We start from the raw sequence: 282793 nt of genomic DNA, 5'->3' as shown, positions 1-282793 counted from the left end.
TATTTAAGCTGCTTGTTTTGAGGAGAGATCTCATGGTGAGATACAAAATGATTTCTGTATGGGGCATGTTCTCATCCAGACAGCCTCCAGCTTGTAGACATTTCTATCCTGCCAATTTAACCGTGGTTTCACAAGCGCATCCTTGGATCTCTCTCCAGGAGAAACCTGATCTTTCTGATGCACAAAGGCACCTGAGAGAAGCAAAAGCACCTTGTGAAAGGAGGAGAGAGGCCAGGGGTGGGATGGCTCTGGTCTGTTGCTTCTGCTTTAGAAGGAGGGATTTGAAAAAAGCCCAGCCTGGGGGTGTTGGGTTCTGTGGCTTTTCCTGCCTTCCACCTTCCACCCCCTTTTGGTGAGGTCAAAGCTGCAGAAACTGGAGCAGAGGGTTTCTGAAGATGGCTAAAAGCACTGTGCTTGGAACTGTCAGCAGCAGGAAGCCTGGCCAGGGCGAGGGGTGGAAGAAATACACCCAGATCCGAGGCAGCAGCCTCTCTGAACGCAGGAGGTCAGCGCCTGCACTGCCCCAGTCTCCACCTCCCTCCAGAGGGCCAGGCTAGGTCTGTCCCAAAGCGACGTGTCAGGCTAGAGCGTCAGCTCTGGTCCTCCTGGGTCCGAGACGGGTGTCTAAACGGGGTGGTTTGGAAGAGCTTTTGCCTGCCTGAGCGCGTTTTCCTGGCGCTGCTCTGCACGGAGCCCCCGCTGGGAAGCAGGGCTTTCCCCAGAGGCAGCAGGCGCAGTTTAGGAAGGGAGGGAGGAGTGGAAAGGGAGGGGAGGTAGGGGCAGTAGCAGCAGGAGGGAGGGTCTTCTGCAATTTAAAGAAAAAAAAACAAAAACCTGAAGGGAGTGCTGTAGGAAGTAGTTGTCTTCTCACCCCCCCTCACAGTAAAGAATTTCTTCCCAATATCTAACCTAAATCTCCCCTCTTTCAGTTTGAAACCATTACCCCTCGTGCTATCCCTGCCCTCCCTGACCAAGAGTCCCTCCCCACCTCTCCTGCAGCCCCTTTCAGCATTGGAAGGCCGCTAGAAGGTCTCCCCGGAGCCTTCTCTTCTCCAGGCTGAACAGCCCCAGCTCTCCCAGCCTGTCCTCACTGGGGAGCTGCTCCAGCCCCTGAGCATCTTCGTGTCCCTCCTCTGGACCCGCTCGAGCTGCTCCATGTCTGTCTTGTGCCAGGGGCCCCAGAGCTGGAGGCAGCCCTGCAGGGGGGGTCTCACCAGAGCGGAGCAGAGGGGGAAGCAGCAAAGTCAACAACTGCTGCATAATAATTCTCTTCCTCCTTTCCCTGGGGCACATCTACGTGGTCCTGCAGCTCCAGCCGGTTACCGCAGCGATGCTGGTATCCTACGGGTTCTTCTTCAGTGATGAGGTATTCCTCCCACTGTTCAATGTTCTCCTCCAGCAATTACTATACTTCAGAGATTCTATTTCATCTCTAGAAACTGACCTGCTTTATAAAGCAAACCAGTTGCCTTCCTGTGCCCAGTGTGACTGGTGAATGCACATACACAACTGGAAATCCCTTCCGTTGACATTAACATAATTGGGTTCAGTTTAACTCTTCTTCTAGGCACGGAGCATCTCACCTGATTGGAAATTCAGGTCAGGTACTCAGAGGTAAGCTAATAGAAACTTGCAGCAAATGAGGATTTCTGTTACTCTCTGAACCTCAGCAACATGAATGACTTTCATGAGGACTATAATGGAGTATATTATGATCTAAATCTTCTGTGAATCTCTTCACATTAGCCAAGGTAGCATTAGTGCTAAACAGGATTACTTTTTCTCCTTTCAGAGATAAACAAGTAAAGCATAAACCACATCCCAACCAGACAACTCTAACACCGTTGTTAGCAATGATAAGCCAGTTTATTTCTCTGTTAATAAATCCTCCTTCATTACAGGAATAGAAACCAAAGACTAATTTTTTAAGACCCTGCACCGTAAGGATTTGGAGTGGCACCAGCCAGCCTGCGATTAGCTCCACACAGTGCAACTTCACTGCGGAACTGTCCTATTCCGTTGAGAATCTGCAATCATCATTTTAACATAAATATTTGAAAAGCAGAACAATGAACCAATAAGCTTTATGACAGAAAATACTTCATGGTAAGCACGCTTTCCTTTTACAAAAGAAAAAGATGTGTGTCCAAAACTGACTGTACAGAGAAATGAAACCCTTACCTCGTGTGCCAGGAGATACCTGAGGTGATACGTGTATTTCCATGTCCCACTCCGGTGCAGATCAGCCTCTCACAACTAGTTTTCAGGGAATGTCCATGTAAAATATTTACACTGCACACGTCAGAGAAAGGAATAGCCACGTGCTTTAAAATACACTGGACAAATTCCAGATTTCTTAGCTGGTCAGATGCAGGCTCATCACACCAGGCCCTGCCAGGCCAGTGTGTCTGCAAACTGGAAAACCTTCCACAGCACCATCGTCGCCTCCAAACGCACGTCGTCGCCTCCAAACGCACGTCGTCGCCTCCAAACGCACGCCGCCCTCTCATTGAGGCCATCGGCAGTTCTGCAAGCGAAGAGCTTTCTGGATCCCAGCGGCGAGGTCCTGGGGAGTGGGACTCTCTGCAGTGCAGCTCACGGGGAGTCCTGCGGCTTCCAGGGCTTCCGCCGTCGTCGGCCCGATGGCCGCAAACTGAAATGACATCGTTGAACTTGCTCAACTGCACGAACTGTTTCAGGCTGAAGATTTGCAGTGTTAAAACCCACCTACCAATTACGCTCCTTAGGAAAGGTTATTATTTATCTCACCGTCACAAACCCTTAGAGCTCTTAGTCCCACAAAACAGGAGAAGTGAGAGGAATGTTGATGGGCCTCAGCCTGTAATTGCTGATTCACAGAATCGCAGGATGGTTTGGGTTGGAAGGGACCTTGAAGACCATCCAGTTCCAACCCCCCTGCCATGGGCAGGGACACCTCCCACCAGACCAGGTTGCTCCCAGCCCCATCCAGCCTGGCCTTGAGCACTGCCAGGGAGGGGGCAGCCACAGCTGCTCTGAGAATTCAAGCAAGAACTGCTCACACCTTCACATTGCTAAGAGAAAATAAAGCCTATAGCCAGTGGAGACTGGGCAAGTTAGTTGGGGAAAAAAATTCTAGGTGAAAACAATTGCTTTTTGGGTTTTTTTAAGAAAAAGCTCAGCTATGTAATACCATTTGCATTTGATACCTATGTATTTGCTGTCTTTTCGGAGAAACAAACACAAGAGAAAATGAAGGTTTGTAATGGGTGTAACAGCTTTCCCATCTCTCATTTGCCCCCCGCCCCCCCAACTTACTCCCTATTGTATTTGCACCACTTTTAAAGAGAAGATACCTTGATATGGTTGACAAAATCCCCCGAAAGCTTCTGAATGTGCTGGAGGCAAAATTTGACACCAGACGGACTGAAGAACACGATGCTTGCTGGAATTCCCTGAGTAAAAGGAACCACAGGTTGGCAGAGATTACTGGCTCTTCCCGCAGCGCACCTTCACAGAAATCCCTTCAACAACTGTCTCTACATGGCCATGAGGTGGTTTTATGGATAAGAAACAGCAGTTAAGCCAACAGAAAGGGTTTCCCGTGGCGCAGACAGCCCCCTAAACCCCCATCCCGCCACAGAGCGCTGAAATTCAGGTGTGACTTTAACCAAATACTTCGTCAAACAAGTGCTTGCTGCGAAGAGCGTTCTGGAGCCGTACTCATATCCCTCTTCAGCAAGAAAACTCAGCAAGTTACTTCCCTAAACCCATTCCCACCTCTCTCAGTCCTCTGTCTCCCAGCTCATGTGGTTTACCCCAAGTTCTGCCCGTCCTGAGGCGCTCTGGCAAAAGACGAGGCGATGCCTTAGAACGGCAGCCCGCCGGGAGGGGCTTTCCCTCCCGCCCAGCAAGCCTGCCCTGAGAGAGCAGCAGCAACCTTCTGCAGCGCAGGGAAAACGCTGCAGAATTCCGTCTGCGGCGAAGGCGCCAAGCTGCTGAGCTGCAGAGCCGAAGCACATGCCTCCTGTATCGTGATTTTCTCTCAAAGACACGCTGGTTCCACCCAAAACGACATCTGCTGGTGACGCGGACGCCAGCCCGAGGTCGGGGAGGGCAGAGCGGCAGCTGAACCCAGCGCCGCTCGCTGCGGCGCCGCGTGCTCAACGCTTGTCGCTCCACGTCAGCTCTCCAGGCGCTACAGCTACTCGCCCAACACCAGGACAACTAAAAAGCCCAGCAGAAAACAGCTTTTAACAGCTTGACACTGAAGCGAACCCCTAAGCCAGGCGGTCCGTAAGAGGTCAGAAAGTTCCAAAACGCACCCGAGCCATTGACTCACTTCTGTCTGCTCTGAACTAACGCCCGGAGGGGGTGGGAGCTGCAAAACCCACCCAGGAACGCAGGATGCCACAGTGAATCAGCCGGCCTGCCCAGGCCACAGCCTTTTAGGACCTCTTGGAAAAGAACTTTAAAATCCACGTGCAATTTAAAAAGGAACAAACGCATGGATTTTAAAAAGAAGTGCGACGTGCTCACGCAGGCCAAGTTTCTGTAAGAAGGAAAGGCTGTATTTTGAACTAAATTAATCCTAGATATCATGTAGGCTCCTACAAATGCAAAATTCAGAAAGCCAATCTCGAAAAAACAAAAGCAATTATTAGTACCTTCCAATCTTTTACTAGGCACTGATCCTTGCTTAATGACATTTACTAGAAAAAAAGAGAAAAACTTTAATCATTCTAGCAAATACATCTCCATACACTTGTCAGCAGCACGTGACTTGGAATTCTAACACTTAAAATGAGATAATTAAGACAGTCGTCGATTGGAGAATTGGAGAAGGAACACTGAAACTCTGTGGGGCAGATTACTGCTGGATTCTGAGTTGTAATCTGCAGCAGATGCCCAGTGATATTCCAGTTACGCTAATAAAAATTCGTAACAAAGCTGTTCAATAAATATCCTCGCTAAACGGAATTTCTGACATGGTATTACTTGAAAAGCAGTCTTGTCCGGCTCAAAGGAATAAACTGCATTTGTAATTACAGATGCAGTTATTTCCCAGCAATTCTGAAACACACATGTAACTTGGAAGCCAAGGCAAAATGTGAAAGGTTTCATTTTCTTCTTCGGACGGAGGCACTGTGCCTTTTAGGCTCGTTTGTAATTGCCCTAACAAGTAACTGAGGGACTCACGCTCTGTCTGAGACTTTTGCTAAAGGATTTGCTTGGTAGTCAAGAGGGAAAGAGAACCAGAAGCCTGTGCAGGATATCCTTCTATCACCACAAGTATCGTTTATGGCTGAAAAAAAGGAGTATATTCTGCTGGGTATTATCATATACCTCAAAAATTCTCAAATTACACCAGCATCCAGTACCTGTTGTGAGAAGTAACTGCTCAAAGATTCCTGCAGGTCAGGGTGTTGGGTGGTTTGATAAACAGTGAGGCTTTCCAGAGGTATGCCTGGAATCAGGATACACATTCATAAACAGGGTCGCATTCATTTCTATTGTTTCAATAAAACACTCTCAACCTACTACTTGCACTTAAGTGTACTATTTTTAGGTTGAAAAGGTACAGAAGAAATTCTGTGAAGGATTTGTGGGTATTTCTAGAGCTGCAAGACACACTAAAGCGTCTGTAACCAGAGGGCCTCGAAGCACACTGGGAAACCATTCTGGTGGAGAAGTGACTCTCCACCTTACCGAGGAGAACGCCAGTGAAGAACAAGGCAAACAACCCTGCTCCCACCACGCCACAGCTCAGTCCCAGGGCCGGGGGCAGCAATCCAACCTCAGTTTTCACTCCCGTCCTCTAACTTCTAGCCAACGTTAACAGCAAATTCAATTTTTACTCGTTCAAATTGGATTCACGAGCCTCTGATACACGTTTTCTCGTCGCTGACTAATTAAAATGAGGCTCCAAGGGAAGTCCAACCTTTTTCTCGAAGCGCTGTAGGAAGGGCTTCTCTTTTCAGGGCTCCACAAGGAAACAGGAGAGCCGAGGAGGTAGGTTTCTCTCCTGTAAACACACAAACAAGAACTTTAACTAACTTGTGCTTTTAATAAAGAGCAAACATGATACATTTAATACTTTTTAAAGGTATGGAACGTTGCACACTGCAGCAAATGCTGCACGCTTCATCCCAGACACAGCCCTAAGATAACCGAAAACATCTGCAGTGCAACTGCATCCACAATTCAGAGGAGAGAGGCTACTTAGCATGTAAATTAAAAACCATTCCGTAACTATACTATGAATACATTGGCTAAAAAGATCTCACAACGGATAAACTGCGTTTCTATTCCCCTTGCCATCCTACAAAGCAAAACAAGTGCTGTGCAAGTTATCTCCTCCTCAGAAACACCACCTTCCTCAATTTTTAAATTTAAAATCTAAGCCCCACTCGATACATGACAGCTCGTTCTCTCTAAAAGAATATTCCAGCAGACAAAGAGGACGGAAATGCTGTGCTGGAAAGTTTCCATCTGTCTGGAACTCTTATTTTCTTACTTCCCTAAGGAAAAATGATTCCAGTGCCACTGCCAGGGTGGATATCCTCGCTTGTTCTTGTCCTCTAAAATGGAAGCGACCTCCAACTTGAATATTGTCACTTTGCCAACATGTGAAAGCCCCTTCTGAGATTTTGGAAGGACCTTTCTGATACCTGTTCATGACCTCTCGTAGCACAGGACACACCTGGGAGGCAGGTTCCATAGGTTTTGTCGCTTTTCTAAGACATGATCAGAGGGGAAGACAAATTCTGCTCAAAAAAATCCCACCAGGTAACAGCAGTCATGTCGCCAGCTCTGGGGGGACACCCTGACCCTTCGCCCACCGGAGACGGGAAAGGGCGAACGCTGACAATGTCCATCGCACTGGGAATGCAAACACCTGGCTCAGAGGAAGGAACCAGCTCTGCCTGTACCAGCTTCTCAATAACTTGCTGGGTTTAGGGCTTAAACTAATTGTTTTGGAAAGTTTTTCACCACCAGATTTTATCTAATAGAAGTGAATATTGCCACTTTGCAGAAGATCAAGAGCGTTTCAATCCAGGAAGAATTTGATTTTTAGACGGGAATTGAACCGCAGACTTTTTTTTTTTTTGCACAGAGTTTGCTTTTTCTATGAATAACAAATCCAGAGAAAATTTCAAGATGAAATTCTACGCAGCTGCACAGAACTTGGCATTCATCTTTCAAAATAAATGAGAGTTCCTCAACACGTCATTTTATTACTAATCCAGGTATGTTAGTACATGTGTTTAAGAGATGACTACTAGAAAAATAAATGTTTTTTTAAAAGTGCTGGAAGTAGATTCTTGGTTTATAACAGTAAGCAACAGAGATGCCTCAGGGAAAAAAAAAAGCATAGTACAAATCAAATGGAAAGACCCTAGCAGGAGCCAGCACAGATATATCTGACTGTCCTAAATGCACACTGAAGTTTTATGAGAAGCCACAGATAGGCTCGTAATAAATTACAGGAAGGAAGAATGAACTTGGGATAGAATGTAAAAGAGATTTTAAAATGGTAAGATAAAACCTAAACGTTTCAGCATTAATCCTCCTACAACCGATGGCAGTTAATGGAAATGTCGATGTGGTACCTGTAAAGAAACACTAATCCTTTTGCCGTTGTGTTTACAAAGCACAGAAAAATTCCTTAGGAGGGCTCAACAATAGCATTGCCTCTCATGGTATCCCCTACTTCTGTAACCCACACAAATGTTACGCTGTAATAAGACTAAAAAAACATTTTGCCCCCAAAAGACCGTAAAGCTAGCTAGCTAGTGAAGGAGTCAGCTCCTTCATTTTGCCACTCGCTGAAGCTGCAGTGGGCACCAAAGCACAAAGGGGCGGAACAAAAGAAGTATCATTGCTCCAGATTTGACTGTTATTTCAACAATAAATTCTAACGATATAAAAATCTAGAGCTATTCTTTTCATTCACTTACCATTTTCTGCATAAACAAAAATAAACACAGACAGGATAGGGAAGATGATGTCATTTAAGCTGTACTTCCGAGGTCGTTAGAAACCACCGGACAAACGGCGAGCACAGGAACGTGCCCAATCCCCCCCAGCACGGACCGTGGTCATAGGGGTCAGCAGCAGGCAGCCCCCCGCGACTGAAATCCCCTGCTCGGTTACGGGGACGGAAGGTACCCAAAGGCAGGCGTTTTTGCAAGGACAGGGGCAGTGTTGCAGCGTTGTGTTAATTTAAGCAGCCTGCTGGTACGAAACTGCCCTGTGTAAGAGGCTGTGAAGGCCCAGGGATCGCTCTCCCTGTGGGGGCTCTCAGGAGCTGCTGCTGGCTCTGGATTGAACTCTGCTCTCACCAGAAGGTGCTGTTCCCCGTCCGGCTCCCGGTGACTGCCAGCTCCTCACTCTGCAGGAGGATGCAGGCAGAGCGGGGAGACAGCCACAGGATCAGACACGGCCAGAAACAACAGGGTCTGTGAACCAAGCGGCTCCCACGGGAGGAGGAAGAGCCAAGGATGATCCTCAGGTGGACTGAGAACAGCCGAGAAGATGTTATGACGCAGTAACTGCCAGTCACAGGCTCACCACCGAGGAATTTCTCCACTCCTGGTACTACATGCATTGTTTTCTTTAGACCTGATCCTAGTTTTTCTCACATTCATACAACAGAAGGGGTTTTCTCATCTTCCTTCCCAAAAAACCCGCTCCATCTGCAAACTGGCAAACATGAATTCAATACCAGAAGTAGATTTCCCTCGCACTAAAAAATCAGCTAAAGCCTTTCTTTATTTTAAAGTACCTGTTGAAGAGCAGATACAGGTTATTCTTCACTTACAGCATTTTTGTGTTGAAAATTTCATTTTTACATTTCAGAATTTGTTATTTAATCTTGTGTGGGCAACAATCATTTTTATCATGAAATATTCCGTATAGTTCAAACATTTCATTTGCCAATGAATTACAGAGCACTCTGCCCATAAAGAACAGTACTTGCCAGCTCCAATCAATTTTTCTTTTACCGATAAATCTTTGCTACTCCGCAGCCTTCGCTAATCAACACTCTGCTTCACATCTAGCATCATGCCTCACAGCCAAACACAACGTATCAGGGTTCTTGACACCATTTCCACTGCTGAAGCATCCAGCACCTTATTCAGCAGGTTCAGAGCGTGGTCAGCAGCAGGGCTTTTAAACCAGCGGATACAATAATTTATCCAACATCCAGAATAACTGCTCTGATTGTCATTTGTTTCTCTGACTGGGGTTAGCCAAAGGCAGACTATTCACTTGGCTGGCTGAGTAACACGGCTTTTCGAAGCACTGGGCATTCTCTGTTCAAGTAGTGGGCACGGCATGAACCTCGAGATGAAGGTTTCTGTTTCCCTTTTAAAATTTGGGGCATAAAGTCCTTCAGTGAAGGACCTGCCTTTGTATCCGACTGAAAGCTCCCTCTAATTCCACTACCAGGCTCCCCTATGCAGCCCCCCGCCTTCTGCCACGAGCGGGGCTGTGCCCCAGGTCACCTCAAAGCGCAGAGAAGGACCTGCCAGCTCACAGCCCCGCTGCAGAGACGCTGAACCTCGGGTGTGATTTTTTGTCTGGTACAGAGATTATTCTAGCAATGAGTTTCAGAGCGCTCGGGGACTAATCCTGCTGACTTCTGGCGGTAACTGTGCCTCCCAGCGATGCTGGGACGGACACTCTGAAGGCAGCAGGCACCTCAGTCGTGGATCCCCTGCACGGCCACCACGTGGGTCAGAAGCTCTGAGGTCAAACTCATTGCACTGGCAGCTCCCGCTTACGACATTCTTCACGCCACTTCTAGAAGCCAGGCTGTACAGAAACACAGCCTCTTTTCTCACAGCTTGTACCGACCCATCCACTCCCAAAATAATCAGCCCTTATGCCTAAAAATGTTTATTTCTATTAGATATTTTAAGAAATTACAGGGAATAAAAATGAGGAATTAGACTACCTAGACTTTTAAAATGACCCAACAATCCAATAATACATTTAGAAGCAGCAAACAGAGCAGCATTACAGCTTTAACCACACCAAAATGGTTAAACAAAACATAAACCATCATTTTAACTAACCCTTTCTGCAGCTTCTTCAAAACCCACTCTCCTCTGGGGCTCCAAAACAGACTCCTCTGAAACCACACATTCATTCTGAAGGAAGGAGTTCCCCTTATCTACTCAGAGCTATGGCATGGTGAAAGATCCCCAGCACGGACTGGTTTGAAGCAAGGAAAGTCAGGTCACCCAAAGTTCACGGAGAACCAGCACACCTCTAGCCACAAACATTTAAATCTTATGATTAAGCAGCAATTTCCAGCTCTGATCTTTTAGTAAAAAAATACTTTGTCTACTGGCTCATACGGTGTTATTCATCAATTACAGAGTCTAAGATTTCATGTAAATTAATATTTTGTATAGGTATTTCAAAGTATTTTTTATCATCTTTTAGAGATACCACCCACACTCCCAGAAGCTGAATCCCCGGGTTCTAGATATAAGAGGTATATGCAGTATGTACTTCTCTGCTTCCCTGTGCACTCGGTTTTACTTATAGGACATTCTGAAGCAATGGGAGGTACGTTGGCTTAATTTAAGCAGAAGATTTTAGATACTTACTTGAGCAAATATATTCAGCTAATTTTTCAGCATTTCCAGACTTTTCCCCTTGTGGAATAAGACCAATTTCTTCCACTATAAGCAAAAGCAGCAAAGAAAAACATGGACATCAGTGAGAACAATTCAGATTTACTGTCACAGAAACATGGGTTGGAAAGGGAGACACAACTTGATCCACACACACACAAATACTTCCTTGAAAAGCAAAAAAAAAATCAGAGCATTTGAAGCAGTAACATGACTTGATTGATTCAAGATGCTTATTAGGTGTCACTGGTTGGTGATCCAGTGTTGTTACCAGCCTGCCTGAAAAAATAGGCTTTTTGTAGAGGCAGCCAGTACTTACCCAAATTATTTTTGGACTAGAAGCATAAAACCAGCAAGACTCTTAAAATTCTGAAGTGCTTTTCGTAATACTGCCTGTGTGGTTCAGTGGAAGCTAAAGCTGCAATGCAATTTCACTGCCAGAATGGCTTCCACAAACTAAAATCTACGTTGCATTTTTGCTATGCACATAAAATGTGCCTTGCATCGGGTTAAAACCAGCGTGAAGGCAAATAAAGCAGCTGACCACTGAAGTCAGCGGGATGGATACGGCTGCCTTCTGCTTAATGCCTCAGGAACACGGCGGGAATGCAGGTACAATCTCAGTCAACCCTGTTACAATCCCCTTCATCCAACTTCATTGCCAAAGTGAATGAAAAAACCCGTGTGCAAATTAAGAACAAAGGGTTTTTTTTTTTAATTTTTTGACCAAAGTTTTAAAGCAGTTACCCTCCCATGACAATGAAAGTACTGAAAACCCAGAAGTTACACCCTTGGCTGCGCTAAGCACGTACAGGTCTAATGTCTATGCAACTACCTGTTTTCAAAATTATCCATTTATCAAGCTTATCTATATTTTTTTCTAAACACCCTTGAATAGCAGCTCACATTCCAAAAACTGTACTAACAATTAACTATACTTATCTAAGATTTCGGGGTTTCAACCCCAGCTTACCTAGAGAAGCTGTCGCTTTTCCTACCACATACGCTGGTTTCGTATTCCACCTTTGTTTAAGAGATTTTAACCAGGCTGGAAAACATGAAATTAAATTTAAGCACGTGGCAACAAAATAGGAATGCTAAATGAGTATTTGGACTTCTGTTTAATCCACAAATACAGCAAAATAATAATAACTAATACGCCACTACACACATCTGCAAATCTGGATGCACAAAATGAATTTTTAATGTATCGTTTTCATTGTGTAAATAGCAGTCTACATGCTTTTAAAAGCCTAATTTGACTAAACCGTTCTTAGCTGCTTTTGCTAAGCAGCAGTTTTAATGCACACTTGCCCCATGCCGGGTCCCATGCAATTTGCAATGTTCATTTCTATTTTGGCATTAAGAATTTAAAAACCCCTCAAAACTCATAGGAAAAACCAGCACATAGTGCAAAGGGAGATTCAGACATACAAACTGGTGGTTTAAAACTGAAGGCTTAGGCAAAAAAAGAAAATAAATCTTCCATGACAACAAATGAAAAGGTAAAAAAAATCTATATCCATGCACTACAGTACTCTGTCACATAACTCTGTCTTATACAAGAAAACTATGGAAACTGGTTATATTTTGAACATACACCAAAAATAAGTTATCAGCTCAGAAATAAAATGTACCAGAGACCAAAATAAAGTTACTAGGAAATGGTTTTCCTCCTTCAGGCAGTATGTATGTTACAAATTACACTTCTTGGATCCAGCCACCTGATCCCTGAGCCTGAAATCCTAACAGGTCAACAACAGATAAGTTAAGTCTTTTACTATCTTGTCTTAAAACAGCAGAGCACAGGACATTGAGTTCCTTTCCAGTACTCTTGGGGGGGGGGGGGGGGTGGGGGGGTGGGGCGGGAGGGAGCGGGAATTAGAAACTACAACAGCAAAAACAAAAAATCAGAGGAAACTATTCTAAAGAAGGAAAAAGAAAATTATTTATTGCCTTTTAAAGGAATCTAAATAGGAACTAAAGACTCATTTTATTGATTAAAACATGTATTTCAGCATCTCCTAAAATTCCTAATCAAGACTTGGGATGAAGTCAGGATGACATTTGACCAAAAATCCTAAAATACAGCCCTCTGCTGTTGAAAATGCTAAAATAAGCTGACAGTGTACTTACTGCTTACTCACTGCACACTGGTTAGCATGACTACAGCCTGAATATGGAGCAGATGCAGCAATGCTGCGATTTAAGTGCACACAGAAACTCAAAGCCAGAAGTTACCACGTAGTGTAAGAATTTAGAAGCGTTTGGAAGGATTTGCTAGATCGCTGGTACGGTAATTCCTATTTAGCATGCTGCAGGATTCTTACTCACAAGTCACCTGTTGGCTTTTAAGATCGCCTTTTCTTCACTGCTTTTTAGTTAAGGCTTAATTCGCTTGATCAATTTTATATTCAAGACAGAGAAATCTGTTTTTCCGTAGGACTCCGTATGAGTCTACACGTAAGCAGCAGTGGCCAGTTTCTACAAAACGCTCCTGTCTTTCAGGGAGGAAAGAGGTCACGGAGCAAAACTAGGCCCTGCAGCAAAAACACTCCTCAGGCGCCGGTTTCTGCTTACGAGTCTTTCTAGCAAAGATAACCACAGCGGGAAAAGCTCACACTAACCAGCCATTTGCACCCAAAGCTCTTTCTTTTCCTCTCTAACAACAGCATAAATGCAGAGAACCCAACCCTCAATCCCTTAAAAGCTCAATTTGGCATGAGGCCTTCACGATGCCAGAACAATGAGATTCGGCTATTTTAAAAAACGCAAACTCCAAACACCGGCTGGTGGGTGAAATGAAATTACAAACATCACAAAATACAGAAACAGGAAGACCAAGGACTATAAATATGCACTTACCTTCATTTTTACTATTCTCTTTTAAACATAACTTGATGGCTTCTAATGCTCTTGGACTGGTAAAAACCAGGCCTCCATAACATTCTGGATGAGAGAGCTACTTAGAAACAGTAAATTCAAGATGTAAATTTTTTTTTAAAAAAGTCAATAAATTTAAAAATTAAATTATTTAATTTAATTTAATTTTAATTAAATTCAATTCTTTATAATCTTGCAAAGAACAAAATGCTTCAATAAATGTCTGAAACGGGCAAATAGTTCATTTCTATCAGTAGCCAGAGTATTTATAAGAGAAATGTGTAAGAAATCTCAAATTCAGAACAAAACTTGCACAGATTATATTAATTCTGAGACTCTGTAGGAACGGACAAGGATTCCTGTCACTGAAACAAGGCGGAAGGATGGTCACACGATGTACGTGTGACGTACAAACTTGTGCAAGAGAAATTAACTGTTATTCTAAGCGGTAGCATAGAGGGTACTACCCAGACAGCTGCTTGCCCCCTGCCCCCTCAAAGACCAGTCAAGATGACTAACGGGCTCTCAAAGACCAGTACAAAAAACAAAAAAGGAAGAATGTTCTTGGATTACTGGCAAATGCAGATCATGACACATTCAAACACCAAACAAAGTTCAGTGCTGTTAGGGACTGTCAATACAGGGAACCCCCCTCTTTTCATTTTAAAATGAAATATATATGTTGAAGAAAGAGTAGAGAGAGACATCAGTTATGCACTGTCGCTCCATGTAACCAGGAGATGCAGCACACAATTTCAGTACAATCTAAGGGCGAACCTCAGGTACCCTTTAGTTGTCACCCCAGTCTTCTACTTTTTTGTCGTGACAAAATGCCCCAATACCTGTGACAATCTATGGCCCATCAACCCAAATGTGAATGCTGTCTGACCAACTTAAGTCTTTAACAAGCATGGGCAACATACTCCATGTTGTACCCAATATCACACTGTGTGCAACTGTGTGGGTGGAAACACAGAAAGAGGCACCACAAAGGGCATTTATAAGATAAGACACGGCCTCTTGGCAACCATGGCTTAAATTCTGTTGAAAAATATGCAACTGAAATAATGTAAAACTTACCTTTTCAAATAAACTTTCAAGAGCGACGAATTCAAATGACAAAACTGGAATCAAAGTTGCTTCAAAGCCGTATAATCCTAATTCCTACCAAAAAAAAAAAGGTTTACAGCTCTTGAAAGAGATTTCAATCCGTAGCTTTTTTCTTGTTCAAACAATTGACTAAGCACAAATATGTCTTTTTACCAAAGTGAAATACAATGGCATCTTATTTGCTTTTCCTATTGAATCTCCTTTGGTTTTGTTAGTTATTTATTATGACAACATAACAATTAAACAGCTGTGGAACTGAGGCCTCCTGCATAGCTACTGAACAGTTACAGGACACACCAGCCCTCCGGTGTCTGAACTCCCACAGGGACACACACTCACCCAGCCCTGCAAACATTCTGATCCATCTCTGTAGTTCTTTGAAGTCAGTAGAACCGCTCTTAGGAGTTACGACCTACTCACATGACTGCAATAGCAGAAAAGACCGCAGCAACAGGAAACCTCTTCTTCACACTACATTCCCAGCAAGGCTACTAACATTTTTTTGTAATCTTAATTCTATCCATATGAACATAATATTAATTAACGAAAATGAAACTGGTTTAATATCAGTACTTTGCTGAGAGCTTTAACGGTGAATTCAGTATGATCTATGTATCATTTTTTCAGTAACAGCAAATTTTCTAGCATACTTTTTTCTTAGTGTAATTTCAGACATGCACTCCTAATTTTGATTATTTTTCTTAGAAAACAGCACCATTTCAGCCATGCACTCCTAATTTGATGAAGCACGTTTTTCACTTGAAACAGTTAAATTAATCTATCTTGCTGAACACGATACTATTATTTAACAGTGAAGCGACAAAACCGTTTACGTTTTTTAAAGTTTACTTACTTTAATATATGGATCTGGTCCTGAATCTTTGTCTTTGGGATCCTTCAGCAACAGAATCTTCATTGTTTACCAAATAACTGCAGGAGGACTCTGAAATACAATAATGGAATTTATCTAAATTAGATCTAGAGGACTTTCTACTGAATAGTGACTTTAATAGCTCAGCTTCACAGAAACTGGGTTGCTAACAGTTGCACTGCTCTCCACACAATGAGTAAGCAGTTAACGTACGTTCTCTGAGCATGAACATCCACCCTGATAAGACCGACAAATAACATGCTGTCTTTAGATAATACTGCTTAAGGGAGAAACTATCACGAAAGACATCAAGGAGAGCACATTCTAAAGGAGGATATTTTGTAAAAGAAGCACAACCCCTACCATGCAGTCATGTTCAGCCATGTAGTAAGCTCCTGTCTAGAAAAACTTACTCTATTCTATTCGTTTCCGTGCTAGTTCCCACCGTACGCTCATCATCATGAGTCTGCAAGCGTTTATGTATCAGGTAACGTAATTTAATGCATTTGGGGTCTCACCCTTTTCATGGGGAAAAACATGTGCAGGGCAGTGTTTCAATTTTTTTTAAAAAAATACAAATGTGTGCGCACACGCACATTTATACAACTGAATAGAATATATATAATATTCATATGCCTCCTTTGATATATCTACAGTAAACAAGGCAAGACTGAAAAAATATATTCTGCCATTAAAATGGAAGACAATAGTTCTCAATTCCTTAAAAGTTCACTTTGGGGCTAAATTCAAAACCTGTTACAACATGTAAGTGAAGATATCAAGCATCAAAGTAAACAAATGCAATAATAAAACCAAACAGAAATCCATCTCACATTCACCTGAATTATCTATGTGTTACTTTCCTCACAGATTACATACTAGCACATTCTCTTTAAAACGAATAATTACGACTATTCAAATGTACAGAATATCCTAAATGTTATTCATTTGCATGATATGCACTGAAATCCTCAAAACGTCATCAAAGACAAAAAAAGCTGTTCAGACAAAAATGAAAACAGAGAAAAGACAAAAGGCAGCTTTAGGCAGCAGTGGATGAACCAGGGTCTCGTACAAGCAAGCAGGGCTCAGTGCCACACACTCACCATAGCCAGAAGCACTGTGAAACAGCTGGTGAAAAGGGCACCCACAGCAAACCACCCCCAGGATCTCAACAGCCAACTGTGATACTACGTAAATCTCTTGGATTTTAAACTTCATTTTATAATCTAGGTTTTAAAATGTGGTGTCATAACTGAGGTGTTTAATTCTGAACATGTTACCGTTAAGACATGGAAATGCTCATTTCCACAAGACTTCCAGCACTCAGCACATAGAAGAAACAAGGACTTTGCCAAGGGCCATATTCTCAAAAAGTGTAATTCTTGCGGATTTCAAACGAGAGCAAACGCCAAAGTAGATCCCATCCAGGGCTTTCAAGAGTTGGACTCCCAAATACTTTTGAGCAGCCAGGTGCTAGTAGCTCAAAGGAGGTAGAGCGAGGTGACTTCGCTCAGTCACTTTACCGTTGTAACAGTCTTCACTTTAAAAATCCAACATTCTTGTAAAAACATACTTTGTGCATAGTCCCAGATGACTGGAGGCTGGCCCATGTGAGGCCCCTCTGCAAGAAGGGCTGGAAGGAGGACCTGTGGAACTACAGGCCCATCAGCCTGACCTCGGTACTGGGGAAGGTTATGGAGCGGCTGATCTTGAGGGCGCTCACACGGCGGGTGCAGGACAACCAGGGGGACAGGCCCAGCCAGTGGGTTCATGAAGGGCAGGTCCTGCTCGACCAACCTGATCTCCTTCTATGACCGGGTGACCCGCCCAGTCGATGAGGGGAAGGCTGTGGATGTCATCTGCCTGGACTTCAGCAAAGCCTGTGACACCGTCTCCCACACCATTCCCCTAGGAAAGCTGCCGGCTCACAGCCTGGGCAGCTGCACCCCAAGCTGGGTTAGAAACTGGCCGGGTGGCCGAGCACAGAGTGGTGGGGAATGGGGTTAAACCCAGCTGGTGGCCGGTCACCAGTGGTGTCCCCCAGGGCTCAGTGTTGGGATTGGCCTTGTTTGACATCTTTATCGATGATCTGGATAAGGGGATCGAGCGCTCCCTCAGTAAGTCTGCAGAGGACACTAAATTGGGTGGGAGTGTCGATCTGCTGGAGGGCAGGAAGGCTCTGCAGAGGGACCTGGACAGGCTGGATTGATGAGTTGAGGCCAGTGCTATGAGGTTCAACAAGGCCAAGGGTCGGGTCCTGCACTGGGGTCGCAACAACCCCATGCAGCGCTACAGGCTTGGGGATGAGGGGCTGGAAAGGTGCCTGATGGAAAAGGACCTGGGGGTGCTGGTCAACAGCCGGCTGGACATGAGCCAGCAGTGTGCCCAGGTGGCCAAGACGGCCAACAGCCTCCTGGCCTGTGTCAGCCATGGTGTGGCCAGCAGGAGCAGGGAGGGGATCGTGCCCCTGTACTGGGCACTGGTGAGGCCGCCCCTTGAACGCTGGGTGCAGTTTTGGGCCCCTCACGGCAAGAAGGACACTGAGGTGCTGGAGCGTGTCCAGAGAAGGGCAGCGAAGCTGGTGAAGGGTCTGGAGAACAGGTCTGTGAGGAGCGGCTGAGGGAACTAGGGGTGTTCAGCCTGGAGAAGAGGAGGTTGAGGGGAGACCTTACCGCTCCCTGCAACTGCGTGAAAGGAGGTTGGAGTGAGGTGGGGTTGGTCTGTTCTCCCAATAACAAGTGATAGGACAAGAGGAAATGGCCTCAAATGGCACCAGGGGAGGTTGAGATTGGACATTAGGAAGAATTTCTTCATGAAAGAGCGGTCAGACATTGGAACAGGCTGCCCAGGGCAGTGGTGGAGTCACCGTCCCTGGAGGTGTCCAAAAAACGTGTAGATGTGGCATTTCAGGACACAGTTTAGTGAGCACAGTGGTGTGGGGCTGACGGCTGGACTTGATGATCTTGGAGGTCTCTTCCAACCTAATGATTCTGTGATTCCCTCAGCAGATTGCTGTTCTGATACTGATGTTACTAACAATCTTTACTGCAACTCCACCTTCAGTGCTTATGCTCCGAGACACGTTTCTACTAGTACTCTTAAAGTCTAACAGCACCAAGAAAAATTATGCTCACTCTAACCTACCACACCTTCCTATTTCCAAAACATGTAGCGTTTAATAACATTATGACATCATCAAAATGTAAATGTAAGGAAGAAAATAAAAGTCCTTCCAAACTGTATAACACAAGATAATAATACTTTTTGGAAAGAGCAACTTCCAAAAGTATTGTAATAAAACCCCCAGACTACATGAGAGAGTTAATTCACGTACACTTGGGGAAAGCAGATTTCTAATTAATTACTTCAGGTAGTTAGAAATGAATTAACTTCCCATCCTATGCCTTATTACTGTGTCAAGTAATGAATAACAATAAGAAATGCGTAAACATCCATGCTTAACAAGGTGACTTATGATAATCAAATTAATTATTTTGTTTAGATCCTGCATACAAAATATATACTGAAACCAAAGAACAATTACAAAGTCATAAAATATCGTGAACTACTGCCAGATTCAATTACCTAGCTGTCTCCTCTACAAAGAAATCATACAAGCTGTATTTTGGACTCAGCCATCTGGCTCACTTGTAAAAACAGCGCTCCTAGAAGGCACTGGCTTCTTTTCAGTTCTGCCAGAAGGCAGCTCATTTATCGACTCCAAAAAGGGGCTGCAAGTGTCCAACAGAAGACAAATTTGACCTAGGGAATCTCTAAGTTTGTGCATTCACAAATAACATGTATTTTGATCTGCAACTACCCTCTGACTGCTTTCAGTTTTACTGCTGAAAAAATTAAGTCTCCTTTTCCGCAGCCGTAAACCCCTCGGACTGTTCTGTTCTTTCTGCCTACCTAGCTCAGACAGGTTCACACGGATCTGGTGACAGGTGTGACCAAATGAAAACTGGTGGAATACAGCCATTTCCAAATGCCAGGTCCTCACACCCAACACTTTCTTAGCCAGTGTGCCCTACCATCACCACCACCTCACCGTGAATCGGGGCAAAACGCCATCTCAACGGGCAGGCAGCAGGCAGACAAGATCCCAAAGAGGGACAAGCACACGTGAGCATATTTTCAAATCAAAAATATGCCAATATACATTCAAAGGGTGAAGAAGTTAAAACTTCATGATGGATTTTTTTGTGGGGAAAAAACATACAGAGAAGTTTTCGTGCGTGGCTGCAGTGATGCAGGGGTCCCACTGCACTGGGAGTGGTCAGAGAAATACAGTATTTGTGTTGGTTTACTTGTGTCCTCGAGAAGTTCCTAAGGAGTGCCCTACAAATGACTGAAACGCAGTTTGCCAAGCAGCTAGCTTTCTGCTAAATACACTTGGAGCCGAGAACCCTGACGAACATTCCTACTGAATCAAAGAGCATTAAGAGAAAGCACGTAAATAAGACACGCAGCATCTTCGGTAATTTCTGATGTATTCCAAGGGAAGTGCTTAAAATACCAAGATGTATTTTAGATATCTTATATATTTTATCTATAAATTATATCTTATATTTTATATATTTAATCAAGAGAGGTATGTACAAACTTCTAAACAACCGTTAAAAGTTTCTATTTAGAACAATGAGTGGACTTAGCAGAGTCTGGAAGTGCTCAAACTGCATCTGGAAAAGAGACTGTGTACAAATAACCTGAATAAATCCTACACCTCCAAGTCTTTGTTTACAGGATGGTACTGGCCACCCACTTTTGGCTCACTAAACAAGCACTTTGTTTGCCTGAGCCCCTGTAATGACCCTGCAAAGGCTGTTCTTCAAATATTAAAAAAATACCATTTGAAACCCATTAGGCTTGTGAACAGCTAGTAAGAATCCAGCAGATTTTTTTTGTCTTGAGCACAGAGACACAATGAAGAAAAACTTGTATAAGTCAGTCTTGAGGTTTGGGAACCATCCGATTAGCTCTGACAACAAACTACAAGAGCAACTGGGGTGTCTGAAGCATTACGTCATGACTGAAGGCCAAAACCAGTTTGGTGCTATTTCTCTGAGTCCACATTACTTAATTTTAAGTCCACCTTACTTCACTTAGCAGAAGGGTAATTTTAGGTCACACTGCATTTTCAGAATATTATCCTTACAGACATAATTGAAATGCTTCCCATTCACAGCCTCACACAGTAAAATTCAACATCCTTGTGCCTTAAATTAAAGTATAAAGCTGATTACAATGTGTATCTCTAGGTCCCTAATATTAGTACAGTAAAACTGAGCAACAGTCTCTCGTATTAAAAAAAAACCAAAACCTTTGCAGATTTTTTATATACAACACTGTACAGAAAGAACATGTCTGCGGGTGATTCAAATTTAATTTGAAAAGCTGTCCCCAAACTAATTGCGAACAATCTGTAATACAGAGGACAGCCTGTAAAAAGAAATAAACGGGTCCTTTTGTTTCTTGCTGCTAAGTAGCACTGAGAGCTGCAAAATATATTAAAACTCTTCTAATACTACCCCGATTATAAGCAACCGTATGGGTCACACAATAAGGTTTGATTCCCAAGTGCAGAGGGAATTGTCTGTTCCATCGTAAACACAAATGGAGATGAATTTTGAGACACTATTGAGATATGACTTCTAAAAACCCTCTAAAAATCTCTGTGCTAGGATTGTTGATGCTACACTTTTCTTACCAACGTTCTTTTACTATGATTAGATGGGTTTAATAACCAGAGGAAAAAAAAAGCCTACCTGTAAGGCTGCCATCAAGTATGGTTCAGAAATCTACCAAATTCACAGATAATGTAATACCTGTATCATCAAGTAACAACAACAAAAGATTTGAGAATAATTCCTACTGTTTGGGTGTCACAAAACTCAACAACAAAACTGGTTCTTTGACATGGCAAGCCAGAGGAGCAGCGAAGGACCCAGACCCTTCTGCTACAAAAACAATATTATCATTAGCGTCACTCTTGACTGATATAGTTTCAAAAATGAAATGGAGAATTGTATATAGATACATATTGCATCCCCCCAGAGGCAGTTTTACTGCAGCAGTAAAAGGGCTTTGCCAATATATCTTTCTACACACTGAATTCTTCCTGTGTGAATCAGTATTCGTATTTTGGCAATGACCTAAGTGCTCCCAGAGAAGACACAGCTCTCAAAAAATAATAATTAAAAAAAAAAAAAAAATTAACACAGACATGCTTGACACTTTAAAGAAACACCCAAATTCTATTCTGCTTGTATTTATACAAAGCCAAAATTACATCCCCAGCTTTCTTCTGGCTAGCAACAGCGAACGCCCAATCCTCTTCTTCAAATGACCTCATTAACATCCACCTTTCTTCATTAACTCGATATGAAAATTTAAATGGACTGTAATCCACATAAATGAGGCACAAACATTACTGGCCACTTCTATGCTTTTAGCGCTTAGGATTTTTCAACACATTTTCCTGATGGGTATTTTTTATAAAGACCACATTCACGTTGTGTTTGCTGTTTTCTACCTCGCTGCCTTTTCTGTTTGCTTGTCTGGAATTACCTAGAACTAGCCTGGGAATGAATTTTTTAAGTAAGCAGTGAGCACTTGATCCCTTTTTTAGTGAATTCCTTGATTCCTTTGGCTTTCAGTACCTCGACTAACCTCACAGACGCTCAGGATAGATTTTCAGGCCCCAGGACTTTTGGCTTTTTTCTTTACAACAGCGTCACTGGCAGGTTCGACAGAAACAGGCTGAGACAGAGGTGGTGAGGGCGGAAGAAACGTGAGGGCATTTGTCACGATTATTTTGCTTGCCTTGACACCCAGGACCCTTCAGCAGGGCAGGGACCTTCAACAATCAAGACGCACCTCCGCTTCCACCTCCACTTCCAAGTGCATTTTGAGTCCCGGCAAACTCCGGATGACTTTGCCAAAACACTCCATTTCTTTTAAAGCAAGTGACATCACCAGCGCGAAGAGACAATCCCGGGGTTTTTAGGAGCGAGGAGAGCGCGCCGGGACGCCACCTCCGCTCCCCAGACGCCCCAAGGGAGGTAGAGCCCGGCCGCGGCCGCCCTCCCCGGGCCTCTCACCCTCCCCGCTTCGCAGTTTAACACAGTCTCTCCCTGTGATTCACCGCAGACAGGCGCGACATCCCGCAGCTCCCGCTCGGAGAGCTTTGCCCCACTGCAAGCCCGCTCCCCGCGCTGCCCCGGCCCCCGCTGAGGACCCCGGCCCCCGCTGAGGACCCCGGCCCCGCGGGGAGCGGCAGGGCCGCGCTCGCCCCGGCGCTCACCTCCGCGCAGGGGCCGGCTGCCAGGTCTCCCCGAGCGGGCACCGGAGCTCCCTCGGCCGCGGCCTTCCGGCTGCGGAGCGCCTGCGCGCCGCGGCAGTATGGCCACGCCGGCCAAACGGCGGGCCCAGCCTCAGCCCCAGCTCCCCGCCGGGGAGAGCGGCTCGGAGTCGGAGTCGGGGTCGGAGCCGGAGTCGAGCGAGTCGGACTCGGAGGAGGAGAGGATCGATGAGGTGAGCGGGGGGAGTGGGGCCCCTCCCGGCCTTCACACGGCGCGCAGGGCCTGCGCCCGCCCGCTCTCCCTGCAGCGGCCCTCGGTGTCCCCCCTCCCTCTCACGGCCATCCCCTGCCCTCCTCCGGAGCCTTTCCCTCCTCTGTTGAGTCGCTGTAACTAAAAGAACCTGTAAAACGATATTAAGAAGCAGCCGGGCTCACGGAGCCGCGACTGGAAGCTGTTGGGGAGGGGGTGTCGAGCCCCTTGCGAGGCACCCGTGGGTCGGGGCCCGGCGTGGGGCCGTGGGTTCCTGTGTCAAAGTGTAGGTCACACGTTAGTGTATGTCGGTAATCGGTGACGTAAAGTCTGTTCGAGTTGTTGAGGGTCTTGGTTTTTTTTTTTTTTTTTTTTTTTTTTTTTTTTTTTTTTTTTTTTTAACGTTGGAATCGTTACTGTCTGTGCGTTACTGGGGGGGGGGGGACACACACGACTGGATGCAGCCTTTTGAAAATAGTGCTTTCAACACAGAAGATTTGCTCTTAAATTTCCTTTTTGTATAAGGAAGGGAGGGGCTGGGAAGAAGAAAAAACACCAGACCTCACAGAAGTTGAATTTTAGCTTCTTCTCTGAGCTCTCTCTCTCTTTATGTAGCTGCACTTGGACATATGTGAGGATGCGTTATTTAGTTGTGAAACACAACGCTGAGGGAGGAGGCTGCCTTTCTTGGGAAGGAAGAGATATGCACTGACTTTGAACTATTAGTAAAATCTTCGATTGATAGAGCAGTTCGTCGTGTGGTGATAGGAGGAGAGCTAATGGTTTCAAACTGAAAGAAGGTAGATTTAGACTAGATATTAGGAAGAAATTCTTCCCTGTGAGGGCGGTGAGGCACTGGCACAGGTTTCCCAGAGAAGCTGTGGCTGCCCCCTCCCTGGCAGTGCTCAAGGCCAGGCTGGATGGGGCTGGGAGCAACCTGGTCTGGTGGGAGGTGTCCCTGCCCAGGGCAGGGGGTTGGAACTAGATGGTCTTTGAGGTCCCTTCCAACCCAAACCAATCTGTGATTCTATGATTTTCACAAGGCCTCAAAGAGTCAAGGAATAGAAGTGCCTATGGGTTTTAACTTGGTACCTTTCAAATTAAATATTTTGCTAATTCATTTGTCTTTGCTAGGATTTCGCTTTGAGTTAATTATCTTCCTTTTTCTTAGATGAGGCCTTCGTTAGCATATGTTAGCAAATAAAAAACCCAAACCCTACATTTTTGAAAAACTATGTCGTGATAAAAAGTGAAGGTTTAATTGCATTAACAGTCATACTAACATTTACCAATTGCTAGAAATATGTGCCTCGTTAAATAGATGCTGACTCAGTTTGCACTCTGTGTTTATGAAGTTCTTGATTAGCACTGCTAGTACTTTGCATACTGTTAGGTGTTTGTAAACTGGTACAGAATGTTGCACTAGTGTCTAGGCACTATGAAATTAAAGCTAATGGCAATAATCCTCTTTTTTTGGTTATTTTTAAAGTGCTCATCATTCCTGCATTGTGTTGGTAGGACGGTGGTTTTTGTTGCAGTGTTTGTGGTTGAAGTTTCTTGAGTCTTCAGTGAGAGGGGTTTGGAGGATGCTTTCTGTGTGCCCTACACTGCTGTTCACTACAGTGCTTTATTTGCCATTGTTTCTGCACTGTATAGTTTTGCAGTATAACGCTTGTTTTAATTCAGTAGTCCACCTTTTGAGGATGAAATATCGCTATTGTATCTATTTCAGTTTGGAAGCCTTGATATAAAGATATATTGAGTTTCCTTCAATTCTATAAGACAACCAGGCGTGCATTGCTAATATTAAAGAAATATAACGAATGTTTATGGTTATACAGGCTCAGACATTTGTAAAGTTTCTCTGTAATTCTCAGCGTTTTTATTTTTACTATATTAGCCTTTCCCTTTGCCTCTTAACCACCTCAGGTAGAAAAACGAAAATCTCTTCCTTTATGCAGATACTCCATTGAAAGGGGCATGTGGTTGTTCTGTCAGTCTGAGAACAACAATACGATCGCCAGTTAGAGCCTGGTTGCTGAGAAAGAGCTTTGCTCGCTCCTCTGTTGTGCGTAGCAGAGTATTGTTGCATATAACAGCTTGCTTTGCAGGCGCTTGCTTTGTTTTGGATGCAGCGCAGAGGGCAGAGAATAAGCACACAGCAGCAAGACAGGACACACCAAAATATATGATGAGTCTTTACTTGCTGGGTTTTTTTTAATAGATGAAAGATGGAGGGTTTGTAAACTGTCATACCAGGCTGTTACTTTGGATAGTGAAAAAGCCATGAAGCAAGACCAGTGTTAGAACATCTAGTGCTCCCATGGTTTATATCAATTTTATGGCTGTGATTTTCACAGTATTCAGAACCACTGTAAATGGTGTTTTGTTCAGAATTTACTGGCTTAATCATTCAGTGAGATCCTTGAATTTTAAAGCAGTCAGGAAGTTCCTGGGTGCCGGGAGTGGATGCTGTATACACCAGAGATACAATCTGTTTTCTTATATAGGTAGCTTCTCAAGTAAATAATTGCTCTCGTTATCTCTATAGAGCTTCCTTGCTTTCTAGACTGTAGAAGAATATCTGAGCGTGTCTCCTGATTTCTGTCCCCCCCCGCCGAGTGGTTGTGTACCTATTTTCTACATTGTGAACAGGCCTTTAGCGCTGTTCTCCCAGCGGACAATAAAGACCGTGACCTCAGTAGGGTTTTGGAAAGAGTTATGAGTCTTAATTGGTGACAAAAGTAAGGCTTCGTTGTTTGGATCGTTCAGAAAGTGGAGTCCAAACTGACAGTGAAAAGGCAAAGTACATTCAGATGATCTTGAACATGGTTCACAGAAGACTGGGTAGGCAAGGCAAGCTGGGCGGGCAGTGCTGTTGATACAGGAGACCAGTGAAAAACTCCGGTAGGTTGTTCTGGAAGGAGAGGTGGGAGTTCACGTTCTGCTTTGCTGTGGTGACGTCTTGTTGTGTGTCTGCTGAACAGACTTCCAGAGTGGGGTTAATGACACCACTAGGATTTGAGGAACTAGCAGAAGTAGGGTTTGGATGTCGTTGGTTAATTGTCTGCAGCGATCTTCACTTTTAGCCAAGGCATTACACTCCAGTCCTGCAGTTCTGAGAGTTTAACTGCCTGGATCAAGCCTCTCTACAGTAAGAGTCTGTGTGGCTGCAGTAAACATGATTGTGTGAACCGGATGGCAGGAACAAAGCGTTAAAGGTTTGTTCACAACACAGTTTGTAAGTTAGTTTTAAAAAGTGACTTTTGCAGGTGCTCTCTGCAGCAGAAACGATGACTGTAACAATTGTTGAGGTTACTGGAAGATGGGGATAAGTTCCATTTCTGATGGTGACCATTACTTGTCTTTACATTTCTTATAGTTTAGCTTTGTTTTGATATAGCTTCTTGCCAAGTACCTTTGATATTCTCTGTTTTACTTGTTCATAGGAAGTGAATATTGAATTTGAAGCACATTCCATATCAGACAATGACTATAACGGGATAAAGAAATTACTGCAACAGGTACTGTGACTTCTTGTTAGCTTGCTTGATGTGTCCATTGATAAATAATATCTGAAGAGTTATGCACAGTCATCAGTTCATGTTCTCTGTGTTGATTCATAGTTTTACTGTACTTCAGCTTGTGAAGATTAAATACTTACAGCCACAGTGAACGTGTGTCTCCTAAACCATGGTTTCAAGAACTTAATGAACTGCAGGGCTGTTCTTCCACAGTGTGTGTAATCTTTCCATCTTCCTTGTGTTAGCTGCTGCCCAGAAAACTGTTCAATGTTGATCAGCTTCTTGGAGGGTTTTTTTTTTGGTAAATGACAGCCCTTAAAAACCAGACAACAATGTGTCTGTTCAACTTGGCGGCTTCCAGTCTTCTTTTGGCTGTCTGTGTTGTAAACCCGTGGTCAGCAAGTGTTCACCTCATACCAACCTCAGAAGGATACCAGGTGTGCAAAACGCCAGCTTGTGGAGGGTCAAGGAGCAAGCGCTTCAGGAAGCTGATGTTTGGTCTTCACAGTGTTACGTTGAAGGAGGTTAAACTCACTAAGTGCAAATTAAAAATGGAACAGTGTTGCATAACAACTTAGAGAAATTACTGCCTTTTTCTACTAAGTGGCCCATGATACCTGGCCTAAAACTTCTTAATCTTATTTCTTATTTTCCAGTTGTTTCTAAAAGCTCCTGTTAACACTGCTGAATTAACTGATATATTAATACAACAGAATCATATTGGAAGTATTATCAAGGTAAGACAGAATTTATGTTTGTAGTGAAGTCCAATGCTTTTTATGTTGAAATGACATAAAAAGGCTTTCAGAAGGGCATCCTGTATTGTCATTTGTACACTTCCTTGCTTTGAGGAAAATTCTTCCATGGGAGCTGAAATTTTTCGTGCCTACTTTCAACCAAACAAGGAATTTGATTTATTGTTTTGATTGGTTTCTTTTTACATATGGAAGGCTTTTTGCTTTTCTCTCTGAATTTTGGTGTAGTAGAGTAATAATGCTGAAAGTGCTGTGGAGGTGTTTGTTACCATCCCCATAAGAAGTAGGACCTTGTGGTTTCCCTAGATTCTCAGGATGAACACAGATACAGACCAAAAATATCCTGCCTGGCATTTCCTTTTGTGCAGAGTTCTTTGGGCGTAGGAAAGGATCCTGACGTGAGTCCTCAACAAGCTCTGCTGGGGCAGCAGAGCAGTGCAGAGGCTCCTGAGTTACTCCTGGCTCAGAAAGCTGTTCAGTACTACGACGTGCTCAAGATGTCACAGCCACACTGCTTTCAAACCCAAACAAGCTGCCCCCACGGCACCGTTGTGCTGTTGTACTGTGTTGCGTGGTATCACTGCTATACATTCCCTTTTTGTCCTGTGCCAACGGGTTTTCGGCCCAATTTAATACGATCCTTATATTACAACTGCATCACCCCCAGTTCTTTCCCCAAGTTTTCCGTGGCAGAGTTTTGCTGAGCTTCTTGTTTCACTCTCTGTCAAAGCTCTGTTGCTCTGTGGTTTTTAAGACTTGGCAGGTTTATTTCTCTGTGTTAGAAACTGAAGAAAATTGGTTTTGCTTAAGATATTGCCATCCCTTGTAATGAAATGCTGCTTATTGTATGTGAGCTATCAAATTTTAGTGCCTTTCAAAATATCCTGCTGTAGAAGACACATGACTTGGCTCACTCTATAGCTGACTCTGAGTACACAGAGACATTCGATCATGCAGCACTTTCATAACTGTAACCAGAATTTGTAGGTTGTGTGTTTGTACAGATTACCTAGATGGTTCTTATCTGCCCAGCATCTTCTGGAAGGAAAAACATTTCTTGCTGCAGAGAGTGGAAATAGAATGTCAGTGTGAGTTGTTGCCTTTTCTTTCATTAAACAGCAAGCAGAAGTCCAAGAAGACAGCAGCGACGATGATGAAGATGATGATGAAGTCTTTGGTTTTATAAGCTGCTTAAACTTAACGGAAAGGAAGGTTGGTGTTCCTCAGTAACGTCTAGACAGTAATAAATGAGACTGTGTCCTGCTTTTCTGCCTTGTGTTACAAGCCTGGACAACCAGATTAGGGCTTTGAATCCCACCGTGGAGGACAGTGCTCTTAACAGTTGCACATTGCTTACCTTTCTTCTGGATCTAGTCCTGCGTAACTTGCTGAAGGTCAGAAACAAAGCAGAGAGTGGAATAGGAGTTAAAACTAGGTCTAGTAAGTGGTTCCAGGGTAACTGAATATGACCCAGCAATGTGTGCTTGCAGCCCACAAAGCCAATGGCATCCTGGGCTGCATCCAGAGCAGCGTGGCCAGCAGGTCGAGGGAGGGGATTCTGCCCTTCTGCTCCGCCCTGGTGAGACTCCCCTGCAATGCTGCCTCCAGCTCTGGGGCCCCCAGCACAAGAAGGGCATGGACCTGCTTGAGGGGGTCCAGAGGAGACCACGAAGATGCTCAGGGGCTGGAGCAGCTCCCCTGTGAGGACAGGCTGGGAGAGTTGGAGGTGTTCAGCCTGGAGAAGAGAAGGCTCCGGGGAAACCTTCTAGCAGCCTTCCAGTGCTGAAAGGGGGCTGCAGGAGAGGTGGGGAGGGACTCTTGGTCAGGGAGGGTAGGGATAGCACGAGGGGTAATGGTTTCAAACTGAAAGAGGGGAGATTTAGGTTAGATATTGGGAAGAAACCCTTCCCTGTGAGGGTGGTGAGACACTGGCACAGGTTTCCCAGAGAAGCTGTGGCTGCCCCTCCCTGGCAGTGCTCAAGGCCAGGCTGGATGGGGCTGGGAGCAACCTGGTCTGGTGGGAGGTGTCCCTGCCCATGGCAGGGGGTTGGAACTGGATGGTCTTTAAGGTCCCTTCCAACCCAAACCATCCTGAGATTCTATGAACTGAACTGTTGGCCTCTTGTATTTCTTCACTTTCATCTTTCACAGCTTTTGAGTTTTGCTGCTGAGGGCACTGGGGTTGCAGCTCCCGGCTGTGTTCCTGTCAGTTAAGAACCTTTGTTTGCCCTCAGTGTCAGGGTTGGTAAATAATTTCAGAGAAATTGTTTCAGTGCTTTTTAGGGACTGCTTAAGGAAATTGCCAGTAGGCCTGTAGACTGTTCCCCTGAAGTTCACATTTAAGGTTTTCTTGTGTAAATAATTGTTCTATAATGTAAATAAAATGCACTTTTTGATTCTAGGGTACACAGTGTGCTGAACAAATCAAAGAGCTGATTCTAAGTCGGTGTGGGAAGAGCTGTGAACATCATGTAGTTGAACAACTGAATAAGCTCCTAGATGACAATACTAAGCCTGTGGGTCTTATACTAAGTGAAAGATTCATTAACGTACCACCACAGATTGCTCTGCCCATGCATCAGCAGCTTCAGTAAGTTTGTTTGTTTGATTTTTTTCACATGATGTTGAATAGTACTTTTTCTTCGTATTTTTTCAGAAATCTTTTATAATTAAGACAGATGATACTATAGATGTAGGTAAGACATGAACAGAAAAATAAGTATCTCCATCTCATATAAGTTAGTTAAAATTTTAATATTTTTTGTATCTTTAGGCTTTTCAGACTCTTTAATGAGGAAATCATTCAAAAATATGGGCTGTTCTACTGCAGAAAGAGCTGCGTGTGTATTGTAGTTTATCTTTGCATTGCAGATTATTTTCATATTGGTGTAGGAAAATTAAAAAAAAAAAACTTTTCATAGCACTTGGAGCAACTTGGGTGTTCCTGCTCATGTGTTAATGTCTGGCTCTGGAGTAGAAGATTTGGATTAAAGGACAGGTTTACCGGGTGGATGAGTTCTGGCCTATGAAAACCATACGCAGTGCTGTGACTGCTTTCACGTAAATGAGTGAAGCAGGTTGAGTGCTGGTCGATCTCTACCAGTTCATGGATTTATATCATAGGCTGGGTGACAGTAAATGAATCCACGGGGATACAGTGTTGTATTGGTTTAGTGCCATATTGAGAACAGGAAAATATGTTGGATAAGGAACTCCAGTAATCAAAGATTTTTTTTTTGTTGCCTTTTTTGGTTGTTTGATTGTTTCTTTGGTTTTTCCTTCTTTTCTGTCTTATGAGGTGAGATTAGAAGTCAGTTTAAGTTGACTGCTATCATGGCTCATTTAAAGAATAAAATGGACCTGTAAGGAGTTACCACTTCGATATGAAAGAAAACATGTCAGTGGGGTTGGTCAGGAATGTTTTTGGAGAAAGAAATGAGGTGCTTGAAGGCTTAGCTTTGAGGTTTACCACTAGTCCAGCGCTTGTGACAAGTCAAATTCAGATCTCAGCCTCTTTGTCTTGAAGATTTTGGAGTATTGCAGTGACACCATGTTTAATGCAAGGGTGGGCAAGAATATTTTCTGCCTCTTCAGTTACAGTTCCTCATGAAAGTGATAGTGTGATGAATTTTCAGGAGAGTTGCGCTTAGAATCATTTCACAGACTCTCTACCATGAACAAGATTCTGGGAAAAAAGGGTTGTACTGTGAGGTGTGGAAAGGCATCCATATTTTCAGTGTTTTAAAGTTCATATAGTATGTTTAAGTACTAGGAATGCATATGCAACATTTATTTTCTGAGACACTTGTAAAAGAATAGGCTGCAATATGAATATGCTTGCTATAGTAGCACGTTTTAAGGTTTACTTATACGCTTGTTGAGGGTTTAAATTGTGTGAGTAAACAAATTTTTAAATTTTATGTATAAACATTTGTCTTTAGGAAAGAGTTGACTGAGGCACAGAGAACAAACAAACCTTGTGGAAGGTGCCACTACTATCTTCTTATCAGCAAGACTTTTACAGAAGCCACAAAGAGCAACTCTAAGAAGATGGAAGGGAGAAATCAGCAAAAGGAGGAATTAATGTTTGCAAATGCAGAGGAAGAATTCTTTTATGAGGTAACATATGGGATTCTTTTAATTTAAAATATTTTTTTTTTTTTACGTATCAGCAAAAAAGGTGTTTCACCTTAAATTCAAGGGATCTTTTAAAAAGATATGGTCACATATCTTTTAAATGAAATCTGGCTTTTCTCAGAGTAGTGTTGAGAGATGAGCAAACAACTTATTTTTGTGTATTGAAGACAACACCTCTTGTATTTAGAGTGTCGTGGAGATATGTGCCATCCATAAGTCCAAATTATTAAATTAATCTTCTGTATTGGCATAAACTTACTAATATGTTATTTGTATCAGGTCACAATCAACCTGACTACGAGGTCGAGTGGCGTAGGCTGCCTGTGGCAGCGTTACTACCTGATGGGGTTTCCAGTGCTGTGAGGATAATGGAAAAATGCAAAGAGTACCTGAAAGAATCAGAGGCTTTAGCAGAAAGATCAGGTGATGCTTTATATTGAGGCCAGTGTCTTGGCCTCGAAGAATTAACAAACTTCATCTCTTCACTCATACAGCAATGCTGAAGAGATTGAATTGAATGTAATAATTGTCAGACTTGTTGAAATACTGTGCGTGGAATGTCCACGTTTTTAGGATGAACAAATGGTAACAAATCTGGATGTTGAATTTAGCAGCATGTCCTAGGCCTTCTGAGTTACAAAAGTTTGAGATTTCTTTTGTTTGAGGAACAGTGCGGTTGTCTTCAATCTGAATAATAAGAAACGTGAAAGACTTGTTAAATTGCTGTGTCAGCTGAACAGAGAAGACTGTGGGTGTGTGAATTGCAGGAAGTGCAGGTTAGCCTGAATGCCTGTCCGTGAGATTCGAGCTAACGTGATTTACATCACAAGTGTTCGAGACTGGCAGCTCAAACAACAGGTAGGAACTTGCAAGGGTGCTCTGACTTAATCACGTGTCACAGCTTTAAGCACTTACAGGAATAAAGATTCAAAAAACCGCAGAGGAATCTCTGTTGTTAGTGTCTCGATCAGCATCTGCAATGAATGTCAATACTTAAATACTCAGATCTCTTTTCCTTCCCCCTACATAGTTAGTCCTGTGTCAGAAAAAAACCAGCTGTTGAGGCTTTATTTTGAGTTGGTAATGCAGTTAAATGCCTTTTTCTGAGATCTCTTCCCAAGAAACTTAACAGGTGCAAAGCTCTGCCTTTGTGTCGTCCTTGGTATTAGGTGAGATGATTTATCCATTTCCTTTTGGCTACCTGTTACTTTCAAAAAATGCTCAGAATAAAAATCTTTTGAAGATCCAGGAAAGTAGCTATCACTTCCCTTTTCTGTCTCTATTCTACTCAGGACAAGTATATTAACAAAAAGTGCTAAAATAATGAGAGGAAAATAGTACTTCCTATTTCCTAAGGCAACCTGTCTACACAATTCTGCTGGTCCCAAGCCAAATCAGATGAGGGGAAGATGCAGGAAATTAAATTAAAAATGTATTTTGACATGCAAAGAATTTTTCATTGTTTTTTTTTTTTTGTTGTTGTTTTTTCAAAGCTTTAAAAATACTATTCTACAATATTATTGCTTTGTCAAGAGACCATTATTTTTCATTTCTGGCAGTGCCTACAGGATAAAGTACTTGCACATGCATCATGTGGTTAATGGCAAAGGTTCCTGTGTGTAATCATTCATGACGTTCTGTTAGAGGCTCTGTTACGGCTGTAATTTTATTTCTCAGGAAGAAGAAAAATGTAAGTGGGTGAATTCATTACTGGCTATAGGGGATACTGTTGTAGCCTCTGCAGTAACAAGTCTGAGATTTTCTTTTTGTGTTCCTGCCACAGCAGCTTTACGAACTGCACTAGAACTCGGTGTAAACACGTTATTGAAAAGCCGAAGGGGAGAAGCCTGTGATGCCCATGTGTCCGTGGGTGTTACGTTCTAGAAGGCCTATTTTGTGTTTATCTCTGTTTTGTTATTTTGAGTGGCATTTTACAGACTAATTGTGTGCTTTTACCTAGATTGCAATAATTTTCAACTCAAATGGGTAGACTCAAGCTGAACATGCTTTTCTTTTTAACAGTCTTTCTAGCGTTTTTAACAAATTCACCTTAAACATTATGGAGGATATTATATTAAGTGGGCCTCTGTACTTAATAATATATATGTGTTAAATGAGTTTTGGAGTGTGTATCCTCCCTGATCACACATAGTGTTAATTAGATTGCCATAAAATAGTATTAAATGCGGTGAGGCAGACACTTGGAGCCATATAAAACAAAGAGAAGCCTTTTTGCACTTGTCAGTTCCCTGTGCTTTATTCTGTTCCTTATCACATTATCTGGGGAGCAGAAGAAAAGCTCTGTTGTAACCAGACTTGGAATTGATTAAAGGTTTAGGGCCTCCGTTGCTCAAATTGTTTGTTCTCGCACAAAGCCACTCAGTTAATGTGATGGTTCTTCCGAAATTAAATTTACAACCTTGAGATTCTGTTAATAAATAGCAAACCTAAAAGGAGGCTGGATCTTAACTTTCCCTGCAAAGGGAAGAGGTTAGGTAAGTTTTTCTACTTAGGAAGTTCAGTTCATACTTCTTAATCTGACTTGTGTGAGAACTGGAAACATTTGTTAGGTAAGCCTTTCTTACCCATCAGGCATTTTGTCTAGGAAGGCTAATAAAAAGAGACTGTTCTGTCTGTGTACGGTGTGTATCACTGAAAAGAAATAATACACGTTATGGACACCTACCCATGTGAAGAAGCATCCTTTATAAATACGTCTTTCAGCGGCTCCAGCCATCTAGAGACTTTCCAGGAGCTTTCTGAAATTCTGCTCAGGAGTCATGTTAGTGCCCATCCCCTTAATACTTAATTCCTACTGGCAGTGCGAAAGAGGGGATTGCTGTACCGTGTATTCTTACAGATACGTTATTTTTTAGGACTCTGAGCAGTCTTTAGAGTAGGCCATGAGAAGAGCAGAGCCCATTCATTGCTGCAGGCCTTCCACGTGTTGCCCACACCAAGCCGTCATCTTTAGCGCAGGCTCTATTCTACCTGCGCTCTCTCACTGCTCCTTTTCTCTGGGTTTTGGCTCATCTGCTAATGATCAAAATACGCAGCTCTCATTCCAGGGTTGAAGGTCTATTAAGAGCCTGACATTCCTGTTATTGCTCAAGGATCCCTGCTAGTTGGCACAGTAGTGTCCAAGGGTCGGCATTTCTTACTGTGATAATATGGAATGAGGTGCTGTCTTAAAATCATCTAAAATGAGGCACAGTAAGCATATAAAGGGGGCATTGATTTTTTTTTTAATTATTATTATTTTATTTTATTTTCCTCCTAGGTCTTTTTTTCTGATACCAAACCATAATGATAGCAATAATTTTAGAATTTAATATGAGTTATGCAAATGCTGTGAAAAATAAATAGTTTAAAACGTTCAATAGCGGATTCTCCTGTAGGTTTTTTTGGTGGACCTTTTGAGAGGGAAGAAAATGGCTTCTGAATAAGCACGTGCATAATAGGCTCATTCATTTTCCTTTGTTTAGCTGATGTATTATCTCCATGGTAATTCAAAGTTTTAATCCTAATGCATTTATTTCTGCTCTTTAGAAAGCCCTTCTGAAGTTCAGCTACTCTGTGCAAGAGGAAAGTGACACCTGTTTGGGCGGCAGATGGTCCTTTGACGATGTGCCAATGAAACCTTGGCGGACTGTTATGATAGTTCCAGCTGATGGAATTAATGCAATTATGGATAAACTCAGAGACTATCTCTCACTCTGAGCTTTCCTATAAACACCGTTTTTTACAAAGCGGCCACCCAGAACTACGACTTCCCAATATTTTCAGAAGACTGCTGTTGGGTTAATGCTTTTGGACTGCTCAAATGCTTCGAAGCTCTGTATGCTTAGAAGACGAGTAGGTGGTACAACTAAAAATATCCATCAAAGTAATATTTTTAAATACTGTATCTTATTATCCTTTGGTATCATCATTAAGCGGTCAATAAAAACCCAGTGTTACAAGAAAACTTGGAAGATCTGCTCAATATGTTTTTAACCAAAACTGAATCACATATTTTCGTTACAAATTAATGCGTGCAACTCTTTTGGTTAAGAAAAGTGCTTTTTCTATGTTTCTTCTGTTAAATACATTTATGTCAAAAGTTCAAAACAATTACATGGGTTAAGGTGGGGATGTATATTGCATATACTGCTTTTATTTGTATTTGTCCAATATAGGATAGTTCAGTCTAAAAATCACTGAATAATACATCTTTGTTCAGTGGGAGTTTGGGGAAATTTTTCATCTTCTTTGTTGTCATTGTTAGTTTTCTGTTCCTCCTTCGTGGCAGAAACAGGCGACAAGTGATTGATCACTTCCTGCAGAATATCCTTACTTTCACTAGGAGGGAGATTGCTAAAATAATATTGAGGTACCAGCTCCACGAATCTGGTGAGGAAATAAGACAAAACATTATTATTTTTTTAATTGAATTTTGAAATATTTGAAGAGCTATTTCCAGGCTTGTGCAAAAAACATCAGCAACATGCTGATGCCTACAGCTACGAAGTTGGTATTTCAACTCAACCCCAAAACTCTCTGCAAGATGTAGTAGTAGTTTGTGCTTTCAGTAGACTTGCACTTAAAGTACTTGGTCTACACTTCAGGTGATTGTCATTCAGTTCTCATTGCTGCAGATGGCATTAAATAGGAATTTTTCTGCAATTTTTGTTTCAATAAAATTATGAAAAAGGCTTTCTTATAAACATTGGAAGTAGAAACGATAGGACAGTGAAATGTATATTGTCAGTGTAAAGAGTCTTTTGCAAAAGGAAGACTCTAGTCCTGAATTCATAAACAGTTGATACGGGATGATTTAGCTGGCCGGGTACATAAAACATGTCGAGAAAAAGATTTGCTGGAAAATAGCTTTTCAGGGAACAGAGAAGTCTCCAGCCAGATGAATCTATGAGTACACTGCTGTGTTAACTCTTCCTTGATTTTTTTTTTTTTCCCTGTATTATTTTACTTGTAAGAAACTTTTGCAACTTGTAAGATGTTTTTTCAATGAGTAAATTGATTGCAGTTACAGTGGCAACCACTGAGACTTACTCTGGTACCTGAACAGATCAGCATGCCTTAGGAAATAGGAAAGGCTGACTTAAATGGTGTTTTGTTTTGCATGAAAAGAGTAGTAGGGGCGTGAGATTACAGTTCTTCCCTTTTTTAATAGTTCTGAGCTGTAATGCAGCGAGTGTTCTGAATGAAAATGAAGACATCAAAGCAAAGTTACGCACAGTGACAGAACAATGCTGGCAACAAAGAAATAAAATTTATCCTACATCTGTTCACTAGTGAATATAAAAAGTGTGAAAAGCAACAATTGCTTCACCCTTGCAGGGATGCCAGCTCCTCTTGCTTGACTAGGTATGAAGGTTGTTCTTTTCTCATACCTATTTTACGTTTTTTTTTATTTATTTTTTTTTTTAACCCACATCCATACCTAGAGTGACTCAGTTATGCTTGGAATGTGTTGTCAACAGAACCAGAGCATAGGTGGTTTTATGACAGAGGTAAAGGGAAAGGAGAAGATGACCAGAGTGGACTTCTCCAGGCACTGCTCTCAATATACACACACATCCTTGCCCTTTTTGGGGGGCAGAGGTATGAGAGAAGAAACATTTTTATCATTGTTGACTTACAGATTGGGTGATATCTCGGAGACGACTCTGATGGAATTGCCTTCTGATACACTAAACTCGTGGAATAAAACCCACTCAGGAACCCGTCTGGTATTGTAATACGATGAGAAAGGATGAAGCTGGGCCACTTGTCTGTGCGTTAGCATTAGGTAGTTCCCCGAGCCGTCTACATCACGAGCAATCTAAAGCAAAACGCAACGAGTTATCCATTACTTAATTGAATCTACAAGATGCATAGATCAGTGCTTGCTTATTGTGTTAAAACCAGGAATTAAACTTGTATTCAGATAGTTTCAGCTGGAGAGCCTAAACCTTGTCCCAGATTTCAGCAGGAAAGCTAAGGACTGGGTACTGTGAAATGAGGTAGAGTTAAAGAAAATGTTGATCACTATATTTGAAAGGAAACTGCAACAAACGAGGGTAGGCTTATACAGTAAGTATCTGAACTTGGCTTTGAAGGGTCTGTGTAACAGATGTAGTCTTCCAAAATTGTAAGACTTCAAAACACAAGGTGTGGCAGGGCACTACTACGTGAAGTAGTGTAGTCTGGAGGGGTCATTCTTGTGTTTAGGCGGAGCATAGTGACATGGAGGAAAGTGGGTTTTCAAGTGGGAATAAATTAATCTTTCTTGTTTACATTTACAATTACAGTTAGAGTACCCCATCTGGTTGAGATGAAGAAAGCTGTATATCATGTATACTTAGACATATTCAGTAAGTCAGTTCTATGTTTCCAGGGTATTTTCAGAAAAAACATTTTCAAAAAGCGAATAATGTCTGGGAGAATATTAGAAGTTAAAGAGGTTTTTGAGGTAAGAGAGTCCTTTGAGTGAAAGGCATATTGCCAGTTCTCCTCTTGCAGTGAAGCATGTGGACTTCATGGTGTGCTGGCTGAACCCCAGAGAGAAGATTGGAATTGATAGAATTGTTTTTTACCGTTTTCTGATGATCGAGAGATTTCACTACCTAACAGAAGTCCTCTGAAAGCTTTCTCTATAACTTAGCAATACAGTAAGATGAAACCGCAATATTTTTCCTTACGTGCATAAAGTAACCGGATAAGAGAGATTTCTTAATGCTTAGTATATTTTCTTTTGATCCAAAGTCCGGTTCTGAGATGGGAAGTTCAATACGCTTCATAATCTCTACCAGTTCGGCTCTGATAATTTCTGCCATCCTCAGTGCAGAGCAGCTTAGAAAATAATCACGACACCATTTCTCATTACTGTAGTCTGTGGAGGAAAAAACAGTATTTTGGCTTAAAGCAAAGTCTTACTAGTAGGTGCTATCCACAGACATACTGCTCTATAAAATGCTCTTTCACTGGTGCAAGAGATTAAAAACGTTTTGGAGCAAGTAGCTGTGTCAGAGCTGCCCAAAATTCGGATAACGAGAGCCATACGGGCAGCTTAGGCTCATTGTAAAGTGAGTGGGCAACACTTGATACCCTTACTTAGTTTTATAGAATTTTAGCTCTGTCTTTCTGAATAAAAATACACAGAATCCCTTATTTGGTCTGTGAAACATAATAGCTTCAAACAGAATGAGTAGCAACTCTTATTTTCAGGCTTTCTGGGTTCAGGCCAGTATATGGAACTGAAATCACAACTGTAGTGCTGGTGGTGATGCTGCATGCTGGTAAAGGTTCTCTTGGACCTCTGTGCAGCATGGCTGAACGTGAAACAGTCCTACTGCCCTGTCTGAAGTTTTTACTGAGTATATGCACGTTTATCACTCCACTGTTTTAAGTACTGGACTCAGGCCAATCCAACCTGAGCAAGATGTTGGAGCGCAGGGCAATGCTGTGAAGAGCTTCTGTCTGCTGTGCAGTCCTCTGGCTCTTACTTGGTTTCCTGTAAATGTGAACTTTACTGCTTTCAATTTTTTTTTGTCTGAAATTTTCCTTTCAGTTGACAGCTATCAGAAAACACCAGGATTGTTAGGCTGCTGGGGGAATCAAGTCCCTTCTCAACTCTGTTTATGTCATTTCACATCTTAAACCTGGACTACGTGCTCTTACATAAGGAACCATCATTCTGGTTTTGTGCAGTCTCATTTCAAATGACAATTGTATTAGTGCTTACGTAGCCTTGTGGGATGAGGAACGCTGTCCTAGCTCATTTTCAATTAGTTAATGAACTAAAACCGATATTCGTTTGCAATGGCTACTATCTTAGGTTTCTCCTTGCAAATTAACAATCCTAGAAGGAGTCATTCGAAAAGGATTTGTGAACTAAACGATAACAATGACTGCTCAGATTTTTGTTTTCTTTTTTACAAGTTGGTTACAACATGCTGCGTTTTCTCTGGTGTGGGTGCACTTACATTGGCTTGCGGAGTTTGCGCTGGCTTCCTTGAAGGCGTTGAAGATGTTTATAAGAGTAAAGTGATCTCCTGCAGGGTGTGAGAATTTTCGCCAGCAAGTAAGAGCAATCTCTTCTGTTCCAGGGGGTGCGTGTAAGAAGCAATTTGGAGCTTAGAAAAAAATCAAGCCAGTGATTATTAAGACATGTAGGTGCAGGCACGAATAGTACTCCGCTGGTATTTTTGGGTTTTTTTTCCTTTCTCAGTTCCCTTTAATCTTCGGTGTTGGATTGCTGCTGAAGAACTGAATGTATTGCGTTCACTAGAGTTTTGTTTGTGTGGATGTTCTGTCAATCTCTTGGTTAGTTAATTTGTGCTGTCAACACAAAAGAAGGTGAGCAGCTTTCTCCTAGACTGGTGCCAAACATGCTTGGTAATGGCATGTTCCAATTTATCCAGAATCCAAGCACATGGTTTCTTTAATATAAAAACCCCCTAGATCTATGGATGTAATGCCTTAATTTGCTCCTATATGGTGAATTTTGCGCCTTCCAGTGCATTTTACCTGTGTTGCGGTACTGTGCTACGTAATTGTGTCTTTTGAGATAGTTGAGTTTTTTTAAAAACTAAAGTGTGCTTATGCCTAATGGTTTATGTACTAAAAAATTGTATTGCAACTTTAGGCCCACTATTAAAAATCAAGCCAGCTCGGGAATAAAACCGATTTGTTCTGTAAGGAGAACAACTGTTGCAGCTTGGTGTCCTGTGAGCTCATGTCCTTGCTGCCTGAGACTTCTCACCGATTTCTGGGCCCAGGGTAGTCCCCGTGGGCAGAGCACTATAATGCCATGCCAAAACACGCTCTACGGGCAAGGTTAAACTGTGGCTGTTGGGCAGCAGACAGCTCTCGAGCATTGGTTCTGCACTGGGGTTATGCCCTAAAATCAGTAGCGTGGTGTTACGTGGTCAGGAGGCTGCTGTGGAGGGAAGTGAGACAGCTAAATACTGCTAGAGCCACCATCACTGTGTAACACTGGGACCTAAAAGACTCTAAGTGTAGCCCTGCCCTGCAGTATCTGGTAGGATCCTGAGAAGTCATCGTCAGTATTTGCTATTTGAACTTCTGGAGTCGCTCTCCTTTCAGTTATCCTAAAATACTTGATCGTGTGCTGCTTGGATGTGTTAAGATCTCAATAGCAGCTTTCACAGAATGAGTATGTTTTAAATATCTGGGATTTATATGTTGGTTTGAAAGCTCTGTCACATCAAAGCAGAGAAGTTCTGTACTTAACAACCTTCTAATATAAATGTTCTTGCTCCAGACTTCGCGTGTCCAGGCTTTGGGGCCAGCTGGTTTGTCTCACAGTGCTGCGCAGGAGCAGAGTGATCCATGGTATGGTATGACAGGTAATGGTAGGGGTACTTAAGGTTATGTTAGTTTTCTAAAATATTTGAAGTGGAGAAACAAGATCGCAAAGTAATTCTTTGTAGGTCAACAGTTCAATATTGTTTATAATTAGAACTTCCACTAATTTGCTGCTCCAGTCTGTAACAAATGTACATGAACATGAGATAAGAAAGCTCATTTTGCAGGGATGTTCTGCGTATGCTTTCTGACAAAAGGCTGGAAGCTGATGGGGCAGCTGAAGCATGGAAATGGAGTGCTACTTATAAATTCATTGTGTTTCCCTGCGTGCTTAAAGTCAAGACTTAAACAGCCAAAGATACTCATTTACTTGAAATAAGTGGGGTGTGAGTAACAAAAGTTTGCCTTTGGTTTGCCCTTGTGAATAGACTTCAAAAGAGTCTACGTGGATTTGGCAGGTGGCACAAGCCGTGCAGTAAGACATTGTTGACGACTACCTGTTACCATGGCCGCAATGGTGAGCATTTCATCAACACACTCGAATTCACACGAAGCCAGTATTGACTTTGACAGTTGTGGATCCAGGGGAAATTCTGACATAATAATTCCAAATTCAGAAAGGTTTCCATCGTTATCCAGGGCTGCTAGATAATCGAGATCTTCCAAAGCCTGCATCAGGCTTTCAGGAGCTAATAAAAAGGAAAGATAATTCAAATTCTTGAGAATGGCTACATAAAAATGAATATCTGAATTCTCATTATAATATTTCAGTTGTATATTTCCTGTGTGAAAACAATAGAAGTCAGCTTCTATTACTTGACAATGAGTAAGAAGAAAAAGCAATAAATGAGATGAACGGAAGGCTGAGAACGTTCTGGAGGAAGAAAATAAGGGGTAACGATTACAGGGCTGCAAATAACTTTGTTGATCTATTTTTGTGTCAGAGCAGGTTTTGTCAGAAGCCCAGACACAGTGCTGAATATGTATTGCCCCCAGACTATGTCGAAAACTCCTTCCACTCTTGGCAGTCTTCAGGTGATTTTTTTTGTGTGCGTGTTTGTTGTTTTTAAAGAGAGGTGGTCACGTTTGAGGCGTCTGAGATACACAACAGCTCTAGGAAAGAGGATTATAACCAAGAGACGAACACTTACAGAAGTAGTAGCCGCCTTATCATTCTTGCAGGTGTTTGGAGTTCTCTTGGTTGCCTTTCTTTTTTTAATTATTTTTCTTTTCCCTGGTTTCTCATGATGTCAGAAGACAAATGGGAACATAGTAAAAGAAATTATCTCCCTAGCAATTGGCTGTACCTTCTCACTGAACAAAAGTAAATGTTCAGTTGTCCCTTATTGTATAGGTTGTAACTTCCTTACGACCTCCATAGGTAGAGAACAGTGAGGCAGCAAAAATGGTGAGTGAATATAGGAAAATAATTAGGTAGGCTGAGAGACTAATTTGGGAAAAAAGTAGGAAATGAGTGAATTTGGGTTACACAGTGAGTAGGGAGCATGAGTACGAGATGGATTGAACGGAGGCAAATGTGAAGGTTATAACGAGTTAGAGTTTAGTGTTTAAGATGGAGGTCTGAACAGTGAGAGCAGAGGAGAATGAAGACAAGTGATGGATTTTGTGCCTTAGATGTTAGACAAATGCAAGTGGAGGCCTGCCAGGAGTGTTCGGTAGGGAAGTTTACTTCTGCACACACTGAACACGGAGCTTTCAGGCTAAAGTGGTCCAAATATGCCTTTTCTGAAGACTGCTGGAGTATCAACGCTTAATTCAGTTCATTGTTCAATTAATTCCGTTTTGATCAATGGCATATTAAGCTTATTCTATAAGGAGGACTTCCACAAGTCACAGGTCTATCTTCCTCTTTCATGGGTGAGGGAGAACCCACAAGATTTGAAGATGCAGCAAATGGCTTATACACCCAGACACAAATATGCCTTTTCCATCGGTTCTCCTTACACCTCATCAGTTATTTCTTCTTAGCCCAAAAGATGGCATTTGCAGTAGCTCTTCTGAACCCCTCAGCTGGATGGGAGTAAATATCGAAGGAGTTTGACAAAGACTTTCTCATCAAGTATCTTACTGAATTTCTCTTCCCCGCCCCGCCCCCCCCCCACCTCTTTTTCTCTTGATTTTCTGCATCTGAGGCAGTGGAAGCCAGGATCAGCTCATGTATACCCCAGCCCTTTTGCTATTATTGACTGCTTTTTTTTTTTTTTTTTTGTGATAGATGGTGCCAGAAGGATGGGAAACATTTTTTTTCAGATTTTGAAAAAGTTGATCTAAGTGTTTTCTCAGCGACACTTTGTTCTGCTGAAAGAATGGTGTGATAAATTCAGACCCTCGCAGTTGCAGTTTTATATAAAACACATCTGAAAGGACAGGATTCAGCAAATCAGTACTTAAAATGAGTATTTGAACAGGCCTGTGGGAAATCTGCTGTTGTTGAAAGTAGGTCCCTTTGGCAAAACAAGCATAGAAGAGCCTCATGTGCAACCACGGTGGCTACAGCTCTGGGGCTAGAGAGAGTGAACCTAAAAGCTGAGTAGAAGTTGTCAAGCCTACGGTCTCCAAAAAGTAGCTGCTAGAGCATGAAGGACATTGGTGGAAATTTGGGAACTCTTGAAGTGTGAAGGCTCTCTTTCCTTCCACCTCTCTTCAAAGGTAGATTTCTATTCTAGGACTTATTGTAAAGATCAGTATCATATATGAGTGCCAGTTCATTTATATTTGTAACTGCTCTCTCTCCTTATTCCAGTTTAAGGAACTGTTTGATATTTTCTCTCTGTTTTATGGATAACAAGTTAAATTCTAGTCCCATTGAAGCTGGTGGCAAAAATTCCATGACAGCAGGACTTGGCCTCGTCCCCAGCCAAGCATACCCAGCACTGGGAAACTGATGACTGCACTGGCCATTCTTCAGGCTTCTGTGGGCTGCTCTCAGTTTGCAGACTAATGTAGAAAAAATATCTCCAGAAAAAAACCCCAAAACACACCACAGCTACCCACGCAGGCAGGGGGTGTATTTGTTCTTGTATCTTTGTTAGTAGATGACTAGAAATACTTTCTTGCTTGAATTCATTACAGACGGGAACCTGGCTTTGGCAGCTACTTCTGCCTCACGAAGATGAAAAGCAAAGCCAGGCTGTAGGGAGCTGCTGGGTCACCTTGAGCTGTAGCACCGCACTTCAGGCCCTCTGCCTTCCTGCAAGAAAACCTCGAGTTCGAGTTCTTGCTTCGTTGGCAGTGAACTCCAAGTTTATTGCCATTACTCTCTAATTAGCCAGTTATAATGAAGGAAAGAAAAAAGTAAAATGGGAAGCGAGCAAGCACCTGCTGTTTTTAACCCTTTTCTGTTACTAATGTATGAAGGGAAAAAACAGTTACCTTGGTTCCCTTTACGTGAGCTTTTACAGAACTTCTCCAGCATGTCAATCCGTTAGTGTTGTGACTTCAGTTAATTATAAAACACTTACTGTTAGTTTTCAGAGAAATTATCTCAGGAATCTCTAAGTTCCTGTTAAAGCTGTGTACCTGTTTCATTTCAGTATGAGAGTTTATATCTCTGCTTGTACAACATAAGGGGTTTCTGTCTAGAGAGAACATTTGTCATGAGACATAAGGTTTAATGAGATAAAAGATGAGCCCTTGCAAAAGCTGAAGCGTCTGAGAAGAAAATACTTAGGCAGTTTAAAGAAATGAAAAGTAACAGCTGATGAAGAATAAGAGTCAGTGACAGGAAATAGATATCAGTGATTGAAAATAGAGGGAGAGTAAAATGGTCATTCAGACATACAGTAATTACTAGGAAATCATGGAAAGCTAATTTCTAGAAATCAGCAAAGTAGTTCATGCTAGAACTTACAAAATATACGGTTATATGGCAGCCAATTTCAATCCCCTGATAGCATCAGTAGTTTGCATTTTTATGCACTAGAGGTAGTTGTCTTGAGATTTATAAGCACAAATTACTGCTCTATTTTGTTATGAGTGTTACCAAAAAAAAAAAAAAAAAAAAAAGACTCCTGGAGTTTTATTGTTCCAGAAAGGACAAGGTAGTAAAGGTAGATTAGAGCGGGTGAAGGAAGAGATAAAAAAGAAATGGGGCTTTCAGAGATGCCTCTGCATTTTGAGGCACAACCTCAACCAATAAAAAGCCATTGTAAGAACAGCAAATGCTCATTCGAGAGTTCTTTATGGTATGGTTGCTGTTTAAATAAAAACCACGATAAACCAAAAGTAGTGCAAATGTTGAGGTACAGAATTTAGATACAGAAAGCTCTTCTTTAAAGGACAGAAACCTGCATTGCTTTTAATGATTTCTAGCAAATGTCATTATTTTTAGGGCTGCTTGCCAATGCCAACTACTGCTGCCATCGAGGCAAACCTCAAGGCTTTGTGACTTGACTGCTGCTTTCACAGGAGCAAAGTTAAAAAGAAGATCTCAAGATGTGTCCGGTGCTTTCAACAAGAAACTGTCACATCCCTGGGAGTTTAAAAGGTATTACCTTATCTGATGTTTTCTTTCCCTTGCTCATGTTCTTTGGCTGCTTAAGACTGGGTTGCTCTGGACTTATTTTGCAAAATCTGGCTAGTTTTATATAAATCCAGATCCTATTCTTGATCATGGTTGGGATTAGTAAAGCAAATATGTAACAAAATGTTGTTGCTAGCACTGAAATTGTTTATCTGAGAGTTTCGAGCTGACAAAATCATGTTCTTCATTTCACAGTTTTTTGTAACTTTGACATGAACAGGTCTGTTTCCAAAGGTAACTGCGCCTTTAATCCTTTCAGTATTACATCCTACATGGCTGAAATTGAAGTGCTTAAAGTGTGATAAAATAAATACAGAAGTATTATTTGTGTTAAAGTAAACACAAAAGTATTATTCTTGTTGCACAGGGAAGCAAGTGATTTAGCGATTTGCTCAAAGTTCTGCAATAAGTGAATATTAGAGATAGGAATGAAATGTAAATTTCATTATTTTTAGTAGTCCATTAAACTGCTATATCGTCCTTATGTGGGGGATCTACACATCCTGTGTTCTGGTCTCCTACCCTGTGTAAATGTTAAGTGTGTAAAATACCTTTTTCTTGATAGATCTTTTCTTTCCCCAGAAATAACTGTTATAAAGTTAGATCTGACATGAATGTGGGGTGAAGGGGTGTTGTCTTTAAAGAGCTGATTCACTGCCTGGCAAACCAGAAGTTTTTCCAGCTTCTGTTAGGCTTAACAGCCTGAAGAACTGCCAAAATAATTACTGCAGGGAGAATAGTTCTGGGGAATGGTGTTTTCTGTTACTGTTTTTTAACATTGCTCCTTGGATAGCAAACTGAAGATACGGACGAATCTAGTGCCAAGTTTTCTTCAAATTATGCAAAGATTTTTCTTCTGCAAAGACAAGTTGCTGTGTGCAGGTTTCATCTTGATTCTCTTTTTTCCCCTATAACTTCTGAAGTAGGATTTTTTATGAGACTGTCATGCTCTGAAGCCACCAATTCTGTAACTATTATTTTGAAGTATATTCATAGTTGATCATTAAAAATTACTTTTCCAAACTCGTACTTTGCAGTCCTCCCTTTCCCCCTTGTGCTGCTGCTTCGCTCCTCCAGGCTGGCTGGTGCTTTTCTGCCGGCAGGGACAGCCAGGACAAAGGCTGACCTGCATTTTCCTGACATAAATACACCACGTAATACCCACACACCAGGGACAGCGCTGGCTGCTTAGTGCTGTCGGTTTTCTGTCTGCTCTGTGTCAGCCTCAAAGCACATAGGTGATTGTGCCGCATGTATATCCACAAAGGGTGTAATTTAAAGAATATTATATGATGGTATATAAAAAATATTTTTATGCACTTTGGTTTCTTTTGTTACTCTCTAGTAAATGACATGAGAGTAGTTGAGCTTTCTCAGTACTGAGCTACTCCTCATTTTTGGGATGTCCTTGGTGATACCAGCTCCCTGTTCTAAGCAATTGGCTACATTCGGAATGGTATGTGCTCGGGTGCTGCCCTGACTCCCATTCCTGGTGCCCCCTGTCCCCTGGATATGGGACTGCTGCTAAGGGTTGGGTTGTCCAGTCCGTACTTTGCTTCCTGTGTTCGCTTGCTGCCTGGACCTGGCCTCTTCCAGCTCCTTTTATGTTTTTCCACTGATTTGTGCGGTGCGGACTATGGCTGTGTCTATGCTATCAGGAAGCTTTTCATTAGGAGATATGTAATACTATTTAATCCAGAAATTAAAACATCAAAGAATCAACAAGTGAATTTAAGAGAATAAATCTGCCATGAAGTGACCTCTGTTGAGCAGACCTTACATGGCCCCTTGAGTTTCTGTCTTTGACAGTCTGTTTCCAGTGAAAAAATATGCAAACATATTTTGTTTCTGAAACAATTTGCAATTATATGCATTTATACAACTCTTCTTACTACGGAAATTCTAGAAACGTATTCTCAGTGGGGTTATGATAGCATAACTCTCAAATGTCATGGTATCCATGACCATCGACAAATATTGTCATAAGAAAATTGTTTGTGGTAATTCTGCATGAATCTGAAAATGGCTTTCACCTTGATTTCTTACGGAAATTTTACATGGCTTCATCTTTATGCTGATTGGCATTGTTTAAATAAGGATTTTCCAGTGATTTACAGAAATACATCATGTTGCTGCAATCTATGGGAAAGGAGTTCTTTTGTCCCATTCTCTAACGCAGTAAAGATCTAGCTGATTAACTGATAAAAATGTAAACATGTCCTTATTATAGTGGCACAGGAATTCAAATAATGCACTTCAGAACTGCAGTGCCAAATACATTTTCATATGGCTCATGAATTCTAAAAAGGGTAACAAGTCTGCTGCATTTGCTCAGCTTGATTATAACTTGAATTAAATGCAGCAGCTGTAAGCCTGACATGTTTGTTGCTTTCATAATGCAGTAATGAGTCAGAGTTAATCCAGGCTTTTATTTTTCCTCAAAGAGCATCAGAAAAAAAAAACTTATGCACATCATTGTTGAGCAGAAATAAAATGGTTTACTGATGTAATTTTTGTTTCTTATCTGCTATATGTTCTCTACTTCATGTACAGGGAACGGACCATGAAGTACTTCTCCTTGAATTCTTGCTGTGAATTTCAGTGTACTTTTGATTTGTTTGTTCACCGGTTCATGCCCCTGTGTTACTCTGTCGGCTAGGTGAAAACATTATTTTGTTTAGGAGAAATTCACCTTGGGTTAAAAAACCATAAGCCTCCGTCTGGTTCAATGGCAAATCGAACTTGGGCTGAACAGAAACGGCGTGGCACGTGGGAGATGCTGCAATGTTTTCACTCCCTATACTGAAAAGACAGTCGAATCCAAGGAGATGAGGAGACATGGAATATTCAAGCCCAGGACAAACTGTGCTGGGGAGAAACAGAAAGGCTGTTTGTGTTTTTGGGTATCTGTATGCTCTGAACAGTGCTTGATTTGGCCAGGTCAAATGAGAGCATATAGAAATACTGCCGTGTCTTTTTGCTTGCTTGTTCGTGGGGTTTTTTTGGGTCCACTTGGTCTTGTGCCCTGTTTGGTTGAGGGTGGCCAAACTGGCTTTGTCTACATTGGTGGTGGATGTGCATAAGAACTGTAATGGCCACGAGTTTTCTTAGAGTCAGAAAAGCCACGCGGCTTGTTTCGTGAGCTCTGTTGCTCATCTTTTTTGCGTAGGTCTGTACGCCGTCTCGCAGACCCCTCTTCCTCCTCTTCAGCCTGTGTTGTCACTTCACGTTGCAGAAGGCTTACGCAACTAAACTGGTTGCAGCAAAGATACTGAAGGCTTTTTGGGAAGCTGAAATCTCTTGCTCAAGTGAGGATGCTTTCCATCTCTGGTAGCTCTTCTGTTTGCCTCCTCTGCAACACAGTCCTGCAGGGCATAGCTGAGAAAGGTGGAACATCTATTTGACCTTAGGAGTAGCAATGAAAAAGCTTGAGGGCTACCCTTTAGCTGGGTACCAGAGGTATTTGGAGCTGGGCAGCAAGGACTCCATAGTGTGAGTTTAGGTTCAGTCTCTGCTTCTGCTGGAGGATGTCGGGCTTCTTCAGCCACTGGAGAGCTGTGTGCCATTGAGTGTGTGTGGCAGGTTGGGGCTATTCCAGGAGAAAATGAGAAAACTTGGGCTTTCACAGGCTGAGATCATTGACCCAAACGGATTATGAAGGGCCCAAAAGAAGGTTTTATGTGCTTGAAAGCTTGACATGTGTTTTGAGTTCTGTAAGTTAGAATTACAGAATGTGTTGGGTTGGAAGGGGCCTTAAAGATCATCTAGTCCCAACCCCCAAGTTGGTCTAATACAATACCTAACTCCCCTTACAAATTTGATTACTTCAGTATTCCTGTTTTTTGCAGACAAATGTATCTCACACCAGGTACTTCAGACTGTCTGGCTTCTGACAGTGTGAGCTTTATGGTCATCTCTGGAGAATTGTGGCAGGGATAGAACTTAACCGTTAGTAGGAAAGAGGTTCATGCTCAGAAGTGGGTAAAAGAAAGCAGAGGGAAGGCAGAGAAAGCCAGTATGTGATCTATCCTAGGATAAAGGAAGAGTTGTGCTAGACAATTAAAGCAATGTTTCAAATGTTTAATCGTGTGGGGCCTTAAGATGGGAAGGAGACCATGAAGTCATGCAGACTTTCTCATCTTGCAGTGGACCCCCTACAGTGTTTGTGGGATTCTTTTCTTCGTTCAAACAACTTGCCTAACATTCCTCACACTGTTTCCGTAATTCCTCAAACTTTTCAATACCTTGACCTCGCAGTTTTGATCTAGTTAGCAAAAATTTTTTCATATTTGATGCCCATCCAAGTAAAGCTGATGCATTCATCAGAAGCCTTTGCAAGTTTGTACACATCAGCAAGATGCTTTCTTCTGCTGCATTATCTCAAAAATACAGACAAAACTTAAAATTCCTACATCCGTGAAATCCTTAAATGCCTCTAGCATTTCATTTGCTCTGAATCCCAACTGTCTCCATTGTGCCTTTAAATCCAAAAATGCTGAATGCTTTTCCTAATGGAACTTCACTAATTCATTCTATGGTTCAGGAACAACTTTCTTTATATCCAGTAAAAGCACCAATACTTTATTTTTATTTTTTAGTAAAATACTTTCTAACTGAGTGGTTATGGTGTTCCATAACCGTTTTCCATGGAGGTTACCTAGATTCAACACACTCACAAGGCCAAAATACTCCGATTCTCATCAGTCCTGAATTAGTTACCACTCAGACTGGCAATGTTTTTTCACATTTCTTTTAGGCATGTTTCTGCTAAACAGGCAAACAAGGGAAAAGCAGAATAAATTCTACTTAAAAATTCCACTTACGATCCATCACAACATCCAACAGTGGGAACTAAACTCTTCATTACTGATTACTTCCAGTGCGCAACACGCAGAAGACAAGTGATCATTCTAACTTCATGTATGTGTGTGAGGAAAGGGAGGATAATAAAAGAATTATCCCTGTTTTCTCTGGAAAATTATCGTAAATGAAGCTGGTAATAGGTCACGTGATCCCAAAACCAGTGAAATTGGTGCTGTTTCTCTCTCTTTCATTGGCTTCAAATCAACAGCAGAATTTGCAGTGGTACTTGGGTTTTGTGCTAGGGCAGAACAGAGGAGACTGTCCTTCTGTAGAAAAAGCCCTAAACTATGAAGTCAGAAAAATAATTTAAAAAAAGCAACCGTTTTCTACACACCACAAAATTCAATGTATTCCCTGTCTAGTACTGAAAGATTATTCAGGTTTGTTTTATAAATAATATTGTCCTTAAGCAGCAGCTTATTGTACATTTGAGGTGGGAGATGCTGGAGGATAAGAAGAAAGCTGATTTCCTCCAAATATATCTCCCAGGTAACAACAGTAGTTTATTTGGGTTGTAAACTTTTGATTAAAAGAATATATTTTGTTAGCTATCTGTACGATGCCTGGTACAATGGGACACAAATTTTCTTTGTGGGTTCCAGGAAAATAATATGAAACCTAGATGAGAAGATATTTGGAGTATTGATTTTTTTTTTTTTTTAAATTTTTAATTCCAATTCCATTCAGATACTTTGTGGTCTTTTTTCAGAGCAGTTCATGCATAGTTTCATTTTTCTAGGTGCGACTATTGCATCATGAACTGTTCTCGTAGGTAAGTGGTAGAAGCAGTGGCAATATTATTACAAATAATTCAATAAAAACCAGCACTGTGTATAATAGGACAAAATTAATCTTTAAATAACTGCAAAAATAGTAATAAAAATGTGGAAAATGGGTGCATCATCATTACCTGGCCTGCTTATGAAGTCACAGTGTCTGAAGCCTGCTATATCCATCCTCTTCAGGAAGAGAACCATGCTAGTTAGGTTTGATTCCTGTATTTTGGCCGGTGGGTGTGGTTTCATTTCTTTGTACATAAATTCTTCAGGATACAAGCAGAAGAGCTTTCCTGGAAGAGATTGCAGGAAAATTACTTTTTCTTTTTTTGCATTGCTATGGTGATTCTATTAATAATTTGAGCTAATGGATTTAAATTTTGAGCTAATAATTCTACCTGATGAAGACATGCCCAGAATTTGTTTATGCATCTCTGCTTGACTTTTGCTGATAGGTTGCGTTATAACAGAGTCTGCTCTGATTCTAGGATTGTACACCTTTAAATGAAAGAGATATTAAGCATCAGATAAGTACGTGAAGACTACAAAAATATTAATGGTCTGTACTGAATTTTTTGTCTAGGTCATTTTACAGAGAGTGTAGTAAGAGTTTCATTTCTTTTTATACTGCGTATTTCACCAGCTTGGAAATGAGAGCAGTCAGCCCTTTGATAAATTGACAGACACGTTTTGCAATAACTCTGTGAGTATACTCTGAGATAAATATCTTTTTCTGAAGAAATGTACCTTGCTAAAGCAGAAAATGTTTATCTATGGTATCATCAAGGAAAGCATCAAAAAAAGATTATTTGTTTCTTCCAATGACAGAATCCCAACATTGTCTGATAACATTTTGTTCCATAACTCTGTATTTTTGTCTTAATACTGAAATCAATCAGTTCAGTACAGGGGACAAGGACTGTAACAAAGGTCTACAGTGCCCCATTTTATTTTGTTCTTAGTTGTACTTTATTTTGATTAAACCGAGGAGCTGATTCACTCACATTTTGACCACCAGATGATGTCCAGAAGCTTCTGCAGTATTTGACAAGGCATATAATATCTGGATAAAGCAACTTTCCAGTCATGCCATCTGAATGGACTTTGTCTGATTAAGCAAGGTTTTAATAAAAAAGATAAAATGCACACCAGTGCAGGGGATAAATTTCTTTTCCTCCGGGTAAATTTATGATGTATCTCAACTGCAAGACTTATGCAGGATTTTGTTCTCCACAAAACTTTGCCGGTTCCTCTATGTTCAGCTGACTTTCAGCCATATAGATTGTGAATTTGAACTGCTGAGGAGTGAATATTAGAGGACTAAACTTCAGCTGTTAGGACAAAAATAATTGAATTAAAGGTTAAAAATTGCATAAGCAGTAGAGGTGATTCGATGGCCCTGAGGACTGTATTGAAACTCATTTGTTCCTATTGCTTCATATTTCTGATTTGTGGAAGTCTGGAAGCACTGAATTTTACTTTGGGCTTCAGGTTACCGTGGAAGTGAGATTCGTTCCCATCATCCAAGACAACTGTAGCTTCAGAAATAAGTTGTTATGAGTGGCCTAATCGAAAGCTGCTTTTAGGCTTTTGTTCTTTTCACACAAGTATGACAATTTTTTTTTTCCTTGACTTGAGGCTGAGTTACTTTATAACCCCCATATGTGAACCTTTAAAAATGACCGTGTTAGACACAGGTTTTTGCAATGAAAATGAAAGGTAGTGGTAGTTCCCAGGCTTTTGCCTCAACTACTTTCAAGGCTAATCAGGATTAATGATCCCAGGTCCAAAATTTTAGGAACACTTAACTTTAATTTTGATGATTCCATTCTAGTTTATATAAAGAAACTCTGTTGTATTGTTTCTTTTGGCTGTTACTGGGGTATTTATTTTGACTTGCAAAACACGTAGGACAGTTCCAAAGCCTGTAGTAGTGCAGCTTTCCAATTTGTGTAGTTACTTGTTCCTACATAGTCGCTCATTCTTTAGGACATCAGTTTTGTACAATTATAAAAAAAAAAAAAAAAAGAGAAACGTGTTTACAGCTGCGCTAGTCCTTCCCAGCATGGGATGGAAAACAAGAACTGAGGACGTACTTAGAATGAGCTGTAAAAGGTCAAAGATTAATTTGATAAATTGTGGCATTTTGAGGTACTTGGGTGGAAGCACGTATCCGGAAGAGCACAAGCAGCCTTAAAAAAGTGTCATTCCCTGGTGAGCATCCCTTGGCGTTATATGATTTGTGGCACTACACTAAATTGTTAAACAAAAGGCAAGGTTGATCTACTAAATCAGGTAATCTGCCAATAGGTAGCCAAAAACTGATTGTATTTTGCTCTATCTATAAGATACTGAAGAGATAATTACAACTGATAGGCCAAAACTAAGGTGAGATATGGCTTGCAAATGAAATGTCATTGGTTTGGTGCCCAGATGAGTGGCAATTTCAGCTGGGAGTGCTAATCTGGCTTTAGGAATGTGAAAATTTTGTTTTCTGATAGAATTTAGGAAGTAAGTGTGTTTTCTTGCTTGGTTTTCACGTGAGATGTCCATGAAGGTTATTTAAATGTGGTTAATTGTTGTAATAAAAATATTACAGAATCTGACTTAGGAAAGAATAGAAAAATATTTGATCCTTTAGAAACAATTTGCATCAAACTGCTAGCTGCACATTTCCCTTTCCCCTACCCTGGAAAAAGCGTTATGCATAGTTCATTTTTGGCATCCTGGTTCTGGTTAACTTTACTAACCTTTCTTCTTTCAACACCGACATCAATGACAAAGGTTACATTTTTAATCCAAATCAAAGATTCTCCGAAGCTTGTGGTGAGTAGCACTTTTCTTCTGTATTTTTTGCAGCATTTCTGTTTGTCTTGGTTTGGTTTGGGAATTAGGTCTTGTTTTGTGGGGTATAAAGGAACTGGGATGAGTTCACCAAGGTCAGGATTTAAATTAGACTGTTCCTGTCTGATCATTTGGTAAGCTTTTTCGATTTCCTGTAATCAGGAGAAAGATTATTAGTTTGTTGGTTTTTTTTCTTCATGAGTATGACAAATATCAATCCTTCATTTTGAAGCAACTTTTTTATTCTAAAATGAATTTTAAGTGTATCAGACTGTACCAACGTTTAAATCTTACATGATTAGTAATTAAAGCAGGAAAAAAGGAACAGAACTATGTACGAGAGTTTACTGACTGTGTCTGCTAACTATAAACCAGGGAAAAGCTGGTCTGTTTTTTGAAATGTCTTTTTCTCTTCTGCACTTTTCAGAATAGTCTCCTCTGGCTTTAATCGTATCCAAACCAACCTCCAGGGGAAGACAGATGTGCAAAAATATAGAGTATAGGAATAGTAAGAAATGATGAAATGGTCACTAAACTTTATATGGGCCGTGCAGGATGCATCCACGTCAGTGATTTAGTGCTGAGGAGTTGTGTGCAAATTAGTCACGTGTGTAGGGCTGGTAATGCTGTAGCAGACACTCAGGTGCCCCGCTGGGGTGCCCGAGATGTGCTCTCTTCTGCTGGAACCAAAGTTGGGCACGTGGGTGCCCTGAGTGGCAGCGGCCTCTGGGAGACAGCAAGTCACTGCTCCAACCCTCTCCAGTCCCCACCATCCCCATCACTGGAAGGGCTAAAATGGCAGAGCCCCGGTTTGGGTCGCTTTGGAAGGTACTATTGTGGTTTTGGTCCAATTGCAATACATGAAAAAATCAAAGTGTGCAGAAACCTCTCTATTTGACCTTAATTATTGTGTTTAAGATAATATGAATATTGTAAAGGTTTTTATTTGGTATTTTTTAATGGAACATCACCTCTAAAACAGTTCACAAATTCAGAGGTTGAATATAAATTGTAAAAGGGTGATTTTTTTGTCGTTTTAGTCTTTTTTTTTGAGGTAGAAAATAATTTGTGTTGCGGACAATTGTTTTTAAAGGAATACAGAAATCATTCATAGACTTGTTCAGTTTGAAAGGGATTTTTTTTCTTCCAAAAGCCTTTTTGTTAGCAAACATTTTTCAAAATTGAAAAACCAGATTGAGTTTCTGTTTGAAACTGCCACTATTCATTGTAGTTATAGGTTAAAAGTATTCTATAAAAATTCTTATAATGATATGACAGTGGCATCTAATAGCAAGGCTGGCACCAAGACAACACCTAAATCTTAATGTTCTTAGTTTATTCATATTTTTGTTCAGTTTAAAAGACAGTTGAGTGCTAGGGAACAGCGAGCCATTAGCAATATGGAACTGTAAATCACAGTTAAGGAGGAATGCATATGGGATGTGAGCTGTGCAGTAACAGTTCATAATGAGCATTTTGTTTATCGTGAGAGAGAGAACTAAGTAATCTCTTCCTTAGCAAGAAAGAAATTATGATTTTTGTATTGTGTGGGACTTGCTAATCAAATATTTTTTAGCAGAAATGAAACTTTTCTTCCCAGTGCTTCAAAATGGAAAGACGATGTGTTTTCTCTCCACCATTACTTATTGTAAAGATGGGAACTGATACAGGGAATTCCTCAATTCATCATTTGAAAAATTTGTCTCTATAAACTTCACAACTGATTATTAGCATTATTGAAAGTGTTACATGTCCATCAGTTTTGACAGTGAAAAGCAATGCTACCTGGGTGGTTTATGGTAATTTATCCTTTCCTATGAAAAGTCATTACGTCCTGGAGCTACTAAGGTGAATTTGTTGTACTAAAGCAAATTTAATGATACAAAGTGGAAGGCTGGATATCACTATCAGGAAATAAATAATAATAATGATAAGAACTTATAAGAATTTCAAGTCTTAAAATGTTTATTTGATGGACAGATTGCTTTGACAGCTCTAAAGTACTGTGAATTTTTTTTGAGAAGGACCGGATCATGCAGTCCTGGCAGCAGTGAATTTAGGGAATCGCTGCTGTCTTCAGGGATTCAGAGATGCCACTATTTAGGATAGCCAAGCCCATACAGATTCCTACATTATCTGTAGCACCTCCGGAGTGACATTCGCCTCCTGCTGTTGTGTACACAAATGGTGGGGAAGTTTGCAGCCATAAAGGAGAATGCAAGTGGAAAAACCTTGTGGGCAGGCTTGAGGTAAAAACATCCATGTGGAGTAGGACGTTTATGCAAACTGGACGTGTGTCCAGTCCTGCAAACCGGGGATGACACAAAGTGGGAGTTCCCCGATGCCAGAGTAGGTTGCAAGTGTTGACTCCTTGCATCTGTGGCCCTTGTCCCCCTACGCCGCCTTTGCTCGTCTTTACGTCTCGCAGAAGGCTGATGGTCTTTCTTTAAGCCTACAGAAGATCTGATACTTCTTTGTATTAGTTGATGCTGTGTGTATGGGTAATACAGTATTACATATACCATAACTTCTTGGTAGGAAAAACCTGAAATTATAAAAACTGTTGGCAGTGTCTGGTGCCTTAGATACTGGCAACAAGGTATGTGTGGGTCATAAACACAGATGTAAATTGTCTCTTGATTAAAATCAGAAATATTGGAATCGGTTGGTAACTTACTTGTTCACATGCCAGAAAGATCACGATGTCACCCTTCTCTTTTGTGTGGTGTATCTCAAAGAGCAGCCTCAGCGCAGACAGAAAGGGGTCTTTCTGAATGCTGCAGGAGTACACAACCTCTGCGTGCTGTTTGTTTTCCACTCTTACGAAGGGGATGCTGCCATAATAGTTCTGCAGCGTGCTGGACATATGAGGCGCAGTGAGTATGACCAGCCTCAGTTCTGGTCTCGAGATCAAGACATCTTTAAGAAGGCCAAGTAACGCGTCTGTTGCCACAGTCCTTTCGTGCACGTCATCCAAGACGATAACGCCGTAACAGTTCAGAAGAGGCGTAGACATCATTTCCCTTTGCAGCATGTCATCTGTACAGTATCTGCAACAGAGAAACAGAACACTCCACAAAGTTTCTGGGAATATTCAGATCTGATTGTAAGAAATTTGTTCAGGGTCGTGGGGACAGCTTGGTTCTTTCTGTTTGAACAGGAAAGATGTGGTAAGAGCAGAGAGCCTTTTTTATAAACAGTATCACAGTCTCAACTGCATGCTTAAATCCTCTTTAAGTAGCTGGGAACTCAATGGAATTCGATGATGCTAAGTGGCACTGTGGTTGAAAGGATGCTCTAGGCAGAAGAAGAAATACTTCTGCCCTAAAATCGTGACTTCTATTGCCTTTTGTCTTCCAAGCTATCTCAGCATATTGCATGCCATAAACAATTCTTGAGCTAGGAACTAATACTTTTAGATGAGGAAAAGAAGGTGTATGCATGCCCTTGAGGCAGTACCAGAACCAGGGTGGGAGATTAATTCATGCCATAAAGCCCTCCTCACTTTTATCCCCATTATTCCTGCCACTGAAAGTTTTTTAAAAGGGTATTATTTTTTTTTGCTGTGTTGCTCAGCAGGACTTTGAATTTTTGACCCAGGTTTCGATGTGTGAGAGAATAGGATTCATCTCCCTTTTGCATCAGGAGCAGCTGCAGGGAGATGTGCTGCAGGATGAGGTTGACAGAGTTCTTCATGAAAGAGAAAGGACACACAAGAGGAACAATGGTTGGACTTGATTTTCAGAAGTGGTGAGTATCCTCTTCTCCGCTGGAAATCAGTGGCTGGGAAAAAGGCTTATGAGCCTCATTTTATAGTTGCTGCCTGCCCTATGAAGGAACCAGAGAAAATAACTCTCCTAACTCAGAGAGGATCAAGATCTGAATCCCTGTGTTGCTGCTGTCACCTGCCTGTATTTAACACCTTAAGTGCATTTCTTATCTCTTAAAAATCCCCCTAAATGCTTTTTTCTCCTGTTACTGAATGTACCAATATACCCTTTTCTAGCCATAATTTTTGATTGCTTTTAAATTCCAGCTTTACTTTGTGATAGATTATCCAATGTTCTCTTACGGTCATGAACACTTCTGTACTGGCAAAGTAGAATGATACAGAGGTTACTGAGGTGCTTAATGAAGTTCTGCACAGACGGTGGCTTTGCCCACTTAAATCTCTGCCGCAGTTTAGCACAGGATACCTCCTTCAAGCCTTTTACGGCTTATTGATAAGTTGCAAAATCTCCAGTATCTGCATTTTAAAACACTATACACAACCTTATAAAGCAGTATTCATACGCTATGCAAAAATCTCTTGCCACTACAGCAATGTTCCTCCACGGTTGTTAGATTATCTGTCCTGACCACGTTACTGGCGTGGTGCGATGAAGAGCTACGCACTGGAGGGCTGTCAGCTCCAAACTTTTGTGCTTGCAAAGAACTGTAAGCTACACACGAGTTTGAAGGCCTTAAAACCCAAGCACACAAACCTCAGGATCGTTTCTGTTGCGCAGCAGCTTTCAAACGGCACAAAATACCCCACTTCGTGCCCAACGTTGACATCCATTTCGTCGGCTACGCGCAGTGCCAGCCACACGGCTGTCTGCTTGTGTGCCTGGGTGCACACGACTACGCCGTGTCGGTAGCGGACAGAAAGGCAATACTCAGCACACCACTGAGGAATCTGTCAGTCAACAAGAAAACAGACATGTTTAGTGTTTAACCTATTTAGCAGAGACTGTAGTGCAAAAGAAGTAGACAGTGTGGAAGAACTGAATCAACCCAAGCGCCCGCTGCTTGCTCCTGACCTGACCACTGTTGGCTGAGCTGCACCTAACCCAGAAATTATCTGCTTTGAGAGATGTCAAGACTGGGAATCTCTTAAGCAGTCAGGAGTTGGAATGACATGAGCTGGAAGGTTTACCTGGGAATTTCTCAACTGGACTCAGATTAGTTTGAATATATTGCAGGAGGGACAGAATTGGCCTCCGGGGAGCCGGTGACACCGGCGGTGTCATTCTGAAGCATCTGCTGATTGATCCAGCAGTTTTACTGCAGTTGTTGTCACGGGCTTCTCAGCTGGCTCGGTGGTAAACCTGCCCGTGCTAGATCGTGTTCAGGTGCTTGGCATGAGAAACACGTCCCAGGAAGAAGAGGATTTCAAACTGACAAATGCCACAGTAAATAGGTGTAATTTCAGAATAATTAACTCTGTAAACAAAGATAACGGAAACTGATCTGATCCAGAAACGTATGCAGCAGCTCTCTGATGTGTATATTTACAGTAGAAAATCAACACTAGAAAATGTTCACGTGTTAATGTCATGAGAAAGTAAAATTACATTATAAGTATTATTTTAGTGAAAGTATTAGGTTTCAAATCCTTTACTTAACATATATAAGCGAGGTGCATCAGCCACCTATCATTTATTTCTGTATAGTTGTTTCTAAAAATGGTTGAAAAGCAGCCAGCAATGTGTTACGACCTATTAAACTTGTTTAAGGACAATTTAAAAAGCTGACATTCCTTAGCAAGCTGTTTATTATTACACAAAGTTTGTTCTGTATAAATTACAGTCACTAACAAGGGGTAAAGACTTTGCACTCCAAAAAATATTCCAGGCACCGGGTGGGTGTGTATCCTTTTTATAGGACCATAGGAATTTTCAATAAGTATGGATTCTCTGGTTCAATATGTCATCTCTAGCAGAGTCCAGCATCAAAGTCTCTGGCAGATATGAGATGCCCTGCAACACTAACTATCCAATGGCTTTACCTGCAGGAAAGTTTTCTGCTGATCCCAGTCATAAACTACAATATTTTGTACTATAACACTTGCTTGAAAATTCTCTGCCTACTGTGGTAACAGACTTAGGTTGTTATATGTTATTACAACAGAATTTGATCGTCCTGGTGGATATTTGTGTGCTTAGAGTCAAATGAGATCTTGGCTTCAGTGATGTCTTTTAACAGGAGTTCTCTAAAGTAATTGTGTATTCTTGGAAAAAGCATTTGCTCTTGACTGAAGTGAGGGAAAGACCATTACTTCTCCCTGAGAAACAGCTCTACTGATTGCAATCCTTCATTCCCTGACAACTTTTTTCACCTTCTCTTATGACCTGCCTGCAAATCCACTGTATTTCTTTCCTGATATAGCACTAATTAGAACCAAAACACACTTTCCAAGTAAGAGCATGCCTTGAAGGCAGTAAAGGCATTGCAGAGTTTACCACCCACTGGGTGTTTAGTGTGATGATGGACAAAAAGATGATAAAATAACAAGTCTAGTCATTATTGAGGAGGAGGCGGCAATAAAATTCTCCAAATGAACAAAATAGCAGCCAGCCAATTGTGGAAGGAATGATTTATTGATAAAATGCTAAAGCAACCTGAAAAAATTCCTCAAGTATTTCACACTTAGCCCTGGCCTCTCTCAAGACAGTGGAAAGACACCTGTAATTTCAGAAGGGAAGGATCTTTGCTGTTATGTTCTGTAATACATTAGGGAGTATATATTTGATGGGTTTTCAAGTGGAGATGTGATGTGATATACAAAGAAAGCAAAAATTTACAGTGCACTTACTGGTAGATACAATATTTTATACAGAATTTTTCTAAGGTTATGTGTATATTTGGTTTGAATTTTAAACTACAGTAGTTAGTGCATGTGGTCTTCAGCGTTTAGAAAGGGCTTGATATTTTTAAATTTAGTGTTTAGTACAAAAAAAGTTGTGGTTTGAGATTTTTGTTAGTTGTATATGACACTGAGCTAATCACAGTCTGAGAAGTGTTACTTTTCAGTGCTCAACTTACCCTGAAGCCCAAAAGACATCATCAACCAAGTAAAAATGGCTTGTAACAGAGAAACGTGAAGTAAGTGTCAATTGTTTGTGAATATTCGAAGAAAGTTATTTAAATGTATGCATATATATATCTCTATATATCTATATTTGGCTGCATCAATCTTTATTTGCTTTCTGTATTTCACTTTCCCTCTCTGGTCTTTATACCTCAGATTACAATAGGTGGTTCCATGTCTGTTTCTACGCTGAGAACTGCTGAACTCGGTGCAACTGTGTGCGTACACTGCAGCTGAACTCTTCAGAACTGGAGGTTATTATATTGCAATACCATACAGCACTCAGCAGAGCAACAGCCCACTACTAAGAGAAGCCAGATACTAGTATAATATAAATCTGGGTACTGATGTGACTAATACAAGTAAAGGGCAACAGCAGTGAAGGGTAAATTCTTTGCAAAAAAGATTTTTCTGTTTTAAAAATAGGTAATATTAGTAAAATAGTAATAGTAACTCTGAAAAGTCTACAACATTAATTGTTCTAAAAATAGTTTTAAAAAAACCTAGCAAAGTATGTTGTACTGACCTGGGAGCTCTTGCCAGTCTTAGCATCTCCAGACACAATCACAATTTGATTATGAAGTAAACTTTCCGTAAAAGTATATTTCTCTTTCCATATTGGAAGTTCTTCTCTTTCTTTCAGAAGTTTATAATAACGGGAAGAGTAAGGCAAGCCATCAAAGGGATTAAGCTCTAAATCTTCTCCACATACTAGTATTTCCTCTTCATCACCGTCGCTGCAGTCAAGTAATTCTGAAAAGCAGTGGATCTCTGGAGAAAAGGTTAAAACCTCCATTTTTCTTACATATATTATTCCCAGCAGAGCCACATTAGTAATGGAAGGAGTCCTTTGTGTACTGATTGATCATTCAGGCCCCCTAAACCTGAGGAAATCCATTTCTACTTACTTCAGGATTAGTATTTCCCAGCTCTTCAGTTTAAAATTTCAGTCTTGGGGTCCGGCTGCCTTCTTGGTCCTCTGTTTGTCACACTTCAAGTGGTTTAATAACTCGAATGAGCCTCGAGGAAAATATAGGTAAAAAAAAAGAATCATCCGAACTCTTCAAAATACCAGTGATTAAACCCAAAGATGTTAAACAGAAGCTGAGTAGCTTTTGCACTTTAGCAGCATGTTAAAGCCAGACTATAAGTACCAGCCCGTGTGGTTGCTCTTGTCTGCTCCTGCCTGGCCAGGATGGAGAATAATTGGGAAAGAGCACGCGGAGCCTGACCTTTATCACTCCCGCCTGCGCCCCGGCTGCCGTGAATAGGAGGCTACGGGGCGATTATTGTCCTTGCCGAGATGGTCATGTGGCCGGCTAATCCCGGCACAATGGGGTTCACCCCTGGGTGCAGCAACAAGAGCGCAGGGGCTGCGAGCGTGCAGTTAACGGGAGGTGACTGCGTGGGAGCGTCCGTCAGGAACAGCCGGAGGGTTTATTTTGTGTTGTTTGCAGTGTTTTAGAAAGTGCGAGTAGTGAAGAGTCTTTTGATATACTCTGTGTATTACCTCTGCTTGGAAATCTTGTGAGGCTTTGACAGCTTTGGCCACAATTAAAAATCTAGAATACACATAATACATTAAAAAAGGCAGAGAGCTGCTAATTCTAATCTTTCAAGGGGAGCTGCTAATTCTAATCTTTCAAGGGCACCAGGAGTGGCCTTGAAAGATGGGGGAAGAAAAAATTACTGACGTAAATATCTCCAACTCTTAGGCCTCCAAAGTAGCAAAATAGAGTTTCCTAATCTTGACTGATCTGTACTTTAATACAAATATTAAATAACATTTTGTATTTTAGTTCCAGAGGCAAGCGTCCTGTTGAACAATGATACTGATAATGTCTTGATGAACAGACTGTAAGCACAATGCTTGTGTGCTTTTTCTATATCAAGCTTTCTCTGCACTAAGGAATATAATAAAAGTTATTGCCTCTTCTTACACATTTTTCTTGTTTCATAGCTTTGGACTGCATTGGCTACAATGCTATTAATGCATTCTCTGAGGACAGCAGCACAGAAAACCAACAAAGAGGAGTAGGAGAAAATCTTTTGTTCAGCAGTCTGAATATCTCAGTCCAAATGAGGTAAGTCTAATTATGTGCTGTTCACAAAACAGGCTGATTATTGGCACTTAGAATGGCTGGCAGCAAAGACTGACAGGCTGCCCAGTTTGAGGCCCAAAACCAAGTGTGATCTTCTGGAGGAACATCTCTGAAAGGCAGAAGAACCAGGTGACTTACCTGCCTGTCAGTACTGTAAAATACCCTTTGGACTAACCACCAGTGAGGTGTACCTGATACCTGTGGAGATGACAGGAGCCCTGTTTTCATGCTCAGTGACACTGAATTAGGTCACATTCAGGTGAACTTGGAAACCAGTTTTCCTGTGACCTTGATGGGTCCCTCAATATCTAATGGTTTATCTGATTTTGTGTTATGTCCTTCCATTTTATTGTTGAAACTCGTTACTGCTGAGATCTCTGCCTCTCAGATGTGGTTGAAATCACTCAGTAAGGCATAAATGTCATGAGAGGACTGAAACTGCAGTCCTGCAGAGGTTTTGCTAGGGTTTTTTTTTAGGTGACATTCAGCTTAAAATGACATGAAGCAGACAGGGGAATTGCTATTATCCTGCATTTTACTTCTTTTTCACATGCTTAGCAGCAGCAGCAATATGTGCACTCTGCTTTCCTCAGTTGCGGTATAGGCTTGTCTTCAAAACGTTAGGGATTGGAAGCAGTATTTTCTTTATTTAGCAGATTTGAATGGTCATACCACAGCAATTTTTTTTTTTCTGTTTTTTCTTTTTGGTACCTGTAATGGGAGAGAGCAAAATTGAATGTCACCGAATCCAGAAGATTGTTTACTAATTGAAAACCAAATATTATGAAACTAATACTCCTTTCATGATAATGAGTGTTTTAACAGAACAAGTTGTTAACAGGTTTACGTTATTTATCTTTGCTAAAATGGGCCGTGTCAAAGCTTTGTCCTGATCTTCAGCCAGGTACCTGATGGAGTACTTTGAGCCTCTTCCTGGAGCACCAGCCCAACAGCTCTCTGCAGGCAGCTTCTCTGGCAATCGAGGAGCCTGATGAACAAAGCCAAACGCTGGGTTAGGAGCGTGATTAAGCATTGCCTTTGCTAATTAAGACATCCAAGCAGTAGCTCTTTGCTACTCCATATGCCTCATTGCTATAGCTCTGCCATTTTCTTCCAGAGTACTGGTTTCTGGTCTTGCTCCTTCTAGGCCTTGATTTTGACCTCATGATGTCTGGCTAGTCTGCCCTGGTCCCTGGCGATTCTGTCCTGGTCCCTGTCACTCCACCTTGTGTTCGGTTGAACGTCTCCTGTAGGACCGCTGCAGTTGTCCTTGGCTTTGGCTTTGCTGTTGAGCAGGAGCTCTTCTTCCCTTCGGAGTGTTGCACCCTTTTCTGGTAAGGCTTCTTGATCACCTCTACTGATGGCTGCCATTATAGCAGGCCCTGAAGGATTTATAAAATATACTTTGTAACATAATAGAGAAGGATTTAATTAATTCTACTAAATAACAGAAACGCTCGCTGCAGATGAGTGCTTTTAGTAAATTAGGGAATAAGCTGCTTCTAAAGCAAAGTTCAATGAGAACTTTGATATTGGTTAAAATTATATGTTGTCGTGCAAGTGCTTATGATAATGTGCTGTAGGAAAGCAGTAAATACCACATAACCTATTCGGTATCTTTATTAAAGCCTTGTTAATATATAGGTACTCTTTACAACTTTGCTATTAAATCTTTCAGAGGAGGAGGAGGATTTTCTGTGTGTGATTTATACGGAATTTGGATTTGTAATATCAGTGGTATTACAAGGTTCCATTTTTCTTCCCCCATTTTGGCAGCAATAGTTTGCGATAGCAATGGGAATTTAAGGGTGTCACTTCTTTTTTCCCCGTGAATGTTGTTTAAATAGATGATTTCAGATTAAATTTACTATAGAATGAAGCAAATGAAGCCTATGAAATATGAATGTGAAATACATCACACTTTAAAAAGCAAAATTACATTTTATTCTTGTTAGATGAGAACCAGCAGATGCTGTCAGGAACAGTTCCTCTTCCCATCCTATTTTCCAGCACAAAATCTTTTGATGCCAAATCCCTTCAGCACTCATGTGTATGGCCACTGGGACATGGAACTGCATCTTTGCAGCTGAAAGCGAAGGGGCTGTTCCTAACCTTGAATTACATTTGTCCTGAAGGCTTTGCTAATTTTCCCTTTTAACCTAAAAAAAAGTTGTGTGCTGGTAACATGGTGATATTCGTGTGCCTGGTGCAATGCTCAGTTTCTCCCCCGCGCTTCAGACCAGGAGCTGTCATCTGGTTGAACTCTTTGTTTTTCTTAAAGGGACCAAACAAGGGTTATGTGGAGCCAATGCAGTTCAGAAGGCAGGTGGCCTCCAAAAGTAGACGTCTTTCTGTGTTACCTACCCAGATAGCTCAGTTTATTCCCTGGGACTGGATGACCTTGCTGACCCACCTCTGGTTTCCCATGGCCTCAGCCTGGTGGCCTCAGCTGTGGGACTCCGGGGCCATGAACACGTCCAGGAGAAGGAGCAGCCCAGGCTGCCCCTGGGACCTGCAGCTCACCCTCCGCAATACCATGGTGCCACCGTTCCCAAGGGGCAGCCGGCCTGCCGAGGCAGGTCTTGCCAGCAGGAGGGTTGGGCAATAGCCGGATTTTGGCCCACCTTGAATCCTCATTGAAGAGCTTTTTTGTGATTAAAGTAGGACAGGGAACGGGGACAGGAGTCTCCTTGGGTATAACAAAAGCTGAGCCAGTAACCTGTACGCATAAACGTGCTGGAGCCCGTTGCAGGGGGAGGCCGTGCCAGCGCTAGTAGAACCCGGAGGTGAGAACATCACCATGATTAATGGAGTCCTGTTACTAAAAATGACACTTTAATAGTCTCTGCAGGATTTTTTTTTTTTTTTTTGGTTGCTTTTTATACTGCTATGAATATGAAAGCTTGGTGCCTGGCCAAGAGACAGCAAACAAATGTGGAAAAAACCCCCTCTCATTTGAAGACTCTGTTAGCTTCTCCCTCAGCCCACTGACAGCGACATTTAACCGTGGTTGTACTGAAACTATATTGCTGTTTGTTGAGCAAGCTGTAAAACTAAACCAGCAAATTTCCATCATATGAGAGAGACTGTAGCAGCACAGATGAGTCACACTGCCCTTGCGTTTTAATTTCCACTTAAGGTTGTGTTGGTTGGTGAAATATTTGTTTTGCATTACTGCTCTTAAAAGTCCTGACAGCCAGTGATAGATTGGTTTAAAACAAGGCAGCAAATTTAAAAAAAAAAATCTAGTTTTAACTTCGCCAGTTGCCCAGTATTGAATGAGAATGTTCTGGGTTTTGAGCTGAAATTGTGTGTGTGTAAGCATTATAATTTCTTGGTTTTGAGATTCTTCATTTTCACATTTATGTGAAGGTGAAGTAAAAGTATGTAAAACACTTCTTGGATTTTTTTTTTGTTGTTTGCTAATTGTGGATTGAAACTGGAATTTGCTTAAAATCACCATGTAATTTTTTTCATATATTCAATAAATAACAAAAATATAATATTTTAAAATTCTAATCAGATTTATTACGAAAAGGAGGTGTGGCCTAATAGCTAGTGACTTGAGAGGATGGTTTCGGATTAGTATGATCCTACAAGATTCAAATCAAGAAAATATTCTCATTTCACGTGCAGTCTTTAATATTCAGAAGCTTTTTTCCAGCAGGCTCTGGGTACAGTACAGTGATTTTGACCAGTTCAGTACCAGCAATAAATGTAAACTGCTTAAGTATTATTTCTGCCAGTTGGTTACAGTGAGTTCAGGACTTAATATAGTTTGTTATAAACTGACATAAAGTTTAAGTAAGTTTTATTTTTGATTTTTTTCAAAATTTTGATTTTTTTGATTGAAAATCAAAATTTCAAAAATAAAATTTAAATTTTTATTTTTGAAAGGAGAAAAAGTCAATTACCTGTACAATTCAGTATTTTATGAATTGTTCAATATCCCACCCTTCCCAAATCAGTAGCGTGAGCAACTTTAATGATTTTCATTAGTGATATCTCATACCCTTTTGTGGATAAGGATACTTACGATTAATTTATGTGCCATTTAAACCTAAAGCAGTGCTTCTGGAAAGACCGGGCGCTTTGTCCCTGTGCAATAACAGGCGTTAGGTTCCCCTGAGTGCTGCCGTTGTCACTAGAGCTGCTGGGATTTTGCTGAGTCTGATGAGCACGGTCATTTCTGTGATAGGTGGTGGGAAGAGGAGATGGTGGTGAAGAAGGAGGTTGGGAGGTTGCTGCCAGAACCCTGTGTCCCCACATCATTGCCAGGAAGGGACAGCGGGATGGACTGGCTTGGTGTGAGGCACAGGCTGAATGCCCTTAACTTTCATAATTTAGAAAAAAAAAAAAAAGACAGCTCAAACCAAATTTTTCTTGTGTATTGCCACATTTATCACTACCATTTGCTTAATAAAACCATTGTCTATCTCATTATCTGTAGTGTGGCTGTGTTAGGACATTATCCCCAAAACTGTCAGCCAGGCATCAGCTCTGTTTGTTTACTCTTCATTTGAATGATGATACGAAAAGCAAATTAGTAACTAAATGTATATTTTGCAAGTACTTTTTTAGAGAAGGGCTTTAAGTGTTATTTAAATACCAAGACATCTTAAGAAGACAGATGATAGGAGGCCTAAATGGAATTTTATTCTAATTTATTAGTGGTTTTTTTAATGTAATGGGATAGCTTAATCTGTTTTCTATTCTCTTTATGTTGTTTAGAAAAAGCAAGACCAGCGTTCTCTTTTCAATTCATTACTAAAATATTCATGCATACTGTAGACTTAACGCTTTCCAGAGCTGGAACAGCAGGAGGAGGAGAAAGAAATAGAGATAATTCACAGGGAAGAGAATAAAGGGTATTTTGAACTTGGATTTGAAATGAGATGAAGAGTCAGCTAGACAGTATTAGTACAGTTTGTTCCAGATGACAGGAACTACAGACAAGAAGTTTGGGTAGGGGCCAAAATGTCTGACGGAGTGGCAACAAAAACGAGTGCTGTAGCAGAGTGGGGAATAAAGAAACATCAGGCTGTTTGTCAGAGAGTGCTTTTGCTTTATAAACTAGTGAAAAATATTCTCTGGAAAGTCTCTTGGAACAAGCTGGGAACGACGTTGGTGAAAATACTAGTGATGTGGTTGTATTTTTCGTTGAATGAGAAGGCTGAAATATTTTCATGGCCTGGGGTATGAATTTCTGGATTTTGGGGAGGCAAAGTGGAGCATATGGAAAGGATGCTGAGCAATGACAGAGAAAGGTGCGCAAGCTAATGGAAAACGAACAAGGTGAAGCATTTACAGATAGTGGGAAATAGCGTTGGGGTTCGATTTACGGGCAGCTGACGAGGGATCAAGTGGAAGGCAAACCTCTAGTCACCCGGCAGTCAGCGGTTAGTTGATGAATAGGAGCCATGATTTAACCCAAGGAGTTGGAGAAGGAGTTATATGGGTTCTTCAGATTACCTAATCCACAATCAAAAGATGTTTCCGACTGTCGAAGAGGTTACTGCAGAGACGAGCAGACCTGCTGTGTCAGCAGAGTGTGGCCGAGCAGTTGTTTTGTGATTTCACGGCTTCAGTTTTCTTTACAACTTTTGGCAGCAGGCGTGAAACTTTTAGAGTGGTCGTTGCTGCTCTGGTGGATGATACACTGAGAAGTCTGTTTACTCTAGAATTAGGTTTTGGTATTCTGAGATTTCCGACCACCTCTTTAGGGTTTGATTGATGTGGCTATTTTTTGTATTTGCCCAATAAAATATATTACACACTCACACACACACATAGAGGTGTTTTTATGGCCTTTCTCTACACTGAGGTTTATTCCCTTCTCTGGGTATGGATTTCTAATGCTTTAGATCACGCAGAATGGAAAAAGCATGTGTAAAGTTAATCTAGTTTGTTTCTTAATATAAAAAGAAAAAGTATTTTGTGGCTATTTTGTTCTAAGTACAAATTTTATTGATTTGTTTCATGTTCCAAAAATTTTCATTGATTTTACTATTCCTTTATCCTTACTAACTTTTAAGGCACTTGTGACTTAATAACTTATTTAGTGAAGCACGAGATGTGAAAATATTGCACATTACAAATGTCTTCTGATAAACCAGTACTGTGCTCCTGCAAAACACAGTGCTGCAGTACTGCAGATAAAAACCGAGACAAAAGGGTGAGGCCTTTCCTTTTATGAAGGATTGACTTTGCATGCTGAGGCTGAACATTTTTTTCCCCAGTACTGTTTGAACTGAGCTGAAGTTGACGTGGTCACGCAGTTACTGTCACCGGGAACTGGCGAGGATCAATGTGCTCTGAAATAAAAGTTTGTTTTGTTTTGACATCAGGAGATGGTTTTCATGTGACACTGCCCTGGCTCAGCGCCTCTCAGCTGCATTTGCTCGCTGTCACTGTTGGGTTTCATTACAGAGCTGTTGTAACGCCGCGATCGTTGACTTGAGACCCAGAAAATCCCACCTCACTGCTTTGGCCACCATTTTGCATCGGTTTTGCCTGAGCTGTTACAATATTCCAACCTAATTGGAGTTTTGTTGCAGATGTAAATGGAGTCAGTCCTCATTCTTTGGCTTTTCCCCTGCAGCCATTATTCAAGCCAAAATATTAGGGAAGTCAATGTGAATTGGCATGGCTATACTCTGCCAAATCAAGTCCTTCTTGTTATTGTGTGTGCAGATAATATTTAGTAGGAATGTCGGCTTATTACAGATGCAGAACTAAATGTTTAGCCTTTGAATTTAATGGGAATTTTGCCATTGATATAAATCAAGCCAAATTTTCCTCCAGATAATGTTAATATATCTGAGAGATGTGTGTGGTTAAAAGAATTATGGAAACATAGCTTATTTTCTCAAGGTAGAGTAATTCTTTATGTGGGATCAAACGTCGTTACAGTTTTCAAATGCAAGCAAAAAAGTAAATATTAGATAATGAGCGATCTCTTGATTGTGAATTTCTGTTCACCTCTGTAAAAGAAAGCAAATAGAATTCTACATGTTGATTCAGAAAAATACCTGCTTTATTATTTTTGCTTCAATCTCAATAACTATGATGCTTCTTCTGAAAAAAAAATCACCTTTTATGTCACCTTAACTTTGAAAGTTTCCAGAAAGAAAACTTTGACTTTTTCCTTTGATAGTGCTAGAGCAAACTGCGGCACTAGAACCTTTTCACAATAAGTTAGAAAGGGCTTTATGGTCATGGCAACGAAATCTGGTATCTCTTATAATAATAAATACTTTGGTTAAAAAAATAAAATTTTAGAGCCTCTGAAATGGGAGACAAATGTAGTATCTTTGCCTTTTGTAGGTGTGTAAAGGTAGTATTTTGTTCCACACATCAGAATATAATTGGATGGACTAATTGGTATAGTTTATGTTTAAGAACTAGACATGTTTTCATGAGCTTTGAATGAACTGCTGAATATTCAAAGTCACCTAGTCGTTACTTCTACGCTCCTTATTTTCATTATCTTTCAGTCGTGGCCTTTGTTGAATAAATCATTAAGAACAATCATATACAAGTGGGGCAACATATCACAGTCTTGGCTCTAGCAAGTTATAAAGGAAGAGGGTTTTGTTTGTTTGTTTCTTTCTTTCTCCTGTAGGTAAAATCTATGTATTGCTCAGCACTGTGTGGTTGTGCTTTCTTGCTTAATGAAGAGCAATGCGTGTTTCATGAAATGACAGTAAGGCGGGACAAATGTGATTCCAGTTAAGTGGTGGTGGGGAAGAGCTTTTCATAAATAACAGTTAAAGCAGTAGCATCGTACTCGCTGAAATCTGCGTGCAGGTAGGCGTTGGCCGGTTGCTTTTGGGCAATTCAGTGACCAGATTATGTAATAATTTGAGGTAAAAACCCAAACCACACACTGATCCATCAATCCCTCTCCCCACCTCAATGTGTGATTTCTGATCTCCAGAGCAGGAGCAACAGCGTCGTTGCTTTGCCAAGGGGCCGAAATCTGAGTTGTGCTCCCAGAGGCTGCTGAAGAGAGAGTGCCCAAAATGGACTAAAATTGACTTCTTTCTGCTGCGCTGCTTATTATTCAGTGGGTTTAAAATATAGAAAATTCTGAGACTTTCATTATCCACGGAAAATATGATTTCCTTGATCAAAATGGCAAGATATTTTTGTCATTCTTTACGGATATAGTATTTTAAATAACATGCAGATTCTTGATTAGTGATCAAAATTGTCTTATGCATGGCGATAGTTACAGGACAGTATTTGCTCTTGCTAAAACGTGTCCAGCATACGGAGATTTAGCTAGTTCACCTGTTAACTATTGCCAATGAAGACAGTATTTTCTCTTCAGGTAGAGAAAATTAGATTTAAGTGAGAGCAAACATGAAATGACAATGGTAGAGGTATGCATATGGTAATAGAAATGCAATATGTGTGCGTATAATACATTCCTTTATGCACAAACATCTGTAGATGTTTTAGGTTAACTTTGAAGAAAAATAGTCTCACTGTTCTTGTAAAACTTTGCTATTCCAGACTGCAGAAAAACCATAGGTGGGAGTGAGTGGGGCAGTACGGACTTCTGATAAATCATTTGTTTATGCTGTTTCTCTGTGCTCCAAAAATAAACAGAGGTAAGATGAGATTTGAAAAATCATTCAGGAAATGCTTGAATTTTTAAGTTCCTTTGAGTAGGATCGATTTACTTAGACAGGTTGGCAGCAGAAATGTAACCACAAAACAGGGGTTGGATTGTGTGATCCCCAGCTCTTTCTGAAGGCTTCTTTGGCCAAAGACCTTAACTGGACGGAGAGCTCAGTTCCTCTAGGACGAGGTTGCTCCTTTTCTGGTTTTTAGGATTTCTGAAGGTGGTGGTAGGTCTCGAAGGTTTGTGTTTGCTGGTACGCTGTTCTCCATTGCGGGCTTCTGGAAACTAAGCAAATTGTAGCTGACAATGTGTAGAAGTATAACGGGACAGGAAGCTTAGAGGATTTTCCTTCAAATTAGATGCTGCTTCACGGCTGTGCAATGAGATACAGCTTTTCTTCAGGGAAATAGAACCTTTTTATCAAAAGAGCAGCCACCTGCCACGATGGCTCAGGTCCTGCTAACAAGAGTCAAGTTAGATGCTATAATAATTCAGACTGTATGTTGAAAGAGCCCTGAAAAAGGGATGTCTTACCCAGAGAGGATGTAACAACGTGCTTGAAGCATTCATACCACCTGGGTGGAGAGCGCTGAGTCAGTTAGTTATGCTCCACGCATGTTGCTGAACCTAGTTACTGTCCGTCCAACCCCACCGCGTTCGGTGGTCACCGTGTTGTAGGAAAGTGATACAAGGCCTACAACCACGGGGTGTAATTAACTGATAACATATTAAGCATATACTTGTAAGGCATTTTTGTCATAAGAGAAGTAGTTGAGTTGATGTTTATCTTACAGGGGCTTAAGTGGAATGAACGCAGCACAGTGTGAATCAGAGGGAGGATGAATAATGAGTGGGTTTTGTTAAATGCAGGCGGGCTGAGGCTACTCGTTGGCTTAAAAAGATCCAGTGTTTGTACTGTTTTGGTACAGTGTAGTGTAGCTCCGAGAACACTGCTGGCTTTTCTTAGTAATTTCGAACTGTAGGGTACATCTTGCAATGTTGTAAAACAGAACTGAAGAGCAATTTAAATTTTTTAAGGTTACTCCATTCACAGCCTCTGTAAATGGAAACTTCGTAAGGAAACCTAGCAGTATTTTTATGGAGTTCAGGTAATATTTATGATACTGACAGTGGTAGAGTTTCCTTTCTTTTTTTCCTTCATGAAAGGAAATTTCTGTAAAAATGACAGTTTTAAGAGTCAACTGCAAGGGTCGCTATCATTGGGCATCTCAGCTCTGCAGGGGTGTGGGGTGTTTTCAGAGTTTGGCTCTTTCACTCGCTGGCTTTTTGGGAAATACTTTCTCGACAGCCTGACTGTCAGACAATCTAATAATTTGCAAAATTAAAGCTTTTCCTCATCTTATCATTGAAAATACGTCTTCCACTCTTCTGCGATTTTTATAGGATCTTGTTTTCCCTGCAGATCTATAGCACCAAATTTTGTTGGCTCTTTTCACCCTTCATGCAGATATTTTTTTTCTCATTTATGTATTTTTCTCATAGTAATGCTTATCAAGGGTTATATTTTATTTTCAAAATAATCATTCTTATATCCGGATTTTTGTCATTTGAGGTATTTTAATTAGAAACAAAAGTGCTGGTTGGGTTTTAAAATTCCTTGCCTTAACTGGATGTGTCTTGCCTAATTTAAAATTCCTGCATATGGATTTCTGTGGTCCTCACTGTTTGTGTGTGCGTGTGTAAAGCCGTGCTTTGCAAGTATAGAGCACCATGTCTGTTGTCATCCAGGCTATAAGAGCAGGACAGCAACCATCTCTGCTTTTTTGCTGTCATCACAAAAATAGACATTTTTCCTTTTATACAGTCAGGAAACCCTGTATTTGAGGTTGAACAGTTATTGGCTAATTAAGCAGCTCTTTGTAGTCCCACGTAGATGTGCATGATGATTTACGTTATTTTTTAATGGTATATTTTATAATACCAGTATGTTCCTTTTGTGCAGATTATAAAGATACATATTTACATACACCTTTTAATTTTTATTTTTTTTTTTTAAAGAAAATAGAAAGGAACTTCTGAATTGCCATTCCAAATTTTTGGTCTTTTTTTCATTTTTTTGTTTCCTAGATTTGCTTACTTTGTGACTTGAGCTGCGTGTTGGTATACGGCAGCCCAAACCTTTCCTGCAAGCACGTGGCATCTCAGATTTGCTGAAAAGAGATTCGGGAAGAGGAGCTCTGTGTGCATAGAAAGATTTATAGTGGGAAGTAGAGACTGCGTTAAAACTGAATGCATAGACTCAGTTTGCTGGTATGGCAAGCAGGCCAGATTTCTAAAGTAATCCCATGTAGTAACTTTAGATATTATTTCTCCATCAAATAATGAATTTAAAAGTTGATTCTGTTACTTAGATATAGATGCAAAGTAGGTGCATAGTTTTTGTGGTTCCCCAAGCACCTACTAGAGGTACAAGTGGTAGATCAAACAGTAACATAATTCATTACTGATTGTCCCAAATTCATTTGGTCATATGTGAAAATTATTTTTACAAACTATATTACAAAAGTAACGTTGTGAGATTTTTATTCCTTTTTAGGAAAAAGAACCATCAATAAACCACATGCTCCAGTTATGGAAGCGATACACCGCTATACTCTGTTGCTTTGGGCCCCAGGAGAAGCAGCAGATAGAAGAGGATCGTAAGGACAATGGTTATAATGTTCAGTTGAAGAAGGAAGATCCAACGTTGCATACTTAGGGAGTCATATACACGTAGGTGCAAAGTTAATGCGGTGCTGCCTTCAGATTTGTAAAGTATTTTAAAGCTGAGAGTGAAATCTTGAGTATTTGCGGTAAACGTATCTTTTGCGAAAGTAAAAATGTAACAGAAATTTTGCATTATATTATTAACATAAATACCTTGAATAATACCATTTTTACTGTACATGTTATCAAGGAATATTCTTCTACTCTGCTGCATGTGGGTTCTTTTCCACAAGGGGACATTGCAAGTCCTGAATAGTACCTGGGAATCTGCCATGTCTTCCTTCTGCAGACCCACCGTGGTGTGATTTCTTACAGACAGTCCATGGCGGGATAACGTGCACAACTTCGATCGACTTGGGGCCCTTTTGTTTGGTTTTTTTTTTGCACCCTGCTTATGTGTTAGGAATTTCCCAAATAATCTCTTGATAATTCTGGAGTCACCTGTAACAAACCAATACTTTCCGTATGCTGAGATAACGCACTTGCTTTTTAGATCACAAATGAGTGCCGAGTCTTTCTGTTTCCCTTTCCTTTGAACTAAGTATGAAGCGGTGGTTGTAGTAAAATTCAGAGTTTGCTGGTTTGGCTATAAAGGCTGCAGACTTTGGTCCTTTTCCTACAGATGCGTGTGTTTTCTAGTGACACATACGGTAGTGTCCTTCAAAAATTTACATAGGAAAGTTTGTCACTAGGTGGCAGAATTAGACTGTATTAGCACTAACATTTTTAATGATTTGTCCAGTTCACTTCTTTCTGTTCCATAAATACATCTTCGACTATACCCAGCATTCAAAAATACCTAAATGTTAAAATAAATTCTAGTAAATGCAGCTCTTTTGAAGGAGTATTTTTTTTAAACAGCAGGTATATTATGCTGGACTTCAGAATCGTTGTAAATATTTGATTAATACTTCACTTTGGATTTGTGATAAATCCTGCTGCTCTTCTCAAATCTTCACTCCCACATTTTAGATGTATTTTAGTATTCAAATTTGTGGATGATCGGTAAATGAAAACATCTGGTGTTTTCTAAAGGTGCATAATAGTCAAGTATTGCTTTAACTACCTGTGCAGATGAGGTATTTGTATGTGCAAATGGCTCTTCTTGTATCTAAATGTAATTTTTCGTATGAGAACAGCTAATTCACAGGCACAGTTAAGGTTACTTACAAATGAGGTTTTCCCTGTGTGGGCCAATTTGAAATCTCTTTAGTCGGGGACATAAGCAAAACTGAAAAAGCTCTGCTCTAATTGGAAACCCAGTGATTATGGCATTTGTATTCTGGTCTTGATTTATGACTTAGCTTATGTTGAAAAAAAAATCATTGTATTCCAATATAGATTATATCTTCATGCCTAGCTTTGACAGATGCATCAGTATGGGAGCAGTGATGCAGAACTCGAGGACATTTTATTTTGAGGGATAATGTATGTGTTTTGAAAACATTGTAGAAACATCTCTGATCACTTGCTATGTGCTGAAATATTTGGAAAGTGTTTGGAATATTTGAAGAGACTTTCTTTTCTTTTAGAGGATATGCTACTCAGCATGTTGTAGGTGGCTGTGAGCCAAGAATGTCCTGCAGATATCGATTAAAGGTCACTAGCCCTAAAGGAGCTTTTGCTTATAGTCCAGTTATCTCTGTCTTCCCTACTAGAAAGTAGTACAGACTTTAAATTATAATGAAGTGACTAATTCGAGGACTCCTTAGACAGATGTTTTAAAAAAACAGGAAAGAATGCTTAAAAAAATGTGTTTTCTGAGCAGACATGAGGGAAATCATAGTTTTACTTTAATACTCAGATTAAAGAACATGGACTAAAGTTATTCTGTAGATTAAATTATAGTTATGATAGTCTCTAGAGTGCTCTCTAAAATAATTTTAAAAATGAAGAATAAAACGTAAGTTGATTTCCTTCTTCCTTTTTTTTTTTTTTTTTTTTAATTGTTTCTTAAAACCTTTTTTCCTTAGCCACATATTGCTGGTTGGAGGTAAGCGGGTGGAAAAGCAGCTGTGCTACATACTTTTCATGTAGCTTATCTCACGCCTTCTGGATTTAGGAAGGATACGATTGCGATACCAGAAATGTTTCTGTCAGTGAAAGTGTAGACTGTGTGCTGTCTCCTGTGCCTCACTTAGACAGCATTTCTTATTGAGAATATACATCGCATTTCTTTTCAGGTGTCCGAGACACTGCTCAGTGAATACCTTGCCTTGAACGTGTTGTACCTCTGAAGTTGTTAAAGGTTGCTGTTGGAGGTGCCCAGTGGATAACTTATGCAATAGGATTTTCTTTTCAAATTCTTGCTCATGACCGAAGTGGAATAACTGTGGAGAATCCACTACAGTAGCAGGAGAATTGTTCCAGAGATTAATTACCCCTGTTAAAAAGGTATGCCTTGTTCCTGGTGTATCCTCCTTTAGTCTCGGTTCTCCAGTCAACATGTCTTGCTCTGCCTTTGCCGATGACATTGAAGAGCTGAGACGTCATCATCAGCTTTTGCTCCCCCTTTAGCTACTTTCTGACTGTGTTCAAGCTTCTGTAGTTCGTAACTGCACAAAGCAGAAATCTCTTTAAGTGGTTTTGCAGTAGGTGGGTTGCATTGCAAGTGAGACCGTGCTGGTTCATGGCAGTCCTCAGCTGGACCTGACATCCAGAACATCTTAATACTAACATGTTGGTTTGCACTATCTAATATACATATATATGTGACATACATATGTGTGTTTGTGTGTATATCTGTGTATATGTAGTATAGTTTAAGCCTGAAGTGACTTGTTGCACCAACTGCTTTGTGTTACAGTTTATTTCTGATTAACATTCAAACTATTTTAACTCTGATTTTTAGAACAGCGTCTGCCTGTTATACACAATAAAACAGAATGTGTTTCTAATTTGTATTCGGCTGGAAAGTTGTTCAATAAATCAGAAAAGAAACTATGTTATTTGAAAGAAGTTTTCTTTCCCCATTTGGTAAAGTACAAGAAAATTCTGCTTAAATGAAGCATGCAATTTTAATCAATTGTACCCTAAGAAAAGAAGACAAACAGCTGCTGCTTGTTAATTGGTGAATGTCTTCACCAATGGACTCATCATTTATTCACTGCTTTCGGTGCAGCCTTACATTCTGTAAATAAAGGTGTTCTCGCCATGGGTATGACTGCCTGCGCATTTGCATCTGAGCAGCTCAGCTATTACATGAAGAATTTATTCCAAAAGCCAAATATGTGACCTTCACCCTCACAGATTCATTGTTTTCATCTAATAATCACATTTCCTGTGAAAGGTCAGCTCTCCTGTGTGAAACTGAGGGAAAAACGTATTTAATTTCTCTAGCTAAAAGATGTTATTTCTTGTTAAAAATTTTGCCGAACCGGGATGATTTCCCCCCTCCAAAAAAGGGTTCTTGAGTAGAACCACAGACTCGTTTGGGTTGGGAGGGTCCACAGAGGTCATCCAGCCCAGCCTTCTGCTCAGATCAGGTCTGCCTACAGCAGGTTGCTGAAGGCCTTGGTCAGTTGAGTTTTGAAGCTTTCCGAGGATGGAGATCCCACAGCTTCTCTGAGCTCCAGTTCCAGTGTTGTACAACCTCGTGGTAAAATAAATTGTTTCCTTACATCGAGTCAGAATTTCCCGTCAGCCAAGGTGAGTGTGCTACCACCCATCCTTCCGTTGTGCACCTTGGGGAAGACTCTCCACCTCTGCACCTTCTGGTCGGCAGCGGAGAGCACCCATTATCTCTTCTCCATAGGTCTTCATTTAGTTGTGTTTATTTTCCACAAGCTCTCTGTTAGTTTAATTTATTGCTCCTCTTTTGGGTTGGGATTTTGTCCTACTCCCTCTTTCTGAGTGCTCGTTTGCAGGTTGCAAACTTTTCCAGGGAAGTCTAACAGTGTAATAGAAAACTTCAAGTCAACAAAAGTTTGGGTGTTTTCTTCTTTCCTTCCTGTTCTTTCATACTTTTTCTCTTGTCTTGTTCCCTTCTGTATCTCCTTTTCCTCCTTGCAAGTAATTTTTGCAGCTAAACACTGTCAGTGTGCTCAGTTGTTTTGTTCTTATCTTTTGTTTTGCCCTTGCCTCTAGGTTTGTTCTTCATATTTTGGTTTTGCAACTTGTTTCTTTCAGCCTTCGTTGTCCTCGTTTCCCCTTTTCATACACGGAGTGGCTGTTAGGGGCCTCTCTTTATGATTCTGGGACTATTCCGCTCTTATGTATTTACCTGAAAAATATTTGCTTTGGGTTACCTAGCTAATGAACACAAAGAACCATAAAAATTCAAAATCCAAACAGAAGCTCTGGTTTTGTTTTAATAAAAAGAAATTAATTGGCAAGCAAAAGGATACAAACACTTCATTTGATCCTGTTTTCTTTCCTTTAGAAGGTATTTTTAAGACAGACACTGAAGCCGTTTTAAAGTCTCCAGAGAAGGCCATATCTGAAATATTTAGTCATATTAATGATACTGGATCTTATCACAACTTTGAATATTATATTACATGAAACATAACTAGCTGAAAACTGTGATATGGGTTCTGTTGCTGGAGTCAGTAAAGTGGAAACTAAAAGCTATCAGAACATTGTATTATGAAATGTGAAGATTAATCATCTACCGGCAGTAGCTTAACACTGTATGACTAAAATGAATGTGTCCAACTATTTTTTGGAAAAAATGCTTTGTGATTTACTTTCTGTAGGAGAACCAAAGAATGGAGAACAATTCCGTTGGCTGTTAGTGTAAATGATTACATTCTTCCAGGAGGGTAAGAAAACGTTCTGGTCTAAAGGAACAGATTTAGAAGTGTTAAATAGCATTATTATGTTATTTAACTGTTTTAATAATGGTGTTATACAATGTTCTGTAAATGTTATTTACATTATAATTGCCATTATAACGTTATAGTACCATAAATTACATGCTATTGTACTTTCAAAATTCAATTATCAGCGTATCTTTTATATCAGTCTTAGCTGTTATATTTGCAAGTTTTAACTAAAACTTACTGGGCAAGCCTTCACTTTGGGGGGAAAAGGGACAGAAGAATGGAAGTGGAAAAGACAGGTATAGCGTGAATCTATTTTCTGTACGATGCATAGAGACTATAGGGCAGATAAACATCACTGGATATATCTAGAATAGTAACAAGATCTGTATTAAAATACATGATGTATTTTTGATGTCATTGCTTTTTCCTGTCTGGAGACTGTGATTTATAATCTAGTTTAGAACACCGTTAAAAAATATCTTGTTCCTTTTTGTCTTGGATTGTCTGGTATTTTCCAGGTTTTGCTGTGGGTGTTGAAGGTGAAAACAATTAACTGCTCGTTCAGACCCCTGCCTGGAGGGTACCGCTCCCTTAGCCCACGCCTGGCGTTGCATTGTGCCGGTGCTCATCTGCTCGGTTTAAGCCACTTAGTTTGATATCCAGCAAATATGGTTGGAGCTGGTTGAACTTGCACTGCAGCAGATTAGAGTTCCCTTGCAGGTTCTCTGGAGGGGATGGTGATTTCCAGCCAGAGAATTGGTCTCAAGCAGCTGAGGGATAATAGCACACAGCCCCGTAGCTGTGTCTAGCGCAATTGTGTGTCTGTGCCTTCATGTCTGTGTTGTTCTGGAAACTGGGGGGCTTTGATAATCTGCTTTTGCCTGGGTTCTGAGCACTGAATGGTGTAGGTCAGAAGTGGTGTCTTTTAGATGGGATCTAAAGAGAGGAAACTTTTGCTGTATGTATTCTTTATGTATGACTGAAGGTCTGTAGGTACTTGGCTCTAAGCAATAGTGATTTTTTTTTCCATTCACTCATGTCTGCATTCTTAGATTTGCAAAGAAAGAAATCAAACAAAATTAATATATATATATATATATATATATTTTAAATACCCGTTCCAAGCTAAACTCTAGCAGACTTCCACATAACACAGGAGCACTGCCAGGTAACCAGCAGGCACCCTTTGCTGTGTCAGACCTCTCCACTTCATGTACATTTTGCGAGGGAGTTGCCTGAAGACAGCCTGTTTCTCAGTATTCAAAAGCAAAGCATCACTGTACATCACTGTACACCGTGCTGTGTGTCCTACTGATTATCTCCCCTTGTGTCCTGGAAGTAGTATTATGCTATATTCACTGAAAATCCTGTATGTAGTCAAATGCCAGTTTCTGTTTGTTGTAGGTCAGTTTTTAAGTCCCTTTTACAGAAGGATTAAAAAGCTGCAGTTAAGTAGCTCAGGCAGGTGAGTTCAGCGTGCTGGATGTGCAGAAGCTCTGTTTAAAAGCGTAATGCTGAAGAAAGAGGGAGGTAGCGCTGAATTAAATTGAGCTGCGTTAGGCATTGCTCTTCGTTTACAGAATTCGAGGAATTTTCTGTAGACTAGGTGGTACCATCCAAATAATGTCATTTGAGGCCTAGGGTTTTGTAGGTGGGTAATGATGTCTTTGATTTCTAGGCTGTTACCAAATGCCACCTCCACCCTGTGTGTTAAAGGGCATCAGGTAGGTAGTCCAATGGCTTCAGTGACAGAACCTCAGCATAAAGGCTTCTTTTGGGATTCGGCAGGTGTTTCTTAGTTAAGCTGTAAATCCATAAAAATCCTTGTGTGCTGATTGCTGCATTGTTTGACACCTATTCGACCCTGATGGTTGGCAATCACAGAACTGATTGTCGCGGGGAGGCTGATAAAATTGTTGTTAGTCTCCAGCAATCCTACGCTTAAAACCTGTGTTCTTTGTGATGATTTTTTTGTTAGCTATCTTGGCTTTTTCTTCCCTGGGCTTTGGTCATCCACAGAAGTTATTTCTCCTAACTGGGTACTCTTCAGCAATTAATTAGTGTGTGTGTTCTTGCAGCGTTGTCATGTCCAGTTATCTGGTGGGACAGCCACCCAACTTTTCTGTCGGTCTTTCCCTTGCAGCATCCGTGTGTCTGTCAACTACCTTCTGCCGATTTGCCCATTGTTTTGGTAGACAGTGCTGGTCTTACTGGGCAGCTTTATGCCCCACATGCAGCCGTGCTGTCCTGCATGGAGATTTGATAAATTGTGAGGGAGGGTATATGGTGTTGCTTGGTTTCTTTCGTAACCTGTCCATCATTCTTGGACTGCTTAAAGCGTTTCAAGGACTGGTGGGCCCACTCTTTCGTGTACATCTCCTTACACATATTGTCCCAAGGTTTTTAAGCTTTCTTCTGCACTCATTGAAGAAGTCGATGTCATGATGTACTGTCTTTACTTGAAAAAAAAGTGTTGCGTCACGTTTTCATCTCTGTCAAAGTACATATTTGCAACCAAGGAGCCAGGGTTCAAAAACTTTCTGAGCTTACAAAGCATTTAAGGTTTTCTAGCTAAAATCACTGTGCAACTCTACATTTGATGGATACGGTGTATTGTAAAACAGGGTGGTTACTTTTGCTTGCTCAGATAATGTTTTCAGATTAAATATCTGAATTGGAATTGCATTTACTCACTCAGCCTGCTTGTTTAAGCAGGTACATGGCACGCTTTCAACACTGTCCCGTGGGCCCTATGTGCAATTCTTTCCACGTTGACTGTTTAAGGATGATGGACTGTGATCACATTCTGCTTTTGGCTTAATTTGCTTTATTTACATTTTTACTATGTATTCAGTAAATGTATTGAAGTGGTGTAGAATTATTGTATCCGTGACAGGGGAAGCCAGAATAATACTGGTTTTTGAATCACATTATTTATTGCTATATCCAAAACAACATGCCTTTTAATGTGAATTTAACCATAGTGTAGCTGACACTTTGCATATTCATTTCCATGATGGTCGGTCTGCTTACTCTAGTGGGATGAGTACATCCTAGTACTTGGAAAAGCACTGTGATAAATATAAATGAATTAAATATAAAAATAAACAGAAAACTTCAGCTACTGGTAACTAGAAGTTGGTGTTGATGTGATTGACACAGAAATGTTATCTGGCCAAGCACTACACTGAAGACTCATTAGTTGAGGGAGTCCTACAGTTTTGTTAGTTGTAACCTCTGAGAGATAAATGCGGATAATTAAGCACCAGTTAGATTTGGGTCTGACTGTAAAATGCAGAACTGACAAAAGCTGACTGTCTCCGTGAAAAAAGAAGGTTTTCTACATCAGCATAGTGAGATTTTTGGAACAGCTATCCAGCTAGCAGGGGAAAAATTCTTATTACACTGAGGACTGTATGTGCTAAATTTTTGAAAGGCATAAAATAATACGGTTGCATGTAATAGCAGGAGACTGGACTTGGTGAACTAGAGGATCTCTAAGTCCTACACTCATAAATTTTGAGGAACATGTATATGTATGTGTATCTACTATGTATAAACATACAGTATTGCATGAGAGGTGCTGTGGAACTACACTGAAGGACAGGAAAAGAGTCGTAGTAGCAGAGGATGTCAGCTGAAAATCAGAGCAATCACCTGATATTTTAATCATTTCAGAAAATAAGTTAAAAAAATAAATCTCTGTTGAGATATTTCTTTAGCTGGAGTGCTACAATATTATAAGGTATTTTCACAGGTTTTTTATTTTATTCTATTTATTTATTATTAAATTATTGTATCTATTTTCATTTCCTATTATGGTTAAGGTTTTGAGAACCAGAATGACTTTGGAGTAAATGTGGATCATCCAAGAACCACTGGTGTGGCTAGTAGTTAACGATGTTGAGGGCATCTGAAGCGTGGTATTCAATAAAAAGAGAGAAAGGATGAGAGTGAAAACGAGGACAAACGCTCGTTAGTCTGATGTTTTAAACTTCGCCGTGCCTTCAGTCTGTCTAATCCTATAGATGCTTAAAGTCAACTGATGACTTGACAGCAGATGTGAACTCAGGCAAGAGAGATTTCTGGCGGCATATGAGAGAAAGCCCTTCACTGCGAGGACTGCCAAACAGGGGAACAGGTAGCCCAGAGAGGTTGTGCCCCATCTTGATCTCTAGAAGTTTTCAAGACCACACTAGATAAATCCCTGAGCAACTTTGTCTGACTTCAGAGCTGACCCCACTTTGAGCTGGAGTCGGACTAGAGACCTCCTGAGGTCCCTGCCAGTTTTTATGATCCTATGATTACGGCAGTTCTCTGAAGAAAAGGTGCAGAGTTTAAGATCTTATCATTTGTACTGGAGATAATGTTTAACTAGAGAGCTGACAGAGATGTTAAACAGCTGCTGAAAGCTGTTCCAGGCACACACACTTGACTGGATTGAAGCGTGTGAGGAACTATCAGAAAGACCTACCTGCTGGTTTGGTTTTAGTGGACAGAGCCTCTGACCTCCAGCAATAGGTGCAATAGAAATACAGTAACAAACCTCTGGAGAATAAAAGCATCTTGAATACCTTTGCCTTTTAAGCACAAAAAGGGAGTTTTAAGGATTTACCCAAGGAGAAATAAACCCATTTGCAGAGCCACACTTTGTCTCTTTTGGAATAGAGACGTAAGTCCAGGTCCTTTAGGTCTCGGTAGTTTGCAGCTGATATCTAGAAATAGAAAGGTCACACCCTTGCACTGGAGTGGGAAGAAGAATGACTTTTGGTGTAAAATTTAGATATTGTCATGACATCCACTTTCTGAACCAATGGATAGTTAAGGCAGTAGGAGAGTTGAGGTTCAAATGTGGATTTCTTGGCATTTGTTTCTGTGCTCTTGTCTGTCCTCTTACCCTCCTCTGAAGTGAGGTGACCCTTCAAGACATTTCAGAAAGCTCGTAGGAGTGCATTAAGCTTTTAAAACATATTTATGGTGTTATTTCTTGTTGTCACACGGTCGAAATTTTCAGTTCTCTCACATATTAGAGTTAGGCTGCCATTGGTACATTTTTACTCTTATTTATCAGAAATATACATGGTAGACAACACAATTTTTTTTTCAACAGTGATAATGATATCCTGGTTTTGCAGCAGGTTAATTTCCTTTTCTTCTGTATTTTTAATATTACAGCCTGATGTTAGCTACGTTTGCTGGTCACCTGAGATCACAAGGTGCTTCTTGGGAGAGCAGAGACCTGGCAGGCCGTACAGCTTTGCGCTGGGCTGCGGGCAGAGGCATGGTCATGCTATTGAATGGATGATTGCTGATCGCTGTAATGTGGATGTTTCATCTATACATTTTGCAGAGAAGGCAGCGTCGTCCCAAATGTGAAGAGGTTTTTTTTTTTGTACTCATGTTAGTCCTGCACTGATACATTTCTGAATCCTTTGGGCAAAGGAGTGCTGCTGCTTAATGGAAAGTTACTTACCTGAAAGGACGGTGACAATGGCATGTGTTCAGAAGAGTGAAGAACTGTGAAAATGACTCAAAAATGCAGGAGAGGATGAAACCCTACTAATATGATAGTAATAAATGGAATAACCTCTAAGTCTTTGGGACAGTGATGCTTCCATTGTAGTGGTTTTGTAATTAGATCTCTCTTTAGCTATATTTAGTTAATGGGAAAATAATACTGCTTTAACAGGGAGTAAGGAAATTTTCTCATTAGTGGTTGATACAGGATGTAACAGGGAACCTTCCTTGCCTATAATTGTACATTTTTAGTTTTAATAGGAGTATGATATTTTGTTTTATTTGCAGGGTTTCATGAAAGAGGAGATAGGCAAGATTGCCTGGTTTTGGTTTCACATCAGAGAGACACAAACGTGCGTTAGCAAACAAAATTGGACATATTTAGTAATGGCTCAGCAGATATTAGCAAATGGATGGCATAATTTAATCAACTGGTTGCAGTTGATAAGGTGTTGAAAAGCTCTGATCAAGACTGCTGGGAGGCTAAATGAAAAGCTGAAGATTCAGAGATAAGGATTGATGGATATAATGTTATTCTAATTGAGAATAGTGGAGAACCTAAAGCACTGAGAAATTAAATTGATGACCTGTAAAACAAGCTTAGATTATGAAAAAACACAAACCCAGACTGATAGAGGCTTCTGTAGGATTGCAGGCAGAGCGAGGGGCAAGAGAAGACTGGGTATGTGTTGGATAAGCATAAGTTTTGCCTAATGGTTTTCTTCGACAGTCCAGATAATAGGTGTTACGATAGTATAGGTGTCACTCAAAACTTCTGTACTGTGGGAGAGAATTTAGTCTTGTATTCCTTCTATAGAATTGAAGGTGAGGCTGGGTTTTTCCCCTCCATTTGTAAATCCCCTCTCTTCCCAGCCCTGTCTTGTTTGGGACCTGTGAGTTGTGATGAGATTCTCTGTCCATCGGCTCAACATCACTCTGCTCCCAAAATTAAGCATATGGTTACCGAGTCCTGGCATTTCTCTGGGGTGAGGGAGAAACGCTGCTGGACTGTCTTTGGAAGAGGGTAGGTGGATGTAAACTATGAAACGGAGATTTGGTGCATGTAGCAACGACCCAGCTCTGGAGAGCAGGATGGAGCAGAATACCCTCGTTATTTACCGGGTGTTACTGTCTCAGCAATCCGTAGGTTAGCAGAGTTTCTGTCTTAATAGCTTTAATACTGCTGGATATTTGTTACACTAGTGATTTTATGGCTAAGGTCCTTACAATTATATAATTTTTATTACTTAATGTATTTATAATGCTGTACAGTACAACATGCTTTTAGATGAGAAGGAAGGAAAAGTTATTTACTGGGAACTGCAGTTCTCTGAGAGGCATTGCCCCTGGACACGTTCTGCTCTGGCTGAACGCATCCTGAGAGGTGGAGTTTGGTAATCTTCCTGTTGAGTGACATTTCTCTGGACTTTTTGTCATGCTGTTTCCAGACTATAGAGGGCAGTAACGGTTTTGTTGGGTTTTTGTGTGGTTTTTTTTTTTTTTTCTTCAAAAGACAAGAGACTTCGAAGAGGAAGAGCAAGATGCAGGATAGCACCTCTCCAAGAACGGTATTGCACTGGGAAATAACCTTTCTTCTTTAAGCTTTTTCCCATTTTCTTGTACTGTGGTTGACCAGGGGCTGCTATTGGAGATGAATATCAGCTGGAAAACTACCGAATTCAGCACATTCTCCGTAATTTCCTTGAAGCCATAATGTTTTTATTGTTGCATTTCTGCATCCTCTGTCCTTAGAATAGGCATATTCTGTAAGAAAGGCATTGAAATTGCTTGGCATCTCATGAGCTCTGTTCGTCACTAACAACCAACTCATGTTCAGAGGCAGTTTCTCAGCACGAAGATACAGGATCTTGGGGCATTTCAATAGTCTAGAAAAGTCAAAGCTGCAGGAGAAGAGAAACCTGAAATGTGAGCATTGAAAGGTTAATTTGTCTGTTCCAATCAACCCGTTTAACTTTCTTTCCTGTTACTCATGATAGTGCTTCTGGAGTTTATTAGTGTACATCTGAGGCTGCAAAGATTCATGTCAGAAAGTAGGCACAAAGGCAGGGGAGGAAGGAGAAAAAAAAAAATAAAAAGATGAGATTCCTTAGAGGGACTTGTGTAAGATCTTTGTAATCACCTTTAGGTTTGGGTTTGGCTTGAATGGCTGAAAAAAAGAGGAAAAAAAAAAAAAAAGGTCTGGCAAGAGAATTGTGCCCCAGCAAAATTCGTGCTGCTGTACTCTGGAGTTGAAAGCTGATACTGGGAATAACTCAAGTAGTAAATCTGGAATTTGGCTTTATACTCTGGCCTGGCATAGTGAATGAGCTGTACCCACAGTGTACAGACCTGGGGTGCTCCTCGCTTACAGAAATACCAAGTGTGCTCGTCTGAGCCAGGCACGCTGCTGTCGTGGGAATGCCTCGAGTCTGCATGCCTTGGAAGGACAAAGATAATGCTCAAAAGGCAGGCCTGGCTGAAATGAGAAGGGAAAAGAAGCCCATTCATCTAGAGGATTTAGATAAAATTGGCTAGGGGAGCCAGAAGTCTGTCAAAAAGACAACAGAGCACAAAAAGGATACAACAAAAAGAGGGAATGAATGGCAGGAAAAGACCCCAAAATGATAAAAAGGAAATACGTGAAGAAAGGGCATGCTGGATGTGGAAGGGCCAAGATTGTACAGACTTTCTGGAAGAGAACCGAACAGCAAAATGCTGGTGTGAACGTGCTGGTTGCAGGGCTGCTGGGGCGCAGGTGTGTGCTGCGTGGGTAGGGCTGGGACAGAGGGATCTCGGCGCTCACCGGCGGGGCGCAGAACGTGCCCTCCCTCAGGCGAAGGGTATGGATACCCGTGCTTGGTGGGAATGAAAGCTTCGGAAGGTTAAAACCACACGACTTGTATTAAAACTATTGTCCCGCAGTTTGTTATGTCTTATTGAATGCTTGAGAATATTGGAATTTTATGTAATCTCTCTGCTCTAGTAAATTCAGAGGATTTTCTGTCTTCGGAATAGTTATTTTTCTTTAGTTTAGGTTTAATTTAAGGTAATAGATTGAAAACAATTGGAAACGAAGGAATAGTCCAAAATCTATCCAAAATACATTTTTTAGGGGAAAGAATTGTAAGCATTTAAGGTATTCATTGAATGAATGTATCTTTCACACATTCCTAATGAATTCCAAAATTATGCTAAATAGTTGATAAACAAGGAGGAATGTGATTAATTTTTGCAGCTGTTCCTGACTGATGTTTTTGTATAAACATATAAGACTCATGCAGACTACTTGGGCATTACCTAAAAATTCTTTCAGACCATCTGTTTGATGCAGTGTCCCAGTTATTAGACTTTATTCGCTGCCAAAATCAAATTAACGGTTTCTAATGACTCTGTTGCATCCTTGTGTGGGCTGTAAGTAGCAACAAGGGTATTAAAGTGCTTTGGTACTTTGTGCTTTGTTAAAACCTCAATCCATACTTTGATGCCAGTCACCAGCACCCCGGATTAGATTGGTATAGGATGTCGATTTTACCTTTCAAACAGGATTTAGGGTTGTTGTTTCAGTATGTGCTCCTTGGGTGCAGGAGAAAGTACCCAGACCTGCAGCTGCAGCAGCTCGCTGTTGAGGTTGTTTTCTCAGGTATTTTTTTAGGATCTTATTTCTAATGTTGGTGATTCTGTAAAATATTGATTATTATGGTTCTCCTTCAAGTGTGTAGTGATGATTTGGGCTGCGCAGCATGAAGGCACGTTGGCATGTGGCCGGTAACTCTTCTGAAGGGCTCTTCATCAAACTCACAGTAAATGTGGCTTTCTCTTTCTCTTTTATTTTTTATTGTGAAAAGGAATATGCTATGGGTTTTGCCTTTCAGTATTATAAAGGACTCCTTGAAGACTGGAAGTTTTCTCAGGCAGATATGAATAATTTCTATATATTGATTTTTCTGGCTCTGGGTTTACCTTTTCAAATGTATTGCCTTCTCCATTTCTTATGATTTTTGTTTGTTTGGAGCTTCGTCAATTTGTTAGAAGTCAAGAAGAAAAAACTAAGAGAAAACCTGCTATTTCCCTATCTTCTGGCTCAGAGGTGGGTGACTCAGATAACTTTGTTTTTTTCTCCATCAAGAAAGTGAAAATATGGATACTGGACCTCAGTTAAATGCTGTAACTTGCCTGTTTCACCTCTAGTATTCAGTTTTCTGCGTCCTTGGCACTCATTAACCTGTGGAGCTGAGCCTCCCCTTCAGCATGTTCTCCTGTATTTAAGTGTATTTATGGGATTGACAGTCACTGGTTTTTTATAACAAAATCAAAACCCTCTTGCATGCAGAGTTAGATGTAAAGCAAGAAATTCGAATAAACCAACATACTTTTTGGCATTCCCCTGAGGATATTGCAAACTTTCTTTAAGCTGCTGGAAATTAAATGCTGAATTTTTTTTTTTTTTTTTCTTCTTCTCTACTGCTTCCCTCTCTTCTTCAGGACCTTTTTTTTTACTTTCATGGCTGTCTCTTTAGTAAACAAAAAATTAACATTTCTTACCCAACCTTGTTAATACTCATCTTTAAATTTTCCAAGGAGATGCTTCTTTACTTCAAATCACGAGCACAATGCTTGTGCAGCAAATTTACCTTCAGCTCTAGAAGTGAAGAATGTGTTCAAGGGGTAGGGCATCTCATATTCTTTCAGAAAAGTGCATTAGGCTACAACTAACCTGATGTGCCTGTGTTAAAAAAATGTCCTTTAGCTTTTGGCTTTCAGAATTAAAAAGTAATTTACAACTTTAATAGTAAAACAATCTGATATAAATGACCTGAGGTCTTTTCAGACCTGTGAGACAGGGACACTGATGGGAAGGTAAAAATGAATTGCCACCGTTCGATTCCACTCAGAAAAAGATACCTTGCCCTTTAAAGATGCACACCCTTTATTTTTGCATTTGACTTAGACTGGTATTAAATTGTGCCTTATTTTACTTTAAATTATTCTGGTGTTGTATGTAGGGTATTTTTGTGCGTAGCCTACTCTGAAAGAGTCATTGAAAAAAACCTTAGGGGAAATTATATTTTTGTATCCACACATTTTTAGTAGGAGGCCGTGTTACCTGCACAGAAAGACAAAAGTGGTGATTAATTCCTATAGACTGGTCAGGAATGATTTTTTTGTATTTTATTAAATTGCATAAAATTTCCACAGTGGGAGGACTCACAGAAGGTAATAGGACGCTGTAAACTTCGAGAACGGGGTGTAGAAATTATATGTGAACTCATCTGAAGCACAGCTGGTATTTGGTGGTTGTCTGCACATCGTAGCCTTAAATAGGCATCGGAAACATCTATCGTTTTAAATGCATTGTGATTCTTTCCAGTTTGTAAAATGAAATGTTATAGTGCTGTCAGGTGTTTGCTTCGCTTTTAAATGGCCATGCACCCAAGGAACAGCTGGTACAAACTTCCAGGGGTGACTGTGTGTCAAAATACAGTTTGATCCAAGAAGTAACTTCCAGGTTTTGATACCTCCTAATCAATATTTGTTACCTTTCATGATAATGAAAAACGCGTTGTGGCTTTCTCTTTACTTCTTGTTTCTTATGTTTTTCCTAAAGATGCTTGTACTACCAGTCCTCAGTGCTTCGTTGTTTTAAGCCGTGATGTGGACGAGTTGCCAGAACAACAAATACATACGTAGAGAAATCCTGTTGAAAATTTCCTGTGGAAATTAAAATACAATTGAAAAAATAATTCCGTAAGATACTCGAACACTTTACAAGAAGAAAGCTTCTAAAATTGTTCCAGAAACATTCACTGGGGAATACACTGGTATCTCCCTGTGATATTACTTTACTATCTGCTTCTTATGTATAGATGGTTTTAGAAAAAGGACCATATTTCCAGGATATACTTTCATCTATTCCTTTTATTTAGGTCATTTTAAAAGCAGAAAATATTTCTAGCATTCCTTCTGCTTCGGGATGGTTTCTGCAAGGAAAACTGTTAACTTAGTAGTTTAAAACCAAAACAAAACCAACCAAAACCTTCCAAAGAAGCTACAGAAAATGATGGAGACCACTGTTGTGTTAATTCTTCTTTCTGTGATGCAGACTTCAAACTAGAGCAGTTTAGGAAGTTTTCAGAGAAAGCTGGGCATGGAGAGAGGGATGCAGTTTGGCCAGAGCAGGAAATGGCAGGAAACAAGTCAGGAGTGAGATTAGAAACTTGCTGGCTGGGAACTGGGAATGGTGGGCAAGGAGGCTCGGACTGGGTCACGGAGATCAGGAGGGAGCCAGAAATGTCAGTCTGGCTGCGACGGAGCCCAGATGCAGGATTCTGTGGTCCATTTGCTGGCAGCAAGTGTCTGTGACACTGATGATCAAATGCATGCTCTGTCTGCTACCCACTGCTGCTTCTGGAAGCCCAACTATTGCTGCTGCTTATTACAAAAATGGGTGGTCGGGTGGAGTCAGGCATGCCATAAGGTGTGATTTTGGGGGTTTAAAAAGTAGTCTTGGATGTCTTGATATCAAGTAACACCAAGCTTGCAAAGTGAAGCATTGAAAAATGCAAAATTGAAGTTGCTTTTTAAGAAAAAAATGCAGTCCTTGCCTCCAAATGAAGTATGATCTAATATAGAGCATAATCAGATATTTATTTTTTCCCCTCAGGGTCATTCACACATAAATAATATAAAATACAAGTAGCAGTATGTACACATTGCTTACATTTTCTACAGTGGAAAGGGCCTGCTGATAATAATTCCCCTACTCTTGCAAATTTGCAAAAACCTGTAAGTCAGAGAGTTGGAAGCTTTTTAAAATTGGCAAATTAGCCGAAACGCAGCTAATGCGAGACCGTTCAATGCCGTATCCCTAAAATCCTGAGAAGTGACCTGTCCCGTTCTGCCCATGGAGAAGCAGGTAAGCTACTTCTGCAGCACTGCATTTCTGCTTTGCACAGGCTGCTGTGTGAGACTTTCTGCTTCATGGTAGTCACTTTATATTCTGGGTCTCTACGAGAGGCTCTTTCTGTGGTTTCGGTTTGCAGGATACCCAACGCAGCTAATGGCTTTTGTTTTTTCTGAATGGGACGCTTTTCTGAGTTTAACCCAAGTCCTTTTATTTAGCAAATCTCTCCTTTTTTCAATTCTGTTTGACAGAAGGCAAATGTCCTGGGAATATCTACACATATAAACACAGTGACATGTCAATGACAGGTACGTACAAGAATAAGGCAATCTCTTGCTTAGTATTTTTATTTATTTATTTTTTTGGATACGTGTCCTTGAAGCGGTGAGAAATTACATGCAGAGAGATGCCCTTTTCTCTTAGCACGTTTTATGTTGAGGAAACTGGCATTTTCTTAACCATTTTGGTAATTACGTAGGCAAACCACCAAATACAATACAGAATATATTTATTGAGAGGTAGTACTTGAGAGTGAGCAGACAGCGAGCTGTTATTACCAGATTGTGTTTGCTTGAAGCAGCTTCAAGTGGAAGATTCTACTAGAAATGCACATGCCAGTTAAAACCTGCTGCATTGGTAAAAAGCTGTTCCTCCTCTTAGTTTGGTTGTTGACAATCATAGGGAAGACTTTGTAATGTTATATTTAGAAATATATAACACAGTTCTGATGCTGCACACCAAAAAGTTATGTATTCATAAGTATGTTAAAGGATATAAATCTAGATATGCAAAAATTACACACAGTAAAGCTTTAAAAATGTATTGTTCATTTGTACAAACACAAAATACCTGCATATTGCTTCCAAAAAAAAGGAGAAAAAAAAAAATAAGAGAGAGGGTAATGGAAAAGAGAGAAGTCTTTGTCGTCATGATGATGTTGGGTATTTGATTTCTGAATTAACTGCGTTCCAAGAGTTCAAAATTTTATCCCAATATGCTCTAGGTTTTTATTGCTTTTCTCTTAGAAGTATTATTTGGAAAGTGGAGCTGCCTGTAACGTATGGGGCATCTTTAACTTCTGGTAACGTGAGGTGTAGCTGCCTGGAAGGATGCTCTGTGCGCAGAGTGAGCTTTGACGTTACTGAATTTAGACAATTATGGTTTTGGAAAATGCTTGTAAGATAAAGAATGAATTTGTTTACTGTTACATGGTAATTTATAGTTAAATTAAAAAATACTGTTATTTAATTGGAAGTTAATAAAAGGGAATTAATATTGCACACTCAAATGATCAGAAGAAATCAGAATTGAAGCCAAGAAAACAACTATGTATCTGTTTCTTCTTGGAGTATTTGAAAAGGCTCTCAAAATATTCCATGAAACCAAAAAAAAATCATGCTACTCGGATAATTGATAGCTTTTTTTAAAAAAAAAAATCTAGGAATACTAAACCCAGGAGATTTGATGAGGAGAGCGAGGGTAAATGTGCAATTTTCTTTTTGTTTACTGCATATTTATTCATCTTCTGTGATGGTGTTTTGTACTTACTGTTCTCTTGATTAGCATAATAGCAGCATTGTCATGCAGTGCTTTAGGGAGAGCACACTGTGTTCTTGCCTCGCCTCTGGAAAGGGGACTTGTCTGCACCGGCGTCTCGTGTTGAGTAGGGAGGAGGCTGGAATACGTGTATGGAAAAGGACAGAAAGGAAGAGCAGGCACCAGCACCGTCTCTTCAGGTCTCTCCCACAAAGACAAATTGAACACTACAAAAACCTGAGGATTTACAGGATGATGTTATCTTAATTATTAAAGGTGATTTACCAGCTAAAGTTTGCTGAGCGTGGAGATGGATGAACGTATCATGGCAGGACCCAAAGCCTGTGCTGACTGCACTTCTTTGTAACCAGCCACCACAGGCCCATTCACTGAGGAGCAAATGTTAAACTGCACATCCCGGTGTATCCCATGGAGATTTGTTTGCTGACACTGTCCTTCAGAATGTAAAACCCTTCCTTTGGCTTTCACAATGGAATTTTACGTGACATCTGCACGTCTAATCGCAAAGACACTAAATTGGTATGAAAACATCACACAGCCAGCTACTACTCACATCCAGGGGAAAAATATTACACGGAAACAAAAGGAGTCTTGGATAGCTTCTTTGGTTCCCCCCACACCCCCTCTAAAAGCTACAGACCTTTTTCTGCCTGCGGTATTTTGCATCTGAATACTTGGACGTCAGCTAGTTGGAAGGATTCCAGCTTATAAGGCTGTTGTATACATTGCACCTACCTGTCTGTTTAGAAAAATCAGCTTGCACTATGCCAGGAACTACCTTGTGCTGGTTTCAAGTAACTAATTTAAATATTTCAACATTTTACAGGATGTTCGGGTTTGCTTGCCCTTGTTTCAGATACGGAACTATGGTTTTTTTCCAAAAGGCTAGAAATCTCTAGCTTTAAGCATGTCTAACATATGATAGCAACTCTGTTAGGTAATATGTACATGCAATCATGAACTCCTTGCTGTAAGACTACATTCCACGTCACTGGATCCATATGCTTCAGCTGCTGGTTTTAGAAAAGTGTTAATAGTTAAGAAATTTGACATACACTTTTCTGCTTAGTAATCTGCGTAGTTCACAGCTTGCTTAAATGTACTTTTTTTTTCCCAGATTGTGCACTCTTTCTCTCAGTGAATTGTTAAAGGCAGTGAAAGGCCTCACATTAACGATGCCCCATTGCCGCTGGGCTCCTGCTGCTCAGCTCCAGAAGCCACGGATGTGTCCTCTCACGCCTCATCCACAATGAGTGGCTGGACTTTGCCTTCCTCTGGCAACAGCAGATGTGATCCTGGGCAGCGGGTGCTGATGCTTGTGCTGTTCATCACCTCAGGAATATCCTAACAGCCAGGTAGGGGGCTCCTTGAGGGATACAAGCCAGTAAGACCATCCAGGCATTTCAATCTTAAAACTCCGCTGTGCTGGGACTGGGGACACCTCGCAGTGTCCTTGGCATCATTCTTCTGCTGTCTTCCTCCATATATGAAAAGGGGGTGTGTGTGTTGCTGCTGTAGGGGGGGAAGAGGTCCAAGAGGTTCTCAGCATCACCTGGGACACGTCCTAGGTTTGGGGTGCTCTGCTCCCAGAACAGATGGGCTGTGGTGTGTTCTGGACTGGGTGCTGGTGAGATGGCTGCTTGTGATTACAGGGGTAGGACTTGGGTGCCCTGTAGGGATGGTTCTATCTCTGTACTTTGCAGGACTGCATGGGTGGATGACGGTTATTTTAAAGCTAAGGTTCCTTTAAAGCTCTAAGTTTATACACGAGCTAAGCTGGTGCCATTAAATTCAGATGTTAGAACTTCTGATGCAGATAATACAAACTTTGTAGTCGTTTAATTTCACCTTCTTCTTTCAGTACTTACAGTTTCATTGTCTGATTTCCAGCAGTTATCAGAAACACTTTGATACAGCATGACACCTTGCACATTCTAAAAATGGGAGTATTCAAACAAGCAAACCGAGATCATGTGTCTGCTTCAAACTGAGATGCCCCCTCACACCGCCCCCTCCCCTCCATTTTAGATATAAAGCTACTGTTGACAGGGAGAAATTAGTGTTTTAAATAGAAAACATGTAAAAAGTATAAAAAGCACCATTTTTGGTTTCAACTGTGTTGCTGAGCCTAGGATAAACGAGCATCCTACTGTTGCAGTGATTCTCCATACAGAAAGCACTGTTGGTATTAGAGTTGTGTTAAGAATTTAAATGCTTTTGTGAAGCATTTACTTTGCTGTTCAGCAACAAACGAAACTATGGGGTTTTTTTGGCTTTAGTTTATCAATAAACATGAGTGCTATATCGCTACGATGGGGAATGACTGGGAAAATTAAATGCGATTGCACTTAAATGAGCTCCACGTTTCTATCAATGCTTTTATTTTTGCTTAAAGAAACAAAAACTACAAGCAATAAGGAAACTAACCTGTACAAGGTAATAGTTCCTTCCCCCTCTATTTCAACTGACATTTGAAATTTTTTTTTTATTACAGCATAGGTGAAATAACTGTATTCAGCAGTGCTACTGAGAAGGTACAGAAGAGATCAGCTGTAACGCTACCACAGAGTAAAGAGGTGATTTTTTTTTCCATGTCTTAGGATAACGAAAGCCTATGTATTAAAATATGCATTTTGATTTGAAAATTAAGAAACCCAGAACAATAATTCAGAAGTTAAATACAAAACAGTAGTAAATATGCAAAATACAGTTGATAAGCAGAGCGATGATGCAAAAGAAATAAGTACAATAGTTGACTCTAAAAATGTAATTCTTTGTAACGCTTGGCTTCCCCCCGCCCCCTGCGTGGAACGTGCTGTCCCTCTGACCAGGACAGCGACGCAACATCGTGGGATGGCGCCACCTTAGCGGTGTGGCTGAACGTAATGACCACAGCACCAAAAAGGTGATGGCACTGGGAGGCCCGATGCCTGCATTCACGTGTACCAACCATCTTGTGTTCAGGGAAAGTGAGGTTTAAAAAAATACAGTTTTGTGATATACAGTACTTCTTCAGAAAGAGAACGTGCCCAAAGTGACTACATCCTCTTTCAGCACAGATTTCTCGATGCTTTCAAACAGTGATGTGAAAACCGAAATTACAGTACAGCACTGAGCGAGCCTTTGGTTGAATACATACGTTACACATCTGTGTGCAGGTATCGGGCACTTCACCGTGTTCCACAAGAGATTTCTTTTTTTTTTTTTTTTTTTTACCCTGACATATTTATCCAAAATTTTGTTATGAACCATTGCGACTGAGTTGCTTGCACATTTGATTTATCCACGAGTATCAGCACTCCTTAAAGAACAGATCAAAACTAAAAACTCTACATAGGACCAATAGAGCAGAATTATTCAAGTTCAATGAAATATTACAAAAAAAGGCTTCCTTTTTAGGAAAACTCAGCTATGGTAAAAATATCTACTACAGTGCACTGCACTGTAATAAATATTCAACATAAATTAATAATTTACAAGTACCTGAGCAAGTATACAGAGCACCATAGCACAGCACAGCACCAGAGGCAGTAGCTCAGAATTCTTAAAAATAATGCTGTTTTCAAAATTAAAAATTCTAAGTATTGTCATAAAAACGAACTCCAGCTGGAGTTTAAAGATAGTGCAAACTTCTGTCTTCACTTTGTAAAAGAAAGGTGTCAGCTTTTCTAAGTCATTTCACGTCAACAGTGTTGCTGGACCTGGATTCCTGTGGTGGATGCTTCGGAGCTGGTCTGCTGGAAAGAAAGAAAACAGCAAATTGTTATTTAAAGGTTTGTTAGTTCTCACGGCCAGCATCACGCTCGAGGCGTGAAGATGAAAGGTAAAACCTCTTGGCGCTATCCAAGTTAACATCAGACACGTAGCGTGGGACTCTCATACTGGGAGGAGATCAGACACGTAACTGTACACACAAGCGCCGCCGAGAACTGTAAATGGTACCAGAAGATGCCTTTTTTCAGTTCATGTTTTTACTTGCTGCCTGGCCAGTGGGATAAGCTAGCTCAATATTTCAGGTGTTGTTCTTTAAACTCTTCATTTCTTTGGGTGCTCATCAACTTTGCACGTGTTCAAAAATGCTGCCTAATGTAGAATATCAGTTGGTTCCAAAAAGCTGTAGTAATCAGCTTGAAATATTGTTACTTTCAGAATATCTTACTAGAATGGACAGCCAGGAGCTTAATCTTGCGGACTTTTTGCCGGAAGCATTAGGAAACTAACTCGATTCTATTTTTAATTTTTCTGAGCAATTGAGTGCCTCATTAGTAAAATTCCTGTAGCTTAGAATACTACTTTTATCTTCCTGGGAGCTGACTTCTTATTCATAGGAAACTGAAGAATATCGGGTAAGAAAATATCATGGATGATGCCCATTAATATTGGGCATAGTTATGTCACTTCCACATTATTTTTTTCAACATCCTTTTTTTTTTTTTTTTTTTAAGTGTCAAATTTCTGTGCTTTCTGAATGTTCTGCGTATTATTTTCAGATTTTATAAACTGATGTTCCATTGTGAAATGTGTGAACCGGGAATTGTTTTTATTGGTGGTTGGTCTCAACAGCATTCAGTTCTCACCCTAATTTTGTAGGTGGTCTGAGTAGGAAAATTATTTCTGCGGGAACTTTGTTTCTCTTGAAATTGGTGCTTATTAACGCCTTTCTTGTGCAAGGAATTGTATTTATTGGGCAGTTTTTGTAACTATACAGTTGGATGCTTACAGTCAAACTTTCATGGATAGTCTAAATTCTCATACTTCTGTGGAAGTCAGCGCGATTGCGCTGATACGCTCCCAGTGAGAACCAGCCCGATACCGCGCGCTCGAAACTGGTTGTCGCGTGGCTCTCGGCAAGAGTTACAGGAGCACCGTTACTCGGAGCGTAATGGACCTGCTCGAAGCCATTTGAGACCCGTCATTGAACAAAAAATACCACAAATCAAGCTGTTTTGATCAGAACTGACCTTACGGGAGCAACGTGAGGCAGAGCTTTCGCGTGTCCAGGCACTGCCGTGCATGCGCTGTTATAGCGCGCTCTGGTCAGAGGGTCTGCTGGTAGAGGCTTCCGAGGAGGGTTGGGTTTGGGGTTTTCCTGTGATAAGACATAAGGTCATGTTAGTCTTTGGAACAACGTAACGTACTTAACGTAGCAACAACTGCGATAAATTGAAGGTTGTGCTGAGTAGTTGTGACCAGACGTATTTAAATAAGCAAGCCATAATGTTTTTTTAATAAACAGGCACTTAGATTTTAAAACAAAGGTTTGATCCTGTATTTTAATGATTTTGTTTCTTTTTGTTTGCATTCTAAAACGCAAATTCAGATGACCACAAAAACAATCTGCTCAAGTCCGGTTTGAATTGGTAGCATCTGTGGAATTTTTTCAGAGACGCTGCTGTGCTTTCATTCCGTGGAATTAAATGATTCATTAATAAGGAACAGAAGTTGTCTGCTGTCAGGCATGAGCTAATGTCTCCTCTGTGTGGTCCTCGGAACACTGCAAACATGGTAACATGTCTATTTGTGGTCTTCATTATGAAGAACTGGGGTAGATTAAGTGACTTGCTCAGGGCACACAAAAACTCTCTAATACATCCAAAAGCTCACTTCAGATCCTTCTAGTATTTGAACTGCATAGTCATGCTTTTTCTAAGTAATTTTACTCTTTATTATTAGTTCACTATAACTATCATTAGTAAAGTTGTCCAAAAAGAAAGAAGATTTTACAAGCATCATCTAGTTCAAAGATATCCCCTGAAAGATATAATCAAAACAAGCAGAGGCATGAATTGCTCATGAATACAGTACAACTTTTAATTACTTGGTTTGAGCATCCCTTTGTTTTCTTACTTTTCACGGCAAGTGTTTGCTCTTTCAGGAAGGCTGACTATCGGCAGGCATTTTGATAAGGAAGAAAATAGGGGCGCTTAAGTAAACCTCATATCTAGTCACTTCAAATTTACCACAAACTGCGTTTTAAAGCTGTATATAATGTCCCTCTTCTTTTTCACTCTCAGCATAACTTGTGCTAGCTCTTGAGTGAATCAGAAGTAGCAACATGAAAAAAAATCCTATTTTAACTTATTGTTATAGCCAGATCTCATATTCAGTATAAAAATTAATCTTGACTTTCATCCAGAACTTCCACTATAAACCAAGACAAACATATCTTGCTATAAGAAGTTTATCTGTGCGCTCTGTCTTTGGGGGTAAAAAATAACTGCAAATATTCTTGAAATAATCAGGCCTGGAAAACGATGAAATAAACAGCATGCTTGTGAACACCCTATGTAGCTTTATCTCATAGGGCTGTCCTGTCGAAAGACCCAGAGTTTAATTAAACACTAGCAAAGGAAGTTCTTCAAAACATGGTCATTTCCCGTGGTACAGAACTAGAACCTTAAAACTACTAAGAGAAGGAATCTTACCACCAGGATTTCTGAACCCAAGTTTACTTTGTGCACTAAATTTCTTACACAATGAAATCTTAATGCGTGTGTTTTGAGGTGAAATACACCAGTTTGGAACAAGTTAGGTCACAGTGGAAACGGATTTTTTTAAAAGAATTGAATTATCTCTACAGTAACATATAAATTCATGTTGCTTCTGTAATAACTTTGTTAAAAGTCATAATGTTTATTACCAGGGAAAGTACATGCAACATCACCTTTTTTTATAAAAAAAAAAGTTGTAACAAATGCAAACCCATCAGCGCTATAACGGCAGCAAACAACGAACACATCTTGGAACACCATAAAGCCTTTACTCCCTTGACGGCCTTCGCAGAAGTGGCCTTTTCCCTCAAGTGCTTTTACATGATTAATCCCATGAATTAGTCTGACCACAGGAGTATCCAGCTGTTTGCTTGATCAGTCCCTAATTGTTACTGCATGATTTGTATTTACTCTTCAGTTGGCAGGGTGCTTGGTACCACACTTGGGAAGAGGAACCGATCCAGGCTCAGCAGTCTAGAGAAACAAAGGTCTCAAGAGCTTAATGTCTGGTAAGGATGAATGAACAAAAAGTGAGGAGAACTGTCCTTGTCTGTGTTTATTAGCGGTGTCCTGTGTCTAACCACCACCTACAACACCCGCTAGTAGGGAAAGGTTGACTTGCTGAGAAGCTCAGAGCAGCGAAGTACTGATGGGACCCTATCAGTTGCTTTTTTTGCCCCTCTTTTTGCAGGGGAAGCTGGCTGAAGTGGCTAACCCATATGTTCTTCAGCTGTGGAGTAAGCATCTTCTCACGGCTGAGCATTTATCTTTGATGCCTAAGCCAAACTAATTCTTTAGACCCTCTTATTCCAGAAGAAACATCCACATGAGGAAGTATGCTGAAACAGCACCCATACTAAAAATATAACTCTGATTGATGGGTACACAAGTCCAACACCTGATTTTTTTTTAATTTTTTTTTTCCCCAGAGCTTGTAAAAATGTCATCCTTGAGTTAATATCATAGAATCATTAAGGTTAGAAAGGTCCTTTAAGATCGTCAATTCCAGCCGTCAGCCCCACACCACCATGGTCCCTAAACTGTGTCCCGAAGTGCCACATGTGCACCTTTTTTTAACACCTCAGGGATGGTGACTCCACCACTGCCCTGGGCTTCCTTTCCTTAAGAAGGAAGCAGCAAAGTGGCTTCACAGAAAGTCTAATCTGGCAAGCTGGTAAGAAAGAGTAAAAGAAAGAAAGGGCAAAAAAAAAAAGAAAAAATGAGAGAATTCAGATAAAAATGGAGATGGAGAATGTGTAATGGCTGAGATGAAGCAAAATGGAGGAGCACTTCATAGAAAGGAGACACCGGCACTGGAAAATGCCACCAGGAAAACATACATTCTTAGAGGCAGAGGAGAAAATACCTGAAGAAATAAATCCCCTCTCTCAAACTGATTACAGGATGGTCTTTTATATTCTTTATGTGCCACAGGAGAGTCCAAATTGATACAGCTTTGTATATTAACATCCGTGGAAACTTGCTCCAGCCTTTGGTGTCCTGGCAAGTACCACCATGGCTGTGCTTCCCTGCTTCAGCTCACTCTCCTTTCTCCCAGCCCATGTTTTCCCCCTACAGAGCTTCAGCTCTTCAATGCAAAGACTTAATGGATGGATTTCCAGCTATCTATCAATAAGTTAGCACTTAATGCCTTCAGTCGCTGTCTGTATTTGGGGAAGTATTATTTTAAATACCGTCACCATCTCTTTTTACAGCTCTGCTAGGAAGAAAAAAGTAATTCTCATATTGAGCAGCTACAAAGACATCAGATGCATGAACCTTTAATTTGTTTCACTGACATTTTTTTTCCACTGATTTTTAAATAAGCGACTGGAAGAAGGCTCTTGCCTGAAATGCACTGGGTGAGAAGGGGTATTTTCCTCCACCTATTTAGATGGAAACTTAAACTCTGTTAGCTCTCTGTGTCTAGAGCCATCTGAAGTGTCACAGGAGAGGTATTCACAGCAAGAACTGTGGCAGAGGGAGCAGGAGGTGAGCCCAGCTCAGCTTTACTAGGGGAAAAGTAAAAATACCAAGCTGTATTTCCTGCGATAAGGATGACCTGTAAAACATGAGATATAGTTTGGTAATGAGATGATGACAGTATCAGAGACAGCAACTGAATGCTAACAGCAACAAAACCAAGTGGGAAGAGATCAGATCAGGATGCACGGACTGAACCCACGGTTAGTATAAACCTGCACTGTGCTGTGCTGATTCGTATTGGCTGTGAATCCGGCCCGTAAATAAAGTAGGTTTGCCTTGTGAGAGCACCTGAAAGAAGGAGAAGCTGTTTATCAGTCAAAAGATTGTTAAATATAAAACTTGACAACAGTTCATTTGCTAAGTGTTTTTTTGTTTGCTTGTGGTTGGGATTTTTTGGGGTTTCCTTGGTTGTTTTTTTTTTTTTACTGTTTTATCTAAATCTGAAAGGAAATTTTATAGCAAAATAATAACTCATTCATTGCTATCTCAACAGCCACTAGAGGGGAAAAGAGTTGTCTCAAAGTCTACTTAGTGTGTTGTACCTTAGCTATCCACTGCTTGGAGCCCAGAGGCAGCAGGAAAGTAGCTCGTGCTTAAATCCACCTCTCAGAAGGGAGAAGCAGGAGGAGGCAGCTGTGAAGCCATAGAAACAGTGAATGGTTTCAGATACTCTTCTTCAGCACGATACTGCAGCACTGAGCATCTGGATGATATTATGAATGTAGCAATGATTTTTAAAGTGCTTCCTCCCGGTGACCTGATAGATGCAGTACCAAGAGAGTGCTGAAGTGAGACATTAAGTAGTATTTATATAAATTAGACTGAAACTATTCTCAAGTTAACTTACTTCTTCTGAGCTTTGGGGGAGTAAAATCGTTAACTTCAGAAGAAAAGATTTCCTTCCCATACAGCATTTTTTCTGTGTCCCTACGGTATAAAAAGTAGCAGTTTCTGACAACCTTGGGTTGTGGTTATGGAGATAATTTTGAAAGAAGCCACTCTTGCTTGTTCACTAGGTTGCCTTGAGTTGATCGCCTCTTTGTCCTACTTCTGTTTCACGCAGCAAGTGAAAAATTGAAAACAGCGACGTTTTGCTTGATGGAGTAACCGTCACAATTCATTTGGGCCACCAAAATGAAAAGCTTTTAATTTCAGATCTGCCAGTCTTTGGTAATGATAGTACTAGAGATCTGGTATTCTATCTTGCCTTCACACGGGATTTGGAGGGGAGGGTGCTCTGGAACATGAACTGGAGTGGTGCATTCGATGTGCAATGGCAGGCTGGGGCAGACACAGATGCACCACCAGAATGAGAAATAGTTACTTTTTCTCCATCTGCCCTCAGGTAGTGGGAGAGAGTGTGAGCTTATAAGGTGCTAGATAAGAAGAAAGAGAAGAAATGTCTTTTTTTTTTTTTTTAATAGTTCCCATTTCATTAAGAAACAGAAAAGCACTTGCACTTAAAATCTTAACTTTGACCACTGTGAAATGTGCAGAATGTTTTAAGGAATGCAAGAAAATAAACAATGAAACCACTGGAGCTAAAGACAAAAGCAACACAAAGCAACACTACTTCAGATATCCTAGAAAACTGATTTTAGAAAGAATCAGTATTTCCCATTCCTCTGAAAAGGAAAACAAGTGACTAGCAAGATGGAAAAGGGGAGAAGAAAAAGCTTAAGTACTGTGAAAGCAACTAATAAAGTGGCCATGCTTATAAAAGTGGGTCTAACCTGAGTCATTCCATGTTCAGACGTAGACAAAATGAAAACTAGATACACCTTTTCTGCTGTCACAGTCGGTAAGCACACTGCTGTGGCAGCTCAGCACCGTCTCACCCCTTTTTGTTCCTGTGTTATTTTTACAAGCACTTTTCAAAGCACGGCCCTTCAGCAACCCTTTTTCATAGCTGTATCCTCCTGTGAATCGTTGGGAAAGTGTCTCGGAGCAGCTCACAGGGTTGCTGCGGGAGGAAGGTGCTCTGTCCTCGGACATCCCAGCTGATTCAGACAGCCGCAGTCACTCAAGACAGCTGTTTGAGTAGAGATTTGCATCCAAATCAAGGCGATGACACTCATTTAAGATAGCTTGGTGACAACAACATTCACTTCATTTTAATCCTGTACTATATCCAGGATAGCACAATGTCTACAAAACGGAAAGAGCTGGGTGCCTGATTGCTTTGCTTAGACACAGACACGCTACACATGCAACCGAAAAACAGAAGCCGGGTACAAGAAAAGGGGCAATTTAATATGGACAACTGCAGACAACTTCATCTACCCTGACTATTGCCTTGAGATGCATCTTATTACTAAACAAAAAGGGCTACCAGCTCTATTTAAACATGGCACTGAAAGGTACATCTACGTGAAACAGCGTGCGTAATTACAAGTCTGCTCTTCAGATCTGTGCTCTGGGAAAAAAACAATACAGTTCATACATCTCCTGGCAGAACAGAAGCACATCAGGCTAATATACCTTTCGCTCTTGCACAAGACATCTGCAGCTTGACTTCCTAAAATGTATCATTATGTTTGGCACCTTGCTAACAAACCGTACCATCTCCCCTCCGGTGCGGCAGCTGACAAGACGAGCCCGTGTTTGCCTGTAACATGGAGCTTGTTTATACTGTTGTGTCTTTTGAGTGGTGAAGAGAGAGAGTTCAGGATCTTAAATTTTAGGATCCCAGCCTCAGCTGGCATAAACCGATATCTCCACGCTGCATTTCTAAACTTGTACAAAGTGTAAAGCAAATGCTGTGGAAAAAAGGCCAATAGGAGGGATGAGACAACACTTCATTCCTCTTCACCACATGCAGATGCTCACGCACTAAATGCGAAACAGAAGAGAAGCTTAAAGAAAAGCAATGGTTACCTGGGTGAACCGCAGCGAAGGGGTGGCTGGCAAGGGTCTTTCAGGCACAGCTTGGTGACATGGCAGCTGGGGAAGGGGTGGCAGGACTCGCTGCGGCGTTCTTAACTGTGGCAAATCGTGCGTCTTCACGGGGTCACTAATGTCAATGATCTGATAGGGCAGCGGTCTTCTTGAACCCTCTCTCTACAAAAACAACCCCAACCAGAAGTTATAAACTTCGAGAGCTGGCAGAAGCCTTGCTGCTTTAAAAATCTACGTTATTCACTCGCTTTTCTCTTCTACTCTGCCCTCCTCTACCTTCCACACCTCTGCAAGCAGAGAAGCAGCTAACAGCTCCCAGAGTTCTACTCCAGCGCTAGTCCTTCACCGTTCAGGCGTAGTGCTCTGGTGTAAGGCAGGCGGCTGGCTCTGTCCTGGAGACTAAACTATTACTTCTCTGCACTTCATACCTCCATCTGTCTAAAACTTGGAAGCCATAAATGTATTTTGCTGCCTACATCTTCTCTCATGTTACAAATTGTTAGCTCTACATGATATTAAGATGATGTAATAATTGTGTTTTAATAAATTACTTAAGTGAGATCCGAAATATATAATATGGGGTTTTTTTCCTTTCTTTTTTTTTTAACTGTTTAGGGACTCACTTTTTGTATGTTTGTGTTTTGTGGCTTCGTGATGAGATTTTTACTGAGAGACGCGGTATGAACATGATTAGGTTCAGATGAACTGGAAGGTCTTGCTGGACTCACAGACCTGCAATACAAATATATATTTATTGAACACAACGTTCTGCTTTAGAACATTTTTTTAAACGGTGGCCTCTTCCCAGAATGAGATTTTGCAAGGACTTTCTGACTTTCTGTAGTAAACAAGGAGAGTAAAAATTGTCTAGCGCTCATGCAAGAATAAAAATAAATATTGATTTTTTTGGAAACCAGTAGTCTGTTAAATTAGCTTCTGCAATCTGTGGAAACGCAGCTTTGTAACACCCAAGAGACTATTCTAATGAATCTAGCATTTAAACAGTAATGACCTCGAATATGAAAGTTTCAGCTCACTCGACTGAGTTTAGATAAAAGGCCATGCAATGTAATGAAACCACTGCAAGGAAATGAAAATAAAGGCAATACTTCCTTCAGTTCTTATTTTTTTATCACAAAAGAAAAGAGATATATGGTAAAATGAAAACCCGCATTATTTACTGACAATCAATAAAGTTAAACTAAACCAGGGAAAACGCTGCTGTTAATACTTGGTGGATATTTTTGTTAACGTTGGCTCTTTCTGACATATTCCCACTGTTCTGTGGGGAATGTCAAGATGACAGCTGCCATGTTTACAGGTGCTTCCTACTAATTTCTATTAATTAGGGAAAATTACCGTACCTTAGTTTCTCTATTGTTGTCTTTTTACTTGTAAACAACCATCTCATGAACGTCTTCCTTTTCAGATACATGATTGATCCAGCAAAGATGAGGCACAGAATGGTTATCAACACTCCTATGGTTAAACTCTTATTATCTGCAACAAAACACACTGAGTTACATTCTGTCGAGAGCCATCTTTATGAAATGTGTGGTGTATATGGAGCAGGACATTGCTGCCTGGCCCAGGTTCTAACTGCAGTGCAGGTGAAGTGAATAAACTATGAATGAATGACTAATAAACTCCTATTTCTTCTAGCCTGATGCTTGAATTTTGGCCTCTTAAAGTTGTTTCTTTAACATTGGGGAAAAATTGGTTAAAATACTAGAGGTCCTTTCCAACTGCACTGTTCTATTCCAGTCAGGTATCTGGGTCCAGTTGTGAACATGCCATACTCCCTCTGCACCTATGCTCAGGTCCTGCTTAGGTTGTCACCTGCAAATGGGGCCATCAGGCGCTTGGGCTGTCGGCCTCATCCAGACACCCAACAGGGTGATGGCTGTGGCAACGCTGACTGGCACCTTCTTCACAGGCTGCCTGCTGCCAGGCTGGGTGGGAGAGAAAAGGGACAGAAATGCCTAGATCATGGGTTGGTAAAGTGCAAACTTTGAAATATTCCGTCTCTCAAACACAAGCAGCAACCCTAGCTCCTTTAAAACCACATTTGGGGGGTTTCATTGCGCTTTAACACTGGGCAAACAGTCTGAAATCTGGGCTGCTGTGACCCAGCCCAGATGGCTGTCAAATCGAATCTGGAGGCAAGCAAGGAGCCGACGGAAAGCCTTCAGCAACGGTGTTGTGTGCTCTCAGAGGGATGCTCTGCTTAGCAAGGGGCTGCAGCCTTCTGTACTCGTTCCAGTTTTCAGAGTGCTTTAAGCTGCTTTAAGTACCTTGCTGGGACCCAAGTGAGGCACAACGGTGAGGTGAACCCTGACTAGATGACTTGCAGCTGAAAGGAAGCCTTATTTTTAGGAAGAGGTAAGAGGCAGCTTGGATCGTTACGGGTATGCGATACGATCATTGCCTGGAGGAGAGGATGTGATTCTTCAGGACCGCTGACCTAAAAAATGCACATCCCACAGTAGGAGAGACGTCTTTAATCTTTGCTCTGGCAACCTATCATCACTGTCTCAGTCTTCTGCTGATGGATTCTCAGCCAGCTGGCTCCCTTCTCCTGGCCTAAGCTCACTCGGGTGCTGGTGAACACAACACCGACGGAACAAGCCGCACGTGGGGCTTGATGGGGTGTGAAGCGCTGCGCCTGTTCGCTTACAGCGCTGCAGAGTAATACGTCCCTCACCATCTCTAAAAGATTAATAAAATTAATAAGCAATTTAAATTAATTAACTTCTCTACCTAACAATTACATATTTAAGGCTTCTTTGTAAGAAAAATACAGAGTGTCAAACACACAGGTTTATTCTGAGTCAGCTGGGTAAAATCAGTTACTAAATACTAATGAGACCATGTGCCTTGTTTGACTAAGATGAAAGTATTTCATTGAGCTAATCCTTCTGTAATTTGATTGAGATGTGCAAACTACTCAGATCACAACCCAAACCCCTCCATCAAGTGTTCATATTTAAATCCAAGTGTCAGCAATAGAAAATTAGGTCCTTTGGCAATTTCCATATTTGTTTATTTCCAGTATGATTGAATGCAGCACTGTGTTTGGAGAAAACACACTACCACACTATATTAAACTATTGTTAAAACAATTTTCTGTTAAATTGTTCCAAGACACAAACTGCAAGAATTATCAAGGATGTCCTGTATTTGTCTTCTCCAGTTACTGTTGACTATGCCGCACGTTTTTATAATATATTTTGTAGCTCCCTAGCTACTTAGCTTTCAGGTAAGCTGAAAAAAGACTATAATGCTTTAGAGCAAATCTTAAAAGAAAACATTTAACACACAAATAATCACACTTGTTCAGTGACTGAGCACTGTTTCTTTGCTATCTTACTGACTGGGAGATACTTAAAAAAAAAGATCTTTCAACAGTGAAATCATAACGTGAAGCTTTGTCATGGAAATGCCCATAATGTCATAAATCCAGTATTTCAGTTCAATATTCACTGTAGAGAATACAATCCACTTTGGTTTTGAAGAGTATCACTCATGTAGATAATTTTCCAGCAAGTTTTAGGGGTTTATATGTATATATATCTCTCTATATATCTAGATATATATATACACACATATATGAGTAGACTGCTTGTCCTGTCACGTACTCAGAGATAAATCAGAAACATCTCTGTGGAACTCACTAAAGTTAGATTACTCTGGAGAAAAATTTGCATGTGATGATTATCAAATCCTATAAAATTTACAATGTGTGGAAATAATTCTTTCTGAGGTTGGCCAAAGGTGAAATAAGGTACTATAGCCAATGTTCTGCAGGCTGAACAAGGGGAAATTGAAATAGAAATTATAGAAAAGTCACGTCTCCTACTACTATCATGTGTGAGGGCAACTTCTGGTAAATATGTGGAAGCTATCTATAAAACGTAGTTTCAATCTTATATGGTCAGAAATCTGCTCTTTTCCACGACACAAAAGATCCTCCTTAGAAGAACAATGTCAAATATATTTCTGATTTTTGATTATGCTATATTTTTGCATTTAAAATCATTGCAATATCCACTCTTCATTAGGAACAGAACTATAAGGAGCAGGGTGTGTGTATGATAAGGCATTTCTAGCTCAATGCATTCAGTGGACAACACTGGAGCTTGGCATATCTCAAGGTGAATCCAAGAGTACTACAACGTTCATCTACCATGGCAACAGGATTAGCTCAAGTGTGGGAGTCAGCTCCTCATCCTCGGCTTAAATCAATACCATTTCCTACTTACTGCGGTGAGCTACTAAACTTGACCATGTATCTTGAAAAAAAAAAAAAAAACAAACCAGCAGAAAGGAAAAGGCAAAGAAAGGCAAAGAACAGAACTGGCCAGGGCCACTGTGCCTTTAGTTAGGCAAAAACCCTGATGCACTCAGCATCCTTGCTTTCGCTTCCCTAACTTTTCAAGTTGGTGCCAATGCATTCAGATGAAGCCATTTGATTTACTGACTTATTTCCCCAAACTCATTGCTTACAAGGCTACACTTTGTATTTCCACTCTTTATCACGACAACCACAGGTAAAGCATGAATTTCTACTGACCTGCTTGTCTAATCGGTCCGCTGTCCATGCTGCCACCAAACCCGGGCTTGTCGCAGTAGGGGGGGGCCCAGTCAGCCTCGCAGTGACAGTTCTTTTTATTGTTGCAGACCTGCAAAACAAGACAAATGGCTTAACATGAGAAGGATTACCCTATACACTGGCTGATAAGGCCGCCTCATCATAGTGACACTTCTCAAAGAAAGAAAGCCTACGGAAGAAGAGAGATGTACTGGGATCTGCCTATTGGCACAACTGCGATGGCACAGAGCAACTCTGACTGCAAGACACCATGGAGCAAGAGGGATCCTAAAAAAGCATTATTTATTTGGCAGGTAATGGTTTGAGTTGCACCAGTTGCACCAGCTGACAACTTCAATAATATAAGGATAATCACACAACCCTCAAGTCTTATTCTCTCCTTGCCTCCAGCAGCAACAATATCTGCTTTCTAACTTCTGTTCCTTCTGCCTTCGTAGGAATGAGAGGCTCTCTACGCTGGTAAGGCTGTAAAGCTTTGTCAGCCCACTTGAGCACTCGCATTCATCAAGGGCTCGCACTAGGCTGCATACTGATTTTTCCACTGCTCAGATCCTGCAGCTCTAAGATGAACCAGTTGCTGGAAGAACATGGGAAACTGGAATCAGGGCTGAGGAAACCCTCCCTTTGGTATCACACCTGAATTGTCTATAAGGTCACAGTCCTCAATGTTCTGGTGGTTTTGATCTGAGTTAAGGAACAACTAGCAAGACCTGATTTACCAAATGCTCCCTGCAGAATAAGAGAGCTCCAAGGGACTGGAGCCCATCATCACCATCAGCCTGTTCCCGCTGCACGGAGCAGAAGGAGCTGGTAGACTCCTGGCTTTTCCCTCAGGACATCCACAGTCCCAAACACCCATCAGATGAAGGGCTGCTTTTTATCTCCCTTTGCTCCCACCCAAGCAGTGGCTATGTGACTAATCCAGAGGCTAAAGCTCCGCGCTGTGTCGACAGAATACATGAACAGGACAAAAATTTCATTGCCCAGGACAGAGGTGGCACAGTCACATGCAGCTGTTCAAGCTGATTTTTAAAGAAAGCTTTTGGGCTTAGGCCTAGTTGTCAACACGGTCCTAAATTCTGTGCTAACACCGATTGTCACCCATCTACCACTGCCATGGAGACACCACACGACCGATTAATGAAGGGGTTTCTCGGTAAGACACTAGTTCACAAGAGTTTGGAAATATGCATTTTTCTGGCAAGGTCAGCTGGCAGGCTTTCAGAAGGACTACACTGCCTGTGTCTGCAGAGTACTAAAATATCATTCACATAGCTTAGACCGGCTATGGTCATGTAAAACACAAATAAATAAGTAAATAAATTACTTTTCAAAGATAGCAAGATTAATTAAAAATATCCTTCATTAGGCATTATTGTTTAAATGAAAGCGCTACAGGAGTTCCCATCTACAATTCCACGAGGTCATTTTATGCTGCTCAGGAGTCACCAGAGGTTCTCCATCGTACAGCCATAAAGATGCCAGCCTAAGCCGACGCTCATTCCAGCACAATGGTCACACGCAGCACCATCAACACTGCCCAGCTTTTCAAACGTGGGATGATGAAGTAAGTTAAAGCATATTAAAATCCCGTCTCAGGAGAGGCCAGAGGATTTCCTACAGTTCTTCCAGTGTGGTTGCCACAGCTTTTCACAGAAACAAAGAGATCATCAGCAAATCAAGGTTAACAAGGCATAGCTTGACATAATTAACATTTTCATAACATAAACTAGGTTTCAAAACACTTCGATGTTATTAACTGATATCAGCAGATTTTTCGTCCTACACCACTTTCACACCATAAAACTCATCACTATGGTTTTACTTTATTTTAATACTTTTGGAAATGCTTTTTCATTTGACTCCCAATTCAAATGCATATTTTAACTTTTCCGTATCCACATAGAAACTAGTTTTTGAAATGTTAATGGGAATTCTTCGTGAAGGATGGTTAGACTCAAAATTGCTTTGAAGAGGACAAAATTCCTTTTTATCGCAGACTGTTAATTAAGAACAAGATAACTACTACTTGATAAATATTTCTTTGTTAAAAATAATTTAATTTCTTGCAGTTCATAGAAGGGACACTGAAAATGGAAACAGATAATAAAAAAATATTGCAGTGGCTTTGACTGATACATTACAAACAATCATAGATCCCAAAGCTACTACGTAAAATGATTTCTCGCCCAGTGTTTATTGACTGATTGTAAAAAAAGTGTTCCTATAATGCTTACTCCACGTCCATGGCACTTTGTTGCACACTTATGTACACCAAAAACACTTGTATTCTGGCACCGGCGATTAAGGCAAATCTGCAAAACAAGAGAAAAGGAGTTTCAACAAGGACAGAAGTGCTGGTGCTCGCAAGGCGTCGTGTCCCTCTGTATGTCTGCTCATCCATCAATGGCTCTTTTAGCCATTAAAGATTTCCCAATATACCCTCTGGATTGACAATGTTACATCGACAAAACCATAAGGACACCAGAATTAGGTGTCTTCTTCTTATTATCATGCCTTTGTAAGTCTTTCAGGTCCAAATCTGTGGAAGTTGAATTCCACTCTCGATCGGCATCCTGGCCAACACTGAATTTCAGACATAGTTTGTATTTGGTTGATATGCTGAGCTCGTGTAAATAAACACTCTCAGTTTCACTGAAGTGGAAATAGTGGTGAGCCGCTGGGGTTTGGGGTTTTTTTAAGCTAATTTAAAAGCCAGTAATTTGCATTCTTTCAGGACTAGGAATGCACTGAGCAGGATTCTTCCACGTACTTGATCTGGCCGCGTTCATGCCTTCACAGCAGCAGATGATTCCTCAAGGAAAGGTTCAGATCCCCTCGTGGTGTAAATTACCATAGTTCTGTTTATATTAATAGTGCAATACTTTTTCATGCTAGTAGAGAATTTAGACCCAGGACAGCCTGAATATTTAACTGCGGTCACTAATACATATGGGCTCAACATTGTCCATCAGCAAAACAGAGACCTTTCTAAGAGTTTTCCCAAGCCAAACAATTTCTTTGGTGTCAAATATAAACCAACCATATTTAGAGTGTAATAATGATCTTATAGGAAATGGAAGTAGACAAATAGAATATGCAAAGTACTAAAATCCAAATTTTTTTTTTTCCAGTTATTACGGGCGAACTTTATTCTGCCAACATAGCTGAAAATGGAGGTAAAGCGAGATTAGTACCATCTAATACCAACAAACAATCAAATGACTGATGAAGATGTCACACATGAGAAGCTATCCAACTCCGAAAAAAAAAAAAGAAATTAGGACTGGAATAACTGTTGCTATGCTATGTTGACCAAAAAAAAAAAAAAAAAGAAAAAAAAAATCACTGCACAATTTTGCTCATGTTTAAGTGCAGTTCGATTCAGTAGTACTAAAAGTCAGTCACAATAATTAGCATTAAGCAGGGAATAATGTTGAAGGAGACGACAGGGATGCTTAATCAGGGCACTTATGCCCTAGGGAGAAGGAAAAATGGAAAGGAAATTAGAGTGAATTGGCATCAACACGCATGCATGTAGAGAATATGGTCTGATTACAGCAGTATTCACAATTCAAATATTCATAGTGCAGTAGCACACAGAATTTTGATCACATTAAAATGGCTGCATTTCAAATTGTGTATCTTCAGCTTAGAAAACTCAAGAATATTTAAATTCATATTCTTAATCCATAATACAAATGCACTAATGTCCTCAAAGTAAAACATACAATTTCATAAGTATTAGCCTGTGTATTCTATAGTGTGTATGTGTATGATTAGATAGATTAGAAAGATTAAATACTCATTAGTAAAACATAACAGGGTGCTTTCCAGTGTTGAATTTTCTTTGAAAAGACGTTTTATAACAGATTGACTTAGAAATGTTGTAAGGGTTGTTTTCCTGTAACAGAACTGTAGCTTCACTAGGGATGTATTTTAAACCTCTTCCCAATGCAGTGTGATAATCCAACATAATTCAAAAGCATTCAGAAATTCAGAGGCTTACTTTACCACAAATTATCAAAGCTCTTTTTTTTTTTTTTTTCTTTTTGCGAGTAATCCACTGAGGGTACGGAAACCTTCATTTCAACGCTTCTAGGACCCCTTTCCATTCCTCCCCCACCCCGGAAACTCATGGCTGTCTCCCATCTTTCTCTGTTCCTTTCCTCACAAAAGAAAAACTAAGAATGAGGCGGCCATATGAAATTTGGACCACATTCACACTGGATAATTCGCAAAGTTTGCGAAATAAGATTGCAAAAATCAGTTTTGGTGCCTGAACATCAACGGGTTTGTCTTTTTCTAGTGGTGCATAGAGAGACAGCTCTTCCTGCAAGGAAAGAAAAAGGGGCGGGAGGGAATCAGCAGATAAAATACATTTTGAAACCTAAAGTGAAGTTAATGACAATTTTGCAATGACATAGACACTGGGAGCGCAAATACATTGAACTCCTCAGAAACTCATTAACAAGCCTGTAGTGTGTTTTGCTGTACTTTGCAGAAAACCTCTAGCCTATATGGACAGAGAACTGGGACTGACCTCAAGAAATCAGTAATAAACTCAAGCAACTTGCATTGCATCTGCAAGTCTGTAATCCAGAGCAGTGGCCAAAAGAAGAAGTGAGTGAAAGTCTGACCCAGTGTGAGCATGAGAAACAATTCTTTTGTGGAAAAAAAAAAAAAATCCCAAAGCAAAACCCAGTCAGTTTAGCACAAAATACTTGGCAGCGCGAGGGTAGTGATGTTCTCCCTGTTTGGGAGTATTTCAGAACCTTACTTTTCCATCTTCACACTTGGTTCCTGACAGCACAAGACCGGGATCGGGCATATCATCACCCAAATACACGTGGGTACCACGACACAGAATCCTGCCACCTTCCTGAAGTGGGATATTAGTTTCTATGGAAACAGCGTTGGTACCAATTACAGGTCGATTTGCTCCTCCTTGACACTGGATTTTTCCACATTTAGCATCTCTGAAGGAAATAAACACACCCAAAGCTTAGTTAAACAATTTTAAACGTCATAAGCCCTCTCCCACCACCCTTGCATCTGCCTCTGTGTTTGTAGGGAGAGACCCTACCTGGGTTCACATTTAGCAAAGGAGCTCTTGGAGTCTTTGCCACAGTTGCCGTAAGGATCACCTGCAGAATTGACTCTCTCAAAGCAGATCCCAGGAGCAGGTTTCGCACCTGAAACAAAACCTAATCAGAACTTTCATCTCATACAAGGTGTTTTTAATAATTTTCTTTGAGCTCCACTGATGCTTTAGGGGAAGGTAGGATGCGAGCAGCATATTGATGAAGCACAACAAAACAGTTCTGCTGGATCAGCATGCTAATTGAAGAGCCTGAATGTGAGGGTTTTCCGCTGTTATTTGTCTCTCTTGGCAATGCTGAGCAACAGACAATGCAGAACTCTTTTTTTTTTTTTTTTTTTCAGAATTTCTCTAGATGATCTCCCTCTTGTGCATCCTCCAAGGACACAAAAACTTTTAGCAAATGCCAAATCTAGTTTGGTGAAGAAAGACAAAGGCCAGCTGGTACGTTAACTCCCTTCTTTTGACAGGATACATGTGATTCTAGCAAGACCCCCAAGAGCTGAAGCCAAAGAAAATACTTTTCAAGAAAGGCCTTTTTAAGTGTGATTCAGAACAACAAGAAACCAGAAAAAATACAGTTGCAAACTAGAGTGCTACATGTCTCTAAAAACATGACCACATGACAAGGCAAAGTGAAAACGCTGCTCTTAGCTTAAGCCAATGTAGTGGGGAGAGGAAGGGAACCCATCCCCATCTTCATCCTCAGTAAATCTACTCCTGAGTGGAAGGGTCGTTTCTACCATGGTGGTAGAAGTAGGAATCTGGGAAGACAGGCAGCATCTGGTTCTTATCTACTGTAGTCTTTTATGATGGAGACATATCCTAATGGCAAAGGAACTTCCCTGGCAGGAGTAGAACTGGAAATGTTTGTGCAGACAGATTACTCATCCCTACGTTTTACAAGTTAAAAAGGTACTATTAGAATGTCTATTCTAATGTCTTATACAGACAATCTCCTCTTCATTTTTCCCCAGATTGTGACCAACTATTGAATATCTTCTAGGGGAAGATACCTGCCTTTATCTGAAATGTCCAAGAGGTGGAAGATCTACTTCCCTGGTCTGACTGTTGCAACAATTTATTAGTCCATGTACTAGAATTTAATCTCTTTGTTCTATTGTGAAGTGTGGCTTTTCTTTCCAGCCAGTAATTGCTGCTCCTTGCAAGATTAAGAGGCCCTTTGCTAGGGCCCTTTACTACCCCATATTTTCTTTCCATGAAGATAACTAACAGCACAATCAAGTCATTGCCAACATTTCTACCGCTCAATACACAGACTTGCTTTGAGGAGACAAGGTGGTAAGGACATACACTGGCTAAAGCTCTTAACAGATACCTGCTAGATACGTTTTTGTACTTTTGATAGATCAGCCAAGCTAAAACTGGCAAAAAAGAACTGGCAGCAAATGATGTGATAGCCTAAAGGCTGACAATACAGCATTTCTACAGCGTTCCCTGATCTTTAACAGAGGCAGAACAGCTGAGTTAATGTTACATTTTTTCAAATGTTTTGAGCCACTTCCAAGTGTGTATGCCTCTAACTGTGGGTAAAACACACCATTTATTTAAACCATCCTGAAGATTTCATTTGAAAGCCTTCAAAGACGAAGAGGGGTTTTTTTTTTAAAAAAGGGGTCAAATTTCTGGAGAAGAAAATACAGATATGATTGTAAAACTTCTAGTTAGTGTGGATCTTTTCACTAATAACTCAGAGATTAAAGCTTCAATTAATTATCTGCATTTCACAGTCAGAAGCTTGACTAATACTATATACTGCTGAACAGCAATCTAATGCTATTAAGGACAAAATATTAAAAGTTGGAGAGGCTTAAGATGGCACTCTCTTTTCCTTCTAACATTTTTACATACCGAAACCAGTAAACTTGGAAAGAAAGGCACAGAGGGAACAGAATATGAGCTGTTGGCTCCCTGGAGAGCAGGACAAGAGCTTGAAATTCTTTGGAAGATTACGATCAAGCTTACTGAGTTCAGAGTATTTCTCAAATCTGGAACTATTAAGAGGGACTCACACAGGATTCTTTCACTTCTTTTCATTAAACCACAAGCAATAATCAAAAAATCAACGAAAGCATCCAGACAAGGCACTGTGCAAAAAGCAAAAGTAAAATTTCCATTTTCAGCATATAGATTCCTCCTTGTCTTCCCAGGGCAGGCACATTAACTATTCAGCTTGATACAAACATTAACATGTGCATATACTATGCCAGCTTTAGAAGGGAAGGGGAGGGAAGGAAAAAAACATGCTGTAAGCAAGAGGCCAAGTAAAACTGCTTTTTCTCCCACATTTGAAAAGATCGACTTGCTCAGACCTACCTCACCAAAGGAAAAAGCCCCGCACCCATCTACCATGACCATATGCAATCGCGATGGGTCGCCTTTTTTCTTGGCTGGGAGCCTTGTGCCCCAGCTGGTTCAGCCAATGGTGTATGACTGGAGGCTTCCTTGGAGCACGGACACACGTTCCCTGGAGTGCTGTGTGGCTCCAAAAGGTGCCGAAAGCTAAATGAATGCTTACGCCCCATGCTTTGGCTGTAAGTGACCTACCAAAGGCTTATTTAAAAAGTGGTCTTAAAAAGAGAAAAGGGCTCACTGAAATACTAAAAGAGTTTAAGGTATTTATCTTCCTCTTTCACCTGGTGAAACTTTTTTTCTTTGGCTGTTTTTTTGGAATGTAGAAGTCAAGTGTGCTACACATGATGGAAAGCAGCCTGCAGGAAGAACACATCTGCAGCACCCTTGCAGGGCTCAGTCGCTGAGCTTTAACTCCAACCAATAACACTTGACAAGAAAAAAGATCTCACGGAGTACAAAAAAATGCTCCCCTGCCAGGCTCAGAGCAGTCTGTGTATGAAAACACCTGGTACCCAGTGATCATCTGTGGCTTGGAAACCAAAACCTTGCTTCGATTTCTGTCTTTGGTATCAAACCAAAACACGTTGTTGCTTGGGATTCAGATGGCTGTTTCCTCTCCTGACTGGTTTCTCACAATATTTGGACTTTTTTATGGATGAAAACATATCAGAGTGTAAGAAGCTGAACAGATGGAGGTACCAAGTTAAAAGGAGGTTTCCAGAGGATGCTTAAGGAAGAGAATTGCGATGCTGTGTTTCTGGAGGAAACCCATTTATCATGATTGCACCATCTAAACTGAAGCAGAAAGTCCTGTCTTTCTCTATTTTGCTACCATTACAGGCAAAAGCAAAATGATTTGTGAAAGATTTCCAGTGGTTATTAAGTGCTTGGAGCTGGATGAGCGGAGTTTATTTCACTTTACTATTGATAATCGTGACCCAGTAATTAAGGCCCTGTCAGCCTTTCCACACCAAGCCTTAGTCAAGGGATTAAATCAGCCGTTTGAAGCTGCAGAAGGTCAAAGCTCACTGCTGCAGTTGTCAGCCTGGAGACTTTTTTTTGTCTCCAAATGTGTATATTGATAAGCCCACTTCTTTCCCTATAAGGTTGCAAGAAAAGAGATGTTCTACACTTTTGGAAGTGATACAGAAAAGCTGTGTCATTTCAGATCAGCGCAAGACCTGCCGCAATGAGAAAACACCATCATGGTCTCCTGAAAAGAAGAGAGAAATTTCTGACCATGGTGCTGATTCCAAGGACAGAGAAACACCCATTACCAGGCTGACAGCAGAAAAGAAGTTCCCAACATTGCCTCAAGACTTATTTTTTTAAAAAATTATACACTCTTTATGGGTGTGGAGGGGGAAAACCCAACCTCCGAGTAACAGGCTGGAGTTCTGTTGCTCAGGCTATGCCAACTAGCACCACTGACGACTGTATAAATAAAGATAAAGATAAAAATACAGTTCTCTGTCATGTGATTTGCACCTGGATTTTATATCTCGTTGTTTGTTTTACTGCACTGATGATGCAAAGCAAACTTCCCACAAGCTTCCCTTGGCCTCTCTCTTCAGCTTGGCGATTCCTGTTGTTAAGTCTGCGCAAGAGCGAGGTGGGGTGGAGGTGTCGTTTTTTGCATTTAAGGAGCATCCTGGCTCTCACTACCCCAGCATATGGCTCAAGGCCTTTCACATCTCCAAAAGAAAAAGCCTGGCCCTAAACCTGCGATGATGGAAATGGTTTGATTTTGCTGAATTCAAATCTCGACAGTGCTTGGATAAATCAGTATTTTTGCAAAAAACCCTAAACAGTCAGCAATGGTTTGGTCCCCTCACTTAGATGGGAAGCCCATCTATTTTGCCTATGGGATTGTACCTGGAAAAAACTGCAAACCTCTTACACCAGTGACAGGCCTTTGTAACAAATACTGACCTAATAAATTACGATAGTTCCTCCCTAAACAAATGGCCGTGTCTATGCAACAAATGTAAGTATGGTCTAATTATTAAGTCAATGCCTACTGTTGGCTCCCCAAAATCGTTGGTTTTTTCCCTCTCAGGGAAATGTAGGAAAACACACAGACAAACGTCTCCTTTCTTTCCCTAAAGAGTCATTTTCTTGTCAATGTAGAAAAAGACATGAGTCTGAAGCTGAGAATCTTCTATTCCTTGGTAATCAATAATTCCTCTCTCTAAAGTAGCTTTATCTGTGTATCTAGTTGCTCTTGGACAATGCCAACGGATTACCAGACATTAACAGAAATGCACTGCTATTGATGTACCTTTCAGTCACACCGCTATCAATAGGTCAGATCAGTGCAATCTGATATTTTTGAATGCGAAATAAAAAAGGTCACAAGCAATTAATGCATGTTGCTCCGTAAGGGTAAAAATGAATTGAGGTGAGAGAGAGAGAGAGAGAGTAGACAAAATTATGTGTTCTGGGAGCAGACTGAAAGGAACTTGGTCTTTAAGAGGATTTTATGGCTGTTTTCAGAGACTGTCCCCAGGTGCTCCTCCCCTCTTTTGCACCAAGCTTTCCGTGCTGTTGCAGATAGGGAACAGCAAAAACCACTCCTCTATCTGATTTGAATTTATCCGTCGAAAGTAACAAAAAAACCACCAAGGAAATGCAAGTAATTCTTTCTGGAAACAGGTTCCTGTTGCTCAGCCTGATGTAAACAAGCTCTGATAGGGCTCATCATTTTTCTTGAACTAGATCTAAAAATATTAAGATTGACATTTATCTTTGGGCTGCTAGACATCTGCAACCTAATGAATAAAGAAAGACACACAAAAGAAGACAACGATAAGGGATTCAATATTCTGAATATTATTTTAAGAAAAGTCATTGTATTTTGTTCTGCATGGCTTTCCCTACTGGGAAGAATTAAAAAGGAATTAATGTAAATGAAGTATGATCTGTTTTTTCTTTACAGTATAGACGGTTTTTTCAAGAAACCACACAACTGCTCCTTCACTCCATGTCAACACACGCAGTTCTTAAAAACAATTCTGATCAATCACAACAATCTGGCAAAAAGGTTCAAATGTATCTTTTTGATACAAAGTCCAGCAACAACATCATAGTGTGTCAGGTCCCTTTTCCTACTGCAAGCGAGGCTTGAAAGAAAGGGGGTTTTTATCTGTACTATGATATTTTTCCAACTGCATGGCCCACATAGCCTTCTTCCGATTCCACCCCATGTCTGCCAGCTCATACTCCAACCAGATGTAAGTGTAACTGAGTCGTGGATACTCACACCCCTAAATCCAGAATATAGGCCTCGGTTTTTGCTTGAACACTATCAGCTACACTGTTTGAAGCTTTACTTTACTGGCATTATTTCTAGTTTATCCTTCCAGAAATGTGATAAGAATGAAAGCCTTTCAGTTCAGGTTTGGTAATGTCTCATCCTCCCTTTCAAAATCTTTATTCTTGGGTGTTCCCAAGCCAACTAAGGGTATTCCAGTTAAAGTCTGTTTCAGCTCTGTTCTTAACAAAGTCATCATTCTCATAAGAAGCCCCCCATAGCCTTGACCACTGGAGGCTCCACTCAGCAGTGCCCATATTGAATAGTCCCAAGAAGGAAGACAAGAAAGAATGAGGGGAGCCCGGGGACTTGCTGCGTTAGGAAACAGACCTGGCAAGGGAGCTGCAGCAATTCAGCTCCCTGACCTTTAGCTGAATTTTTCTCAGCAACTGAAATTATTAACAATCTGACTGAGTAACTTTCCATGGCATGGGAAACTGGTTCATAAGGAGATCTTGCTTCATACAAGAGAAAATGTCTCTGTATCCAGGGGATTAAAAGTCCCAGTATGACTAAAACTGGAGGCTATAATTGTACATGCTCCTATGAGCTCACATTAACTCTACGACACGAGTGGGATTCAGAGGAGTATATCAGATGCACGGTTTGTTCCACGTGGGGAGTTTAATTTTGAACTGGAACTCCTCTAACATGTAATTATACCCACATGTCCAAGCTCACCTGCTATCTGTATCAGTGGCATTATTTCTTGAGATGCTTTAATGCTCTTTAAAATAAAAATTGTGAATGGTCCAAGTCCCTGGGAAGATAACGGATAAATCCTTCAACAGGCTTCTGATGAGGGTTTTGACCGAGGGAAACATCTGTGTGTTATTATATTGACACATAAGTTTTGAAATAGAGTTGAAGGCAGAGAGATACTGAATTGAAAGAGGCTAAGGGAGCTGAAAAAGTTAGTTTAAAAGAAATAATTAAATCTAGCTCTAAATCGTGCTTCTCTTCAGGAGAGGTAAAAGCGGTTTTGCCATTTGAGAGGTAAGTGAGATGCTGAAGGAGACATGACTTGGCCCCAGCGATGCAGGAGGCAGTAGCAAAATGCTGAGTTAGCACTTGTATGTCAGTGGAAGGGCTGTAGGACGTTACAGAAAGGTGAATGGCTTTCCTGGGATATCATCTGTTTCAGATAACCCAAGAACTCATGCTACTAGAATTTTGCAAAAAAGTAAGTAAATTCCCATGGAAGAATAAAATCTCTTTCTGCTTGAGTGTCTACTGTGCTAAGAGTACTGTCAGGGCAACACCAATTAATAAAATACACACAATGACACATGAAGCTTCTGTTAATATCAAATACTGAACTCTGTTTTGGGATGTAGACAGATGTATATGTTTTTGCAGACGAGCAACTTAGAGCACAGATTACACACCAGTCTCAAAAAGGATGCGATTTCAACCCGTCAAGAGCGTTCAGCACTCAGTAGGATGACATAAGGTCATATCAAAGTCAGTATTAAATGATTTGTCTAAGCTCACCTAGCCGTGTGCAGCAGTGTTGCAGAATGAACCTAGTTGCTGTTGCTCTCTACCTCCTGCTGCAAGAAATGAACACGACTGCAAATCAAGGATAAAATGAATCACAAAATGATTCCCTCATTACTCAATTCTCCATTTCAGAAAAGAACAGGTACAGACGGATGCTGTATAAAATTCCTCCAAATCACCCACTATTTTTTTTTTTTTTTTTTCCCCAAATCTATCTCAGAAACAGATCTCCTGGTTCTCACCTTGGCCCCAGAGGGTGATGCACTGCTGCTCGTGGGTCTGGCATATGCCGTTGTAGCAATAGCCGTCCACCCTGTGGCACGCGTGCCCATCGTGCAGGTACACGTTAGCTGGGCAGTGAGGGCTGGCTCCTGTGCAAAACTCAGGCAGATCGCAGGAATTACTTGACTCTCTGCAAGAAATCCCCGCTGGTTTTAACTGCAAAACAAACAAAGCCCCTTAACTGCTGTAATTGCAGTCCACCAGAGTTATGCAGCCGTAGAACCCATGCAGCGCACAGCTTTTTCCACTGGCTCCCCACCAACTGACCGCAGAGGACAGTGCAAGGATTACGCAGCTCTCGAAACACATTTATTTGACACATGTTGCGAAGGGTTTGGCAGGAAGGAGGGCCAAACTGAACTTGCAGCTGCAAACACGGCTCACGTGGCTCAGGTCAGGAGGCAAACCCCGTCTTTAGTTTTCAAATACAAACCAAAGTCGCCAGAGTGCCTCCTGCAACCGTGCCTAGACACACAGGCACAGGAGCAGTTTGGGCTGTACTGCAAAGGCTGCTCTGTAGCACTGACCAGAAGTTGGACCAGAAACCTCTTCATCCCTACGGCTGTGACAACACAGCAGTGGCCAGGGCAGCCAGGGCACCACGTAACATTACGTTATGTGTTATGTTATGGCTCACCAGCCCCCCCTGACTCTGGAATCGGCTCCCTGATAGCTTCCTGGGATGGAGGTGCATTTCCTCGTGGAGTTGTCACTCTGTCATGAGCATCAAGATCTTGGAATCATAGAAAGGTTTTGGTTGGAAGAGACCTTGGAGATCATTGAGTCCAACCTTTGTCCTAGCTCTATCAACACCACTAAACCATGTCCCTAAGTGCAACATCTGCCCGTCTCTTAAACCCCTCCAGGGATGGTGACTCCACCACCTCCCTGGGCAGGCTGTTCCAGTGCCTGACAACCCTTTCAGTAAAGAAATTCTTCCTGATATCCAGCCTGAACCTCTTCTTCAACTTACTTGTACAACTAGTCCATATAACTGTTGTTTATGCCCTGATTTCCCTGGATAACTACATTTTTTCAGAGCTGAAGGCAACTAGCAGGTAATGGTGGAACATGACAATCTGAACGTATCAACCACAACCACAAAAGCTGGGTGTGCTCTGGGAGCAGCACTGAATTTTAACCGCATCACCACAGCACCTTCGGTAAAAAGCAAAAAGACATGAAGATCGATTTTGCTAAAAAGCACTTGCTGGCTGTTTTGATAGCTTGCTGCTACTGAGCTTTTAGGCAGATGGTTGCCACAGACACAATGGAAACTTGCTGAATGCTTTATTAGCCCATATGCAAGAGAAAGTCTGAGAATTCAAGGAGGTAAATGCCTGCAGCAAGTTGGCTTTTTATAGTACGTTAGGAATCCACAGGAGCTGATGATCTGCCATTAAAAATATATATGCTGTTGATAGAATTAATATTTTAAGAGTCTTCCCATGAAAAGAAGGTCCAGCATTTAATGACTGCTTGCCAGAGCACAACATCCTTACAAGCATGAAAAAAAATCAAAGCATAGAAAAGTTTTTTTATGAAAAAGAAGAGGTTTTGCATGAGCAAACGAAGCGGCTGCAAGTAGCACAGACATCTTTAAAAATGTCCGTTGATCTGCTCCTTCAGTGACTGTTACCATTTGAGACTTTTTTTTTAATTGCTTACATGAAATGCAAGTGTCTTAGTGACTAATGATACCAGTTTGCTTGTTCTCCATCCTCGCTTACTGCTCTGCAGTTGGGAAGATTGTGGAATTCTGCCCACCCCACCCCGATAAGAAACGTGTCCGTTGGTTCACCTGGCAGTCTTCGCAGCAAAGTCCATGTGCACACACTGCTCCCGGTTTCAAAGTACAGGTAGTTGCATTACAGCACCGGTTTGTACATTCCTAGATGGAGGACAGATTTAGAGCAGACAACTTTCAGTCACAATGAGCTGTAAATCAAGAGGCTGCCTATAGCTCTGCCAAGAAAAGCTGGGAATGAAATCATGAATTATGCATGAAATTCTACAACTTGATCCAAACAGTCTTGTCTGTCCTTAGATTCAACAAGCACAATAATTGCAGTAAAACCAGAGAAGCCATTGAGGAAGGCTGGTTTGTTCTAGCTATGGATCTAACCCCAAATATCGCAAACAACTCAAGCATGCTGATACCAACCCTGATACAGTAGTACGGTGTTTTATTTCCACAAAAATCAGTGGAATGATTCCATTGCCTCCACTGAGGATCCAGGACCTGTGTGGCAGTTACTGGGCATCACAACCACAGCTCTCTATCTTGTGATAGTTGCTCAGCAGACTTCTGTATTGCATGTGGCTGCCACAAAGAACGATGATGACACTATTCCATATAATCCCTTATCAGTGTATGCCAGTAATAGAGCTTTGAGAAATAAAATGAGTATGAATTGCATTCTCACTAACTGATACATCCCAATTTCATAGTTATGGATTAGAAGGTGGCATGTGTGGGCTTTTGCAAACTTTATTCTCAGTAGAATGAGCTAGTGAGAAGTTTCAGAAAATAATGGATTTCTTTTTCCGAGATTATGCTCACAAGCTGCAAGTTACATCAGCTGTGCTGGAATCTCATCTCTCTAACAAAAATAGCAGCAGATAAAATTGCTCTTCAGCTGTGTTAAGTCAGTTTGACTTAACAAGGGATCACTAACAATATAGGGAACACAGGAGAAATAAGTGGGTTAGAATGATGTTCACAGCCTCTTGTTACTTTATTGGCTTTTGTAAAGCCTTCCAACTGGAAGAGAGGGCTACCACTGCACTCGCAAATAAAGAGCAAAATGATTCTCAGCATTTCACTGTTTTCTTAGATAATATCTGCCTGGATATACAAAGCTCACTGCGCTGCTCTGAAGCAGTGGAACCACTTCCTGCACCTATTTTTGATCGTGCCGGAAGGCAGCAGGCTACGCAAATGTTTCTGTGCAGCTGCTGTGTGTAAGAAGCAACGTTCCTCTGCGCAGAAGCACATTTTATAAAGTCACCTCAATGGCAATCTGTGAGAAGCAGACTGGAGGAAAGCAGTGTCAGTCCAATTAAGGTACTTCTGATATAGTCAGCTCCTATACCCCATCATCTGGCCCTACAGCAGCCAGCCATGGAGAGCAATCGGCATTCCACAGGCGGATCGGGATAAAGACACAGCTCTTTGAATGGTGCTACTGCCGCCTTTGAAATTTCCAATTGCTCACTCACTTATTACTCATTGTAGGGAATGAGCTTGGTAAAGAGTTTTTGTGCCTGCCCTATTAAATTGTCAGGAATGGTTCTAACATAAACAGGCAAGCAAACAGAAAAACGCTCACAAGGTTTTCAGAGGCTGGAGGCCGCCACCTGAAACTCCTGCCGCGCTGTAGCTTATTATTATTAGCAATAACAGCAGCGATGGGAGTTGGGTTTCTTGGTGTAGTTCTCCTGAGCTCATCAGAGAGTCTCAGACAGACTAGCACAACAGCAGTTCTCACATCACCAACGCGATGTCGGATACTGCAGATGGGATGTCTTGTTTTCAACCCTGCTTTTCTAAGAACACAGGATAGACCACACTGGGCCAGCCTGTAACCCTTCTAGCCTTGTGTCCCCCTGACAGCAGCCAGCAGAAAACGCTTAAGGACAAGAATGTGAACGCACATACATGATACCTTCCTAGTCTTCGGGCTTTCCCTTGGCTCCAAGGGCATTTTTGTCTCCTGGAACATTCGGTGGAAAGGAACTTGCGAGTAATAAACACAGTCTGGGGAGTAGCTCCTTCTGCATGTTTGAAACCTGCCATTTCCTAGCTTCATTTGCACAGTTCTTATCGGGGGGCAATCGCTCCTTACTCACTCTTTCCATTTCAGTCACGATTTTATCAGCTTCTGTTGCATTCTCCTTCACTTTCTTCTTTTCCAGCCAGAGCCCCTCCAAAACTTTGAACCACCTTGTTGCTTTTGTTTTAACCTTTTTCATTCTGCTTCATCCTTTCTGAGATCGGGGAGGGGTAGGAAAAAAACTGCACATGCCGTTTCAGATGCATCACACTGCAGATTTATGGAGGCCGACTGGTGCTTAGTTTTGTTTTCCTATTTCTTCCCTAGTAATTCCTAACAGCCTATTTACCTTTTAGACCACTCTTGAGCACTGAGCTGACATTTTCACGAGACTATTTATTGCAATACGAAGCCTTGTTCCTCTATGGTCAGAGTCAGCTTAGAGTCCATCATCTTAGATGTGATGTTTGGAATGTGCATCACTCCGCGCTGAATCCCATTTGTCATCTTAATGCCCAGTCCAGCTGTCTCAAAAGGTTCCTCTGCAGTTCTTCACAGCCAGCTTTCATCTCTACCATCCTAACTAATATCATCAGCAAATTCAAGACTATTCCTCTTCCCAGGCTATTTATGAATATGCTGAATTGTGTAGTCCCCAGGACACATCTCACAGATACATCACAGCAGATTTCCTTCCACTGCATAAAACGGATGATTTATACCTGGTTGCGCTTCCTATCTTTTAACACAATTTTTGCCCATGCAATGTTCTCTCATCCTACAGCTGCTAGAGGCTTTGGTGAAAGGCTTTGGTCTAAAGCCTCCCTGGACTCCTAACTGGCTGCCATTATAGCCTCATCCCTTTCCATCCACTTGTTAAGTCCTTCACAGCACTGCAATAGGTTTGTAAGACACGATTTCCTGGCACAAAAGCTGTGTTGACTCGTCCCTGGCATGTCACAGCTGCTCGGGCACTAACTCTTAATTACATTTGGAAGTCATTTGTCTGACTTCTGATGTACCAGTTTGTAGTTTTCTGATGCCCCTTGCAGCCTGTTAGAAAATTAGCCACATTTGTCACCTTTCAGTTCTCAAGAACCAAGGATTTTTATTTTTATTTTTTTTCCACCTTCTTCTATATTTCTGTGTGTAATCTACTTTAACCCTCCTTCCACAGACACTGTAGCATGTCAGACATTTTTAGTAATATAATCCAGAATGAAGTTGGAGCTTAATTGGTAATATCATCCTTGGTCAGGTCTTACACTCTTGGCCTGGTGGCAGGCACGCCGACATCCATTATGCTCCAGAAGATGACCAGTGCCTGATGCACAAGAGACCACAGTGTGGATGGGGGTGGTCAAACAGTCCCTACTGCATGAGCGTTTCCAGAGGTGTCCGAAGGGTGGGAGGTGTGCTACTCTCATGGCTCTCCACCCTCGCAAGTCCACTGCTGGCCTACTGATAAGGAATGCCAGTAAGCACAGACCTCAACATGGGGCTAATATTTTACTTGGAGTAAAGGCCATAGATCCCTACCCACCACCTACATCTACGTATTCAGACTGATATTTAAATCTGAGCTCTGATAAAACACAACTAGCACATGTAACTGTACAGCTTTCCGTGCCATCAAATACTGCGACACTATTGACAAAACTCGCCCCGTACAAATGACTGGGTAGTGAATTATTGACTAATTTAACGGGTTTTCTGCTACCACTCAGATTATAGCAGTAAATTCCATATTAATTTAATTGGCCCCAAGCTGCAGTTTTTCAATATAATTAAAAAGGAAAAACATAGAAAGGAGAGGCAAATCAAGTCAGTGCTTGCTGACGTTAAGTGCCTTTGACCTGAAAAGGTATTGCTAACATTCAAAAGTGAAAATGAGAAAGATAACTGGGTTAGAAAGACATTTGCGAGCTGCTTGCACTCTATTGACTTTAAACAAGAAGATAAGGTTGCTTTCTCCAACCTTGTTACCCTGAAGAATGAGTGAACTGTCAGGAAATCCTTATGGCTTGTGTAAATCCAATACCCTGTATAGGCAGGATACAGCAATATCTCGCTTTTTAACTGCCCCGATCTATTTTGTCTGCAGAACCGTATTTATCAGAGGAAACAAATCCCTCATCTGCTGATGTATTTAATTCAGATATACTAAGAGAAGTTCAATACAGTCAATGAGCATGGGATGCCAAAGGGATAAGAATGTCAGCTTGGATATTATTTGACCCACAGGTTTTGCCTATCTCCTCCTGATCCAGGCAGTCCTCTGACGCTTTCACTGAACTAAATGGAACAATCTTTGAAGCAGTATCCATCTTTTTGGGAGGCAGTAAAGGCTATTCCTGTTAGTAAGGTAATTGGCTAGTGGCAAAGAAAAATCTCATAGTGAAGGAAGGAAAGGTCTTGCGCCTAAAAACTGAAGCTGGATGCAATGAAAAAAACTCTAGCCAATATTAATATTTATATAACTATTTAAATTTATATTAATATAAGAGTGGCTTCTCATATATGGAAGCAAACCTTCAATTAACATATGGTATCTTAAGAATTTTGAGCTATTTTGCCAAACTTATTTTGAGTTTAGCTTATTAGCTAAAGGAATTTCTGTTGTTAGGAACATGGCAGTTAGTCATGGTTAGGCTCTTGGACAAGCCATGAGAGAGTTTGTTCTCTAACAGTGAATTGAGCACATTCTTAACCAAAGCCCTGCCTGAACTTTAGCAACTCAAATGCAAGTCAAGCAGAAACACCCCGCATTTCTCAGAGCTCTGAGGTTTAAGCTGATAAGATAGAAGCAGAGAAGGGAGAGTTTTGTTCTACACCAAATAGCGTTAAACGTGCAAAACCAATTCTTTAGTGTTAAAAACCTGCAGACAGGAGGTGAGCAGTAATTTGCAGGTGGTGTCTCACCTCAGGCTCCCCGCAGTCACACTCCTCTCCGTCTTCCACATAGCCATTCCCACACTTCTGGCCACCGAAGGACTCCTTGACTTCAGGCAAGTTAAACAGACACATTCCCACTCCTTTTTCCAGGCTGTTTTCCAGGTCCTTTCTACTGCAGCTACTGAATACCATGGGAAATGGATAGCTAGCAGAAAAATACACGGAGACAAAACAAAAAGAGGTAGCATTATCAGATGAAAACATCTCTCTCCTGTCACACTGGTGACCTTTTAGCACATCTGTGCACAAACAAGATGGTGGTTATTCTTTTTAACCTTTTAACATAGGATTGAGATATAGTAATTCACTGTAAAATTGAGCCAAAACCACCTATAATAATTTCTGACTATGAGCAAGGGAATTTCCATCATTTTCACCTAAATTTGTAGCTGCTGTTCAGCACTGGAAGCGTTCGCATTTGAAATTCCTTTTCCCTCTTTTCTGTATGTAGTTATAGAGCAAACTTTGATCATGAACCTAAAGAAATGCTGGCCTTGCAACGAGGATTCCTACATTTGCAGGACTGCAAAACATCCTAATCCTTCTTGGAAAATTTAGCCTCAAATGGCAATTTCATTCATCTTGTGCTGCAGCATGGCAAACTTCCTGCTCTTTTCAGGAAAAAAAAAAAAAAAGTAGAGAAAAACTTGATAAGAGCCTGCTTCTGCAATTCATCAAAGTTGAGCTTGGGAACTGCATGATTAAAGCAAATACAGTTCTTATTTTAAATCAGGATGACTGCAAAGACACTACAGAAAATACCTGTATTTTGAATTCACACTGCTGAGAGCAGGATTTGGCCTGGCTGTGCAGGCACGTAGAGCATTTCTTTTGCAAAACTCACGGACAATGTTGGCAAGATGATCCAGTGTTAATACAAATATCACCAGATAATCTGTGCTTTTCTGTTGGAGGACTTAATTCCACTTTTGCTAGCGAATGTTTGCAGTTCGACTCGCAGAAATGAGACAAAGTGGCACCTGGATCTGGCCACCAGTGTCATGTCCTGAAGTCTGCTGCGCCCTCCCTGCACGGAGATGTGCACACGGTTACGGCGAAGCTGTATCACAACTGAGTCATAAAACAGCATCTCCCTTAAGACTTGGCACTTTCATCACTGCTGCTCTGGGGTCCAGCCGTAATTCAACATTATAGCAGCACAAGGAGCCAACCTGGTGACGACTGAACTTCACTCACTAAATGCTTTGTATCACTCACGTGTTCTCAGGGCATAATCTTTACAGACAAGCACGATAATAGATGGAAGTTCTCCACTGCTGAACTTCAGGATTTGATTAATCTACTGTTGTTTCTAATATCCTGTAATGAAAAGCTTGGTTTGTGAATGGTGATGCTTATAGGTATCAGAAAGGGATTGTTTCTATTAAAAAAAAAGAAATGTTTGAAAATTACAACTGCAGTAGAGCTTCCGTAAGGAGGTTAATCAGGATCTTCTAGAAAGGCTATGGGTACCTTACAGAACAGAATTTATTTTGTGCCTATTTCAGATTACCTCTTTTACAGATTTTTTCACAAGAAAACAGCCAGCTCATTGGAAAAGAACATAAACATGACTCTGAAGAATGAAATATTTTTTGTGTATCACCATAGTGCCTGTCTAGTTAAACTAAACAGTTCCGTGATTCACTGACATATGACTTCAGAAAGCTAATAGACATCTTCATTTTAAAAGCTGATTTCTGGAAAATACCAATGTTTAGGCAAAATGACAGAGTCCAAGATAAATAAAGAAATTTCAGAATAGCATGAGGTAGGAGTCAGGCTGCTAGCTGCAGCTCCAGGCCCCAAGGGGAAACAGGGAAGGTACTCGGAGTAATGGAACAGAAAATAAAGGCACTTGGAAAACCTCCTACTGACCACGTTATACTGAGCGACTGGAGATGTTCTTAACTGGACACCACAAACTCCTGCCCTACTTGTAGTTTGATTGGAAACAAAAATAAAAACCAGAAAATTTTGTGTACATGACTATGAACAGGTAGATGGTTGTACACTACTATCAAACACCAGAAAAAAAATCAAGAAACCCAGATACATCTGACTGATAAATCCTGCACAAAATATATGAGTACTTGATCTGACATAATCCTCATATCAAAGTATGAATAAATGAATACTGTGTCATCCAGGCAATATCCTTCACTTCAGTGACACAGATTTACTTTGATACCCACTGAGATGAGACAGGGAGACATACACACCTTACACAGACTGAAATCAGTTCAGGAACAGAAATACTGCATTTTTCCCTGTGCTATATGTCTCAGCCACGCACTGATCATGAGCACAGCTCACCAGTCAAAGCTGTCAGTATTTCAGGGCTGTTCCTTTGTATCCATGAATGCTCAGGGCCATCATGAATGTGAGATGAGTCTGTCCATCACCAGGAGAACAGAATCCTTACTCTGTACCAGAGGTGAAATAATGTCATTGTTAATGAATGAGCTTTCTGTTTCCCTCTCAAAGGAACTTCAAGCTGTTTCCTATTTTGAACTAAGAGATCCATTCATCTTCTGGCTTTTCCTGCTCTTGACGCTGATTTCCTCAGCTGACATCAGTGCGGCACATGTTATTTGATGAAATTTTCTGAAAATACTTTTACTTTACCAAGTAAGCCCAAAATAAAGCAAGATAAAATCAGAGGTGAACTCAACAAGTGGAAATATAGAGCAACTGAAGGGTAACCACACCGTGCAAGAGAAGATCCCACATCAATTGATGCCAGTTGGTATTTCATTGGAAACACAATTGATCTTTAATACTGTGATGTTCTGACACACAACCATTCTTCATTTTTTTGACCAAAAAAAAAAAAAAAAAAATCCCATGTAACAGCCACAGCATTTGATCATTGTGATTTTAGGCTACATTTTGGCTGTCTTTGCAATTTTAAAGCTGTTTCATCAGAAGCGTGAAATCCCTGGCAGATGGGAAGGGAAGCTATAGATATCAGATGTCAGTAGCATTAGGCATGATGTTTAAGTGAATCTGGAGCTTGTGAAAAGCGATGAAGTAATGGTCATGTGAAAGAAATCTGTCCTCTGAACAAATGTAGGAAGTTTCCTTGCACTACCCAGTTAAGGGGCTTCAGACCTCACCTGGAGGGACCTTTGGGTGGGAAAAGCTAATGGGGTCTCCACAGCAAACTCAGTCCTTGACCTGTCTCCAAGATTTCAGGAACATGCTAAACAGGGCTATTTGTGCTTTCTGTGGTAGCTCAGACACTTATCCTACTGGAAAACCCCTCAGCTACCAGCTTATATAGGCCATTGGAGAACCTTCCAGAGCTAAAAAATTCATTAGCAATCAGTATATTCCATTATCCTTCACTCAAGACATCTTCTGTTATAGATCCCTATTTTTCAGCAGTTCGGAAGAGAAAGGAAACCTTAGGTCAACCTAATTCCTATTTTAAGATTCAGAATAGCCCACACATTTCCTCCACTGTTTGAATCTGTTGATTTAATACACAATGGATCATTTTGTCAAATCATTCTGGCTGTGGGTACAACTCTAGAGAAATCAGATCATCCCCAGTGCTACACACAAACCCAGCAGTGGGTTTACAGCAAGGAAAACAATTTCAGAGTCTTTCTCCCCCTCCTGAATCCACAGCGTTCCTCAGTGTCTTCTTGGCGTTTAAAAGGTGTGCTTAAACTCAAGCAACAAATATCCCAGCAAAATAGCTTTGACTGCTCCTGCAAATGAGAGCTTCACAGTAGTAAGAGGATGCCTGGTAATTGATTCCTTTAGAAACAGAGTCTGGTCTTGTCCCGCTCATTTATATTTCAAGCACTCGTGCCATTCAAATGCCAGTTTGCTTTACGTAGTTTTGCATTTAGTCTGCATTAGTCTGCCACTAAGTGAAGCGGTACCATCGCCGTGTCAAGTTCCTTTTAAGAAGAGTTATTTGTACGAGCACCTAGGTTGCCCAGCACAGACTTTTTTTTTGTATGAACTATAAAAGCTCATCTCCATCATCTCCATTTCAGAGGCTTTCCCCCTCTTAATGGGCTGAATAACAAGAGAGTACAAGCACAGAAAGAGTCACTGCCCCAGAAGATTACAGCTCAGACAGCCAAAGAATTCAGAAGAAACAGAGCAGTTACTGATTCACACAGGGTAACAGAGTAGATCAGTCACAGACCTGGCACTGGCACCACTGCTGTGCCATATTCGCCATTGGTCTCTCCCACTGCTCAATCTGTAAAATGCCTGGAGGGACACTGACATGGGCTGCAGGAGATCTTTCTCCATTCCAAACCCTATCAATGCATTGCAGCAATACCTTGGGAGAGCCATTTGAAGAGAAACTCCCTTGGTTCCTCCAAACCGTGTCTATCTACATCTTCAGGTGTCTAAACGTGTAGTACTTTGGATCTACCTCCTCCACATTCCTCCACCATAAAACACAGCATATTTTGCTGTTGCTCAAGAAGCAGCACCGAAGCGGTAACACCATCAACGCTTCTGGCAATTCTCTATGCATTGCACAGGAGGATAAACTGCAGGTTCACAATATCTTGAAAACTAATATTTTGGTTATTATGATTATTGCTATCCAATCTCTTTTTTTTTTTTTTTATTCGAGAACCGTAGGACTTTTATAAATAAATTGCCTTGTTCTCTCCAAAACACTGGCATACATACACACATACATTGTATGTATATATAAATTAGATATCTATTTATAGGGTTCATTTATTCCAGTTCATACCGCAACCTGATTATTCAGCATTATGACAATGTTTATACAGAGCCTTTTACCAAAAGGCCCTGAAGTGTTTTACAATTATTCACTCAATTAAAATGCACAACAGCCCCAAAGAGCTCTATTAAGTACCACCAGGCCTTCCTCCCTGAGGTAATATGATAATTGGAGATTATATTAATTTTGAAAGGTCATTTTGATTTTCCGGAGCATACTTATGGAAACAACTGTTGACTAGCTAATTTCCAAAGGTGCAGAAAACTGGGACCGGGCTTTGCCCAGAATGCTTGAAAAAATCAAGCCTGAGAGGCCATATCTGGGAACAACTAAGGCATCAGCCATGCTTTTTAGGAGCATGAAGGTCCTCGAAGACAAGAGGGGTGCCGAGTCCCAGCCCTCTGAGTCAGACATTTCACTAGTCGAGCACCTGAATTTCCAACACGTTCCATGACAACACCTTGTCTGAACTGAACATCGTTGTGTCTTTGTGTCTGTCTCGACTCTAGGACCCTTTGAGATGCACAAATATGAATACTTACTCTTCTTAGTCTCCGAAATTCTTGATTTTTGGCTGCACAGTGGCTCACTTACAACTTGAGAGAAGGAGAGCAACTCGGATCCTTTTATTGGAGGTAGAAGATGTGCGTTTGAGCTCCCTCTCATTCAGACTGTACAGAATGACTTACGCACAAATGGGTAGGTTTTCTGTCGCACATCCCAGACTTACATAGGAACCTAAAGATAGGGGTTTTTAACCTTAAAAAATAGAGGTAAGGTTGCTTTTGTAATTCAGGTATAAGTGATTTTCCATGGCAAAAAAATTAGGGAGTAGAGAGAGTAACACAAGAATAAACCTCCAGAAGGTAGAAGCTCAAGCAACATGAATGTTTCTAGACCCAGCGAGGTGTTGATTTCAAGGAACTATGACAGTTTTCCAGCCTCCTCTAACTCCTGATCTAATTGACATAATTCTTTCCCACTAAAAAGCATCCCCCTTGGTTTTAACCTTCCAGACATTATTAGTGCTCTCCATCTCTTGAAAACAACTTTTTATGGTCTCCAAAGAGATATGAGCCTACCAGAATAAAACTGAATTTGCTGTTAGATGACATTTTTTGACACTTCATCTATTCTGTATGGCATGGATGTTAGTGAATTAGTAAGCATAAAGAACCTCACAGAATTAGGTATTAAGCAGGAGATAAAATCCAGTTTTCTTTGATATTGAAATAGGTGTTCAAATACTACAGATCCCCTCGTGTATCAAGTTCTGTCATTACACATTATTTCATACGCCTCATGTTTTAATAGCAATTGTTTAAAATTAGACAAGTGCCATAATATGGAAGGGCTTTTTAATCTATTATTTAAACAATATCTTAATTTGTAAGTACTTTTGAGGGAGAAAGACACAAATGCAGTTTTAAAGTAGATCCCACAAGCACAATCAAGGGAGACACTAAATGTGACTGCCGTTTCCCTCTCACACAAAGCTTTTGCCAATGGCAAACACTCAGATCAACTGGGACGAGGGGCTAAACTGGAGGACCCTTTGGGCTCCTGGAAGATATGCAGGCCCTTGCAAGAAGTGCACGATAGAGCTTTGCACAAAGACACCAGTCCCAGCGCTGAAGGGGCACGCTTTCTTTGTCAGCGTTGGAAGGATTTTGCTAAAAATGTAGAATGGTTTTATATATACATAAAGTATGGAAATGGGAAGTTTGCTTCAAAAGGCACTAGATGTCTGACAACTCACACTTATTTTTCTAGCCTATTTCTCACACTCTGGCTCCTTTTTTATAGTTTTAATCCCTAGAGCATCAATAAAGTAGAGCACGGAATTGGGCCGTGTAGTTATACATGACATCAAAGCTCTTGCTGTCTGAGTTCATGGTCAGTGATTTAAAAACAAGCCTAGATTTCTCCTACAGCTTTTGTCGTGTTCACTACATGGAAGTTTTTACACTTACAATAAATAACTGTGAATATGTCACACCAGTGGTTAATTTAATTGATGTGTAGTGGCAATGGCTTGTTGTGCTACAGTGAGATTTCCAGGGTTATTGAAAAGAAAGTCTTTCCAAGTAAATGTTTAAACTTCACACACAAATGCTTTGGGTTCATTTTAATTTGGCCCTGGGGATAGTACAGCTTCCCAGAATGCATTCAAGTCATCTCACTTCAGGTGCCTAGATTGGATTGTCATAGCCCCAGCTGAGACTTGACCTCTCCCATTACACCGAAGGTGAAAATTTAACTACCTGAAATATTCAAAAAGGCAGATTTATAACACCAAATGTGGGGCTTCGGGGCAGAAAGCCGCAATGAAACAAATGGCTGGATGGTTCAGAAAAGTACTTTCTGCAAAGGAACAACACTTAATGGCTTTATACAGTATACACTGTCACGGCCTGATATTTCTGCAGTCACAAAACTGCCAAATAAAACGTTATTAGCAGTTACTTTTACTTTGACAAATGTTCGGTCAGAGAAGTTTTTTCTTGTTGAGAGGCCTGTTGTGACTTCCATTGCTGCTTTCTGGGGGTGAGGCAATACTACACCAATTTATCAATCCTGACAGTATTCTGACTACATGCTGGAGTTATCTGCATTGCAAAAGCTCTATGGGAATTGAACTCAGACAACTGTTCTTCCTGTTGGAAACCAGACAGCCAAGGCAAGTAGCTATAATCAGTTTGAATTTGCCTCTGGCTCATCTTTTGCTCTGTTTCCTTTTAGACCACTACCTCATTAATAAAAATTTGCTGGATTGCTGAGAGCTCAGGTTTCACAATCTACTACTTAGAATTTGAGGTTAATCCAATGCTGACTACAGTGAAAGTAAAAAAAAAAAGCAACAAATAGCAGAGAGAGGGATGAAAAGGCCAGGTCAGGTCTGGTCCCAGGCTAAAGAAAAGCAGGGCAGCAGGCGTCCCGTGCCTGCCAGCGGTTGCCAGCAATGAAGGAAACAGTGGATAAGCAGCACAACCAGAATGCCCTGAGTTTAAATTTGTCACATGAAACACAACATCCTCAGCACCTGACAAGCAAATAAAGACAAATAGTCCCTCCCGTTGCTCAAAATACCTTGCTGAGGATCAGCTTCCTACTGATTTCTGGTGAGATAAAAGGCACTGCTTGACCTGGCTCAAAATGCCAGGGTGGTGCTACGTCATGATGATGCTTCATTTAGTTCCCGACGTGATTTTACAATCAGCTTTTGTTTTAGGCAGTTACATTCTGATTTTCTCCCTTGAAAAAACCTTGAAATTGTTTTTTAAATAGGTCAGGAGCAGATTAGGAGTTAAAAATAACGAATCTGACTTTGGGAACTCAGTTTTGAGAGGACGGCTTTATAGAGAGCACGTTTGGGTGAATGAGAAGAACAAAATTATTTTTCAAAAACCGAAGCAGGCCAAACAAAAGGGAATATCAAACCCAGATTGTAATACAGAAAAATCAACCCAGGACATTTATTTATGGACATTTCCTCCTTTCACCAGTACAAGCTCCTGTTCTGCCTCTGCGTATCCTAAACACAACTCATGACATACTGCACCCTAAAGAAGAAAAGAGGCATACACAGTTATTCTGCGAATAACATGCAGTTATTCCCCAGACGATGGGATCAGTGTGACCAGCCTGATTTAAAGACCTGCCATACTGCAGGTACATCCAGCAGATGGATTTGGGCGAGGATGAGCCTGCACATCAGTGAGCAGCACAAATGACAGCAGGTTAAGGGAAGAGAACTCTGGGGAGGGCTATACACCACAAGGAGGAACCCAGGCCAGGGAGAAGAGGTTTGGGAAGCAGCCCTCTCTGGACAGAGCGTGTGAAGAAGCTGCCCACTGGGAAAAGCAGTAGCAGAAGCATTAAGAGGACGAAGCTTATGGGAATGCCAGTTGGTGAGACGTGGGTGCTAGAGGGAAACGTCTGAGCCCTGCACACCTGGAGGACAGGCTCATATTGATTTCACTCAACATCTGTACTACCTGGTCTCTTAATAAATCAGGACTTCAAGACAGGAGTATCTGACTTGCAAGCAGCATGGCTCATTTTTTTTGTGTTTGTTTTAGAAGATCCAAAGAAAAGACAAGTGAGGCATAACGGTGCCAGAAATCAGGTGGCGTTCCCCCAGCATTTCCACCTTCCCTTCTTCTGCAACAAGATAAGCACCGAGAAAAAAAAAACCAGTTTATCCCATATCACCTAAATCACCTCAGACAAATGGAAGTGGAATTCTTTAAAAAAAAATTCATAAATATAAAATAACACTGAATCACTTTTTCTAGCTTCCCTTTTCCTTTGCACAGAGTTTGAATAAAGCAAATGAACTAATTAGTAGCACCATTGTATGTAATCATTATTTCAAGCCACGAGAAAAGATCCAGCCATGATCTGAGACTTAGGGATCGAGCAAATTAAAACTTCACTCACAGGAATGAAAGGCTTCTGAGAAATCTAAACGAATCCGTAGGTATCCTGATGAAATCCTGGCCTTATTGAAGTCCATAGGAGCTTTCCTACCATCTTTGAGGGAGCCTGGATTTCACATCTAGTGCTGGTCGGCTGCTAGGAGAACATCAATGACGAAGATGAACGCAATTTCCACGCTATGTTAGAAGCAACCAGAAAGGCTCCCTAAGACACCAAAGTTATTTCACCTCTTTTCAGTGACTTTACGCTAAAATAGGTGGCCCCTTATCTTCATCTCACCTCTGGGGCTGTGCCACTGAAAAAAAAAGCCGAAATGGAGCCTACCTGCGTTTCTGCCACAGGAATCCCACAGTAAATGCGTTCGGGACTTTGTAACAGGCTTTGCCGTTAGAAAAGAAAAAGAATGGCTTTGCAGGAAGCAATTGTTGGGGTAAAATGGACATCTTCCCTCTCTGAATTTTAAACATTTTGCACATCTATCCCAGGCACAAAAGGCTCTCTGATTCCCATGACAACTGTGGCAAATGCAGCTGTAGGCATCATTTAATTACAGTGATTCAGCCTCCCAAGTCAACATCAATTCCTTAAAGTGCTTCAGGGCATACAACACATGTTCAAAAAGGAGCATTCATGTGACCTGAAGAATACGCCCTTTAAGGTATATTTCCATTTATACTCTGGGAATTTGGAATTCATTAATACCAATTAAAACTGGACATTGTGTGCTTAATTCTCCATGCAGTGCACTACAGATTTATCCCTGCAGGTCGAAAAGTATTTTTTTTTTGATGAAACAGAAAGCTGAGATAGAGGGAAATGTCCTTATATGATTTGTTCTCATGGGTCATGGCAACAGCAGTACTGCGGGAGAAAAATGTCCTTTACAGAGCTATATTTTCTGTGGATATTACACTGACGAGACAAAACGCAGCTGAGCTCTCACACACCAGCACCCAAGCCAGTAAAACCATACCCATTCTGGATACACCACATAGTAGAAACCATGGCTTGTCCTTAAGTATCTGCTATAAATAATCACACCAGAAGTAAAATGTGTTTTCATTTGAGAAGTAACCTCTCTCCTTGCCAGCTTCACTTACAGGAGATGCATGCTGTAAATCTGTACGAGTTCTCCTCTAGAATACACCAGAACAGCCAAATATTTTCGCTTCTAACAGCACATCTACTGAAATGTGAAAGACTAAACTAAAATAAAAAGCAGTATTTCTTTTTTTAAGACCTGCCCCGTAGCTCCGTGTGCTAATTGTTAACAGTGACACACTCCTGTAAAGCGCTGGGAAATGTGCAACACATTTCAGCTGACGCTACTAATTCTTCAATGCAGATCTTGTTTACCACAACAATTAAATATATCTGTAATGTATGGAAATTATTAACAAAAAAGGAATGCCAAATGCACTGCAGACATGGGGCTACTTGGAGTTAAGTGAAAGACTGACATAAATCTATTCTGCAATCTCGTGGCTGTTTCCGACTAAAGGAAGAACCAGAATGCAATGTGCTAAATTACTAGGGCATAGGGATATGTTGCTTAAGTTTTTTTTAAAAAAAGCAGTTGCATTGCTGGCGCAACAGACCTAGCTCTGTCAGAAGCAATTTATTACATCAGTATATCAACTTTATTAAAAAAAGAAAAAGACAACAAAGAAGTCTGCCTTTGTGCAGAGCTCAGCTCAGACTGGTTGGGAAACATAAACAGCTTCAGACTTTAATTAGAAACTGTTTACATCTTAAAGATAATTTCATTTTCTTCAAATTGTAACAGAGGCAATTCCAGATAGTTCTGCTGACTCCACAGTTTAATGTCTCTAAGCTGCCAGACTGAAAAATGCAAAGTGAGGTCTGCACAGCTGAAAACAAACTGAGAGGGGTCAGGAAATACTGTGCTAACTAATAATGGCTTGATTAGATAATGTTTAACAGCTCTGCAGCTACAAGATGCTGTGAGATGTCTAGAAAGGAGAAGAGAGAACCAGTCAGAAAATTAAACTGTCCTTTCCCACACTGTATTTCTGATTTCTGTCCCATTTCTAGCATGACTTTTTGCCTTTTTTTAATCTTTGTAAATTTTATTTATTTATTTATTTATTTTTTTAACCCTGTGAAGTGTTGGAATAAGTGGTTTTCACTTCAAGTTGATTTGGTACCAAATCCAAGCTGCTGTTTCCATGGCATACCTGACTGTCTCCTGAAGCTAGCATGCTGGAAGTCTCTGGAGGGTGTATGTTTTTGTAGCCCGGTTCGGTAGACTCCAGTTCGGAGTCTGAATAACCAAAATCAAAGTGACCTTGTATCCTGCTTCCTTGAGATCATTTTTCACAAAGAAGAAATGTGATTGAAACTAATACTTAATACAGCAAATGCTACATGGGATTAGAACTTTCCTAACTTGCCCTTAATAGATTTTCACTATGTTTTATTTATTTAACTACATTTTTATAATGTAGTTAAAGATACTTTTTTTTTTCTGTATGGCAGTTTAAAAACAAAAATCAAACAAAAGCAGATGACAAAATAAGAAGACTCCCCACAAAAGCCTTGGAGAGTCAACCCTACTGAGCAAAACGGTTCTCCAGGAGACATCAGCCACCCATCTATCATGCAAATATATATTTATGCATTATAAAATCAGCATTACTGTTACTAGCCGCCTTTTGATGTGCAGTCCTAAATCTCATTAGTGGTAATGGGTGATACACGAGGGAAGAAGAGACCTTCAGCACCATCAAAGGACATCAGTTGTGTAACACACTCTAACGATAGGGACGGCCCCCAGACGCCGCCCTTGGTGGTGAAGGCAGACAAAGAAGCTGCTGAGCATCTCCTCACCCTGACCCAGTCCTGCTGTTCACAGTTACCCCAGTTGCATCGGGATAACCGTGAGCCTGAACTGCCAGACAGATCGCTAAATAATCCTCCGTGGTACACATGCTTCTGCCCCCACAAGCCTTGGTTTTAATCCAGACGATTCCATCACCTGGATTATCACATAGCCCCACAAAACGCTATTCCAGTTCACCAGAGGTGGAAGCAAACTGCAGCACAGGAGAAAAATCAGGTTGGGGGTTTAGGTCCACAGGACGGTTCGTCTGCCCAAATCTGTATTTCGTGATGTTTGCTGCAGGTGTAGTGTGATAATCCGAAATATCAGATGGCTTTTGGATAGAGATCCTGTACATAGATTCCACAACTCACATGCCTGTGACCTACCATTTAATTTTACTTTAACACAGAGAACAAATACCTAATCCAAGACGAGACCCATCAGTGGTTGTGGGAAGCATCTCCAGGAGCACCCTTAGACCCCAGCACTCTGAGGAAGAGGGAGCATACCAATTGCTGCCCTCCTGACATACTAGCTACCTGTGAGTGCTAAAACTCCTACTAGCCCTACCCTTACATTGAGCACGAACACTGGAGAAATCTTAAAAGCCTGAGCACTGCAGAGTCTGAACCAGAGCATTTACACTAAGAAAATCAGGAAACAAAACTAAGTAAGACCTTCAACAATGTGAAAGTAGCATGAACTGGGGATGGGAGGAAGAGGACAAAGCAAAGAAACAGCTATTTTAGATGTCTCTGATAATACACTTGCTACCCCAGAGGGCTGACAATAGAGGGTAGCCAGTAAAACCATTTTTCCTTTGCCAGCAGAAATGGATGCTATAAATGACACGAACCAAAGTATAATGCACCTCCCCTTTGCCACTGAAGGTAATGCATAAAAGGAAAGTGTCAAATATAACTATTTCTCCCCTGCAGAAAAGCTGCCCTTCAAGCATAGCTGCTTCTCCCAGATCATACAGCGCTATGCTTGCAAAACAGTTGGGAATTGGTCTGTAACATGCAACAGAGAACAAACGTTTCCTAACCTAATCCTTGGACTCCTGGGCCACTTGTATAATGAACCTATGGATCAGCACGTCACCAGTGGGGCAAACGGGAATGTTTGCATTTACAACATCTTCTGTGCAACTCATGGTCTTGCTTGGTGTCATTTTGTAGCTTCTCATAGACAGCTGGTACTACTAGTCATGAAAAAACACTGTGTTTCCACTTAAATACTTCAGCCTTATTTTAACTAACGTACTCAGTGTTCAGCGCAGAATACCTAATTGTTCCTAGAGGGAATTAAAGTATAGTATGTTCTTCTTCAGTGGTATCTGGAAGAAGCTCACCGGATGGCCCTTCCCGTTTTGACTTTTTCCCCATTTCTCCTCAGCAGTACTTAGTTCGAGTCAATTAGTTTAATTTGGGACTGTCACTCAACTGATTCTTAACATATTGTATTTTGCTCTCACTCTCATTCACAAATATGTAGCTTCCCATTGGCTATCTGTTTTGATTCTAACATAAAGATTTCAGTTTCACTTAAAAACACACTGATAACAGTGGGGTTTTTTTGGGATTGGTTAAAAAAAAAAAAAAGTCTTCTCCAAATTTTAACAATAAATGAACCGGTATTTTTCCACATACTTTGTACTATTTCTATGTACTCTTTCTGTGTTCCTAATCGTTCTCCTCCTCCAAACCCTGCCTCCAAAAACTCAATAATTAAAGTGAAATTGTGTACTGAAAGGCAATTACTCAAAATTAGCTGTTATTTTCTACCGAGAGGCCCAGTTCCATAAAAATCCTCTAAAATGATGGTCAATAACTGAGAGGTTAAAGAATTGATCTCAGTTCCATTTCTCCTTTTTCTTCACTTACGATCACTACACAAACCCCAGTCCCCTGGCTGGAGCTATCCTGAAGCACAGGCAAAACACAGGCATTTCCACCAGCACGAAGTCACAGTGTCACAGTCCAAGCTGCACTTCCCTGTAACATATGCAGTCATATTTATCTGAGTAAGTTGAATTTAAAATCTGACTGAATCAGAAAGATATACTGACTTTAAATTCTACCTGTGAAAATGGAAATGGTCACAAGAGATCCAAGATAAGAACGAGACAAAAAAAAAAAAAGGCAGGCACAGAGGGAATCAGCTCATTCTTTGACTTTTCAAAAGGAACATCACGCTAAAAGGAACGTGACAAAGAGGAGTTGTGCAGAGAAGTTATCACAGAGAAGCTGCTTGCTTGTTATGTCACTGACCCAGACCTTCCTGTGTGACACCCAATGGCTTTCTGTCCCTGTGCTCCGTGCCGTCACTGGGATGCAAACTCCTGCATTCCTGGGAACTCCTGGAACAGGGAAGAAACAGGTCTACTGGGGACCTAGATTAAAAGAAAAGTTTCTGAAGAAATATTCTTTCATCCAAAAGTCTGTTGAGCAAATAGCAATAGCCAGGCCCTTTCTCACCTACCAGGTTTTGGACTTCTTAAAAATATACCACTTGTTTTATGTCTTGAAACAGCCCATACGGTATTTTTCTCTTCCTAAGGATTTGTTATTTTAAATTATTTAATCGCTTCTTCATCAAGGTCTTTGAGGAGAAGCAATTTACAGCCAAGGTAGAAATAAGAGTTGAAGCAGACTTATATGACCTGCTGCCAGGCTGTGCGTGATGTGCAGCAAGGTTTGGAAGACTGGACACGAACTGATGGTGCTTGATGCTGGAGTTCAAGGGCATTTGAGGGCGTGCCCTCGCAGACACCGTCATGGATCCTCAGCATAACCCCCTTCTGCCTTCCTACCACCGCACTTGTTTGCAGGACAAACTCCAAGCTGGTTGCATTTTCCATTTGTAGTTTCAGTGCAATGGGATAACGGAGGTCTGCTGAATGGGTGCGTAAGAGCCCCCCGTGATTTGGAGCTGTAAAGACAGCTTTCAGCTGCTGGTTAAAGCATGCACCCTTCCAGGTCAAGATGAGGTGTTCCATCTCATGGTACATGGATAGAGAAAGAAATGGGGTGTGGACAGTAAGACAGATTGGGAGAAAAAAATCCATCATTCCCATAGCCAGATGCAAAGGGGTCTGGAGGAGAGACTACAAAGCTGCCCTTTTCCCGTCACCCTCTTTTCTATCAGCATGGTAAAAACCTGCCTCTGTCTACGGAAGTGTGAAGAGAGATGAAGCAAACGGCCTGATTCTAGGAGCCTGCCTGGCATTTCAATTAGCCGTGGCTGGGATGATTCAGCAGCAAGAAATGATCCTGGTAAGAGCAACACGCTCCTGTGGAAAGAAGCTTTCAGCACAGCAAGTCCTGGGATTCCGCAACGGGATGGAGACTACAGTAGGATCAGCATCGGAATGAGCTTGGTAAAACCAGCCGTCCTTAGTCGATTCCTGGCCTCTCATTAATACCTGAACTCAGCAGGGGGGGAAATGGGAAGGCATCAAGGAGTACTTTCTGTATGAGGGAAGCGAGAACATGTTTCCAGCATGCTCAGCTTCCCTGATGGCAAGTCAGGTGTGTAAGTCACCTATATATAAACTAGAAGAGCACGTTACTGGCAAGGGCACAGACGTGTGGGTGAGGGCCCTTGGGTTTACAGGAGGGGAGAAGACTGATGATAAAAATTTTGCTTCCCTTAAGGCTGGCAAGAAATTTCAAGCATATATGAACTCTTAAGCTTTCAACTACTTTGGGGGAACTCACCCAATTTCAACCCCCATGGAGATACTGGTGCTCAGTTTTGATGAAGGAGCACATAAAAAGTGCATTTCCAAAATTATTTAATAAACAAGCACTGCTAATTGGCATAATTTTGCTCTGCAGTTTGTGCTAAATTCTTGTTTTAGTTGCAGAGGTATAAATCTAGACTAATGCCTTGGGGTTCACCAGAACTCTTCTGTATTTATCTAGCTGTCAGGAAGAATATTTTCACTCCTAAGAGTGGGAACTTCAGGGAGATACTTGGAAAACAAGTGGAATACTGAAATGACCTCGCTGGTTCAGTCTAGTCCCTTAGTTTTCAGATATTGTGATCTCAGTAAAACGATTTGCAAATCTCTTTAAGACTCCTTATGCCCTTCTTTTTCATTTGGAACAGTCTATGGTCAAAGCAATAGAAAAGAACTGGAGAAATATCATTAAAACATATGCATAAAGAGGGGAACAATATGTTATTATTAAATATTTCCTTATTAATACTATTTTTATAGCAAACCCCCAAACTTCTACAGTGGGATTTCTATGATTTCCATAGCAGATACTGGAATCTCTAAAAGGCCTGGAGTGTCACAAATTTGGGGTTTTATATGCTTAATTTCATGTTACACAAAATATATTTTGCTCTAGTAGCCGGTCTTTGAGGCATTTGTAGCTCATACACAAGTGGTACACATCTTGCTGGTATCTTTTAAGAGTAAAAGATATAGGAAGCTCATTAAAGGATATATCCAACAGAGTTTAAATTCCACACTGATCCCTGGAGATTTTTTCCACCACAAAGTAATTTCCAAGACCTCTTCAAAGACTGAAACATAAGAACTGAAAGAATTGGCAATAATTAATGAAATCACTTTTAAGTAAAAAGCCTTAAAACATCCCCTTTTGCTGCACAATCATACGAATGACCCCGAAGTTGTTCACAGATGCTTTTCTGCTATATTTTCTATTCTTTTTAGATATCAGATAAGGACTTCTCAGGGGCTTACGCTTTTTACACTAGCTTCAACCAAGGTTGTTTTTTTTTCCCTTGCACTTGTTAAATCTACCTTAAACCAACAGAAATTAGAAGAGCACAGAGTGAGTGCCAGTGAGTATACTGAGAGAGCAGGTTGTCTCTCTAAATGCATGTGGCTTCCATGGGATGCTCTTTGCTTTGATGTTTTTGCTCTTCTAAGAATGCATTTCAGGTAGGGAATATTCATTTGGTCTTCCCTTAACAGAAACACACTTCCAGAGCTGAAAACTCTCCAGTGTTCCTTGAATAATGGTGCTCACAGGAATACTTCTATTGGTCAGATGTTGGGTAAATATTCAAAGTGTTAATTTTAAATTGGTAAAATGCAGTTTGGCTTAAGGCATAACGTATTCTTCCGGAATACTTATTACAGATTGACAGCACAGTATGAAGGTAAAGCCTAAGGCTACAAACCTGATGTTAAAATTTCCATTTATAAATCAATAATCACTGCAAACAAAACAGCCTACTTAGTTCTGTGAATGCCACAACTCCTCCTCAGGCACAAGCTGAATATAAAATTTGGTAAAAACCCAAGGAGAGCATTACAAAGTGGAACTGTACCTGATGGCCCCCTCCCCAAACCATCAAACCCGTGGGGTGCTGGAGTTGGGCACGCTGTTGCTGAAGGAAGCACAGCCTTTAACCTGGAACGTGCTGCAGAAACCCCAACATGAAGTGAGCTGAGCTGCTTGGACACATACCTGAGGAATACTCTGAGTGGGTACAACCGTGTTCTCTCTATGCCCTGAGCCAAGCCAGAGCCAAGCGTCTGGACTGGCAGAGGACACTCAAAGGACTCCAGTGCAGAGGGCAGAACCAGGAGGGAAAAGCTATTTAATTTCAGGTTAGAGATACCGTCACAAGAAGAGTTCAGAAAGTGTCTAGAAATTTCTATCCTGAGAGCATCTCCTGTATTTATTTCCAAAAGTGGAGTAACCGTATGCCCAACCAGTAACTCGGCTGAGATGACTAAAGCTTGCACGCATCTTCCAGGAGCTCAGAGTCCAGACCTGGCTGCCCATTGCTTACCACCTATCACGTCACCTCACCTCAGAGCCCTGTTTCCAATTTCAGTTTGTTTCCACAGTGTGCATAGGGGCCCTGATGTGCTGCAGAATGCCATTCCATACAGATATTTACTACCTGTTGTTTTAGAAAAGCCAAGTTATTTTTCTTTTCCAAACTGCAGAAATCACTCTCATTCTCCTCCACACACACAAGTCTCTTTTGTTTGTTTCTTAACTTGCTGTGCTTGGCCTCTGGCCAGAATCTCTTTTTCTGCCTTGAAGGAGGGTGACAGCACGCCTTTGAAGAAACGCCAAGGCTGCTGTTAGGCTGACCAGCAGGGAACAACCCTGCCCAACACTCCCTGGCCTCTCCCAGATCGCTCTCCTTCTTTCCCAGAAACAGTCTCTCAGAAGGCAGAGGTTGAGCTGATCATAATTCCCAGAAGAGATTTTTAAGCAACAGATGAAGTTCAAGCACACACAGAGAATGCTGGAGCTGGAAGAGACATCAGAAGATCATCTAGACCATCCCCTTGCCCTAAGGCAGATCCAGCTGTACCTACAAGACACTGCTGACAGATATTTGTCCCACTGGTTCTTACCAGCTTCCAGTCACAGGCAGTAACATTTCTGCAGGCAGTCCAGTCCAGCACATCACTTACCACCAGAAAGTTTTGGTAAATAAATCTAGTCTCTCTTATTTCAATTTAATCCTATCAGTTCTTGTCTGAATATGGATGTGGAGAACTCATTCATTTTATTGTGCAGTTTCTAACAATACTTTAAAATACAGAGAAGAAAGCTGTAACTAGTTACTGTGGTCATGGCCTGTACTTCTCATGTCTGCAAAAACACCACGCTTCTCCGTTGACATAATGTCTTTATCATCAGCAGAGTAACTGTTGAGCACTGACTCAGAGAGATGACCGCAGGTTCACTGGCTTTATTTCCCACTGTGCCTTATATTTTCCCTTGGAAGTTCTCCACCCGGCCACTGAACAGCCCTAACTCCACTGACCTTATAGATTTAATTTGCCTACATGCTGAAACTGCTGTACACTTATAATAACAAGGGGTGAAACGCAAAAAAGTTTGTGCAAAACCAAAAACCATCTCTGCACAAGACAAAGGCTTTACAGAGAGGCTAATAATATATTTCCTGCATTATTTTATTTCCTACGCGTTCATCTTAGTCTTGGCCTTGGCATGCTGCTCATTTCCTATTACGGCTGATCCTCAGTTGGCAGGATGAGAAAAGGTGAAATTCTGATTCAATACTCGCAATGCAGTTTTTTTGGTTTTGTTTTAAATTAACCGGTTGCTTACAGCATTTTTGTCTCTCACGCTGGTAACACAGAAATGGAAAGGTACAATGGTACATGTTGTGCTCTGATAACATGTTTAATTGTTTCAGCTTGAGGGGGATAACAGCGAGAAGTTTTGACAGGTGTTGAAAAGGTTTTTCTTTTTTCCCTTTAAAACGTTCCTGAGATGATACAAAATGAAACTAAAGATTTCCCACTGTAACTGTAACTTGCCAGTGCTTACCCTCGCACTTACCCAGTAGACGGGTTCATGATGCAACCCCCTTTATCGGTAGACGCTTTGCAGTTACAGCCCCTCTCCAAGGTATCATGATTCATTCCAAAATTGTGTCCCAGTTCATGAGCCAGCGTGACTGCTGCACCTAGAGGGTTTTCTGAGTGATCCTTAAAAGAACGCGAAAGAACTAGTCAAGTCAACATATAAAACCAATTCAAAATACACATTCCCCCTCTAAGAGCCTATTGCCTGTCCTTTGAAATGTTTTATAAACTTACCAGCTGCAGTCACACTGGTGTTAAATGGACACAATTGTAAATTCATTCACATATACCAAGCACAGACTGGGAATTTCAGGACAGCCAATCTGTCCTGGCCACTCAGTTTCCCCAGCACATTAGACATTTGAGACCGTCGGGCAGCTTCGAACATCTGGGCCATCCTTTTATTTAGGGCTTAAAATACCCTTGCTCAGTAAATTCCACAAACTCCCAGGACATGGCAGTGGCAGAAAACAGTCATCCAGATGTGGAGTACCAGGAAGGGTAATCATTTATGGGTGGGGAAGAGTGTGGTGAGGGAACAGCGAGAAGATCCTCCATGTCAGGACGTAAATTACAAACGCAGAAAGAGACGTTACTCAGTCTATTTACCAGTCTTCAGACTGTTTCTTTAATGCCAGAAAGTCCAAGGTTCCATGAGCTTTGTAAGAAAAAGCAAGTAAACCTCCTTTTTAGAATGAAAAGACAAAGCAAGTCGAAATCTTCGACGGCCTCTTATTAACACCTACAAATATTGTAAATGTTGGAAGTGTCAAACTGAAATATTAACATTAATCCTCGCTGAAATGCTGATTTTTGGGACAATTATTTCTGAGAAATTCACTACATGATCTGATTACAGGCTGCTGACCAGACTGATGTTTTGGCTTAGCCACGAGTAAGAGACCTTTCCACATCGATCATTCTCCTTGAGGGAAAAAAAGATCCACTGTACTCATATGAAAGCTTTCCCTAAAGGCATAAACATGTAATATAAATGCATGATCCAGTATTTATCAGTCAGTAAATGGAATTACTATGTACAGCTGCCTGTTCTAAAAGCATATATGAATATCTTCAGTTTAAATAACTCTTCTAGTATCATCTAAGCCAACCCTTCAGACTAAAAAGAAGCGAGAGGTAAAACTGTCTAAAACATTAGCTGTATATTAATGAAGCCCTTAGTACATGACTTGGGGCAGATTTAAGAGTTTCTTCTTTCATCTTTCTGTGCTAATACTTCTAGTAAATAATTTCTCAAACAGAAAACAAAATCAAAAAGAGAATACAGCCATTCTGAAAACAAGACACTACTCCTGCATTCGGAATAAACTCAAGAGGATTTTATCTGCTAACAAAGGATCTCTTTTTAGTTTTTCCTGAATTTTAAATTTTTAATATAAAAATCTTGTGACTAACATAACAGCCAGTTACTCTCACTCAACTGGAAAACAATCCCAGACCGAAGATTAAGAAAACAATGAAATAATTCCATTTAATTTACCAGTGACACATTGGAATGATGCCTTGAAATTAGGGCTATGTGGTCAAGACAGAAAGTTCTCTGAGCTTTGAGCTACCTAGGCAGACCACAAACTAAATTCAGTGCTTCTTTATTTTGTCAGTATCTCTTCCATTTACTGAACAACTATTATATTTGTCTGTACCCCTATAAAGCTGGCAATTAAAAATAAAGCAAATAATTCACACAGTCCACTCCAGAACTGGAGTAATCCATGATCTGAAATGTAATTTTGGTCTTGAATAGGCAAACAATTATTGCAGCCCATGCGGTTCTCATTACTTGCTCAGATCCACTTGGAATGCAATTTTATCAGTTTCTAGTGAGGGTTTTTAAAACAAGGAATGCGATGTCTCAGCAAAAGAGGTTATTTGAAGACCGCATAAATTAAGATTATCAAAACAAACAGTGACATGTCCCATTTGATACTAAGAGCATTTAAGTATCACAAGGACTGAAGAAATGAATAGCAATGTGACTTTGATTTATTCCACCAGGGTCTTTTAAAGTTAACTTGAGCAGTAAAAGTCATTACCAAACGGTTTCACAACCACTGAATAAGCAACCATCTACTGTTAAGACATCATAAGCTGTTGCACAAAACAAGCAGCTGCTTTCAAGCGAACTCTGCTTCATTCCACTGAGATTCAGATCCAATTGTAATAATAAAATACTGTCACCTACAGCTAGAACAGGCAAATGCCCCAATCCTGGTACTATCCATGCAGTTTCAATGTTATAGGAATCAGTTTCCTAAAACGCAATTTTATTTCATTTAAGCAATTCACTGAAATGTAAGTGCCTCAGCTCCACACTTGTCATTTAGCCTAACTTCCCACTAAAGTCAATAAAAATTCGACATGAGTGAGAATTCTGCATTATATTACAGCAATGTAGTTTTTATTCTTAAAACCATGAATTTAATGGGCAATCTTTTGAAACGGAAAGAAGACTGAACCATGTGTCAAAGACTTGCTTTAACGTCAACTTTTGTTTGGTCTTTCTACAGCACAACACAACCACCACAGTAAAATAAAATGATAATGCTCTTGATACACCAAAAGCTTCTCATACTCAGATGCCTCCTCCTCCCCACATGGAGTTTCTCTTAAAAATAGTGGAAGACAGCGTGTCACCTACCACTGAGAGTTCAGCCCCACAGAAAAGTAAAGAGGGGCAGGCTTTCAGGGAGGCATGATGGAGGAATTGAGATTATACAGTAGAGCTAAGAAAAAACAGTCAGTAAAATCAGATCAGGTAAGGATGACTCCAGGTTTTGTACTAAACGTTATTTCTCATGCAATCACTCCATTGTCTCTTTTTTTTTTTTCAGGAGAGTTTTGAGAGTGTAGGAGCTTTTTGGTGTGGTGTGTTCAGGGTGCGATGGGTAAGAGGTTGGCTGAACTATAAGAGTGGCCAAACGTTCAGTTGCCCAGTGTGGAGATGGTTGAGCACTATAGACTCCCACGTTAACATCCATTCTTTCATTTACTCCAAACTTAGAGCTTTCTTCTGTAGCTACCAGTATATACAAAAACTTTTTTTTACTTATACACCTAAATTAGCCTTTGTTAACTATGGGGGAAGGTTGGGCAGCTGCCCATTTGGGTTTTGGGGGGTGAGTGTTTGCTTGTTTAGGATTTGGGTCCTTTTTGAGGATTTGCTTAAAGAACTGGAAAACATTTCTAGTTTGCTGTGCAAGCCTCGAGCTAATTTGCACCTCAAAAGTTTCAGTTCACTGAGGTGGGAGTCTCTGCGAAACTTCGTGCTCCCCTGCACGACTGAAGCTGCAGCCTGGCCCATGAGTCATACACAGACACTGGGTTTCTCCTGGACATATAAATCAGTCTCTCCTCTGTCAGAGCACTTTAAAGAAATGCTGATTCTTGTTTTCTTGTTACTGAAATGAATTATTTTTTGTTGTTTCTGTTTAAAATCACAGTTTCCAGAGTGAAGTGAATTGACTTTGCAGTAAAACACACTGTAGCATATTTTAAAGCTTAGGCAAAAAATTAAAAGGACAAAACCCTCATCATTAAGGGCATCTCTGACTGCAGAAAAAGCCAAAGCAGTGACTGCTGGCCTGAGGGTGAAATGGATACAGTGAGGCTGTCTGCCTCATACATGCTTTTGCCAAGATCTTGAAGAGCACTGGGAGACTTACACAGCTGCTTCTGCTTCTCCTCCTCCTTTTTCTTTTGTACCTATCCTCCTGGTATCCTGTGAGAAGCTGTAACAAACGTCAAGTAGAGACTCAGTTTCTAAAGCTACCAAGAGACTGAAGCCTTTGTGTTTTCTACAGTTTTATTACTTTCTCCGAATTATGTGATTTGATTGTTCTTTCCCACTCTTTCCTATGCCTCAGCTTCCCTGCTCATCTGGCAAATCCCCCCAATCTGAACCATCTATACATCGTCTTCCATGAATGCACACGTCACCCCAGCTTGGCTTCTTGCCTACTTATCCAAGAGACCACAAGGGAGCCTTGCATTGTGGACCAACCTCAGCTTGCACGCTAGTTAAGAAGGAAGGAAGCGTAAGAGCTTCAAGAGGTTGTATCTCTGGGATTACCCTGCTACGTGGATCGTCTTGAAGCAAAAGCCTTATTGTCCTGGGCTCCAGCTTAGCCCCATGAAGCTTTAAAGGACTGGGAACTTTGAGACCATGCAAACTCCGAACGTTGTGCGTTCCTGAGCTCCCACCTCATTTATAGAGGGATCTGCAGCTGAGGTGCCCAGCAGAGCTGGAGAGAACCACCACACCACCTAAAGTGCTGGAAGTCTAGACAGAGCTGTAGGAAACATAAAGTTTTTGAGCATGTGCAGGTTGAACTCAGAGAAAATCTAAGAGGTTTTTAGGGCTCCTTGGCTTTCTGCTGTGGAGCTGAGCTCTGAGGTCAGCAGCTGAGCCTGCTAGTGGCCTGCAAGCTCTGGAAGTCCACGTCTAATTTTATTTAAAGTAGTTCTATTGCAAAGCTTAGTTTACGCAAAACTTCTTTCCCCCTCTTTTGCACAAAACAGTTAAAAATTGGGAAAAAAAAAATCTGAAAGAAAATATTCCAGAACTACTTCTAGAAATTGGCTAAGATGTTTGGTTGTATATTCATCACGCCTAGCCTCTAACAACTGCATTACCGGTGACGTATCTTTGAGACAGGCTCAGGTAGAATAAATGCTGCCATTGTTTGTTCCCATTGTCTGGCAATGCAATAAAACCCCTGTGCTGCAAAGATGGAAAATAAGGGCTTACACAGGAAACTCTGTAAATACAGAACAAAATCAATACAATAAAAGATTCAAAAGAGACTGTTGTTGTCTGTAACACTAGTATACCCAAGGGCATAACCGACATATCTTCTGGTTCTCTTCCTTCACAGCACCTCAGCACCCAATTTAATGATAATTAGGAATAGAGGATTCTCTCAAAGAGGTCATGTTATGTTTTAATGTCATATTTTGATTTTTTTCACTATGGAAATTATCATTTACAAGCCATGTGCATGTAGATATAGATAATAATGAGACGGAAAATGGGACAAATGGGGCTGATGTTCTAGTAGCGAACACAGTACTATGATACTTGAGATTGTGTCGCACCAGTTGGGCCAGTTTCAAGTCCTGTGCTTTTACCACTTACCATGACGACCCCTCCGGACTGCTCTGCAGTGCACATGCTCATTATGGGCGCCATGCCAATGGTCGTCCCTTGGAAGTACACCCCGCTGCAGGAGGGTGGGAAAGGAGAAGAAGAATCACAGAATCACCGTTCAGCGCCAAGATACCACCCGATTATTTTCAGTCTTGTATTTCTGCCAATCTCAAACAAAGATCCCATTTCAAATGTGTCAGCTTCAGACATTTGCAGATTTAAAACAATGGAAAGCACAGATTAGTCATGCTGACTTGCCGAACTGACAAGGACAGCACGCCTGCTACGAGAAAGATCCATTTGATCACCATCCTTTGGGTTTACTATCGTAACAGAACCCTTCTTTCCTTTCTTTTCTCCCTGACTGAAGCTGGGAATAGAAATAGAAACATCAAAATAATGTCTCTGGCTCTAAGAAGGGTTATTTTAATGCAGTGGGAAGTTTATATGCTACTTGTTATACTACACAGCCTAGAATGTAATATTTCCAAAGAAACGATTATTATACATAGAAAGTAATCAAATAACTCATGTGGGACGGTTTGGAAGGGCTCACTCTATTCTTACACAGATAATGTAAGAATAACTATGTAATGAGTAAAGACCTCCTTTTCATTACTAAGACATGAGATATGTTTATCTTCATAGTATAAAGAATAGTTCATTGATCAAAACGATACCCGATTCAAGAAAGAGGTGTTTCTCTTTTTTTTTTTTTTTTTTTGAGAGCTTTTAATTTGAGCATGTTTACTCAATTATTTTAATCCAGGAAACAATAGCAGGGAAAAGATACATATGATTTAATTTTTAAGTCACAAATGCAAATGAATTGTCCAATTTAGACTGCATTTTAAAGTTTACTGAGGCCTTTCTTCTAACAAACAGGCTTCACATGGTGCCCCCTTAGCTCTACATTTGGGATGAGGGCAGGACTGCCTTTTTCAGCAACAATTTAGACTGAGACCAGCTTAAACCACTTGTAAGTCTATACCCTAAGTATGTATCAGCTTATTACACATCTACACTTCTACTCAGTTCTATTCAGGAAAGGCCCGCGAGTAACAGGGCTGTTGCAGAGCTGTGGAAGGAAATTCATCTGAAGCATCTGCTGAAGGGCCCTGCAAAGCGCTTTTGCGTTTGATGTTTGCAGAGGGGAAAGACAAACCCTCAGGAGCACAGATGTTCCTCCCAACAGCTCAGCAGCTGGGGAAGAATTCAGTACAGTCAGTCTCAAATCACTGAAATCCCGGCTGATATCGAATACTGTGTCAAATCTACCTTATCAGCTGTGCATTGTCATGGGGTTTACGAGGTAGTAGTTTTAGTTTTCTCCAGTCCAGAAACTCATGAAGGCTTGTGAAAGGATCTTGAGAAATAGAGCACTTATCCATGTCATTCCATACTTCCACTCCAACCAGAGCTACTCGAATATTTAGTGGCCTATAGAACTAACGAGAAAAGAAAAAGAGAAAAACGTCTTTAAACCCCAGTTTAGACCACATTGGATTAGAGTATTTCAACAGAATATAATGTGCATATGAACCTTTCTTGCAGACACTTAAATGGTCTCTTCTCCGTGGCAAAAGTGAGCACCTGATAGGACTGACTGAGACAAAATATTTCCATGACTTACAGAAAACAGTTCTGACCTGACTAAGTATGCATAAGGCATTCAAAGAGATCCAGAGATATGCTACTTCTCTATGTCCCACCTGAGTTTGGTATTTTTCTTCAAGATGAAATACTGCAACCACCTTCACATGTCCTTCACTTCTGAACAAACTTGTTGCTACGGCAGATGACTCTGTGGCTGCCCTCGGTCAGTTCGTACCAAAGTAATACAAAAGGTAGAGGCAGCTGCGCTGTACTGCGGTTCTGGTTCAAAATAGGAGCTGAAAATTTAGCCAGAGCCATCCAGCCTTGCTCACAGCAGATAAAACGAAATGATTTTAGCACTGTGGGCTACATACACTGTTATCCCACCAGTAAATGCCACAGTTGCTACAAGAGGGGAGCCGGAGCAGCATTAGCAATGGAGCAGAGATAACAATTCTGATGTGAGACTAATGTGAAGAAGGATTCAAGAATTGATCAAGTCCAGATTTGGCTGACAGTCTGAGAAAAGCATATACTAGATCTTTGTCTTGTTTATAAGCATTACAGTCATTTGGATAACTTCGGCATTTGCTGAGCATAAATTAAGCATGAAACGTAAATATATTATAACATGCAAAATTAATTTTGAGCAGGTAACATAGAAACACCTGTCCTCCAGTAATAAGTCAGCAAGACAATTATGGAAGAGGTGGAGGTGTCTTCCGCAGCTTGTTTTTAATCAGGAATGCTCCTCCTTGAGTTATTGCCCTTGAAGTATCACTTGATTATTTCTCAGCTAAATTAAGACTCCCTCAGTCATAATTTCACTACTGGACTCCTAATTTTTTCTGGCCATACAGCACAATAAAAATAAGCTTTAATTTGTTCAAAAACCACTGTAGAGGACTCTCAGTGCTTATTGTTTATTGTAAAGAAATTACTTCAAATTAAAAAAAAAATCCAGTGTATGTCTCTTTCTTATTGCTCTTACTCAGCCATCAACTTCTGCTTCCTTCAGCACTGCATATTTTTAACTCTGCCATCTTCCTTGGGCTAGATATCTTATTGACTGTGTCTTCACAGGCCCTTTGTTGGCCTTACAACTGGACTATCCCTTGCTGCTGCAAAGGACTTTGTTCTCCAAATTCCTCCTCAATCCCTTTTCTACGGGCTGTTCCATATGTGATTATCCTCACTGTCTTCCCAGGTTAATAAAATCCTGGGGCTAAATTGTACATCTTAGGAATAGAGCTTCCACAGATATATGCATCCTATACAGAGCAGAGCAGAGCTCACAGCTTAGTTTGTTGAAGGGCATAACGAAACGTTTAAGTTTACTTTTTTGGTTTTACTGGTTGGAGAGGAGCATTGCTCTTAAATACTGGAGTAGCAGAAAAGCAGCAGGGTTACCTCCTTGGAAAGATGGGTGGCTATGGAGATGTGGGAAGGGTTGTGAAAGCTGCTGATCTGAGCATGGCCGTTTTCCTAATATCTAGTAGAAGAAACATAGCTTTCAAGCAAGGTCCTTCAGAAAGCGCAGTAAGTTTGGAAAAGGCAAAATAATGCTCATGTTCTTACCTTATCAACATAGTTTGCAATTTCTATCAGCCTCTGCTTAATTTTCTCCACATCCTTGCCTTGTCTCTGAAACTTGGAATGTAAAGGATCAATGTACCAACAGCACAAATATCATAGACTTTCCTCCCAACAGCCACCTTATGCTGCCAGCATTGTCCATGATGTTTGGGACTTACATGGTGCCACCAAAAGCCATCAGGGGACTCCTATTGGCTTCATGGGACCACGGTCTGCCTCCGAATAAGCACAGGCTATGGGATAGGATTTTGGTTCTCACAAAAAGATTATAAAATCCCTAAGTGTTACATAGGGATCTTTCAGGAACTAATCTTTTGTGAAAAAAAAAGACGACTCCTGTTAGTTATTTTGGCTCTTGCTGCAGAGTGACTGTAATTCCCTAACTAGCAGCATTCAAGGAGACAAAAAGAAATGTAAGTAGCAAAATAATTCAAACCAAGATTTAGATCTTTGGCTGCCATTCAACTCACTGGAACATTTCTACAGCGAGTCCTGGCTACTTGCTTTGAAGCTCTCTTTGCAAACCCTCAGGAAGGCAGTCGCGCTTCACGCAATGCGATGGTAAAATGCTGCTTCAAAAGTAAGGGTCCTACTGTGTCTTCCAAGCAGCAATGGTCCCGCTGAGGACAGAGTTAATGGCAGTGAAGGTTTAACTAGCTCAAGGAGATCCTGGGCAGTGAATTCATATTTGCCTCTTTCATTTACTGTCAGATATCCCAGGTATTTGAGAGTCAAATTCCTTATGAAGTATTGCAAGAAATTTTACAGTTTACAGCTGTCGTATCTGAATGCTGCTTTCCATTGCTTAGACCTAATTAGGGAAGACGCTTTACTTTTGAAAACCATCATATTACTGTCTGAAGCGCATTGCTTGCAACACCATGGTAGCTGAACTGAGCTACCCATTTCCTACCCACGCTTCTCATAACTTTTTAGCTTTTAAGTTTCTTACCTCACGATTATCTGCCACAATAACAAGCTCCACGTACTTTGTTGTCTTCAGAGTCTCCCTCTTGTACTGCCAAAAAAGATGAAAATAGTTGTGGCTTTTTTTGTTTGTTTGTTTTTTTTGGTTTTTTTTTTGCAATAAGTGACCCTTGGAATCAGCTCTGCCTCAGCCCAACAAAGCACTTGCAAGAGGAGATACACAACATCTCAGACTTCCAAAGATTTCACGACATACAAATTTGTACTGTATTCCTTCTCCCCATGGAAATTTTCCTTTTATCTACTAGAACAGAGATAGTATACACGGTAGTTATAAAAAAACCATCAGGATTTGATTGCAGCAAGCAGGAAAGTGGTGCAAAGTCTCTCTCAACCTTTCAGCTTTCTGTAGTTGAAATATTCCTCTCAGGAGAACATCATCTCTAGCAGAAAGACCTTTGCTATTGCCAAGGCACATTTGAAGAAATCATAACTTTTAGCTAACATTTCACACAATAGACAAAATGGCTACTAAGGAAAATGAGAAATAAAGGGATATTGAGTGAAGCAGAGAGGAGATCAAGTGGTCAACCGATAAATTATGTAGGAAGAAAAACAGCAGAAAAAACTAGAACGAACTGTCAATGTCTGGGGAAGCAAACTAATACTCCAGAAACGGAAGGCATACATTTAATTTTGTATCTATATATTCATATAAAGCAGCTGGTCGTGCTACTTGCAGTTCTAAATTCAGGTCTAAAAGAATCATAACGCTTAGCTGCAAAAAGATCACTGAAGAAAAAGAAATGATTTTGTAATAGCACTAATCATACTACAGCTCCTCTGCTACCCTAAATTTAAGTGACCTATTAATGCCTGTAAAAGTTCTGTGATTTACAGCAGCTGAGCATCTATTCTATCATCCCTCCCTTCTTCTGGAATAAGACAGTTGGGGAAAAGAGGTCTCAGCAGCATATCTGAACTTCATGCCAGAACTTAAGGAGCTTAAGCAGATGTCTGACCTACTAATGACCATGATGTATTGAACGAAACCAATGCTCTGTAACCTGAAACACGACTAAAGCTTTCCAAAGCAAACTGTTCCAAGGCAAACTGTGGGATCCCCTAAGCTAAGTCAGTGCTGGACATCACCTTCCAGCCAAGTTTCACAAAGTTTTCTTCACATTACCGAAGCGTTCCTCTTTGTTATCTGCAGATTAATGATTTTGAATGTTTTGCAAGGAGCATTGTGCTTAGAGGAAAGTTACAGATGTAACCTTTGGTAACTCTGACTTTCAAACTCATATTTAATAGTGTTACACAGCCTTCAAACTGCAGTAACTGGAAAACAGTTAAGTTCCATTCGGACAGTATTTATGAACTGAGAAAGCAGTAAAAGCTATTGTTAATGAACTGAACATCAATGATACAAACACTTCACAGGATTACACTTATTAGGGGGTCTGGCAAATGAACTCAGGTAGATATTCTTACAACTTCTCCTTGTATTGGGGTTCTTTGTCACCTTCTTGTGCTCTACTGGGGGCAACTGTCACCACCATGGAGTCATGGTGTGTGCACAGACTTGGTGCACATGCCTATGCCTTGTCTGGCACACAGGTCATCAGCAGTGCCTGGTGATATGCCAGCTGGGAACCAGGACACCGGGGAGCCAGCATGACACCTAGAACAGCAGCAGAGGCAATACAAAGGGTCTGCTGTGTCTCAGTAGACTTCAGTGGAACCTACAGTGCTCTGGAAGAGCTCGAGTCACCTCCATGCAAAATGTTATCTGACATGAGTGAGGTGCCACATAAGGCAAATGACCACATGGGTGGTGTTTGTGATGGAACAAAGGCAAGTGCAGGGTCCTGCACCTGGGGAGAAATAACCCCACGCACCAGTACAGGTTGAGGGTCAACCTGCTGGAGAGCAGCTCTGCGGAGAAGGACCTGGGAGCTGTGGTAGACAAGTTGACCATGAGCCAGCAACGTGCCCTCGTGGCCAAGAAGGTCAGTGGTATCGTGGGGGGCATGAAGAAGAGTGTGGCCAGCAGATCGAGGGAGGTTGTTCTCCCCCTCTGCTCTGCCCTGGTGAGGCCACATCTGGAGTGCTGTGCCCAGTTCTGGCCCTCCCAGTTCAAAAGGGACAGGGAACTACTGGAGAGAGTCCAGGGGAGGGCTATGAAGATGATTACGGAGCTGCAACATCTCTCTTACGATGAAAGGCTGAGGGACCTGGGGCTCTTTAGCCTGGAGAAGACTGAGAGGGGATCTTATCTATGCTTATAAATATCTAAAGGGCGGGTGTCAAGAGGAGGGGGCCAGGCTCTTCTCAGTGGTGCCCAGTGACAGGATAAGGGGCAACGGACACAAACTGGAGCACAGGAAGTTCCTCTCGAACATGAGGAAAAACTTATTTACTTTGAGGGTGGCAGAGCACTGGAACAGGCTGCCCAGAAGGAGTCTCCTCTGGAGATATTCAAAACCTGCCTGAACAGGATCCTGTGCGACTTGTTGTAGGTGAACCTGCTTTAGCAGGGGTTTGACTGGATGATCTCCAGAGGTCCCTTCCAACTCCTACCATTCTGTGGTTCTCTGAATTGATCTCTCAGATACTAAAAGTCTAACATTAACCTGAAATATATTACACAGTCTTGACCAGAGATGTACGCCCAAGGTGTCTCTAGTCTTCTTCAAAATCAAGAGTAAAACATGAGACATGAAAATCCAGGCACAAAGATATAAGAAAAGCTCTGCTGCATCAGTTAGTTTAAGCCATTTATTTTTTACCAAGAATATAACTATTTGGACGAGGGAGAGTTAGCCTGAGAGAAATTGGCTAGCATGGTATAATCATGTAAGTCTCTGGTGACTGACTTGCATAACAAATCCATTCCTGTGATTTGCCCAAAGGCTATGTGCATTCCTTGGATACAATATTTATTCATAAAGTATACCTAATTATGACTTCTTTCAGCTTGCTTTCTGCAGCCAACAGCACAAGCCATTGCCTAAGTTAATCCTTCAGAATTAAAATGAAGAGTCAATAATACAGCCACGCTAGATATACACGATGGGAGACAATATGCTTTGTTCCACTGCCCGTTGTCTTTCTCCCCTGCACCTACCACACTTGATCCTATCACAAAACTCCTGTCCCAAGCCCTGTAGCCCTTCCTCATGCCCCCCCTGCCTAGGAATTGGCATGGCTTGGATCCACTCTGCATTCTTGCAGCCTCTCTCTTTCTCCATGATCCACTTGCCCCAAATGGCCCACCTGCCTGGTCTGTGGTCCATCAGCACCACAAAAAAGGCCTTCTGGGTTTTTTTGTTTTTTTTTTTTTTTTTTTAATTATTATTTGTGGCAACAGAGAAAAAGCCATACTGTAGGGGCTGTCTTACACATCAGGCTTGCTTTCTGTAGGATCCTATCTCAATGGAGCTCAACTGGAAAACACACTCCTGCTGCAATTTGAGGGTCTACTGAGTTACAGAATGACCTGATATTTATAGAGAACCAGCTACAATGGGGCAAAACGTGTCTGCCCAGATCTGCTACATTACCTGACTTGCTCTATTAAATCTTCTGTCTGGATCTGGGAAGCTGAGTCTACTGTTTGTCCCCCATCATTTATCTGTATTTATATCTAACCCAAAGGCTAGTCCAACTTTGTGGTATATCGATCTCACATTTCAGCTCTGCTTAGTAAGAATTCAGTGTAGGCTGTTGAGCGAAGGGTCAAGGGAAAAAAAAACAACAAACAAAAACCTGTCATGAAACAAAAAAAATTCATCACGCCCCGAACCTGAGACTGGATTTCTGCTTACTTCTGTCACCCGGTGTAATTCGGAATAGCCTTATGTCTCCGTACTTTACAGGTCATCTTTATTCAGCGTGTCCTGACAGTCTCCTTAGCTGATGACAGCATTGAAATGTGAAAACTCACTCCACACGTTACCTCTGACAACTTTCAAAATTCATACATTAGACGCGTATCTAACATACTCATTATATATATTGTACCTACCCATATGATGTGACTGTTGACAGGTTTTATAATTATGTCCACTGAACCACGTCAAAAATATTTTTCAGACATGTAAGGTGAATTCTGGCACGTAGTTGAAGTCATCCACAAAATGTGAGAACCATGAGGGCAGCAGTAAAACCGCTTTGACTGTATCAGCTAGTTGTATGCACACACTTTATTTCAGTTTCCTAGTGTTGCATTGATTACTTCAGTGAGATTCAGTCAAGTGTCGCAAAGACTTTGGGGAAACCTTAATAAAATTGTGAAAAGTACTTTTCCAATGCTTTCAACCTACACAGATTTTTAGAAATATGCTTAGCCCATAAAATGGTATATGCAAAGGCTAACACATTAGATGTAACGCTTCACATTCCTAAAATGTAAAATAACTTAATTCCACTACATAAATAGTATCTAGGGATGCCATTTAGGTCGCTTTCCTTAACAATTAAGCTGATACAAAGGCTCACATGCAAGTACATGCAAGTATAAATCCCAATATGAGACATTTAATAAATGCTGAGGGCAGATGTGCATCATTGTCTAATTTCTGAACACCTAAACTAGTCTTTTCTACAATCCTCATCCAGTATGCAGATGAACTTATTACAGTATTTCCTTTTCCTGCTTTTTAGCTCATTTAATTTTCTACAGTTTCCATTAGCTAGATGCATTTCACATTAAGTGCATTTCTTCCTACATAAAAACAACTATAGTAGTACTTCTGTGAAATAATATGGTGAGAATTTGTTTTGTCTGCATAAGATACTTTCCTACTAGAACATAAAGGTGCAAAACCTAATATTGGCAATGCTATCATGTTCTCTTCCATCCTGGGTGGGCAAGAACTTTTCCAGACACCGCTTAATGTTCTTATGGGGTCTTAAATTCTGGCTATAATCACACATGAACTAAACTGTATTACCATAACATGAAACCATAAACTTTTCTGTTCCATCCCATTACCAAAAAGAAAGTAAAACGCAGGTTATACACACAGGATCAAGAAAAAGTAACAAAGCTTTAGCAAATCATGTACGTATATGCTTAATTTTCAGCATGCACTTTAGCACAAGATGTCAACAGCAGTTGACTATATGGTTTAATGTTTTACTCAGTAGGGACTGTTGGTAACAAAGAGTTATGGTAAGCACTAATATGGAAATGCTACCAGAGATGTGCTCAGCAAACCAGAAACATTGAAGTGCATCATCCACCTACCCTGCCAGCTTGAGAATGGTGCGATGTCTCGTTGTCATCAGCGCTTATGGCAGAGATGTCCAGCTGGTGGCCACAAGATCCTGGAGCTACTTTCAAATTCTCCGCTCGGTAGATCTTGTGTTCACTTGTAGCACCTTCTAACGGCTCCAGAACGTAGCTTTTGTTTTCAAATACAACAACGCCCCTGTTACAGAAGAGAATAGGGTAGGGTGCATGGTTTCCAAGAGGTAAGGTATGTTTGTCTACAACAAAGTTACAACGGGTTTTAATAATGACGGAGTATAAACAACCAAATGTTGATTTACAATGTCACGGTCGAATGAAGCAGGAAACATCAAAGCTGTGTATTTGTCACGGCAGCACACTATACTTTTAAAGAAGCATTGACTCAAAGAAAATTTTCCTCTTCTGAAGTGCTGTACTGTAGAGCAAAATTATATTTGTGCTTTATGTGCTTTCCATTCTCCCAGTGATGCATTGCCACTGCTGAGTGGAGTCAGGATGCGTGTGCTTCTGAGGACCCACGGCAAACAGTAATGAACAGAAGTGTGGTGAAATGCTTTTGTAAGAAAAGGTACAGACTGAAAGTATTCATTATGATCTGCAGTGTGCATTATACCTTTCAAACCAAATGCTGATGCAAGCATCAATTCTGCCAGATGAAAGAGGCATTGCAGTACCGAAATGGATTATTAAATATCACACAGTGGGGCAGCAGAATGAAGCTCAGATATATTAACCAGTGAATTCCTGTTTAACTCATTTTACTAGCCAAAATAATAATTTTTACAGCAATACTACCTGCCCTCTGAGGATCTCAGAGATTTTCCATCAGTGAAAGCACTCTCGTTGTGATACTTTAAGCTGCAGTATGCAAGAGGAAAGAGGGGTTTAGGAAGAGATACATCTTGCTCCAAGAAACATGTGGAAGAACCTAGGACATGTAGCCAAGTCTGAGCTTCACGTTCTGCCTCCTGACCATAAACCACTCTCCCTGTAGACTCCAGAGAACTCACCAAATAAAAGCCATGCTTGGGTTCTTGTGCTGGGTCCTGCACAAGTATTCTGAGCTGTGACAGCGAAGCAAAGTTGACAAAAGGTTGAGTGTCTTTCCGATTCCTCCTGCTGAGGAAGCTGCTGGCATAAAGCTGCTCTATCAGCTCAGCACAGGACATATAGGCAGTGTGGCATGGGTGTCCATGCCCTGCGCAGGCTGGAAGAGGATTTCTGGTACTGTATGGCATAAGGTAGGATGATCTCCAACAGTACTGCTGGAATTAGTAATCATAACTGCAACTGTAGGACCACAGAGTGAGAAGACTGCTCTACTGTACATCAGGTCTGGCATGGCGTAAGAAGGCACGAGGTAGGTTTATGGACAGGGCTCAGGTAGAAATTACTGTAAGAGAAAGGAAATTAATACTCTGTGCCTAACTTGCAAGTGTTTAACTTGCACCCGGAGCACACGCTGCCAATCACACAGGAGGGTCCTGGGTAATTCCTACAGCGAGCTGGACATCAGGTTTTGTTGGGGAACTGTATGACCAGAGAGAGCCACCCTTTAAAACCCCTTTCTCTTCTCTAAACTAGGGATAAGTATTTGCTTGTGGGGTGTTGTAAGCATTCATTGGTTAGACACTATGCTGAATAGTGCACTGCACTACTAATTTCTCCCCTGTCTTTAAATTATGAAGACATTAACCCTTAAGCACTGGCAAAGGTTCAGCAGCAATAATTAGAATCTATCTATCTGGAATTCCATGAAACTTTTAATTGGCCAAGGCATTCTTCCTCAATTCCTCCTCAAAACTACACTGTACTGTCTATATATGCTATTAAACCGCAATCATTTTCAGCCCAAGGCTGGCTGTATTTTATTAGTGTGTCTTTTTGGTGTATAGGAAGTGTCTGCTCTTTTTATTTCTGTCTGTACTGCAACAAAGGTAAGATACTAAAACCACCGTGAGACCGATACGTGTGTCTACACAATTCTTCTGCAGAAGGCTAAAAAAGGAAAAAAAAAGAAAAAAAGGAAAAAAAAGGGGACGGACCCAGAAGCAGGTTAATGACACCATAAAGACCGATTTAAAAATAAAAATTGAAATTATTAGGAAAAAGCTGCCCTAGCTGTTCTATTCTTAGAAAGATACGATGAAGAAACTCAAAAGTCTTTGGCCTCCTAACCAGTTAACTGAAATTTGCATTGCAAGCTGACTGCAGTTTTGCTCCAAAAATCGTTAGCATCGGTTCAGCCAAGCCAAGAGATGACCATTTTACTGTTAACTAGAACGGCTAGAAGAGAGGAAAAAAAAAAAAGCCTGGGAACCCATGACATTAAAGGCTGTGCGACAGCAGTTGCAGGAGCCTGCTTTACTGCTCTGAACCAAGAATCAGGGTCTGACAACTCATTTGTAGCTTCCCTAGTACCCCTGGCAAATCAGGCAAGATGTATTATTTACCCATCGCGCAGGCATGCTGTGTATGATGGATCACAGTTGGAAAAGCAGGACTGATTTATCACAGCACAGCCAGGATACACTATAGGATGCATGACATATGAGAGACCCCCGAGCAGGTCACCCCATGATTTGAGTAACCTTACACCCTACGGCTCTAAATTATTTTCAGATCTGCCTTATTCCTTGAAGAATTTAGGAAACTAGGACAACATATTCCCTTTACTCGAATAATCAGCAACTCTGTAATCAGCACAATCAAATAAGGATTGTTGTCTTTCCCTTGTGCAATTAATCATCTAATTTTGGAGGCAGCTGGAACCAGCAATGGAGGCAGAAGTCCATTAGTCACTGTTTGAAATGGGCCAGCCTGACCATCTCCCTTTATTGACAACTCGAAACCAACATAAAACCATGAAGGGTTTTATTTTTAATGTTAAACTTTATCCTGCTTAGAACATTAACTCAAAAAAAGTATAGACTTAAATAATTTTCTTTAATTATTTACACTAGAAAGGGAGAGAGTAGTATCCTTCTACTGGGTAGTGTTCTCTCTCTTTTTTTTTTTTTTTTTTTTTTAAAGCCAGCATTTGTTGCCAAAAGTTCATATCGAAAACATGCCCCAGCAATGCCAAGTTTCCAATGTACCCCTTGTACACCTGGCCACTGTCTAAAATAACTAAATAACCATTTATCTACCCCTGATTTTCTTTACCTGCAGAGGATAGGGGCATATGATCAGATACCAGAGTGATTAATTTTGTTTTCTACTGAGCACACCAGAGCCAGGGCAGCCTATTCAACTTGCCACTGAGACTCCCATCCCAAGTGACAGCGTGAGCCTTCAAAAACAGTTCCGCCTTTGCGTATGAAGCAATCCTATGGTAAAAAAAATCTGCATATTCGGCATAAAGGAAAATACACTTTTCATTTAATGCACAGTTCTCCTCTGAGTGCTGCCTACAGGATATCAGCACTTGGCTTGTGACCATGTGTAATAAGATAATGAATATCAAATATGAATTTTCTTGGCCAGTTCTCTATTTTTGACTAATTTTCTTTTCCTACAATTGCATTTTCCCCCTATCAATCAGCGCCAAGCACAGCACCTTAAAAATGTAACTAGTCAAAAGCTACGGTTTCTTTCTTCTTTTGGTGTGGCAGGATTAGATGAACAATACCCACCAATCATCCAGTACTAAGAATTTGATGCAAATAAAACAAACCCATAACTACTTTTTCCTTCCACTTTCGTCACGTGTTTCAAAAAAGGCTCTGCTACTCATACACCACTTCTGTGTCTTCCTCTTGGACATGGTTCTCCCACACTCCTGAGTCACCCTGTGTTCTCTGAAGAACAAGACAGTGCAACATTTCAATTTTTCAGGAGGCATTAATGTTAAATAATAGAATGTTTTCCAATGTGGCAAACAGACAGTATATTAAACTACAAATCCCCAACCAAAAATTATACAAGGAACCCCAAAGGGGTTTCACCAACTCTGTGAGTACTCAAGAAGTGGTTATTCTTTAAGACCAACTTCTACTGAAATCTTTGGGATTTCTACCATTACCTCTACCAGGCAAAAGACTACCAGAATTCCCAAGCTTATAAATACTTGGGAAAAATGCAATATAAAGTACACATTGTTTGATCTCCAGGTATCTAATTCACGGCATCTGTGTTTTCCCCAGTCCAAACCATACCGGTGCTGGGAAGTCAGAAAGATCTTGCAAATGAGTTGGGCAGGAAAGACAAGAGACGATCCAACCCCTATCTAAAACTATCGGGCTGTCCTTTTCATGACTGGTAGCAGAGAGGAGGAAAAAACCAATCTATACCAAACAGCACGTCCAGACATCAGCTCACAGGCTCCAAGCCAACTGGAAGCAGCTTCAGCGTGGTCTTGAGCCTGAGCTAATATTTTACTCTACCTCTCAACTGAGCTAATATTTTACTCTACCTCTCAACAGGGTTTGAATCCTGCTCATGTCTGGTGGTCAGCACCAGCTAAACCACCTCCACATTGCTGTTAATCAGCTCTGAATATGAACAGGCCAGTGGTATTTGCCTACTGTACACCATTATATACTGTATGGACACGTGGGGAATGTGTATATGAGATGGCCCATGATGGGAGAACTCTCTCCATCTCAAAGAAATTAAAACATAAATTAAATAATTAAGTTGTTATTAATTGCTGTTTAACTTGCCAGGGATGTCTCAATAAGGGAAACGCAATTTAATGAAATAATTCCACTATTTAAATTGTCGATAAAGTCAAACGTGACTTTTTTTTTTTCTCTTAAAAAGAAAAACCAAAACAAAACCTAACGCAAGGCCAGTCGCATTTCATAAATCAACAGGCTTCAGGAAATCTCAAAATATAAATGGGATTTTTCTTTTCCAACTTGTCAGCAGAAGCAAAGGCCCTGCCAATATAAACCATCAACGCATACTTGTCTGAGAAATTGTGATGCTGAAGTAAAACTTGGCTAAGACAGCATTATATGAAACTGTTATATATTATTCTGCTGTATTATACAGGGAAAGTTAAGTAAATCAATAAATCTGATATCCATGAATGCAATTAAACATTTGGTTTTAATGAAGCTCAAAGTTATACTCATTTCTAAACAATAATAATAAAAAGCTCTATTACCACTGGAAGAGGAATGTAGATGTTTTCAGTTTGTAAGAAATTAATTAGACTACAGAGGGCTGTCATGCTTACACACCACAATTCACATTAAGTCTGTCTCTGCCCACAGACATGGCAAAAGACTGTGCAGTTCTTACGCGCCACCTAAAATCCTACAGGACTTTCATTTCATAATTAATGCTACTGCTTCAAAAGTAAAGAGTCTGTTCCCACAGCTGTACCACCAATTTCAACGAGAGTTTTAGGCGAACAGATAACAGAATTGAAGCCTCGTGGCCCTGGAGTGTTGTTCTCACGATGGACGTACAGCTGTTACTCACCACAGTGTTTCTCAACATGCATGATATCAGAAGGCGATCCGTAAAGTGACACGGCATTTTTATTTATTTTTCTCATACATCCTGAATACTCGGGATTTTGTATAACAAATTCCCAGGCAGGTGAGCAGGCAAACAAACAAAAGAGGAAGAAAAACGAAGCAGTGAATGAAAACTTCACTTTTAGTCTGTTTTAGTAAGTTACAGAGGAGTACTATTGGGATAAATGAACAAGATGATATGTCGGCTGTCTTTCTAATGGGCTAGGTGGTCTTTGGATATTTTCCAAAGGGTTTGGTGATTCTTTGACTTTAAAAGACTGGGAAATACAGAGAATGGGAGCTGGACTCCAGAGGTGGAAGTACTCCTGTCTCCACCACTGCCCCTGGGCAGCCCTGGACAGGCGATTCACCTCTTTCTGCATCAGCTCCTCACCTCTAAAATGGGTAAGTTTTAGCAACCACAGACAATAATCATCTACGGATGAAGAGCATCACACAAGACCCAAGCAATACTTTTATCCTACTATACTCGACGTCAGGATTCCATTAAAATAATGAGTCCGACCTAAATCAACAAAGGGCAAAATCTGAAGGGGAGGTTAAAGCAGTAGCATTATTGGTTTTACATACTGGGGCAGTGGCAGAGGTGTTCTCACGCAGACACATCATTAGTCACACACGTTTTATTCCAGCCAATGCCTTTCATTAACATGAAAATATATTCTATAGCACAGTGTCTAAAATGCAGTCGTACCCAGAGACTACTGTAGCCCGCACTTAATCCTTTCTCAATGCAAGACAGATTTGTCCAGAGTGAATGCATATTGCTCTGCAACTTTGATGCCTGGAATTTAAGCAGGGAGTTACTTCAATTGGAAGTGATAATGCAATTTCATGTCCAGCATTTGGTTTGCAAGCAGCAGTAATTGTGTTATCAGAGAAAGTGTCACATGTGAGCCCAACTGAGAGGGTGACAAGAGAGAGCAAGGAAAGCAGAGAAAAATGAAGAAGGAAAGAGGTGTTGGCATCAGTGCCAATTTAGCGAGCACGTTTTATAGCACCGTGCAGCAAGCGGTGTAACAATAAAAGAAGGCTTGATTCAAAGTTGAACCTCACATTAAGGCTCATAGGATGCTTTTACATCTTACATATTTACATGCAAGGCACAAAATGTATAAAAATACTTTTACTTTTAGTTTTTGTGGGGGGTTTTGTTTGTTTGTTTGTTGTTCTTTTTTTTTTTTTTTAAATTAAGTGCTCTCAGACACAGACTTGACAGAGAAAGGGCAGGCTCCAGCAGCCGGGTACAGATCATCTATCACGCTTGTCCTGGCAGTAGCAGTGATGCTTGGGAGATTGCTGTGCACCTGGGGACAGCGTGCACACAACTGTCAAAGAATGGACATAATGTTCATCTCGGATCACAGAGGTGATCGTGATTCAGGAGCTGTTTACCACTTGAACAGACAGCATACAGAAGCTACGAAACACCCAGAAGCTGAATGCTCTCTAACGTTAAGCTCAAAAACCTCCAGTAGTTTCACGGTCAGATAACTTACAAACCATGCGAGATGTTTATATGAACTAAAAGCTCTTCAGAAAGTATGGAGAAAAACCACACATCCAAACCGGTGCTTTTCTCAGCTGGGATTTTCTCCTAACTTTTTTTCTGGATGAAATCTCCCCTTCTGTGGGGAAATCATACTTGAGGAGTCATGAGGAATTTCAAATTTTTTTTTCTCACTGGTTTCCTACTTCCATTCCTTTTTTAAATAGTTGATGTCTGGAGTGTTGTATTCAAATCCCCTCTTCAGCTGACTGTGTCTGGGACGCAGTGAGTTCAGCCAGACCATTTGAAAAACGGATGGCTCTAGTATTGGCAGCCTCGTGTAGCATAACTATGTAATCCCATTAAAAATGCCTCTCTGTTCAGTCTTGGGGCCTTATCCCCATCACTGCCACTGTGGATACAGCATCTTTCAGTCGCTCATGAGGTTGGACAATGACTGAATACTTTTTGTATGTGTGGATGGGCTTGTCATCTAGCAATTGGGTAACTCCAAGGGATTCTCGGGATTTTCAAAAGCATCAAGAAAAGGCTTCCTGGGAGATTTGTATCCTTAAACTACCAAGGCATTTCTGAGAGCACCTCTCGGGCTCCCTCCACCAGACAGGTCACTGTGGATGCCTTTGTAGCTGCACATCCCTGTGCCAATATCCTCTGCCAGCCCCTGGACAGTGGAGATTGTGCTCTTCTTCAGGCTGCATTTTTGTGTGCATTTGCTAGGTTTGGCACTTGCAGAGAAAAAAATCATTCAAGTCTGTACAAATTTATCACAGAAGATGTGCGTGGTGGCTACAGGCCAAAATTATTTGCTAAAAACTTGAAGAGCCTCCGAGCTAGATAAACAGAAGGGTATTTCCTGAGGACAGGAAGGAAGCGACTTGACTTTGTCATACCTTCTCCTTCCCACAAGCTTTGACAGTCTAATTGGTTTTCTTACCCAGATGGAAGTGCCGGAAATCCTGATTACCCATTGTTCCCATTTCGTGCATTCAGCATTTACCATCTCCTCTCTGCCATTCAGCTCTTCCTCCGGAGGAGGAACCAGCAGGATACAGATTATGGCATGATTACATTCTCCCCTAACCTGCATTTTAGGCAGCTATCAGTGTCAATCCAACTATTTATGCCATTGAAATCCTCCGTGAAGCAAGGCACTCAAATGTTATGTCTGAGAGGATGTAACATAGCTGGAATACATGAGTGTCTGTGTATAAGAAAGCCGAATCTACTTCTTACTTATCTTTGTATCTCACCCCCTCAATCTGCCTGGAAAATGAGTCAAACCTTAGTTTGCAGATTTTACCCTTAATTCTTCCTGTAGCTCATCATCGAGTAATCATGTCATATTTACAATCTTCACGTGCTCAGCCATGTGGCTGCACTGTAAGTAAGAACTTGATGGTCACAGTAGGTCAGAGCAAGGTTGCTCCAGCTCAGCACCTTGGCTCTGGCCCTGGCCAAAAGCAGATACTTAGAGGTAAGATATAAGAACATAACAAGTACACCCCAGTTGGTACCCCCAGCTCTGACAGCGTGAGTGTCAGGGCCACCTTTGGGTTTGACAGCCCTGGAGAAGTTCCCTTCCCCAAATTGTCTCACCTTTTTTGAATCTACTGAAACTTTTTATATTGAGACCCACCTGTGACAGCGAGCTCTATGGCTTCATTATGTGTGAATAAAAAAGTACTTTCCTCTGGTCTAAAGTTTCATTTGATGTCTCCTAATTTGGGGGTTATGAAAAATATTCAGTAATTGTCCCCTCTTCAGCACGACATTCAACCTCGTTTCATCATACCCCTTTTCTCCATCATCTCCTTTCAAAAGTGACAAATCGTCGCCTATTTTCTCTTCTTGGACAAAAGCTGTTCCACAGCTTTGATCATAATTTTTGCCCTTCTCTGTACCTTTTCTGGATATAATGCTTCCTTTTTCTGAGATGGGGATGGGAAAACAAGAACTGCATGCAGAATTCAAGATATGAGTGCACTATGGATTTATAAAGTGGTAATGAGGGGTTTTGTTCTATCCTCTATTTCTGTCTCAGTAATGCCTATGATCCTTTTTGCTTCTTTGACTACTGCTGAGCATTCAAGCTTGAGAGCACACTAAGATATGAAACCTATTCTTTATGTCTAGTTTCATGTCTTTTAATGAACTCTCCTAATCTGGGGAAAAAGACACAGTCCCTACCTATCCTCACCTGGAACAATGCCCAGGGGCCTGTCTAGTAGGAGTGGGAGGATATTCGTGCTCTGAGATTTCAGTGATCTAACAGCTTGCACTTCCTTCCATTACATGTTTTTCAGACACTTAAACTTCAGCTCTATGCAACAGCTGTGTGGGGTAGGTAAGAATCCCTGAATGAATTTCACAGATGGAGAAACTGAGACAGAGAGATTTGTCCAATTCACTTAGAAGCTGTCACAAAGCCAGGAACAGACCCTGAGAACCAGACCAGTCTCTCCTTCCACCGGCTGCTGCAAGTGAAACGGCTGCTCCAGGGACTGTCCTTACCCAGGGGTCCATGGCCACATGATGCCTTATGTCTCTACCCCTTCAGCTTGCAGTCTTCATCATGCCGTGGAAAAAACAGGAGTCCTTGCTCCAGCAAGTTGGTAGACAAGTACATCATCCTACCCTACCCTACCCTACCCTATCCTACCCTACCCTACCCCATCCTATCCTACCCTATCCCATCCATAACTATTCTTTCAACCTGTTATACTAGTGAAGTTGCCAGCAAAGCAAGCCGTGAAGTAGTTTTGAACTGTTCTGTTTCTCCTTCTATTATTTCAGACCGGATCACGTGTAGGAAATCATAGAATCACAGAATGGTTTGGGTTGGGAGGAAACTTTAAAGGCCATCTAGTCCACTCCCCCTGCAATAAGCAGGGACATCCTCCACTAGATCTTTCCACCCAAATTCTCGGGGGATGAATTGCCACAACAATGTTTTGGTGGCAGCGGTGACCTGTGGGCCTGATTCTGGGAGATGCTTAGTGCTGTCAGGACCTCAGTGCAGCTACTTGGGATTTCACACCACCTGGCCTTTTGCTCCCAATCAGTTTTAATGAGAAAGCCTGGATAGTTCAAGCAGCTGATGGTGCATTACGAAGCCTTTCAAATAGATATTGCTGGCTCAGATCAAGCACAGGTAATAGCTGGAGGTTATTACTCTTGGTTATATCAGGCTGAGAAATGAGTTTTGTGGAGTAAGTCAACAGGCACCCTCATCACAAACTGTTCTCGCTCATGGGCACTCTCTTAACCAACCTCAGCAGTGAAAGCAGTAGCTAAATGGGCACAGGTACTGAGATACATCCTCAGTTGTTCTCCTACTAGAGCAAAACATGCTTTGGCAGGGAAACTCATGAAACCTTGTACTGAAAAAGATGCTGCTACCCTTTTCCTATGGGGAAGGAGCCCAATCCTGTCAGCTTGCACTTGGGGGATTTATCTGCCATAGTGCCAGATGAGAGAGAAATGTCACTGCCAGCACATGTTGCCTTGACGGATCTGACTGCCTAAAACTGGGAAACGACTCCGTAGGATCCACAATTGTAAAAAGAGCACACTGAAGATGAAAGAAAATGCTTTTAAGGTGGTGAGGAGCAATTTCTCTTGAAAGTTTTTTAATTCTTAGGTATCTCTTTAACAAGGCATTGGTGAAGACGCTACCCCACACGGTGCAAATTTTCCCTGTGGACCCTGCAGCGATGCAATCCCTTCAACTAAAATGCCGAGAGCACTGTGTTACATTTTACAGACTGCCATTGTCCATGCCCATGGGTTAATTAGAGTAAACTTGTGGAAGACGCCAGATACATACCGAAGTACCCATAAAACCCCTCTCTGTGTGGGAATGAGCCACAGGAATCCCATCCACTACAGCAAACAGGGAGAGGGGTCCTGGTAACAAACTGTTTGCTCAGTCTGCTGCTGTCTGTCCCAGAGCTCCGTTATAAAAGCCTTGACAATACCACTATTGCACAAAACGCAAAATCAAGGGAAAAAGACTCCAGCTACTCATGCTGTTTGCAGATAAATTAAACAAACCCAGAAAAGGTTGAGACATCTGGAAATCTGACAGGAAAACTGGGTTTTCCAGGGAGAACACTAGAGCCAATTTACAGTTAATTACTGTGATTTGGAACAGCTCTGTGAGTAAATACCAGTCTCTGATTGTCCAAGTAAGGACGATAATTGTTTCCTGAACTGTGTCCATTGTGTAGTTAAAATGTTGTCAGGCTGCTCCTCTGTCAAACTCAGAAGAGGTTTGGTTTTCGGCAACGTGCATCTGAGCATTATACCTGCCATGAACGCAGCTTATTGAGCTCCACAGCCATAGCAATAAAGCAATCTCTCCCAACGAGGAGGCTGCTGGACGAGGCATGAGCTCGCAGCTGCAAAGCAGTCACTGCTGCCATCACTGGTGAAACAGCTCAGAGGCCAAGGAGGACTGGTGGGCTACCGGGCACTGCCAGCCCCAAAATGGGCTGAGCATCGGATTGCTGCAAAAGCTATAGAGAAGGGTGGGCAGCAAGAGAGAAGGGACAGCATAGAAAAAACCCCAAATTGCGTTATCTATTTCTTTTTTTTCCTCTTCAGAGTGACTAGAGGGAAAATGTTTTTACAGAGATTATACCAACATTTGAAAACCTGATATCGATACCTTCATTAGAAGGCAAACCAAAAACTCAACAGGTACTAGGATGGTTTCTTAAAGAGCTCAAGTATTTAATACTGAAATATTGGCTCACCTGAGTCCAGAGCAGGTACTGAGACTAACTGAGGAGTCGGGGTACCCTTGTACATTGCCGTGGTAATAGCAGTGACCCTGATTGCAAAAAAGAGAAAACATTTCAATAGTCACAAACGCTCGTTGCTCTCTAGTTTTCTCACGGATTTCCATCCCCTTTATTTCAAAGCAATTATCAATTTCAGGCTAGAGTATTCAGAACCACACTGACAACACCTTTCCTGTCCCGCTAAATATTCACCATATTTAACAGTCCAAACAGTTCCTAAATGGAAACCTTGGGTGTTTTAAACGACAAATTTTGGGAAGGTTTTGTTTCGTTTTGTTTTGTTTTGTGGTTGTTGCTTGTTGTTTTCTTTTTTAAAAGAGATTCAATGGTGTTTAAATTGCATGACTGAGAAACTTTTTCTGTGATACTTTATTTAAAGCTACAATATGGAATATTTTATAAAGTTAATCAGATGAACAAATTGGCTAACACATTTTACTACTTTCTATAGAGACACGTATTTTTATTGAAGGACATTCACATCTATGTTTGTCTATAGGAGGTAGACATCTATAACTACCTAAAAGGAAGTTGTAGTGAGGCTGGTGTTGGTCTCTTCTCCCAAGTAACTAATAACAAGAGGACAAGAGGTAATGGCCTCAAGCTGCACCAGGGGAAATTTAGATTGGATATTAGGAAAAATTTCTTTACTGAAAGAGTGGTCAGACATTGGAACAGGCTGCCCAGGGCAGTGGTGGAGTCACCGTCCCTGGAGATGTTCAAAAAACGTGTTGATGTGGTGCTTAGGGACATGGTTTAGTGGTGGGCTTGGTAGTGTTAGGATAATGGTTGGATTTGATGATCTTAAAGGTTTTTTCCAACCAAAATGATTCTATAATTCCATGATTCTATGATTCCATGATTCTATTATAAAGAGAAATATGAAGAAGCCAATCCCAACCCTATAGTTTGAAAAAACTCACAGAGCAAATGAAGGGGAACAGGTTGGAAAGGAAACCTTTTATTGAATTCCTCAACCAAGTGGCTGCTTGTTATTAAGAACAACCAAGAATAAGAGGGTCTTCTATTTTGAGAGGCAACAATCCAATTTCATTTTGTGGCTAGGTTATTGTATTTCCTTAATAACCCGCTGCTTGCAAAAGGCACCCACAACAGAGATACTTTCCCAGCACACACACATATCTGTCTGGAATCAAGGTTAATTTTATTGTTGACTAAAGGTTATATTACATTCCCAGTTATGTGACTGGCTGGAAAGCAATGATGGTGTCACGTCCAGCATTTCTTTTCTCACGGCTCCTTTGAATGCCACCTGGAAGCTGAAAACGCTGTTGTAAAAGGTTCCTATCTTATTAGTGCGAAGGAAAGTTATCACTCATGCTTCAGTCTGACAGGCATCTCACTGTGCCTTTTTATTACTCGGTTCATTCACACCCATCTAGCTGCATTAATTAACCTTTTCAGTTTTGGGGCATGGCTTTCACTTATAAAGCCTCACATAGCAGACTTCTAAAGACCACCTTGATTTTGTTACAGAAAGCAATAGCCATGAAAATGCTGGGCAAGATGGAATAATTCGGATATGAGTTTTCTGCAAATAAGGTTACACCATGAAAAATATTTACTTAGAGCATTTGTATTTTCAACATGAGCAACTGAACACAGAACAGTAACATTTAAGTTTCTAAATACAAATCTCAATAGCTTTTCTCAGTGAAAGAAATGACAGGAACAAAGTAATAGTGTTTTACTCTTGGGTATTTTTATCATCAGTACTCATAAAGAGTCAGTAACGCATTAGCAAGAATAAAGCCACAACAGAAGGGAGGAAGTCATAGACTGAATTTTTGGGGGATGATTGCTTCAGTCACAATTGCTATGGATGCCAAAGTTTTCAGCGTGAGTCTACTATTTCACTCTAGTTTAATATTATCCGTTACATGCATCCAGTTGATAAGACAGAAGAAAAAACCAACGCCCCCTGCCTCAGCACTGACTCTCATACAGCGACCCCGAAACATTCTAAACCCAAAAATAAAGTAGGTTTATTCTCATCACTTAAAGTAAGCATAAGGCAGAGGTGCAGTTCAGAGCTCTTAAGGCGGCAGTCCTTGGGGTTTAGCATCACCACTGTTAAGCACGGTCCTCAGTGAAACGGGGAGGGCGAGCTGGTACCTCGCCCCACACGGGCTGCTGCTGCAGTCTAGCTGTCTTTATCAAAGAGTGAATTATGGCAAAGGGCTTGATTTCTTTCCCTCTCTACACACAACTTGTCATTTTATTAACTTTGAGCTCCTTGTTGTGGCCCATTGCACAACACCGCTGAGATCCACAGGCTATACGATGCCAAAGTTCAATACCAAAAACGTAAACTTATCAGACCATGGCTTGCAGCTGGACTGGTAGAAAATTGATTTCTAGCTCAGTAACTCCACTGAACTGCAGGATTTTTTTTTTTTTTTTTTTTTTCTCCTATCACATCTTTTTATCCCTGTAAACTAGTATATAAAAATGGATGACCCCCTAAAACGAAATAATTACCATGGCTGATGGGTCATACTTAAAACAGTACTCTACCCTTACTTGAGATCATTTAATAAATACCAGCTTTTGACAACTGCAAATTTTTCAAGTGCTGTAAACCAGAAAAATAACCTAGACACTGACTCGTGTGCTAGAGAAACTCCCCAAACGACAGCTCCACAAACCTGACTTGGTTTGACCTCCAAGCAGAATTTGACTAAGCAACTTTTCAATGGGAAATTGGATTTGGTTTCAACTACAGACTATATTGATGTCCTCAGTGAGGAAGAGATATAAAAAGAAAATCACAGAGACTTATCTTTTTTAAACCATATTGCAGCATTTAATGAAAAAATGGATTCACTGATCACTCAAAAAGATACTTTAGGCAGCAAAATGCACTGCCTGTATTAATCATGACTTACTGCCACTATGAAAACATTTTTTTTTTAGTAAGGGAAAGTCTACCTGTCATTAGCTGGACACATATTCACGCTAATATAGGTTAATCTGTCAAAGGCTTGTGTGCTTCATTTCTTTCCTTTTGCTTCCTTCAGGAGCCTATACGGCCTTCCTGTTTCTAAAACAAATGATTATTTTCTAGTAAGCTGATTTTGAAGAAGATATGAGCACCCAGCAAAACAGAAAACACTGAAAGCTTTCAAAATGATTGCTTCACTTGGGAGGTCTGGAGCTATAATGAAGATGCTTTTTGAGAAGATGTTATGCATAGAAATAATGGCTTTCACGGATAGCAGCAAAGCCTATCATGGACGGGAACACAAAGCACGATGCCTCTTCTGACAATATCAATAAATAAAGAAATAATGTATCACAACAAATAATTTAGTGGACTCAGGCAGATAAAAGATAAACTTTCTAACCAAAATCACTTGCTGCATTGTTTCTAATTAAGATGTTCATTCTGTCAGAGGACAAAATCATTATTGCTTTCAAGTGCTTTTTATTTATAAAAAGCACTTTTTAATTAATAATTTTAAAAAGGATCATATTAGCCATATTTTTATATATATATACCCTTAAACATAAATATACACATACATACATATATATATATATATATGTATAAAGGGTATCCATAACAGTCTTTCGGTTCGGTTTAAAAAATAAACCAAACCAACCAACCCCCTCTCCCAAACCCCAGCCATGGCTTCCCCAGCGTGGAAAGACACCCAAGCCTTCAAAAACCTCTGATGTGAGCTTCTGCACTATGGAAATCAGATATTTAGGGCTTTCTCCCTAACTGAACCAAGACTTTCCTCCATAACTGATCAACAACGGCTGCCTTTATTATAAAATTTTAATGGGTATTTTTCCAAGAAGCCGAATAAATCTTACAGATTTTAAAAGTCACCTGGTTAAAACCCCACAGCTTGCCTTTAAAGTCTCTCTCTAAAAATTCATGTGCAGGATCACAGCAGTCAAAAAGGTACTGAAGGCAACAATAAAAAAAGATCACACACCGAGTTGTTTCATCCCATGGCTCAGATCCCGGCAGAGAGCGCTTCGGGTTTTAACGATGAAGCATCATCTACCCACGAAACACCAACCTTACCGTGTAATTGCGTGCGAGAACCACATCAGTGCCGTCTCTCAAATAATGTGTTTCTGTGAAGCTGCTGGCTAACAGGCCCCTGAAAAAAAATAGAGCACACTTAATATTACGGCCACATCACCTTGACTTTGTCCTTTAGCGGTTCTGTTTGAGAAAGTGATCAAAGCCAAGCATTAACAATACAACGACTACCAGGGCTATGTGCGAAATACGGAAAAATATAGCTGCAAATACCGAAGCTGCAGTACGTGAACGCTTCCTCGTTAACTGTGAAAAGACTACACGTACCCACACCGCTTTCTCTCCCAAATGAGGACTGCATGTCAGCACATTTCAGGATTGAATCTTCCATGTAGTTTTCAACACATTTTACATTCAATCTGAAATCTATACATTTGTGCATTGTTAAGTAACGATGGTTTGTGGAAAAGGAAAATGTTTTCCCCGTGCTACTTATTTTACTGTATAATGTGTTGTACTCATCAGCAGGTGACAACCCAAAGACTAGTTTAGCTCTTGGTAAAGCAAACGAACTTCTTCCATTGACATTCAAGGAAAAACACCACATTACAGAAGTGAGAGTACTGGATTTATTCTGGTCATCTGAAAAGGATATTCTTGAATGGAAATTTAACAACTTGAAATGATGTATCAGGACATGGTGAAAGACCACGTCTGTGATAAGATATTTTGTTCTCATTCTCTCCACGCTTCCCCTCCTGCCATTGGCAATGATAGAAATAATTCTGACTTGCAATTGCCATTTTCCAGAAATCTCCAGAGCATGTGCATGACAACTATGAAAATTTTTATTTTTGTATTAAGCTCATGGAATAAGGAAAGTAGCATCAGCCTTTTTTAAAAAAAAAATAAAGGAGTCTTGCTATTGATCTATTTTTCAACTCCTTATCTAAAGAGCATTTCTTACAAGGCCGGAAGGAAGAATATGTGTTCACCTTTACTCCTAACATAGCAGTACAACATACTCCTAACATAACACTTAAGCTATGCTCCTCGACACAAACATGCTTGAGTTTTGACAAATAGTTTAGTGAAATGCAAAAGCACAACAGAGAAGAAACCAAAGATAAATGCCACCATCATCTTCAGAAAACTGGAGAGCCTGGACTACTGAAAATCTTTGGCACAGCATTTCACAATGTTCTTTCTGTTTCACTTCAAAGACGCTTTTCTCCCTTGGGTCGTTCATTTGAAAGAACCAGGTCCTTTCTTTTATTTAAAGCTGGTTAATGCTGCATTCTTGCATATATATGAGTGCACAGTCTCGGTACGCATTGCTTGCACTTTATACAAACGTTAAAACTACAACATGAACAAAAATTTAATTTGCATTACTGATTTATTTCCACCACATTAATATCCACGACCAGGACCTGGTTGTGCTAGAAACTATGCAAACACTTACTAGAGAGAAAATCCGTCTTTAAAAGCCTCTATCTTAAAGTAGAAAAAAGAAAAAAAGATGAATGAAACAAGCCAAAAAAAAAAAAGAAAAATAAAAAGAAGGCAACAATGTAAAAAGAGGAGGACAGTGAAGCCCCAACACAACGAGTATTCAAGCACAGATTCTCACTTTACATTTTTCAGCTTGTGGGAAATATCAGCACATTAATAGCTACAGAACGTTAAAACACTGCAGCGTTTGGCGGGTTGTACAGGAACTGTTCTGGATCTCGGCCAACCACCACACCTACAGCAGGATCTGGTTGCTCAACCAAGCATCTAGTGTTGATTTAGATACTCTATATATTTCACCAACCAGCATGGTCGGGACACCTCATACCCCCTGTGGTGTCTCGGAGGGCACTTGACACCAATGTTTATCTCACCTCTTGTGCCTGCAGCCTCTGGAAGGCCTACCTGAAACAAAGTGTGCTCTATCCGTGCTTCCTACTGTCTCATTATCACAAAGAGCAGCTGCTTTCTTAATTAACATTGTTATTTAGATAACAGCCCTGCTAAGTTCTGCCACTTAGCAGGCATTAATTACCTGCAAAGGCAAAAGGTAAGATCCCAACCTCGTTGAAGCCAACAGAGTTCTGCTGTGCACTTTTTGGAAATGGGATTTCATGAAGGATACCAGAGCAATTTTTGTGTAATAGGACAAAATACAGGCAAGGGATAGGGTAACAGATGTAGCATAAGGGCAAAGTGATTGAGCAATATAGCTTTGTGCTCTGCTATTTCCAAAGTGTTTGGCAGCAGTGATGATAAAGGTGACCTTTCTGCTTCTGCTCATTCTACCCTCAGGCACAGATTTAGAAAATATTTCATAGATTCATGGATTTTAATACCAGAAGGGAGCGCTGTGATCGGTAGTCTGACCTGCCACATTACATAGGTCATTTGACTTGAATCAATCTTCTAGTACAATGATGGAACCAGATCCATTTTCTTACTGTATAGAGCCCTTGCCTAGATCTCTCATGATGAAGAAGCTATCACAGAAGGGCTGTTAAGTTTTTAACAGTTAATTAAGCTTGATGTAAAAACACTGCACTTTGTGTCTAGACTGACTCTGTCAACATTCAGTTTCCAGTCACTAGATCTCATTCTTTCACGTCAATGCTTCATTTTCATTTGAGTCTTTCATGGACAGTTCTACTTACTAAAGTGAGGAAATTCAGCAGGTAAACAAATCCCTGCTGTAGCTGGCATCAATCTCTCTATCAGGATGAAAGTTGGCTGTCTAGCCTGGTGAAAATACTGGCTGAACAAAAGAATTCCTAATGCAAGTAGTAGAAGTCTGGTAAGGGCACCGAGATGAAAGTCTCGCTATTGGACTAATCTAATAGAATAAAGAGTATGCCCCAACGTAGAGCCAAAGTAGGATTTCAAATCCTGGAAATTTCATTTACCACTGAAGGACCTTTTTGAGAAAACGAGAATGTCTTTCAGGAGTCTGCATTAACACTCCTTCAGTTTAGTAACTAGGACATCATTGCTGAGACATCTGTTTTCCTGCCACGTACGGCGCTAGGGCTAGTTTGAGAGCAAGCCAGAGGAAAGGTTTTCTCCACGCTGTAGAGGCTGGGGACCTCTACGAGACACATTGCCAGGGACTTCAACAATTTCTGGCACCGAAAGAAGCTGTTATTCCCACTTTCAAAACTTCTAATATCTTAAAAGCTGTATAGCCGTAGAAGCATGCAGCATTAGTACCCCGGGACAGCAAGTCATGTACAGGCATTTTTTGAAAGGTTATGAAAATCAAGTGTAACAATCACTCAAATTCCACAACCAAGTGTGCACCACTTTACTTTCCAATTATGGCAATAACATTTAACACACCGAACAATGAATTCAACATATGTATCTATTAGGTAATTTAATTATCCCCATCCCGCCCTCCAAAGATATGCAATGTAATAGATTGATCTACGTTTCTGGTTTTGACCCATTGTAAAGGAGATTAATAAAGGAAAGTAAATTAATTTAGATGGCAAGCTACTTAACCTAATTGGATCAATGTAATTCTGAAAGAGCAGGGATCAAAATAACATTAATGTATCACACTGCAATTCATCATCACGTCCATGTTTCAAATGTTGTCAGCTACAAGGGGCAGCAGTACCAAATGATTATCATTTTTTTGCACCGCATAAAGAGGCAGAAACAAATGCTACTGAGAACTATGAACTGGTGGATACTACCAAAAAAAAATCAATTGAAGCAACATCCCAACTTTCTTATTTATTCTCCGAAGATGCAAAAGTGCAATTCTTGAGTTAAATTACTTATGTACTTAGTCACTGTGTTTGCCAGCACCGTGGATTTTGTCACATTTCTCAGAGCCAAATTAGCACGTTGAAGCTTCGATGGCCCAGAAGGACAGGTTTTATCCCTCCTGGTCTATGACAAACACAGCACAGGCTTCCTCATCCTCTGTAAATCAGTAGCAAGCTTACCTGTCAGATTTGCTGAAATGTTTTCAGGTGTCAAGCAGCTTCCACTAACCTAAGCCTCAGGGAATATGATGAATGTTGTTTAAACTTCTAACCCTCACCTTCCCGGCCCCCTGCAATGTGAAGCCTTGGGTGGTTTGTTTGGAGATGGGGAATATGTTCTGTTTTAAACACATCAAATTTTTTACTCAATCCATTTAATGACAGGAATGGTAATTTAACACACTGCCTCTCACTTGCAAATGAGAAAATCAGTCTCTGCTCCTCAGGCACCAATATATTTTTTCAAAAGGTTATAATGGCATTTCATCACCCAGAGAGAGTCAGAAAGACAGAGTCACAGAAGTTACAGATGGAAAAAAATCCAGTGGATCATAGAGTTGGCTTCCCTGGAAGCCAAGTATGCTGTAGATCAAATTAGGTTCTGTCTCATCGAGCTTCAAATGTCAGAGCAATGCTGATCCCACTGCTTTCAAAGAGAGATTACTTTGCATTCCAACAGATGTTACTGTCATGATGCATTTCCTGATATTCAGCCTTTTATAGTTTTTCCCAGTTACAGTTCTTTCACTAGCCGAAACAACTGCTTTTCCTTCTTGGTACATATATTGTTCAGATAGGTGCAGATTATTATCATATTCTCCTTTAACCATCCACGTGCTAAGTATAGAACATCGGGTTATAAAAAATGACAAGAACTGTGTACTTTTCATGTTAGTGCTACTCAGGAAAAATCTAAGCACCATCACAGTAGGAGCAGACACCAGGGTTTCCCTTGGTGATACAGAAGAAACCAGTAGACAAAAACATCAGGAGCAAATCTCTTTCTAACAGCACACAGGGTTGTTTTTCAATCTCTCTTTTAGGATGAAACTTCTTTCGTTGCCCTCCCTGTTCCAGGTCATCCTGCTGCAATACAGATACAAGAGGGAAGACACCAACATTCTTATGCATCAAAACGGATCTACAAGGCTCTCAAAGCTGCTCTGTGAGACTGAAGTGACACCCAGCAAGTGAGATTCAACAGCACTGCTTTAAAGCCAAACAAGATGATGTCTGGATGGTCTGGTACACATTTCTTCAACATCCTGGGTGGTGTGTGGCTCACTGTTTGACATCTCAGAAGGACTACGCCTTGCTCTGGCATGACATGGAGAATAAAACTTGACCTCTGCTTCAGCAGGGAATCAGGGCTGGCAGAAGAGACCCAAGTTTTTACAATAATAAATCCCTGCTTCTGCTAGCACTGTCTGATGGTTAGTGCCAGCGAGCAAGCAGGGACCTGGGCTTCTTCTCTGGGGCAGGCACTCTGTGGCATACAGCCCAAAGGCACCCAGCACTCCCAGGGATGTGGCGTGATCTGCCTACTGCCATCTAGCTCTAACTAGGACTTTAAGATGAGGCAAAGGGAAGCAGGAACTGGACAGTTAGCTAAAACCCCATGCCTGAGATAGAAACACCATAAGCAACTTCTAAAAGCAGCATTGTGTTTTCTTTTGAAACTCATGGAGGTCTAAAGCAGCCTCAAACCAGAGCTAGAGCTTTGTCAACCATTCGATCCTGAGGTCTGACCTGCCTAGGAATGAATCTTGGGTACTCTGCATATACATTGCCAGACTCACAGCACTGAGATGTGTGATCTGATTTTTGTTTCTGCAACTCCTTAACCTGTAGAAAGGTTTGGAAACGCAGCCCCTAATCTTCCCCTTAAATCTTTTTTTAGATACGGTCACACATGGACATCTCTGTTCTGGGGTCTGACGTCACAGCAACGCACTCTTTGGTTAGGAGGTTTTGCAGGGTTGCTTTTAATGACATAGAGAAGGTGCAGCGAACCTATTGAGCTTTGAAAAGGAACATACACTTTTCATGCTCTTAAGTTTGCCTTTCTTCTTACTTTTGGCTTTGATTAACATCTCAGTATAGTTATACTACTTCAAGAACGGATGTTCTAGGAAGAACGTTAAATATACCTATGACTTCTTAAATGACGACAGCCAGCTGTCTACCTGCTCTGTGGGAGCACTGATCACAATAAGCCACTGGTAGCGCAAGGCTGACTCAAACCTGACTGTGGTGCTTCGTACACTGCCTGGAGCTCAGACAGACATTTGACCTTTACTTCCACTCGTTACTCTTCTCCTTCCAAATGATAACGTGCCAGTTTTCTCCCCCATCCAAGTACCGCCTCACTCTGTTATACCAATTCTTATTAAAAGCCCTCCAGCTATGCATTTTAAACCTTGCCTACAAATGGGGGAGGTGAGGAGAGTGAAACAGGATGGCATACAGGCAGTTATAAAAAATGTCACCCAATCCTCTGCCTGCTGACACCAGCATACTCCATTAATTCTTAAGCATCTCAATTCAGGTCATTTTGACCTTTAGACTGGAATTAGTTGTTATTTCTTCAATTGTGTTATTTCTTCGCAGGTATATCCAGAGGAATAAACAAGTCTGTTAAGCCTGCTGCTTCTGCAGTGGTGGTCTCAGTGCAAGTACCTCCTGATACTCACAAAGGCGATACTCACAGAGGCGTTTTTCAATTCTTCTTTCTCATTACAATATAACGAATGAGTGAAGCATGGGTAATGACTTTCCCATGCACAGGCATCTAACATCATCCTATTCACAAAACCGCATATTCTTTAAACATGCCACATTCTTTCCCCTTGTTTAATTATCTTAAGTGATTTGAAATGCTTTTGGACATTTTCCCATTGAATGTCTCCACTTCATAATATCCTATCTGCTACACTCCAGTGTGCTGCCATAGAGGGACTGCAATGTCATAATTGAAGAACCTGAGAGACTGAAATTCGCAGAGCTTAATTAGCACAATTCTGAGGAACACAGCAGAGCAAAATAGAACTATAATAGCCAGGAAATCAACCAAGCATCCAAAGTTTCAATATTAACTATGGTAGCAGCCTCTGGCCTATTTCACATGGTCTGTAGACAGAGAATTTGAGCTGATCACACACTACATTTGAAAAATAGGTATCTGTACTTCTACCCGGTTCTTTTAATGCAGAAATTCATATATCCTGTGTCTACTGGAGTCCGTGTTAAAATCCCGCTCCCAACCCCTTGCAGGAGTGGGACAGTGTCTGGCCCTAAGAGACCAAATTTCCATAAACACATGTTACAACGTCAAAAGCAAGATCCGTGCTCTGAGTTGTCCCCAGACAGTGTGTTGAAACACAGGTAGCTTCATCGACAGCTCTCTCTGGTGTGCTGGGGACAGGCAGACAAGACGGACAAGCATAGCATCTAAAGCCTACAAGCATCCTGTCTTCAGAACTGGTCGCTACATGTGGTTGCAGCGCACAGAAACCCAAGGAACAGTCTAAGCAAACGAATCGGAACTAAGGGCGAAAAGCACCTCCCTAGCAGGCAGTCACTGAGTGAATGAGAGCTTTGTTGTTTCCTGACCGCCTGGAAAACACACCGTAAACCTCACCTCCCCAGACTTCAGTAGGAAAAGATTGAAATTAAACTAAGCACATCAGCGGCCTCCCATGCTGTTCCAGGCTCTCAATGCACAACCTGCTTCCATCACTCATTGTGATGTTTATGACAAACATTTACTTGCCCGAACTGTAGCATTTATTTTGTCATTCCAATATCAAAACGTTAATGAAGAGACTACTGCTAAGCAGTGTCGCGGTGAAAGCATGTTCTCCTTTGGAAGAAGATAAACAGCATGTTTTCCAACAAAGCAGATGGGAACAAACATCTCTCTAAAATGGAGAGCTAGGCCAAAACCCTCGGGGCAGTCATAACAGGACAGCATCAGGCACCCTGCACCTCAGATGGTCATTAAGGGAAGAAAAAACCCATGCAGCATGTGTGGGGGAATGAGAGGAACACCAGCAAGGTTCAATCCATCTTTGCAAGGGAGCTTGGAGACATAGCAAAACTTCCCCGGCAGAAGAGGGAATGGCATTGTGTACTTCTGTGAGCTTTGACCAAAACTGCTCATGTCGCACACACTGAAAGCCAAAGCCAGAACTGGTTTCCCAGCATCCCACCCATGTTAACCTCAAAGGTGCTCGGACTTTGTTTTTCATCCACCAACTCCAATATACCAGAGCAGCATTTGATAGTTTTCAGCATCTCTCTCACAGAATTATCCTAGGAGAGCTCCTAGGAGGAACATTTTAGATTACGTCCTTGAGCTTCCCTGTGTAGAAGAATAACAGAAATCAAGTTATTGGTTCAGCTGGGCAGTATGCCATGAAAAGCAAACACCTTCATTAAAGGCTTCAGCCTAACACCGGCCACAAATCGTTGTCCAGCTATGCGAGATGACAACACTTATTGGTTAACTGATTTTTGATGGAAAAATACAATTCTGTACATTTAGGCAACCTGTGTAAGCTGACTGCTTTAGAGCTGCTTTACTGTGTGAGCTACATCAAGCAGTTTTAACTTAGAATAACGGAAGTGGCTGTGAAACCCTGAAGCAATGTGCCAAAAGTTAAAGCATTGTGCTGGAAATAACCACTGAACTACTACACCTCTGAAGTATCCACGGCAAAGATCAAAAGTAATGTGCACTGCTACGCTGCAGGCTGAACCCGGACAAACTTACACAACTCAGCATTCTGAATTGGCTTTGGCTAGACTAAAGACTAGTACAGCTCTGAAACTTCTGGCTCCCTTTCCATGGGTCTGTTCCTCAGATGACAATACTGTGGTTTCTGATGAAATGCATACTTCCTCTTATTATGCCTCCACTAAAACTCATACAAGATAATCTAGGGGCTTTTTTTTAACAATCTGATCTTGCATGCAGAATACAGAATTAGAGTTACAGATGTAGGCAACACAGACAGCCCCATAAAACCATGGCTCAAACAATTCACTAGAAAACATTGAGACGTCTCAGAAGCTAAGAAGTACATATATCACAAGTGGTAGCCATAATATTTTAATGCATTATTTTCTAACAGCACAGTGCTGCCTTTCATAAGACAAATTCTTTACAGTCCCTGTAACGCTTCTAGGATAGCATATTTTCGTTAAAGAGTAAGTATGGAGATACTGGGCTGGAAAGCTGTCAAATTCTATTTGAAATGTTTCATTTAATTAAATATGTCATTTATAGCTGAGTAAAATTATGCTGCTGAACAGATGTCATCGGTCAAATTGTCTGTGCTTCCATCTGAACATTTTCAGACTACTACAGAATTCTATTTAAAACATCCCAGAAAACTAGTCCTACCATGGAAAATTTATAAACATAGAAATTTAAGCAATTCCAATGAAATATCAGAACTTATTAAAATATAACTAACAAAATGTAAATAGAGCCATGGGATTACCAAAGGTTATATGCAAGTGTCTGCAATATTTTTAGAAAGCCAGGCTCTTACATTAATGAAAAGTCCCTGAGCCTACATTTATTCCTAGACTCTAACCAACAATCACATCCTCTCTGTATCTTAGTCTGGCTGTTGAGCGTGTGCCTTTGCATTTTTAATTTAAATGAAGTTGCCTTGCCATTTCTGCTAGTTTGTTGAAACATAAAACAGAATTTTTGTTTTGCTAAACCCGCAATTTTTTCCTTGCCACAAGAATGAGCCGTTTGCTCTAGGTAGGCTGTGCCCATTATTTCACCTGCAGAACACCATTGACTTCCACTGACGTTGTCTCTCTCACAAACCTTTTAAAATTCTGGATGAAGAGGGCAGAGATGCGTAAGGATATTTGTGTGCGAAAGCTGTGTTTAAGTCTCAAGCCTCCAAATCTGGTACACACGCTCATCTAAAACTAAGTAGGTGCAAAAGCCCTAAAACTGGCCACAGGCTGTCAGACCAAAGGTCCACCTAGTCCTGTGTTCTGTCTCCAACAGTGGCCAATAACTAGGGAAATAAATCCTGAAGAGGACAAGCACGCTACACTTCCCTGAAATACAGCTCACACTCTGCCTCCAAAGCCTTTATGAGCCAGGGACCAACGTGAAGCGGTGACTCTGCGATGAAACAAAACCTCACAGGGGTGTTCTCGCTCTCCCCTGACACTTTCCCTTTCCAATCAAAGCAGTGACTTCCATGAAGATCAATTAATTTGATAACACAACAAAACTGCAGCTGCAGATTTCGGGCAACGTGTTAAGGCTAATGGCAGCAATTGCAGCGTGGTGTGCTCGGAAGTCTGCTCCCGTGGAAGTCGATGGGTAAGGCTTTGATTTCAGTGCCTGGCACAATTTTGCTGGGACCAGCCACTAAGATACCCACTGTCTCAGTAACCTGTATGCTTTCGTTTGGAGGCTGACTATGAATGCCTGTGTGGTTTTCAAGTGTGTAAGGTTTATTCTTACCTGAGCAGCAAAGCTGCAGGAGATCACAGCCTCCTGTTAATGCTACTCCGATCCAATGAAAATAAAATTGCTCTCTGGCTTTGCTATCAGCATCATTTCTTGCACGAAGGTGTAACCACGTGTTTTCTAAACCACTTCTGACACGAGCACAGTGTCCACCGTGCAGGGTTGAAGATGGTGGGCTGCTCCTGCCCCGTACCAACTGCCTCAGCCCCTGACCAGGGAGTGCATCCCAGACACCGCATCAGCTGTTGGCATATGGCACTTCAGGTGACTTGGAAAAGCCTGGAGTGATTTTTCAAGTAACGTTAGGCTCTACTCTCAGAGGATGATCGCTCATTTCCAACTAACTCTGCTTCAACACATGACTTGAAATGGGGATGAGGTGATCTGGGTGTTTGCAGAACAAAAGCATGGGCCTGAGGTACCAAGCAGTGAGCAAGTTTATAGTGTGGAGGCATGTGAGAGAAAGGATGGGGGCTGAAATATTCCTCCTTCCTTTCCTCTTTCTTACCCATTACTCTCCTACACTCCCTGCATTTTACCTCACCCATTCTTCATCATCTTTCCACTCCTTCTCCTTTTCCCCACATTATGCCTCCATAGCCCTCCTTTCATCACCTCTTACACGCCTATGTTTAGTATTACATGCTAAACAGGAGATATGTGTTTCTTAGTAAGCCAGACACAAAAAAGCAACGCAACCACACTGGTGCTTTTCTTAAACAAACCTCAAATCTGTGGGTACCACCACATGGTATATGAGGCTGGCAGTTGCCAGGGCACCAGGTAACCAACTCGACAAGACGTGACTTCTGTGGGACCTCTAACAGAGAAAACACAGATCATCAGCCCTGTTTGTCAGGTCAGGCTCCATGTTCATGTTTTCCAGGCAGGAAGGGAAGAATGGCCAGTGAAATCAGGACACTGGGGTAAGGGCAAAATAGGTTTTTAGATTTTTCTTTGATTTTTTTTTTTTCCTCACATCTCTCTGCTGCATCCTTCCAGTGTACCTTAGTTCTTGACTGCCATGTGTCAGCACCCTTTATGGATCAAGTAAACTCATTAATTCAACAGAAAATGACTGCAGGAAAACATCAGACCGCCACCCATGGCTTTGGCTAGGTGAGCTGGCTCACTGCAGGCTACGAGCGTGGCAGAGCTGCAGCAGACAGACGTGGGAAGGAAGGGCAGGCAGCGGGGCTGGGGCATGAGCATCCCTCCTCCCCGGTCCAGCAGCAAGCCTGCAGTCAGCAACACGAAGAGAAACCGCACGGCATCAGCTGCTTCTGCTTTTACTTATTTAGGAATTGATTAATGTCAGAAACAGATTCTGACTTCTTGCTACGGTAAGGTTTTTTGCTGGCCCAGGGGTCCCAACTTGCTTCTCACCCACTTTGAGGGTATCTCATTGCACTGACGTCGCTGAAGATATGCCGGTAAAGAGCTTGGGTGACAGAAGGATCAGACACTGTCTTTTAGCAGTTAAGACACAAAATTATAATTTTCTTTTCAATTCAAGGAAGTAATTAGTTTATAATAACATTTAACATTTAGTTGCTGACAGAGATATGACACTTATCTTACATAAGTCATTTTAATTATTCCTACTATCCAAGACTTCAAAAATATTGTCTAGTCTAAGCTAACAATGCCTTTCCAGATATTTTTGGTTCTACTGTCATTTGAAAAATTGATGCCTAGAGCACCAGCATTTATCAAGCTCATTATAGATTTCATCCAAATGACTACAGATAATTAAAAGTATGCTTCATTTTTATTCTAATGTTTTCCCCCCTAACATTGCAAAGTAATTCTGTTGTTGCTCAGGGTTTTAGGAATTAATGTAGACTTGTCTGTCAGAAAATAAAGCTCCACAGGATTATATACAAACTATTCGTACATACAGACATGAGTCTGACATGCAGAAATGATTTGTACATACACACACTTTGGAGCACTATATGCATTTGCACACACATAAAATAGTCTTAAAAGTGAACGGTTATTTCAGACACTTGGGTAACCATCCTCTGAAAATCAGTCTTCTCTAAGGCACTCGGTCAAGACCCCTTTAGAAAATGGTTGCTATACTTATCTTTCACCTATATGAAACATATGCACCTGATGCCCCATCATCTTACACCACGCAGAACTACTCACACTTAACAAAGCTTATGCACACCACAACTGCAGACACAAGTGGAGAAATCTTGGCAGCACATTGTTTCATTCTGCACAGGCATTACTAACTTAGAAGACGCCCGGAGAGAAGAAACAAATCTTTTGAGAAACTATCCAACAGGATTCTGGAGAGCCACCCTTCCTGAGCTAAGATTTAAGTGATCTATCGAAAGGTGTTTAGTGATGTAAAACCCATTAGGAGACTGGATTGCTGTACAAATGCAGGGCATGCATGTCCACACAGCACTGAATTAACATCAGTTTAAGTATTTTTTTTCTACTATGCATAGATCAGGCTATGTCTGTCATACCTGGAGCCGCTGTAATTGTTAAAAATGCTCATATAAAACATGTATATGATTTTTTTTTTAACTGTTACGAGTTTGCAATAATTAGTACAACACTGAGTTTGACTTGCATATTAATTATTAATACATTGCACCTAGAAACCTTCTTCATTCTAAGCTCCTTAACAGTACTTAAAGAATATCATGTGTGATGAATTTTCCTTGGCACACCTTTATCATCAAATGCTTTATGTTTTTACATGACTTTCCAGGTTACTTTGAAACTAAAATTACCCATAAATAGCAATTGCATTAAAAAGCAATTACAGATACATGCCATTTTAATGCTTCTATTATAATCCACATTCTGGTAAGTCAGACAGAGACTATTTAATGACACAGGCACAGAAGAAACTCTGATGATTTAGTATTAACATCCATGTGAAGCAGGGCTAGCAGGGGGTTGGTGAGGTAGTTTCAGATTGAGGTAGGAAAGAGGAAAAAAAATATAATGAGTAGAATCTGACATAAATATTAGGAAATAGATCTATATTTTATAAAGGCCATTTTATCCAAGACAGTTTAGGTTTCCTCCCACTCACAAAATGAATTCACAGTGAATAAACCCTTGACTCATGAGAATATTTCACATGCAGATTCAGATTTTATGTAAATTATTTAAGTCTGTTTTAGAAAGTTTGGGCAGTGATGTGGAAATGTTCCCCTGCCTATGCACATCAGTCAAAGAAACAGCACTCGTCACCAAGGAATTCAGAAAGGTAAAAGTTTTGCCAACAGGCTTAAGACTAGACTGTGGCATGGAAAAAATGAGATGACATTATTCTATCCCTTAAATTTGCTTCCTCCTGACAGCAGTAGGAGAGGGCAGTGCCTTGGGTGGGGCTGTGCTAGCAGTACAAACACCTCTGCCCAGAAGAGCACATTGCGAGCTGGGGAAACCTAAACTCAGAGAATGTGAAGACATACATTAGTGCCAGTCAATATCCAAAAAGGAAATTTTGCAACCTTCACATCTGGACTACCAAAAGCAAGGTTAATTACATGAAACGGTAAGACTTTTTTGTTTTATCCCCTGGTTATTTCCAAACCACCCAGAATTATCTTTATTTTATCTGAGTTACACTCAAGCCAGGACAGGTTCCTCCGTATTTTAGTGTTGGATAGTATCAAATAAGGCAAGAGATTGGTTTTAACAACAGAGGACTAAACTGACAAAACCTCTACAGTAAGCCCCACAAAAAGAGCTCTCCAAAGCAGAACTGCTGAGACACTATGAGAGGCTCAAGGTAATCAATGTATAATTGTCCACTGCACTGCAAACACAAAAAAAATTCCGTTTGCTTTCTTGCACATTGCTGAATTTTTACTCTTTAAATTTATTTATGTCCAAAAAAATACATACAATATTTTACTGTTGTTGGCCCTACCTAAAATAAAGGGTGGTTTTTGATTTAGGCTGAGCTCTGCCGTTAGGTCAATACTAACAGGGAAATCATGAGGCTGTTTTATACTTGATGAGAGATGTTACACCGTGCTGCACCATGGCAATGAGCTACAATGCTTCCCTAGCAAAAAGCAGGAGATAAAATTTTATCAGTACTGTGCCAGCTGCCCAAACAACGCAGCAGACGCTGAAGGCGCACGGAGACTTTCTACCACTCGTGTGTCTGTCTGCTACCCAAAGCTGGACAAGCCTACAACAGCGCTGTCGACAAAGGTTAAAGAGAAAGCACACGTTACAGAAGAGATGCCAGGTTGTCAGGGAGATGGAGATAATACTGAACAAAAAAGCTCTAACCCAGCTCAGTTAGGTGAGGGAAGAGAAGACACAATTGGAGCTACTAACAAAATAGCAGGGAATTCAACAATTTGGGAAACGTGTAACGGGATACTGAGCCTTTCTCCTCCAGACTTCTGGGTTTAATTAGATCCTTGTCCAAAATAAGGGAAAGGTTTTTAGCAACTGATGGCTGATGTGCAGATTGCAAAAAATGAGCTGGCCTGGGAATAGACTGTGATATCACGGTACAATGCACTCAATCTAGCCACGTTCCCCTTTCCCCCCTCAATGCTGCCAACTATCTGCTTTGTTATCAGTCTGAGCAGGAAGGTGATACCGTATAAATTCCCAACTATTCTTTTGCTATTAGGAGACAGGAGGCAGAGACCAACTGAGGTAGATGAAATGGGCAGAGTATAGAAGAGTGCAGTAAAACTGGCTTACACACTCTGCATGCAAAGTTCATCAATCCCAGGGATGTTAGTCCAGCATCTCAGACAGCTAACCAATGCAATAAAAGGAATAAATGAAAATGAGAAACAAAGAACCACCTAGGAAAATCTAAGCCACCAAAGAAGTACGTAAAATTTTTCTTTAATATTTGTGGGCATTTTCCAGGTGCCGTTAATGCTTTGGTACATCCTTCTACTGCGTTGAATGTTTTTCTTCCCCACCTCCTGACTGTTTTTTATGGGAAGCGGTCGTTTTTTCTTAAAAAAACACCTTAATTGCATTCACATTTTGGCCTAATTTTCCACAGAGGAGTCAGGTCCTTCATTTCAGCAATAAACCACATGTACCCAGCCACAGCTTTTAGGTTGCATAGAAGTTTTTATGATAACCACCGTTATCACAGCCGTAACATGTTTAGATGCCATTAATGAAATACCTCTACTTGATTCTACCCTTTAAGGCCAAACTGGTTGGCCCTTCATTTCCCCTTGGTCTGCTCCAATTTGTAACACTCCAGAGAGGACGAATATTCCAGTTGCACTTCGGAAAGTGCAATGGCTTGCAGTTCACATGACCTTCTGAGACATGCTGTTTCCCCATATCACAACACGCCAAGCGAGCCGAGCTTTGGTCTGCAGCCCAAGACACTGGGATTTTTCAGCATCAAGAGCTATGAGGAAATCTTCCTTGGAAGATGTTCCTCAGTGCAGCAGTTCATTCTTTACCTTTTTCTGAAAATCTTTACTCTTAAAGAAGAGATCTTGTTAAAGATCTTTAAATCTTTACTCTTAAAAGAATGCATCAACTGATGAATGTACATACTTGTTTCATAAGTGTATTTTGGACACACCTAGAAAGTCCACAGGAAGCAGTATTTCATAAATATCAGTGCAAATCAGCAGAACCTTATTATCTCCTGCTGAGCTATGGTGATTCATATCAGCTGAAAGAGATATGACAATAAAAAATAGAATGCAAAAGATACCGTGTCCTTCAACTAAAATCAGGCAGCAAACAAACGAAGCTGAGTTTTGAACTCAATGCAAGACAGAATTGTAGCTTATGAAAGAAGAAAAAAAAAAACATCACAGCACTGGAATTCCAGAAATCTGCTCTCCTAAGAGGAAATTTTTCTTGTCCTTTCTGCTGGATGAGAGTCTCAAAGTACAATGTCACTGAAACAGGAAAGTAACTGCAGCTACAGAGACCCAAATCTGCCAAGATACAGACAGCGCTGCCAAAAAGGCATTTTAAACTTTAACAAGACCTGACCAGAGACTATTTGGCTTGTCTCAGCTTCCTGATCGTTAAAAGCTGGAAAGGTAGCAGGATCTCAGCAAAAATACCTGGAAAGCCTAGGTGGCAGAAAAATAGCCAGGAGTGTGTCTGGAAGGCGGAGGACACAGGAACATCGTTGTTCAGTGAGGTTTCACCACTGGACAGTTCGCTGATACATACAGAGTTTTAAAGATATTGTTTACTTGAAAGATTTTCTAAATATATCAGCCTGGCTTGTGACTCTACACCTCAACAAACAGAAGCCAAACTTCCCCCAACTCCCAAAATGCCCTTCCACATCTCACTGAGCTTAATTTTGTTCATATTTCTTTATATATTGTTTTCTTTGATGGTCTAGAAGCAAGAAAGTCTTATAACTTTTTGAGATGCAAATGGTCCCAGCAGGAAAGCAATGACCAACCACCCAATGAAAGGATCAGCAAGAAAATGTTGACGTTTTGTATGTTTGTATCTGAAGAATCCCCATTGCCAATTACAGTTGGCTGCTGTCAGACAGCATTACCCCTAACAAGATCTCTAGAAACACACAACGAACATGATCTTGAAGTTTCTAATACTCCAGATCAGTAGAAAGCTTGAGGACAGTGATATCATGCTGCCAACAGCTGTCATAAGTAGTATGGTTTCATCTTGTCGTTGGCCTAACAACTGTCTTTTCCTTTTCTATTTCGTGCTTCAGCATATCTTCAGCTGTCACAACAGATACGTCAAGCAATATTACACTCCAAGAAATATGAGTTCAAATTACTTCCCAGAATATTCCTCTTCTGGCCTCTCAAAAGCATGAGTCTATTTTCTCAACTGCAGTCAGTGCAATAGTAGAACTAATTCACTCGATATCAGTGTATCTTTTCCATCAAGTACCAACTTCAAGATGTCAAAGATTAATCCGAAAGGCAAATTCATGTAAAATTGCTAAATCACAGCACTTATGTGCCGAGTTTCTATGCAAAACTTCCCAGCTACAGGAAGAAAAGCTTTGCTTACGGCACCAATGCCAAGGTAACAGAAAGATGCGCTCTGCAGCCCACACCGACTGATCGCCCTCAGGCTTTTGCCCACCAGCAAAATTAGGAATGTGCAATGCTCTTTTTAAGCTTTGCTCCTTCCTAATAATTATCTGCTCCTGGAATCGCAGATGTGAAGAACGTAATGGTTTACAGACAAATCCTCAAGAAAACAATACTTTTCCAGTGGTATAGATCTAAACGTGTCTACAATAAACCATCCAAGTTGGGGGAGGAAGGGGAACGGTCATTCTAAGGGCTGCAAATCCAGAAAAAAGCTGCCACAGGTAACAAACACATTACAGGTCAGCCTGCATTCACTGCTGCAGCTCTCGGTGGACTGTTCAGACCTTTTTTTCCCTATGCAAACATCAGCGCTCAGGAATCCTGTTCTTTCATGAAGACACAGCTCTTGCTGTAGCAGAGCCTTGAACCTTCCAAGTATTTATTGTAAGGTGTCAGTTGTGGGTAGCAGTGAAGAAGAAAGGCTGACGCAACCTCTTTCTCGCTTTATGTCTCTATGCTAAAAAAGCAGGTGTGCCACAGCATGAATATTTTATTTCCGCAGAGAAATTATTTCCTCATTATAATGTACTAGCTGCTCAGCACAGCTGATTTCACACTTGGTTGCTGTAGATGATGCTACGGGTCATACAGTCGCTTTCTGACACACAAGACAAAAACCTGTCTGCTGGAGTCAAAACACAAGCTGTCTTCATCAGGGTCAGTATTTTCACTCCAATTATTACAGCAAATACAGTTTATCTGTAGGTAGAAGAAGAAGGAGAAAGCCAGCAGACAGCATTCGATCGAAGACAGACATCCAGAAACATATCAGATAATACAGAGGAGAGCTAAATTGTGTCTGTACAGAGGTAGACATGCATCGAGTATCCCAACAGTGAAGCGCTGCCAAGAAAATGAAGTCGAGTCATTTTAAATTGCAGTAAAGAGTATTTTCAAGTTTTCTCTTTTCCCTTTATTCGCCTGCCAATTGTGTGTGGGGGGGTACCATTTCATTTTCCTGTTTTGAAAAACATCTCCTCCTCTTCCCAATGGGTAAAGCCTACCAAAACTAAATAGGAAACTGCAGAATTATGGCTAGGATCCAGCTGAGATTTCAGCACTCATTTAAGTAAAAACACATGCTTATTTCCAGTTTTCTTCAGAGAAATCTTTAAGCACATGGCTGAAGCTTTTCAAGTGGTTTTTTTTTTAATTATTAATTTTTTTAAACTGTTGGATAAAAGTAAATGTTAAGTAACCAAGCCCTTCAGAAGAGAAGCAGCACTCAGGTGTGTAGGCATTAACTGGGACTTGTACAGCACGTAAGCCTAGGTTTGCTCAGGGCACTTTCTGCCAAGACATTTCTCTATCTAGAAAGCCAACGTGCAACGAACAGGAAGAAAAAAATATGAACTGTCCTTCATCTCCTTTGTGCACAGTAACTGCTGAACACATCCAGACAGCAGCATGACTTTTAAGTGTGGCCCATTTAACAAACAAAGAAATCATCCTTAAGACACAACGAGAAACCACAGAGTACTAGCGCTCAGCGTACCTGTAAAACGGGAGAGCCCAGTTTGGACTGCAGCGGCTCTTATATCCAGGAATAGACAGGGAAACGCTGAGCGTGAAAGCAAATCCAACACCAAGAGCAGAGAGTACGGCAAGTGCCACCCTATCTTATCACGAAAGAAGACGGACAAGTTAGCAAAGCCATTCACTAGGCACAGGCAAGAAAAAAGTGTTTTCATTAAAAAAAGGCATTCAAAAGAAAATATCAATCTTTCATCTCTATTCTTGCTACTTTGGCTGTTCTCTCTCTTCAACTATCCTTAGGCTTCTCACCTAAGTGGTGAAGAAATCAGTGTCCTCTGACCGCTTGGCTCCTGCCTCCCAAAAACCAGGCAGGTGCTAAGCCGCTGAATGCCAGGCTGGTGGGTCACCAGCAATTTGGTTTCAATGGTCTTTATGCTGCTGCAGGACCTTTGAGGCACACAAGGCGAGGCCAGCTTCTGCTTGCCCCAGGTATTCATGGTCATCCATGAGTATCAAAAGTTTTCTGCCTCGCATCTGATTAACTCCCATACGAGTCTGGAAAACACTACAAAAATCTCCATTGAAATAAAAGAAGGGATAACTTATTTTAGAAGAGTCCCTTAGACACCATCATGTTATTTACAGCTCCAATATCAGCAACTTCTGTACTCCAGGCAGAATGAAATCCAATAAAATTCACTGGAGGAATTTCAATATATGTAGAGAAAATGGAAGAGACAAGGACTACGGCTGTGAAAAATCAGAAGACTGCAGAAGCTTTAGAGATAAAGCATAATTTACAATATTCTCGGTTTATTTATAGAAATTTAAAAGTATCTGGAGACTGCACCAGGAAACTGATGGGTTGCTTCTACAGCTCCTCACCTGTCTGTCTTTTCCAGGCCAACACCAGGTGCTACCGAGCCCAGCAGTCTGCGGTAGCAGCGATCCCCATAACAGCCAGGCTCTCCAGCATCTTAAGCCAAGCTGTGCAGAACAGCAATAGAAATTGTGGTACAGCACAAGGGAGGATCATTATCCTATATAAGTGGTCCAAATGGTGCTCTGAGGTGTCAGTGCTTACACAACTTCCAGAATACAAACATCTTTTCCATGCGGCCTCCAAAATGCTCATAACCAGTTCAAGCCAGCCACTACGACTTATTAAACGTGCGACTGCAGCTGGTTCACTATTTCCTACCACTTTGCACTCTAATGTTAGTATTTCAGGCTTCAATAATACTGTGACACAGCGTTAAGACTTCTGTGTGTGTTTGTAAAGTGCCGAGTCACTATAAATGGATTTAAAACATCAACAGATAACAGGAAAGGATTTTCAAAGCAAGCATGAGAAAAGAAAGAAAAAGAATGAAAGTGGCAAGAAAGGCCATTAGTCTCACTGCTCTAGACTGGGGAGGGCATTCACCCTGGGTACAGGCTTTTGTAAAGGTATTGGTCCATCATTAGAAAATGAAGTAAGCCAAAGGGTTAAAGTATAAAGAGGTCCTGGCAGAGTTTCATTTATGGAATTGCGCTATGATTGTGTCTCGCAGCGTGAAGGTGGATGAGCGTTGCTGTTTTACGGGAAGACTGCTAAGGAAATTGAAGAGTACGTCTTTTGGCATGACTATCAGTCCCTGCTGAGGTTTGGTTTTACTGGGACAGACTTAACCCTTCTTTTCCTCACAAGAATAACTATCCACCATCCCTGAAATGCAGACTGAAGCTTCCTTAATATGATGAAGAACGGAAAAAAAAGAACATCTGATACTTAAAGGTCGATTAAAAGAGAAACATCTGAAATAATACTTGAGAGTAGTCAGTAATGAGGGAGACAAAAGAGAAAAATGAGCAGCAAGAACCCCTTGGGTCTACTCCTAACTCCTCTATACTGAAGCACCTCCAGGAACTCTCTTCATTTGTCCAACTCCTTAGTTTCCTCATCTGTGAAATGCAGTTACGCTCTCATGCCCCAGTACTGCAGACTATAGACAGTGGTACCTCTAGATCTTCAGCATTTATATCACATAGCCCTATGGAAAATGGTGGTAAAAGACACATATAGTTCCAGGGCTACACAACGTGACGTGTTTCATACTTAGTTTCAGCAGACTTCTAATGCAAGATCTTAAAGAGAAAAAAAATTCCTCATTAAAACCGAAGCATAATTCAGATACTTAACTTCAAGAGAGGAATAATGAAAATAAAACAAAAAATCTAGCAGTGTTAGGGGACAAACAGCGAAGCAAGGAACGTCCATGCTCAGATGAGTAAACCTGTGCAGCACAAAGACAGCTGAAGCACAGGGCAATGGGTTGGTGCAGACAGTAGCATCACGGGTATGACGGTGGAGTGCTCCAGTCACGGGAGGGAAGAGACACTTGTATTTATACATGTGTCTTGGCTACAGCCATAGGCAAATTAGAGTTGACTACATGACATCCCATACTATTCTCATGATGGAAAATTCTAGCCAAGTGGTTCGCCTGACTACTGTTAGTTATCAACAAAAAACACATTATCACTACATCAGTAGAGTTTACGACTATTACATGCGCAGGTCTTAAGAATACGGGAAGAGAACACAATTGTATTGTCAGGCGAGAGAGAAGATCCAGAAGCAGGGAAATGGGAAAGCAAAAACTGCTTCTGAATAATCCACCTTAACGTATGGAATTACAAATTATTTAAGTAATGAACTAAAAATACATTTACTGCTATCTGTCTAAAAATACGTAACTCTCTAGTGTTAATTCATTTTAGAATTGCATCAGTACCTCCATGTTTACCTTTCCAATAAACTCTACTGTAATCTTGTCAGACATGTGTCTTCCAACAACATATGTTGTAGTGTTCTGCTGTCAGGTGTTCATGTTTTAGCAGTTTTAGACTACCTAACCGCTATGATATTCTACTAAAAATACTTAATATTCATTACCTTTTAAAAAGGTTATTTAGCCAGTAAGAAACAATGAGGAACAGTGTGAGCACAGGTGAAGAGCCGGCAGCAAATGGCCTCTATTTTGTTCTCAGTCACAGTAAGTTTTCAAGCACTCATCTAAAAAGGATATTATTACATTCACACTCTTGTCAATCATCTTTGTCTGATTTCATCAAAAGGCAAAGCTCAGATTCATGTGATGAGTCACAGATAAATAACAATTACAGCTTCTTTCAAGTGTAAAATCTATTTTTAGATAAAGTATTGGAAAAAAAGGGAAAAAAAAGGATACTTGCGAAGTCATTTATTTTTCAAAGAAATAATCCTCAAACTGTTGGTTTTAAGATCAATTAGCTGGTTGAAAGAGAACCTACAGAGGAACTCGGCATTACCAGCTAAAATACATTAAATGTAACTCACCTTTTTTCGTATCTTATGTATTTTTAATACCTGTTTAAATTCATACCCTGTTCTTCAGGAGGATGAGGCTTTCAAGTGGTTGGTAAGGCACAGCCCTGTGCAATACAAAGGCAATACAAAGCAGCCAAACCCGGATTCTCACACTTTGAATGGCTATTTCTCCAGCTCTAGATTTTGCAATGATTCTATAGAAAGTGACTGCCTGTTCTTGCACTTACAGACTCTGTGATCTTATCATCTTGGCTGCATCTTACTGAAGAGACCTCTTCAGCTTCCCATTGTACTCGCTGTCTCGTAACTTCAGCATTTTACTCTCCTCAGTTGTATTCCAGCCTTTCTTCCACTCATGTATTCACTATTGTGTCTACCTGAATGGCACCCACTTGCTTCACACATTAGGAAACTGAGATTTTAAAAGGCAATACATGAGGGAAGTTCTGTCACTGATACTAAAAGGCTTGGTGACCAGCTGCTGAGTACAACTTAAGACCCTAAACTGTGCCAGTGAGGCACTGTTCAGCTGGCTAAACGTTACAGGTAAATAGTAATGATAATAATACAACTGTATTTCAAATCAAGACAAAAAAAAACATGTTGATGAGTCTAAACCAACAAGCAAGAGAAACTGAGATGGGGCCGTATTAAATCCAGGATGTTTAATATCCTGGCCTTCATTAATTTAAGAAGATTTCTTAAAGCAGCATCACAGAGGCCTCCATGTGCTTTATTTTTCTACCAGGGCATATTTCATACTTCTAACCGCCCTTCCGTTCTCTCCCCCATTAACAGATGGCTGCAGAAGACACCGAACGAAGAGTGACTTCCAGGTCACCTACTCCACTTTATGGAGCAGTATTAGAACATTATGCCTGCAGGGTTTTCACCAGGAGCTCCTCGCCCTGTCGAGAATGTAAGAGTTTAACCTCGATTCAGGAAGAAAGCCACTGAACCAGCATTTTAAAAAAGCTGATAGCTATAAAACCAACTATAAGCAAAAGGAAGATTTGTAACTGAATCTTTGTCAGCGCTCTTGGAGGAAAACAGGTCATGTCAAGCCATCCTGATTCCATTCATTGATATGATTATATGTCTTTATAAAGATCATTACGTGGTTTAAACTGTTGTAAAGCATTTTACCTCGTAGGTACAGCGTACTGACTAAAGATCGACGTACAAGACGTGCTAAATGAAACAGGGATTAGTGAAGGAGGAAAATTTAAAAAATGAGTATCAGTGAAGAATGCTTTTATTCAGTTCCTGGTGGGGTTCCACAAGCTTTGTAGCAGGCACTGTGTTATTCTGCACCGAGATCAACAACTTTCTGAAGTAAACATGAAATACGCAGTTTACTCAAACTTGGAAGGAATTGCACATGATGAGAAAGGACGGATCACGCTGTTAATTGGGCTGCTTCAAGGAAGATGTCTATTAGCGCAGCAAAACACAAAGACATTGATCCATTAGAAACATCTCCACATCAGCGGCGGTTTTCATTAAACAGGTACAAATGCAGCATACACCCATAGGGCAGTGGGAAAGAAGAGGGGAGCTTTTTCTTGGAAAGCAGTGACTGTAGAAGAATACAGGGTTCTACGTAACAACATGAGCCATCCAAGTCTTTGGACATGAGAAAAAGTGGCCAAATGAATGACCCAAACCTGAGAGAATCAGGAAAAGTGCCCCCAAGTAGCATAAAATCGAGACATTTGGGTGAGTAGTTCAAACTATAATTACAGGACCTTTAAGAATACGGCAAAGAGCGAAAGAGGCAGCTTAATAGCCCTGGGAGCTTTACAAAGGAAAAGAAAAATAGAGAAAAATATTGAAGGAAGATTTTTCTGATCTGGACTAGGACTCTCTGGAAGGTCTGAGTTATCTCACCAGGCATGTCAGGGAGCTCTGTGGCTGCCAAGGGAAGTCTGCACGGCGCTGCCAACTACAAAGAGTGCCCCGGGTTGACTCTGCCAACCGCTCCAGTACAGGCATAACTGAATAGCATCCAGTGGTCTGGAACAAATAAAAGGTCAGAATAGAGAATGTAACAGTTGGACCTCATGTTCTGCACGCATCTGTGTGCAAATACCCAACATGGAGGCAGTTGGATAGTTGCTACTAACGGAAACCTTGTGCCTGAGAGCAAAGAGATTAGATGCCAAAATATTTCAAGAAGAAAAAGGCTGCTGGGAATGCCTCCCCCAGGGCGACGCAGTGTGAACTAGGACTCGTGGATATGGGATGCTTCAGCCTTTTTACTGTACCCGTGGAGGGGACAGACAGCAGCATATTGAGTGGCTTGGAGAATACTGAGGTGCTTAGGACGCTACTAAGTACCAAAGTTTTAAAATAAAGCTTGTAGCAGTGAGATCTCAACTTCTGTGTCATACCAGACCTTCTGAAAGCTACATGTCTCTTATGCAGTGAACACAAAGGTGAGGAGCATTGCTGGCAACAAATCTGGTGACTGCTTCTACTCAGAGACCTCCTTCCTCTGAATTTAATGGAATCCTTCTCAATCACTGTTGTACACATTGCCTGTAATTTCTACACATCCATCAGGTTATTGTGATGCAAGTTAAAATACGTAGCAGGAAAAGTTGACTTATTGAAAAATTCATTTGTATTCCTATAAATTATACTGTGCTCTGAAAACACAATCAGTCCTTGTATTAATTTCAATAAGGACTTTTGCTCAGAATTAGTGTGAATTCTCCACAAAGACCATTTTTTTGTTTGGAGAAACAAATTGGACATTGCTTTTCAAATGGACAAGTAGCAGATAACAGCATTCAGAGCACTCTGGCTGCCTGGGAATGCAAGGTATTCCAGTATAATGAGATACTGCAGAGCATGAGACTTGAGACTTCTTTAACAAAACAGCATTTCTCTGACAGAAGTCTTTCAAGGTTAAGTATGTAGAGCAGCTACAATTTATGCGAACAAAACCTACCCTGATTCTCTGAACTGATCACATCTATCTTCTATCTCAAGTGTAAACTAAAAGCATCAAGACCATCTGAATTCCCTCTTCTCTTCCCCCTCTCTTTATTGAAAATAGTGGTGGTGCTTTCAGAAAAAGGTCCATGAAAGCACGACTGTGCTCAGAGTTCACTTGTGATTTTCAAGCGTGCTTATTTTGACAATGTATTTCTTACCTGTTTTCTGGAATATTTTAAAAACACTGAGCCATGTTGCAGTATATACCTCTCCACGCTAAAATTCACCAAGGAGCGAGTTAAATAAAAATGAGTTAAAGGAAATATTGGTATGTACAATACAAAATAAGTAAGGTGCAACCACTGGCTCTTACTAAACACAATCCAACTCAAAAGTTTAATCTGCTTTCTCAGTATGTTACCCTCTCTCTTCCAATATCCTCCCTTTCTAAAGATCTTCCCTTTACCACTACTGCAGAGCAGAAACTCTGGTACCATCGTAAGTTCTGTCATAATTTAATGTGTCCTTTAAAGCACACCTACTCTTCCTGCATGAACTCATTGAAAACATGATTTATTACCGTGCTTTTCCTTTCATCAGGCAGTAATCAAATTCTTAATGTGATAATATTAATGCCAAATAGATTTTCAGAGGAAGAAATATGCAAACAATTTGCATATGCTCCCTTATTCCTGTTTGTTGATTCTCACTACCTGACTGGGCGCAGAAAAAAAAAAAAAAACAAAATCTGAAGGCAATGTGCAATGCTCGTTTCAAAAGTTCTCAGTGGCGATGTAAGCAACAAAAATCCTAAGAAATAATCTCAGTTGTTTTCTAGCTACCCTACATACGAAAGCTTGAATGTTGTAAAGTTGGTAAATCAAGCCGATATCTGTGCTATGCAAGGCTTCTAGAGGTATATATATTAACCATCTACTTACGAGTTAACTCTGCCTTCAAATCACACATGATCACCTTGGAAATGAACAGGTTTCTACATATGCAAGGGAAAAAAATCAAAGGAAAACATCAAATACCAGTCAAAGGCACATTTGCTCATCATTGGAAGATGTCACAGGAAATATGATGTCAATAAGTACATTTCATTCCCTGCTCTACACCAGAATAAGTAAAATCAGTTAGTAGGTTGGCCCAATGGAGCGTCAGAATGCGAAATGGGAAAACTAGAAATGTAGTTACAGGTGTTTAATAGAACACCCTAAATTTAATATCATTTCCCCTGTTTTCTTCCGCCGGCAAGAAAAAAGTGAGGGCGGGCAGAGGCAGGCACTGTTTTCACTGGCTCTTTCAGTGAGACATTTGCCATCTGGCTTGTTGAGGTAAAGTGAGTCGAGAGAAAAAGCCAAGATGTCTCTTTGAATGTTAAATGGGTTGTTTCTGTTGGAGAGTAGATATTAAAATCTAGAACTGCCTGGGTAGAGGGTTCTTTCTCTTCCTTTAAACAACCATCCAGTTGTTAATACGCTACTCAATTATAAGTAATGCAGCATATATGAGAAAATCTAATGACACTATAACATTTTTAAGTTAAAAGCAAAGGCTTCATATGCCGACAATGAATTGCAGTTTTTATCTCAAGGTATGCTTACCCTTTCCAATGTTCACTTTCAATCCTGTAAACTATTTTTTCACATTTCATGTATATTTATGAATATACTATTACTGCCAAATTCCTAGCTTAGCTATCCTTGCAGAGCTTAATACATATTCAAAAGTCACAGCTGTGACTAGAAGGAGATGAGTATTTTTGTGGAAACCAATTTTTCTCACATATCAAAATTTATTTCCTTAATTTATTGTCACATGCTTGTTAAACCATATTTTAGATTCTTTTCCTAATGCATACTTATGTAGAATATGTATTACAGTTCAGAAGACTCCTACAATTGCAGTCTATACTTATTTAAAGAAAGATTTCCTTCAATTATGAAATACTGTGGGCAAAACACTGGCAATAGCATTTGGTGCTTAACTGGAATGCTTGGAAAACTAACAAAACTCTAAGATTTTATTAACATGCAGAGTGCTGATGACTCTCCTATAATATCTGTGACAGTTATTATGGCTGCTCTCAGAAAGTTCTAATTAAGTAACTCAGTAATAAGGATAAAGGATGACAACTGAAATAGATTTAATTCACGATAAAAATCCCTCTGGATACTAGAGAATATACTTGCACTTTATGAATTTTGGGAAAAGCCATCTTCTGAAAAGAAAACCGGGAAATTAACTGTTTATCATTCAGTCTTAATGGAAGAAATGACAATTTAAATCTTGATTTCACTGAAAAATGTGACTGTTGGGATAGCTGTAAATGTCTGAGGCACGTGATGCTACCCACGGGTAGAGTGAAACGGTATTGCTCCCTTTGGCAGTGATCCCATATAAAGGGAAGGCTGAAGTAGTTTTGTGGAATATGTAGATACTAATATTCTCTAAAAGTGCATCTAAATATTTAATTTAAAGTGCTACAAATTTCAGTTCCGTCAAATCTAGGTTTGGATCTGTAACAAAATGGAAATCTTCAAGTGGTCGTTGCCAGCACTGATGAACTTTCATGCAGACAAAGGCTACAAGACAAACCAACGGGACTAGTGAGGCCGACAGAAATGGCTCACTTAGCTACCCAGTGCCTGAATTATTTCCTTGCCAGGGGACAGAAACTCCCATTTATTCCAGTGGACAGGGTGGCCCTAACTGGCGCAAGAGCTATGTTCTTGCAGTGCTACTAATACTGTGCTCTAAGCCCGAGCTGGACAAAGCAAAAGTGTTACATGTTATTTAGGAATATGAATAACCAGCAGAGGGCTGGTAGATAGATTAACCAGCTAGGACTTCTTCTGTCTGTACCTGACAAGCATTTAGCTAGCGCATCTAAACTACCCATTTCCTCCCCTGGTCTGGACAAACTCGAAGAACAGTAATTGTCAAGTTGTAACAAGATATGCAAAGAATAAAACATCTGGCATTAAGATACAGTCTGTTCTGGAAAACAATATAGATGTAATGTTTTTGCATACTTTGCACATTTCTAATGGAATGGCACTATCTCTAGAGCATGGATTTTCCCCAATATCGTTTTCATCTGGTGAGCGAGCCAGAGTTTGTTAACCATCTGCATATGTGCAGTATAGATTTTAAAAGTAATTATTTTTACAGCATTCCAAATTGCTGTTGCATAAAATAGCATATATGTTTTAGTTAAACAGCCGGAGGTTACATAAGTCATAAAATACCATTTTGTGCTCATTTTAGCTTAGCTGTTGTGCAACTAGAAGATGGTGAATATACATCTTGTCTCAACGAAAAGCAAACATTTGGATTGAAGTTTTAAGGCCCCTTGGTGGTGACAGTATTTGAGGGGAGAGGTTTTGGTGTTTTGTTTTCATGCCTTTAGGGATGTACTTGGGATGATGTCTATTACGACCAAAGTTTACAGAGATTTAATTCAGATGGAAATTGTTCAGGTGGGGTTTTGCAGGAGAAGAGACGTCGTTTGGATACAGGACTGTCTTCTCTCTTTCTACTTTTTCCCACTCAATGAACACAACTGATATTCTGATTTAGAAAGGAAAAACAATGTCTACAACACCCATTTAAGGTTAATCATGAGTTGTGGTTGTGCTGTGGTCTTTGTTGTTAGGGAATGCTTGGGTTTTCAGGGGGAGAGGAGGATTCGGTCTAAAGCCTCCTGCTGTATAATTTGTGAATGAAGTCATTAGAAATACCCTCGGTTTATGAAATATTTACAAATATAAATAAAACAGGGCTGAATGGCAACTGAGTAAAAATGACTTGGCTTCAAAAGACAACTTTCAGCAGGAAGATTCACGGAGACAGTAAAATTAAACCTGTAGGTAAACTTTTGTAACAAAAACCTCCACTGAAAACTAAGTGGAGTCTAATGTGCATTTAAATTTTTCACGTACCCAAAGACAGAGTAATTTCTCTTCAGGATAGCCATCGCACCCAAAATAGCTGCTTAGACTGGCTGAGCTGCACCTTCACTAGGACAAGCTACTTCGGAAAGATCTCTCATTATTTGAAAGGTCAGAATGAGGCCGAATACCTTAAAAACCACCGAAAAAATTACAGAAGGCTTTTATTTTATTTTTATTTTGTTACCTTCTGAGAAGAGCATGACTGGCAGTTAAATCCACATGAGAATTCATACAAGGTTAGGAGGCTTCTGACAAGCAAGTCTTGCAAAATACTACACTTTTTTGGCCTCAGGCAAACAATTTTTTTCTGGTGGATAAACAACAATATCACCCTACTAACATGTGTAAATTCTATTCCTTCATGCACAAATTCCGTAATTATTTTTCAGGCTTTGATAAATAGCATGAATTCTATATTATGCATGGTCCTCCCCTGCAATGAATAAATTTCCTTTTAAAAGTCTGCAGCCCTAGTCACTGAATAGGGAGTAAACAAGACAAACAGAAATAGGAACTGTTTCAACAGGCTGATTGTGAATAAGGTTAAAAAAAAAAATAAAAAGGCAAACCCCCTAAAGTGTATTCCAAGTTTGATAATGATTTCCAAATGAGACTATTCTAAATGTAGCACCTTCAGACAGCAGTAAATTTGATCTACAACAGTAACAACTGTAGCAGTGATTTCTAATCAGGAATTACTAGCCCTATCATGTCTGGTACAATTTTTATTCATAGTTTTCTGTTTCTCCTTTAGCATCCATTTAAACAGAGGTGCACATTTTTTGAAATAAAATGAGAAAACTGTACTGTGGCTCCATCAATTTAAAGCAAATACAGAAATTAATATTTTTGCTTTTGAACTGCCACGCCAATGGAATTCCTTTTCCTTAACAAAATGTGTTCACCAGTGCCAAGAAAGTTTTAAAATTTTAGATCCATTTCTAGTATAGATACATGCAAATGCCCCTGCTTCCATGCCCTCACTCACACCCCTTGAAAGCAACCTGAAATTCGATCAACACGGTGAGGTCACAAAGAACAAAGCTCTGCCTGTATGATTCGAACTGCAGAAACTAGGAAATCGGATTAGGAATTAAATAAAACAAGGTGTATTAACCATATAGATGTGCACAAGCTAAACTTCCCTGAGCTTTGCAGGTCATACCTGATGATGGCATCAACCAATTTGGTTGTGGAAGAATGCACGTAGATTTTTTTTTTTTTAATTAAGAAAGAAGACTTACTAAAAAGTAGACAAATTATAGACACCAAACAGAACTTGCACATTGTATGACTGAATTCTTTAAGAAGTGTTTAAGTGAAGGGAACCCTATGATTCCCACCATTTGGGAACCCAAGTTGGTTTTGTATACCTGCATCGTCTCTTCAATGGCGTAATTATTACAAACCAAAAATTTCTTCTACTAAACAATTTCTCTTCAAAATCAAATGAAGGTATGGCAACAACATGCAAACCACTGCACTCTAAAGCTCTAAAAATATTAGTTAAGAAGTTGATGTATTACAGTGATCTGATCAAAATATCACTTTTATCAAAATATCTCTTTTTGTGCAAAAGGTAACCGCTTATGTCTATGTAAGCTGAGATCTCTCTGTATTTTTCCTCTTCTGAAAAAGTAGCACAGAAAAAAAGCCAGGAAATAAAAGTTTAAAAGCTGGTGATTCCCACCTGGCAACTCCTTTGAGTGCCACTCCAAAGTGCAGTGTAAGGTAGTGTTGCTACTAATAATCTCGTATTAAATCAGGATCTAGTTCAATTACAGCTGTTCTCCATACGATCAGTTCATTTCACTGGAGAGAAGGGATTTCCCTCCTCATCTGTTTGAGGCAGACCTTGTGCGCAATATGATTATTCAGCAGTGTGAGATGACAGACAGCTCAACTTTTGCTCAAGCAACCCCATAAATCTCTGTTCACATCACCCAGATCAACAAAACACGACTTAAAAAACACTGCCTTTTGTTACGCTTTCGTGATTTCATTCTCCTTTCTTGGTTTCCTGTTTGTTCTGGGATTTCTCTCTCTCTCCGCATAGAGTTGTATGTGCATGAGAAAAAGAGAATGGGAGGGCAAGGGAGTCTTGCATCGATACCCACGCTTCAAACAATAAAAGAGGGTTCAGAAAAAATTGCCAACCCTGACCTGCCATCTCGGTGCTTATATCCCCCCCGCGCAGAAGAACAAGGTTCGGTTCTGAAGTCATTATTTTTACAGACATACACCTCTCTTTGCCTTTTGACTGCCCCTCTTTTAGGGATGCCCTTAGGGCACACAAGTGCTGAAAACCAAAATGAAGACACAATTGTAATGACACTCGCTGTAAAAATCAGTCAAGTCGACAACACCGCCTCAACGGAGAAAAGAAGCAGCGAATCAGCCGTACGCCGCGCGGGAAACGCTCGTGCCCCACCACCAAACGTCAGCTCGGAAGAGCTAGAGCGACCACCAAACGCTGCACGTCTTAGCACAAAACCCTACAATGGTCGTTCTGGTTTCCCCCCAGCACAAGTGTTTTGCCCCTAGGACAGCGGGTATGCCAAGTTCTCTCTCCTCTCTTCCAACCCAGCCTATTTTCTTTCAGGGCTCAGTCCTGGGAGCAATTCCAGCGCAGCGAAGGGCAGTATGGCGAACACCCTCAGTCACAGGTCCCTGCCCCAAACCAGTGGGTTGCAAAGTCAAGGTTTTGCGTACCACACAGCACAGGGCCCCTTGGTCCTGCAAGGTTATCTGTCAAAGTGTATAAAACTGTTACAACTGACAGCTACTTATGTATGTGGAAACTGCATTCTTTTTCTGGTATATTTTGGTCTACAAGCCAAAAACAATTCTATGAATGTCTAAGGGTATGAAGATTGCAGCAAATTAAGGGCACTTCACATCTGAACGAAAGCATCTGCTGGAGGGAGGGTGGTGAGAGTGGAATGTAGATATTTTCACTTAGCCTGTATTAACTTCCTATTTTTTATTAATTAATCTTAACTTTCCGAGCTTCCCTGTGTAGAGAAGTCCCCAGAGAGCTTGCAAGAGACCATCATTCTTGCTGCTGTAGCAGCTCCTGTCACTGGAGGGCACACTGCTGCTGCTTTCGCAGGCTTTCACAGGCTCATCATAAAAATTTTTTTGGACAGATAATCTTTTTTTTTCTCCTTTGAACAATATTTTATCTCCCTAAATTATCTGAATGCACAATTCTTCCTTTTAATAGATCTATGGCTACCAAATTGTGCAAGACAAAAACCAAAATCCCTAAAAATAAAAAGCAAAAAAACCCCAAGAGTTTTTCTTTCCTGTGTAGTGTTCCAGACAGTGTACCTATTCATTAACTTTAAAGCATACAGTTTAAAATTCTGTTTTTCTTTATGTCTCAGCTTTATATCCTGGAGTTCATTTAGACCAAAACCAAATCTCTGGCTCTGATTCTACCCTTAATATTAGGAATATTTGGCTTCCATCCATTTAGGCTGTTATGCTTATTCAGCATTTCTTCTAAATACTTGAGGAAAAACCTGACCCAGGTAAAGCTCCTTCTTAAGGACAGTCATTGAACTCCAGTGAAAATCCTTTCATTATGCCTATGCTCCTCTGGCAGAGCTCCCTTGGCTGTCCAGTGTCCAGATAGTGTGAAACACTGAGCTATGGTGCAAAATAGAAAAGAATTAACAGGAAAAAAAAAAAAAAAAAAAAGTCCTCCTAAATGTTTAAAGCTCACCAGATAGAAATTGTAAAGCAACGAATTCTCTGAGACTACCTGTCCTATGCAACCCCTACATAGCATGTGGGGGTATTTGCAGCACCCCTGCGTATTCCTGCCAGTCCTCCACACGATGCTTTTGCTCCACCAGTCCTGAAGAGGGAGACCACGGAGGCAAATGCACAAGCAGATTCTTCCCAAGTGGGCCTTCTGTGTGGTTTCTCCTTCCTGCCACCGCCTACGAGATGCAAATTTGAGCCACCCAGGGCCAGGAAATATGTTTCACAATGCTGACGGGCTCCGCAGTACTTTTGAAATCATATTGTGACCCATGGCTTGGAACAGTTGGACACAACTACTGGAGAAGCTTTCTGGAAAGCAATTTCATTAGCACACAATATTGGCCTGACTCTGCCTGAAAAGTCAATAGTAAAACTCAAAGTGATTTTAATGAGAGAAGAAGTAGGTCAGTACTGGAAAATCTCATGCACAGCCTTTCTATTCTGTCACTGATTCCTTGTGATCCCCAGAGAAAGAGGAATAATTCTGAATCTCCACGAGCAAAACAGGGAAGTCAGTTTACTGCCCTAGCTGGGGTTTTGCACAATCTATAGAAAGGTTCTTTACAGCTTAAGAGTTTAACCGTGACACTTGCAAATAAATGGCAAATGCATCTGTGCTGCTGTGCCAGTCATTCAGACCGCCTCACTGTAACAAGTTCCCTTTAAAAAAAAAAAATAAATAAAGAGCCCAACATTAACCGAGTTTTAGATTAAGGTATTTAGAGTGCAGTGTAACAAGCCTCACGTAGATGTAAAAGCTGCTCGAGGACTCATTCGAGTGTCAACAACTCAGTGTCAGTCCCTACAAGGATCAATTCTTAATTCCCTGACCAAATCAGGTTATAACACAGCCCGCGCTGTTCAGACTCGGAGGGTTTCTTAGCTCCATTTACAGTCTGAGTTTGTCTTTGCCTAGAATGTGTGTTATTCGATCCTGCATACTTCCCAGCCCAGACCCTGAATGCTTCATTTATTAATCTGATATTATTTCCTCTGTAGGCAAATGAAAAGATTCACAGCTGATGATTCGGACCGGTTGCTAAACAGCTGGGTCTTCTTCCAAGCCTTTTTCACGCTGTGCCTTTTCGCATGCTTGAGAGTTCAGCTATAGCTACGTTATACAAACTTTTCAGCTAACGGAACGAATTAAAACACTGGAATCCAAACCACTTTAGATTGGCAACCACATACAATTGCTGAATCTCCCTAAGCCATAACAAAACTGTCGTGGAGATCAGACCCCTCTTTCCAAAGCCTTCATGGAAGTTTTCCATCGGTGCAGCGACACACCGATCCCCGCGTCCTTTCGGTGATGCCGTACACCGCCATCCCTGCTCTAATTGCAGACTTCATTGGCGTAGAGAAGGCCCAGCGCTCCCCACAAGGCTCTGATTTACCGTATGAGCACAGGTTGTATTCCCCGCTCTGTTCCCACATGGCCCCCAGGAAGGGGATGGTCCTGCACGAAGGACTATTCATCAGTCCACTCGCGCAACCCCAGAAGATGCCTCTGGAGAAAAAGCAGGTAGACATAAACCACAGCTCTGCCCTTCAAGGCCACACCATCCCCTGCCAGAAATGCATTTCCAAAGCATCAGCCTCCTACCAGTGAGGAACAGCACAAGAGAACATCTGAAATTGGATAAACATGGCCAATTATCAAGGGAATGATAATTGTGACAGTGAAATATGACGATCTACTAGGTCAAATATTTTCTTCAAAGAAACATGCTTGAAAATTATATTGAAAGCTTGACTTAGACAGATTGCAGGGAACTGATCCAACACTATGTTCAAAGATATTTTTCCCCTGAAGAAATCAGTTACTGCACTACAGAAGGCTTGCACGGATACAAGCACAAACACAAAAATAATGTAATGTTCTGACTTATCTTCCTGTGTTAACATCATTACCACTGATCCATACTGGAATATCAATCAAATCTTGCATATGTGTTTTCTTGCAATACAAGTTGAGGTCTTAAATGATATTCTGAAAAGTTAAGTTCAAGACAAGTTGAAAAATAAAAATGTTAATTTAAATACACTAACAGTGTATTTAAAGCACCAGCTATAGATAGTTTGCATCTGTTAAGGTAATATTTTCTATTCAGCAGATAAGACCTCCTCATTCTGCATTAAAAAAAGATGGAAGCTTTGCATTCAGGTGTCAAGGGTTGAGGCTGAGCCAGCCACTAACATGTGCCAGACGCTCTCTGTTAACCCCTCTCCCCTCCCAGAAGGGAAAGGGAGAGAGAACAAGGGAGAGGGACTTACAGCTAGGAAAAGAAAACTAAAACAGCTTTAATGAAGCAATAACAATAACAGAAAAGATAATAATAAAAATAAGAAAATAATGAAATATATACAAATACATACGTAAAACTAATACTGAACCCACCCCTCTCTGATGACAATATGTCACCACTGACACTGCAGGGCTGGTGCTGGGGCAGCCCCAGACTGGACTTGGCAGCAGACAGGAACCGGACGCAGGAGCTGGATTCAGGAACTGGATTCAGGGATGCACGGATTGGGATCACAGACAGAAGAACAGACAGAGTCCTCCTCTGACATCGGCCGTCGAAGAAGAGGGCTTAACCCTCGTGATTCCTCAGCTTTATACTGAACATGACATACATGGGATGGAATACTTAGTTGGTCAATTTTGGGTCACCAGTTAGGTTTGCTCCTCCCTGCAGGTGCGACCTTTTACGTACTTGTGACCCTTTTCACTTCTGGGACCCCAACATGAGGCACAAGATTTAGCAGTGACCTTGGTCGGTCTAGGAGCAGGACTAAGCAAGAGCCTTTCTGCACCCCATTCCTTGGTAGTAACTACAAACACCGGGCACTATCACTGCTAGAAGCAGACACTGTCTGGAAAAACATGCTCTTGATTTCAGAAAGCGCAGTTACTTAGAAGAGACTTGACTGAAAAGTAAAATCACTGAACAAAATTAGTTCTGGTTTAGCTCAAAGCAGAACATCAGGGAACCAAATATTTATAGGCTTAGATACCGTTCACATTCTACAGGCCATAAAGGTTCACCCAATATCCTAGGTCCCTGATCTTTACATTTCCACCCTCAAATGACTGAATGATGTTTTTGCTTGATAAAAATCACATGACATAATAGTTGCAAAAGAATTGCAGGAACGCGGGACTAGAAGGAATCACCTGCTAATAAATGTTCACTTTGGAAGGGTGTATGTGACATCAGCTCCATTCACGTCAGGTTGAGAAATTCCCAGAATCTTGTAATAAAACAAAAGCCTTCAGAAAAGAAGCTCGGGAGCCATAAAACTCCGCTGTGCCACAGTACAGCAGCAGAGATCAAAGGTATTGCCACTGTCTTAGACTCCTCCATCAGCAACAGATTTTCTCGCTGAAAACCTTCAGCTAAATTATCTGGAGACATTTGTGCTTGACCATCTACCTCCATAGAGGAAAACCTCTGCTACTGACTATTAAAACAAACAGACATTCTTAAAACAAAAAGTGTTATGTTCAAACAATATTTCTACAGATGATCATCTAGATAGATTATTAATAATGAAGGAAGTACAGTTGCATCCAGATACATTACAGTTGCATCCAGATACATTACAGTTGCATATCATTATCCACGTCCATCCAGATGTTCTGGAAATCATTCATTATAATTACATTCTGTAACTAGAGATAGTTACACTGCGTAAACATCCTGTGATTTCTTGTGGGTTTAACTGTGATAGCAGTTAACCTAGATGTCCAGAGCACATTTTACTGACCACGTCACGATGCAAAGGTCTTCAAATGTGACCAGGTTCGTAACCGTAGACACTTGAAGAAAGGAATCATCCTGTGAGGTCTCAGCCAGGAGGACACGGACTATCACGACTACAGACCATGGATGATATTATGGACATCTTTGGAAATCATGATTATAAATTTGTTAACCAAAGATGAGCATTAGGTCAATTAATCATTAATGATGAACTCTAGGTCACTGCATCTACTCTAATATCCCTTTTCTACTACCTGTTGTACGAGAGCACCAGCTACTGTAAAGCAACACAGCTCTGATACATTGGTGTAGGGCCATTGATTTTATGCCAATGACAGATCTGCTCTACTGGTTTCTTTGCTCTTATTTTTCAGCTTTGACTAACTTATGCTACTTACTTTGCCTGCCCCTGCCATGCTGCTTAATACTCTAATACAGTGTCATTCTGGCAAGCTGACGCATACATTAAAACACAGAAGAAGTAAGAAGATGGAATTTGTTTAAAAAAGGTGCTGGCAGCTGCAAGATGTCAGCTGTATTTGCAATAATAAAGCACTCTTCTGGGGAGCACGAAAACCACAATTTTCAGTAATTAATACAAAACCCAAGCTAAGTCAGTCGTGCTAGCCAAGGGTGATAACGTGAGCATATTTTATTAGTGGAACATCATCCATTTATTTTTTTCTGGCATACAACATTACTGCTTGCATTCTTTCATGGCATCTGAATTTGTATTATGGTCCTACATGCTACTCCACCCTCAAAGCACAAGAGCTCCTCTGTACATCATTACATGTCTATCTGTTCTTTTGGCATATCAAGCTTTCGTATTGGATAAAGGAGCTTTTTCTCCTGCACTGAATTCTCACCTCAAAAGTGCCCATTTGGGGAAACCTTTTAAATACATCAAGCAGCAGAGAGCGCTAAAAGAGTTTCTACCCTTCCCTGCATAGGGCACGCTACATCCCGCTGAAGCACTGATTACTGCAGACTGCTCCAGGAAAAAAAAAAAAAAGTCCCTTGTAAAAGATAAAGAAAACTGAGATTTCATATTAATACCAATAGACTTTGATCTAGCAATATATCAACCAAATGTTATTCCAGTATCACATTCTAAATCTTTGTCTCTAAAATGATGTGGATTGTCAGAACTTCATACATAAATTTATAAGAGACCATCTTTAATTTCATGCAAATGACAGTCCTAAATGGCCCTAGTAAAATAGTCATTGTCTTCCACTACCATAAATTTCAAACTTCTTTCAGTTTTTCATGAACTCTGAAGATGAATGACATTCTAACTGTTCTCATAACACATTGCTATGGCCTTGGCCTTGCACTGTGTTGCCACGCTGAAACATTAAGTTCCAACAAAAAAGCTGATATCATGCAAAAGTTTCAGCTGTTCTGAAATAAAATTCTCTGTAAAATCGGGAAATTAAATGTTTTAACTAAGCCCTAAAATGGCTCTCTTATTTCCTAGGTAAAAATGTCTGCCATATTCAGTTCAAAGTCATGATTATTTTGGAGCTCCATACACTGTACCTTGATTAATTTGTTTACCTGAGGGTTTTGTTCAGCTATCCCATTTTTATTACACTAATGACACTATCTACTTCTCCTTCCTGATTGAATGGCTAAATGTTTTCCTTCAAAGTATTTTCTTAGGAGAAAAAATAAGTTCTAGAGACTTTTTCCAGAAATGCCGGTCTTCAGAACAGAAACATAGGAAGACAAAGGAACTCCCAGCTCCACGCCTGTAACCATGCTGCCATCCTACATATTTACTAACTGTGTAGTGATAATGACTGTGACTGAGCTAGTTCACCACGTGGCCAGGCTGTGGGGTGAACTTACTGGGACTCAAACAGGGCCGTAATTTGGAAGACCCCTAACTAATAGATGAGTCTTAATGAGTCCTTTTCCATGCTACTTGTCTCTCAGGATTAAAAAAAACCCCTCAACTATCAGGTCACTTAGGGCAAGGTATTTGTTCTTGAAATGCAACCAGAACTGTGACACGCTGTAACAGTTGGGTCACAGATATAAATAGTTCAAACCAATTAACAGTATAGAGGTTCATTTATGGGGAGCAATTCTACATCCAAGCTACCTGCAGAGCTTCTGTGGGCTCTAGGGACATGAATCAAGCAAGACAAGAATCTCACAGGTCTTATTCTATCTCATTACAGAAATTTTGCTGTGGTCTTTCAGGAGTAAGACAGTCAGAAAGGAATGCTCTGTTGCTGATAGGGGTATTCAGTTCATTCAAGCCCACTGAAAAAATCACAGTCTCAAGGCTTTCCATAAAAATGTTATAAAAGTTGGCCTTGTTAGTCACCACTGTATAATTAGTACCTGTAATATAGAATAGAATTACTGCATGTATGGTTCAGGTTCCCTAGGAATACATGCAGTGAATTCCCCTATGTCATGAGAATAATAAGAGAAGAAATTCATAGATACCCTGTGAAGGAATGCGGAACCAGTAGAGAATCTGCAACTGTTCTTAAAAATTAATGATTAGTTTTCAAAAGGAGGAAACAAATCATCAGCAGAAATTAGCGGTACTAGGACACCTTTCACATGCAACAGAATAGAAAGAGAACAAATCAAAATCACTACTGGGAATATGAAAAGGATAAGCAAACCATGACTAAGGAATCACAGGAAACAAGAGCAAGGGTAGCACACACTCCTCTTTCCTATTTATCCATGGAGAGATTAAGAAATGAAACATTTCTTAACCACCACTTGATGCCTTTATTTGAGAATAAGGGTGTTATCGTCCTTCTGCATTTAGAACACCGCTGCTCAAAATACACTTGTGAGTGTAAATATAAGAATCAGTCTTTAAAATCTTTCTTTTACGTTGATGATAGATGTATCACATGAAGTAGTTGTGTCCTAGCAACAACATAACTCTTGCTAAACTCAGGCAATTGGAAAATCAGTCAAATTCAGACACAGTTAAGATTAAATGTCATAACTGACAAGGTATGAAAAATACTAGGCCTTTCCAATTTAACTTTTTTTTTATTCTCATCTCCATATCTTTCGCAATGATTCATGCAACGACATTAGTAATACACAGAAATAAATTAGGATTGACTTTCACTAAAATGTCTGAATAGTACATTAGCTTTTCTCTATGCGTGTCTGAGTGGAGTTCCTATCCTCCTCTCAACCAAACGCATGCAGCTGATACAAAGCACGAAGGTACCCAAGCTCCAAATTGGGTTATTTTAGTACTTAAACTTAAGTCACATCCTAAACCTCTTTCTAAGCCTGAAGGCTCCTAATTTTTCCTTGACTGGACCTCAACACCATTGCCAAGTCTTTGTTCATTTGCTAGGTGGATGCAAAGACCTCTGTCTGTGCTCCATTGGAGAAAATTCTGTGCTTCTGAATACTACGTTTTCATCCCTCCTAAATATAAGGTTTTCTTTAGAAAACAGTTGCTTCCTCTTCTATATAAGCTTCAACAATCAAAATCAGTTAGCCAGTCCTGATGAAATTGTTTCCTCAAGATCCCAGAGAAAATTAAAAATTACACATTATTATAAAATCAACATATTTTCAAGTCTCTTATCAGGTTTCATTTTACTTCTTTGCTATGGCATATTTTCCAGTAGTTTTCTCTTTAACATAAGTTTTGTAAAGTGAAGAATCTATCTGTGACCAATTTGTTCTCTCCCATTGCTACCTGTAATCTTCCTCTCTTCTCTTCTTCGAAAACATCTTTTTATTTAGGCAACTGAATGATATGGAGAACACACAGGAATTGCTCAGGGTTGACACTATTACAGCTTTACAAATTGAGATGACCTTAAATGAGCAACGTGTGCCCTTGATCTAACCTATTCTTCCTTTTTCAGTACAATTTTTAGTCAGGAATTACCATGTTGTGTCAATTTCCTTATAGCTCATTCCTGACATAATTTCCTAAGGGGAAAGACAGTTTTCCAGCATCCTCTTCCAACACCAGCTGGGCACTCTACCTTGTACCTGGTGTGCATCTTCCAGGGTTAAAGTAATTTGCATATTTTCATCCTATCAATAGTTGCACTGTCAATCAGACACTTGACATTCTTCCTTTGCTTGGACTGAGGTACTATCTTAATTTTTCCTTATCTCTGGATTGCAATAATCCCTTCTTAACAAATTCTGTTCTCAGAAGCGTTCCGGGAATGAAAACCAAAACAAGATTCAGCAATCCAGCTGGGTACATACGTGATCTCCTGACTTCCAGGGCTCACCACAGCAACTCCATTTTCATTAACAGCAGTTCCCGTGCAACCTTGTTGTGCAAAAAAAGGTTTTCTCTAGAAAACTCATAGAAAACTCCTATGCATACAGCTTACCTGCACCTCTCTTCTCTGCCATCCCTACACAAAACACACATCCACCTCCCTAGTGCTCCTGAGCCTGCTGTGACCAACTAGAAGTGGTGTCCGGGATGGGGTACTGTATGGCATCCACGCTATGTTAAAAACCAGGTTGCAATCACAGCCTTCTCTCATGCCTTCTTGGGAACCACCTCACTGCATGATTTCATGCCTCTGTGAAAGCCAGGTGAGTTAATTCTCTGATCTTGTGGCATCAGCAAGCCCATCTGCATCCAGAATGACTGAATCCCCCCAGATTCCTTACCCTCATAGTATCAGCACTAGATCTTCCAGGCTATTAATCACAACTTCTCTACTCCCTTCAGCTCTCTTTCATATAATCTTTTTTTTTTTTTCCTTTTATCACATCAATAGCATCAAGGGTTTTTTTCCTACTGACCTCTTCACATTTCAACGCTAAAACTTTACCAAAGGGGTCTCCGTTTCTCCCCTTTTCCCCTAAACCATCAATGATGGTAGAAGTCCTACTCCTTCCAAAAAAGACATGTTGTGTCCCAAATTGCCCCAAAATCATTTTTGCTCTCTGTCTGCATACAGTTCCTCTCTCAGACTCTTTTGTCAGTAGTCCACCACATATTGTTTCTCTACCTTTGCCTCATTGAAACTGTTAAACAAAGAACACGACAGTCTCATTTAATGAGTTTCTGCCCTGTGTCTGATATTCCCACTTATTTAACTTATGCCAAATATATTTCTGCTAACAATGCAGAGCGCTAGAAAAGTTAACTGGATTCTGATGCAGCCCATATCTAAAGTGAATTATTGATTTATATGCAAATGGAGATGCATTTCTGTTCAGTTACTCCCTAGGTGCTTTACGCTTCCCACAGTGAAAATACCCAAGCACTTTAGTACTCAAAAGCGAAATTTTAGATTGTTTCTTTCACCATTAGGACAATCTTCCCCTGTGCCACCACACTGTGAATCCAGCATGTCACGCGTGGACCTAGGATGGCATTCCCGAGAAGTGACTATCAGTCAAGGGCCTCAGCCCCAGTGGCAGTGGTTTCGTTTTGGTGTTGATATAAAGTTATAATCACACATCCCACATTCCCATCTCATATATTTGCTTAAAAATTGGTACTCTGACTCGTGTGTAAGCCACCCACAAGTCCTTTCTCGTGTTCTTCCGCCAACATTTCTGATAATGCACAAGTGCTACACCGTGTTTTACAATCCCACAGCAGTGTCAGAGTACTGCTCAAGGCAACTGTCACAAGCAGTAGCAGCCTTTTTATCCCTTTAGATGAAGTAAGGAGGAGGAAATTGCATCTGGCTGACGTTTAAGATTAATTCTATTTGTGCAGCAAGGAAGAGCTTGGATTGTAGATTGCAATCACCAAAATGCATTGATTTCTCAAAAAAAGTATACAGTAATGCAAAAGGTTGGAATCTTGTGGGATCTGCAGTTCTTGGGGATTTCAGTTACCACCTGCTGGATTTTCACAGACATCCCTGCCTTTGCATGGTCTTCAGGAAACATGGCAAGACCCACAGAGCTGAGATCAGGTCTGAGGATCTGAGTCTCTTGCAAAACGTGTTGTGCTGCAGGTTGAACGCTCTACACAGCCTACCTGTGTGGAAAATCCATACCTTTCCCTTAATAAGAGGATTATGGGAAAGCAAACAAAAAAGAGACTTTCTCCTTTCAGTTCTACTGCCAAAAATGAGAATGTTTTCCCCTGAACTGAAAATAGGTACGGTCACATCCTGCTCTGTTTTAACTCTCAGACAAGGACAGACCATTCAAAACCTACCTGGTAAGACTACTCAAACGCAAGGGGTATTATGGTTTCAGTGGACTGTGTAAACGAAAATAAGCATGAAGACCTAACTTAATAAAACTGCTACACCCCTAATTGTCTTAACAATGGGCGAGTAAATGTTAGGAAAATCTACAAAATTCACCCCAGTGCAGAAAGCCTGTGCAAAAATCCATGAACAGCAAAAGCCCTAGAGGTGTGGTTTCAGTACACTACACGATCTTGCACAGTCCCTCTACTCTTGAAGCGATTTTCACCTTGCTTGAACTTTGTAAAATAGGTGTATAAAGAAGCAAAGAAGAACATGTGAGATGCGAAAAGCAACCGTGTTATGATTAAAAATGTATGGTAATGCCAGTGCTTCTGGTGGAAGTATACAAGAAAACCAGCTGGCTATTAAGCCAAGTAAGGCTTGATGCAAGACAAGGCATCCACCTCTCTGCAGATTTCTAATACTGTAAGGACAGTTTCCAGGGAGAGAGCTAATATCACTGTAATACTTACTTTTCCCAGCAATATATATATGTTTTTGCAGAACAGTATTCACTTCTGAAGCTGTACCAACAAGTAAATTATTCATAACAGAAGAGATAAAAGACAGAACATTTCACAGAGTAAAATATTTAGACCCCTGTAGCTCTGAGAGTGTGATCATACTCATACTAACTGGGCATACTGGGAATCAAAATGAACCTAAATTAAGTGGTACAAACTGTGCATATAAAATACATAAATTTGACAAAAAAAAGAGAGCTCTCCTGTACCATCTTTTATGTTGAACTAGTTCAAATAGAATTAAGCAAAGATGTAATTAATCAGTGCTCTTACATTGTGCTACTTATCAATATGTGAGTGTAAAACTTCAAGAAAATAGGATGTTTAAAGGGCTGCTATGTGTATCAATATTCAATTAAATAATGTTAATAAAGCCATTAAAAGAGAATTAACAAGGGTTTACATAGGAAGTAACTCTGTCCGACATTAGGTGGCTCTTTAAACATTTTCTAAAGAAATAATGTAAAAAGCTATTAAAATATTTACGCAATGTTTGCATCAGTTCTATTTAACAGCATAGCAGCGATAATACCAGCAGTTTAAACTGCCTTGCTTCTCAGCACCACATGATTATCCACCAGTTATGAGAGATAAATAAATTCCCCGTTTTAGAATTTTAATGTTTTTCATTATGAAGAAAAGACCTTCAAATCCTTCATTAAAGCTCGTAGCTTCACCCAAATCGGATGCTTCCAACGGTTTGTTGGGAAACTAATATGAGCCTGCTGCAGCAGGAGCCCGGGCTGGAGCTTGTCACCAGGGCTCTTGCCTGCTGCTCAGCAGTTCAGGTAGCCCCAGAGGAAAGTCGTGTCTCGCCCCAAATCTTTGTTCGTTGTGAACTCAGGCCTCACAACAAACCTTTCATGGAGAGCTTAGAAAGCAAGGAAGATTATTTCATTCAAAGAGATTGTGCTGGTGCAGCAATTCTGGGGTTTGTGGCTCCTCCTCTATTACTGAGCAACAAAAAGCCTCCTAGGACTTGTTAAATTAGCCAATGTAATGAAGTCCAATTCTGTGTTATTTGCACAGGGACTGGAAAAGATTTCATGTTTCCATGTACATAAACAAAACCTGGCTCAGCACACCAGGGACTTCAGAGGTTTATAAAATATAAAAGACATTCACATTAATCTGTTAAACAATTCATTCTCTACCCTGCCCTTTCCTACTAAGTGAATTCATGACTTGTTAAAAACATGTATCTGCTGCTGGCTCTTTTGCTCCCAGTGACTCACTGCTGGACCCCAACACCTTGGGGCTCACTGGTGGGGCAGTGGTGCTGCCCATGGGGCACGTCCAGTGGCGGAGGAGGAGAAGGCACTGTGCTGGCAGCACAAGCACTGGAAGAAAATCGAAGATGCAAGTATATCTCTTCCTGTAATTACGAAGATTTGGGTCCATAAGAAGCAAGTAGGGCAGAAAGCCTTTGTGACCGCACCATTGATCTGAATTAAATTACTAGGAGGGGTGGAAATGAAACAAATGAATTCACCCCCTGGAAAACAAAAGTTAAAGCACTCCCTCTGACGCTGCCTAGACAATGGTGAGTATTTTTCTTCCAGGAATCGCTAAGCTGAGGGAAAATGCTTGTTTCTTGCAACACAGCTTGGGCAAACTTTGTCAAGATAAACCTATCTACATTCAGGCATCTGTGACCCCTCTCAAGGAATTTTGATGGACACTCCTTCAAATGTGTATTAAAAAATCATGTCTTTTTTTTTTTTTTTTCTGAAAACAACAGCATTTACTATTTTAAAAGATCAAACAGGTGCTACTACATCAAAATATCTTAACAAGAACTGGTTTTGTTTTTTCTTTTAAAAAAAGATCATAATACCAAATCACTATGTCTCTGAGTTCAAAGAAACTCAGATGCATGCCCTACTCGAGCATTATCCCCCCCAATAGTTTGGAAAGACATTAATTCGCCACAATTCACATCCACAAAATAAAGTCACAAAGACTTTTGAAGATGATGCAACTCCTCTATGAATAAAGATTGTGCTACTCTTCAGACCAAGTGAAAATAGTAGCTACTTTCATTTGATTGCTTTATTTACAGAAGACACTAATGCTACTCACTTCTTTAACAAAAACAAAAAATTCTTCCTATCACATTCCCTCCTCTCCTCCCCAAATATTTTTGTTTCAGAAGCATTTATATTACAATCTTTGCCATTTTTGTACTACCCCAACACCATAGCCCAGCTAAAAACATCACATTATCTACTTTGTATTTGGTTGGGTTTTTTTGCTGTTTGCGGAGGGATAAGAGTTATAGTCCATTTTTCATTTCTTGTGTGGAATTCAAAATCTCTGCTGCTTCATAAATTAGATTTTTATTTGTCCAACTCAAACTGCATAAGCTATCCAATAGGTCTGTGGAACAAGGTCAACTGTTGTAGCTTCCACCAATCCCATCCAATCTCCGACTAGATTAGTTGCAAATCGAATCAAATGATGATACACCTAACAGACACTAACCGGTCCGTAATGGGACATTTGCCCATTTTCCAGTCAAATGCAGTGGCTCTGAACCCTCTTATTTTCATTTTGAATCCTCTGCCAAGTGATCATACAGCCATCTTTCATCTAGTGATTGTAAGAGTGTCTTTTTTCAAGCCCACATCCAGCCAGGGGACACATCTAACACAGGAAATGGTGTTGCACCGGACTTGACACGTACTGCAGAGAAACAAATGTGTACGTTGAATTTATGAGTCACCCCGATACATTTATTAAGCATTAAGTTGTGCTTTTACAACTGGTCTTCATCAAAGATATTTCATCTGTTAGCCAAAGCGTCATCTTTTCTAATGACTCATAATGAAGACTCATTCCATTTAGCTTGATTTTACTGGCTCATCAGCCTCTTGTTCTCAAGGGGCTAAGCTGTTCTTTTCAGCATGTTCAACCCACATATAAGTGGCCATTAACTATACTTTCTCATTATGTAAGAATCAGCTAATCAAGACTGACCAAGAAATAACTGATGTTGTGATTAAAGAAAGAGAGACATCTGCTTGGAATTATCCAGACCGCTGTTTCAAAACTGATAAGGCATTTACTGCCTTAGTATTAAATTATAACAGGAACAAACGATTTTGGGTGGTGGTGATGCGAATGTGGAGTTCGCTTTACCTGTCGCTTGGAAGGGGAAGAGATGGAGAACACAACGTGCAAGCAAGGACCTATGTTGATGAGAAAATGCAGAACCTGTCTGTAAACTACATCAATACAAGTGACAGAAGGTAGAAGACAAAAATTCCAGGCTGTATTTGAGGGATTGTATGTAATATAAAGGGAAGTATTATTTCCACGGGTTTCAGAGCTGTAGTAAAGACTATGTTGCAAGAATATCTCTGCTTCAATCTCCCAATTCCCATTCAGTTTTGTTTTTTTTTTTTTTTCCTTTTCCTAATATCCAAAATAAAAATAACATTCATATCTACCAAATTCTTTTCTCTTGTAAGTAGGCAACCATTCCCCTGCAGTCAGAGTGGGCTGCATGTATGTATTTCTGGTTAAGTTTGACTAGGAAGCTTGCTTTAACTTCTTTCTAAATGTCATATGCAACTTTTCTGAAGCCAAAAGTTTAGTTATTTTGATCAGAGAGCAGGAGATACGTACTTTCTCTTATTCTTTCTTTTTACAGAAGAACTGTAATAGATAGGATCATTTTATACATAAGCACTAGCAAAACACAGATGCCAGAATGCTGCTCAGATAAAATATGTAACGTGATAGAGGCTGCATTGAAACTGAACCGTAACTGGAGCTGTAACTGAACATAACTCTTTTTTTTTTTTTTTCCTTAGGGGAAAAAAGAGCATCAGATAGGAAGAGGACAGTGTGCTTTTACTGGACTAAACAGCACTGAGAAAGTGCAAATATGTGGGTCAGATGAAGGAACAGGCAAGCTCTGCTCTCATCCCGAGAGGACTCGGAAAGCATAAATTTCCAAGAACAGTCCCATTTAGGGGGAGCATTACAGTGTACTCAAATTACCTTATTCATACAAAAAGCATACTTCTACACACAGCCAGGTACTCCATTTTTTTCACAGCTACTTCAAATGAACAAGTAGCAGGTAGTAAGATAAAAGCACAGAAATAAATTGGACCAATTTCTTGAAGGAATCTGTCTGGATTACTGAGGCCAGACATCAAAGAGGGGGAAAAAAAAGTGCCCTATTGCCAAGCTTATGTTTCCATATATGTATTTCCTCCACACTCAGACTCTTCATATAGACTCTGCTTTTTGAATCATCCCTCTTGGCCGATATTGCAATACTTAGCGCTCATACACCGCTTTTCATCTTCAAAACGCGAACAAATTAATCCTCAAGGCTCGGCTCAAAGGAAATGAAATAAATAAATACCGTGAGCCCTATTTCCCAGCCGGGCAGCCGGCGGTGGGGAGGTGAGCTGCCTTGGCCCGGGGCTAGCAGAGCTGGGTGAGCATCTCCCAGCCACGCGCTCCCACCCCACCATGCTTTGCAAGTGGGTTTTTATTCCTTCAGCAGCGCTTTCTGCCATCCTCTGCAGCCCTGAGAAACTGCTCTGTCACTTGGAAATGAACTGACAATTTCTGGAAAGAGTCTCAAATGTAGCGTCCAGGAAAGTATCTGCTTCTCCTCTGAATCCAGCCCTATACAGAGGATTCTTGTCCAGCGTTTGGCTTTTTCTCTCTTTCTTTCTTAATTTATTTTTTTCACCCTTCTTCTTTTTCTATCTTTTTCTTTTCTTTTCCTTTATTATTTTTTTTTTAAGGAGGAAAACCTTCCATAAGTAGACGCAGAGAAACAGCTGTTGCAGCAAGCAGCTCTGCAGACATGCCTGCTGCCTGAGTCACATACGCCTCTCTCAAAAAATGTAAAAGAAACCGTTACATCAGTGATGTTGAACCAGATCGTGCCCAAAGAAACAGCCAGGGATCATACTCTTCTCCTGTTGATGTGGGGCTTTAATTTTTTCCTCCCGCTGGCCCTCCTCTTTCCCTGTATTTTGTGAGACAGGAGCTCCTAAATATTTTTAGAGGGGGGTGGGTGCACACTGGCCTGCTTACCTGCTCCCCTGGCAGAACAGAAAAGCTTGAAATGCTGAAGGCTGCCCTACTTTGTCTATGGAAAGTCATACGCACCTGGAAATCCTTCACAAAGGAGGTTTGAAAAAGGGCAAAAAAGAACAGAAAAGGAAAAGAGAAAAAAAAAGATGTGGAAAAAAAGAAGGAAGAAAGAAAAAAGAAAAAAAGAGACAGGTTAGATCAAAGTGTATGTGGAAGTTCCTGCACTCAATTCCTGAATGAGATTTTTTAAAGGAAACTAAGGTACAAACTCTTCACGAGAACAGAAAGATGAACTTCTCTTTAGCCCCTTAAAAAATTCCTACACTCAGTTCTTCATAAACTATTGTTCTTTTAAGGCTATGGGGATGTAAAACCATGTCCCAGGACCTCATAACACAAGTCACTTGGGGCAGAGTGTGGGGGGAAGAAAAAAAGTCTCCTTAGACCTTCATGCCTCTAAACTCCATGACCACACATGGCAGAGCTGCCAAACCTCAGGATTTTACCATGACCGTGACAATATTATCAGCGGTTGGTTTTGTTTTTTTTTTTAAAACTTACAACGGAGCAGAAAAGCTTGAGGATATGAATCTTAAGTACCACAACAAAAGAGAAGGCCAAAGAGAACATCAAATACTTGCATCTTGCCTTTTTGGGTTTTCTCCCAGTTTGTGCTGCCATGGACATGTATTACCAGGACATGGGTCATCCTCCTCCTGCTCTCTGACCTCCCTTCTGTTGCGTCCACCACCCAGCTAAAATCCGAGGAGTGCAAACTCAGGGAATGGATGATTACCTGAATGAACCACGACTCAAACAGGTGCCAATAGCAGCAGCAATCTGATCTATAGATAGTCCACCATGTTAAAATACAGGTGTTTTAGGGAAACAAGGCAGCGTGCCTCTTCCTCGCAGATGTGTAGTTCATGCTTTGGAGATGCATGTGCTGAACCCAGCCCTGTGCCTGACAGGGATGCTGATTAGGTTCCCAGACAGGGATTGTGACCAGAACTGAATGATTCCTTTTGAATACTTCATTTCCACATGCAACATTAAATAATGGAGAATTCATCTGAGGAACTGTACTTCATTGTACTCTGTATTTACTAACTTTCTAAAAATAAATACATGAAGCAGTGAACACTATAAGCAAATTAAATAGCTGGCAACTTTCCCTATAGAATCTCATGAAGGCAACAGTGTCCTTCTCTCTGCAAAGCCTTCAGGAGAAGTTGAGATCCTAGGAACCGAGCGTGTGCCAGCAAAATGCCACCAGATGCAAAAAGACAAATTCTATTGACACTGGACATACTGTCACATATCTGCTTTTAATTCAAAGACACTGGACTCCTGGGACTGAGCATCAAAGTGAAAATATCTAACAGAAAATTCATTAAAAGCAGGTTCAGCCTCAATTTTGATTTGAAAACTCATTTACAGTCCTCCCTCTGTTTCTGAAGCCAGAAAGAAATATCCACAAATGTTTCTGAAAAGCAGGAGAATCCTCTTGGTTTTGGCTTGTTTCTCTACATGTGCTGTGAAAAGCAGACCAAACCTCCTGGGTAACGATGGGGCACGTGATGATGCAAAGCAGAATTCAGTGCTTCCCTTTCGCTGCTATCAAAACGCTGCTCACTCTCGTCAGAAACAAATTAAAAAAAAACCCTAGCAAACAAAAGCAATCTGAAACCTGCCCAAGCAGCAGATAGCAGAAACACGTGAGGAACACCCAGAAGGTTTGCGAGCAAAGCCTGGGTCCAGCTGGACGTACCCGTACTTCGCCTGCCAACCTCCAAACGACTCAGCGTTGGCTGCGAGGACATCGCTCCTCGGGCGCACAACACTTCTGCGCCCCGTGGGCTGGCATATGACTATCAGTGGGAGATTACAAGGTTTCCAGAAAGTTGTTTTTATCTCTTGTCTTTCCCCTAATTATTTATTTCACAGTCCTAGATTATTACATTTTGCCTGCGTGTTCATTGTCATCATGACCGAGCTCAGCCCAGCCTGCCTGCAGGAGGGAGGGAGCGAACATTCCTATTGTCTTCTGATAGCCAGCTCTCCTCCCCGACCTCTTTGCTGAGCAATGTCAAAACAAAATGCTGAAAACCTCATATTCTGCAGTATAAAGGGAGAGAAAAACACAGTTCTGAAAGTATAATATTCTACTGCTGCAATATACGTAGAGACCGAAATCCAAAGCAGGCACTTCTTTATTAAATTTGTTGCACAAGCAAGTGTACTTCCCTCTCCCTTATTGTTATACATTTAATTGGAAGGTACAGCTCTAAGGTTGCTCTGACTTGCAGACACTGAACAAGCAAAACCTTGTGTTAACTTGGTTCAAAGTTGTCAGCTGATTCAGCCCTGGAAACTACTATTCTCAGGGACATAATCTGTGCAGAGAGAACAGTACCTGTCCTACCCATCAGACTCCAGGTTTTTTGCATGTACAGAATCAGAGAAAGGTTTGGGTTGGAAGGGACCTTAAAGACCATCTAGTTCCAACCCCCTGCCATGGGCAGGGACACCTCCCACCAGACCAGGTTGCTCCCAGCCCCATCCAGCCTGGCCTTGAGCACTGCCAGGGAGGGGGCAGCCACAGCTGCTCTGGGCAGCCTGTGCCAGCGCCTCACCACCCTCACAGGGAAGAATTTCTTCCTAATATTTAATCTACATCTCCCCTCTTTCAGTTTAAAACTGTTACCCCTCGTCCTATCAACACACTCCGTGGTAAAGAGTCCCTCCCCATCTTTCCTATAGGTGCCTATGTGAACAAGGTTTGTAGTTCTGCGGTACATACAGAAATGTTAAACTTCCCCATTTCCCATCTGAGAAAGGGGATCCTCCCCCAAATCCTTCACATGTGCCAAGGCTGCAGGGCAAGGACAGAGCAGCACTGGCTCTCCTGATCCCACATACTCCCCTGGACCTGGGGTTTGGGCTGTGAATAGGACACGGCTTTCTTCTCTCCATTGGACCTGGCACAGACCCACTGCCCAGCTGTTTTATGGGACATGGGAAGAGAACAAGCTTGACCATGTTAGAAATTATGACATTCAGCCACAAGAAGCTCTCCAGAATAGAAATTCCAGTCTTTTTATCCTCTCCACTTCCAGTATATTTGTTGGCGTATAAATACCTTCTCTGATTGTTCTTTTCTGTTGGTGTATTCACGTAAAGAGAGGAAAAACAGATCAAGAAAGCAGCGGTTTCTCTCCTGAGGGAGCTGAACCCTTTCACTCCAACACACAGCTCCAAAACGACACAGACAAAGGTAGCCCCAACCACACAACCTTGAGTACCGTTGCTTATGCCAACCTATGCTAATACACACTTAATTATAGAACAAATCTTGATATCTCAAGGCCTGCACTAAGTATGCCATCCTTGCACCACAAAGCTACAGCAAATACCTGTACCCTTAGAGCCACAGATTGATGTCATCATTACTGTAGCTGCAATAGCTGAATCTTCACATTTCAGTGTGGTGTAGACCCCTTGACTGTTGCCATTACAGAAGGGAAACTGTTACTTCCATTAAAGTGAAACTTTTACTTCCACTAAAGTGAAACCCCAACTGTCAGCTCACGCTGAAACACCGCAGTACAGCTGCCAGCTCCAGCATTTGCAGATAAAACAGTCAGGGGTCACAGTTTTTTGGCTAAGTTACAGCAGAGAATTATAATAGCAAGTATATTGTGAGAGGTCCCATTTCTCTGTTTGGTATTTGTTTGTTTAGATTTGTTTTCCTCTGTCTGTATTTCAAGCCATTGATTGTATATAAGCGTGTAAATTCATTAACAACTTTTGTTAGCTATTTTCTTTGGCACTGGAAACAGGTTGTTTCCCTGCTAAATTAATCCAGCTAGAATGTCACTTGCACACCAATCAGCACTCTTACTCAGAAAGGTCAGGCAGAAAAGAATAGAGAACTACTTCTTTTCTTTTAGCCAAAAAAAGAATACAAAAGGTTTCTGAACATTAAAGCCTCATAGGAAGAGGTCACATTAGCACTATGCATGAAGATGCCTATTGCCTCCTTTTCAGACCAAGGGAATGCTGCTGGAACCTCCTCTGCCCTGGAGCTAAGCTTTCAAAGTGACCTCCAGTACTGGACCATTACATCCCAATGCATCCCTGGTACTGTGTCTCCGCATAGAAGTAGTAAACGTGGAAGGGGGACAGTCAGAGATGCTCTAAACTTCTGGAGATCTCTGGGATCCTAAGGGATTTAAAGGATAAGGAGGAGAATTATGCCATGGCCTGGGTGGATTTTGCCTCCTGATAAAACAGAAGAATTTTTACTGAGGGAACAACAAGCAGCAATCTAAACTCATGTATTCCCTATTTCATATCACTTTGTTAAAGGCTGTGTTACAAAACTGACAAAAAAAGAGCATAAAGTCATGGGGAAATGACTCGTGAACTCCGCTTCTCTAAAATCCTTGAGTTTTCCTTTCCATTTCCACATTTCCCTGGACACTGCTTGTGGCCCATCAGCCACATCCACACTGATCACACCCTCACTGCTCCCTCTGCAAAGCTGGGCAATGAAGTCCCACCAGAAGGAACCTGTCCAGCACACACCTAAGATGCTGCTGATGCCTATGTCCTCAGGGCAAAGCCATCCTACCTCCATACTTGCCTTCGCATGCTCTCACCTTATCTCAGATTTTTGTCTTTATCTGCCATAGACTTGTGCATGTATAGGAGTCAGCACGGAAAAAGCTCTCTAACATCTGCTCAAAGTTATATTTCTTTGACATTCATAATTATGACCTTTGTCAGCAAATCATTTAAGCATGAAATTAATTTTGAAAATAAGTAATTCCACTGACTTTACCTGGACTGCTCATATGTTTAAAGTTAAAAGAACACTTAAGTACTTTGCTGTATACAGACCTATTTCTGACAGAGTGTAAAATGTTTCCAGTTGCAGAAAACCAGCCAGTAGTCACATACCATTCCACTCTCCAACTCAGATTTAATCTTGCAGGGGTTTTGTTTCATTTACACAATAGTAAGCCTACTTTCCTCTAAGACCCGCGTGCTGCAGTCAACTTTAAAGGAATATATATGTGCATACATTACTGCCCCTTGCACAACAGAAGTGCATCATTATTATTGATGTAATGCAGACCAGTACAGTCAGCTGCTCTGAAGAGTGGTTTATCTTGGAGCTGATCGATGATTTGCTGATTCTGGAAATCTCTCCATATGACAAGTGTTTCTACAACATTTAAGGTACTACAGAGCTTAAGGTTCTCAAGAGTGCAATCATATTTTGCAGCTAAATCATAGTAAGAAATGAACTTGCAACATAAACTCACTAGCAGCTTTTCTGCAATTGATAGATTGAATTCACGGCAAATAATTTTGGTTTTGCAATTACAAATGTGCAATGCCTGAAAATTAATTTCTAAAGTATTTAATGAATATGTACAAAAGTAATCTTAACAGCTGGAAACCATAGAGATGATTTCAAACCCTAAGCTGTGAAGTTAGGTACCGGTAACTCTTCCAGAACTAATTTATAACATCTTGCCCCATGCATATGAACACAGCTTGCTGAGTCTAAATATCAGAAAACACCAAACTGACATTAAATATTTCCATAGATAACAGATGGTTTAACACATCAGTCCCCACTTGGGGTTGCCTAATACATCTGAATCATGTTTTGAAATACAACCCAAGGTTTGGAAAATCTCTAAGGTTTTCAATAAATGGAGTTTAATGTCAAGACTACTCAAAGCAGCTGTTTCTACTAACCATGGAAAATCACATCCAGTTTCTGTTTTGTTTTGTTTTTTTTTTCACATGACCCAATGCAGAAATTATGTAATTTAGGGGTCCCATCCACCTCCACACCCCCCCACCATTCTTCAAGGAACAACACGCTTTACATGAAACTACACCAAAATAACAGCACACATATCAGATCTTCGTATGTGCTGTCACTTATTACTCAAGAAAAGACGGTTGTGTTTAGTGCTCTACTTCTACCTAAAACACGTTGATTTAATGGCTACTCCAACGCTCAGCATCAATGCTTGCAAGATATTTGAGCTGCACGTTTCATGCCAACACCAGGAAGATGGAGCAGGCTGGAGGAGACAGGGTCTGTATGCACACCTCCTGGTCCTCTCTGCAGCCTTGGAGACTCATGGGCAGGAGCCGCAGTGTGAAACACTGCTCCCTTCTCCAGGTAGGCGATGACCTTCTCATACCTCTGGAGTCTACAATCTGGCCCAATAGGTCCAACCTGGCCCGCCGCCACCAAGTCTTATTCCCCATGCTCTGCTCTGCAGAAATGTATTCTCTCATTTCTCTCCTGGGCGTTATTTTTCACTCTGTGAACCTGCGGGAGCCCCTGGAAGCAGCAGCGCGTCCACACTCCTTGCTTCACGCTGCACACACCTCACTTCCTCCGCTGCCGCTTGCTCCTTCATGCCAGTGACCACACACCCAACACCATCATTACCAGCAGAAGGAATGCAGCCATCAATTTCCACAGACAAGCACAGAGGCCTTGAGATGGTTTGCCCTGGGGAGCACAGACCAGTCGGGCAGACGGATGCACTGCGTTATTTAAAGAAACAGGTAAGAAATAGACCTACGCACACACCCACCGAAGCAACCTCTGCACGGATTTCCAACACTTAGACCATTATTTCTTCTGTGTAAAGTCATTTCTTCTATATCAAGTCAGTACTACTGGAGAAAAGGGAGAAACGATTTTGCAAAACTAACACCAACTTCTGTGGTTTGGGATCTACGAACTGTCCCGTGTGCTACAAACGCCAAACACAGGCAAGGCTGATTGTACCCTTTTACAATACCACCTAGAAGTTCCTGCTAAGATGAGGAACCTCATGTTGTTGACACCATACACAACTCTTCTAGAATGCAAACCTTCTGGGGGGCATCCTACCACAGAGACAGGTAAACTTAAAAATAATCACTGATAAATACTGCATTTCTTAAGGAGCAGATCTCAACATCTCCAAATCTGGTTAGTCAGACAGATGCTCATGGAGTTAATTTACCGTACTTTCACGTCCTGCTTCTAAAAGAGGTGGAAATTGCATCTGACAATTTTCTAAATCTGACTTTATTACAGGTACAAGAGAGTTTGGTATGTTCAGCATTAGCAGTTTTATGTTCTTTTAATCACTGACATGGAATGTAAATAGTTTCCTCAATTGCTGCATACTTCCCATTCCTGAAGGAAGGCACACCCTTTGACAAAGATTAAGAGAATATAAAGTTAAATCCCTGTTTACTGAAGGAATTAAATCCTCCTCTAGTTACCGAAACAGAGCAACCTATGCGTGGGGGATCTACATACCCTCCAAGAATAGGAAACGAACAAGTAAGGAGCATTAAAAATAATGTCAAGAAAGCTCAAGATTTGGTCCTGATGTTGAATAATAAAGTGAACTGGATTTTATCACAGCTGGGTAATGTTAGGGTTCATCCAAAAGACTGGAAATAAAAAGCGTTTTGCGTTGTTTTACTACAGAGGTCTAAAGAGGTGCCCCATCCTTTTCCATTGAAGTTGTCCATCACCAGCCCGAGGCAGCATGTACCCGGCCTCCCTTGGACATTTGCTTTTGCACGTACACCCCTGCCTCTTAATGCATAAAGCTGCACCGCTTACATCTGTCATCTCTCTATTACAGTAAAAAAACCACCTCTGCTCCTTTTATTTCATAGCAGAGAAACTTACAGAACACATAGATCACTGCTAACGTTTATAAAAAGTTTTCCCTAGGTTGAGAGTGATCTTTGGTTTTCCTTTGACAAGCAGCAGGTAGTTGTCCTGATCTGGATTCCCACAATATGTTCTTGAGATGCTCTTAGAGGAAAAGCGGTTCAACAGTTGAGAAGGCAGACTAAGACTTTGACAACTTTGGCTCCATTTGTCATGTAGTTCCAGAGTCCTGCCTTCATTTCTGTACGGTTCTGTACCCCTGTGTAAAAAACTCTGCTGGGTTTCTGCCCATGGTACCATCCCTACAGCAGCCCCTTGTATCCCTCTCCGAAGCTTATAGACATGAGTGGGTGTTGTCAAGAGCACATGGAAAAAGATGCAATATTTACAGCCCACAAACAAGGGCTCAGGCTCGGCTTTGGTCATGGGCCTCACGAAGCGCACAAACATCCCATCATCAGCCCCTTGCCAGCAAACCCAGAGAGCTCGACATTTAAAAGTCCAGCAGGGGTTAAGCCCAAATGCTTGACCCATCTTCTCTGAGCAGACGCCGACAGCCACTGCACGGAGGCAACCATGGTTGCAGGCAGCGTTAGGAGGGATGAGTCCTCCAAGGAAAGTTCAAGACGGTAGGATTTTCCACATTATTGTAAATAAAGGGGCTTGCCACAGGAAAGGAGGACAAACCCAAATCAAATAAAAATAACGATCAACAGGAAAACACTGAGAGGCAACATGTCCATTTTCAGTCCCACATCAATCCAGACGACCACAGAGATTCTCGGTCTGTAAGTAGTGTGCAAATACACATTCCAAGCCAAAAGAAAACTCTCTTGTTAGGGGCCTGTTCCATAAGGAACCAGCAGCGAACTTGGCCCCAGGCTACTTTTAAACCACCACTTTTAAAATTATAACCCTTCCCTGACAACCTCCAGTACAAAGTGAACGTGCAACCAGGGTACTTACTCATTCCTCTCCAGATTGATGACTAGATGTTTACCCTCAGCTTGTATTACCAACTGCAGCAGCGCTGGGTGATTCTGAAAAAAGGAAAACAGAGTCGGCTGAGTCCAAACCCAGAGTCCATCACCCTGCACCTCGCTCTGCCAGGGAGCTGGACACACGTCCGTCGTTGCAGGCTCAGGCCCGGCTTGGGAGGAACAAGCAGCTACAGAGCGGCGTTTGCGGTGGAGCAGCTCTTTAGCCGCAGCTCAGGGGGAACAAACGTCGAGAGGCAGCGCAGCGCTGTGGGATTTCACACCCGGGTCTTGTAGACACCGTGGTGTGCCCTTGAGCAGCTGCGTCCCTTGCGACGTGGCACACCAGAGCGCATCTTGCCTGGGAAGACAAGCACAGTGATGCCGTACACAGCAGTTCCAGGAGACACCTGATACGGTTACGAATTTTCTCTTTTTCCTCTCCATATAATGGCATAAGTACATTAAACACTAACATAATCTCTTATTAATGCTCAATCTCGCTGTACTATTTTTTTAAAGGGAGGTGCAGGTAATTAGGTTTGGGCTTTGCATGACCACTTTCAGTTTCAGATATCCACGTTCAAAGCCAGTACCTCCTGCATTAAGAGCAGACCTCTAGTGCTGTGATCACAGTCAGCAGGGTGGCTCTAACAGAAATGGTTTTTCCCTTAAGGCTGAGTATGCTAAATATTTGCATATAGAACCACACACAAGATCTAAGACCATCACAGAAACTAAACATACAGTCATGCTGAACTATTTCCCCCCCCAAAGAGTTAAATATTTTAATATGTATTTTAAACTTTTCATGACGAAGAGCTAAGTTTTAGCTTCAAAAAAAAATAATTGGTGTTGGAGCAATTAGAAATATGGTCAATAGCTTTACCAAGTGTCTCTGTGAGAACCACAGACAGGGTATTTGTACACATACGAGTATTCAAGAGAATTTTCTAAACAAGGCATCTGCTGAGCACAGGGAAATCCCAATTGTGCTCCAGCATGGCGCTGGGATCAGGACATCTGGATTGCGTTTTCAGCAGCATTGTGACTGCGTGCAACCTTCATGTGGTCTTCCCCTGGTTATCAAACAAGTTCTTTCGCATCTCAAGCATCTGAAAGTAAATACACTTTTTTTTTTTTTTTTTTTTTTTTTTCTTTCTGGAAGCTCTGGAAGAAGATCAGAAAGGTCTGGTGATCCAGTTGCCCTCGGAGGCAGGAGGAAGTGGAGGCTCAAACACTTGCTTGCAGAAAGGGGCACTGCACCTGTATAGGCTCTCGAAAATGTACTTCAAATGAGAAAGCAGTTTATGATTTCCTAGTTACCCTTAATCCAAAAAACCTGAACTCACATATATCCTAAGAGTGTTTACACTTAAGTTACATTTCATTAAACAAATTTACTGGATTGCAAGACAGTATTTCCTTTTTTTGAAATTCCGACAGTAGCTCAACAAATCAGTTGTTCCTCTCTACACTTTGCTTTTCTGAAGATTTCTCTCAGCCAATAGCCGTACTGAAGCCGGATAATTTTAGGGTTACAGTGTTTAATTGACTTATTGAGAAATGTGTCTGAGTTTGCGATTGCTCCAGCGGTGCCTTGACGGAGCCCCAGCTGCGTGACAGCCAGAGCGCCCCGCCCATGAAATCCAATGATTTTTAAATGATTTGGAAAATTGCAGATGTTTATTAAAAAGTGAAATTATGAGGAGGCCGTCGTAGACTAAACAGAATTGTGATTTTGTTATAACAAAAAATAGCTGACAGCTCCCCAGTGCTCTCAGACGTTATTAAGCACAGATTGTGACTGAGATACCATTGCTCTGGTCCAATCGCCCTGCCCCACTGCTCGTGCAAATTCAAACATGCTTTCCCGCTCCCCATGCGAAACAGCGACAACATTGAAATTCTGCATCTATGTGAACTTTGCAGAAACTAGATCCCACTAGAATGCTAAAGAAATGCTTCAGACTATCCTTGGCACTCAGCAAACACATGGGAGTCATTTATTGGCATGAATATTTAGAAGCAGTGCTGATTACCACTTTAATATTAGTGCACTGGTTCCAAACCCCACAAGATATACATACTATAGAGTTCTGAGAGAGTAAAATACAATTAATTACAATGTAATACACTAAATAATTAAGATATTGCAGTAGCACAAATGGATTCTTTTCAGCTAAAGGCCCTCTGTTGATATGTAAATGATAACTATGTTTATTCATGAGTTCACAGTGGTACTTATTTGACAGTCAATTGATGTTAATAAGTCATAAAGTTAAAAAAGCAGCTGCAGAATAAAACAGACTGTTACAGGACAAAATCATCTCTCAGAGACTTCCTAGAGCTGAAATTTCTTATTATCAAGCACAGTAATGTCCCCAGTTAGGATGCTTTGCATGAGACCCAGGTTCAGATTCTCGCTTTACCACAGGTTTTTCTTTCAGACAAATGGCTCATTTCCTTGTTTGCCATCTGGGAAGAGATGAAACTACGCTTTATCTTACCCTGACTGGCAGTCATAAGCATAAATGCAGTAAAAATGACACACTGCTCAGGTGCTCTGGTGATTGGAAACACATAAGCACTTAAAATGATACACGGGAAAGAAAAGTATCATTCAGAGAGGGCGTCTTAGGTTTGTGGGTTTTTCCACTCCTTTTTTTAATATATACACTTGTGAAACAAACTCAGATCTTTTACTTTCCTTTTTTTTTTTTTTTTTTTTTCCCCGCAGTGGTGGAGTCTCCCCTAAAGCATTTGCACGGTTCTGCTACAAGACCTTAAAAGCTCATTTTGAATCTCATGAAGCGCCGTAATACTCTCCCCTTTTGCAATCAATATTTTCTGCACTCAGTTGCAAGGCGAAATGGGAATTACTGTAAATACAGATATTAGATTGCTGTTTCATATTTTCTGTTTAGAATAATCGAAAAAGCACGTTGTGAGGGCACATACTCTTCTGCTCAGAACATTTCAGAAATAACCGTTTGTTATAAATCTTCCCGAAGAACCACGAAAAATAATTTCCATGCTGATACAACTCATTCCCACATTGATCCCTTTCAAATTATCAAATGTGAAAGTAAAGTGAACCTTAGGAGAGCAGCGTTATTTAAACCATAATAAATAAATCTGTATGGTTCTACCTTCTTTTCTCTACAGACTTATGTTTTCTAGATCCCTCTACTCTTAAACTACAGTTGGCTGCTTTCTTTTCGCCAGTGTTTATTGTGGCCTAAGAGAAGATTCCATCAAGGCACACAAACCATTCCCTGATATCCTAAGAGGCAGAATTGATTTCAGGATGACTGAAGTGGTATTCGTCGTAACTTTGCCCTCTTATTTAGAGGATTTACTTTCAAAGTCTACATCAAATTGTATCAGCAGAAAAGGAGAAGTATTTCCCCCATTAATTTGCTCGTTGTTTGTTTGCTTGCTGAGGGATGTTTGTTTGAACTGGGATTAGTGACGTTTACTTAATATTCTGAAGGAACATTAAGTTAAGGCCAAGCAAGAATTCTCTCTGATAAAGCAGAACTTGAACAACTGCAACCTGGTGAGACAGTAGCCTATTTCTGAGCCAGAGAAGAAGTTCTCTTGTTTTCTTACAATGGAATTAAAATCACTATACACTAGTAAAATTAGCTTAACTAATACACGTTTTTTAAGTACTATTATTTTTTTTTCTGTTTTAAATGACATTGATCTTCATATAGAAAGAGAAAAGAAAGGCTGGTTTGGGGATTAAGGGCTTACCCTGTGAACCTGGAGATGGTGTTGGGAACCCAGCTCTACCAGACTTGTGTCTTGGCTGGAACAGCTGTGCTTCATTGTGGGAAACAGCAAAACCCTCCAGTTGAGCCACCCTGTTGCACCTCAACTCTTTTTGTGCTTCAGTTACCCATTCTACCTCTTTCCTCCAACTTGCCTCTGCAAAATGGACATGGCAATAGTTTTCATCCTCCTGCCTTTGCCTACTTAGCACGTAAACTGTTTTGAAGGCATGTTGCCTAAACACAGAGGTCAGCAAGTAGACCTCTTCCTTCTGGTGAAGGCATCAAGGCATTAGAAGAACTGTGGCTCAAAACCAGCAATAACACTTTTTTTTTTTTTTTTCCTTTAGTTGCTCATGTAGTATCACATCCAACACCAAGACAGTCTCAGTAGCAGATTTTTAACTCCTCATACTTTCATGGACTACTTTCTAATATCAATGATACGATAGCCTCAAAAAAACCCCAAACAACCAAGCCCCAAAAAACCAAAAACCAACTGGTTTATGCCTGAAATACTAGTAGCTGCCCATTTAGAGTAGATTTGTTCACCCTGGTGGGATACCTATTTGAATATTGTCACTGAGCATATTTTTCTGCACGGTAATCTAGGAAAAAGTCTTAATCATTGCTGGATCATCTCTTCCCTTGGGCTGTAGAGTTGGCATGCATTGTGATCACACTGCGGCGCTGTGAGCTTTTCCCTTGATACTGACGGTTGAGATTGGGATAGAATACTTCCAGTTTCTTATTACATTTGAAGAGACAGAAAACTGACGAATTGGACAGTCCTAATGCATTTATCAACTTCCTCTCTATAAAAGATAAAGGATTTTATTGGATTAAGATACATGAGTTACACCAGCATGCACAACTTTAAATAAAATTTAGTCTAGCAATTACATAATAGAAATAAAAGCAAACATCTGTAGACAAGGGAAAGAGTGTAAATAAACTTAAACCAGCAGCATTAATTCATTTGGAAAGAGAAATGCATTTTCAGCTGTATCAGATGTCCAAATCCACTGCTTGAGAATAGAGATCAGCACAAGGAATAGAACCAAAAGGGATAATTTTGCTTCTCTGGTTTCAAAGTTTTAAATTATATCCTAACGTGGTAGATTGAAATAGGCAGGTTTGTTTAACTCAACAAAGTGGTTTCCAGTCCCTCCAGAGCTGCTATTAACTTTGCTAAAGCCAACTCTGCAACAGGGTCAACTTTGCATGTGCGGTCGAGTTGACCTACACCCACAAAATGACTCTCACGTGCCCGACCACAGTTTGCATGAATTGTCCTGACAGGTCACTGGTGGGACACTCCTAGTCTGAAATGGGTCAAAACTGGCAAGATGGTAAGGAAAATAAGAATCATAAGGAGAACGACGGATTGCAATTAGTTGTACGCAACAAGGCTCCTGACATTCGACACAGAGTGAAAATAAAAACGCAGCAAAAACTCATAGACTGTCACATTTAATAATTAGTTGCCTGGGCTTTAGCTTGCGTAAGAGAAATCACATCATCAGCGACAAGCGTAGGAGAAGAGATTCTGGAAGCCACTCCAGCCTTGCACAAAGCTTGTCATCGCTGTACCAGACCATAGCAACCAAGTACCATTTTCCCACCGGATGCATAAAGAACATAGAGATGCAAGAGATGAGTGTAATTTATTTTGACCAGCTACCACAAAGCCAGCCTGGCTCTGATATGTACGTGTTCATGGACAGTAGCTTAACACAGTGTTAGACAAGACAGAAGCAAATCAGGGTTTGTTTATGAAAACAGCAGGAGGAGCAGTGAAGAGACATCTCCATAGCGTGGAGAAACCAGAAGACGTTTCTGAAACGTCAGCACGTATTTAGGACGAAACTAAACACACAGCTCATTCACGCAGAGATTGCCTCCTCACAACTGGCCAAAGACAGCCAATGAGGACTGTCACCTGTTGGTTACCTGGTGTCCCCCAGCAACAAACATGTCAAACCAGACCTGACGATGTGATAGGCAAAGTACTCTACCAGGGGATCGTTTGGGAGTATTTTTTAATCCAGAGTCTTAAGCTATGCAAAAAGCACCAACGTTTAATCTAAGACCCTGTTTCCTTTCTTCTCTATGGTCCCGAAAACAGAAATTCCAGCACAGAAAAGTGAGGGTCATAAGTTTATGTTATCTCTTAAGCATACCTCTGGGAATGAAGGACTTCTGAGATGTACTAGATAGTTACGTTACACACAGATCTAGTTACTTTTTCTTGTACCTGAAGAGTGAACATCAGGAATTAGAAATTGCATAACTGAGGAAAGAGTACATTCTTTCCAGGAGGGATAAATTCTATGCCTTTTTCTGTTATCTATATGAAAATACCCTTTCCCCCCTCTCTTATTTATCACACAGTGACATTCTGTGTTAGTACCTTCACAAGTAAAAAGGTATGTTTATAGGCATCAGATCTTTGGGCTGATATTACTCCTCTACTATCTGTAATACACCAAGAGGGAAAAGCTGGGAAATCTATAAGAAGTAAAGCCACCTAGGGAATCTTACCATGATAACTGGAATTCAATCCAACAAACACAAGCTGTCTACAAAGTATATACGTTTAAGGTAATTACAATTGGCAGTGAACGCTATAAATTGCACGCATTGCCTTTAAATCAGTAAGTATTTCTTCCTTTTCTTCTGGCTTCAGCTTAGATGTGAACACAAGAGGCTATGTTTCTTGCAAACACCTCCAAACCCAAGTGATATTTTACGTGGACATGAGAAGTATAAACATTAATTCATATTGTTTTGCAAGTTCCTGAGGGCAGTGAATTCAGCTGTGCTTTCCTTACTGTCAAATGACAAGCATGTATCCCTGTGGCTGTATATAATGAGTAGGAACAAACAACAAAGAGAACAGAGTGTTTTGCAGCCTTTTCTTTTTTTTTTTTAATGGCATAGCAAAGAATCACAGCCCCTTAACAAATTGGCTGAGCCACTCCAGCAATGCAGGGAACCAAAGAACTTCCAAGTTTGTTCCCAGCTTTAAGATAAAGTGATGTTTTGAAAACAGAGTTATCATACTCTTTCTTGCCGACTGTACAAATAGATGCAAGATTCTTCTATCTGGAAGGCATGATTTCTAATCTAAATTTCTTTTTCTTCTCCCCCCTTTTTCTTACCTCCTTGTATAGCAAATCCATCTGCTGCTTGGAGGTGGTCAGGCTTTTCCACCCTCTTCTTTTCCTGCTTCCTACACTGCCAGTCAGCTATATGTAACCTGCTGCCCACCACATGGTGCAGCAGAAACCATCACACATGGGATCCTAAAGCAGGGACAGGGAAACAGCAGCAGCTCTTCTGCCCCTTCCCCTACAGGAACAGAAAACCCCAGCATGGAGTTGATGTGACATGCATAAAATAGGAGCCTCAGGACAACCTTGGGAAGGACCCAAATTCAGCAGACTTCATAAACTAAAAAGCTTTTCAATTAAAATGTAAAAGAATAAAATTTAGGTGCACTGCCTGTATACCACTGGCAGTCCCAGGCTCTGGCCATCAGGTTGTTTGGCAACGTCTCCTGAAGCTCCTACAAATCTCTAGAATATGTTTAAATGAACAATTCAAATCTCTATAACAAATTCAAGTTAATGAATTAGTTCCTTGCAAGTTCCTTGCTTACTGTTGGTGTCCCAGAATCCCTACCCAGAGTTAAAAATCCAAGCAAATAATGCTCAAGAAAGAGGAAACTGAGAATTGTGCCAGACCAAAATCAGTAAAACTACACAGCTCTAGCACACAGTTTCCTGGTTTCCCTGCAGAAATACAAAGCTAATGAGTACTCTGGGAAAGGGAAAGCATGCTCACAATTTAGCTACATCCTTTTTGTGAGGGATTCCTGATTTACATTTTTTGAAAATTAAAGAGTAACCTAGCCAAAACATGTTCAAAACTTCATAACATTATGGATCAAATATTTCAGGAGCAAATCCAAAATAACCAGTTTGATGTTGATGTTTTAAATAAATCTGCATCTTCTGAGGCTGAGTTGTTATGCTATGAATTTTTTTGGTGTCAGTAAAAAGTCAGGCATGAAAGTTGAACTCAACTTTTACACTGTATTTTCATTATCAGGCTCTGAAGTTGCACTAAAACATATTTAGGTGCATTCAGCCAGCTAAAGAGGGATTCACAGAAAATTCAGCACTTCATACATTAAAAAAAAGAAAAGTAAAATGTGTTATTTCTTTCTTTTTAATTAAATCTAAGCAGTGCAAACAGGGCAGCCTTGGGTTTTAGAGCAGCTATTCAATTATCTGCTGAACTATATTGGTTAAAAATAGGTCAAAATCAATACTCCCCCTTTCAGGACAAACTTTGAAACAAAAATCTTTCAAAGGTTCCTAAAAACAAGTTCAGAGAACAAACATTAGTGAATTATGAAAAAGGGGACTGGTGTTGCCAACGCTTTGAAAAAGCCGATCGGGAGCGAGCTCCGCTATCCCGCCTTTCAGGATGTGGTTTGGGAGAAGGATGCGTGCTGTAACACAAACCAGCCAGTGCGAGGTATTGAAGCCCTTCCTGTATCTTCGCAGCAGGATGGATGCAAACCAACACAAACCACCATTCGGTGTGTATTTATTACACTTCTCTGCGTGCCTGATGACCTGCAAGGAGTCTGCTCCGCATCTGGGAAGGGGTGATTCGTTAGATTCACGAATCACAAAGGGAGGAAGAAAGGAAAATGCAGCAACATATGGTTTTGGCTGAATGAAAATGACTGCACCAAACTGTGAACTCAATTTTGTATTAAGAACAACTAATAAAAATAATAAAAAAGACGTATGCTTTTAGCCAGCACTCATTTATTGCGATGTACCCCAAACAGACCCCCGCTTAAGGCGCTGCCTGCCATCTCTTTGAAGGACTGTCTCCGCAAAGCTATCTAAGGCCACCGAATTTTGTCATTCAGGTGCTGACCCGACTTCATGGAGCACAGGACTTTCGACCCAAACCATCAGCACAGTTGGCAGGCCCTCAGCTGGGAAGCAGGTCAAGAGCAGTAGCGCTTTTTAACCCAAGTTTGATGGAGGGGTGTGCTGTTTGCTATCACACCCCATTCCCTAAATGACTCGAAAGACTGTGCCCTGCCTCATTGCAACCTCTTCGAAGAGGTCTGGTGGGAGATTGATGGCACCAATGCAGATTTTAGCTTTTTGAAAGATCTGCAAATATAAAGGTCTTCTTAATAACAAAACAAAAAAAAAGACTTGTTGAAGAGTCTGGTTAAAAAAAATAAATCCTCCCCTACGTTGTTTTTCCTCACTATGTTGCCCCAAAAGGTTAAAATAGGAATACCCACAGCCCTGTAAGTCTCTGGAGAAGAGTCTGCGTGGCCTTATATTCAGAAAAGGCACCTAGATACCACACAGCCTTGGAGGGGCGAGAAGCACGGGGCCACTCATCCTCCCGGTACCTGCTGCGCTGTCAGGCCTGCTTGTGGCAGCCTCTTGCTGTCACCTCTGGACAACGATGGGTCACTCTCTTAGGCGGATGTTTAACACCTGAACAGTTCAGTCCCAACATCAGAAATTTTCCCCTGACTCAAAAATGGACTAAGACCTGGCACAGGAATGAAATAACCTGGAATTTGCTCAAAGTAAACCCATAGTCATTACACAGTATTTACACTGTACGTATGAATCACAACTGTTCATTTTGCTATCAAACAGATGGGAGCAAAAAGTACCTCATTGTTGGAATACATTATGTGCTGCTTAAACAATGCTTTGTGGAGGGCTGTGCAAAGAAAACAGACATGTCTGTTCTGTAGTAAAGTGTTACAAAACAAAACTTAATAGAGCTGGCAGCTAGGAAGCAGTTGCAGTGGGTCTGGGTAGTCTTAGTTATTGAACAGGACTCGTTGCAGACGGTCCTTTGCAATTTGGGTAATTACATTGTGAATGAACAGCTGTTGATATTTGCCAATTCAAAATGTACGTGGAGTTCTTTGAGGACTATGCCATGTAAATTTAGTAGAACCCATTTGGGTTTAAAACTACGCGTAGCTTTAAAAGTAGAATTCCTCCTGTTTGTAAGGACACTGGGGACAGTGCCCTCCTTTTACCAGAAGTTTGATTACAACATTGTATTCTTCCCACATACTCAAAAAATCAAGGTCAAGCACGGACTGTGTCAAAGACTGTATGTCAACTAGGTACTCACTGTCATTATATTTTACACACCTTACCCCCCTTGTCCTGCCGTTCTTTCTGTGAGTATTCTCACCTAATAGCTCTCCATTTTACTACCCACACACCCACTGTGTTTTAACAGAGCCGAACGGCAAACCTGACCCTCTTTAGGAACACCTCTTCTCTCCTATGCATGTAATTGTCGCCGCATACATTTGTGGGGAACCCACAATACGCTGCGCGCTGCGGGGGTTAAGAATGATGACGATAATCACTTCCAAGTTCCCGATGATAAGAAACGACACGTCCTCCAGATTATATCTGAAAATGTTCTCCACAGTGGGAGCTGTCTGGCATGCTGGGGAGGGCACAAGCAGAGGAGCTCCATGTCTTACGCATGGGGAGTGCGCACAATGTATTTGTGTACGCTGTGGAAGCAGCAGATGAAGGGAACTGTGTTCCAGGGCCAATAGCAAATTAAGTGCATCACAACACGAACTGTGCCCGTTATGGACATTATCTGAGCCACCTGCCCACTCCTGACACCCTTTCAGTGTCACCTGCATCCTCAGAGCCTCCTGCGACTGCGACAGTCCCAGGACGGAGGTTTCTCCGCATCCATACAGAAGGGTTACAAAGCTGCTGAAGAGCGAAAGCGAAAACCATAGTCATCCCCCTCCCAATATTTCCGTGGTTCAGCTACCTGACACGGGAAGAACTAATGAAAAATGCAGCAGTAACTGTGTCCACTTAGAAGCAAACTGAGATGGCCACCCATTTCACTGAACTGAAAGTCAACTCAGAATGCTTCAAGAAAGCCCGTAAATTACTCTGTCACTGAAAGAGGATTTCAGATGCTTTTTGTCTCCCGTCAATACAAATCTGGCTGGGCTCAGTAAGTTATATTAAATGCACATGTATCTCCTTCAAGCCACATTTCATGCTCTCCAAACATCTTTCTCTAAATTAGATCCTTTCATATTTCTTGAAAAGCTCAGTTCTTAATTAGGAAAGAGTTCTGATTTTCCATTTTCATTAATTCATTTGATTTCAAGATTTTTGAAGCCAGAGTAATTGCAGCTAAATGAAACTTACTGAAAGGCAAAAAGATACCATCAGTTGCAGACAATGAGAAATGTAAGAATTTTTTTTAATGCAAGTAAAGGGTGAGTCTAAATGTCCTGGCTAAACTGAATCCTTGACAATGCAACAATCTCCAGAGAAGCAATGATATATGTTTTGCTTCTCCGAATGAACTCCGAGGGTTGGCTAGATTAATGCTTAAATCACTTAATTATTTGGCTTAATTCACATGCTGTTCTTCACTTTCAGATCCCTCCCGCTCCCCTCCAATCACACAGCTCCACTGCACCAGGTCTGTGCCGCGACCTCTGAGCTCAGACTTCTTCTTCTCTAAACAACTTTTCATATTATGTGTCTCAGATTAAATCTTCTTCGCTAATTTGTTATTGCAATCACAGATGTGCTTCTGGATTCAAGTTCCCTTTTGCATCACAAATACTGGAATGCAAACCAGAAGTGAGGAGTCGGTATCTAATTTCCACTCTTTCAAACTGTAATTTGTCTCTGATGATCTTTTGAAGACGACGAATGAGTTATACAAAGCCTGATAAAATATTAGTATTTGCTAAACTAAGGGAAGGTGAGATTTCACCTCGGTCTTGGGCTACTCAAGATAACTTGACAAACTTTCCAGAGCTGTACTTCCAAGACATATGAATCATTTTTATATCCTGGAATGTGCCCTAAGAGAAAGAAGGATCTGAAGGTTTCCTAGTAAAGTAAATGATATTGCAAACCCGTGGGCAGCATCTCACATTTTTCTACTTAATTAGAAAGAAACTTTACTTACAGATGCCCTGTCTATACATTTACATTCTCATAGAAAATAAATGACACAAAGTAGTGCGGAAAGCTTAGAAAACTTATCTAAGTACTCCCTAGAACAAAAACATATGTTTTATTCTGAATAATACCCAGAGATTTAAACTATTAATGACCAGCATATTTCTTGCCACAAAGGCAAAAGACAAAACACAGATGAAAATGCCATTACCATTAATATACAGACCAAAAAAATGTAAAAACAAATGAATCTATTAATTACAAACCACATTTTAAAAGCTATCTAATTAGGTTATAGAGGCCAATACGCATCTAATTCCTCCTGTAGATAATTTGCTTAAGTGTTTTCAATAGCTAACTGTGCTTATAGAAAATCTGTTTCGTTTCTTACTGCTCATAGGTTCAATAAGAATAAGCTATAAAATGAGATTTCTAGAACAAGCACTCTCATGACATATTAGATAAACTTGTGGGTCTAAAAAATAACCCCTGTATAGAGGTTATATAAATTGATATTAAAGCTCAGCAATGATCTGCTTTACACTAAATCACCTAGAAATAGCACACGCTTCCTTCATGGAAGGGCATGAGGTAAATAACTGAAGAGGAGGTAAAAACAGATAATCAATTACTTCAGTTGGCTTCAGGGTCAGTGCTGAAATTTTCAGTCCCTTAGAGAAAAAGCAAAAATCAATATAGCACAGTATTTTGAGATAACAAAGAAAGAAACATCTCAAAGGCATTTGCAATGTGTGATGAAAGTATAAAGAAAAGTCCGCTGTCACCTTCAGCTGCTCTACCACACCGTGTAAATGAACAAAAATATTCCTGTTTCTCTACTGAACTGACTGCACAGGGTTAGAAAACAGGAAAAAATGAAAATTCTGCGGAAGGCTCGTAAAACGTTTCAATTACCCAACCTCAGTCTCATGGACCAATGCAGCAAAACAGAACGAGCAAGAGTATTTTTCAGTTCAGCCAGCGGATGCCGGAGTCAAATACCCACAGGGCCTGTGGGAAAATAGACCTGACAGTAGCTTCGAAATTATGGAAGAAAGTAGCAGTTGTTCGTGCAGCTAAAAGATGAGAAGCAAGTGGAGTTATATGCCTCAAACTCTATTTTAATCGATCTCTGTGTAACCAGACCTCTTTCCAAGACCTGCCTGTGCAAAATCCAGGCTACCAGAGCATCCCATCATGGGAGAAGACTCTCTCTCTGCCTTTCCGGACAGCTTTCAGTTGCCTTTGTGTCAGCATATTGTTCAAGCATGTATTTACAATGTTTCCCTCTCTTCTTGTCTCTCCATTATTTGTCTGAGTTCTGCTCTATTTTGCCTGCCTTCCCCAACACCAGAAGCCAGTGAATCAGCACAGGTAAGAGAGAATAATAACGATCGGCTGAGACAAGTCTATTTTATACGGTTTTGCCTGCACAAATCAGCAAAGTTCTGACAACACACTGAATTAAATGTTGGTTATAGCCTCAAATTCTCTGTTTCTTATTTCAGAGATTTTTTTCCCCTCCAGGATTAAACTCCAGTGGAAATTTAAATACAACCATTTGCCCAGGGATGGGCTATGATATAGAACATTAAGGTATTTAGGCTAGATGAACTGTGTGCCATAATCTGTTGAATTTCCACCAGCTTTGGAGATTTATTGTCTTCTGAGGGAAAATTCTCACTTTTAGACACAGAGGAGCCTCCCTTTTAGACCTAGAACTACAAACCAATGATCTGGTGTAGGGAAAAAAAAAAAAAAAAAGGAAAGATAAAATGGAAACAGAAAAACAGAAAAATCATATTTTCCAGCTTAGCACTGGGAAGAGTTGGTAACCACAAAAGAGATATATTGCTGAGGAGCACTGAGTGAAAAAATGTGGTGAACACCTGAAAATTTCTAACAATAGGCCAACCACAGCACTATCTGCCCCAAACATGCCACACTCTTCATCCCACCTACTTCCTTCATAGCCACTAGCACAAAACTGCAGAAAAGATACCGAAAGGAAAAAAAAAAAACAAAACCAACAAACCCATCAAAAACCTCACAACCAGCTCTGGACTGAATATGTTTTCATTCAGATGATTCTTCAAAAAATAAAACCCTCAAACCCATCACCGCGACTCTGTTCACCGCTAATTAAAAAATAAGACAGCTCTGTGACACAGCTCATGGGATCTACCAGGACTTCACCACCCGAATGTCCCAGAATGTGTTTTAAATTATTTCATGCTTATTGTAAACAGTTGAAATTGTCATATCAGGATTTGGTCTATTTATGGTGCGCTGCAGTTAAATCCTCTCCTCCCTTCCCCCTTCCTGAAAATCTTTTGAAGCTTTGATGCTTCTTAGAGCAACAGATGACACGGATACGCATCTGCTGCTGCCACCCAACATTGTTTATGGCATCACACTCCCAGAAAGCCATTGAAGGACCCATGGTGAAGCCTGATCACTTCTGTGTAACAAGTTTTCCATAAACTCCAGGAAGATATACAAAAGAGACTTCACCCAGCTTTCACAAGATTAACCTCCCCATGCAAGTTTTGTCTGCAATATTCTATAGAATATACTTTGGAAAGAGGCAACAAGGAAAGTGCTTCTACAAGACACAGTCAACAGTTCACATGGACACCACCGTATTTTTTCATAACCTGTCTCAACAGAATAGCTTATGCGTCTCTTTCTTGAACCCCTCAAATTCCTCAAAGAAAGGATTTTCTAAGACTGTCTTTCTAAAACTATCTTGCATGTTCATAAGAGCCTGTGCCGCTGAGGGAACCTGTGCAACCAAGCACCTGTGAGGCAGAGATGTGCCACTATCTCCATTTACAGTTGAGCAACTACAGCACAGAGAAGTTAATTGATTTGTCCATGATTACATGGGAATTCTGCAGCACAGCACAAAAATTAGCAAGTCCTTCCAGAGCCGTAACTACTTCCTCCCTAAACCAAACCTCCTCAGGTTATGAACATCCCAACCTCCATGGCATCCCGATCCACCTCTGTGCTTTCAGTGCCCATCCTTGAACTAATAATAACATTTAAAAGCACAAAGAAAAGGCTCAACTTCTACTAGAGCATTTTCTCTTTGCCCTGTTGACACAGGATTATCGTTAACACTTCAGTTGTCTATGTATTATTTAGACTCTAGTTCTAAGCTGTGCAAAACTAATAATTAGAAGAGAAAGAAAAACCATGGGACAGCAAAGTTGTCACCCTAAGCAAGAAACACAAGTGTTCCCTATGAAGATTTAGGTATCTAAAAACTCAGAAAAATCCAACTCTTATCGTTTGAAATGTAGAGACAGCAAAAGTTTGCAAAGCAGGTTTTCATAAAGAGGGACGAATGGTCTCCACTTTACATCAAATCATAGGAAATGTAGCTTATGGGACCTCAGAGGTTCCTGCCCCATGTCAGGATCAACTGTACCTCTCTCATTAGCAGCTGTTTCTCTGGCTTTTCTGAAAATCAAGCACACTCTGAGAGACTTTGAAGCTTCCCTTCCTCACTATATGCATGTAAATACAACCTTTTCTCATTATCTCCGTTACTGAGCTCTTACTTGTTGCCTTGTAAGGCCATTCTTCTTGTCCCTGCTAGACAGGGAGCACATCTAACAGTGACACAGAAACTAATTACTCTCTCTTACTTTCTTACAGCATTTACGTACTGGAAGATTTATCACGTCTCTGCCCAGCCTCTTCCTCTCTAGACTGACAGTCCCAGTTCTTTGGTCCTCACTGAGGGCCATGATTTCAGACCTCCAACCATTCCCTGCACTCCTTCCTGTGCTCTCCCCAGGAGACCTGTCTCTCTCACTTCTTTTAAGAGCTGGTCGCCTTCCCAGTAATCACTCAATGAGGACCTAGTATGAAACATGTACTGTCTCCAGGGCTGCAGTCTCCTGTGAGATGCAATGCCTCAGCGGTCTGATCCGCAGCCTCCGACCCATCCTCCTGAGTACTCCAACCACTAGATAATTAATGAACAGGTTTGCACTCTATTGTTGCTCTTGAGCCACTCAATACATTATTTTTTTTTTCCAGAAAGCAAGAATTCCAACCTTTCATTGAGGTATGCACCTAAACTACTGAATTACCACTCCATTACAGCCCTTAAAAAAAAAAAAAAACCCAACCAAAAAACCCTTAATGCTGCACCATGTTGCATATTTAAATGAATTTCAACACCATGAGTGTATGAAACTTTGCCTGTTAAAACATGACATATAACACCAGACTTCTGGGTTTTGTACTCCTGAGCCATGTACGTTACCAGAATGCAAAGACAAAGGCTTCTGGAAAGGGTCGTTAGTGTCTCTATAAATAGCAAGTGTTTCCCAGATACGGGTACCACTGCGTTGTATCGCGACGTGTCAGCGAACACAGTATGTTTAGAGCAGGACTTTAAAGCACAGGAGCAGGCTAGAGTCTTCTGGCAGGTTTAAAAGTATATATAGTCTAGATTTTCATCCAGGCTCATCAACATATAAATAGAGAAGGGCTCTGCAGGGGTTCCCCCTACTGTGCTGGTTTCCTGTGATGATGATGAGGGAAGGGGCGTTTTCGAGCCATATCACCAAGCTTAAATGAGAAGTCTTGCTCACCAGAAGACTGAAGAGTTCCAGAGAGAAACTCAACTGGACAACTCATCGAGGTGGACAAGACAATAAAATTTGAGGACTGAATAAATTGGTTACACTTAGACAAAGAAAGGGAGAGCAAAGATGCCACATGTGTACTCATCCCCTGAGGGACTCCTGAGTGACTGACTCTGAACAGCCTTCGCTGAGGGATGCTGCATTATTCCTTCAGACAACAGTTATTTGCTTTTAAAACAGAGACTCTGTTTTTAAAGAAACCTGAATTTCATGACACGTTTGATAAAGAAGGTTTATCAACTGCCTCCCCAAAACAACTCAATCAAATTTTAGTTTGCAAATCAAAATTCACAGATAAGAATACCTCGCACATATAAACTTTACCTTAGGCTAAATACTCGGGACAAGTTATTTCCTTTCCATGTATCAAGGCTGCGATGGTGACATTGCATCAACAGACAAGATACAGCTCCCTAAAATTGAAGAAGTAAATTTGCACATACTGAGAGATGCAGAGGAATGATTTAGAGAGATACGTAAAGACAGCAATAAATTGCCATATGACTTTATTTTATGCTGAATAAATTTCTCACTAGCTCACGGTAGACTGTCAGGTGCCAGACAACACACCAAAAAAACGGATCATGAAAGTAATTTCACTATTGCTCTTGAGCAACTTTTGAAGCTCTCCCTGCTATGTCAAGAAAATATACGCATATGATATAAAAATGAAGAACGTAAAAATTTCAAATGGCACAGCAGCTGCTGAAAAAACAAAGCATTCCGCTGTATTTCCAAATCATTTGGCTTGACTGTGGTGGCTAATGTAAGGATTCACCTTCAGCTTAACATACCTTGCAGAGCCACAGCTTTGTGTTTTACCAGTAATGTATTGATTAGCCTTTCACTGAGAAAGATAAAGATTTTGCTGGAAAAACAAACCAACATTGTCTTTGAGGACTTCAAGCAGAAGCTGGACTCTTTGTCTAAATTGTTCAGTAATGAAGGCTGTGAATTTTTTTTTATATTTCTGTGCAAAAATAATTGTTCAATCTCCCTTTGTTACCTGCCCAAATTTATCAGAATTACAGGAAATATGGTTCAGGTCTAACACACAACAACTGGGGAGCCCCACAAGACACTTACTTCATATACATCAGCCAAAATGTCTGTAGCAGCTGATCCTGTTGCAATTTCTAAAGCCTTCAATGATGACACAGACAATTTCCAAACTTTCAACAACATAATACTGTTCTTATTTCTTTTACAACATGCTGGTTTTCCCACTGCCTAGTCCTAAAATTAGAACAACTCTATCCACACACATGAAGTTCTTGACATTGGCAAGTACGTTACAAGGACACACTGATAAGCTCTCTGCTTCTAAATGTAATTCCTTCCTAGAAACATGTCCTAGCAAAGCAGAAACATCGATAGGAATTTCACTCAATGGTATATATACTCCCTTTCAGCTACTTGATTTTATGATTTGATTTCAACACACAAGCTTGCTGTAACCTTATTCGGCCACTTTTTTTCTTGTTGCAAAAAATTTTCAGACCATGATTTAAGAGCTGAATCCTGAGACAAGGTTGGAAACAGAAGATCTGTATAGATAGAGATAGCAATATAGATATCGATACCCCTATACATCGATATAGACACAGATATACCCACTGGGAAATTCAGCAATGTGGCAAGGAAGCCTCAGGAATCTCTTTTAAAGAAATGCCTCAAATCTAGTTGTCGTTCTCTCCACCTCAAACACACAGATTTGGAGAAATTGCTAAATAGTAATTCTGTGAGGGCTGAAATTAGAGTTGATTTCAGTTCTACATGTAGAGATTTCTTTTTAAATTAGAGTCATAGAATCATAGAATGGTTTGCAATGGAAGGGACCTTAAAGACCATCTAGGTTCAATTAGTTAATAAAAGATGTATGGAAGTGTGTTAAAACCAATAAATTCAGTTTTAAAAATAAATTGGTGCTTGATGACTAATTTGCATATTTGAGAGCTGTAAAAATGTACACATGAAAGAAAACCACATAATGCGCTAAAATATTATTTCTCAAAATGTTCCTTAAAATAAAGTGTTTTCACGTCAATGTTAATCTCCCTCAAAGAAAGGTGATCGTGCCAAACTTGGGCTGATTTGCCCAATGACTCGTCATATACCATACAAATCTCAATTAATGTTCTTCATAGTACTAATAAGCTGCTCTTATATTGCCTCCAAGATCGTAACAGTGAAAATCCTTGTACACGGCATTCTGAATGCTCCTCCTCTTTAATTCTTTGAGAACTAAAATCTTGAAAATATTTGTTTCTTGTTCTGACAACACAGGCGTGATTTATCCACACATGCAAGACATCCCTCTTTCCCCGAGAACAGCAAATCCTTGCTCCCTGAAATTTGTACAGCAAGAGTACGAATACAAATAACACTTTTAATCTGAAAAGGCCATTAGCAAAATGGAATGGATGTCCAATGACTTGGATTAAACTTTATTCCCATTTTATAGATGGAAAAGGGCAAGACAATAAAAGGGGAGAAGTTTGACCGTACAAAGCAAACAATTTAGGTTTCCATCTTAAAAAAACCCACAACTGTTTCTATCCATAGCTTAAATTTGCCTTCTGTGACTTACAGCGTTCCCAGGCTCTGGATGCTTGGTCTCCATAGGGCAGCGGTTTCCTTTCCTCTCTCCCTCCTATGGGGATCCTGGGAAACAACCTCTTTGGTCTGCAGGATTCCCACAGATCACAGTTTAAACCAGTCCAGCCCTGATCCCTTTTTTTCCTTTATAATCAACATCCCGTGGCAGTAAGCAATTCTGCACTAAACTTGCAACGAAAAAAAGGAGGTGAGTATTTTGAAATACCTTTCTCTTGCAATTGAAACCTTTTACAACCAGAAACGCTGAAGTAATAAATAGAAACTCAATAGTGTATAATATAGTACTTTGTGTTTTATTACGGGCATTTAGATTTATTTCAATTTTTTACTTTAAATTAATTTTCAATTTCTCTCTTCAGGGTGTACTTTTGGGGTTTGGTTTTGTTTTTTACATATGCCACTCCCTTATTCACAGTATTTTACATGCCTCAATGTATCTCAATAGCTACTTCACTAAAAACCATGACATCTCTTGTCAATAAAAGGTTAAAATTCACTTTGCCCTCTGACTATAACAGAAATACCTTTGCAAGCTAATGACTGTAACAGGCTGGTCTGTTCCCGAATAAACATTCTAGGGATTTCCTGAGGTGTTGTTTTATTTTGTCTTTTCTTTCCCCGCCCCCTTCATCTTTTTAATTGAGGGAAAAGAATTTGCAGGGCACAGCCAGCTTAGATGCTATTTCAGTCAAAAATGTCTATATGCTGCCTTTCTATACACTTTTTAAACTGAAAAAAATACATTTACACAGCTTCTGGATATTCATTTTATAGGAAAAAAAAAAATCTTTAAAGCTTATCCAACTCATCTCCTTCTGCCAGCTGTCCTTGCCAACTCTTTCTTAGTAATGCCAGTAAATGCCAAAAAAAGTCTGGTTTAAACAATGTTTCTGTCTGTTGAAAGCAGGAGAAAGGCAGTTTCTGTTGGAGATACTTGATTTAGGGATCCCACTTTTTCTTCTGCTGCTGAAAATGCACCCTGGCCATGTCAGCGTAGGCAGAAGGGTGTGTGCAATGTTAAAACTGTAATATGCTAGAAGTTGCTTTGAGCACAAAATTACAGAGTTCCTCTCACTGGCTCTTCCCGCAACAAATTCATTTCCAGAAACGCCCCTCTCCTTTGAAAAAGGCAGATTCGGTATCTGCCAAGGAAACGGTCCTTTTTGGGGCAGGGATACTATAGCTGTTTAGATTAACACATCTAAGAGCTTTTGTCCCACCGTCACTTGCCAGCAGTTGAAGCAGACCTCCTTCAGCAGTGCTTCTTTTTCAGTACAAGTTGTACTTAATGTGAAAACATCTAGAGAAAGATGATGGAATGGGTGAAACTAAAGTAAATAATGTCATCTGAGAGACACCAGTGTAGGATTTCTTCCAAGATTGTTGCCCGAAGGAGCTTGCCATCTCCAACACTCACACAAATGAAGTGTGCCGGAAAACAGCATCCACCAGCGTGCAAAAACTGGGCATTTCAATGAAGATCTGATCCTCCCCTAGCTAGGCAGGAGCTTTGACTAAAAACGTTTGCTCCTGTGCCCGTTTGAGTGGCCTCAGGTAACAACTACAATTCTCCTGAGTATTAAAATTATCCATAGGCTTCACTTTAAACACACAATGTGAAATGCTGCCGCCTCAGAAGGAGGCAAATCACTCCGGACAGTGATGACTGGCTGAGAAGGGTTTGGCAGCTTCACCCCAGAAAAGACCATTTCAGTGCAGGACTACCGAAGCGCTCCTCAAAGGATGTGGTCAGTGGAGACGCAAGGAGCAAACAAGGAGATGAACCCTGCCAAGAAACCGCCCAGTAGCTCCTGGTGGAGGGAGGTGGCCAGAAGAGGAAAAGGGCACAGGTTCATTGAGCAGAAGCAAAATAAAGTTGATCCTAAGGCAGGAGACACACTAAGGGCAAAGGAATGAGGGCAGGACCTAAGAGCACTTCATTTCCTGAGAGTGATTCAAAATTCAGGGGAAACAACAGATTAGCATCCTGGGACCGGCGGCAGAGGATGAAAAGGCAATGATAAAGTCAGAGCTGGAGATCTGAGTGGAGTTTACTGCATTCTGGCTTGCTGAGGAGCAAGGAGAGGTCACAAAACCCCTCCTTGTGTTCAATGGCCCCGCCAAAGCGACCGTGTGTGTCTAACTGCTGTGTCAGGGTGAGCAAACACACACTTCAGTGCGACTAGCAGATTTGTCTTTACACTGACCAGAAACATCACAAGCACGTCCTTGCAGGGCAGGGATGAGATCAAGTCCAGTCAAAGGCCAGCAGACTCTGGCAGCACCCCACCACAGACACGCATCACGCAGATGGAAACGCATCGCACAAATTTATCACCAAATGCATTTCGACTCCAGTCTCACTAAGCTTCATCACTCCACCATGTCCACAATGCGGTAAGTTGTGATCATTTTGTTAAATTAAGCTTCGAAAGCCCAATCATACTTTAAAACTGCGTCCTTGAGGAAAGACAGTGCGCAAAAGGGACAGGCAATTTCCTCAAGACAGAAATCGAACACAGACTTTCTGCTACAATGCCACAATGATCATTTTTACATCATCTACACACACGTTTTTCAAAAACAATTGACAGATTTTTTTGGTCGTCGTTATACTTCTAGAAAAATAGCAACACTTTGAAATCCTTCTATTGTCAAGATATTACTACTGCATCTAAAATAGGCTCATTAAATCAATCCCTTTTTTTTTTTTCTTATCAAGCTTTAAACTGCATATAACCTCTATGATTTCTCATTACATTTCTGAGAAACGAGAAATATTCCTATAGAAGTGGTAAATTAACCGGGGTTTGAGTAAATCGTATTGAAACAGGATTAGAATTCAACAACAAAGGCAGCAGGCTTGTTAACAACAGGACTTAGTGGATCGACCAGCTAAATTTACCTCTTCATCCCTAAAATATACACTGAGTACATGGAATTTATGGCTTCCTGAGATAAGGGTCTTCATGACGGCATACGTCAGCAGCTCTCAGTTTCCATGGTCTTTCCGAGCTCAGAGGCCTTGAGTCCTTGAAAAGGGCCCAAGTTCTTCTGCTGTTACCTTCAAGCCCTCAAACGACTCCTGCAAGGAGCCGAACACTCCACAGACCGAGAGCACATGGTGGGAGTGAGCCTGCTCTAGGAATCGCCCTGTGTTCAGTTTGACTCAAGGCAGTCACAATAAGGATTAAGAACAAGGGAGATTCTCCTTTTGCCTGTAAAAAAACGGTCACATGTTCATAGCTGGAAAGCAAAGTATTATTTTAATCCAACACTGAAATTCATACCTTACGCTCGCAAGATCTGTTGCAAGAGACATGAAATAGCCAAGTATAAGCTAAATTAATTCAATATGAAAATGTCTCAGTACAAGCACTTTACAAACCCAGCATAATGCCGCATAATTGCAAGAACTTAGTTTTAGATTTTACTACCATGTTAGAGGGTTGCTACCATTAACTGCATCATTAAGATCAAAATATTTTTTCCATTTTATTACGGAAAGTATGATCTGTTTGTTTGGGGTTTTTTTTAAATACCAGTCGGAAAACTCACGTTAAAGAACATCGCCTCAGCCCCATCACCTTACAGGAAAACATATGAATGGATTCCTCAAGCTCAAATCTGAGACACTACCTCATAGCTGGTGGGTCACAGGAAGCCAATGCAACACAGCACTTCTGCAGAGCCCCGTCAGATACAATTGCTGGCAGAGGGAGGCCGGGTGGTACGGGGAGACAGAGCTCGCCCGAGACTATTGTATCACTGGCGATCTTTACTGGCCAAGTATGACAAAATTCCTCCCAACAGCTCAGCATGACACAAGCTCATGAAAGGGACTTTCACCCTACTGAGGGCTCCAAGATGCCAAGGGGGGCGGGGGGCAGGCATCTGGTGGATGGATACTATAAAACCACGTTTTCTGTTTATTGAAATAGCAATCTCTCTCGGTAATATCTGCTCTTTATATTGCGCATAAGCTATTGCTCAAAACGTTACAAACTTAACACGCTGTATCGCTTAAGCTAAAAATGAAATGGACCGTTTTCTGGGATGAATCCCAATTGCTTAACACTTCCCAGTATGCCCAGGCGTTTCAGGCAGGAAATGAATACTAGTATATCTAGTTGAAACTAGGGCACTGATTCAGTGCAGACAGAGAAAAGAATTTCCCCTACTCAATCACCAACACAAAGATTTTATTGGTGGTCCCAACTCCAGGAATTTCTACAAGCCTGTAGCTGCTACGTAAGATCCAGCAAGTCCCTAGAACCAGGATACACCTACCGACATTTCTAGAAAATTTCATAAATGAATCAGATCGAGTGGTTAAACACGGGTACGGGGCTGGCTGAGAAGATGGAAACAGGTTTTCCTCCGTGAGGACCTCCTCTTGCTCAAGATAAGGCGAGAGGGATAGCTTTAAGCTGCTTTTACTCACCCAGTGAAGCAATCCAGCCCCACTAGTGTAGTCACAGAAATTCAACCAAGTACCAGAGGAGGTGACACACTCCCTTTCCTAATAGCTTCCGTGCAAAAATTATGCTACTTCCGAATTAAACAAATGCAGAAGAGTTATTAAATAATAGAGCATATTTGAACTAATTAGCCCTCGCAGTGGCCCTACAAGGCAGGGGTATAGGTATAATAAAAAGCAAAAGCAAGAACAGATTGTTTACTAGGCTATTAAATTAATGACTACGAGGTTACTAATTAAAGGCTCAAGGAGCAGATCTCCCAGAGAATGTTATCGAGGATTAGTGCAGTTTCTCACACCGCCGAGGCTGCCTGTGCCAAGCTACATTCCCAGCTGATGACACAGCCTTAGCAGCATGCACAGCTCTGCCTCTTATATTTGATACTCATGAGTCATAAAAGTATGGAGAGGACTATAAATTCTGTTTATGCCTCTCTCTCTTAAGATATGTAAAACAACTATGTAAAAGAGCTATGAAAGCTGTCCTCTCGGTCTTCAAAGACTTGTTTAAGCAGCACTGTATGATTCCCCTTAATACAATTGTCTGGAAGTCTAAACTTTGGTAATTATTTCAAATGAGAAAGAACAGCAGGAGGTTCTGTTGAAGGGAATATAAACAATTATCACTTGCACGAAGGCTATGCCAGTTATGAAACAAACTTGAATGGGTTTGCTCTTGAAAACACTGAGCACTAAATTAATTATCTGACAGAGCAGGCCTCTCAGCTGTACTCCATGAATCAAACCCTACATTAGAGTCACGCGAGAACACCAAGAGGTGCAGCAAAGAGAGGAAATGAGAACGGCCACAGGCATCTTGTTAAATCGGGGTTCTTCTAGTGGGTGCACCAATAACTTCCTAATAATACTGAAGCTGGTGTGCACACCATAACTCCGGATGATAGACTGGACTGTGATAGACTGTGCCTATGCTACCAGTTTGCAAGAGAAATGCAGTAATGCAAGAGCATAAAGACAGGCTCAAACAGGTAAGGCTCACCCCTGCTTGGAGCTTCGAATGTGTTCTTGACATTCTCGACATTATTCTAATATGTTCTCCAGCATCATTCCTGTAACTTTTTAACAAATTTAAAGTTTTTTCTTGTTCCTTCCTATGATTTTTGGTTTCAATGGCAAAAATCTCTATTTCAGTAGGTGCCGAATTAGGGCCTTACAGTGAAGGCATGAAAAAAATGCAAAAAAGGTGAAAAGAATCAATGTAATATCCGATACAGTTGATAAATCTGGAGAACCATAAAGATAACTAACAACTGTCAGAGCACATGATACTTTTACAGCTAGTGGAGAGTTCCACATTGAGATTCAAGTAATCAGTGTCCAGAATGACATACAGATAATCAAGATTCTGATTTTTGTTTATGAACGCAATCCTTAACACAATACTTCACGGATGAGGCGGGCAGAAATGCAAAAGCTACTTCTTTGCAAGCTCAATAAGATGCAATGCGTGCTAAGCAGTAAAAAATGGTAATCTTCTGCCTCTTTACATGCAGAATCTTTTGAGCTGTGACAAGTGTACACTTAAAAAACAGAAGAAATACAGTCTAAGTATATATTTATAGCTGGCCTTCATCTTTATCTTTGCATTTCATTGCTAGAGTTTGTATTCAAAGTATAACACAACACCAAGAAAGAAAAAAAAAAGAGCGTTGCTACAAGAAAAGAGACTCTGTCTTCTCATCTTTCTTTTCTCCTTTTCTCTAAGTTTTTGATTTGCAAACCTGATTTATACCAGCCCAGCCCAAAGGAAGGAAACTGATTCACACTAGCTCAGGATCTGGCCTTGAAAACTTAAATCTGGTGAAGCAGTTTTAATGTTCCCTGAATCCAGCCCACCCCCCCCGAGAAATGAATTCCTGATTTATTTGGATTTCAAAGTCATCAGTGTGGGAGTCATAGCTGTTCTTCATCAGGGAACCCTCTGCAAGTCTTCCTGTGCTCTCTGCCCACCATGGGCATCTTTCTTTTCCTTCACTTGTCTCTAACCCCAAGAGCAACAGATCCAAATCTCCTAGCGTGTGGAAAGCCATCCAACATCCACCACCATACAAGAGGTCTAACTCTCTGCAAGGTTGCTTTTCCAAAATACTTCTTTATACTGAGGTCAGTGTCAGTACTTTAAAAGAGTCAGGTGATACCCACTGTGATTTAGATGGATTAAGGGTCTAACCCATTGACAGGTATACTGTGTGCATCTACTTTCTCATAGTTAATTACTTTAAAGAAGTTACACAGCAAAGTTTGCTCATTGTCCTGTATACATCATCCAAATTTAACGTTAAAAACCAAATTCTCTGCATCATTTGAAAGCAACCTGGACTGGTAACTTGCAAACTCAAAGCAACCTAAGGGCATTTTAGGGCTCTCCAGTTTGTCATGTGGCTCTTCAGAAACCATGCTCAGCTCCATGCTGCCTGGCTACAGGTCCTTCAGTACCTGTCCAGGTTCAGCTACATGCAAATTTGTCTTTACGAATGGCAATTGTAGCCTGGCTGGAGCCTACACCTATGTACAGAGCAGTTTAATGTCACACTCAGACGGATCCAGAGATCAGAATTATTAAAGCATTTGCATAAGCATCAAAAGATGCAAAGCATCACCCAGTAGGAGTTGCACCTAACTTGCTCGTATGCTTTTAGAAACATCAGAGGATTAAATCTTTCAAAGCACTCGATCAGCCTCATGATGATATTTAAGTCCTTGCAGGTGCCAGCAGTGGCGTTACAGATCCTGCACAGGCAAGGCTACAGGAAAATCCCACACCTGAGTGACAGATGCCACAACCTGAGGACTCTGTGTTTACTTGCATAACTGATCATGCCACTTACGCACAAAATACTTTCAATTTCCGAGAAACTTAATGTATTTTAAGATCTGGACCAAACCCTGGACACAAAGCCAACTACATTAATGAGTGTGCCACTCCGGGAGAATGAATGTCAGCTCAGGGCAATGCCACACTGGGATCCCCCCCAGCATTACAGCTATTTTGTGTCTGCCCTGGATGGTCTTTGGCAGACAGTGTTTCCCCCCAGTTACAACCTTCTAAGCACAGAAACGGAGCCAAGAAACCCTTAATGCCCATGTGAAACGCTTCCTGCGTAGCGCTTGTCTCTCCAAGAGAAGACACGTGCTTCAGGCTCCGGTCTAACACAACCAATATTACCTGACCTACAGCTCCTGTGATGCAGGATCTGGCACACATTAACCGGTGTGTGTCCCTAACAGGGTGTGAGGATAAAAGCTGAAGCCAAACAGATGGTCTTCTAAAAATCTTCCCTGAAGTGTTCTGTGTACTAAAACATCACTTACCCAACTCTCATCAAACTTGGCTTGATTTGCAAGTCTCAAGCCAAGACTGAAGAAAAATATTCAGCTGGAAACATGCAGGGAAAATAGTCTTTTTCCTGCACTTGAATAATATAAAAATGACACAATTTTGTTCAAACCTTAGAAAAACTTAAGAAAAATAGAGCCCGACCCTCTTGGGTTTAAACCAAGCACTGGGAAAAAAAAACCCAAACTTGACACAGAATGTAAAGTGATGAACAAATGAAAAAGAGGAGTGGAAGGAGAACTGGAGCTGTAATGTATAATGACCTATCAACAGATTCTATAATGCACACGAAATTTCAGCGAGGACGGAAATCACATCTGCACCGAATATGGGCTGCTATTGTTTGAAAGCTCAGAGCAACATTGCACAACACTTCAGGGCCCTGGTTTCGCTGTCACACGCCCACAAACACAGTTACTCATCAGTAGTCCTGACTCCCAACGACTGGATACTCAAAATAGTAGCCACTAATTTTAGCAGCGTGTTCAGGATTAGCGACTATTATATCCAGTTAATAAAAGAATTTAACTGGGCACCATTAAAATATTCCAACTGAAAATGACCTAAATTTTCTGAATTCAACAAAAGAGGCCAGGAGAAATGTTAACGAGCAGTAACGGGATGAACAGCACGGTGCAGTTGCAAAAACATACATGCATTTCCATAGTAACTTCTCTTAAGTATACACATTTTATTTTTTAAGTGTGCTTCACTATATAAAGTGTTTGTGTGAGCATTTGCATCTTTATAAACCAGAAAGAAGCAATAGCATTTCGAAAATAGTACTACCACAATGAGATCCTGGTCTTGGTCTCTTATATCTTTGACTTGGGGTGGGGAGGACAGGGGAAAAAAAAAAAAAAAAAAAAAAAAAAAAAAAAAAAATCGATCTGCTCAGTAAATTATACGTTCTCTCCAGAAACATTTATACTTAGGTAAACCCAAATTCTTTAAATAGAATTTGATTATATGTCTGATTTTAAAACTGGGTTTTTCCAACCATTAATTTGAACTGTCATTCTTAGGAAGTATCTAAATCATTAGATGTCCTTGACAAAGTATACACCCTAACAGTATTAAAGTAAAACCAGGTTAGAGCTAAGTAACTTTTTTATTTTTTTCTTCTCAGTAAATGTAATTTCATTGTTGCTGGTGAGCAGGTCTCTGTGTTTGTGCGATTAGTCAGCGCGACTCGTTTCAGCTTTTTTGCTTCGGCTCTGCACAGTGTACTGCATAAATGGCCCTCAACGAGAAAGTCATTAGCTTAATAATAATTCCTGACAGATTCTGAATGAGATATTCCAACTGATATTGCAGTGACTCCTGGGGTAAATAAAAGGACAGTTTTATCTTCAAGATGGGAAAGAAGGACTACGCTGCACTAAATGACTAGCATGGTTTCTCGGGGACTAATTGTTAAGCAGGAGTATTTACGATCAAAGGATTGGAAAATGCGACTATCATTGCGAGGCAATTATCTGTACACAAATAACTCTAATAGTTTGGCATTTTTATAACCATTACATTATTTACTTTACTATTATTCTATTGCAATACCATTCCCCTGGTTACAAGTACACAGTACTTCATACTTTTACTTCATATAAAATTAAAATAAAATGGAAGAACACTTTGAAATGAGTTGAGGAACAATAGGTCCTATTTAACCATCAAATACAACAGTATTTAACTGTCATGCTTTTGATCAATATTTATGTGACAAGCTATTCATTACTCCTCTCCTCTACCAGTTTAATGGTGCTGTTCTTCCCACAGCCTGATCTGCACTTTTGTGTATTTAATTTATAACAGTTTCCATGGAAAAGAAGTATTCAAAGAAAAAAAGTGCTGATACAGCATGTGGATCTTTCTACCAAACCACAAATCTTTTCTAATGTTCATCTTAAACTGAAAGCAATTCTGGGAAACAAATTAATGATATAAATCACATTATCATTACTCACATAAAGATACTCTGTTGTAACTCTTTCAGAAAGCTACAGTGAGTAGCTAAAAGAACTCTATATGGAGAACGCCTGTTTCTAATTAAATGATCTAAAAATAGGGTTGCACATACATCTAGGACCAAGCCATCTGTGTTATCTCTCTAAGATAAGCCATTATACACCCACAATGATACCCCTTTCATCACTGCAGATAGTACTAGAACTGGCCCTTCTTTCCCATTTAGGAAGGGAAAAAGAAAAAGGAAGTAAAATTTTAATCCAAACAAGGCTTTGTGAAAGTCGGATCCCTTGTTTTGAAATGTCTTTTCACACCTACGTCTGTCAATCAGCAGCATGGTTCAAAACCTTTTCCCACAAATGGTAGCAGTAGCCAAGCAGGATTTCTCCACGAAACGCTTTCCCAATGCAGTGAACAAAGTTGTTTCTAACGGGCTGTCTGCATTCTTTGTCTGTGATGGGTTTTGTTTGTTTTTATTTTATTTTATTTACTTATTTAAAAATTCAACTTTTTTCTCCTCTTTCTGACAATCAAAAGGACAATACAAAAAGTAAGCTGGAATGAAACACGCTCTGAGTTAAAAAGGTTGGGTCAGAGATTCCCATGACAACTTTGGTGATAATAAACAACAGCAACCTGTCTTCGTACTTCAAGCAGGAGAACAAGGAGACAGAAAACAGTCCTTTTCTCCTAAAACCAGCTACCAAGGTCTGAGGGGAAAAAAGGAGGAAAGGTTATCAGGGCCTGCCAAGAGGGGGAAACAACCTTAGTCGGAGCCAGGGAGAGGTTATCCCATGGTTAGGGAAAGGGAAAGCGGAGCATGAAGGGAGACTCTCCCCGATCCCCCCGCAGTGCATGGGATGGCACTGGGGAACCATCTCCCGTGATGGGCTCCAGGTAATGCCTCAGGCTGGACTCAGAGAAGCAACATTATTTACACGTTTCCTTAAAGTTCTTGCTGTCACGCTGTATTTAATCAAACAAACGTGTTCGTTGTATTTGCCCCTCCCTCAGTTTTGGGGCTGTTTTCCTGTTGTGTGATACAACCTCAAGCCATGTATGTTAACCTCTTTAAAAAAAATTATTTCATTTTATTTCACTTCAACCTTCCATTTCTGCCATCAGAAACAAGAATGCCACTTTACAGTAAAAAGGTATTAATTTCAACCAAAGACCTCATCCATTTTCTTAAACTAGGTCAGTAACAATTTTATACAGCAGAGTCTCTACAAAAATATAAAAAAATACTCGTATAACCAATGTGATGAAGTAAGTGCATTTACTTTCCCCTGCAGCCTTCCAATTGTTATACACCTTAGAACAAAATAACAGGCAAAAAGAAAACTAACCTTTGAATAAATGCCATTTACTGGTCTCCACCGTTCTCCATTCAAAAGGAAGGGAATTGTTATCTCATAATCTTTTGACTGGTCCTTTGGCATCTGCTGTCTTGAGGACTCCAGTTTGCTGTCCACATTCTCACCTAGGGATAGGGAGAAGCACTTCATGTTAACCGGGAACAGCATTTGACAACGTGAACCTTGTTATTTAAGGGACCTGGCAGCATATTTCAAAAGGAAATAATTCAGGAAAAGAATTAAACATTAAAACATAGTGGGATCATACTGTCAGTGTCAAAACCTCCACAAATTTCTAGGAGAGCTGGGGTTCTGGGAGAGCAGTGTCGAGGATGATTAGATGGTGCGCTCCTGCAGCAGCGGAAGACAAAGGCTGCACATCAGGAGCGGAGATGCCAGGATGCAAAGGCAAGGAGTTGGGATGCAAGACTTAAAAAAATCGGACAGGTATTGGCACTACTATTTAGAGTGTTACGTTGATAATCATCCTAGAGTTTGGATTATTTTTTTTTCCATAGAGAATGATAGCAGGGGGGAACGCAGCAGGTGGCTGTCTCTTCAGTGTCATCCTTAAGAGAGTGAGCAAGCTGCAGAGATTTAAAAGAGATAAGATTTTATCTGGGCTATTTTTCTGTCATCAAGGTAAGAAATTAGCCTTGATCATTCTACTCCCCAGTCCCTCTTCTCCCCATCCCTCTTCCCAGATACAGTTGCACCGTATCAGATTCAAAGCTGTGGTGGTAGAGGCAGGGGACAGTGCCCCCGGGGATGAACTGGAGCCCTACCCTCCCCGGGTGACCTAACCCTGTGCTTGCATGGCGCAGGCTCCCTAAGGGCGGGCAGTGACCCCAGATTCTCCCTTACGCCCTTCCCATTTCTGCCACGGGGTCAGTTGGTCCTCACGCTTCGCGAGTCGGGGTCACGGCATGGATCTAACAACCCGGTCTGCAGTTCCTGAAAGCTCCAGGTTTGTCGCACACAGCAGACCTACCATGTTTGATCCTTGATATTTTACTATCCCCCCAAACATTTCTTAATGGACCACCTTACTCTGCTAAACATGGATATGTTCAGTTGTACTCCATTTTAACTACTCGGAACTGTGTACAACAAAAGACTGAATATTCACTTAGCAGCCTCAGCATTTCCAGGTGGACATACAAGGAGATCATGAAGTACAGAGAACCCCGTTACATCAAAGATGCTCATTCTCATCAGTGGAAAAAAAGAAGTCTGGAAGACAATAGAAACTCTCATTGAAATAATGCTCTACTCCTACACAGTCAGATGACTTCAATTCATACCACAATCTCAAAAAGCTATCTACATGCAACATCTATCAAGAGCTTTTTCCTCTCACTAAACATCCTAATGGTATTGTGCCTGCCAAAGCAGAGTCCTAAAAAGCAGTAGCATAGTACAAAAGCTGGACGTGGTATTGAGAATAAATCTTAAAAAAGAAGACAAGGGTGGTTTCCAGGTGCCGTGGGACAGTGAAAACGGTGGCTGGGTTTGCCACACTCTTGACCCACCATCACACTGAGCCCTCTGGTGCACCTGGACCCCACAAGGACAAGACCTGAGTCTTTGCAGGTGCTCTAGCGATGTGCCCATCCTTCATTAAGATGGAGAAGGCCATCATTACTGTTCTTCCTCTTTCCCCCCATTGCCTTTGTGCTAGGAGGTGCACAGAGAAGGTGATGGGGCAGCGTTTTAGCAGCTAAACCATGGCTCAGGGCTGAACTATGTACGGGAGCGAGACAAGAGCTGGAGGGTCAGACCTGCCAACACAGCCCAGTGCTCAGTACTGCCATCCCAGCAACTTGACCTACCCTCTCTGGTCACCTAACACTTGCTGAGGATCAGGAGCTATATTTTGAGCAGAATGACCCCCATTTAGTCACTGTTAGAATTAACTTAAAAACATCTACACAGTCATTACGGTTAAACAAACATAAGAGGAAAACAAGTTCAGTGCTTTCCAGCATGCTTTTAAAAATAGGACACTTTCCCTAAAACGCCCCAAACCCCCCCCCCAAGATAAAAAGAAAAAGTATATTGGGGAGATGAAAGTTGCTTGTTATACAGATGTTCCTGTAGAGAAAGGGTTCTCACCCCACCCTCAGCGCAGCCCAAGCCCAAGTGACAGGGGCCTGGGAGGACGCAACGTCAGCCCTTCGAAGGGATGCTCCAAACCCTGCGCACGATTGGGTTCGTCCCTGCGGAGGCGTACGAGATAACATCTCATCTGCCTCGGAGGGTCTAGACAGAACCTCACAGCTCTTTATTCTGATTATCAGGCATGAAGCTCCCTGCACAGAACAGAAATTTATGAAGCATATCTCAGAGAAATGAGAAAAGTTTGGCTCTAGCCCTGATTTTTTTTTCTTGGCTCACTGGAGTCGTCCCAACTATATGAATTAAATGACTCGGGCCCTTCTATTATTCTGTAGGATTTGCATTCATAAAGTTTCACAACATCTAGATTTTAAGAAACCCTATGAGCATACTTTTCCTCCCACAGATGCATCGTCTACATCGCTACCACGCGGTCTTACACCGTGGAGCTGCAGCTAGATATCAGGAAGCATCAAAGTCTTTCTGGCATTCCTACACATGCAAGTTGCCTTTCTTATTAATTCTGCAAAGCATTAAAATCACAACATTACCCAAAACAGATTAAAAAGGGGAGGGGGCGCGATCAGCGTTTGTGCACAGATGTATTATTCCCTCATTACACGGCACGGTCCAGAAGGTGCAACTGCTGTTAAAAAATACCATGGGAAAAGGGAACAATATCTACACCAAGAGTGGTTCAATTTTGCCACTCCTGCTTCTATTCCATCGTGACAAAGTGATGCTTGTGGTGCGTAACAAAGTCAGGTTACAACAAGCAAATTTAATCTCACACACATGCTTATTTATCAGCACGCTGAAAATGCATATTGTGCGGAAGTGTTGATAGTCTGGAGACAGACATCAAGACAGGTTTATAGGCAGCAGTTATATCTTTATTGGAAAAGATAATTTATTTGGGGGAAACAAAACAGACAAGCTTTAAGGTTTGCGAACTCTTCTGAAACCATAGCATTTATAAAACACAAGATCAATTTCTGTCTAGTTGCTTGCCTTCTAGCCAAATATTTTGCTGCTTATCTGAATGTTTTTATTTAAATTATTGGGTGTGATAAAAATCACAGCTTCCTGCAGAAGGCAGAGAAAGCACTGCAGCCCAGTCATGGGGCCTCATTCTGGAGAGCACTTGGGCACATGCTCAACATTATGCACTTGCTTAACGCCCAGCTGTCCTCAGTGTGATATTTGCACATTACGGTTTCTTTTGTAAGTCAAATAACAATGTTTTTCTGATTTAAGGTGATTATATTCACGTTAGATGCATATTTCTGAAAGACGACAAAATGAAGAAACTCTTTAACTGATAGGTAAACTCTAGATCAGGCTTTAAATATGACAGCAGGGGGAAAATAAAAAGGTAAATCCTTTAAGTAGGGTTCTGCAGCCTGATTGCAAAGCTTCAAAGAACACATCGTAGAAAATAAGGGATCACAACCAAGGAAAAGCGACCCACACATATCGAGCTGAGATGGCAACGACGACAGCATCTAAAGGGCCGCTGAGCCTGACTGAACAATGGGACACAGCCATAGGAGACACAGGTAGAGGAAGACTCTAAGTCAAGAGAAAAACCACCACAAAAACTGTAAGAGAGTCAGGCCAAAAAACCATAGGCATAGAAATGGAATTGTGCAGGCAACTTTGGAAAAATGGGACAAACAGATGCGCAGCCCCAAGGCAGGCCTGAGTCTGAGCAGCAGTGTGGGTTTCTGGGTAGGCACAAAGGTGGGACGGCTGCTGGCCACCTCGGAGAACCTTCAACATGCACAGCCCTCGCCTCAAAGTTGGAAACACTGAAGGATTTGTCCCAGTGAGGGATACTTCACCCAGTCTCTTGCACAATGGCTGAACAAAACACACTCCCAGATTTCCTCCGTCGGTTTTGGGCCACCCATCTCCAAGCATAAGCCCAGCCCTCCCAAAGAGCATCCGAGGGGCACCGGGAGAGGAGCACGATGGGATGGGGCCGGACATCTGCACTAACGATGGGTTTCCATCACCTTGATCACATCCCGTGAGCTCCCAGTGCTGCAGTTCTTCATGCGCACAGACGTGCTGGTATTTCCTCTCCGCCACTCTTCATCTCCTTTCCCCATTTTCATTACGATTTCTTTGAAGCCGGAACCATTAGAGTTGTTTGCATTACATTAATAATGAGGCCTCTTCTCTACGGGGACTCTTGGTATTACAGCAATATAAATAGTGTAATAATTGAAATCAGAGAATTTAAATTTCGGTAACGTGTCATGAGAGGGGAAGAAAATCAGGCCATCTGTATTACCAGAAACTTTTATTAGACCCAGGTTTCCTATCTTTTGTGTCACATGCACCTACTTACTCACCTACTTATTTTCCATTTCAGTGAAATTCTGTCCAGTTCTTCCTGACGCAAGCTCGTCTCCCACTTTTTCACATGAAAAACTTCACAGTTGCGTCTATCTGTTTTCTATTTTCAGCCTGCACTGAAGGTAACGCTTTTGATCCACAAGCAGCCCACAAGCTGATGTAGCGTCCTTTATTCTTTTTTTTTTTTTTTTTTCCCAGTAATATAAAAGATACTTTGTACAAACAGTGAGATGAGTAGTTGTTATCTGTCAGTGACTTTTGGGCGGCTTAAATATTTTTCATCTGCCATGTACTTCTACAACTTTTCTTCTTTGCGCAGTATCATACAAGGACTTGTTGGCAAAGAAGTTAAGAACAGTTTTCATCTTTTTGCTTTGTATTTCAGTTCCTCCGAGCTCTGTGCAAAATAAACTCCAAGCATGCAACGTGACATCTTTGTTTAACGGCTGCTGCCTCCTGAAGAAGCCCAGACACACTTCAGATTTGCATTTACTTAAAATTGATAAGCTTTTAGTCAGGCAGGGCAACGTTTTTGTCTGTATAATAAACAAAAAGGTGAATGCTCTCAATAGCGAGTGGGTCTGGAGCAAATGGGCTGAAGCGGAAGGAAAAAAAGAACATGTTCCCCCAACACCACATCGCTGCTGTCCTGCTAGTGCTGGTTTTGCTCCGCGCTCCCCCGGCACGGCACAGGAGAGGGGAGTCAGCCCTGGGGTGGTTTATAGATGTCATCCATCTGTTAGCATGCAGATTCACAACAAAGCTGGGATATGATGCTGTGCTTCCTTCCCGTTGTGGATGGGCACGTTCCAGGAGTCCCATCCAAATGTCTTGTCCCACGCATATTAACAGGATTCCGTCGGGGTCCTGAGGCACCCAAGGGCTCTTACCCCACTGAAGGCCAGCCCAGGGCCGATGGTCCCAGCCCCAGCGATGCTGCAGGATGCCCATCTCCAGCCCTGACCGCAGCCCTCTCCCCAGCACCTCAACACCCTTCACATCACCCACTGCAGTTACTGACGAGTTACAAAAGGAGCAGAAGCGGGGGAATAAAAAAAAAGGCTAAATTAGATTAAATTATATTATCCCCGTGTTACCTTTCGTATTACAAATGGGCTCAGAACTGTAAGTCACAGCCTATCTATTTTTTCCCTCTCCAACAAAACACCAAATAATCTTAGGATAGAAAAGAATAATAGGACAGGGTAATCATTCCACAAACTGAAACCAGCTCACGGCACTGCTCTGTATCACAGGCATTGGCAGCGCTGTGGAAGACGGAAAGGGCATACTTTATCCATTTCCCTCCTCGTTTTCTTCAGCTTCCTCAGCTTAGTTCACAGCCAGGATCCGTGATCTGGATGGGTTATTCCCGGCTACGGAGGAAGGGCTACAGACACGGCTGCACCCAGCACTCACCGCACCACTGGCCATTAGTTCTGAGGCAGGGAACGGAGGCGGCCCCACAGGCTCTGCTGCCAGATGGCTGCCCCTATAGCCCAGGATACCTTGAGTCTGCTCTGTGCCACCAGCTCCAGCGAGCTGGGCGGGAATCCCAGCGGAGCCACCACTGCCGGCATGGATGCCCACCAGGTAGAAAAGAGCTCTATCCCCACCCCGCCCCTGCTTGATTTTCTCTCATGTCATATTTGGGACGATTCTTTTATCACCTCCAGAGTCAAAACACAACGTTTTAATCCAAAATTACCACGCTTACACGCTGAGAGAGGAGGGCCAAGCATTTGTCCTTTAAGATGGGCGAACTTAGGAAATTTAAGAAGGGGGTGAAACCGGGTAAGGAGTGGAGACCACCCATCAAGCACATCCCTAACCAGGTAAAGGAAGGTTTCTACCACAGTTCAGTAAGAAAACGTATTAGGGTCAGTCTTAGTACTTCTATCAGCAACCTTTACTCAATGTTCACAAGTGTCCTCCTGAAATCCAGTGCTCCAAGTTAGGAGATGATGTCTGCTCAGAGAGGAACAGGAGTATTACAAAAGAATCCAACAATTTGCAGGCTGGAGCAAAGACTTGAAACCAAGTAGTACTGAATGGAGGGTCGTGCCCTTAGGGACTAGTAAGTTTTCTGCTCTAAGTCGTTATCTTCAAAGGCAAATGACACCAGAAAGACCCATACATGCTATTCACTATAACGTTGATGTCACATAAAGCAAAAGACAGTCCTGAAATGATGCAGCAAAAGAGGTGTTTCCATTGAATAACAGATATTGAAGTTACTCCTGAGAGTTAGAGACACATCTGGAATACTGCGGGCATTTCTCCTCACCTGCTTAAAAAGATTAATTCAGCCTGGAGCTGGTGGACTGGAAAGGCTGCCAGGGTGAGCAGGGAAGTGGAAAGACTGAATTACAAGAAGGGAACTAAAAGAATTATTTTGCATAATCTAGAAAACCAAAGATGACAGGACCCATGATTGTCCTTTAGCTTTATATACCTCTTGGCATTTATCTTGCCAGTGCTGATATATTTATAGAGTATAAAGTGGCTGTACATAAAGTTAGATAGTATTGCAATATAGGACTTCTGAGCAAAGAGGATAACATCCAGCTCTTGTGCATCAAGGAAAGAAAAAAATAAAAATCAGCTTGCTTTAAATGGAAATGGACTCAGACTGTATCATGCCAAAAAAAAAAAAAAAAAAAAAAGCGTCAACTATGCAACTATCTGGCCAAGGAGTGGGGATGTGTGCTTCCAGGCCTCTATTTCACTCCATCTTCCAGCAAAAGGCAAAACATTACCCAAGCTAAACATTATCCAGGCACAGATCTTGCTGAAACCACCTTCTAGAATGGTATCCATTCTGTTTAAGACAGGAAAAATAATAAATTGTCCCTTATTAATAGAACAAAAATGTAAATTATAATAATATCTGACAATAAATGTGGAAATGCTGCAAAATAAACCAGTACAAGATTTCCAGTGCATAATGGTTAAAGAAAGCCCAGTAACTTGCATAGGGTCAAATTAGCAATAGCTTGCCTTGAAGTCAATCGTCCATCCACGTTAAGTTTTATACTAACTGCCAGCTGAAAACATAGACAGCCTCTCAAAAGAGAGGGCAAAAATCAGAAACTCCACCACACTGATAAGGTATTTCCCATTATCCCACCAACAGCATTTACACAGCCTTAAAAAAAAAAAAAAAAAAAAAAGACAGCACATAACATGCCAGACTCTGCTCTCATCTGTATGGAAGCACAAAGTCTGGTCAAGATTTGACTGTGCATAAAATAAAAATCTTATCTCCTGCAGTAAAGTTTTTATTAGTTCAAAATCATAAATTATTTTTCCAACTAACCTTTGCACATCTGAGCAGTACATTGATTCTCTCTACAGAATCTAGTAAAATTAGTCCTTTCATGGTCTGCCTGGAAAATAATTATTAAAAAAAAAAAAAAAAAAAGGCAAGCTACCTAACTAAACACAAAGTTTTCCTTGTTTTCTCACTCCTCCCCCCATTCCCAAACCCAAACCCAAACCCAAGACCTCAGGCATTTAAGCACAAGTCACTTTTGGAAAGCAACTAATTCCATGGATCTTCTTGGGCTGGAATCTCGCCTTTTCCCCTCATACTGCAAAATTACTACTCATGTACAAAATTTCAAAAAAAAAAAAAAAAAAAAAGTCAGCAAAGGTCTTTGATGACCCTGAGGACAGGGAGCAGCAAGGCAACTCCATGCATTTCTGAATTTCATTTTCTCTTCTTTCTGCCTCTAATGGAAGAAGATCCTTTTTCCAGCTTGACAGGTCTGTCAACTCTGAACGGATCTGCGCGCGACTTTGCAGCGTGTCCACTTGATCTTTCGCACCAAGCAGCTTCCCGAGCGCTGCCTGCTCCGATGAGAAACAGGACTAGGAGACGCACTGATCCCCTTTAACTAAACAGCATTAAAACCCACGCTTTTTAATATTTCAGTTTTATAATTCTAGGAACTATCTCCTGTCATCACTTGCTCTTGCCTGAGTTATTCCCTTCCTAAATCTAATTCTGCTGATGAAATAATCTGCGACAGGAAACGGCCCTCCCACCCCTCCCCCACAAAATCCCGTAAACTCCATGGAAAAAGTCATGTGTTCACCATTTTAACGTGGACATGGGAGCGAAAGCTTAAATTTGAAGGTGACTTACTCTTCTTCTCCCCCAAAGGCTCTGCGGCCAGTGTCACTGCGCGACCAGCTGAACAAACTAATGACACGTTTGAAGGTGAAAAAATAGAGAGAGAGGGGAAAAAAAGAAAAAGAAAATGTTCATTGTGGAACATACCCCCTAAGCAGTTGGATCATCTTAATCTTCAAGCTTCTGTAATACAACTGTTGGAAGGCTCTAAGTCTGCGCACAATAAAGTGCTTTATTCAAGGAACCATATGACTCCATCAGTCATTCAAGCACATGTTTGGCACAGATTGAAAGTGAAAAGCATAGCTAAGTCAAATATTTCAAAACTGAACTTGTCTTTCTAACACACATGGTTTATATATTGGTGTAATATCTATATAACTTTTCAGTTCTCATATACGGTAATGTCATGGCTAAAGTACAGGATGATGTCTGCTGCGCCAGGCAGCATCGCGCTTCTTGGGAGTTAGCGCATGCCAAAAAGCCATTTACTAGAAAATTAAAAGGGAACTATCACGCTTGACAGGTCCTCAAGAAAACGGTAAAAATAGCGTTTGTTCATTCTAATTCTTGGACATCTCCTTCTCAAATCAGGATGCTACACCATTCTTCGCTAGAGAGCTGCGCTGTAACAAATCCAGGACAGCCAGTTCCTTCCTCATCATGCGCCCGAGATCTGTCTCCTCTGTTTGCAGATGAAATATTGCTCGTCATACAGAGTTACTCCCGCTGATGCAAATGCGATTAAAGCAATCTTGGGAGAGCACAGTGTGATTAAAGCATAAGTAATGTGAGAGGGATTTGGGCTCTCATTATACAAAATACATATTGAAATGCACTCAAGGAAAGAAGCCAGTAGATCTCAATATCCTCCCTGTTCTCGAGAACAAAATGTGACAAGTGGAGTTTTGAGAACAACATTTGCCATTGACTGCAGGAGGGGGCAGGGAGGGTGCAGAACTTCTCAAATCGTGAAAACCAAGCTTTATTACATGGATAGAATATATACATATACTGTATTTGGGAAACAGCTGTCCAGCCTCATTTGCAATGTTGTTTTGTTTGACAGAAGAATTACTATTCAGGAGCAGTCCAAAGACAGAGCTGTCTTTTTTTTTTTTTTTTTTTTTTGCGTAGAAGAGAACATTTCAAAATATGAGAGAAATAAAGCAGCGAAGCATTGAACTGGAGGGCATTTCAGCACACCAGGTGACGGCTATGTACCAAGAGGTTCCCCCCATGGAAGAGCCCAGCGCTTGGAGGTCATAGAAAAGGGCAAGCTGCAAATGCAAGATTCAAACCCAAAGTAGCTTTGAAAAGTAAGTGACATAATGGCTGAGGAGAACTTCTGTCCCCTTGCTGCAAATCCTGTTTTAAGCTTGCTTCTTTCCCAGCTCCTGATGTACACTGTATAAATTGGCCCAGTCATTCTTCCTCGTGAAAACAAGCAGGACGGGACTAGTAACAGGTGAAAAATATCGAGGGCTGCACAATGCCTTTCCCACAGGTATTTCCAGGATGCCATCGTGAAGGGTACCGCATCTTAACTCAGCATCGCCCCAGCATCATCCCAGCATAGGCACTACTGAGGCACATCTGTTTCTTCCCAAGCTGCTGCTCCTTCCCAAAAGGATCCCAGTCCCGGAGATTCTCATTTTGGTTATAAACTCAGCCTCACACCTTGAGCATCAGCGAGGCAGCACCTAACAAAAGCATTTCTTCGAGTACAGAAGTAATAACCTGCGCTTTACAAGCACAGGCACAGCTAATCCACAGATTGCTCCAATGTCAAAGAAAAAAAGTACTGAATATATTCACTTTTCAGCAACGAGTCTCCATAATGACATGAAAATCTAAATCCAGTGTTCTTCTCCAGCTCCTCCCCTCCAAACCCTCAAGAAAGACTACTTTCCACTGAACAAAGTTCAAAATTAGTCCCCAAAATACAATTTCCACTCGGTCTTTTAAAAGCTACAGTACAATCCTTTTCTGCAATGATTTACCAGCCTCCCTGACTGAACACAAGGAATCCTTAGCATGGCTACGTTGAGGGATGCTCCTTCCCGTACAGTCATCGATGAAAAAACCTACTGAGTGGGATTTTGAGTTGTGCTCATCGCAGGCACACGCACACGAATGATTCATTCAGACGTTCTCCGGGAAATCACACCGGAAACACGGCAAATCCAGCTGAAGCAAATTTCAGCATCCATTTAGGTAAACGTGCATGGGAAATGATTTGCAGCTCTTTCCCAAGCCTAGCAAATGAGCTGGTGGGCTGAGGGGTTAATATCCATCGTGCATTTTTGTTTGTACGGGGAGTACCTGCTACTCACATTACACAACAGCAGAAAAAGAAAAATTAGCTGCACCTGTACTAACATAAGCTGTCACTGAAGTCTGTCCTCCTATTTTTTGAAACAGGAATGAACAGAAAACTTAGAGTTACTTAATGTTCTTGAAGCCACCTATCCTGCTCAGGTTTATGCGTGCGACCTTACAACAGATGTCACCATAAGCACTGGATGGGTCCGTAACTCCTGACTTTCACAGCCTTCTTCAGGAGGTGAGCTACAGGAGTAAGGAACATTTATTTTTTACTGTTTCCTCAGGGCAGGATATCTTCCCAGGTCTCTAACACAGCTTTGCTCATCTAGCCTACGCATCCTCTGATCCTGTCAGGCAGATTTTAAATGAATAGTACAGAACATCAGCGCCAGGTTGTACCAAGGAGCCAGATCATGAAGGCGAGACAATTTATCCCAGCTGAGGATCAGACCCACGAACAAGGAACATTCACGGCACAAAATAGACAGACAAGCTCCTTCTTTCTAACGTGCAATGCCCCCGCACTTTCCCCTCAAGACAAGTGTTCACCCAAAGTATCCCTTCAGTGGGGTGCATCTTCCTGAAGAAATAAATACTATTTCACCCGGAATGCTTACCTCATGCTTTAAAATCTGCCTCAAAACGCAAGAGCGGTTTTTAACCTGGATATAGTTTTACGACCTTGAAATCAAAAAGGAACACGGATCAGAAGTGAGATGCTGCATCCTTCCCAAGAAACTGCAGAGGCCACATTTTATTTTCAGCTGTAGCTCTGTCACTGCAGGACTCGCAATGGCAGAGAAGGAATGCAATATAGAATGAAATTACCCAGACTGAATAGTTCTCCTCCACACGTTTTCTAATGGTTGAGGTAACAGAGGAGCTTCATCACGCTACCATCGCTGCATGCAGACAGTGCTGCTGAATAAGGAGACTGGCAAAGCGAAGCTCCACGCGTGGTCAGGCCCACGTGCTCCCCCTATTAAATGTAGCATTATGACAAAGTCTAGATATTTTTTTTTTACATTACTATATCAAAACAAAATCCCACGAACACTTGGATTCAGTGAAGTTTATACTCTAATATGTTCTTTCAAAGGTAAGCAGTCACACGTGAGGTTTAATTCTCTCGCTTGATCAGCTGTTTTCAGAATCAGAACACTTTCAACAGAAGCAAGAGAAGAGCAAACTTTCACCATTGTCAGAAGAAGGTTTTTCACTTAAAGCATATGACATATACTATTAGACTAAATTTACAGGGACTGACACAGCTCCTCTTAACAAATGTCTCAGAATAAACTAGTTAAAAGATTCTTTTGTGCCAAATTCTGCATCCAGCTTTTTATGCCTTGCCGTGTATTATCTAGCATGGTTAACAGGCCATGAAACATTCCTCTTCTTGCCTTATTAGATCATATATTTTGGACAAGAAAGAACCTGTTCATCTAATCAGCATGTTCATCCTGTTGGCCTTGTGAATGGACAATCCCCAGTCTAAGCGAATATTTCTCGCCCTAGCTCCAAGTCACGGAAAGCAGGAAACTCATTTATATGGGGTGTAAAAAACTGATGAAACAACATGAAGTGATTTAACAGAGGAGTCAGCATTTCTGATTAGATGATGCAGTTCGTCGAGTCACTTTCTGAAGCACTGATGACAACACCCAATATCAACGTAGTTTCAAACTGTTACAAGAGAAGGATCAGCATCCTGGAGCAATGATCTCCTAAGAAACAATACCTTTTCTCAGTTAATGTGATCCTTTCATCAAAAATAAAAATTTAATACAATCGAAGCACTTTGCTCTGTGTTAGCCAGAAACAAAAGGGATTGTCCTTTTGGACTCCACTGTCCTATCAAGAACCAACTGCAACCCTCTAACAGACTTACTCAAGCCATGGATTTTTTATTGTTTGTCACAGATTTGCCCTGCAGAAGCAGCAGGACCTGAGAGAAGCCTCTGCAGGTGGGATTTAGGCCTTTAGTGCTCTAAAATTTTAGAGATAATGGGCTTTTGCCCTAGGATTAATCTGAAATCTCCTTGAAATGCAAGTGCAATGTGCATGCAGCAGGAAGAGCAAAATCTGAGATGGAGTAAAACATCAGAACCTGTAGAGGAAAAAAAAAAAGCTATCAGAAAAACGGGTTCAACCAAAAAACCCTCCAATATGAATGGCATCAAGGGCTTGGCGCCCTAAGCAGGACTGGATGCTGTGTGAGCTACAGAGCTGGGGAGATCCTGGCCGGATAAACAGAACGGTATTTCCGACCTGACTGCAAACCCGCTAGAATTGTCACTTCTTGCTTTACAACTCTCACAGCAAAAGTCAAGAGAAAACCCAGCCCATCGGCCCTCAAACTCGCAGTCTCCAAAAGTCAGGCTCTGGGAGAGGAGGCTCGGCAGCCCCCGCCAGCAGGAGCTGGGCTGTGAGAACTTGCTGCTCGCCACCCGCAGGCAAGCCCGCAGCCCCAGTGCTGCCCAACAGGCTGCAGGTGAACACCAGTAAAACGAAGCCCAGCTGGACGATTCGCACTGGCAAGGTGAGACGTGTTAGAAACAAGGGGATCGCGAGTGATAAATCTGTCAGGGAGAGGACACGCGAGGTCTGAACAAGGGTGGTGGGGGGCTCAAATCAGCTGCTGCGTGGAGTCAGCCTTTTTAAAAACAGAATTTCATGATCAATAGCCTCGGCGGCAGCTGACAGCCTGAGTGGAAGCAACAGATAAACACAGCCCCGATGGGCTGCGGTCACTCGCGTGGCGTTAGAAAAGAGCCACCGGGGCAGCCTCTGTACTGCCAGCGGGATGAAAAGCCGCCCAAAATGTAGCCTGTCAATCATTAGTTAAAGGATGCTCTCTGTGGGCTGGATGGAGACCTTTCCCAAAAAGCTCAAGGAAAGGAAGAGGCGAGAAGCTCGACAAAACACCAGCGAACAACCCGGCAGCTCCCCAGCGAGCGGGAGAGTTAATGATGCGAACATGATTTGAAGAGTGGGCATAACAACCTCAGCTGGTGTATTTTGGCAGGGATCTGTGGAGCCCCACGGACAGTGACAGCTCATGCCAGGCTATCTGCAGGGGAGCTGATAGGGATAATCGTCAGACAAGAAGGTGATTATACACAGACAGTAAATATCTGCCACAAATGCTGGAACAGTTTGAAAGAAGACAGTATTTGAAAGTGAGCTCTACAACACAGAGTGTGCTGGAGAGATCAGTTTTAAGGCGAGAGACAAGGAAAGATTTCTTCTTCTGTCATTTATTTCCATTACAGGCGATGCAGTTGCCATCACTAACAAAAATAAAATCTGACAGAAAAGATATCTTAATTGAAGATAAAGAATTTTGGACTGCAATTTTAGGATTTTCATTTTTCCACTGTTCTTTCAGCTAAGACCTAATATCCAAAAGAGATTTCAGAGTTTCCACACACGCACACACACTAATCTGGAGTTTACCTTTATACACCATCACTTCCACTGTCTGCCCTACAGCTATAGAAGGCCTTGTCTCTGCAAAAAGCTTATACAGATGTAGATTTTAAAGGCATTTGACTAAATCTAGAAGATTAGATCTTATCCTACCAGATATTATCCTCCACCAGGATAGCAAAGCTAATCTTGCTTTGTTGAGGCTGGTACTTTAGTTAGTTTTCCTTTTTGTCCACGAGGTCCTTCAGCCAGCAACCAGAGCTAGCGACACTGAGAACTGGAAAAGGCAATTGTAAACCCATAAAAATGGGAAAGGACACTCATGCTAAAAGTGAGCGGCAAGGCAACTTTTAAGTTGTCTAGCTCATAACGTGATTAATTTCTGTTTAATATCAGAGTTGCTACTAGGGCAGTCCCACATTGTGCATGTCTCTTGCCACATTTCAGAACCGTTTTCAAGGCACAGAGTAACTTAAACTTCCGTCTTAATCGCTAAGCATGTGTTTATGTAAAAATTAAGATGTCCTGGCAGCACCTCAAATCACCAGCACCGGGCCCAGAGCAGGCGCAGCAGCAAAGCCAGCTGAGGGAGAAGTTGCAAAGCTTCAAAACCTCCGCTCGAGACGCGTGCCAGCACAGCTAAGAGGACTTTTCGTCACCGGGCAGCTTCGCCGGGTCTAGCAGCACGCGGCTGTAACTTTCAGCACCTCTGCGACCAAGAAAGCAGCACATGCTCTGGCAAAGCTAAAGCTGTTCTCTACTTCCACAGGAAAAAAAATAATAGGGAATTAAAGGAGAGGATGCTCGCTGGGCACACTGGCTGCACATGCAAAAGAGCAAGTTATCGACACGTTCTGGAAAGAAGAGGAGTAGGAAAGGTGTGGCAAGGCAACCCCAAAATCCAGCTGAGCTGCAAGGGTCAGAGAGCACCGCTGTTGCTCACGCTTAGGCGTTGAAAGATGGGCACCACAAAGCAGCTGACACAAAGTTCACAGAGCGCTTAGTTCGTCAGTGCAAACGTAACCTTAGAGCTTCAGCTTGGCTCTTCGAGAATCCCAAAGCACAGGAAACAGGATTTCCACCCCCACTCGCCGTTCCGCTCTCTCATCTGAGTGGCAGAGCTAAGTCACCTGCAGTTTGCCCTCCTGTCTCGCTGTAGGGACGACTACTTTGGGGAATGTTCATGTCTTCACTTCTGCCATATGGGAATGCTTGAAGCATCTTACCTCCAACTTCCCTGGATGTGCAGTCAAGTTTACCCTCCGTCCCAGCACACCTCCAACACCTGGAGGGGCCTGGCCAGCCACAGCGGCTCCCGCGCTCAGAGCAGGGGCATGTGGTGCCCAAACCCACCCTCGACCCACGCAAAGGGACCAGGGGACCTATTTCTCCTCATCTACCTGAGAGTTTCTCCAGCCTTTATCCCCAATACGACGATGTGGTGTAAACACAGATGTCGACGAAGAGAAAATTAAGACCCCTCCCAAAGGCAAAGCAAAGCTGCAACTCCTGTAATTCATTAACATAAATCCCAGGCGCTCGACTAACCGCAACAACTTGCCCCGTCTACCCTAGGATTTCAATGCACTGGCTAACATGATAAATATATCTCTATCTTTCTCTTAGCAAGCCCATAGCCAAAGCCCCAGTGAAAGTCGCTGTGCATAAATCTGGAGACAAGCAAACATTTACAAAGTTTAAAGTTACAATGAGGAAAAAAAAACAACAACAACAACAACAACAACAAAAAAACCCAAACAAAAAACAACCCACGACAAGAGTTTGTAGTAACACACAGGGACACACGCACTGCTCAGCGCTGTTACATGTATTTATACAAGAGAATCTCCCTTCCTCTCTCACATAAAACATGCATTGTCAGCTGCTGCTTAATGAAGAGGACAGGGCCTGGGCCCTCCAGGGATTCCTGAATAAGCCCCAGACTTGCCGTACAAAGAGACAAGTCACTTTTTCTAGGCTCTGCCTCCACCTCTAACGCGGACGGCTCAGAGCCAGCACCGCAAAACACCTTTAAAACCGAAGCCACCGATCCCAGACTTGGGCTCGCTTTGAATGAACCCAGCGGCGAGCGAACTTGTACCCAGCCAGGACGCTTTTACCATCAATATTTGGCTTTTTTCAGGCAATTCCTCCCGGCTGGAAACAAGACTCTGAACTCCAACAATCCTCCTCAAACCCCGAATTCAGCCCCAGCCCGCCGGGGGCTGTTGGCAGGGAACCCTTTGGGGATAACTAACTGCTCCCCCGACCTGCCTGTCCCGAGACCCCACGGGGCACCCACCGTCCCGGGTTGGGGGATCCCCGGGACCAGCACACCCCCACACACACCCCGGGGGGTGGGGGGGGGGGTCCCCGGGACCAGCCCCGCTCCCCCGGGGCAGGGACGCCTGCGGGGTTGGGGGCTGCAACGCGGAGTTTTCCCGGGAAGGGCTTGGAAATCCTCACGCCGCGGGAGTTACGCGGTCCCCGGCCGGGCTGCCCACCCCCCCCCCCCCCCCCTTCCACCGCACCTCGGAGCGTTGCGGAGCGGGGGAGGCCGGGGGGCAGCGCAAGGAATGGGGCGGGGGGGGGGGGGGGGGGGAGAACCGCGTCGGGGGGCGCAAAATCCGCGGCGGGAGCGTGCGGGGCAGGCGAGCGCTGCTGGGTGCGCTGAGTTGGGGAAAGTCCTTTTCTCTGCTGTTCGTCCCCTTAAAATGGAGTGGAAGGTGCAGAAGTATTTCCGAAAAATAAATGTACACAGCGTTAACTTACCTTGGGCTCTGGGTGATGCTAAGAAGAGCCAGCTGAGGCTCAGCAGCAGCATGGAAATCTGGGCTGGGGGGTGCGGAGGAGGGAAGCGCTGCTGCTCTGCATGGAGACGCTTTGACATCTTAGCCCAGACTGAGGGAGACAAACTTTCATCAGCTGGGGCTGGAGAGCAGCACCATAATATACAGTTACAGAGAGGAGCGAGCTGGGACTCAGGATGTGAGAGATTTCCTGCATGCAGTTAACTCCAAAACCCCTCCTGCTCCTGCATGAGCTGCTGATGAGTTGGGCTCTGCTTGCTTAGGGGAGAGAAAAAAAAAAAAAAA

General features: G+C 41.2%; 4 protein-coding genes across 4 annotated transcripts; 1 reads left to right on the top strand and 3 right to left on the bottom strand.

Moving 5' to 3' along the window:
• Positions 1-2462: 2462 nt before the first annotated feature.
• UROS (uroporphyrinogen III synthase) lies at positions 2463-22843 on the bottom strand. The gene is made up of 10 exons (XM_086466492.1): positions 22805-22843; positions 15478-15567; positions 14595-14678; positions 13497-13593; positions 11605-11679; positions 10605-10679; positions 5921-6004; positions 5361-5446; positions 3336-3434; positions 2463-2653 (listed from the first exon to the last, which is right to left on the bottom strand). Exons 2-10 carry the CDS (start codon positions 15538-15540, stop codon positions 2507-2509), a joined length of 810 nt encoding a protein of 269 aa, XP_086322618.1. The 5' UTR covers positions 15541-15567; positions 22805-22843; the 3' UTR covers positions 2463-2506.
• Positions 22844-22902: 59 nt separating this feature from the next.
• BCCIP (BRCA2 and CDKN1A interacting protein) lies at positions 22903-35428 on the top strand. Its single transcript, XM_086466673.1, has 7 exons — positions 22903-23034; positions 26501-26575; positions 27232-27312; positions 28450-28542; positions 29733-29920; positions 31272-31449; positions 35017-35428. The coding sequence occupies exons 1-7, from the start codon at positions 22903-22905 to the stop codon at positions 35185-35187; spliced, it is 918 nt and encodes a 305-aa protein (XP_086322799.1). The 3' UTR covers positions 35188-35428.
• Positions 35429-35663: 235 nt separating this feature from the next.
• DHX32 (DEAH-box helicase 32 (putative)) lies at positions 35664-61454 on the bottom strand. The gene is made up of 11 exons (XM_009957129.2): positions 61185-61454; positions 58290-58483; positions 56483-56855; positions 53712-53957; positions 51360-51459; positions 51096-51254; positions 41277-41468; positions 39435-39584; positions 38151-38341; positions 37110-37291; positions 35664-35856 (listed from the first exon to the last, which is right to left on the bottom strand). Exons 1-11 carry the CDS (start codon positions 61452-61454, stop codon positions 35664-35666), a joined length of 2250 nt encoding a protein of 749 aa, XP_009955431.1.
• Positions 61455-96533: 35079 nt separating this feature from the next.
• On the bottom strand, positions 96534-282588 carry ADAM12 (ADAM metallopeptidase domain 12). Its single transcript, XM_086467435.1, has 23 exons — positions 282471-282588; positions 265310-265443; positions 235040-235113; positions 177932-178010; positions 173824-173900; positions 162059-162242; positions 156830-156895; positions 155860-155931; positions 153964-154133; positions 152674-152758; positions 147493-147641; positions 128121-128298; positions 123224-123313; positions 121383-121578; positions 113934-114042; positions 113628-113826; positions 111085-111162; positions 108809-108917; positions 105600-105735; positions 104859-104967; positions 104215-104397; positions 97822-97949; positions 96534-96594 (listed from the first exon to the last, which is right to left on the bottom strand). The coding sequence occupies exons 1-23, from the start codon at positions 282586-282588 to the stop codon at positions 96534-96536; spliced, it is 2784 nt and encodes a 927-aa protein (XP_086323561.1).
• Positions 282589-282793: the final 205 nt, after the last annotated feature.

Source organism: Leptosomus discolor, chromosome 6, assembly GCF_034619465.1.
Source record: "Leptosomus discolor isolate bLepDis1 chromosome 6, bLepDis1.hap2, whole genome shotgun sequence".
Lineage (NCBI taxonomy): Eukaryota > Metazoa > Chordata > Aves > Leptosomiformes > Leptosomidae > Leptosomus > Leptosomus discolor.
This window is presented reverse-complemented; position numbering and strand designations above follow the sequence as displayed.

Coding starts and splice junctions, on each gene's coding strand:
- UROS (XM_086466492.1), bottom strand. CDS start 15,540: ATGAAGATTCTGTTGCTGAAGGATCCCAAAGACAAAGATTCAGGACCA. Junction 11,680..13,496: donor AGAGAATAGTAAAAATGAAG/GTAAGTGCATAT, acceptor CATGTTTTCCAG/CCTGGTTAAAATCTCTTAAA. Junction 10,680..11,604: donor AAAAGCGACAGCTTCTCTAG/GTAAGCTGGGGT, acceptor TTTTGCTTATAG/TGGAAGAAATTGGTCTTATT.
- BCCIP (XM_086466673.1), top strand. CDS start 22,903: ATGGCCACGCCGGCCAAACGGCGGGCCCAGCCTCAGCCCCAGCTCCCC. Junction 26,576..27,231: donor TAAAGAAATTACTGCAACAG/GTACTGTGACTT, acceptor CTTATTTTCCAG/TTGTTTCTAAAAGCTCCTGT. Junction 27,313..28,449: donor ATATTGGAAGTATTATCAAG/GTAAGACAGAAT, acceptor TTCATTAAACAG/CAAGCAGAAGTCCAAGAAGA.
- DHX32 (XM_009957129.2), bottom strand. CDS start 61,454: ATGGAGGTTTTAACCTTTTCTCCAGAGATCCACTGCTTTTCAGAATTA. Junction 56,856..58,289: donor GCAACAGAAACGATCCTGAG/GTTTGTGTGCTT, acceptor TCTCTGTTGCAG/ATACTGTACAGATGACATGC. Junction 51,460..53,711: donor TCGGTGTTGAAAGAAGAAAG/GTTAGTAAAGTT, acceptor TTTCATTTAAAG/GTGTACAATCCTAGAATCAG.
- ADAM12 (XM_086467435.1), bottom strand. CDS start 282,588: ATGTCAAAGCGTCTCCATGCAGAGCAGCAGCGCTTCCCTCCTCCGCAC. Junction 162,243..173,823: donor AGTACCTGCTCTGGACTCAG/GTGAGCCAATAT, acceptor CTTCTGTAACAG/GGGCGTTGTTGTATTTGAAA. Junction 105,736..108,808: donor CGGACCGATTAGACAAGCAG/GTCAGTAGAAAT, acceptor GTTTTGTTGCAG/ATAATAAGAGTTTAACCATA.